Raw genomic sequence first — 288,358 nt, forward strand, 5'->3', positions numbered from 1 at the left:
AGACACAGGTGCATCATGGGTACAAGTACATTTTATTACAGGATATCAATAAAACAAGCTTTAGCTTAGCACAGGGGTAGGGAACCTATGGCTCGGGAGCCAGATGTGGCTCTTTTGATGGCTGCATCTGGCTCGCTGCCAAATCTTTAATTAAAAAAATAACGGGGTTGTGGCCTGCACTCGGCGGATAGAAGATGTGTTCTAAGCCTTAGAAAACGTCTTCTATCTGCTGAACACAGGCCGCGCCCTCCTCCGCATCCGGCATCCTTGGGACCCACCCTACCTTGCCCCGCAGCAACATATTGTATGGCTCTCACAGAACTACATTTTAAAATATGTGGCGTTTATGGCTCTCTCAGCCAAAAAGGTTCCCGACCCCTGGCTTAGCGTTTTAACACAACTTGTTTATAACAGACTCTGAAATATCAATTCTATCCTTCTACAAGCAACTTTTTCTGAAACCTCTATTCCACTGAAAGGAGCAAAGGTTTGCTACACAGCCTGGGGGTGCCATACACAGCCTGGGGGTGCCATACAGACTGGGGGTGCCATACAGACTGGGGGTGCCATACAGACTGGGGGTGCCATACACAGCCTGTTTATAATAGTGAGACACAAACTCTGAGCTCAGTGTCAGTCACTTTGCATCCTGGGAAGGAACATAGTGTTTGTGCAGAGGTTCCCCTGTACATGTTGTTCTGCCTATACACCTACTGGCACAGTTTGGCCTCTCCCCGTGTGTAATGCACACACACCCCCATGCAACTGCTTCATAAACACTTTGACACAAGCTATTGATTTGTATCTCCACAATTTTAATTTTAATTAAGAATATAATGCTTTAAAATAATTGCAATGAATTCAGTGTCTCTAAGTTCTGCCTGTGTTTCCATCATTTGTAACAAGGGGGAAAGAAAAGTCCCACAATAAGGATTCAGCTAAAGTCTCGCCCCAAGCTCAAAGTGCCAGAGCAGGACTTCAGTTATTTAGGGAGCAGCCAGACAGGACTGTGATTGGTTGGCCTGTATGCATGTAGGGAACAGGCAGAGACTAGAGCAAGCAGGCAGGGGAAAGAAGAATATTGGGAGTCGCTCCCTAAGCTCAGTGACATCAGCCAAGAGCAGACTGAGCATGTGCAGTAGTTGGGCAAAAGATGGAGAGCTACTGTGGGCATCTTCAGGGGCATGGGGCTTTATTTCTATAGAGCTTTGGGGATGTTGGGCTGGTACAGGGGCTCAAACACACAGATAAACATTTCTAGCCATATTCTTTTTTTTAGACTTTCATTGTCCTTTAAAGGGACACTAAACCCTGCGGCACAGCGCGGCTCAACCAAACGTTACTCAGCTGTTGCCGGACTACAAATCCCAGAATAATGTAACATAAAATGAAGGGTGAGGCATGCTGGGAGCTGTAGTCCAGCAACATCAGGGTTGTATTCTTAAAGCAATATTGCACAATAAAACTTTCCCAGCTCTCTAGGGCCAATTAATATGCAAAAGAATCCTCCAATGAGAATCCCAGCTGATGTGAGTAAATCCGGCTCCCTGTTCTCTGTTCCTGCAATTGGAGTTGGGAGCAATAAGCACAGTTTCCCAGCACTGAACAAGTCTGTCCCTTTATCCCCATGTCTGATTCCTGTGCCATATAATGATGGGAAATAATGATAAATTTATCTCTATATGTAAGGTAGCAGCAAGGGGCCTGACACAGTGCTGGGAATCAGCAATCTAATTTGAGATCTTCTCCAGTCTCTGGGTGAAACTAAGACCAAAGACCCTTGCGCTTTACTCCTTAGTACCTTTTGGTCAGGAGTTAAAGGGGCCTGCAATAGCCCCCAGGTGAAGCTGAGCCTGAAGATCTTTGCTCCTTAGTGACTTTTGGTTGGGGAGCAGGTGGTAAGGGGGCTCCCCCTCAGTCTATGGGTGAAGCCAAGCCCAAATACCCTTCCTTGGTCTGTGGGTGAAGCCAAGCCCAAATATCCTTACCCCTTAGTGCCTTTTGGCCAGGGGGCTGGGGTTAAAGGGGTCTGCACTATCCTCTGGGTGAAGCCAAGCCCAAAGATCCTTACTCCTTAGCACCTTTTGGTCAGGAGTAAAGGGGCCTGCACTAGTCCCCAGGTGAAGCTGAGTCTGAAAGTCCTTGCCCCTTAGTGCCTTTTGGCCAGGGGGCTGGGGATAAAGGGGCTCTCCTTGGTCTGCGGGTGAAGCCAAGCCCAAATACCCTTACCCCTTAGTGCCTTTTGGCTGGGGGCCTGGGGATAAAGTCTCTTGAAAAGTTGGTGCCCAAATACCCTTCTGCTTTAATGCCTTTTGGCTGGGGGTGTCAAGGATAAAGGGGCCTGTACTAGCCTCTGGCTAAAGCTGAGCCCAAACACTCTTGCCCCTTTTGGCTAGGGGGCTGGGTATAAAGGGGACTCCCCCTATCCTCTGGGTGAAGCTAAGCCCAAACATCCTCACCCCTTAGTGCCTTATAGACTGGGGGTTGGGGATAAAGCTAGGGTTAAACAATAAATCCCCTAATCTCCACAGCCAATGAGAAGGAGGAGTTGTGCAATATTGCTTTAAAGGGACACTAAAGCCTAAAAAAGAAAATGGCTATAAATGTTTAGCTGTGTGTTTGAGCCCCTGTACCGGCCCAACATCCCCAAAGCTCTATAGAAATAAAGCCCCATGCCCCTGAAGATGCCCACAGTAGCTCTCCATCTTTTGCCCAACTACTGCACATGCTCAGTCTGCTCTTGGCTGATGTCACTGAGCTTAGGGATCGACTCCCAATATTCTTCTTTCCCCTGCCTGCTTGGTCTAGTCTCTGCCTGTTCCCTACATGCATACAGGCCAACCAATCACAGTCCTGTCTGGCTGCTCCCTAAATAACTGAAGTCCTGCTCTGGCACTTTGAGCTTGGGGCGAGACTTTAGCCGAATCTTTACTGTGTGCATTTTCTTTTCAAACAGACAGCCCAATAACTTGTGTCAAAGTGTTTATGAAGCAGTTGCATGGGGGTGTGTGTGCATTACACACGGGGAGAGGCCAAACTGTGCCAGTAGGTGTATAGGCAGAACAACATGTACAGGGGAACCTCTGCACAAACACTATGTTCCTTCCCAGGATGCAAAGTGACTGACACTGAGCTCAGAGTTTGTGTCTCACTATTATAAACAGGCTGTGTATGGCACCCCCAGGCTGTATGGCACCCCCAGGCTGCTCACCAAACCTTTCCTCTCTAAAAAGGCCTTTGTTTGTGCTATGGTTGTTAATTTTCAATTAATGCTAGAATATGTACTGTATATGATGTTCTGTAACCCAATGTGTATAATAGGGCAGCGCTAGTTTATATATACCTGTACCCATGATGCACCTGTGTCTCTGTGCCAATGGGATTATATGCCCAGTATTTTTATTGTCTTTGCAATAAAAAATGCAATTGCAAATGCACTCAGTTCAAAGCAAGGCCAAAGCGCAATACAGAAATAAATACCCAGTTACACTATACTAATTACTGTAACGTTCAGGTTACTAATGAGATCTCTATCTGAGGAAATACAGCTGCCGTACCAAGCGCAGAGTCTGTATGTAAGTACGCTCACAATGGAAACACATTTTTAGGGAGACAGTTATATCTGAGGATACCCCAAAAATACAGATTAGCCCCCAGTCAGGTCCCCCTCCAGCTCAATACCCAGGAACCTGAACACTGACTCCTCCCCACAGAGGCCCGGAAATTATAAAATGGCTGAAAATCAGTTTTATTTCTTCTGAAATCAACAACCGCTCCTTTGTTTTGGTGCCATTGAGGTTCAGGTTGTTGACTCTGCGCCAATCTACAGCCGCTCTCCCTCGTCCCTATGTGCCAACCTGCTCTCCCTATGTGCCAACCCGCTCTCCCTGCCCGAGATGAGTCCGATCACTGTCGTATCGTCTGCAAACTTGATGATCTTATGACTGAGGTGAGTAGGAACAGAGTCATATGGGCAGATAGTATAGAGGAGCGGGATTAGCACCCAGCCCTGTGGCGCCCGGGGTTAAGCCTAAGAGCAGTGGTATAAGAGGTATAAGAGCCCAGTCTGACCCTTTGAGAGCGACCAGACAAAAAGTCCAATATCCGACTGCAAGTGGATGATGGAAGTCCCAAAACTGCCAATTTGGACACCAGTCATTGTGGGAGGATGGTACTGAATGCCGAACTGATGCTCCAGGTGGGTCAGGGCAGCATGTAGAGCCATAGCCACAGCATCCTCTGTAGGTCTCTTTGCCTTGTAAGCAAACTGAAATGGATCCAAGTCTACTGGCAAACAGGCAATGATATGACTCCGCATCAGTTTCTCAAAGCACTTCATGATGCCTGATGTCAGTGCCACTGGGCGAAAATCGTTCAGACTGATTGTGATGGATTTTTTTGGCAGCGGAACAATAATGGAAGACTTCAGGCAAGATAGAAAATCCTAGTAAGGACTCCCGCCAGTTGTTCCGCACAGTCCTTCAGCACTCGCCCAGCCACACCATCCGGCCCAACAGCCTTCCTTGGGTTCACCCTCCTCAGCACCCGCCCAGCCACACCATCCGGCCCAACAGCCTTCCTTGGGTTCACCCTCCTCAGCACCCACCCAGCCACACCATCCGGCCCAACAGCCTTCCTTGGGTTCACCCTCCTCAGCACCCGCCCAGCCACACCATCCGGCCCAACAGCCTTCCTTGGGTTCACCCTCCTCAGCACCCGCCCAACCACATCATCTGGCCCAACAGCCTTTCTTGGGTTCACCCTCCTCAGCACCCGCCCAGCCACATCATCCGGCCCAACAGCCTTCCTTGGGTTCACCCTCCTCAGCACCCACCCAGCCACACCATCCGGCCCAACAGCCTTCCTTGGGTTCACCCTCCTCAGCACCCACCCAGCCACACCATCCGGCCCAACAGCCTTCCTTGGGTTCACCCTCCTCAGCACCCACCCAGCCACACCATCCAGCCCAACAGCCTTCCTTGGGTTCACCCTCCTCAGCACCCGCCCAGCAACACCATCCGGCCCAACAGCCTTTCTTGGGTTCACCCTCCTCAGCACCCACCCAGCAACACCATCCAGCCCAACAGCCTTCCTTGGGTTCACCCTCCTCAGCACCCACCCAGCCACACCATTTGGCCCAACAGCCTTCCTTGGGTTCACCCTCCTCAGCACCCGCCCAGCCACACCATCCGGCCCAACAGCCTTCCTTGGGTTCACCCTCCTCAGCACCCGCCCAGCCACACCATCTGGCCCAACAGCCTTCCTTGGGTTCACCCTCCTCAGCACCCACCCAGCAACACCATCCGGCCCAACAGCCTTCCTTGGGTTCACCCTCCTCAGCACCCACCCAGCCACACCATCCGGCCCAACAGCCTTCCTTGGATTCACCCTCCTCAGCACCCACCCAGCCACACCATCCGGCCCAACAGCCTTCCTTGGGTTCACCCTCCTCAGCACCCACCTCACTCCCTCCTCTTCCACCATAAAAGTGTTACTATTGTAACTAAGAGGTTGTAAAGCAGCTGTTGATGTCACCTCAGCGGCCATGGAGTTACTAGACTTGTAACTAGTGATGTGCTGGACCCCCCCCACTTCAAACTTCCTGTATTTGGCAGAATTGTATGATGTTTAACACTTTAAAAACTATTCCCTCAAACAATGTAGGTCTCTATAACAATATATTGCATAAACAGCTCTGATTCATCTAAATAAACCATTTTCATATAAATATACTTTTTTAGTAGTATGTGCCATTGGGTAATCCTAAATAGGAAACTGCCATTTTAGGTACTAAGGGCCGCCCCCTGGGATCATAGGAGTCACAGTGCACACAAACAAGCCAAGGCACACATACATGCTAGGCCCCATCAGCCAATGAATGGGCAGAGTTCTGCCTTTTACTTCCACACTACTTCCTGTTACAGTTAGAGCTGCATCACTTCCTGTCAGCAGGGGGGAGCACACAGCCCATCACTTCCTGTCAGGTGATCTCAGAGGGAGCACACAGCTCTATTACTTCCTGTCAGCTGATCTCTGAGGGAGCACACAGCTCTATTACTTCCTGTCAGCTGATCTCTGAGGGAGCACACAGCTCTATTACTTCCTGTCAGCTGATCTCTGAGGGAGCACACAGCTCTATTACTTCCTGTCAGGTGATCTCTGAGGGAGCACACAGCTGTATTACTTCCTGTCAGGTGATCTCTGAGGGAGCACACAGCCCATCACTAAATGGCAGCTCAAGGGAAAGGGCAATATTTACTGATATCTATATTCCAGTTTGGGGAGATTCTTTAATAGATCACTTACCATAATATAAACTGTGTGTTGGTTACGTATTCATTCTGGGGGTGTAGTTTCCCTTTAAGGCGTTGAATTATTCATTTATAATTTTTATTAAACCAAGTCACAATAATTCTCAAATGTGAGTTTAAACTTCAGGTTTTTGAAAAAGAATTTGAGATTTTTCAGGCTCATTTAAATGGGAAATATTGTGTTAAAAACAATATTGTGCCAATGAATTGTACTCATCTAAATACAGAGGGAATGTGCTGAGAAAAGTAGTGTTTCAGGCTGATTTATTGAGAAGTTCCCCCAAAACCCCACTAGCCCCGCCCATCTGTGCCACTTCCTGCTGGCTGAATTCTCTGGATGTGCAGGGGGGCCGGCGGCACTGTAGGATAGGAACCAATCAGCAGCTAGGCTGACCTGATAGGGAACTGAAGCCTGTGCTTGTGTGAGTGCAGGGCTGTGATTGGCTCTCCCCCTCCTACAGGGACCGTTAGGACATGCCCACCCCTCATGTGAAACACAGACAGGGACCTGAGAGGATCTATAGGGAGCCCCAATAAAGGGGCCATTGTTACAGATAGGGTTAATGTTTAGCCCAAAGGGAAACCAGCACCATATGTATTTATATCAAGTTTTCTTCATTTCAGACTATGTTTATTCATTTTATTTTTTGAAGATTGAAAACACAAAAATTTTTATTTGAATACATTTGCCTCTGTAGGGCGGCGACATTTCCCATTTCATTTGCCCTCAGGGTTATTCAGATTTTTAAAAACATATTTTTTAGGGTCATTTCCTGGAAAGCAATTTTGTTTACTCTGGAAAATTCAATATTTTTAAGTGTTCCAAATACCCCTGATGCTAAATTTATGCTCGCTAAAATTAAAGTTAGTACTGATGTTATTTATGACTCAAAGGTTCATCTAACACAATGGTTCAAAGTACAGATCCGTACCAAATATAAAGTAGAGACCCGGGTGTCTATACCCCGGGTCTATCACTCAAGTAGTAGAGAAGTCTGAGAAGTGATATAAAGAAGCTCACCGTAGTCCCGTAGTGGTCCGGGTGCTCAGGGCCCCGAACCCGTAGCTAAGGCAAAATATCCAAAACGTTAAAGGGTGAATCCAAGCGCACCGGACAGCAGGAAGCTCTCTTAAAACTTAGTCTTTATTCATCCATTTAAAAACAAGCCACGCCTAACGCGTTTCGTGCACGGATGCACTTAATCATAGGCAGGAAATGCACAAACATCACAAAGAATTTAAGCAGAGACATCCTGATCAATACATTTAAACAAAGAAAAGGAAGATAAATTTCTTCCATTAATTAGATATCACAAAAATCCATATAAGGTACATACTAATAATCATAAGGCAGTCAATTAATTAATGTATGAATAAATATATGAATAAATAAATAACTTAGCATTATACATCAATACAATAGTTTATCTTAGTAAGTCAAACTAAATTAGTTAAGAATCAATAAGTAGATTTTAATATTCCCATTTACTCATATTGTATATAATAACTAACATCAATATAAGCTGTAAAATTACGAACTTTTACTCAAAGTTATGTACAGTACAATTATGATGGTTCATTTCAATTTATCCAATGCAGTTAAGATTAGGTTAATAGTAATTATTTAAAAGGATAAGAAAAAAGAAAGAAGATTATAAGCAAAATGGGTACTTATAGGCATAATTAAACATAGCAGCTGACGTCAAAGACAGAGTTCAAACCACCAGGATGACGTGTGCCCAAAAGAAAAATCCATTTTACCTCTAAACGCAAAAGCCTTTCTAACATATCAGAGCCACGTTCATCTGGTGAAACCCTATCTATAACTTGAATCTGCAAACAAGATACATTTGAATCGCAACATTGTATGAAGTGACGAGATACTGGGCTGTTACTATCTTTTGAAACTATGTGTCTTATGTGTTCCCGCATCCTGCTTTTTAATGAACGTGTAGTACAACCAACATATTGGATATAACAACGTAAACAAGTCAATAGATATATAACATATTGCGTATTACAGTTGGCGTACATACGCATTTCAAAAGATTTCCTTGACACAGAACTTCGGAAAGAAGTAGATCGTTTTATATAAGTGCAGGTAACGCATCTCCTTGCTCCACATGGGTAAGTTCCCTGGGTTGATAACCACGTGGTTTTAATGGGTTTTGATCGCCATAATGTGGGGGAAAGAACGTTACCTAAGGTTAAAGCCTTTCTTGCAACAAATTTACATCCACCTTGCAACACAGTTGCCAAAAGGGGATCATTGTATAAAACCGGTAGGAGATTGTTAAAAATCTTCCTTATCCTGTAGAATTGATTAGTATAGGTAGTTACAAAGACAGGCATCTCCGAGTTCGTATCCATCAATTTATTATTAGTAATACTTCTATTCCTAAATTTCTTTGCTCTCCTTTCAGTTTTTTCCAAGCCCTCCAAATGGCTCATGTTCTTTTGGCTGTCATTTCCCTTAAGTAGATCAAATCTTTTGGTATATAATGCTTTAGTAAAAGCCACAAATAGCGATTTCACGATCTAAAAACCTATCCCGTAAAAGACAGGCTTGCTCTAAATAAGCATCCATAGTGCTACAATTCCTTCTAATCCTGTAAAACTGGCCTAGAGGAATGCCTTTAAATAGATGCTGAGGATGACAGGAATCGGCCCTCAAAAGTGAATTGCCAGCACAAGCCTTTCTAAAGGTAGTTGTTTCTATGCTATGTCCTAAGGCAATCAACTTTAAGTCCAAGAAAGTGATACTAGTTCTGTTAAAGTCACTAGTAAACCTCAAGTTCAGCGAATTCTCATTTAAAGAAGAAACAAAGTCAGAAAAATCTAATTCAGATCCCTGCCACACCAATAAGAGATCATCAACATAACGCTTATAAAAAATAATACTACGTAAAGAATCCATATTACCTCCATAAATGTGGGTCTCCTCCCACCAACCCATATAAAGGTTGGCATAAGTGGGCGCAAATTTCGCACCCATTGAGGTCCCACACTTCTGGAGGTAATAAACACCATCAAATTTAAAGAAAATATGTGAAAGCAAATAAGCGATAGAATCCAAAATAAACGCTTTTGTGGTAGAGTCATAAGTGCTATACATATCTAAATGATACAAAACAGCTTCCAAACCTCTATCATGAGGGATACAGGAATATAAGGAAGCAACATCAATAGTACCCCAAGAATAATCACTCTGCCACCTAAATTCAGACAACAATTGTAAGATGTGTTTTGTATCACGAACATAGGAGATTAATCGCTGAACAAGAGGTTGTAAATACAGATCGACATATTCAGACAGTCTTTCATTCAGAGAGGCTATCCCCGATACTATAGGTCGACCAACAGGGGGACGCTCAATCTTGTGAACCTTTGGTAGATGGTGAAATAAAGGAATTTTAGGGCTCTTAGGTACTAGATAATCTTTTACTTTATCATTTATCAAGCCATCCCTAAAGGCCCCATCCACCAAACTCACAAGAATATTAGTATAAGAGACAGTTGGATTTCCCTTTAAGATCTGATAAGTAGAGACATCACTAAGTTGGCGTAAAGCCTCATTTTTATAAGTTTCACTATCCAATACAACGACCATCCCACCCTTATCCGCATTCTTGATTACTAAGGAGTGATCATTACGTAATTGTTCAAGGGCTATCTGTTCCATTTTAGTGAGATTAGAGGGCGAGAACTTACCATCAACCTCAGCTTTCAAAGAAAGAAGATTATCTTCCACTAAATCTTGAAAGATATCAATAACATTACCCCTACAATGCACAGGGTATAAATCAGAGCAGATTCGCAAGTTCCTTTTGATAAAGCTCGAATCTATCCCAACACGATCCAAAGGCTGGTTAGATTCACTCTGTAAAGTATATAAAGCATGTAAACATCGTTCATCCTCAAACTGAAGATTCACATTAGATCTAGCAAAGCCATCAGAGGATGTCAAATTGATCATTATTTCACTATCATTTTCTTGACATTGTGATGACATATCAACCTTATCAAAAGAATCATTCATAAAATACTTTTTTAGCGTCAACTTACGCACAAATTTGTTTACATCAATTAGAGTTTCAAGTACATTGAAGTCTCTAGAAGGAGAGAAAGACAAGCCCTTCGATAATAGCGCCAGTTGCGCTCCAGTCAGAGATTTAGTCGATAGGTTCAAAACATAGGTCTCTTGCTTGCCTTCCGATCGCGAAGCCGGTAGTTTGGGCGATTATCCTTAATGGGGTCGGATCCACTGATATGTTCCGTTAATTCACCATAACGGCTAATTGGTCGACCAGGGATTTTTATTTGTGATCGATTCCCCGATCTCCTATCGCTATTCTCCATGGACTCCGGCATTGTATCCCTTCTCCCACGCCCCCGTTGTCTAGCTGACTGCCTAGGAACCGCTCCCACGTCTTTGAACACATCTATGGCTCTTGATTCACGGTCGCGCTGTGAGGAAACAGAAGACAGCGAAGAGCAAAACGAGGTACTATCATTCCCTACATAGTAATCATCCTCAGTACTTGAAAACCGGACATACTTCTGAGGTTGCGATTTTTTCAAAATAGGTTTACGTGCAGCTGCATTAGGGGAGCTACTAATACGATACCTCCCTAATTCTGTCCATGTCGACAAATATACTCTCCCATTCTCATAATCTAGTCTATCTAAATACCCCTGAACTTGTTTGTAATTTCACATCTGAAACAAGATATAGGGCTTTAACCCTTTAAGTGCCAGCCGAATTCGTCATTTCAGTTCCCCCCAGTGCCAGACGTTTTGTAAACATTCTGTGCTCTCTCAATGTAGGGGCTTTTACTGGGGGAAGGGTTAAGTTTAGGTAGGCAAACTATATATTGTTTTTTTCAGGAGAACCTGAGCTTTCCAAATCTACCTGAGTTTTTGTGTATTTCCACTTCTGGAACAAGATTTAGAGCTTGAAATACAAAAAAAAAAAGAAAAAATGCTATTTTTCATGATATAAGGATTTCTACCAGAAACATATTTTATTTTATGGACAAAAATTCAACTGATTTGGAAAGCCTCATGTCTCCCGAACGTGCCAATACCTGATATGTATAGTTTTATTGAGATTTCTGACTTCTATAGATCAAGAACTCCCAGCAGTAAATAACTAAATTTTCAAAGCATTACAGCAGAATACGGCATACTTTACATTCCAAAGCCAAAAATCCTGGAACATTAGGTTTACCCCAGGAAACCATACATTTTTGAAAACTACACATTCTGACGAATCCGAAATGGGTAACTATGTCTTCCAACTCCTAAGTACCAAACGGCAATGCTTTACTGAATTTAGCATTTTCTATAAAAAATTATGAAAATTCTAAAAAATCACCTCAAATCTTCCAATTTCAAGCACCTTATCTCCCACATAACATTAGGTACCAAGAAAACACACCCTAAATATGAAAGCCAGGGGTCCACTGAACAGTTTGATGCCCATTGTGCATAGGATCACCGATGTATCTGGAATTTAGAAACCCCAAAAGGAAGTTAGTACATACAAATTGCCCAGGAGATCTCTTTTGCTACTGAAAATTCAACACATTTACTGCATTTTCTGTGGGGTAAAAACACAAAAAAATACATTGACCCCCCCAAAACCATATATTTTTGGAAAGTACTCATTCGGACGAATTCAAAATTGGTACCCATGTCTTTCTACTCCAAACTACAGAGTCGCAATGCTTTCCCAAAATTGCCAGTTTTGATGAAATACCTAAAAATCACATCAAATCTTCCACTTTCAAGCACCTTATCTCCCACATAACATTAGGTACCAAAAGAACACACCCTAAATATGAAAGCCAAGGGTCCGCTGAACAGTTTGATGCCCATTGTGCATAGGATCACCAATGTATCTGGCATTTAGAGACCCCATAAGGAAGTTAGTGCATAGAGATTGCCCCAGAGGTCTCTTTAGCTACTGAAAATTCAACATGTTTACTGCATTTTATGTGGGGTTAAAAAAAAAAAAATTACATTGATCCCCCAAAACCATATATTTTTGGAAAGTACACATTCGGGCGAATTCAAAATTGGTACCCATGTCTTTCTACTTCAAACTACAGAGTCGCAGTGCTTTCCCGAAATTGCTAGTTTTGGTGAAATACCTGAAAATCACATCAAATCTTCCACTTTCAAGCACCATATCTCCCACATAACATTAGGTACCAAGAAAACACACCCTAAATATGAAAGCCAAGGGTCGGCTGAACAGTTTGATGCCCATTGTGCATAGGATCAGCACTGTATCTGGCATTTAGAGACCCCAAAAGGAAGTTAGTGCATACAAAGTGTATACACTGCAATATAAGCTACCGGCATGTGCATTATGCGGCATAAGACCCTAGAAAACTATACATTTTCCAAATAAATATGAATGCCAGGGGTCTACTGAACAGTTTGATGCCCTATATGCATAGATTTACCAAACTATGTGGGGTACAGGGGCACCCAAGTAAAAATAGTGCATATGAATTTTCATGTAAGACGCTCCGGCTCATGCAGTTTTTGCACCCGGTATGTGTATTATGCGGCATAAGACCCCCTAACAGTACAGAGACCGTAGAAAACCATATATTTTCCGAAAGTACACATTCTGACAAAACAAAAATGGGTAAATACATCTTTCTACTGCAAACTACCAAACTACAAAACTATGCTAAACAGAACGGTTTTTATGACATTTCTGAAAATCGTCACAAAGCTTGCATTTTACCCCATTATGTACCCCCACATTTTGTACCGTATCAACATAAAACATTCTAAATATGAATGCCAGGGGTCTACTGAACAGTTTGATGCCCTATATGCATAGATTTACCAAACTATGTGGGGTACAGGGGCACCCAAGTAAAAATAGTGCATATGAATTTTCACATAAGACGCTCCGGCTTATGCAGTTTTTGCACCCGGTATGTGTATTATGCGGCATAAGATCCCCTAACAGTACAGAGACCCTAGAAAACCATATATTTTCCGAAAGTACACATTCTGACAAAACAAAAATGGGTAAATACATCTTTCTACTGCAAACTACCAAACTACAAAACTATGCTAAACAGAACGGTTTTTATGACATTTCTGAAAATCGTCACAAAGCTTGCATTTTACCCCATTATGTACCCCCACATTTTGTACCGTATCAACATAAAACATTCTAAATATGAACGCCAGGGGTCTACTGAACAGTTTGATGCCCTATATGCATAGATTTACCAAACTATGTGGGGTACAGGGGCACCCAAGTAAAAATAGTGCATATGAATTTTCACGTAAGACGCTCCGGCTCATGCAGTTTTTGCACCCGGTATGTGTATTTTGCGGCATAAGACCCCCTAACAGTACAGAGACCCTAGAAAACCATATATTTTCCGAAAGTACACATTCTGACAAAACAAAAATGGGTAAATACATCTTTCTACTGCAAACTACCAAACTACAAAGTTATGCTAAACAGAAAGGTTTTTATGACATTTCTGAAAATTGTCACAAAGCTTGCATTTTACCCCATTATGTACCCCCACATTTTGTACCGTATCAACATAAAACATTCTAAATATGAATGCCAGGGGTCTACTGAACAGTTTGATGCCCTATATGCATAGATTTACCAAACTATGTGGGGTACAGGGGCACCCAAGTAAAAATAGTGCATATGAATTTTCACATAAGATGCTTCGGCTCATGCAGTTTTTGCACCCGGTATGTGTATTATGTGCCATACGACCACCTAACAGTAAAGAGACCCTAGAAAACCATATATTTTCCGAAAGTACACATTCTGACAAAACAAATATGGGTAAATAAAACTTTCTACTGCAAATTACCAAATTACAAAGCTATGCTAAACAGAACTGTTTTTGTGACATTTCTGAAAATCGTCACAAAGCTTGCATGTTGCCCCATTATGTACCCCCACATTTAGTAACATACCAACATAAAACACTCTAAGTATGAACGCCACTAGTCTACTGAACAGTTTGATGCCCAATATGAATAGATTTACCAAACTATGTGGGGTACAGAGGATGCCAAATTGAAATACAGCAGACAAAATGTCCATGTGCAAAGACAAGTAACAAAGAACAATGTAAAAAGCAATAAAATTGATAAAAAGATAAAAAAAAATCACTAAAATCATTTTTTTTTTGCCTAATAATATCTGCAGGCAGAATAACAGTTTGAGTATTTTGGCTTGGGCAAATAAGTTTTACAGACAAAGTCAAGTGAACAACAACTATGCATAACTGAAAATGCTATAAAATGGCTAAACATGCAGTAAAATACCCAAAAATGCACCAAAATCACAGAAAATGTAGTAGAAACACCAAAATAATACACAAAAGGTATTGTGCAGTGCGGTTAGCGAATACACTATCCGCAATGGCAATAAAACATTTTTTTCAGGCAAGAATAAAAACGATGCGATTAGAAAAAAAAAAAATTACATAAGTGTGTAAGTGTGTGTGTAAAATGTGTTTTGTGTGCATGTGTGTGAGTATGCAACCAAGTGTGAGTTTTCTCTAAGTGCTGTAAGTGATGAATGTGTGAAAATCTCCCAAAAATGCATGTGTGTGTGTGTAAGTGTGAGTATAAGTGTGTATTAGTGTAATAAGTGTGTGATTGTGTGTTTGTGTGTGTATTTGCCACTTACTTGGGGTCTAGGTGAGGATCTGCAGGAGAAACTCGATCTGGCACAGCATCAGCTCATGTGAGGGGGCGTGTCAGGAAGCAGGGGGGCCAGAGGGGGAAGCTGCGGAAGGGAGAGGAGCTGCACAGAAAGCCACGTGGATGGCAGGTGAGTCCCATGGGGCCCCTGGGTGATCGCGACCCAGGGGCCACTCGTTCCCCACCTCTGACTGTTGTCTGGAGGCTGGGGAACGAGTGGGGAGCGAAGGAACGGCTTGAAAAGCCGTTCCTCCGCTCCCAAACCCGGAAGTGCCCCAGGACGTAGATTCTACGTCCTGTGGCACTAAAAAGGTTAAATACCTAAAAAAAACAAATGTTTGTATTTTTCACAACACTGAGATGTATCGGAAACACATTTATGCCTTAAAATACAACAGATTTGGAAAGTTCCATGTCTCCAGAATGGGCCAATACCAATTAAAGGGAAACTAAACCCTGCGGCACAGCGCGGCTTAACCAAACGTTACTCAGCTGTTGCCGGACTACAAATCCCAGAATAATGTAACATATAATGAAGGGTGAGGCATGCTGGGAGCTGTAGTCCAGCAACATCAGGGTTGTATTCTTTAGGGAACAGTAACACCAAAAAATGAAAGTGTTTTAAAATAATTAAAATATAATGTACAGTTGCCCTGCCCTGGTAAAACTAGTAAGTTTGCAACAGAAACGCTACTATAGTTTATATAAATGAGCTGCTATGTCAACACGGGGGCAGCCATTAAAGCTGGAAAAAGGAGAAAAGGCACAGGTTATATAGCAGATAACAGATAAGCTTTGTGGAATATAATGGAGTTTTATCTGTTATCTGCTAAGTAACCTGTGCCTTTTCTCCTTTTTTCCAGCTTGAATGGCGGCCCCCGTGGCTACACAGCAGCTTATTATATAAATTATAGTAGTTTTTCTAAGGAAAACACACCAGTTGTACCAGTGCAGGGCAGCATTACATTATATAGTAATTACTTTTATACACTTTCATTTTTTGGTGTTACTGTCCCTTTAAAGCAATATTGCCCAATAAAACTTTCCCAGCTCTCTAGGGCCCGCATTGGCAGAAATGCAAAAGAATCCCCCAATGAGAATCCCAGCTGATGTGAGTAAATCCGGCTCCCTGTTCTCTGTTCCTGCAATTGGAGTTGGGAGCAATAAGCACAGTTTCCCAGCACTGAACAAGTCTGTCCCTTTATCCCCATGTCTGATTCCTGTGCCATATAATGACGGGAAAATGCCATCATTATCTCTATATGTAAGGTACCAGCAAGGGGCCTGACACAGGGAATCAGCATTCTCATTGGTCACTTCTCTTGCATCTATAATGAAGTTTTGGCTCAGTAGAATTCTCATTGGGGAATTGGTTTCCATGTGTAATTAGGTTTTTCATCAACTTCTATAGAGAACTAGGGGGGCAGTGGGGCAGCTTTATGGTTGGGTTTAGTTCCCCTTTAAATATGAACCCCAGGGGTCTACTAAACAGTTTTATGGCCAGTTTGGATAGTGTCACCATATGTTCACCAAAGTATGCAGAAAGTAGAGTAGCCAAAATTCGATTATAACATTTGTGCTGTCATGGTTACTGCATTTAATGGATTTTTATGTTGGGTAAGGCCATGAAACACCAAAAATAGTAATTAGAAAATATTTTCTTCTGCATCCAAAATACTGATCCGCAAAGCTTTGTTAATTATGTGGTTATTATGACATTCTTAAAGGGGATATAAACCCAATTATAACACTGTCCCACGGCGCCGCCTACTTTTGCTATAGAATTTGCTGAAAACCGTAATTATAGATGCAAGAAGATTCACAAATGAGAATTCTACTGATGAAGCTGAATAATGTGGGCAGCAGGCTAGTGGCTAGTGCAGATAGGATTCATAGAGAGAGAGATGCTTCATTTTTTAAACATCATAACCTTTATTGATCAATATCATATATTGCATGTACATCTGTTACACATCAACATTTAAAAAAAAAAAATTACTTCAAGAGTGCGTAGGGTTGGCATTGTACTTGTATATATATAACTGTCAGCTGGAGCAGTTTATTTACAAAATCCAGATATAAAAATAAAATGAAATAAATAACAAGAGCCAATAATTAACAATATAATGGACAAGTAAAGGGGTGTAGGGTTTGCCATGGAGATACAGTGGGTAGGGCGGCTAGATGGCGCTTATTCAGTGGTTTGAAGAGAAATTGTCGCACTCCTTGGTCCACTAAAACTTGTCTTTATTGTAGAGAGCTTATTCAGTGCTAGGCTGTAGCATCTGTGGGTTGGTACCTTAGGGGGTTGGCCAAGAGCCCCATAACTTGTCCAACCTCTCAGGGGTTGTTCTTTTGGTATATACAGTAAGTATTGCATGCAGTCTGTGTATTTCTGCATTTGGCCCAGCCATAGTTGGTGGGTTGGGGGGGTTCATATTTTCCCAGAGGTGTGTTATACATGCGGGCTTGGATAGTGATGCTTAATGACTGTAGACTTTCTGCGCTCATGTATATAAATATATGACAAATACATTGGGGGAGTTATGGGGCAGGAATGGGGATTATTCAGGGATCACTAATGGGCCGACCCTTCTCTCTACTAACTGCCCCAGGCTGGGGTGCCCCACTCTGCAGATGAATTCAGCCCCTTGGTCAGTCTTCTGCTCTGGGGAGAAGGATAATTCTGTTTCACATGTCTGATTCTCCTGCTTCTGGGGTTTGGGTTCTGAGACTTTATAGCGTTTGGTGCTCACTGAGGCCTCTGATTGGTCTCCTTTCTCCTCCTTCTTACTTGTGTCTGTGATCTGTGACCCATCAGAATGGGCAGGCACGGCAAGTTCTACCCGGTCTCCTTTACCCTTGTTACGTATATCAGTAATCACTGGTCCATCACACTGGGCAGGCAGGGCAGCCTCTGATTGGTCTCCTTTTTGCTTTGTATACCAGTTGGATGAATTACCCACTTTGGCAGTCAATGCAACCTCTGATTGGTCACCTTTCCCCTTTAAAAAGCCAAACAACCATAAGCCACTGGAATGGGCCGGCAGTGGGACCTCAGATTGGTCTCCTTTCCCCTTCCTGAACCAGTTGACAGTCAGGGCATCAGGGAAGTACCCAGAGACCCTACAGCTCAGTGCCACTTTCTTCTTCCCCAGTGTAGGAACCTGGATCTCTCCTACCTGTGGGCGCCAGGGGAAATCTGCCAATAAATAGGGATAAAGTCACAGCAATTACATTCATTTAATAGTATCTTATTAACCCTACCCCCGGCCCACTTACCTACCCACCTGTTACCCACAGTTCCCTGGGTTCCATAGTCACATGGCTCCAGGTCACATGGGCTTTATACTGGGGATCTGTGTATAACCCCCCCCACATTATGTTCCTATATTAACCCTACCCCAGGCCCAGTTACCTACCCACCCACCTGTTACCCACAGTTCCCTGGGTTCCATAGTCACATGGCTCCAGGTCACATGGGCTTTATACTGGGGATCTGTGTATAACCCCCCCTACATTATGTTCCTATATTAACCCTACCCCAGGCCCAGTTACCTACCCACCTGTTACCCACAGTTCCCTGGGTTCCATAGTCACATGGGCTTTATACTGGGGATCTGTGTTTAACCCCCCCTACATTATGTTCCTATATTAACCCTACCCCAGGCCTAGTTACCTACCCACCTGTTACCCACAGTTCCCTGGGTTCCATAGTCACATGGGCTTTATACTGGGGATCTGTGTATAACCCCCCCCACATTATGTTCCTATATTAACCCTACCCCAGGCCCAGTTACCTACCCACCTGTTACCCACAGTTCCCTGGGTTCCATAGTCACATGGTTCCATAGTCACATGGGCTTTATACTGGGGATCTGTGTTTAACCCCCCCTACATTATGTTCCTATATTAACCCTACCCCAGGCCCAGTTACCTACCCACCTGTTACCCACAGTTCCCTGGGTTCCATAGTCACATGGCTCCAGGTCACATGGGCTTTATACTGGGGATCTGTGTATAACCCCCCCTACATTATGTTCCTATATTAACCCTACCCCAGGCCCAGTTACCTACCCACCTGTTACCCACAGTTCCCTGGGTTCCATAGTCACATGGCCCCAGGTCACATGGGCTTTATACTGGGGATCTGTGTATAACCCCCCCCCCTACATTATGTTCCTATATTAACCCTACCCCAGGCCCAGTTACCTACCCACCTGTTACACACAGTTCCCGGGACTCAGGGGCTTCCATAGTCACATGGTTCCAGGTCACATGGGCTTTATATTCGGGATTACAGAACAGATGCCCAGGGAAGATACAGACACTGGTGATATCATACGTGAGTGGATCTGATTGGGTGACTGTGTCTGTGGGGGGCTGAGTATATCGTGTCTCCCCAAGGTTCCAGTTGATGTGAATATCTCGGGGGTAGAAGCTCCGTAGGGTGAGGGAGAACTGAACTCTGCTGTTACTGAGAAGATCCATTTGTACCGGATCCCGACACACGGGTTTAGCTGGGGGGAAATATTGTGTTAATCCCATATAAAATAAGATACTGATATAAGTGCAATGCTGACTTGTACCTTAGTGAATCCTAGAAAAGGATCCTGTTTAGTAAAAAGCTATTGTTTTACCAAAAACACTGTCTCACTCATAGTATTGAATTGTATAAATGTTTTACAATGTTGTAATACAATGTTTTATAGGAGAAAAGAAAAGCAACAATAGGAAAATAGAAAAGGAAGCAAAGTGCCTGGGAGAACAGCATGAATTCTGGGAAACATACAATCTTTTGCCCGAGTGCATGAAATAGTTTAAATTCTAGAAAAACCCCAAATCCAGGGAATATAAAATTGGGGTTTGTATCCGGCAGCAGATAAAGGGGAAGGGGCCACTGTACCGAATACTCATTATTATAAAGGAGAAACCTACAGGGAACTGGGAGATAAACCCCCCCCCCCCCCCACGTAGTCCCACCCGGGATCCAGTAAGGGAATAAATAAACTGACAGTGGGAGCCGAAGGGACAGAGAAAGAGCAGAGATGTTCTACTTTATTTATATACATCCAAAAATGCTTTTAGCAGAGCTGCGTTGATTATAATCACTTCCCTGATAAACCAGGCTGGTGCTCCTGTTTGCTAAAACTGCCCCGGCCTGGGGTATTTCTGTAGGGTTGCTCCATCACTATCTTTTTCCATATCTTTGGTCCCTCTGGGGCCGGTGCCATGTTCAGTAGAATGAAAAGTTGGCTTTTTGTTTCCAAGTTCTATTTATTTACTCTACTGGGCGTGAGCAGAAGTGATGGGGGTATCGGGTAAGTGGGCAAGTGGCCCCTAACATCTAGCAACCCCAGTGATTATCCCTTTCCTTCTCCTATAAGAAGATGTGTTATAAATAACATTTCCCCATTTCATTCTGCTCTTTATTACCAGCAGGTTTCAAACTGTGTAACAAACAAATCGCTCAGTTGTACAGAGCCGCTAATTAGAGGATTCAGTCCTGTAGGGTCTCAATGGGTTTCTCCACATCAAATACAAATATGGCTCAATAACTAAAAGGCTTTCAGCTCTCTATCGTCTTTTGCAGCTCTCCTAAGAGACCCCCCTCTCTCTCTCCCCCCAGCTCACACTCTAAGAGCAGTCTCTCAGACCATAATACAGCTGAGGCCAATCATGAGACCTGGCTACAAAGCCCATAGTGGATGTAGAAATGGAGGCTTCATCCCACCACATTTTTATATGAACCATCATGTGGTTTTGACTCACCCATGACATTGATCCTCCCAGTGCTCGTGTCTATGGGTTCCCCCAGACTGGGATGTGCCACCCTGCAGGTATATTCTGCCCCCTGCTCTCTCAGTGAGGGGTAAATGATCAGACTGGGGGTGCAGCTGTAGGTGCTATCTGGCTGTTTGTGGGGCCGTATATATGGGTGAGTATTGGGCACTTCTGTTAGTTCCTCACTTTGTGCCCCTTTCCGCAGCCACGTCACTGTCAGGGCATCTGGGAAATACCCCGAGATATTGCACCGCAGGGTGGTGGGGCTGTTATGGAGAAACTTAGCCTCCTGTATTGGCTCCACTGCTGGTTTCCATGGGAATTCTGTAAAATAATGAGAAATGATGTGGTGACGAACCGAGTTACTGAATGCTTTATAGAAACAGGATTATTCTGCCCAAGTTAATTGAACAACTGTATTGGCTTCATACTGTCAATTAGTTCATTTGTGGAACCCATTGAGGTTGTGGCACGTGGGGAGAGTCCAATCATTTATCATCTGAGCAGTTTGTAGCATCATTAAGACACTTTCAGTCTGATTGGGGGCGATTCCTCATTCCATGGCGCTACCCAATGCTCATATATTAATATATTGTGAATAAAGGATCAAACCGGTCGCAGGTTGTGGCCCATTATCCCCCCTGTTTCATGTACAAGACTCAAATACAATAATGTAGAACCCAAATTATTGGATGGACAGAAAGAGCCACAATCCCTTTTACCTGGATCTTGTGCAGAGATCTCTCTGTATCCCGGTGCATCCAAGGATCCATGTTCCCAGGCCACACCCACTCGGAATGCCGGATCTTTATACTGATCCCCACTAATTCTGGCCTCACTGCACACACTGAATGTGGGATCCGGATTCCCCTCATATAGTTCTGTGGATAATATTCTGCCCTGGGAATCTCCTGCCCCACAGGTCCATGTGATGGAGATATCTCTGGGGTAGAATCCCCGCAGGGTGAGAGAGTACAGGATCTCCCCAGAGTCACACAGAGTTGGTACCACTGATACCGGCGCTGGTTTGGCTGGGAAATAAACATAATGTGGAATCAAGTAACCAAATAGTAAAGGGCAGAAGTGCAGAGAAAGCTGAGGGTTTACAAGATGTTGGAGAACAGAAGGTGCATGATGGAACTCTATAGATTTTGTTAAACATCTCAGAATGTCTTCTAGAGACCCCAACAGAAGTCCCCATCCCATGGGCATCCCTAGTTTGCTCAAATGGCCAAGTTTGACAGTTTTGCTAATATTGGCCAAACAGAACCTGTTCCTGAAGAGACAACAGAACAATAGGGGCAAATAATAAGGTTCCTGACTGGCATCTTTCCCTGGCCACTCCATGTCAACACTTACCGGGATAGCCCCTCCCCTCTGCTCCCATCAGAAGGACCCTCCCCAAAGCTTTAAAAGACCAACCCTACCTCCACTCCGGTGTCTTTTTTGTCCTTCTGCCTCACTTTTTGTTTTGCTCCCATTGGAAGCAAATTTTTCTTTTTAGCCTTGGGGAAGCATTAGGGCTGCCTGAAAGCGTCCTAGGGACTGGGGGTTTTTGGTCATGGAGATCTTTTATCCCCCCAAGCACATTACCTCATTTTTTTTTTTGGAGTCCTTGATGTCTGGGCTCTGAGATCAGGAGGGCATGGTGGTGCTATGGCAGGTATCACTTGTTTGTCCTTGATCCATGTGCCCTCCCAGCTGCGGGTAGCAGGTCTGGTGGCAGGTGCTTATCCCCCCATCTGTGTGCCCTACTGGGCCTGCTTGTGAAGCGTCCAGCGGCAGTGGAGTGTGTGGCCCCTACACTCCTCCTCATTTTTACAGATGGGAGAGGGAGGTGGCAGTTAGCTAAGCATCAGGAAACATGGACTTAGTTAGCGGCCTGAGCCTTATGGCCTCCTTTCCTTATTTCCCCTATACTGGGGCATTATTTTTTTTCTTTAAATGGAGGATTCCAGGTTTCAGAGCCAGCTGCCTTCCTCACAAGTCTTTTCCAAGGTTGAGGTAATTAAAAAAAAAAAAAAAAAAAAAAAAAAAAAAAGGGTGCCATTCAAGCCAGCACACGGAGGTAATGCTCAAGATGCAAGCTTGATTTCCAAAATCTCAACACTTGGAGCAAATTGGTAAGTCTGCAATTTTGTCTATTCTGGGAGCTGTGCAAATGCAATGCCTGTTGGAGCAGACACCAGTTGCAGGTAATTGGGTAATTACTTGGCAGGGCAGTATTCAGCTGTAGGTAATGGGGTAGATAGGTCCCCTCCCCCTTTCCTTCCTTCCCTTTCTCCTTCCTGGCTGTGAGGCTGAAGCCCCAGGAGTATGAGGTAAGGACTCTGTGTTACACTTATGTTTTGGTGCCGTAAGTTGCTGTTACTTCCCTTCATACTGCTTCTCATAAAGAGTTGGGCTAGTCTTTTTAAGCTAGGGAACTGGTGTCTGCAATATTTATATGTAACCTGGCTCAGCCAGTGTGTACATGGGAATATGTGCTAGCCTGGAATGGGCAGCATGGCTCTGTAGCAGAATCTTTATGGGCCAGATTATTGGAACAGCCTACTGAATGTATATGTTAAATCACTTCAGTGGTTCCCTATGCATAATATACCATCCATGCTGAATGTATATGTTAAATCATTTCAGTGGTTCCCTATGCATAATATACCATCCATGCTGAATGTATATGTTAAATCATGTCAGTGGTTCCCTATGCATAATATACCATCCATGCTGAATGTATATGTTAAATCATGTCAGTGGTTCCTAGGTGTAATATACCATCCATGCTGAATGTATATGTTAAATCATGTCAGTGGTTCCTAGGTGTAATATACCATCCATGCTGAATGTATATGTTAAATCATGTCAGTGGTTCCTAGGTGTAATATACCATCCATGCTGAATGTATATGTTAAATCATTTCAGTGGTTCCCCCATGCATAATATACCATCCATGCTGAATGTATATGTTAAATCACTTCAGTGGTTCCTAGGTGTAATATACCATCCATGCTGAATGTATATGTTAAAACATTTCAGTGGTTCCCCCATGCATAATATACCATCCATGCTGAATGTATATGTTAAATCACTTCAGTGGTTCCTAGGTGTAATATACCATCCATGCTGAATGTATATGTTAAAACATTTCAGTGGTTCCCCCATGCATAATATACCATCCATGCTGAATGTATATGTTAAATCATTTCAGTGGTTCCCCCATGCATAATATACCATCCATGCTGAATGTATATGTTAAATCACTTCAGTGGTTCCTAGGTGTAATATACCATCCATGCTGAAGGTATATGTTAAATCATTTCAGTGGTTCCCCATGCATAAATACCATCCATGCTGAATGTATATGTTAAATCATTTCAGTGGTTCCCCATGCATAAATACCATCCATGCTGAATGTATATGTTAAATCATTTCAGTGGTTCCCCCATGCATAATATACCATCCATGCTGAATGTATATGTTAAATCATTTCAGTGGTTCCCCCATGCATAATATACCATCCATGCTGAATGTATATGTTAAATCACTTCAGTGGTTCCTAGGTGTAATATACCATCCATGCTGAATGTATATGTTAAAACATTTCAGTGGTTCCCCCATGCATAATATACCATCCATGCTGAATGTATATGTTAAATCACTTCAGTGGTTCCTAGGTGTAATATACCATCCATGCTGAATGTATATGTTAAAACATTTCAGTGGTTCCCCCATGCATAATATACCATCCATGCTGAATGTATATGTTAAATCATTTCAGTGGTTCCCCCATGCATAATATACCATCCATGCTGAATGTATATGTTAAATCACTTCAGTGGTTCCTAGGTGTAATATACCATCCATGCTGAAGGTATATGTTAAATCATTTCAGTGGTTCCCCATGCATAAATACCATCCATGCTGAATGTATATGTTAAATCATTTCAGTGGTTCCCCCATGCATAATATACCATCCATGCTGAATGTATATGTTAAATCACTTCAGTGGTTCCTAGGTGTAATGTACCATCCATGCTGAAGGTATATGTTAAATCATTTCAGTAAAATACTATCTATGCTGAATGCATAGGTTAATTAATTTCAGTGGTTGCTATGTTAAACCATTTCAGTGGTTTCCATTTGTAATATACCATATATGCTGATTGTATATGTTAAATTATTTCAGTGGTTGCTATGGGCAATATACCATCTATGCTGAATGTATATGTTAAATAATTTCAGTGGTTCCCATGCATAAGATACCACCTAGGCTGAATGGATATGTTAAATCATTTCTGTGGTTGCTATGGGCAATATACCATTTATGCTTAATGTATATGTTAAATCATTTTAGTGGTTGCTATGGGCAATTTACCATTTATACTGGATGTATAGATTAAGTCATTCCAGTAAAATACCATCGATGCTGAATGTATAGGGTAAACATATTAGTGGGTAATATTCCATGTAATACTGAATGTATAGGTTCAAACACTTGAGCGGTCCTCATGCAGGGTAATATGCCATTTAAACTGATATGTATGTTAAAACACAACATGTAGTTGCCTGACCGGCTTAGATAACTAACAATTTGAATGTATATGTTGCAGCATTTTATCGGTTCTGTGGGTTAAGGCAATGTCCATACTGTATTGATTCAGTTTTGGGTCATATTGGCTTATGCAGCTTCCAGGTAAGTAGGGGTAACATTATCACTGATAGTGACCCGGTATCATGCTTGTTTAAACAACATTTATTTTGGTTTACAGCATAGTTTCTATTGAAACGGGCTGTTTGGGTATTGCTCACCCATTGACTATGGCTTATGTAGAAGCAACAGCCAAGCAGGATAATGTAGTTTGCATGTTAATGCAGTCCCTACGCTGTATTATTTGTTTTTAAGGTAGTGGTCAACTGACTTAAGGGTACAACCAAGCAGAATTGTGGTTGTATATGTATTATATCTAACAGAGGTGTTGCATGCAGGTATTATACTGTATATTTGTAAAAAGCTAAATTCTGAGGGGGCAACAACACAGTGTATATGTATTTTTCTCTTTTTTCAATACAGGACCAGTACAAACAGCCAAGACTGTGTTTAGGTAGGATACACTGGTCTGAAACCAGCAGCCATCTTGGCTTCATATGCCCTGTTATATTGTGTAGATGCTAAGGGCCACACTCTGAGTGCAGACAGGTATTACACACTGCGTATGCACTGGCATGCTACAGGTGTTCAAATTATGTGTATGGGTTTAATGTGACTTAACTCGGAGTTTTAGCCTTACTGTAGACACAGTAGTCATGTTATTTTCAAATTACTTTATGGTTTCAGACCTGTTAGGTGCTGGTTTTTCTCAAGACTAGTGGTTGGAGGATTCCCACTACGGCTGTGCTGCTGGGGTAAGTGTTATAAATGTTTATCACTTTTTTTTTTTTAAATTGCCAGGGCTTCTGATCTGGCAGATACTTCTAGGAACAAGGGGCGGCTCAGAGGAACGTGGCTCACAATGCCTTGTAGGTTTCCATGGTTATCCATATAACAGGGCATTATGCTAGAAGCCTGATCAATAGGGCTCTGTATGGTCAATAAACATTCCTGGCTCTGGACACTATGATTGGTTCACCATTTAAGTCCAGTATTCAGTGGGTGCATCGGTTTAAAGAACTTCTTGTATATGGGACTACAGAGATAGTAATCTGTATAGGCAACTATGGCCATGACTACTGCATCATTTTCAGGCCTTGCTGTTGGGGTAGATAGTAAGATAGGCCTGTCCAGTATCCTTGGTCAGGTACATAGAGGGGCCAGTTAGCGGAATAAGTTTAGGCTCAGAGGCCACATATTACAACTGTCACATTTAGAATCTTAGAAGGGTGCTTGAACCATCAGCAGGCTAAGGCTATGGGACAGACCCATGAGCTAAGTGGTCTATGGGTTTGAGCATTGTCATACTGTTGGTATGGGTCGGTTTCCTTTTATATCTATAGGGGGATAACTGTCCCCTTACCTAGATTTAATCCTTTCTTTACCTGGGTCTTCATTTCCTGTTGGTGCCCTTATTTTAGAGCATGCAAATGAGTCATAGGTTCTAGATCCAATCCACATGATGAAATCTATTATCCTTGTTAAGGTATATATCCTCATAGTAGGAGGGGAAGAAAAAAAAAAAAAAAGCATTTCTGCAAATGTCTTGTGGGCATGTATTACAGCTGGACCCCCATTCTATTTTGCGCAGATCCTGTAGTGCCATCCAAATTATGCTTGGGCAGGGTACCAGGAGTGTAGGGTTAGGATCAGCCTTGTCTGAAGCTTTCCCTATGCGGTTTCCTCACAGAGACGGGCACTGTTCACTTCCAGTGGTGGCATGTAGTCTCTGGGGGTTAGTATTGGCAAACCATTCGTTTGGTAGGTATCAAACTGGCTACTTGGTAGGCTTTTGTGAAGGGTACCATTTTAGAGCCTGTGGGACTTACAAGGCTCTTGACTGGTTGGATTTGCTGGGTTAGTTTCAGGGGTCTCATGCTTAGCTAGATTTTTCCCAACTGGACTCCTGGAAGGATTCATGGGTTTTGGGGGCTAGGACATGGGCAGGCCCTTATGCACTCTGTAGACATCAGGAGTGACATATCTACAAGATGCGTATGTTTTGCAGGGGTAAACAAGAAGGCTATTAGTATTAGCTTGTCCTGGTCTGATACAGGTAGAATGTCATTGACTGGTTTGTTTTTTTTTTGTTTCCCCTGCTAAGTCTTTTCCTCAGGTGTTTACTACTTTAGCGGTTTCCAGCAGTGATCGCTGAGAGGGCACGTTGTTTCAGGCGTGCTGGTAAGTAGTGGAAGTAAGAAGACCTTCGGGTCTAACTATCCTCCTCCCTTATCGGTAAGTGTTTGGTCCTCTTTCCCCAGATGTGGGTTGCACATTTGGTATAATTATTTTGGTGAGGGCTTTACCTTTTTTATACGTAAAGTCGTTACCCTGGCGATTCACACAGCTCAATCATCTTTGATTTCAGCCCCGATTCCTGGGCAGATATAGGGTTCACAGGTTTTTACCAGATATTGGTTTCTACACCCCACAGTGGGGTTTTCACTTGGTTTGGGATGTTTCTGGAATAGATTTATACTCTGGGATCCAGACTTCCTTCCTTTGTGGAACTTTTACCCTCCCGATTAGGGATATTAGCTTGCTATGTCCCAGTAAGTGTTGACATGGAGTGGCCAGGGAATGAGGAAAATTGTATCATACTTACCGTGATTTTCCTTTCCTGGCCACTCCATGTCAACACTTACCGGGATAGCCCCTCCCCTCTGCTCCCATCAGAAGGACCCTCCCCAAAGCTTTAAAAGACCAACCCTACCTCCACTCCGGTGTCTAGTAATGAGCTTCTAGAAACTTACCGAAAAAGGGTGGGAATCTTGACATGGAGTGGCCAGGAAAGGAAAATCACGGTAAGTATGATACAATTTTCCTCATTCCATAGTCACCAGGCTGCCAGCAGATATTTCCCATAAGTGATTATTTCAGACATAGGAGCCTCCATATTAATGATTTATAGCTCTATATACTGTCTAACAGCCTTTTGGCCCCCAGTTCTACTACTCTGTGAGGCTCAGGAGCTTTAGAATAACATCACACTAATAATTTACAGCTGTTTCCATTACACAATGCCCCATATGAAATAAAATCACTTACCATAGATGGTGGCACAGGGGAATCGCCTCTCCGTAGTTGCCCCAGCGCAGACAAACCTGCAGATCAGGGTCACATCTCTGTGTTGCCCCACACGGGGTACAAATCTCAGGGAGGAGCAGTGGGTTTGCAGCCCCTCTTTCCTACAGGTGATGAAGTAGGAGCCCCCCAACAGCCGTTCTGCTTCCCCTGGGCCCCCCGGGTGGCACTGGGGTATCTCCCGCTGCTTTCCTGCCCTCTCCTCACTCCATGTGACCTGTGGGTTCCCCTGGGGGCAGTTAGTGGCTGTACAGTACAGAGTGGCCTCTTCTCCATCCAACAGCTTCTCTGGCCCATTAATCTCACTCACCGTGTAACCCTGTAACAGAGCTGAAATAGTGATTGTGGGGTTATTATATGGGGTACAGAAGCAGAAGGGTCAGAGAGGTTAGAAGAGGAGGGGGGTGGAGTAAAGGGCTAAAAAGAGCCCCTATGTGCAATAAATATGTAGGAGAGCCCAGCCCTCTAGGGCCTATTAATATGCAAAAGAATCCTCCAATGAGAATCCCAGCTGATGTGAGTAAATCCGGCTCCCTGTTCTCTGTTCCTGCAATTGGAGTTGGGAGCAATAAGCACTGAACAAGGGAATATACATCACCTTTCCTTCTCTGCTTCCATATGACGAGGCCAATCACCAGCCCAACTAGTATCACCCCCAGGGCAATGCCCCCGGCCACAGTCACGGAGCTGGAATTTCCCTCTGTTGGAATAAAGGGAATATTGTCACTGTATGTGGGACCGTTTCCTCTGAGCAGCGCTGTACCCCAGGGTATCATGGGTATTTTATCTCTATCTTTTCCCTGAACACTTCATCACTAGAGATTAATGAAATTTCAAGGTTCCCTTCCTTTCCCCCCGGGGCCCAGTTACACAGAAGTCTCCTTCAGACTGTAGAGGAAAGGGCTGGAACCAAGGGTCTCAGTTACCCGGCCAACCACAGGCCTGTCAATCAAACTGTTTTCCTCTTTCTCCTTTTTATTCACATCATTCCATTCTCCCATGTTCTTACTGTCACCCCCCTCCCACTCCCATATTCTCACCTCTGTCTCTAACCCCCCCACTACTATAAGTTTCTTTTTTCAGTTGTTTCACTTCTCAAATGTTTTATTTACTATTCCTCTCACCCCCATTGCTCTTATCTACTTTCCCTTTTATTTTCTCTCCTTCTTCTATTTTCACTTCTTTTTGCTTCCTTTCTTCTATCTCGTGCCCCATTATTACCCCCCACTATTACCCCCCATTATTACCCTCCTCTTTGTTTTCTCTTCTCCTCTACTCTCCTTTCTCTCTGTCACATTCTCTTCTCCTCTGTTTCCTTTTCTCTCTTTTCCTCTCTCCTTCCCTCCCTCTCTTTTCCTTTATCTATTCCCTCTCTGTTTCCTTTATCATCAACCTCCTGTTTCTTTTCTGCTTATTCCTTCTTTTTCCAACTGGTTTATCTTTTCATTTCCCATCTTTTTACATTTTCCCGCTTCCCATTTTTCCATCCAGTTATTCTATTTTTATTTACTCAGAAATTCCTTCATTAGTAAAACCGGACGCCCCCTTCTCCCTGTACTTTAATGTGAGAGCCAATCAGGGCAGAAGGTATTTGTACAACTAAAGGGCACATAACAAGGGGGAGCTGGGCAGCCATTGTACAAAGATGCAGAATCTGTTGAAACTTTATAAATATATTATTATTTGCACAAAATATTGTCTATATCAGGGGTGTCCAACTCAATCACATAAGGGGCCGAAATCTAAAACTAAGTCACACGCCAAATTTTGTATTAAGATACTGTACTGTCAGGCACAGTCACCAGGGGGCGTAACACTAATACTCAGTAACACTAATACTCAGAGTTGTAAGATAAAAAGGTAAATTCAGTCTGGGCTGGGAAGTAACGGTACCTTTATACTCCAACTGGGCATCTTCCTGGAGAGGCTGCTGGAGAGAGAGATGTTGGACTCTGCAGGAGAAGTTATGGTCCAACTGCCCATCCATTGGGGGTAACGTCACGGTGCCCCTCACTCTGTATGTGCCGTCTGGGTTCCTCTCTGGTTTGTCCAACTCAGAGTTAGTGAGTTCTTCATTGTCTCTAAACCAAATGATTCTGATATCCACGGGGTAGAAACCACTGGCCGTACAAGTCAGAGTGTTCTCCTTATTCTTCTGAATAACTTTATTGGGGATACGGATCACTGGGGGAGCTGGGAGACATTCATGCAATTAATATCAGGGTTTGTGCACCCAAAGATCTACTGAAACAGAGAATGGTGTTGTGTTGTCCTGTCTTGTTTCCATCATGGGGCTACTAACATGGGGCTACTAACATGGGGCTACTAACATGGGGCTACTAACATGGGGCTACTAACATGGGGCTACTAACATGGGGCTACTAACATGACATTTATTTCTAGAATTATCCATGTTATTCTCTATTCATTGGGTTCCCACCCTGATTTAGATGGTGCCTGTAGCCAGTGCCACACGTGGGTCTGAATATACAGTAACCCTAAAGGCTGAAGGGGATCTAAGAGAAGCTCTCCTACTGCTTTTACTCCAGGGAAAATCCCCCTTGCCAGACCTGTTACACAGATAGTAGTTCTGTAGATTTACATGATTCTCTTCTCCAACATGTTCTTCTCAAGAAACCAGTAGATGGGATTGGCCAAGCAGATAAGAAGGGATCATGTGATGTCAAAGAAAAACTCACTCATTGTAACTTTCCTACTAAAGGTTTTAAAACATATATTGGGGGAATATTCTTCTCTAATATTAATTAAGTATCTATTAAAGATATGAAGCAACTTTATTTTATATATAAACACTCTGATTTAAAGACGCTGCTAAATTCCCTTTCTAGAAGGCAAACGTTGCATTTTAGTGGAGAGAACCCCTTACCAAAGATCTCCAACAGAACCTCCTTCTCCATCTTTTCCGGGCTGTATATCACCAGGCACCTGTAGATCCCCCCATCAGAGATGGACACATTGGCCAGAGACACGGAGACATCCCCATTATTTGCTGCCTCTTTACTGAATGCCACCCTGGGGCTGAGGGACAACCCTTTGTTATCATATCTAAGGATTTCCATATCCTGGAAGTACCAGAAGACAGCGAGGAACAGTGGGTTTATGGGAGGTTTGGCCAATGAGAAGGTGCATCTGAGTTGAGCTTCATTTCCAAGGAGAACACGTTTGGGAGAAGGGGCAGAAATATCTAAAATGGAACCTACAGGGGGGAAATGAAAAGCAGAATTAGATAAGCACAATGGCATTGTTAGCTTGATGGGACACTAAACCCAACCGTAAAGCTGCCCCACTGCGCCCCCTAGTTCTGTATTGAAGTTGATGAAAAACCTAATTACACATGGAAACCAATTCCCCAATGAGAATGACCCAAAACTTCATTATAGATGCAAGAGAAGTGACCAATGAGAATGCTGATTCCCTGTGTCAGGCCCCTTGCTGGTACCTTACATATAGAGATAATGATGGCATTTTCTCCCCTCATTATATGGCACAGGAATCAGACATGGGGATAAAGGGACAGACTTGTTCAGTGCTGGGAAACTGTGCTTATTGCTCCCAACTCCAATTGCAGGAACAGAGAACAGGGAGCCGGATTTACTCACATCAGCTGGGATTCTCATTGGAGGATTCTTTTGCATATTAATTGGCCCTGGAGGGCGGGGCTCTCACACACACTTGCAAACTGGGAATCAGCATTCTTATTAATCTCATCTCATATAATGAAGGGGAAAATGGCATCATTATCTCTATATGTAAGGTACCAGCAAGGGGCCTGACACAGGGAATCAGCATTCTCATTGGTCACTTCTCTTGCATCTATAATGAAGTTTTGGGTCAGTAGAATTCTCATTGGGGAATTGGTTTCCATGTGTAATTAGGTTTTTCATCAACTTCTATAGAGAACTAGGGGGCAGTGGGGCAGCTTTACGGTTGGGTTTAGTTCCCCTTTATAGATTACATTTTTGCCTAACTGGCTATAATAGAAATATTTGTCATTTTGCTCAGATTCTCTGTTTATGAAGTTTCATCCTTACACTGAACTGTTCCTTTGAAGTTATTTAGGAAGGAGACGTAGAAGGAATTTGGAGATTTTGCTGGGAAAGTAGAGTGAGAGGAGCCAGTAGATATTATTGACCTTCTCCAGTTTAATAGGCGGATATAGTTATACTGAGAGGGATACAGTCTGGCACATAAGGCTAAATATTGGCACAATAAATAGGAGTTGAATAAACACTGGGACTGGGAGGGGGCGGAGCTCGGGGCGGAGTCCATGTTTGTTCTACTGAGTCTCGGGACTCTCGGCAGCAGCTTCTCTGTATTATTCCCCCCCTACTATATGAATTGTCTATTGATAAAGTCTAGAAAATGTCAAATCGAAGGAAAAGCCAAGTAATTTGTTACAATTATCATTGGGAAAACTCTGATGAGTTGGTTTCTATTTTGGCCAAAAAAGAACAAATTCAAACCAAATTATAAACTTTGCCGTCAAACAAGGAGTTTGTTAAAATGGAGAAAGGGGGAGACGGAAATAGTGTATTGGGGGCAACTCTCATTAACCCTGTGATGTCTCCCTGGGGGGCACAGACAGTAACGTGGCACAGAATATTCCTGACTGTACTGACTGTAATTCCCAGGGGCACGGGGGGGGGGGGAAATCAGGCACTTACCTACCCCCCTAGGGTTCCCCCCAATAATCTTATAATAAAGGGGAACTTACCTGCTGCCGGCAGTACAAGGAACAGGAGAAACCCCCAACCAGCCATAAGGGAAGGGACGGGCTGGTTCCACTCGGTGCCTCTGCTCTTTGCCCACTGACAGTTTAGTTTCACTTTCCCTTACTGGGAGGGACTGGCAGTGACTTTATACTGGGAAACAACTGCACTGTGATTCTCCCTCTGTAGGGGAATTCCATCCTCTCTCCTGATACTGGAGCAATACTGGGGCGATACTGGGGCGATACTGGGGCGAAACTGGGGCGATACTGGGGCGATAACATATCTACAAGTTTCTCCAACTGAGAAGCAGAAATCATACAGAAATCAGTCCCTCTCTGCCCCTTACTGTTCCCTGCACTGCTGCTTGTGACTGCATGAACCAGTGTAGCAGCATTCTACTCCCTTTCCCACAATGCCTTGCATGTTCTGTGATTATCAACCCTAGAAAGTAGAGGAATAAGAGAACTGAGCAAGGCATTGTGGGAAATGAGTCCTTGGGCAGAGGGGGTTAAATACTGCTGCACTGATACAATGGTACATGTAGTCACAAGCAGCAGTGCAGGGAACAGCAAGGGGCAGACAGATACTGGTTTTAATAGGTTTCTTTTCCTCCTGTTACGTTACACATTGCCCCAGACTGTGTGAATGAGCCCCCCTGGTTCTGAATAGGCTGCTCCTTGTTAATTCCCTATAAACAACCAATAAATCATATCGGCCAATACCAATACTGATCTCCTTACTGGTATCTTGGTGTTTAGTGCTCAGTGGGAGCTGCAGTGGCTTTTCAGGTTAGTAGGGGGCAGTAATGAGCGACCAGGCATGGATTTGTGGCGAATTTCCATGTTTCGCCACTGGTGGATTTCATATTTGCGAAATAGGCATAAAAATTAGCTGTGTAAATATTTGGCGTGTAACAAAAAATTGGTGCATACTTTAAAAATGTTCTTTTTGTTTATTATTTATTATAGACAGCGTACAATTCCGAGGGGGATTAGGATATGAAATGTACCCCCTATAGGGCCATCTAATGCTGACAATGGTGGGGTATTTATAATAAAAATTCCCTTAGTTTGATGTTACTGGGTATCAAAGGATCGGGTAGGGATCTGGCTAAAGTGCGCCCTGATATCACTGAATTGGGGGGCAGAGACTTAACTATTCTAATAACTGATCAGTCAGTTCATTGGCTGCACAGGTTGGAGGGGAGGGCACAGCAATATCGACAGCAGCTAATAGCATTTAAACAAGCTGAGATTATTAAGGTTGAACAAGATTGTAAGGATTGCACAGTGTATGGCTGGTTGATGGGCTGAGGGGTAAGGAGAACCAGATGTAACTTTAGGAGGGAGAGGAATTTCTCCACCTTATACAGTTCAGGTGACTCCCCTTTATCCGACTCTGAAACTACCCGCCCCCAGGGCTGCCATCAGAAATCACGGGGCCCCAACATTTTCTGGGCCCTCCTCCTCCCACGCCCTGCCCCCCTAATGGCCCCTCCCCCAGTGACCCCTCCTATCAGTACAAAGGACACAGAGACATTGGTAGCCAGGACCACCTTAAACATTGGTAGCCAGGACCACCTTAAACATTGGTAGCCAGGGCCCTTAAAACATTGGTAGCCAGGACCACCTTAAACATTGGTAGCCAGAATCACCTTAAACATTGATAGCCAGGGCCCCCTAAAACACTGGTAGCCAGGGCCCCCTAAAACATTGGTAGCCAGGGCCCCCTAAAACATTGGTAGCCAGGACCACCTTAAACATTGGTAGCCAGGGCCCCCTAAAACATTGGTAGCCAGGACCACCTTAAACATTGGTAGCCAGGACCACCTTAAACATTGGTAGCCAGAATCACCTTAAACATTGATAGCCAGGGCCCCCTAAAACATTGATATCCAGGACCACCTTAAACATTGGTAGGCAGGACCACCTTAAACATTGGTAGCCAGGGCCCCCTAAAACATTGGTAGCCAGGACCACCTTAAACATTGGTAGCCAGGACCACCTTAAACATTGGTAGCCAGGACCACCTTAAACATTGGTAGCCAGAATCACCTTGAACATTGGTAGCCAGGGCCCCCTAAAACATTCGCAGCCAGGGGTTATTTTTTTTTTTTGATGAGGGAACTGAACAGGAAGTGGGGGCGGGGCTTCACTCTGCACAAGGATGCAAATGCTTTCCTATTGGGTTAGTTGACTGTTTAACCTCTTATGGTTGTTTTAGATACACAGCGACACATTGGTCGTATTACGGTAATCGATGATGTGCACTGATTGGGTAATATGGGAGTTTATTGATGTGTCACTTCCTGTCACTCTCCTGACGACGATCCTGTGGGGATCAAACGCGCAGATATCGGTACAGAATAAAGGGCAATTGTGTTTTGCAGACCTAATGCCGTGAGGGCTTTCTGTGGGCACAGTATGTGTATATATATATATATAGTCAGGTCAATATACTATTTATTCAGCTAACCCCAAGCTCAGGCCCCGCCCTGTACAAGTGAATGGAATATGGGGATTTTAGGAAAACTGCTGTAACAAAGGTAAAGAATAAGGAGGGAAAAGCTGATATAGAAACAGTTTATTCTTCTTAAAGTGTCTTTGTTCCTGATGTTAAGACTCAGCAATAATGAGTGTTTGGTTCATATTGATTGTTATTGGCATTAACCTTTATTACTAGTGAGATACACACCCACCCTCCTTATTGTCTCTAATCTCTCTATATATCAGAAATAAAAATGGAGATTGTTTCACAGGGAAATAACATATTGGGGTCTCTCTCCCTAAAAGAGGGTGCAGTTATTATGGGAAATTGCCAGTTGGGAGGAGTCTTTCCCATTGGAGACAATACCCAGAGGTCTGTAGGGAAAGATCCCAATAACTGGGGGAGTGGGCGGCACAATGGGGGGCAGAGATACCCGAATGTCTCTGGGGGGCGGGAATATTATTGTGGAGGAAAAACAAAAAGTCTATGAAGAAGTAACACAAAAAGGATCACGAGTCTCTGAGTCGCATTCTGGGTACAAAGTATTTGGATAACTTTAAAGGGTAAATAGAAAAAGCTGAAACAATGGGCAGAAAGGGAAAAACACAATAATGGGATGAACAGGACAAGAATGAGTCTGAGCAAAGGAAAGTCTGTAACTGGGCAAACTGTAACAAGTCCAACTGTCCAACTATAGACGTTCCCCCCCTCATAAACATCCATTTTAAAGGACATATAAACCCCCCACAAGAAAATTGTAATCAGTAAACGGCCTCTTTGTAATATTTAAATACCTGCCACTTTCGTTGTTTAAAGGGTAATAGTAAGGCTGCAGCACCCCCTTCTCCTTCCTTCTCCTCCTCTAACCCCCTCAGCATCCCCCCTTAGAAACTGACTTTGGCGCTTGGCTACTGGGCATGCTCAGTTCTTCTCAGCTCAGATTGCTAAACACTCCCTCCAGTCTAGCAGCCAATGAAGAGATGGCGCTGCTGGTTTCCATAGAAACGCTGCTCTAGCTGTGCCCTCTGCTGAAGAAACATGGTTTTGTCTCCAAGGTTCCTCTCCTGAGCTCAGATTCACCATTACATACTCAGTCCAAGCAAGACTTTTTATCAAAGTAAGTTCTGCCTGTGTAAATATAGGGGATCAGAGAACCCTGTCCCCTGTTTCTCAGTCTGTGACATCATCCCGCCCGGCTACAGACTGGAGAGGAACCCGATTGGCTGGATGCCCCAGTGCATGTTTGGGAGAGGCGTGCTTAAGGTTTGGAGCCAAAAATTTAGGTGCGGGCCCAGCAGTTGATAAAGGGTGCCCCTGCTGTTGTTTGCCAGTGTTGGAAGAGAGATACAGAGTGAGCAGCCAGAACCACTTGCTGTGAGTTCAGACTGAAAGGATAAGAGTCTGTGGGGCTGCCTGGGATTACAAAGTCCTCTGTGGAATCTCCGTGTGTGTCCCCTGGTGAGGACAGGTATTGCTCGTTTGCCTGCTATGTGGGAGCAGCCACCTCTCCATAGGGGAAGGTACTCTGGGGCAGGTAGCGCTACCTGGGGGGACTTAAGAGCTCTTGGGGAAGGGACTGAACTGATTTAAGGGTTGGGGTCTATCCGGATCCAAGTTGGGACTGGGCACCTATAGAGACTGTCTGTGCCAGGAGTGGATAGACTGCACAAGTTCCTCAGAGCCAGATAATCAGTTATCCATAAAGTTGTTTTACTTCCAGTTATATAAAGTTCATATTGCTGCAAAACTGTGTGTGATTATTTCCTAGTGGGAATCCCCTTGCGGTGTGTTCCTCAGTGTCCACTAGGTGGCAGCACTGTGCTAACAGCCCAGTCCCAGTATCTTTAAAGTCAAAGAGAACAAATTCTCCTGTTGCAGCCCAAAATAAGTGAGTGTGGCAAGAAAGGGTTACACAAGCCTGCATTCTACATTGCATGAACTTTACAGATGTAAATATCACTGATGATGTCAGAGGGAAAATGGCCGCCAGGTGAGAGCTGCTATTTGTTTTAGGAAAATGTGATGGTGCTGCAAACGGAGGGGATATATTCAGTACTAATGGTGTGATGTGGGTGGGGGAGACGTGCCCAACCTTTATGAGTATTTCTGGTACGGACTGTGATACCCCTGATAATGTTAGTAAATACGGTACTGACAGCTGCTCCTCTGCAGGGAAGCCATGAATATAGAGCGTTTAGGTCTATTTCTGGAGAAAAATGAAATGACACTTTAAAAAAACAGCCAAAAAGGAATGTCTATCTGGAATCAAAAATGGCAGAATTCAAGGAGGTCCCTGCCCAGCGGATCCGGTGAGGATGAGGAAGAAGAAGACGAGCCCAATGAGACAGACACTGAGAGAAGATATGAAACCTGCCCAGTGGGACTTTAACCAATGGGGGGAGCGTCAGTTTCACCAACTAGAGACTTTATAACTAGTGATGAGTGAATCTGTCCCATTTTGCTTTGCAAAAAATGTGCAAAACTGTGAAAAAACTTGCAAAATGCGGGTGCTGTGGGACTTTTTTGATGCAATTTGATATTATTTATTCTACTAACCCCAAGCTCAGGCCCCCGCCCTGTACAAGTGAATGGAATATGGGGATTTTAGGAAAACTGCTGTAACAAAGGTAAAGAATAAGGAGGGAAAAAAGTTGATGTATTTTCTTATAACATGTCTTTGTTCCGTAATGATGTTTTGGGTCAGTAGAATTCTCATTGGTCACTTCTCTTGCATCTATAATGAAGTTTTGGCTCAGTAGAATTCTCATTGGGGAATTGGTTTCCATGTGTAATTAGGTTTTTCATCAACTTCTATAGAGAACTAGGGGGGCAGTGGGACAGTGTTTTGGTGGGTTTACATTCCCTTTAAATTCAGTGTTGATAGGCCAAGTGCCCACCTACAGTACAGTATATTCCAGTCTCTGTTACATAAAAATGAGTTTCAATAATTAGTAATAAAGACTGTGGGAATGTGATTGGCTGAATGCACTCAGAGCTACATTACAGTACGAAGAGGCCACTTTCTTAAATTGGCAAAATGTGAATTGCCCCCAGCCCTGCAGCCTCACCAACTGCAATAATCTGGGAAAGAAGCCCCCCACAAAAATGGCAGATACCTGGGGCCACACAAGATTCAGACTTGGCCACAACGTGTCCCAACACAACCGCACACCTACAGTTGGGGGAAATCTGACAGCCCTGTACCCTGCCAAGCTCTGGCCCTAAGGGGGGTATAAATATAGGTAACTTCCCCCAAATACAAGGACAGGGCAGCTGGTAGGGCTGTACAATATAACAATTTGTAACAATGATACATTTCTTTTGGCTTTTAACGTAAAGAAGGAAACTCAGTTGCTTTATCAGAAAGGTCTATGTAAATACAGCCATAATCACTCACAGAAACGCTGCACTGAGTCCTCTATCAAAGGAAACACAGGATTTATTGTCTCTTTTTTTTCCTATGCCAGAGACACACAGCTCTCTCCTCTCTGCTGCTCCCCCTATGGGGTGCAGTTTGTCCAAAGTACATTTTGTCTATATAAATATGTTCTATATACAAAAAGCAAATCCCCCCAGTAGACAGAATTAAAGTGTGGATATAAACACTGGTAAAAAATATACAAAAGATAAATTTCTAGTGAAGAATGAAAGAAATCAATTTTATGCACAAATGGATATTATTATATTACAACCTCCATTCTGTAAATTTTAAAGGACAACTAAAGCCTAAAAAAGCCTATGGCTAGAAATGTTTATCTGTGTGTTTGAGCCCCTGTACCAGCCCAACATCCCCAAAGCTCTATAGAAATAAAGCCCCATGCCCCTGAAGATGCCCACAGTAGCTCTCCATCTTTTGCCCAACTACTGCACATGCTCAGTCTGCTCTTGGCTGATGTCACTGAGCTTAGGGAGCGACTCCCAATATTCTTCTTTCCCCTGCCTGCTTGCTCTAGTCTCTGCCTGTTCCCTACATGCATACAGGCCAACCAATCACAGTCCTGTCTGGCTGCTCCCTAAATAACTGAAGTCCTGCTCTGGCACTTTGAGCTTGGGGTGAGACTTTAGCTGAATCCTTATTGTGGGGCTTTTCTTTCCCCCTTGTAATGATCCCAAATACTGAGCTGTGTAACAAATATAAGTTACAAAGGTTGGAAACAGAGGCAGAAGCTGTGACAAAAGTTCCAGTCACTTTGCTGTTACAAACAGCCCCTCTGGGAATAAACTGCCCCATTGGGAAGGTTTCTCTGTATGTAACACAGTGACTGTATCTGCCCCTTACACTCCCCCACAGGGCTAAGGTACAGAACAGTGTTAGTGTTGTTTATGGGTTTTTTTTTTCATAATTTCCTTTTAATAGATTCTGTGCAATATTTTTTCAGTAATGCTTGAGTCTCTGCCCCAGAGAGGGCACATTCTGCTTTGGGATCTCTTTGTGGGTCCATTGTTCATCCTGCTCCCTTCTTTGCTTTGGCTTGGAGGGAAATGGACAAAGGGGATCTGAAGACCCTTGTCTCCTGTGGGCCATTTGGCCATTGGGTTTGGGGATAAAGGAGTTCCCCTGAGCTCCGGTGAGGAGGTTCCCAAAGATTTTGGGATCATTTTTGTGCCTTTTTGTCGGGTGAACCTGGAAGTTTTTGGACTTACTTTTATGTGAGCGCTTTTTGCACTTGGGTGACTGAAGCACACGGGTTTCAATAATAACAAAGTTAATAGCAGCAAATCATATAATGTTTCTGGGAAACGTCCCATGTCTGGTGAAGGGGCATATCCCCGAAACGTTATATGGTTTGTTACTATTAAACATCAGCAGGGTTTATCCCACTTCAATAAGTCCTGTTGTGCCGGTATTTGTGTGCAATTTGGTTCTCAAAACTCTTCAGTGTCCCTTTAAAACTATCAGTTAGGTTGTAGCCCTAACAAAAGGCTGGCAATCTATGTGTGTCCCAGCCCTCCAGGGCCAATTAATATGCAAAAGAATCCTCCAATGAGAATCTCAGCTGATGTGAGTAAATCCGGCTCCCAGCTTGTAGACTCTTGCTCCTTAGCACCTTTTGGTTGGGGGGCAAAGGGGCCTGCACTAGTCCCCAGATGAAGTTGAGCCTGAAGATCCTTGCTCCTTAATTCCCTTTGGTTGGGGGTAAAGGGGCCTGCACTAGTCTCCAGGTGAAGCTGAGTCTGAATATCTTTGCTCCTTTGTGCCTTTTGGCTGGGGAGCATGGGGTAAAGGGGCTCCCCTTGGTCTATGGGTGAAGCCAAGCTCAAATACCCTTACCCCTTAGTGCCTTTTAGGCTGGGGATAAAGGGGCTCCCCTTGGTCTATAGGCAAAGCCAAGCTCAAATACCTGACCCTTAGTGCCTTTTGGCCAGGGGGTTGGGGGTAAAGGGGCCTGCACTATCCACTGGGTGAAGCCAAGCCCAAAGATCCTTGCTCCTTAGCACCTTTTGGTCAGGAGTAAAGGGGCCTGCACTAGTCCCCAGGTGAAGCTGAGCTTGAAGACTCTTACTCCTTTATGCCCTTTGGTTGAGGGTAAAGGGGCCTGCACTGGTCTCCAGGTGAAGCTGAGTCTGAATATCCTTGCTCCTTTGTGCCTTTTGGCTGGGGATCAGGGGGTAAAGGGGCTCCCCTTGGTCTGTGGGTGAAGCCAAGCCCAAATATACTTACCCCTTAGTGCCTTTTGGCTGGGGGCCTGGGGATAAAGTCTCTTGAAAAGTTAGTGCCCAAATACCCTTCTGCCTTAATGCCTTTTGGCTGGGGGGTCAAGGATAAAGAGGCCTGCACTAGCCTCTGGCTGAAGCTAAGCCCAAACATCCTGACCCCTTAGTGCTTTTTAGACTGGGGGTCGGGGATAAAGTTAGGGTTTGTAAGATATTTTCACAGAATTATAATTCCACAGCAAATGAAATGTATACCTGCCATTCACACATACTTGTAAGTTAATTTGGGAAAGGACTGAGCCGCCTTTAACAAATGTTCTTGCCTTTTATAGATACTTGGGGGGTAGGGAGATACTGACACCCGGCATATACTCTGGGGCACAAGGCTCTCTCTCTCTTCCCAGGAGGGACAGACAGGTCTCTCTTCCTGAGAGATGGGCACACATCCAGGCACACACACACATATATGAAACATACACACATATCACATATACTTAACATTATATTTATATGCATAAATTGTACAGATTACTCCTGTGAGCTGCCAAGGGTATGTGTGACTGGCTGTTTGTACTCTGCATATAATTTGTAACTCCACACAATAAAGATATTTTGCTATCACCTTGGTGAGTGGTACTTTGACCATAATACTTACACAAAATTTTATAATAAATAGATGATATTCTACATTGGCGAGCCTGCCAGATTAATAGACACTGGGCTTTACATATCACACATATACCCACTTTGAAAGCTTCATAAGGGGGGATAGAGGATAGAGTGTGCCGTATGTATGAAACTTCCAGAAGTCTGTAAGTAAAAGAACCTAGAGCGGATTTGTGTGTAAGTATCAGAGGCATTGACACAGGAGTGCAGCAAGGAGTATTCTGCTTTCTGTAAGTATGGAATTTATTAATAATTTGTCAAGTAAGAGCAAATTAGAATTTAAAATTCCAAATGACTTGTCTGATGCAAAGTTATGGTCGTATCTTTATAGTCAGTGTGTGGGTGTGAATATAAAGTTAGATGAAGGAGTGTCATTTTCTAAACTAAAGCACAAAATTAATAACGTAATATTAATGGTTAAAACATTTAACACGTTAATGTGCTCTAGTGAGAGGGACACTGAGGGAGTACAGGCTATCTCTGAAACTTTAAAAGAAGAGAAAATTGAGTCAGTTTTGAAGCAAAGTAAAGTGACACATGTTTCTGTGATCACTAAAGAACAGAGACAGTCCCAGAGGTCATATTAATGACCCAGAATTAGATTATCAAACGGCAAAGTTAAAATTAAAAATTGAAAAACATTTATTAAAAATTGTTGAGACTTTTCCGAAGTTTGATAAGTGCAGGACTTTGATAGGAAATAGTCACATATTTGAGACTTACTGTTCCAAACATGATCTCTCAGAAGCACAAAAAAATACCATGTTTAGAAGATGGCTGCCTGTTTCTATAACAAGTCGGTTGCCAGACTTAAACAGTATTGATGGTGAGTGCAATGAGTTTGAAAGAGTCAAACAGCTGTTTTTAATCACTAATGGTGAGATTCCTTCTGTAGAATTGATCAGTAGATTTAAGACATGCAAGTTGCAGGATGATGTTTTTGCATTTGCAGCAATGTTTGAAAAAGCCTACAGATTGGTCATGGAATTAACTGATACAAATCAACCAGCACCCAAGGCCATGATCAATGGGTTTGTACAAAAATGTATATTTCTTGATCCTGTAGCTATTGTGCATGCATCCAGTTGTAATTCATTCCAAGAAACAATAGCTTTTATTGAGAAATATAGACTGGAACTTCTGTCATGCAGCTCAGAATCTACTGACAAGCAGATAGGATCCTTGAGGGAAGAAGGTTTAAAGAAGACCTTTTTGGTCTGTAATTTTTGTAAAAACACAGGTCACCTAATTCGCAAGTATTTCCGGCTACGTCGGCATATAAAAAGAATTAATAATAACAGAGAAGGTCAGATAAATAGGGATTCCCAAAGATGTGACTCTGGTATACAGACAAGCAACAGCTGCAATCCCAAACTGACCAGCACAACCCATAGAGGTCAGGAGAGAAGGAGCTATTCTCTGTTGTTAAAACGGTTAATAGAAATGAAATCAAAGGGTTAATGTTAATTTGACCTAAATTATTCACTAAAGGTTTATAACATTTGTATTAAGTAACCAAAGGTTTAAGATTTGTTGTAATGCAACGTTAATATCTACATGGAAACAAGTATTGTGTTTAAATAGACTATCTTTCACATAAACATATATTTAAAGCAGGTCCCATATAATGTTGCCTAATATGGGCAGGGTTATCCCCAGATTAATTAAACAATACTTTATATGCTGCTAACTGGAGCTGGTAACCCATGGGATAATGTGCAAATATGGTTTATGTGGGAGAATGTATCTAGTATGTTGCATTTTCATTTCCATGTATATTGACTGTTGAAAAAGTATCCTAAATTAAAATTTAGTTTGCCAACCTTTACTGAATAAGACCCTATGAAGGTTAAATACTGTAAGTCCTTATGATGTATGTGTATTAACAGATGCACTTAGTGTATAGTTTTACTTTGTTAAAAGGGAATGGGATTTGCTAAGGTGCTAGAACAGCAATTCCTTGAGACAGCAGAACAGCTGCGGGGGGGTCATTAGTGTACTGGGTATATTCCCCTATGTGAGGGGGAGGGAATGGCCAACTCATAGTATGATATGGCAAAAAGAAAATTATTTCTGAACCTATGTCTCTAATATATTGAACCTTTTCTTAATGTTTTTCCTAATTTTTCCCAGGAATTATGGTCTAGTTCAAGTGGAAAAGGAAATTATTTGTATTTTTGTTTCCTCTTTTGAAAGTGCATGAGGGAAATTGCATGTGAGATTAATAGTTTGTTGCTCATGTAGTCACACAGATTAACCTACTGCAATATAATAAATTAGACTGTAATTGAGTGACCCAAGGTAAGGGAATGATGTCCTTACTTAGTTTAAATACTTTTGTGGTGTTCCATCTGCACGAGGATTGTAGTCACAATGTGTCACATGGTGTTTATAAGTGACTGACAGGTGCATGTGGGTATGGGGGTTGATGTGGATAAGGGGTGATTAACATAAATTAATAGTCTGCCCCCTTTACTTACAAAATGTTTCCTTAAGGATTAAACCCCATAGATACTATGTGGTAAATGAAGAACTAAAAGTGCACAGGAACAAGTGGTACTGCGCAGATTAATGTATTGGCATTTTTCTAAAATGTATAAAGAATGATATCTTGCAATGATACTTTTTATAAGAGTACTCCATATACATCTTAAAGATATTTGATGATTATATTTTGAGATTTATCGGATAATCTGGCCAATTATATGATAAACAGTTTAAAATCAACAGAGATGGATTACAAGATGTATATGTTAATGTTTTTATCTGGATCCATTATTTAATTTTATTTTGTTAAATGTATGCACACATTGTTGAATGTATATTTTGTCAAGGTTGTAGTGTTTTATAGTGTCTGAATGACATGCTTGTCTCCCATTTGGCAACTGGTAACGGTTAAAGGTATTTTTATTTCACATGCCAGGATCCCTGAGGTAGCTATAACTATGGATTATATTACAAGAGTAGTTGATACCCTGAACTAACTGACAGCAGAGATGAGCGAGAACATAAACAGTTTTACAATTTCCTTTAGGGAATGAAAGGGTTATCCAAATCAAGTGTGGTTTTGATATGGGTCAGCTGTTATGGTGATGATATGATAATATATTCCTTTATCTTTATACATTGTAGTATAGGCTACAACCAAGGATAATTGAATAAGGGGTAAGAATCACACCACTGTATATGAAATTATGTTTTTAAAAGGTAATAACATCTCTGAAGGGCAGTAATCATTTTGTTAATGAAGCCATAGTGTAGTGACATAGAAGAAACCCACATAACATTTGAGGTATAGTTAATTAAGAATGTTATGAAATAATGCATATTTATCATCTATATGGAGGGAAATAACTGATCTCTTAAGTCATTATGTTATACCACGAGTTATTTGTATGAAGTTTTATGTGTAAGACACAAATTTGTGAGATGTTTTGCCTAAATCGTCATTAGTACCTGATTTATCAAGCTCAAACTAGCAAAATTATGCAAAGGAGAGTTATTAATGTTAAATTTTTTAAATTGCTAATGGGTCTTGTATATATAAAATGGTATGAAATGCTTTTGTTTGCAAAACAGTTGGTTGCAGTTTTTCCAAGTTTGTACTTGTTGTTTAAAGCTGCTGATGCCGTATCAACAGTACAAGTTTGTGATAAAAGGCAAAAAGCACTAGTGCTGCTCTCTGGTATTAGTTTACATATTATTATGAATTGTGGTAACAACATAAGTGAAAAATGTACTCATATTTATGATGATATATATATTATTTTATATCTCAAAGAAATAATAGTTAAAGTGAACTTGATCATGTACCTTACTTCAAATTTCAAATTTTATTGAATAGATCACTAGACCAATAGGTCTAATTTTAAATCAACCCACATTTGTGTATTCATGTGTACTTTGGATACATTTGTGTATGAATGTTTAGAAGTGTCTCTATGTAACATGTTTATTGATATTGTTTTTCATCCATGGAAATGTAAAATGATAGGTTTAAATCAGTTTAATTTTGTTAGTGTAAAATAAGGGTAAATTTTTATAGACATGTTCCCTTTATTCCCATTACAGTACTTACAGTACTGCACCCCTACTATTGTTTGGTTTGTTTATATTATTTTTTTTTGTTAAAATAATTCAGTTTTTAGTTTTTTGTAAATTCATCATACACTTACATAATACACAAAAGCTCACATTTTATTTCTTGTTGATGTTTTTCCCAGACAGTAACAAGTTCTGCATGGAATGACATGGTAATACAGTGATTGGGTTATTATATACCTATAAATATAGGTTTAGTGACACTGATTTTTCAGTGTAGGTCAGGGATAGAGGACACATGGAGAAGATTCATCTGTATGCAACAGGAATGGAGACGACATCACCCAAGGAAACCTGATGTAAAGGTGATGCAATTGTAACAGAGACTGTGATTTAGGATAAAATTGAGGAGTATTTGGAAATACAAAGTGGAATTTCAGCAAAAGACAAATGGAGGATGATTGAAACTTGTCATTAACCAGTAGTGGACTGGCTACATTTTGGACTCTCTTCTAAAGAGGTTGTATCTTTGCCTGTTATTCCAGCTGGTGTTTTTACCCAAAGACTGTGTTTGCTGTTAAAGGCCTACCTAAGGGGGTGTGATGAATCTATTCTTAAGTTGAGCCGATCAAAGTTATTTTTAAACCTGCAACAACTGTGTTACTACTCCCAGTGTTGCCCCTGCCTCCTACAGTATCTGAAATCTCAGTAACTGATATTCTTCTTCCCAAGAATACATAAGACTAAACGAGTAAAGCTTACCCACGCTACACCTGTTCCTGACTCTGTATAGACTGTGTTCTAGCTCTAATTAGCCAGAGAATGGCCAGGGCCTAAAAAGTGTGTTGGTGAATCCCTGTATCAGAACGGTTCCCTTATTCTCCATAGGGACTCGGTAGCTCACGCCTGAATGGTTGTCAAGTATTATTTTGTTCTAAGCCTTGCAAGGCCAGAGAATCAAAGGAAGCTCTTATATGGAATAGATAAGGATTCCAAAAAGATGTTCTCGGCATTATTCACAGGAGAAATGTTTTGCCAAGTGCTGTATAAAAGAATGTGTTAGAAGTAACAAGAGATTACTAGTTAAACTTATTTCTGGGCACCTGTAATACTATTGGCTCCTGCTTAGGTACATGTTGGTACTACGCTGTAGAAAGACGGGATGAAGAAGTTACAATCAGCTACAATCAAATGCAGAGTGATAAGGAAGGTTGCATGGAAAGTTTAATACTAAAACATTGGAGGACAATGATTAAAGCTGAATCCAAAAGGAAATAAAGGTCTTCTGAGTTGGAAGAGACAAGTTTAGGGATAGTTAGATTAGAGCTTATATCCTATCGCTGTTTCCCATCTCATTACATGATAATGAATTGTTATTACATAATATTTACATCATGGACATTTCACAGGTTCCAAGAGACGTTTGAAGATCTGAGGATTCTTTCCCATGGACTTTACATTCCTGAGTTCAAAATAAAATTATGATGTATTGAATGACTATAGGTCATCCATTTCAGGGGGGTTATGTAAGATATTTTCACAGAATTATAATTCCACAGCAAATGAAATGTACACCTGTCATTCACACATACTTGTAAGTTAATTTGGGAAAGGACTGAGCCGCCTTTTAACATATGTTCTTGCCTTTTATAGATACTTGGGGGGTAGGGACATACTGACACCCGGCATATACTCTGGGGCACAAGTCTCTCTCTCTCTGCCCAGGAGGGACAGACAGGTCTCTCTCCCTGAGAGATGGGCACACATCCAGGCACACACACACACATATATGAAACATACACACATATCACATATACTTAACATTATATTTATATGCATTAATTATACAGATTACTCCTGTGAGCTGCCAAGGGTATGTGTGACTGGCTGTTTGTACTTTGCATATAATTTGTAACTCCACATAATAAAGATATTTTGTTATCACCTTGGTGAGTGGTACTTTGACCATAATACTTACACAAAATTTTATAATAAATCGATGATATTCTACAGGGTTAAACAATAAATCCCCTAATCTCCACAGCCAATGAGAAGGAGGAGTTGTGCAATATTGCTTTAAAGGTCAACTAAAGCCTAAAAAAGACTATAGCTAGAAATGTTTATCTGTGTGTTTGAGCCCCTGTACCAGCCCAACATCCCCAAAGCTCTATAGAAATAAAGCCCCATGCCCCTGAAGATGCCCACAGTAGCTCTCCATCTTTTGCCCAACTACTGCACATGCTCAGTCTGCTCTTGGCTGATGTCACTGAGATTAGGGAGCGACTCCCAATATTCTTCTTTCCCCTGCCTGCTTGCTCTAGTCTCTGCCTGTTCCCTATTAAACATGCATACAGGCCAACCAATCACAGTCCTGTCTGGCTGCTCTCTTAAAAACTAAAGGCCTTTTGAGCTTGGGGCGAGACTTTAGCTGAATCCTTATTGTGGGACTTTTCTTTCCCCCTTATAATGATCCCAAATACTGAGCTGTGTAACAAATATAAGTTACAAAGGTTGGAAACAGAGGCAGAAGCTGTGACAAAAGTTCCAGTCACTTTGCTGTTACAAACAGCCCCTCTGGGAATAAACTGCCCCATTGGGAAGGTTTCTCTGTATGTAACACAGTGACTGTATCTGCCCCTTACACTCCCCCCCCCAGGGCTAAGGTACAGAATATTACTAGCTTTAGCCCTGGGGCTTTTATATACACCCACACACACAGCCCAATAACTTCTGTCAAAGTGTTTATGAAGCAGTTGCATGGGGGTGTGTGTGCATTACACACGGGGAGAGGCCAAACTGTGCCAGTAGGTGTATAGGCAGAACAACATGTACAGGGGAACCTCTGCACAAACACTATGTTCCTTCCCAGGATGCAAAGTGACTGACACTGAGCTCAGAGTTTGTGTCTCACTATTATAAACAGGCTGTGTATGGAACCCCCAGGCTGTATGGCACCACCAGGCTGTATGGCACCCCCAGGCTGCTCAGCAACCCTTTCTCCTCTAAAAAGGGCTTAGTTTGTGTTAAGGGTAATAGCTTTCATTTAATGGTAGGCTAAGTTGTTTGTAGTATTTCTATGATCTGTAACTCCATGTGTATAATAGGGCAGCGCTAGTTTATATGTACCTGTACCCATGATGCACCTGTGTCTCTGTGCCAATGGGGTTACCTACCCAGTATCTTTATTGTGTTTGGCACTTGGAAAATTGCAAATGCATTCAACTCAAAGCAAGGCCAAAGCACAATACAACAATAAATACCCAGTTACACTATACTAATTACTGTAACGTTCAGGTTACTAATGAGATAAAACAGTTCTCTCTAATTTGAATTCAGAGCCGTGATTGGTTTAGGATAGAAACTGTTTTTAAAGTGGTTTGTCCTTGTCTTCCCTGCCCTGTATCTCTTGCCTGATGGCACAACCTGAAAAGGACAGCGTCCGGGGCGCCATGAATCAGGTATAATGTCTCGGCATCGAGAAAAGTAAATTTGCCCCAAGCTAACGGGCATCCCACAATCCTCTCTGCTGCCCTGACAATCCTATGGAGAGCTTTCCATCTGAGGAAATACAGCTGCCGTACCAAGCGCAGAGTCTGTATGTAAGTACGCTCACGATGGAACAGGGGTAGAAGGCAAGAAACACATTTTTAGGGAGACAGTTCTATCTGAGAATACCCCAAAGATACAGATTAGCCCCCAGTCAGGTCCCCCTCCAGCTCAATACCCAGGAACCTGAACACTGACTCCTCCCCACACAGGCTCCGGAATTTATAAAATGGCTGAAAAATCAGTTTTATTTCTCCTGAAATCAACAACCGCTCCTTTGTTTTTGTGCCATTGAGGTTCAGGTTGTTGACTCTGCGCCAATCTGCAGCCGCTCTCCCTCGCCCCTGTGTGCCAACCCGCTCTCCCTATGTGCCAACCCGCTCTCCCTGCCTGAGATGGGTCCCATCACCGTCGTATCCTGCAAACTTGATGATCTTATTACTGAGGTGAGTAGGAACAGAGCCATATGGGCAGAGAGTATAGAGGAGCGGGATCAGCCCGGGGTTAAGCCTAAGAGCAGTGGAGGTATAAGGACCCAGTCTGACCCTTTGAGAGCGACCAGACAAAAGTCCAATATCCAACGGCAAGTGGATGATGGAAGTCCCCAAACTGCCAATTTGGACACCAGTCATTGTGGGAGGATGGTACTGAATGCCGAACTGATGCTCCAGGTGGGTCAGGGCAGCATGTAGAGCCATAGCCACAGCATCCTCTGTAGGTCTCTTTGCCTTGTAAGCAAACTGAAATGGATCCAAGTCTACTGGCAAACAGGCAATGATATGACTCCGCATCAGTTTCTCAAAGCACTTCATGATGCCTGATGTCAGTGCCACTGGGCGAAAATCGTTCAGACTGATCGTGATGGATTTTTTTGGCAGCGGAACAATAATGGAAGACTTCAGGCAAGATGGAAAATCCAAGTAAGGACTCCCACATAATACCATAATATAACCTGTCTGTTGGTTACGTATTCATTCTGGGGGTGTAGTTTCCCTTTAAGGCGTTGAATTATTAATTTATTACTTTTTATTAAACCAAGTCACAATAATTCTCAAATGTGAGTTTAAACTTCAGGTTTTTGAAAAAGAATTTGAGATTTTTCAGGCTCATTTAAAGGGGAAATATTGTGTTTAAAACAATATTGTGCCAATGAATTGTACTCATCTAAATACAGAAGGAATGTGCTGAGAAAAGCATTTTGGGCTGATTTATTGAACATTTCTCCAAAAACCCACTAGCCCCGCCCATCTGTTCCACTTCCTGCCAGCTGAATTCTCTGGATGTGCAGGGGGGCGGCGGCACTGTAGGATAGGAACCAATCAGCAGCTAGGCCGACCTGATAGGGAACTGAAGCCTGTCTGTGCTTGTGTGAGTGCAGGGCTGTGATTGGCTCTCCCCCTCCTACTGTGCTTCTGGCAGGGACCGTTAGGACACGCCCACCCCTCATGTGAAACCCAGACAGGGACCTGAGAGGATCTATAGGGAGCTCCAATAAAGGGGCCATTGTTACAGATAGGGTCAATGTTTAGCCCAAAGGGAAACCAGCACCGGATATATTTATATGTTTATTCATTTTATTTTTTAAAGATTGAAAAACACAAAAATTTTAATTGGAATAAATTTGCCTCTGTAGGGCGGCGACATTTCCCATTTCATTTGCCCTCAGGGTTATTCAGATTTTTAAAAACATATTTTTTATGATCATTTCCTGGAAAGCAATTTTGTTTACTCTGGAAAATTCAATATTTTTAAGTGTTCCAAATACCCCTGAACTTGTTTGTAACTTCACATCTGAAACAAGATATAGGGCTTTAAATACCTAAAAAAAAACAAATGTTTGTATTTTCCATAACACTGAGATGTATCAGAAATAGTGATGGGCGAAATGTTTCGCCAGGCATGGATTTGCAGCAAATTTCCGCGTTTTGCCATTGGCGGATTGTTTTGCGAAACGGATGAAAAAATTAGCCGCGGAAAAATTACGAAATAATAGCCGCACGACAAAATAGCAGCCGCGGGCGACAAAACAATAGCTGCGCAACAAAATAATAGCCGCGGGCGACAATTTTTTTTGTCGCACAACATTTTCGCCGTTTTGTGAATTTTTCGCTGTTTCGTGAATTTTTCGCCGTTTCGTGAATTTTTCGCCGTTTCGTGGATCTTTTGAAACATTTGCGAATTTTTCGTGAAGCGAAATGGAACAGATTCGCTCATCACTAATCAGAAACACATTTATGCCCCAAAATACAACAGATAAGGAAAGTCCAATGTCTCCAGAATGTGCCAATAGCAAACAGAGGAATAGGGTATGTTACCCAGAATGCTCGGGGCCTTGGGTTTTCAGATAAGGAATCTTTCTGTAATTTGGATCTCTATACCTTAAGTCTGCTAAAAAACATAATGTAAATATTAATAAACCCAGTTGGTTTGGGCACCAATATGGATCCATGCAGCTTAGTTGGAATCAGGAGCAGAAATATGGGCCCCAGGGGTCTACTGAACAGTTTTAGGGCCAGTTTGGATAGTGTCACCATAAAGTATGCAGAAAGTACAGTAACCAAAATTCATATATCACATTTGGGCAGTCATGGCTGCTGCGGGGCACTGCATGTACTGCATGTACTGCATTTACTGCATGTTTATGTTGGGTAATGTTATAAAAGACCACTCTAGTTATTAGAATATATTTTCTTCTGCATCCAAAATGTAAATATGTCTTTCTCCAAAATACTGATCAGCAAAACTTTGCTACGTATGTGGCTATTGTGACATTCTTAAAGGGGATATAAATCCAACCATAACACTGTCCCACTGCACCCCCTTGTTTTGCTACAGAAGTTGCGGAAAAATGTAATTAAAGATGCAAGAAAATCCACCAATGAGAATTCTACTGATGAAGCTGAATGATGTGGGCAGCGGGCTAGTGGCTAGTGCAGGTAGGATTCATAGAGAGAGAGATGCTTCATTTTATTACACATTATAACCTTTATTGATCTATTATTGTATATTGCATGTACATCTGTCATTACACATCAACATTTTTTTAAAAAAAACTTTTAAATATTGCAGTAGTTACTTACAGAGTGCGTAGGGTTGGCATTGTACTCTATATATATATATAACTGTCAGGTGGAGCAGTTTATTTACAAAATCCGGATATGCAAATAAATGAAATAAAATAAATAACAAGAACCAATAATTAACAATGTAACGGGCAAGTAAAGGGGTGTAGGGTTTGCCATGGACATACAGTGGGTAGGGTGGCTCGATGGCGCTTATTCGGTGCTAGGCTGTAGCGTTTGTGGGTTGGTACCTTAGGGGGTTGGCCAAGAGCCCCATAACTTGTCCAACCTCTCAGGGGTTGTTCTTTTGGTATATACAGTAAGTATTGCATGCAGTCTGTGTACTTCTGCATTTGGCCCAGCCATAGTTGGTGGATTGGGGGGGGTACATATTTTCCCAGAGGTGTGTTATAAATGCGGGCTTGGATAGTGATGCTTAATGACTGTAGACTTTCTGCGCTCATGTGTATAAATATATAACAAATACATTGGGGGAGTTATGGGCAGGAATGGGGATTATTCAGGGATCACTAATGGGCCGGCCCTTCTCTCTACTAACTGCCCCAGGCTGGGGTGCCCCACTCTGTAGATGAATTCAGCCCCTTGGTCAGTCTTCTGCTCTGGGGAGAAGGATAATTCTGTTTCACATGTAAATGTCTGATTCTCCTGCCTCTGAGATTTGGGTTCTGGTACTTTATAGCGTTTGGTGCTTAGTGAGGCCTCTGATTGGTCTCCTTTCTTCTCCTTCTTACTTGTGTCTGTGATCTGTGACCCATCAGAATGGGCAGGCACGCCAAGTTCTACCCAGTCTCCTTTCTCCTTGTTACATATATCAGTAATCATTGGTCCATCCCATTGGGCAGGCAGGGCAGCCTCTGATTGGTCTCCTTTCATCTTCTTTAACAAGTCTGAGAACCATGAGGAATGGGCAGGCAGTGGGACCTCTGATTGGTCTCCTTTCCCCTTCCTGAACCAGCTGACAGTCAGGGCATCAGGGAAGTACCCAGAGACCCTACAGCTCAGTGCCACTTTCTCCTTCCCCAGTGTGAGAACCCGGATCTCTCCTACCTGTGGGCGCCAGGGGAAATCTGCCAATAAATAGGGATAAAGTCACAGCAATTACATTCATTTAATAGTATCTTATTAACCCTACCCCCGGCCCAGGTACCTACCCACCTGTTACCCACAGTTCCCTGGGTTCCATAGTCACATGGCTCCAGGTCACATGGGCTTTATACTGGGGATCTGTGTATAACCCCCCCTACATTATGTTCCTATATTAACCCTACCCCCGGCCCAGTTACCTACCCACCTGTTACCCACAGTTCCCTGGGTTCCATAGTCACATGGCTCCAGGTCACATGGGCTTTATACTGGGGATCTGTGTATAACCCCCCCCCCTACATTATGTTCCTATATTAACCCTACCCCAGGCCCAGTTACCTACCCACCTGTTACCCACAGTTCCCTGGGTTCCATAGTCACATGGGCTTTATACTGGGGATCTGTGTATAACCCCCCCTACATTATGTTCCTATATTAACCCTACCCCCGGCCCAGTTACCTACCCACCTGTTACCCACAGTTCCCTGGGTTCCTTAGTCACATGGCTCCAGGTCACATGGGCTTTATACTGGGGATCTGTGTATAACCCCCCCCCCACATTAGGTTCCTATATTAACCCTACCCCAGGCCCAGTTACCTACCCACCTGTTACCCACGGTTCCCTGGGTTCCATAGTCACATGGCTCCAGGTCACATGGGCTTTAATATAGGAACATAATGCAGGGGGGGGTTATACACAGATCCCCAGTATAAAGCCCATGTGACTATGGAACCCAGGGAACCGTGGGTAACAGGTGGGTAGGTAACTGGGCCTGGGGTAGGGTTAATATAGGAACATAATGTAGGGGGGGTTATACACAGATCCCCAGTATAACCCCCCCTACATTATGTTCCTATATTAACCCTACCCCAGGCCCAGTTACCTACCCACCTGTTACCCACGGTTCCCTGGGTTCCATAGTCACATGGGCTTTATACTGGGGATCAGTGTATAACCCCCCCCTACATTATGTTCCTATATTAACCCTACCCCCGGCCCAGTTACCTGCCCACCTGTTACCCACAGTTCCCTGGGTTCCATAGTCACATGGCTCCAGGTCACATGGGCTTTATACTGGGGATCTGTGTATAACCCCCCCCTACATTATGTTCCTATATTAACCCTACCCCAGGCCCAGGTACCTACCCACCTGTTACCCACAGTTCCCTGGGTTCCATAGTCACATGGCTCTAGGTCACATGGGCTTTATACTGGGGATCTGTGTATAACCCCCCCCCCTACATTATGTTCCTATATTAACCCTACCCCAGGCCCAGGTACCTACCCACCTGTTACCCACAGTTCCCTGGGTTCCATAGTCACATGGGCTTTATACTGGGGATCTGTGTATAACCCCCCCCTGCATTATGTTCCTATATTAACCCTACCCCAGGCCCAGGTACCTACCCACCTGTTACCCACAGTTCCCTGGGTTCCATAGTCACATGGCTCCAGGTCACATGGGCTTTATACTGGGGATCTGTGTATAACCCCCCCCCTACATTATGTTCCTATATTAACCCTACCCCAGGCCCAGTTACCTACCCACCTGTTACCCACAGTTCCCTGAGTTCCATAGTCACATGGGCTTTATACTGGGGATCTGTGTATAACCCCCCCCTGCATTATGTTCCTATATTAACCCTACCCCAGGCCCAGGTACCTACCCACCTGTTACCCACAGTTCCCTGGGTTCCATAGTCACATGGCTCCAGGTCACATGGGCTTTATACTGGGGATCTGTGTATAACCCCCCCCCCTACATTATGTTCCTATATTAACCCTACCCCAGGCCCAGTTACCTACCCACCTGTTACCCACAGTTCCCTGGGTTCCATAGTCACATGGGCTTTATACTGGGGATCTGTGTATAACCCCCCCCCTACATTATGTTCCTATATTAACCCTACCCCAGGCCCAGTTACCTACCCACCTGTTACCCACAGTTCCCTGGGTTCCATAGTCACATGGCTCCAGGTCACATGGGCTTTATACTGGGGATCTGTGTATAACCCCCCCCTACATTATGTTCCTATATTAACCCTACCCCAGGCCCAGTTACCTACCCACCTGTTACCCACAGTTCCCGGGACTCAGGGGCTTCCATAGTCACATGGCTCCAGGTCACATGGTGTTTATATTCGGGATTGCAGAACAGATTCCCGGGGAAGCTACAGACACTGGTGATATCATACGTGAGTGGATCTGATTGGGTGACTGTGTCTGTGGGGGGCTGAGTATATTGTGTCTCCCCAAGGATCCAATTGATCTCAATATCTTGGGGGTAGAAGCTCCGTAGGGTGAGGGAGAACTGAACTCTGCCGTTAGTGAGAAGATCCATTTGTACCGGATCCTGACACACGGGTTTAGCTGGGGGGGGAATAATAATGTGTTAATCACATATAAATAATAAGATACTGATATACTGTAAGTGCAATGCTGACTTGTATCTTAGTGAAACTTAGAAAAGGATCCTGTTTAGTAAAAAGCAATTGTTTAACCAAAAACACTGTTGTACTTATAGTACTGAATTGTATAAATATAATGTTTTATAGGAGGAAAAGAAAAGCAACAATAGGAAATAGAAAAGGAAGCAAAGTGCCTGGGGGACAGCATGAATTCTGGGAAACATACAATCTGTTGCCCGAGTCCATGAAATAGTTTAAATTCTAGGAAACCCCCAAATCCAGGGAATATAAAATTGGGGTTTGTATCCGGCAGCAGATAAAGGGGAAGGTGCGATTATACCAAATACTCATTATTATAAAGGAGAAGCCTACAGGGAACTGGGAGATAAACCCCCCACATAGTCCCACCCAGGATCCAGTAAGGGAATAAAAGAACTGACAGCGGGAGCTGAAGGGACAGAGAAAGAGCAGAGATGTCCTACTTTATTTATATACATCCAAAAATGCTTTTAGCAGAGCTGCAATGACTATAATCACTTCCCTGATACCCCAGGCTTGTGCTCCTATTTGCTAGAACTGCCCCGGCCCAGTTCTATTTATTTACTCTACTGCACGTGAGCAGAAGTGATGGGGTATCGGGTAAGTGGGCAAGTGGCCCCTAACATCTGGCAAACCCAGTGATTATCCCTTTCCTTCTCCTATAAGAAGATGTGTTATAAATAACATTTCCCCATTTCATTCTGCTCTTTATTACCAGCAGGTTTCCAACTGTAACAAACAAATCGCTCAGTTGTACAGACCCCGTAGGGCCTCAGTGGTTTTCTCCACATCAAATACAAATAAGTCACAATAACTAAAAGGCTTTCAGCTCTCTATGGCCTGGTGCAGCTCTCCTGAGAGACCCCACTCTCTCTCTCCCCCCAGCTCACACTCTAAGAGCAGTCTCTCAGACCATAATACAGCTGAGGCCAATCATGAGACCCGGCTACAAAGCCCATAGTGGATGTAGAAATGGAGGCTTCGTCCCACCACATTTTTATATGAACCTTCATGTGGTTTTGACTCACCCATGACATTGATCCTCCCAGTACTCGTGTCTATGGGTTCCCCCAGACTGGGATGTGCCACCCTGCAGGTATATTCTGCCCCCTGGTCTCTCAGTGAGGGGTAAATGATCAGACTGGCGGTGCAGCTGTAGGTGCTATCTGGCTGTTTGTGGGGCCATATATATGGGTGAGTATTGGGCACTTCTGTTAGTTCCTCACTTTGTGCCCCTTTCCGCAGCCACGTCACTGTCAGGGCATCTGGGAAATACCCCGAGATATTGCACCGCAGGGTGGTGGGGCTGTTATGGAGAAACTGAGCCTCCTGTATTGGCTCCACTGCTGGTTTCCATGGGAATTCTGTAAAATAATGAGAAATGATGTGGTGACGAACCAAGTAACTGAATTCTTTATAGAAACGGGATTATTCTGCCCAAGTTAATTGAACAACTGTATTGGCTTCAAACTGTGAATATTAGTAGAATCCATTGAGGTTGTGGCATGTGGGGAGATCCCAACCATTTCGGTCGCAGGTTGTGGCCCATTATCTCCCCTGTTTCATGTATAAGACTCAAATACAATAATGTAGAACCCAAATTATGGCTCCCAATGTCTGCTTTCCACTGGATAATCCACATTCATTTTGGGGCAGAACTAAGGGGCAGTTAATATAAAGTGGGTTGGAATTCAAGAGGTTGGACAGAAAGGCAAAGCCTGAGAGCCACAATCCCTTTTACCTGGATCCTGTGCAGAGATCTCTCTGTATCCTGGGGCATCCAAAGATCCATGTTCCCAGGCCACACCCACTCGGAATGCCGGATCTTTATACTGGTCCCCACTAATTCTGGCCTCACTGCACACACTGAATGTGAGATCCGGATTCTCCTCATATAGTTCTGTGGATAATATTCTGCCCTGGGAATCTCCTGCCCCACAGGTCCATGTGATGGAGATATTTCTGGGGTAGAATCCCCGCAGGGTGAGAGAGTACAGGATCTCCCCAGAGTCACACAGAGTTGGTACCACTGATACCGGCACTGGTTTGGCTGGGAAATAAACACAATGTGGAATCAGGTAACCAAATATCTGAGCACAGGGCAGAGAAAGCTGAGGGTTTTACAAGATGTTGGAGAACAGAAGGTGCGTGATGGAACTCTATAGACTTTGTTCAACATCTCTCCTAGAGACCCCAACAGAAGTCCCATGTCCCATGCTGCCAGCAGATATTTCCCATGAGTGATCATTTCAGAGACAGGAGCCTCCATATTAATGATTTATAGCTCTATATACTGTCTAACAGCCTTATGGCCCCCAGTTCTACTACTCTGTGAAGCTCAGGAGCTTTAGAATAACATCACACTAATGTTTCCATTACACAATGTCCCCTATGAAATAAAATCACTTACCATAGATGTTGGCACAGGGGAATCTCCTCTCCGTAGTTGCCCCAGCGCAGACAAACCTGCAGATCAGGGTCACATCTCTGTGTTGCCCCACACGGGGTACAAATCTCAGGGAGGAGCAGTGGGTTTGCAGCCCCTCTTTCCTACAGGTGATGAAGTAGGAGCCCCCCAACAGCCGTTCTGCTTCCCCTGGGTCCCCCGGGTGGCACTGGGGTATCTCCTGCTGCTTTCCTGCCCTCTCCTCACTCCATGTGACCTGTGGGTTCCCCTGGGGGCAGTTAGTGGCCGTACAGTACAGAGTGGCCTCTTCTCCATCCAACAGCTTCTCTGGCCCTTTAATCTCACTCACCGAGTAACCCTGTAACGGAGCTGCCATATTGATTGTGGGGTTATTATATGAGGTACAGAAGCAGAAGGGTCAGAGAGGTTAGAAGAGGAGGGGGAGCAGAGTAAAGGGCTAAAAAGAGCCCCTATGTGCAATAAATATGTAGGAGAGCCCTGCCCCCCAGGGCCTATTAATATGCAAAAGAATCCTCCAATGAGAATCCCAGCTGATGTGAGTAAATCCGGCTCCCTGTTCTCTGTTCCTGCAATTGGAGTTGGGAGCAATAAGCACAGTTTCCCAGCACTGAACAAGGGAATATACATCACCTTTCCTTCTCTGCTTCCATATGACGAGGCCAATCACCAGCCCAACTAGTATCACCCCCAGGGCAATGCCCCCGGCCACAGTCACGGAGCTGGAATTTCCCTCTGTTGGAATAAAGGGAACATTGTCACTGTATGTGGGACCGTTTCCTCTGAGCAGCGCTGTACCCCAGGGTATCATGGGTATTTTATCTCTATCTTTTCCCTGAACACTTCATCACTAGAGATTAATGAAAGTTCCAGGGTCCCCCCCCTTTCCCCCCGGGGCCCAGTTACACAGAAGTCTCCTTCAGACTGTAGAGGAAAGGGCTGGAACCAAGGGTCTCAGTTACCCGGCCAACCACAGGCCTGTCAATCAAACTGTTTTCCTCTTTCTCCCTCTTATTCACATCATTCCATTCTCCCATGTTCTTACTGTCACCCCCCCCCCCCAACTCCCATATTCTCACCTCTGTCTCTAACCCCCCCTACTATAAGTTTCTTTTTTCAGTTGTTTCACTTCTCAAATGTTTTATTTACTATTTCTCTCACCCCCATTGCTCTTATCTACTTTCCCTTTTATTTTCTCTCCTTCTTCTATTTTCACTTCTTTTTGCTTCCTTTCTTCTATCTCGTGCCCCATTATTACCCCCCACTATTACCCCCCACTATTACCCTCCTCTTTGTTTTCTCTTCTCCTCTACTCTCCTTTCTCTCTGTCACATTCTCTTCTCCTCTGTTTCCTTTTCTCTCTTTTCCTCTCTCCTTCCCTCCCTCTCTTTTCCTTTATCATCAACCTCCTGTTTCTTTTCTGCTTATTCCTTCTTTTTCCAACTGATTTATCTTTTCATTTCCCATCTTTTTACATTTTCCCGCTTCCCATTTTTCCATCCAGTTATTCTATTATTATTTACTCAGAAATTCCTTCATTAGTAAAACCGGACGCCCCCTTCTCCCTGTATGTTAATGTGAGAGCCAATCAGGGCAGAAGGTATTTGTACAACTAAAGGGCACATAACAAGGGGGAGCTGGGCAGCCATTGTACAAAGATGCAGAATCTGTTGAAACTTTATAAATATATTATTATTTGCACAAAATATTGTCTATATCAGGGGTGTCACACTCAATCACATAAGGGGCCGAAATCTAAAACTCAGGCTAAGTCACCGGCCAAATTTTGTATTAAGATTCTGTACTGTCAGGCACAGTCACCAGGGGGCGTATTCAGCCCTCAGGCCTTGTGTTTGACACATGTGGTCTATAGTAACACTAATACTCAGAGTTGTAAGATAAAAAGGTAAATTCAGTCTGGACTGGGAAGTTACTTCTGTGACCCATAAACGGTACCTTCATACTCCAACTGGGCATCTTCCTGGAGAGGCTGCTGGAGAGAGCGATGTTGGACTCTGCAGGAGACGTAATGGTCCATCTGCCCATCCATTGGGGGTAACGTCACGGTGCCCCTCACTCTGTATGTGCCGTCTGGGTTCCTCTCAGGTTTGTCCAACTGGGAGTCTGTAAGGTGCTTATTGTCTTTATACCAACTCACATCAATATCCACGGGGTAGAAACCACTGGCCGTACAAGTCAGAGTGTTCTCCTTATTCTTCTGAATAACTTTATTGGGGATACGGATCACTGGGGGAGCTGGGAGAAACTCATAGAATTAATATCAGGGTTTGTGCCCCCAAAGATCAGCGGAAAACTAACAGTGAACAGGGTGGTCCTGTCTTGTTTTCATCATGGGGCTACTAACATGACTAACAACCCCTTGGCAGACTGCTTGGCTTCCTACCTCTAACTGACCCTTCCCCTTACGGCAACATTTATTTCTAGATTTAACCATGTTCTCCATTCATTGGGTTCCCACCCTGATTTAGATGGTGCCTGTAGCCAGTGCCACACGTGGGTCTGAATATACATTAACCCTAAAGGCTGAAGGGGATCTAAGAGAACCCTCTACATTGCAGGTTTCTGTCTCACAGATGAAATATTAGAGAGCCATTAGACCTACTGTACAGGTACATTACTAATGGAGATACTCTAAGCTGCTTTTACTCCAGGGAAACCCCCCCTTGCCATACGGTTCCTGTTACACAGATAGCAGTTCTGTAGATTTACATGATTCTGTAACATGTTCTCCTCAAGAAACCAGTAGCTGGGATTGGCCAAGCAGAGAAGAAGGCATCATGTGATGTCAAAGAAAAACTCACTCATTGTAACTTTCCTACTAAAGGTTCTAAAACATATATTGGGGGAATATTCTCTAATTTTACTTAAGTATCTATTAAAGATATGAAGAAACTTTATTTTATATATAAACACTCTGATTTAAAGAGGCTGCTAAATTCCCTTTCTAGAAGGCAAACGTTACATTTTAGTTGAGAGAACCCCTTACCAAAGATCTCCAACAGAACCTCCTTCTCCTTCTTTTCCGGGCTGTATATCACCAGGCATCTGTAGATCCCCCCATCAGAGATGGACACATTGGCCAGAGACACGGAGACATCCCCATTATTTGCTGCCTCTTTACTGAACAACACCCTGGGGCCGAGGGACAACCCTTTGTTATCATATCTAAGGATTTCCTTATCCTGGAAGTACCAGAAGACAGCGAGGAAGAGTGGGTTTATGGGAGGTTTGGCCAATGAGAAGGTGCATCTGAGTTGAGTATCAGATCCAAGGAGAACCAGTTGGGGAGAAGGGGCAGAAATATCTAAAATGGAACCTACAGGGGGAAATGAAAAGCAGAATTAGATAAGCACACAGGCATTGTTAGCTTGATGGGACACTAAACCCAACCATAAAGCTGCCCCACTGCCCCTCTAGTTCTGTATTGAAGTTGATGAAAAACCTAATTACACATGGAAACCAATTCCCCAATGAGAATGACCCAAAACTTCATTATAGATGCAAGAGAAGTGACCAATGAGAATGCTGATTCCCTGTGTCAGGCCCCTTGCTGGTACCTTACATATAGAGATAATGATGGCATTTTCCCGTCATTATATGGCACAGGAATCAGACATGGGGATAAAGGGACAGACTTGTTCAGTGCTGGGAAACTGTGCTTATTGCTCCCAACTCCAATTGCAGGAACAGAGAACAGGGAGCCGGATTTACTCACATCAGCTGGGATTCTCATTGGAGGATTCTTTTGCATATTAATTGGCCCTGGAGGGTGGGGCTCTCTCACACACTTGCAAACTAGGGCAAACTGGGAATCAGCATTCTCCTTAATCTCATCTAATATAATGAAGGGGAAAATGGCATCATTATCTCTATATGTAAGGTACCAGCAAGGGGCCTGACACAGGGAATCAGCATTCTCATTGGTCACTTCTCTTGCATCTATAATGAAGTTTTGGGTCAGTAGAATTCTCATTGGGGAATTGGTTTCCATGTGTAATTAGGTTTTTCATCAACTTCTATAGAGAACTAGGGGACGCTGTGGGGCAGCTTTACGGTTGGGTTTAGTTCCCCTTTATAGATGACATTTTTGCCCAACTGACTATAATAGAAATATTTGCCATTTTGCCCAGATTCTCTCTATCAGGTTTCATCTTTACACTGAACTGTTCCTTTAAAGATATTTGGGAAGGAGACATAGAAGGAATTTGGAGATTTTGCTGGGAAAGTAGAGTGAGAGGAGCCAGTAGATATTATTGACCTTCTCCAGTTTAATAGGTGGATATAGTTATACTGAGAGGGATACAGTCTGGCACATAAGGCTAAATATTGGCACAATAAATAGGAGCTGAATAAACACTGGGACTGTGAGGGGGCGGAGCTCGGGGTGGGGCCATGTTTGTTCTACTGAGTCTCGGGACTCTCGGCAGCAGCTTCTCTGTATTATTCCCCCCCTACTATATGAATTGTCTATTGATAAAGTCTAGAAAATGTCAAATAGAAGGAAAAGCCAATTTGTTACATTTATCATTGGGAAAATTCCGATGAGTTGGTTTCTATTTTGGCCAAAAAAGAACGAATTCAAAGCAAATGATAAACTTTGCCGTCAAACAAGGAGTTTGTTAAAATGGAGAAAGGGGGAGACGGAAATAGTGTATTGGGGGCAACTCTCATTCCTATTAACCCTGTGATGTCTCCCTGGGGGGCACAGACAGTAACGTGGCGCAGAATATTCCTGACTGTACTGACTGTAATGCCCAGGGGCACGGGGGGGGGGGGGGGGGGGAGGAAATCAGGCACTTACCTACCCCCCTAGGGTTCCCCCCAATAATCTTATAATAAAGGGGAACTTACCTGCTGCCGGCAGTACAAGGAACAGGAGAAACCCCCAACCAGCCATAAGGGAAGGGACGGGCTGGTTCCACTCGGTGCCTCTGCTCTTTGCCCACTGACAGTTTAGTTTCACTTTCCCTTACTGGGAGGGACTGGGAGGGACTGGCAGTGACTATATACTGGGAAACAACTGCACTGTGATTCTCCCTCTGTAGAGGAATTCCATCCTCTCTCCTGATACTGGAGCGATACTGGGGCGATACTGGGGCGATCCTGGGGCAATACTGGGGCGAAACTGGGGTGATACTGGGGCGATAACATATCTACAAGTTTCTCCAACTGAGAAGCAGAAATCATACAGAAATCAGTCTCTCTCTGCCCCTTACTGTTCCCTGCACTGCTGCTTGTGACTGCAAGAACCAGTGTAGCAGCATTCTACTCCCTTTCCCACAATGCCTTGCATGTTCTGTGATTATCAACCCTAGAAAGTAGAGGAATAAGAGAACTGAGCAAGGCATTGTGGGAAATGAGTCCTTGGGCAGAGGGGGTTAAATACTGCTGCACTGATACAATGGTACATATAGTCACAAGCAGCAGTGCAGGGAACGGCAAAGGGCAGACAGATACTGGTTTTAATAGGTTTCTTTTCCTCCTGTTACGTTGCACATTGCCCCAGACTGTGTGAATGAGCCCCCCTGGTTCTGAATAGGCTGCTCATTGTTAATTCCCTATAAACAACCAATAAATCATATCGGCCAATACCAATACTGATCTCCTTACTGGTATCTTGGTGTTTAGTGCTCAGTGGGAGCTGCAGTGGCTTTTCAGGTTGGTAGGGGGCAGTAATGAGCGACATTTTTCACCAGGCATGGATTTGTGGCGAATTTCCATGTTTCGCCACTGGTGGATTTCATATTTGCGAAATAGGCATAAAAATTAGCTGTGTAAATATTTGGCGTGTAACAAAAAATTGGTGCATACTTAAAAATGTTCTTTTTGTTTATTATTTATTATAGACAGCGTACAATTCCGAGGGGGATTAGGATATGAAATGTACCCCCTATAGGGCCATCTAATGCTGACAATGGTGGGGTATTTATAATAAAAATTCCCTTAGTTTGATGTTACTGGGTATCAAAGGATCGGGTAGGGATCTGGCTAAAGTGCACCCCGATATCACTGAATTGGGGGGCAGAGACTTAACTATTCTAATAACTGATCAGTCAGTTCATTGGCTGCACAGGTTGGAGGGGAGGGCACAGCAATATCGACAGCAGCTAATAGCATTTAAACAAGCTGAGATTATTAAGGTTGAACAAGATTATAAGGATTGCACAGTGTATGGCTGGTTGATGGGCTGAGGGGTAAGGAGAACCAGATGTAACTTTAGGAGGGAGAGGAATTTCTCCACCGTAGACAGTTCAGGTGACTCCCCTTTATCTGAAACTACCTGCCCCCAGGGCCACCATCAGAAATCACGGGGACCCTCACAACAAAATTTTCCTGGCCCCCCTCCTCCCACACCCTGCCCCCCAATGGCACCTCCCCCAGTGACCCCTCCCATCAGTACAAAGGACACACAGACATTGGTATCCAGGGCCCCCCCCAAAACATTGGTAGCCAGGCCCCCCTAAAACACTGATAGCCAGGGGTTATGTTTTGCATTGGTGACAGCCCAGGGCCCCCTAAAACATTGCTGGTCCTCCCCTAGTGTCCTCATACTATGGCCCACTCCCCACTGCTTCCTGCTCCCCCCTACATCCTCCAACTCCCCCACCAAGCATCTTCCAGCTCCCCCCAGCATCCTCCAGCTACCCCACCCAGTATCCTCCAGCTACCCCCCAGCATCCTCTAGCTCCCCCACCCAGCATCTCCAGCTCCCCCACCCAGCATCCTCCAGCTCCCCCCAGCATCCTCCAGCTCCCCCACCCAACATCCTCCAGTTCCCCCACCCAGCATCCTCCAGCTCGCCCCAGCATCCTCCAGCTCCCACACCCAGCATCCTCCAGCTCCCCCACCCAGCATCCTCTAGCTCCCCCACCCAGCATCTTCAGCTCCCCCACCCAGCATCCTCCAGCTTCTCCACACAGCATCCTCCAGTTCCCCCACCCAGCATCCTCCAGCTCCCTGCAGCTCCCCCTCAGCTTCCTCCTGTGGCTCCCCCTCCCACGACCTCCTGCTTCCTCCGGTTCCCCCCTCCTAGCAACCTCCTGCTTATTCTGGCTCCCCCTCCATCCTCCGGCTGCATCCTCTTGATATGTCCCCCGGCGCCCGCTGCATCAGAACACTTTTATAAGGTTGCGCCCCATACGCATACGAACAGGGCACAACCAATGGAATTATCTGCTGACCACCAATAACAGGGCCCAAAATTCTTTAAAGGGGGCCTGAGCTAAAAAACTGTATCATGGCCGGGTCCCTTTAAAAGTGAGGCCGGGCCCAACTGCCCCCCCTGTGCCCCTCCGATGGCGGCCCTGCCCATCCCACTGCATCATGTGTTACCCTGGAGGGGAGTGGCCATGCTGCACACAGAACCATTTTTTAGGAATAAACAAAGGAAAAGAAAACGCACCAGGTGGGGTGGCGGCAAATCGAAGGGGCCGACCCCCCCGAAAAAACTGATAAAGTGATTTTTATTTGAGTCAACATGTTCTGACCTTTTGTGCCTGTAAATAAAAACAATTCCTTTGACCCTGAGGTTGATCTTTATAGATTTCAACACAAGTCGAAGTTGAAGGATTACTTTAAGGACAACGTTAAGATACAGAGAGGAAAGTTCCGCCCGGGGAGCACATTTGACCCCCCAAATTCTGCTACTTCTATTAAAACATAGGCCAAGATTGTCCAAAGAGAAAGTAATGAGAGTTGAGAAAACAAAAGAAATTTGACTCAAATATAATGAAAATTGAGAGGAATGTTATTAATTCTTTGTGTGATGATAAACAACTTATTGTACTCCCTGCTGATAAAGGCGGAGCTATGTGCTATTGGATTTAAAGAATAAGGAAACCGTTTCTATCAGTAAAATGACTCTAAACAGCCTCCAGAATGACCTACCTGTGTCCCAGCATTCAGTCTGACCTGGCTCCTCAGTTAGATGTTTAATTCTCCTGCTCATTTCCTTTGCTTCCTTGTGCAGAGTGAAGCCCCGCCCCCACTTCCTGTTCAGTTCCCTCATCACTTCGACTACTGTAGTCGAAGTAGAGAGCCTTCTGCACATGCCTGGAGGTAACAGGAGCCATTCTGTGCCTGAGCAGGTTTTGTGTTTTTTTTGATGAGGGAACTGAACAGGAAGTGGGGGCGGGAACTGAACAGGAAGTGGGGGCGGGGCTTTAGTCTGCATAAGGAAGTAAAGCAAAAAATTGAACATTAATATGTGTTGGTATTTATTAGGTATTTTATTCATTTACTGTTAAGAGATGAGCAGTTTTCAATGGACATTTTATACAATATCACTGAATTAGTGAATATGAACGTGAAATGGAGGTGCTATTATAGATATATATGGGCCTGTTATAATGTTATAATGTTATCAGCTCTACCTATGGGAGAGATGGGGATTTGTAATGCTTTCCTATTGGGTAAATTGACTGTTTTAGAAACACAGCGACACATGGGTCGTATTACATTAATCGATGATGTGCACTGATTGGGTAATATGGGAATTTATTGACGTGTCACTTCCTGTCACTCTCCTGACCTCTAACCTGTGGGGATCAAGACACGTAGCTATGTATATATATATATGTATGAATTAAGTTAGGTCAATATAGTATTTATTCAGCTAACCCCAAGCTCAGGCCCCCGCCCTGTACAAGTGAATGGAATATGGGGATTTTAGGAAAACTGCCGGAACAAAGGTAAAGAATAAGGAGGGAAAAGCTGATATAGAAACAGTTTATTCTTCTTAAAGTGTCTTTGTTCCTGATGTTACATCTCAGCAATAATGAGTGTTTGGTTCATATTGATTGTTATTGGCATTAACCCTTATTACTAGTGAGATACACACCCACCCTCCTTATTGTCTCTAATCTCTCTATATATCAGAAATAAAAATGGAGTTTGTGTAACAAAACAGGGAAAGTCACAGGGAAATAACATATTGGGGTCTCTCTCCCTAAAAGAGGGTGCAGTTATTATGGGAAATTGCCAGTTGGGAGGAGTATTTCCCATTGGAGACAATACCCAGAGGTCTGTAGGGAAAGATCCCAATAACTGGGGGAGTGGGCGGCACAATGGGGGGCAGAGATACCCGAATGTCTCTGGGGGGCGGGAATATTATTGTGGAGGAAAAACAAAAAGTCTATGAACAAGTAACACAAAAAGGATCACGAGTCTCTGAGTCGCATTCTGGGTACAAAGTATTTGGATAACTTTAAAGGGTAAATAGACCAAGCGGAAACAATGGACAGAAAGGGACAAACACAATAATGTGATGAACAGGACAAGAATGAGTCTGAGCAAAGGAAAGTCTGTAACTGGGCAAACTGTAATGAGAATAAACAACTATAGACGTTCCCCCCCTCATAAACATCCATTTTAAAGGACATATAAACCCCCCACAAGAAAATTGTAATCAGTAAACGGCCTCTTTGAAATATTTAGATACCTGCCACTTTCGTTGTTTAAAGGGTAATAGTAAGGCTGCAGCACCCCCTTCTCCTTCCTTCTCCTCCTCTAACCCCCTCAGCATCCCCCCTTAGAAACTGACTCTGGCGCTTGGCTACTGGGCATGCTCAGTTCTTCTCAGCTCAGATTGCTAAACACTCCCTCCAGTCTAGCAGCCAATGAAGAGATGGCGCTGCTGGTTTCCATAGAAACGCTGCTCTAGCTGTGCCCTCTGCTGAAGAAACATGGTTTTGTCTCCAAGGTTCCTCTCCTGAGCTCAGATTCACCATTACATACTCAGTCCAAGCAAGACTTTTTATCAAAGTAAGTTCTGCCTGTGTAAATGTAGGGGATCAGAGAACTCTGTCCCCTGTTTCTCAGTCTGTGACATCATCCCGCCCGGCTACAGACTGGAGAGGAACCCGATTGGCTGGATTCCGCAGTGCATATCTGGGAGAGGCGTGTTTAAGGTTTGGAGCCAAAAATCTAGGGGCGGACCCAGCAGTTGATAAAGGGTGCCCCTGCTGTTGTTTGCCAGTGTTGGAAGAGAGATACAGAGTGAGCAGCCAGAACCACTTGCTGTGAGTTCAGACTGAAAGGATAAGGGTCTGTGGGGCTGCCTGGGATTACAAAGTCCTCTGTGGAATCTCCGTGTGTGTCCCCTGGTGAGGACAGGTATTGCTCGTTTGCCTGCTATGTGGGAGCAGCCACCTCTCCATAGGGGAAGGTACTCTGGGGCAGGTAGCGCTACCTGGGGGACTTAAGAGCTCTTGGGGAAGGGACTGAACTGATAAAAAGGGTTGTGGTCTATCCGGATACAGGTTGGGACTGGGCACCTATAGAGACTGTCTGTGCCAGGAGTGGATAGACTGCACAAGTTCCTCAGAGCCAGATAATCAGTTATCCATAAAGTTGTTTTACTTCCATTTTCAACAGTTATATAAAGTTCATATTGCTGCAAAACTGTGTGTGATTATTTCCTAGTGGAAAGTCCCTTGCGGTGTGTTCCTCAGTGTCCACTAGGTGGCAGCACTGCGCTAACAGCCCAGTTCCAGTATCTTTAAAGTCAAAGAGAACAAATTCTCCTGTTGCAGCTCAAAATAAGTGAGTGTGCCAAGAAAGGGTTACACAAGCCTGCATTCTACATTGCATGAACTTTACAGATGTAAATGTCACTGATGATGTCAGAGGGAAAATGGCCGCCGGGTAAGAGCTGCTATTTGTTTTAGGAAAATGTGATGGTGCTGCAAACGGAGGGGATATATTCAGTACTAATGGTGTGATGTGGGTGGGGGAGACGTGCCCAACCTTTATACATAGTAGGAAAATGTACCGTATATACTCGAGTATAAGCCGAGTTTTTCAGCACGCAAAATGTGCTGAAAGATTAACCCTCGGCTTATACTCGAGTCATGGACCCTCCTGACCCCCTGCTGGTGATTCCCGCTGCCCCCGCCAACATGACAGCCTACCCTCAACCAACTCTAAAACCCCACACTGCACAGACAAAAACTCCTGCAAAAGTCGCAGTATTACATACCGGCACTTGCGACTTAAAGTTCCCTCAGTCCCGCTCTCTGCCTATGCCAGCTTCCCAGAACCGCCATCCTGCTAACTGTGCGTTCTTCTACTGTGCTGGGCTCGCTTCTGCTCTGCTGGGTGCCGCAGTCGTGCCAGTGACGTCACGCGCCCCCTTCAGTTACTCATGGCCTCATCTTACACCTTGTAAGATGAGACCATGAGTAACTGAAGGGGGTGCGTGACGTCACTGGCGCGACTGCTGCACCCAGCAGAGCAGAAGCGTGCCCAGTTAGCAGAATGGCGGTTCTGGGAAGCTCGCATAGGCAGAGAGCGGGACTGAGGGAACTTTAAGTCGCAAGTGCCGGTATGTAATACTGCGACTTTTGCAGGAGTTTTTGTCCGTGCAGCATGTGTGCGTGTGGGGCTTTAGAGTAAGGCAAGATGGTATTAGTGGGATGGGCTGTAACTATAGCTTGTGTATCCTGAGGCAAGATGGTATCAGGAGGAGGCTGCATCTTTGGGGTTTGTATATCCAAAGAGTCAGGGGTGTAAATGGAAATATAAATAATAATAATATAAATAATAGCTGCCCTATTATTAAGGATGATAACTGTAAATAGTAGCAGGCACACAGCATGTTCCAAACAAGGTACTTGCCATAAGGATTTATATCTATATATAGTATATATAAAGTGCAAATGAGTTCCAGGGTTGGACTGGACGTTTGAGTATATGGTAACAACTGGGTCATCTCTATTTAAGTGTGGACTTTGTAAAAACTCGGGTATATAGACAGCAGCAATAGGTTAATGTCAATGTGCTTTCTGCTGAGAATGGGGGGATCTATGTCAGTTATCAATTATCAGTTCTCAAGCAATATCGTGTAACAAGGTTATCCTGCTGTACTTCTTGTGCTTCGTGTTCTGGCTCGCTCGCACAAGCCCTACTGGTGACACCCTAGGCTTATACTCGAGTCAATAGGTTTTTCCAGTTTTCTTAGGTAAAATTAGGTACCTCGGCTTATATTCGGCTCGGCTTATACTCGAGTATATACGGTAGGCTTTACATGTCCTTTAAGATCAACTACAAAAGTACAAGTGAGTATTTCTGTGATACCCCTGATAGTGTTAGTAAATACGGTACTGACAGCTGCTCCTCTGCAGGGAAGTTATGAATATAGAGCACCAGGGGTTTTTTTCTGGAGAAAAATGGAATGACACTTTAAAAAAACAGCCAAAAAAGTAAGTCTGTCTGGATTAAAAAATAGCAGAATCCAAGGAGGTCCCTGCCCAGTGAATCCAGAGAGGATGAGGAAGAAGAAGAAGAAGATGAGCCCAATGAGAGAGAAGATATGAAACCTGCCCAGTGGGACTTTAACCAATGGGGGGAGTGTCAGTTTCACCAACTAGAGACTTTATAACTAGTGATGAGTGAATCTGTCCCATTTTGCTTTGCAAAAAATGTGCAAAACTGTGAAAAACTTGCAAAATGCGGGTGCTGTGGGACTTTTTTGATGCAGTTTGATACTATTTATTCAACTAACCCCAAGCTCAGGCCCCCGCCCTGTACAAGTGAATGGAATATGGGGATTTTAGGAAAACTGCCGGAACAAAGGTAAAGAATAAGGAGGGAAAAAAGTTGATGTATTTTCTTATAACATGTCTTTGTTCCGTAATTAAGTCAGTAGAATTCTCATTGGTCACTTCTCTTGCATCTATAATGAAGTTTTGGGTCAGTAGAATTCTCATTGGGGAATTGGTTTCCATGTGTAATTAGGTTTTTCATCATTTTCTATAGAGAAGTAGGGGGCGCAGTGGGACAGTGTTTTGGTGGGTTTACATTCCCTTTAAATTCAGTGTTGATAGGCCAAGTGCCCACCTACAGTACAGTATATTCCAGTCTCTGTTACATAAAAATGAGATTCTATAATCAGTAATAAAGACTGTGGGAATGTGATTGGCTGAATGCACTCAGAGCTACATTACAGTATGAAGAGGCCACTTTCTTAAATTGGCAAAATGTGCATTGCCCCCAGCCCTGCAGCCTCGCCAACTGCAATAATCTGGGAAAGAAGCCCCCCACAAAAATGGCAGATACCTGGAGCCACACAAGATTCAGACTTGGCCACAACCTGTCCCAACACAACCGCACACTTACAGTTGGGGGGGATCTGACAGCCCTGTACGCTGCCAAGCTCTGGCCCTGAGGGGGGTATAAATATAGGTAACTTCCCCCAAATACAAGGACAGAGACACACAGCTCTCTCCTCTCTCCTCTCTGCTGCTCCCCCTATGGGGTGCCATTTGTCCAAAGTACATTTTGTCTATATAAATATGTTCTATATACAAAAAGCAAATCCCCAGTAGACAGAATTAAAGTGTGGATATAAACACTGGTAAAAAATATACAAAAGATACATTTCTAGTGAAGAATGAATGAAATCAACTTTATGCACAAATGGATATTATTATATTACAACCTCCATTCTGTAAATTTTAAAGGACAACTAAAGCCTAAAAAAGCCTATGGCTAGAAATGTTTATCTGTGTGTTTGAGCCCCTGTACCAGCCCAACATCCCCAAAGCTCTATAGAAATAAAGCCCCATGCCCCTGAAGATGCCCACAGTAGCTCTCCATCTTTTGCCCAACTACTGCACATGCTCAGTCTGCTCTTGGCTGATGTCACTGAGCTTAGGGAGCGACTCCCAATATTCTTCTTTCCCCTGCCTGCTTGCTCTAGTCTCTGCCTGTTCCCTACATGCATACAGGCCAACCAATCACAGTCCTGTCTGGCTGCTCCCTAAATAAGTCCTGCTCTGGCACTTTGAGCTTGGGGCGAGACTTTAGCTGAATCCTTATTGTGGGACTTTTCTTTCCCCCTTGTAATGATCCCAAATACTGAGCTGTGTAACAAATATAAGTTACAAAGGTTGGAAACAGAGGCAGAAGCTGTGACAAAAGTTTCAGTCACTTTGCTATGTATGTATGTGTAGGGACCCATAGGGTTAAGCTCCCTATGGTGTTATCCCCTATCCTTATCTTATCTGTGCTGTTATAGGGCAGAGCCCTCTACACTCAGATTTCAGTTATTAGGCTACCCCCTATAGGTTTAGCCAGGTTGACCACTCCCCTTGGCAGACTATATAGTGTCTTGCACAAGGAAGTGGCTTCCTCTTTGGCTGCTGGTGTCCTAAGGCTGCACGTCACTGAGCCTGAGGCATAAGGCCCCAGTAAAGAGAACCTGCCATTTGTAAGTCGGGGACAGGGCCCCGTGAATGAGAACAAGCCAGCACAGTCAGTCATATGTAATAGCGCCCTCTAGGAGTGGTGAGCATAGATAGCTTATTTAGTAAGGGCAGCACTCGCCCCATCAAAGGAGACTGTAAGGGTTTAGTCTAACCCAGGCTCTGTATGCCTTGCTGTAGGGACCACAGTTAAGATGCAGGTTTCAGGCAGTTCCTTACCCTGAACCATAGTTGGCTGGAGGGGATCCGTTCCAGTAAAGGGCATCCATTCCTGGGCTCACAGCTAATACTCTGCATAACCTCCAAGTGGGTTATACTGTTACCTTAAGTGTCACTTCTGCTGTATCCATTGTGACCAAGTTCTATACTGCTGTGACTGTGAGTATATACCCTGCTGTACTATTCCATATGTGCCTGTCCAATAAAGTATTATCCAGTTAACTGCAAGAGCTCCTGGCGTCCTATCACTTATTATACTGCACAACACCAGTGTGGGTTGTAGTTCAACAACATCCTATAGCCCCTGACATAGCTCCCATATAGCGGAGGCCCATCCTGGGAAAGGGGGTTGCATGTAACACGTGCTCTAATGTCCAACTAGCCTGATATAACACCCCTATTAAGCCAAACAAGTGTTACATTGGCGCCCAACGTATTTGTGGGGCTAGGAAACACTGTGTGTATTGTACCTTTAAATATCAAAAAAAATATGAAAAAGGCTAGCCTGCATCGAAAAATCTAAATTGTAATTGGCCGTGGGTTCTTTTGGAGCTCTTAGACCGTTTCCCATTGGCTTCCCTGCGCTGTCAATCAACCTCTGCTGTTTTCGCGCACTTTCTATGTGACGCGGGGGCATTTGGCGCGAAGGGGGAGTCTCGCGTGAAGGAAAGATCCAGACGCGAGATCTCAAAAAGGGCGGCTCCTGGACTCACGTCACCGCCGCCATTTTGTGGTGATACTTTTCAGTGAGCGGACGTGCGTACAGCAGCTCCGTATCCAGACTGAGAACAGAGACCCCAAGCGGCTGCAAAAGGATACCCTGTCACATCACCACAGCTTAACAGCATTTGCGCGGCTGCGCATTCTGCCATAAGCGCTCCTCCACTTCATACACCGTGGCTGCGGGTAAGAATTTCTCCGGGGAGGAGGCCAGCTATACTATACACCGCACAGCCAAGCCACATAGTGGGGCGGCTTAAACAGTGCGGCCGGCCATACAATAATTGTGCCAGATTTTGGGTACTGCACCGCCCTACGCGGATGTGAGGGACTATACAGGCGTACCCCAACTATAATAACTTTGTACCTTTCTTCGCTCTGACCGCGGCTGCGGCTGAACGTACAGAGACTGCAGTCACCACCGCGCCCAGCCAAGCCACATAGTGGGGTGGCTCTCTTTGGAGCAGGTGGTTGTTCTACTTTTGCCAGAGTTACCTGAGCCTGCGGCTGCGGCCAGGACATACTACTGAACTTTGTGCTTAAACTGCACAAAGGGTGGGATGGTTGGGAGGTCCTGGATGAACCAAAATCTAAGGGATTTACCCTCAGAGACCCCCCAGTGATTGATATGGGTGCCCGCTACATATGGGGTGGCACTTATGGTGAAAGGCTCACTGATATGGGGGTGAGGGAATTAGTCCCATATTGTGGGCGGTGTGGCACAGACCTCACTGAGGAGGCCAAAGATTTCAAAAGCCATTGCAGTTACTGCTTTTATGACTGCTGGATAGGCCCCTATCAAGAATCCAGACCACCTAAAGGGAGGCCAATACCGGGGCCCTTTGTACAAGGGTTAAGAAAGCTGTCCGGACGGTCAGAACTCTCCGCGGAGGCGGAGCCCTTTACCCCAGCATCCTCACCAGGGGGGCGCAGTACCTCCTCCAAACATAGTGTGGCAGTAGGGCCAGTTTCCCTGACTGGGGATACAGTCAAAGACAGCCCGCGTGGAGTCAGCTCGGGGGAGGAGCTTCCAACCACTATGGGGGAGCGTAAGTCGGTTGCTAGGGGGAGAGGCCGTGTACCTAGTGTAGCAACCAAGCCTTCCCCTCCAACTAAAGAACAGCGCAGAGGAGGCAAAAGAATGGGCCACTGACGGGACCACCACCATATGGGTGGATAGGAGTGGACAACCTCCTAGTTATGCCACCGTGATGCCTGAGCAGCCTCCTGCAGAGCCTGCTTTGTCACTACCCACTGTGCCACTAAGAGGGGCCATGCCTGGTCTGAATCAGGCTTATTGGGTCTTGCCAGGCCGGGGAGATCCCGCCAAAATGAGGTCAGTATCCCGTGTCCAGCGTATGATAAATACACGTGTGAGGGACCTCTGGGGATACTGCATGCCTTATGCCCCAGAGTGGGTTTTCGATGAAGTCGAGAAGAAGGTACAGGAGTGGCTGTATGGCGAGATCATAAGGAGAGCTGACATTGGAAAAGAAGGTGTTTTCCACAGCGACCCCGAAAGGAGGAGCCGAGATGTGGAATTTATTGGTAATACCATGCACGAGTGGTGGTTTGGGAGGACCATCCTCAAGCACTATGTGAAAAGCTGCGGTAAATTTCAAGAGGAGAAATACTTCAGCATGAATGCTCAACTCCCAGGAGGAGGCAGGATCGACAAGCCTCACCCCTCCTATTATCTGTCGCTGGATGAAACCCTCAAAAGGTTTGGGGCCTCCAGATAACTTATCCACAGTGGCACCGGCTGGGCACTGTAGGAACATTTAATAGGGACTGAGCAACTGGCCAGTACCCTCATTCTGCATTGGGATAAAATCCCTACTCTGGACTCACGGTATTGAGCAAACAATCAGTTACCTTCAGTTTATCCCTCAGTGGTGGGAATGTGCTCCTCCTAAGGGAGGCACTGCTGAGAACTAACTCTTGTGTACATAGTTGGCTCTAAAAGGACTGCTGAGCCCCCACCTCACTACAACTTCTACCTCAACTGTCCTTTAGCTAATGTAAGCTGTAGAGGAAGAAGTAGTAATCTCCGCTGCATGCTGGCTAATGCGCGTAGCTTGTTGGGTAAATTAGGGGAGCTGCAAGCTATTGCATGTATTGATAATTATGATTTAATAGGTATCACTGAGACCTGGTGGGATGATAAATGCGACTGGGCTGTGAATTTAAATGGGTATACACTTTTTAGGAGGGACAGAGAGATTAAAAAGGGGGAGGGGTTTGTCTTTACGTAAAGTCAGATTTAAAGCCGTGTAATAAAGACATTACCAATGAAAACGTCGAATCTCTTTGGGTAGAAATTTCAGTAGGGCTGAAGGTCACAAAGAAAATGATCATTGGTGTATGTTATAAACCCCCCGTATAGATGAGGGGGATGAGGCCCAGCTATTGTTGCAAATGGAGGAGGCTTCAAAACTGGGTCAAGTTGTTATTATGGGGGACTTTAATTATCCGGACATTGACTGGAGTAATGGGGTGGCTAAGTCAGAAACAGCTAGTAGGTTTGTAAATATGCTAAATGACAACTTTTTATTTCAGGCAGTTCAAGAACCCACTAGGAATGATTCTATTTTGGACCTGGTGATTTCTAATAATAATGAACTTATCTCTAACATTTGTGTGGGGGGGCATTTGGGGAACAGTGATCCCAACATGGTCTCCTTTGGGATAATGCTACAGAGACAGCTCTATAAGGGGGTAACTAAACGCTCAGACGTGCAGACTGTGCCAGTATAAGGGCATCTCTGCAATGTGTCAACTGGGAAAGGCTTCTCATGGGGTTAGGCACAGAAGGAAAATGGAACATCTTTATAACATTGCTTTGTAGGTATACACAACAGTATATCCCCCTAGTAAGCAAGGAGAGGCATCGCAAAGCAACACCTTTATGGCTGAATAAAAGAGTTAGGGTCGAGGTTGGTAATAAAAAACGTGCTTTTAAAGCATTCAAGTTAGCTGGGGCAGCTGGGGCTTTCATCAGGTACAGGGGGGCAAATAAAGCAGCAAAAAAGCTATCAGGCAGCTAAAATAGAAATGGAAAGGGATATTGCAGCTAGGAGTAAAAAGAATCCAAAATTATTTTTTAATTATGTGAATAGTAAAAAAATGAAGCAAGAAGGGGTGGGAACTTTATTATCACGGGGGGGTACGTTGGTTGATGAGAATGGGGAATAAGCAGAAATTTTTAACTCTTATTTTTCATCTGTCTATACATCTGAGGAGCCAGATAATGAAGGCTTCCCTTGTAATATGCCCAGTTCTAGTAATTTAGCTACTGACGCATGGGTCACTCGGGGGGAATTCAAAAGAGACTTGAACATGTAAAGGGAAACAAAGGTCCAGGGCCGGATGGGATTCATCCCAGGGTATTAAATGAGCTGAGCGCTGTGATTGCCAAACCTCTTCACATAATTTTTCAGGATTCATTGAGGTCTGGCATGGTGCCGAGAGACTGGCGGATTGCTAATGTGGTGCCGTTATTTAAAAAGGGATCTCGTTCTCAGCCTGAAAACTATAGGCCTGTTAGTCTGACATCAGTAGTAGGAAAACTTCTGGAAGGGGTAATAAGGGATAGGGTACTTGAATACATTGCAGTTCACAATACTATTAGTTTGTGCCAGCATGGTTTTATGTGTAACAGATCTTGCCAGACTAATTTAGTTGCCTTTTATGAGGAGGTGAGCAGGAACCTTGATGCTGGAATGGCAGTTGATGTCATCTACTTAGATTTTGCTAAAGCGTTTGATACAGTACCTCACAGAAGGTTAATGATCAAATTAAGGAATATTGGCCTAGAACATAATATTTGTAATTGGATAGAGAACTGGCTGAAGGATAGATTACACAGAGTGGGGGGAAATGGAACATTTTCTAATTGGGCCAGTGTGGTTAGTGGGTACCGCAGGGGTCAGTCCTTGGGCCTTTGCTTTTTAACTTGTTTATTAATGACCTGGGGGGGGGCACAGACAGTACTGTTTCTATTTTTGCTGATGACACTAAATTGTGCAAAACTATAAGTTCCATGCGGGATGTGCCGCTTTGCAGAGCAATTTGACTGGGAAACTGGGCAGCAAACTGGGAAATGAGGTTCAATGTTGATAAGTGCAAAGTTATGCACTTTGGTAGAAATAATATAAACGCGAACTATCTACTGAATGGGAGTGAGTTGGGGGGATCCTTAATGGAGAAGGATCTAGGGGTTTTTGTAGATAACAAGTTGTCTAATTCCAGGCAGTGTCATTCTGTGGCTACTAAAGCAAATAAAGTGCTGTCTTGTATAAAAAAGGGCATTGACTCAAGGGATGAGAACATAATTTTGCCCCTTTATAGGTCCCTGGTAAGGCCTCACCTTGAGTATGCAGTGCAGTTTTGGGCTCCAGTCCTTAAGAAGGATATTAATGAGCTGGAGAGAGTGCAGAGACTGCAACTAAACTGGTTAAGGGGATGGAAGATTTAAACTATGAGGTGAGACTGTCAGGGTTGGGGTTGTTTTCTCTGGAAAAGAGGCGCTTGCGAGGGGACATGATTACTCTGTACAAGTACATTAGAGGGGATTATAGGCAGTTGGGGGATGTTCTTTTTTCCCATAAAAACAATCAACGCACCAGAGGTCACCCCTATAGATTAGAGGAACGGAGCTTCCATTTGAAGCAGCGTAGGTGGTTCCTCACGGTGAGGGCAGTGAGGGGGTTGGGGAATGCCCTGCCGGGGGGTGTTGGGTAGGGGGTTCCTCACGGTGAGGGCAGTGAGGGGGTTGGGGAATGCCCTGCCGGGGGATGTTGGGTAGGGGGTTCCTCACGGTGAGGGCAGTGAGGGGGTTGGGGAATGCCCTGCCGGGGGATGTTGGGTAGGGGGTTCCTCACGGTGAGGGCAGTGAGGGGGTTGGGGAATGCCCTGCCGGGGGATGTTGGGTAGGGGGTTCCTCACGGTGAGGGCAGTGAGGGGGTTGGGGAATGCCCTGCCGGGGGATGTTGGGTAGGGGGTTCCTCACGGTGAGGGCAGTGTGGGGGTTGGGGAATGCCCTGCCGGGGGATGTTGGGTAGGGGGTTCCTCACGGTGAGGGCAGTGAGGGGGTTGGGGAATGCCCTGCCGGGGGGTGTTGGGTAGGGGGTTCCTCACGGTGAGGGCAGTGAGAGGGTTGGGGAATACCCTGCCGGGGGATATTGGGTAGGGGGTTCCTCACGGTGAGGGCAGTGAGGGGGTTGGGGAATGCCCTGCCGGGGGATGTTGGGTAGGGGGTTCCTCACGGTGAGGGCAGTGAGGGGGTTGGGGAATGCCCTGCCGGGGGATGTTGGGTAGGGGGTTCCTCACGGTGAGGGCAGTGTGGGGGTTGGGGAATACCCTGCCGGGGGATATTGGGTAGGGGGTTCCTCACGGTGAGGGCAGTGAGGGGGTTGGGGAATGCCCTGCCGGGGGATGTTGGGTAGGGGGTTCCTCACGGGGAGGGCAGTGAGGGGGTTGGGGAATGCCCTGCCGGGGGATGTTGGGTAGGGGGTTCCTCACGGTGAGGGCAGTGAGGGGGTTGGGGAATGCCCTGCCGGGGGATGTTGGGTAGGGGGTTCCTCACGGTGAGGGCAGTGTGGGGGTTGGGGAATGCCCTGCCGGGGGATGTTGGGTAGGGGGTTCCTCACGGTGAGGGCAGTGAGGGGGTTGGGGAATGCCCTGCCGGGGGATGTTGGGTAGGGGGTTCCTCACGGTGAGGGCAGTGAGGGGGTTGGGGAATGCCCCTAGAGATGGGGTAATGGCAGACTCTGTTAATGCCTTTAAGAGGGGCCTGGATGAGTTTTTGAACAAGCAGAATATCCAAGGCTATTGTGATACTAATATCTACAGTTAGTATTACTGGTTGTATATATATAGTTTATGTATGTGAGTGTATAGATTGGTTAGTATAGGTTGTGTGCTGGGTTTACTCGGATGGGTTGAACTTGATGGACAATGGTCTTTTTTCAACCCTATGTAACTATGTAACTATGTAACTATGTAACCTCACAGGGGAGGACCCATTGCCTAATCCACACCTATGGAGTGCATGTCGGGAGATTCATGAACACTGGGTTAGGGTGGGAAGCAATGGACTAATAAAGTTGGCTTGGGTGGGGCCATGAATGTCTAAAGAGTTAACTATTGTTTGCACTAACCTTTTTCTCTTTAAGCTAAAGTACCTGGGACACCTGAATGAAGGCAGGATCGTTCCCATGTGTAAGTGTATCTGTTATATCCCTGTTACAGGTTACAGGTGGTATATAAAGGATACCTAAGTGTGTGCCTGAGCACCCCTGTTAGTGATCAGGAAGGTGACTCAAGAATTGCTCTAAGTATTGTGCCTGTTATACCTCTGTTGCAGAGCCAGGTGGTATCTCAAGGATCTATAAGTATTGTGCCTGAGTGATCCCTTGTGACACTCATGATTGTATATGGTTTACAGTAACGTAACTAGCAACGAAACAGTTAATATTTTGTTTAAACCAAAGTCTGTTACAGCTAAGAAGGTGCCTGGGAACCTGTACTCAGGAGCATTTCCCATGTGTGCACTGGGGTGATCCTATAGGACACTCAAAGTGTATATGATTTAATAAAAAGTTGCTGTATGTGCCTAACTTTTCTTTACAGATATCCAATGTACCAGATACTCCTCAGGAGAGGGTATCAGAAACGGATGTATGGGTACTGTATTTTTGCACTAAATCAATGCACTACTGTTATTGCTTGAAAAGTGTACTTATTGTTATTTACCATTGCTGGGTCGGAATGGATTCTTCCCCCGGGTGAATGTAGGGACCCATAGGGTTAAGCTCCCTATGGTGTTATCCCCTATCCTTATCTTATCTGTGCTGTAATAGGGCAGAGCCCTATACACTCAGGTTACAGTTGTTAGGCTACCCCCTATAGGTTTAGCCCAGGTTGACCACTCCCCTTGGCAGACTATATAGTGTCTTGCACAAGGAAGTGGCTTCCTCTTTGGCTGCTGTTGTCCTGAGGCTGCATGTCACTGAGCCTGAGGCAATTAGGCCCCAGTAAGGAGAACCTGCCATTTGTAAGTCGGGGACAGGGCCCCGTGAATGAGAACAAGCCAGCACAGTCAGTCATATGTAATAGCGCCCTCTAGGAGTGGTGAGCATAGATAGCTTATTTAGTAAGGGCAGCACTCGCCCCACCAAAGGAGACTGTAAGGGTTTAGTCTAACCCAGGCTCTGTATGCCTTGCTGTAGGGACCACAGTTAAGACGCAGGATTCAGGCAGTACCTTACCCTGAACCATAGTTGGCTGGAGGGGATCCGTTCCAGTAAAGGGCATCCATTCCTGGCATACAGCTAATACTCTGCATATCCTCCAAGTGGGCTATACGGTTCCTTAAGTGTCACATCTGCTGTATCCATTGTGACCAAGTTCTATACTGCTGTGACTGTGAGTATATACCCTGCTGCACTATTCCATATGTGCCTTTGTCCAATAAAGTATTATCCAGTTAACTGCAAGAGCTCCTGGCATCCTATCACTTATTATACTGCACAACACCAGTGTGGGTTGTAGTTGAGCAACACCATATAGCCCCTGACATAGCTCCCATATAGCGGAGGCCCATCCTGGGAAAGGGGGTTGCTGTAACACTTGCTCTAATGTCCAACTAGCCTGGTATAACACCCCTATTAAGCCAAACAAGTGTTACATATGTATGTATGTATATCTTTATTTATAAAGTGCTACTTATGTACGCAGCGCTGTACAGTAGAATAGATTAATACAAACAGGGGGTTAATAAGATAATAATAGATAAATACAAAGTATAACAATAAATACAGATAAATACAGCAGCAATAAGTTAAGAGTCGAGGACACAAGAGGAAGGAGGTCCCTGCCCCGTAGAGCTTACAATCTATATGGGAGGGTAACTAACTAAGTGCTGTAGGTCACAGTGGGTGACACTACAATATAAGTGCCAGTTCCCAGATCAGGTGCTGGGCGAGTGCTCCAATAGGGAGTCTTTAACCTTAGTTTTAAAAAGACTGAGGGAGGATTCTCTCCGGGGGAAATCAGGGAGGGCATTCCCAATGTGAGGGGCAGCCAGGCAGAAAGGTTTAAGGTGGGAAACAGCAGTAGTAGTGGGGGGCACCACGAAACGATTGCTCTGCGAGGAACAAAGGAGTTGGCCAGGAATGTACGGAGACACAAGGGAAGAGATGTAGTGAGGAGCAGAGGAGTCGGCCAGGAACGTATGGAGACACAAGGGAAGAGATGGAGTGAGGAGCAGAGGAGTCGGCCAGGAACGTACGGAGACACAAGGGAAGAGATGTAGTGAGGAGCAGAGGAGTCGGCCAGGAACGTACGGAGACACAAGGGAAGAGATGTAGTGAGGAGTAGAGGAGTCGGCCAGGAACGTACGGAGACACAAGGGAAGGGATGTAGTGAGGAGCAGAGGAGTCGGCCAGGAACGTACGGAGACACAAGGGAAGAGATGTAGTGAGGAGCAGAGGAGTCGGCCAGGAACGTACAGAGACACAAGGGAAGGGATGGAGTGAGGAGCAGAGGAGTCAGCCAGGAACGTACGGAGACACAAGGGAAGGGATGTAGTGAGGAGCAGAGGAGTCAGCCAGGAACGTACAGAGACACAAGGGAAGGGATGGAGTGAGGAGCAGAGGAGTCGGCCTGGAACGTACGGAGACACAAGGGAAGAGATGGAGTGAGGAAGGAAGGAAGGAGTCGGCCAGGAACATACGGAGACACAAGGGAAGGGATGGAGTGAGGAGCAGAGGAGTCGGCCAGGAACGTACGGAGACAAAAGGGAAGAGATATAGTGAGGGGCAGAAGAGTCGGCCAGGAACGTACATAGACACAAGGGAAGGGATGGAGTGAGGAGTAGAGGAGTCGGCCAGGAACGTACGGAGGCACAAGGGAAGAGATGTAGTGTGGAGCAGAGGAGTCAGCCAGGAACGTACAGAGACACAAGGGAAGGGATGGAGTGAGGAGTAGAGGAGTCGGCCAGGAACGTACGGAGACACAAGGAAAGAGATGTAGTGAGGAAGGAAGGAGTCGGCCAGGAACATACGGAGACACAAGGGAAGGGATGGAGTGAGGAGCAGAGGAGTCAGCCAGGAACGTACGGAGACAAAAGGGAAGAGATATAGTGAGGGGCAGAGGAGTCGGCCAGGAACGTACGGAGACACAAGGGAAGGGATGGAGTGAGGAGCAGAGGAGTCGGCCAGGAACGTACGGAGGCACAAGGGAAGAGATGGAGTGAGGAGCAGAGGAGTAGGCCAGGAACGTACGGAGACACAAGGGAAGAGATGTAGTGAGGAGCAGAGGAGTCGGCCAGGAACGTACGGAGACACAAGGGAAGAGATGTAGTGAGGAGCAGAGGAGTCGGCCAGGAACGTACGGAGACACAAGGGAAGAGATGCAGTGAGGAGCAGAGGAGTCGGCCAGGAATGTACGGAGACACAAGGGAAGAGATGGAGTGAGGAGCGGAGGAGTCGGCCAGGAACGTACGGAGACACAAGGTAAGGGATGTAGTGAGGAACGAAGGAGTCGGCCAGGAACGTACGGAGACACAAGGGAAGAGATGTAGTGAGGAGCAGAGGAGTCGGCCAGGAACGTACAGAGACACAAGGGAAGGGATGTAGTGAGGAGCAGAGGAGTCGGCCAGGAACATACAGAGACACAAGGGAAGGGATGTAGTGAGGAGCAGAGGAGTCGGCCAGGAACATACAGAGACACAAGGGAAGAGATGTAGTGAGGAGCAGAGGAGTCGGCCAGGAACATACAGAGACACAAGGGAAGGGATGTAGTGAGGAGCAGAGGAGTCGGCCAGGAACGTACAGAGACACAAGGGAAGAGATGTAGTGAGGAATGAAGGAGTCGGCCAGGAACGTACGGAGACACAAGGGAAGAGATGTAGTGAGGAGCAGAGGAGTCGGCCAGGAACGTACAGAGACACAAGGGAAGGGATGTAGTGAGGAGCAGAGGAGTCGGCCAGGAACATACAGAGACACAAGGGAAGGGATGTAGTGAGGAGCAGAGGAGTCGGCCAGGAACATACAGAGACACAAGGGAAGAGATGTAGTGAGGAGCAGAGGAGTCGGCCAGGAACGTACAGAGACACAAGGGAAGGGATGTAGTGAGGAGCAGAGGAGTCGGCCAGGAACGTACAGAGACACAAGGGAAGAGATGTAGTGAGGAGCAGAGGAGTTGGCCAGGAACGTACAGAGACACAAGGGCAGGGATGTAGTGAGGAGCAGAGGAGTCGGCCAGGAACGTACGGAGACACAAGGGAAGAGATGTAGTGAGGAGCAGAGGAATGGAGGGCTTTGAAGGTTAGGAGAAGAAGTTTGTAAGATATTCTTTGTTTAATAGGAAGCCACGATAAGGACTTTAGCAGGGGAAGGGCCTGAACTCTCCTGGATGAGAGGAGGAGAATTCTGGCAGCAGTGTTTAATATAGACTGTAGGTGGGAAAGATGGGAGTTGGGGAGGCCGGTTAATAGCAGGTTACAGTAGCCCAGTCATGACAGGATGAGCGTGTGCATGAGCAGCCTAGCTGTTGCAGTAGAAAGAAAGGGACGGATTTTGGCAATATTGTGTAAGAAAAAGTGACAGGTTTTGACAGTGGTGTTAATGTGGTCAGAGAAGGAGAGACTGGAGTCAAAGATCCCCCCCAAACAATGCGCCGAATCAACAGGGTTGATGAGGGTGCCATCAATAGAGATAGTAAAGGGGGGGTAGGACCAGGCTTAGGTGGAAAGATCATTAGTTCAGTTTTTGTTAGGTTCAGTTTGAGGTGGCATTGGTTCATCCAGTTAGAGATGGCCAGGGGGCAGTTAGAGATAGCCAGGAGGCAGTTAGAGATTTGAGTCTCAGTTTTGACTGTTAACGAAGGGGTCAAAGTAAATTTGGGTATCATCCACATACAGATGGTATTTAAAGCCAAATGAACGGATAAGATCTCCCAAAGAGAGCGTGTAAAGGGATAACAACAACGGCCCAAGTACAGAGCCTTGGGGTACCCCCACATTAAGTACAGAGCCTTGGGGTACCCCCACATTAAGTACAGAGCCTTGGGGTACCCCCACATTAAGTACAGAGCCTTGGGGTACCCCCACATTAAGTACAGAGCCTTGGGGTACCCCCACATTAAGTACAGAGCCTTGGGGTACCCCCACATTAAGTACAGAGCCTTGGGGTACCCCCACATTAAGAGGAACTGGAGATGAGATTTTGTTAGCATAGGAGACAGTGAATGAACGGTTAGAGAGATAAGAAGAGACCCAGGATGCAGCCTGACTACGGAGACCAATCGAATGCAGAATTTGCATCAGGAGGGAGGGGCCAACCGTATCAAACGCAGCCAATAGATCTAGGAGGATTAGTACGGAAAAGTGACCATTGGCTTTGGCACCTGGAGATCATTCGTAACTCTGCACAGCGCTGTCTCAGTAGGGGGCGCAGGCCCAAAGCCAGATTGCAGCGGGTCTAATAAATTATGTGCGTTAAGGAAGTTAGTGATACGGGAGAAGACAATGCGCTCTAAGATTTTGGAGGCAAGCGGTAGGAGCGAGACAGGGCGGTAGTTAGAGAGACAGGACTGGTCGAGCAGGGCCTTTTTAAGGATAGGCTTGGCACAGGCCTGTTTGAAGGAAGAGGGGAAACTTCCAGAAGACAGAGAAGAGTTAAAGATGTGAGTAAGAGCCGGAGTGAGTTCAAGAATGCAGTGTTTGAGCAGAGAGGAAGGCATGGGGTCTAGAGAGCAAGTGGTGAGCGGAACCGACAACAGAAGGTGAGAGACTTCGGAGACAGTTACGGGACCAAAAGAGTTAAGACATGCAGAGAGGGGCTGAGGGGGCAGAGGGGGGCTGAGGGGGCAGAGGGGGGCTGAAGGAGGAGGAGCTGGTTAGTATTAGTAGAGGGGGGAATTTGGTTGCGGATGGACTCCACTTTGTTCATGAAGGAATCATACAAACAGCCCCCCCGGGTAATAAACTGCCCCATTGGAAAGGTTTCTCTGTATGTAACACAGTGACTGTATCTGCCCCTTACACTCCCCCCCAGGGCTAAGGTACAGAATATTACTAGCTTTAGCCCTGGGGCTTTTATATACCCCCACACACACAGCCCAATAACTTGTGTCAAAGTGTTTATGAAGCAGTTGCATGGGGGTGTGTGTGCATTACACACGGGGAGAGGCCAAACTGTGCCAGTAGGTGTATAGGCAGAACAACATGTACAGGGGAACCTCTGCACAAACACTATGTTCCTTCCCAGGATGCAAAGTGACTGACACTGAGCTCAGAGTTTGTGTCTCACTATTATAAACAGGCTGTGTATGGCACCCCCAGGCTGTATGGCACCCCCAGGCTGCTCGGCACCCCTTTGCTTTGGTCAGTGTAATGTGAGTGTTAGAGAGAGTCATTTGTAGAAGGAGAGAATTCAGAATGTGTTTTGGTTGGAAAAAGCCCCAATTATCTCCTGAGCTGATATTTTGGGGGATGGGGATATGGGAATATTTGGGAGTCTGTTGTAAACAAGTTATGTCTAAATACTGAGCTAAAGCTTGTTTGTATTGATATCCTGTAATAAACTGTGTATAATAGGGCAGCGCTAGTTTATATGTACCTGTACCCATGATGCACCTGTGTCTCTGTGCCAATGGGATCATTTGTAGGTTCCACCTAGTTCTCTATGGGGGTTGAAGAAAAACTTATATACACAAGAGCATTGACCAATGAGAATGCTGATTCCCTGTGTCAGGCCCCTTGCTGGTACCTTACATATAGAGATAATGATGGCATTTTCCCGTCATTATATGGCACAGGAATCAGACATGGGGATAAAGGGACAGACTTGTTCAGTGCTGGGAAACTGTGCTTATTGCTCCCAACTCCAATTGCAGGAACAGAGAACAGGGAGCCGGATTTACTCACATCAGCTGGGATTCTCATTGGAGGATACTTTTGCATATTTATGCAGCCACTGGCTCTGGGGAGCTGGGAAAGTTTAATTAAACAAAAACACTAAACCCCACATTACATTACAGGGCAACACAGGAACCAGTGCAGGCTGCATATTATGATTCTAATTATTAATCAGCTTCTATGGCAGATATTACCTGACGTGCAGTTTTTATAATTTACTACATTCCCTAAGCTCCGCCTCCCAACAGCAGCCCAGAGCCCACTGAGCATGTGCAAGCCCTAAATCTTACAAAAGATGGTCTAACAAAGTAACAAGATGGCGGCCCCCTCTGGACAACTTTGAAAGCATAAATCATTATTTTAATTAGGCTTCTCAATCTAATGATTTTCAATTTTAGACTTAAGTTGTCCTTTAAGTTATGATATTAATGTTTTTTTTTGTTTTATTTTGTTTTCTTATCAGGAAAAAAAATCCCTAGAAACATCATTAAATCAGTGTTGTGGCACAGCATCAGTACAGCACTATATCTCTCATCCATTTGGAAGACCTTCTGGTTAAAAACCTATAACACAGCAGCCATTGGAGGGCGCCCTCTATAGCAGGCCAGACAGTCTCCTCAGCACTAGAGATAATTTAGCCTTGTGGGGCAGAGCTGGCAGCTTTTCATATTGTTAAACAAATCCAACAAACAAATCCTTGTGTGTGTGTGTGTGTATGTGTTAACACTTTATAGACAAATTAAAACAGTGGGTAGACCAGTGAATTGACCCCAGTTAAAACCTGCATATTATTGGATAATGAATGAATGTTTTTTCACAGAATGGAAATTTTATCAGTTTTGTGGAACTGAGTATTCATTTTGTTGATAGAATGTATTCTGTGCTATAGAATCTTGCTTTGTGTCACATACATCTATTTTGTCATGAAAATCTAGCTGGAATATGCTATTCAGTTACACCATTATATATTTTGTTGACGTTTTGTTTTACATTATACATTCTGTCAGCAACTTTACACATAACTGTTTTTTTTGTATGGATGTTATACATTTGTGAGACAGAATGCTTGTTAAAATTACAGTTTGTAATATAATAATATCCTCTTGTGCATAAAATTGATTTTGTTCTCATTCTTTACTAGAAATATCTCTTTTGTATATTTTTTAACCAGTGTTTATACCCACACTTCTATTCTGTCTACTGGGGATTACTTTTTGTATATAGAACGTATTTATATAGACAAAATGTACATTGGACAAACGGCACCCCATACCCCCCTCCCTCAAGAAATCCCTCCCCCCCCTTAGGAATGTGTGATCTGAGCCAATCAGCAGGAAGCTGACTCATAGGGGCTGATTTACTAATCCACGAACGGTCCGAAGGCGTCCAAATGCGTTTTTTTCGTAATGATCGGTATTTTGCGATTTTTTCGGAAATTGACGCGACTTTTTCGCAGCTTTCACGCCGAGTACGAAAGTTTCGGATTCATTCAAGCTTCAGTATGGAGACTTTTCTTGGGCCGGGTTGGAGCTGCAGAGTGCCATTGAGTCCTATGGGAGGCTTTCCTTGGGGCAGGTTGGAGCTGCAGAGTGCCATTGAGCCCTATGGGAGACTTTCCTTGGGCCGGGTTGGAGCTGCAGAGTGCCATTGAGCCCTATGGGAGACTTTCCTTGGGCCGGTTGGAGCTGCAGAGTGCCATTGAGCCCTATGGGAGACTTTCCTTGGGCCGGGTTGGAGCTGCAGAGTGCCATTGAGCCCTATGGGAGACTTTCCTTGGGTCGGGTTGGAGCTGCAGAGTGCCATTGAGTCCTATGGGAGACTTTCCTTGGGCCAGGTTGGAGCTGCAGAGTGCCATTGAGCCCTATGGGAGACTTTCCTTGGGCCGGGTTGGAGCGGCAGAGTGCCATTGAGCCCTATGGGAGACTTTCCTTGGGCCGGGTTGGAGCTGCAGAGTGCCATTGAGCCCTATGGGAGACTTTCCTTGGGCCGGGTTGGAGCTGCAGAGTGCCATTGAGCCCTATGGGAGACTTCCCTTGGGCCGGGTTGGAGCTGCAGAGTGCCATTGAGCCCTATGGAGGCTTTCCTTGGGCCGGGTTGGAGCTGCAGAGTGCCATTGAGCCCTATGGGAGACTTTCCTTGGGCCGGGTTGGAGCTGCAGAGTGCCATTGAGCCCTATGGGAGACTTTCCTTGGGCCGGGTTGGAGCTGCAGAGTGCCATTGAGCCCTATGGGAGACTTTCCTTGGGCCGGGTTGGAGCTGCAGAGTGCCATTGAGCCCTATGGGAGACTTTCCTTGGGCCGGGTTGGAGCTGCAGAGTGCCATTGAGCCCTATGGGAGACTTTCTTTGGGCCGGGTTGGAGCTGCAGAGTGCCATTGAGCCCTATGGGAGACTTTCCTTGGGCCGGGTTGGAGCTGCAGAGTGCCATTGAGCCCTATGGGAGACTTTCCTTGGGCCGGGTTGGAGCTGCAGAGTGCCATTGAGCCCTATGGGAGACTTTCCTTGGGCCGGGTTGGAGCTGCAGAGTGCCATTGAGCCCTATGGGAGACTTTCCTTGGGCCGGGTTGGAGCTGCAGGGTGCCATTGAGTCTTATGGGAGGCTTCCAAAATCATGCTAAGTCTGAAAGTTTCGCCCGCCGATTACGAGCGCTCAATACGAAAAAGTCGCGACAAGATACAAGCGAATCGTAATGGTTACGAAAAAGTCATGACTTTTCGCGCAAGTCGTAATGGTTACGAAAAAGTCGCGACAATTTACGAAAAGTCGTAACGGCGACGAAAAAAACGCAAAAAATACGAAAAAGTCGCAAAATTTTCGTTTTCCAATCGGAATTTTTCGGATTCGGATTCGTGAGTTAGTAAATCAGCCCCATAGTCTTACTAACTGAGCATGTTCACTTGTCAGGGTCTCGGTGCAGGAGTGAGGCATTATGGGAACTTTCTTTACACAGCGCAGCATTTTTTCTTCCTGTTTGGCTTCTGATCATCTGAACGGGAGAAATATGCAGCACATGGGGGGGGGGGGGGGCAGGCTGTATTGGTTTTTGTGACAACACACCATATTACACTAATTTTGTACACTCAGATCCCTGGTGCTACTGCTATTCCCCTTTATTCCTGTAATCAGTAATAGGAAAACCTGCAATGTTTAAATGAATTGTTGTAACCTTTATATATATTTTTAATAGGGCAAACATAACCAATGTGTTGGGGGAGTTATGGGGCAGGAATGGGGATTATTCAGGGATCACTAATGGGCGGGTCCTTCTCTCTACTAACTGCCCCAGGCTGGGGTGCCCCACTCTGCAGATGAATTCAGCCCCTTGGTCAGTGTTCTGCTTTGGGGAGAAGGATAATTCTGTTTCACATGTAAATGTCTGATTCTCCTGCCTCTGGGATTTGGCTTCTGAGACTTTATAGCGTTTGGTCCTCTTGAACCAGTTTGGGATCATTGAGCCAACACATTGGGCCGGCAGTGGGACCTCTGATTGGTCTCCTCTCCCCTTCCTGAACCAGCTGACAGTCAGTGCATCAGGGAAGTACCCAGAGACCCTACAGCTCAGTGCCACTTTCTTCTTCCCCAGTGTAGGAACCCGGATCTCTCCTACCTGTGGGCGCCATGGGAAATCTGCCAATAAAATACAAATATATATTTACACCATTTACATTCACTTAATACATCCAGTATAAGTACAGTAACTGTAAAGCAACTGGACTCGCTGAGTAATCATTGAAGACGTTTCACTCCTCATCCGAGCAGCTTCTTCAGTTCAACTGACTGGTATGGGAAGTCCTCAGCATATAAACTCTCCCACTCATCCAATCACAATGGTGCAATGTCACTATCCAGAGAGGCAACAAATCAAACTGACAGACACAGAGTGGGTGCAAGATAGTCACCCCCATATGTAGCAGGGGTGAAACACCAGATCCCTGTGTTTGTCCAACCCAGCAACACACTGAGACACAAACTGAGACTTTTTTTTACTTTAGCAGATCCCTCCTTGGTACACCTTCTATATTTATTTAAAAGTTATTAAAAGTATAATAAAAATAAAATGTCATGATACAACATAAACATTTACAAAACAATTCATCAACTTACAGATACAGATACAGATACATCATAACAAATCACTATTTTGTCTAAAATGACAGTTTCCCAGAAGATAAGGGGAATTTAAAACAGTTTGAAACGAAGCCCATTTCTTCATTAAAAAAAGGTGTTAAAAGAGAACTAAAGCCTAAAATAGAAAATCAGTAGAAATGCTGTATTCTGTATACTGAACATAAACATAAACATTCTGAACTTACTGCACAAGCCCAGGGGCTGAGAAGCCTAATTACAGTAATGATTTATGCTTTCAAAGTTGTCCAGAGGGGGCCGCCATCTTGTTACTTTGTTAGACCATCTTTTGTAAGATTTAGGGCTTGCACATGCTCAGTGGGCTCTGGGCTGCTGTTGGGAGGCGGAGCTTAGGGAAAGTAGTAAATTATCATAACAGCACATCAGATAATATCTGCCATAGAAGCTGATTAAAGGACAACTAAAGCCTAAAAAAGACTACATCCCCAAAGCTCTATAGAAATAAAGCCCCATGCCCCTGAAGATGCCCACAGTAGCTCTCCATGTGCCCAACTACTGCACATGCTCAGTCTGCTCTTGGCTGATGTCACTGAGCTTAGGGAGCGACTCCCAATATTCTTCTTTCCCCTGCCTGCTTGGTCTGGTCCTTATTAAACATGCATATTCACCAACCAATCACTGAGCTGTGTAACAAATATAAGTTACAAAAGTTCCAGTCACTTTGCTGTTACAAACAGCCCCTCTGGGAATAAACTGCCCCATTGGGAAGGTTTCTCTGTATGTAACACAGTGACTGTATCTGCCCCTTACATGGGCATGGGGCTTTATTTCTATAGAGCTTTGGGGATGTTGGGCTGGTACAGGGGCTCAAACTCACAGCTAAACATTTCTAGCCATAGGCTTTTTTAGGCTTTAGTTGTCCTTTAATGTAAATTTCAAAGTAAGTAGTTTGTAGAATGATGGGATCCAGAAGTTTTTTTTGTTTAGAAAATGCAGCAATTATCTTTTAGATTGATTTCTTGCGTGAGAGATCTACAGTAACAGTTGGGAGTCTGTTGTAAACAAATGTCATCTAAATACCCAGCTAAAGCTTGGGGAGAGGAATGTATATGATATCCTGTAATATAATGTGTATAATAGGGCAGCGCTAGTTTATATGTACCTGTACCCATGATGCACCTGTGTCTCTGTGCCAATGGGATCATTTGGCCAGTATCATTTATGGGAATCCCTCTAGGATTACGTTTTAGATCCCCCTAGTTCTCTATAGAGAGAAGAAAAAATTATAGAAGGGAAATGACCAATGAGAATTATGATTAGTTTCACCACATTGGAGGATTCTTTTGCATATTTATGCAGCCACTGGCTCTGGGGAGCTGGGAAAGTTTCATTAAACAAAAACACTAAACCCCACATTACATTACAGGGCAACACAGGAACCAGTGCAGGCTGCATATTATGATTCTAATTATTAATCAGCTTCTATGGCAGATATTACCTGACGTGCTGTTTTGATAATTTACTGTTCCCTAAGCTCCGCCTCCCAACAGCAGCCCAGAGCCCACTGAGCATGTGCAAGCCCTAAATCTTACAAAAGATGGTCTAACAAAGTAACAAGATGGCGGCCCCCTGTGGACAACTTTGAAAGCATAAATCATTACTGTAATTAGGCTTCTCAACCTCTGGGCTTGTGCAGTAAGTTCAGAATGTTTATGTTTATGTTCAGTATATAAAATACAGCATTTCTACTGATTTTCTATTTTAGACTTTAGCTCTTTAAGACCTGCAAGTGCGGCACCTCATTTCTTCTGTATATAACTATATAAATATGTAACTATGTAACATAAGATGGCAGGGACCTCCTTCCTATATAGATTGTAAGCTCTACGGGGCAGGGACCTCCTTCCTCTTGTGTCCTCCACTCTTAACTTATTGCAACTGTATTTATCTGTATTTATTGTTATACTGTGTATTTATCTATTATCTTATTAACCCCCTGTTTGTATTAATGTATTCTACTGTACAGCGCTGCGTATATAAGTAGCACTTTATAAATAAAGACATACATACATACATAAGATGCTGATCTAACACCTGTACCCACCTCTATTCATACAACTCTCACATGTAATACACCTGTCTCTGTGAGTCACATGACACCTTGGTAACCCTATCACAGTAACCCCACAGCAGTCACACCTCTATGAATTCCAGGTGTCACCTCTCTGTGTAGTGATAGACATTGCACCACTGTGATTGGATGAGTGGGAGAGTTTATATGCTGAAGGCTTCCCATACCAGTCAGTTGAACTGAAGAAGCTGCTCGGATGAGGAGTGAAACGTCTTCAATGATTACCAAACAAGTCCAGTTGCTTTAGATTTACTTATACTAGATATACCATGACCTGGATGAATGCAACGTTCATAGTCATACACTTCACAAAAACATGCACCCAATCACCTCTTTCTGGGACATGTTACATGGCAACCAGCTAAAACTAAAGCAGATTTTTAAATACATAATTGGCTTTATACTGGGGATCTGTGTATAACCCCCCTACATTATGTTCCTATATTAACCCTACCCCAGGCCCAGTTACCTACCCACCTGTTACCCACGGTTCCCTGGGTTCCATAGTCACATGGGCTTTATACTGGGGATCTGTGTATAACCCACCCCTACATTATGTTCCTATATTAACCCTACCCCAGGCCCAGTTACCTACCCACCTGTTACCCACGGTTCCCTGGGTTCCATAGTCACATGGCTCCAGGTCACATGGGCTTTATACTGGGGATCTGTGTATAACCCACCCCTACATTATGTTCCTATATTACCCCTACCCCAGGCCTAGTTACCTACCCACCTGTTACCCACAGTTCCCTGGGTTCCATAGTCACATGGCTCCAGGTCACATGGGCTTTATACTGGGGATCTGCGTATAACCCCCCCCTACATTATGTTCCTATATTAACCCTACCCCAGGCCCAGTTACCTACCCACCTGTTACCCACAGTTCCCTGGGTTCCATAGTCACATGGCTCCAGGTCACATGGGCTTTATACTGGGGATCTGTGTATAACCCCCCCTACATTATGTTCCTATATTAACCCTACCCCAGGCCCAGTTACCTACCCACCTGTTACACACAGTTCCCGGGAATCAGGGGCTTCCATAGTCACATGGCTCCAGGTCACATGGGCTTTATACTGGGGATCTGTGTATAACCCCCCCTACATTATGTTCCTATATTAACCCTACCCCAGGCCCAGTTACCTACCCACCTGTTACCCACAGTTCCCTGGGTTCCATAGTCACATGGCTCCAGGTCACATGGGCTTTATACTGGGGATCTGTGTATAACCCCCCCTACATTATGTTCCTATATTAACCCTACCCCAGGCCCAGTTACCTACCCACCTGTTACCCACAGTTCCCTGGGTTCCATAGTCACATGGCTCCAGGTCACATGGGCTTTATACTGGGGATCTGTGTGTAGGGATCCATAGGGTTAACTAGTCCCTATGGCTTTAAACCCTGCAGCTTCCTGGTTTTGTGCTGTTACTGGGCAAAGACCCCTGTATCAGTTTTGAGTTCAGATGTGTGATTATTGGTTCACAGGGAGACCACTCCCTTGGCACTCTGATATAGTGTTTAGCAGGGGGGTGGGTCTGCCTCTTTGGCTGCCTGTGTTCACAGGGGAAGGAGCACTGTGCTGGAGGCAAAGGAACTAGGCCCCACGTTGGGCGCCATAAATGTAACCCTTTCTTGGCTGTAACAAGCCAACAGCACGGCTAGATAGGCCTTGAGCATGGGGTACACGTGACTCAATCCTTCAGGATGGGCCTTCGCTATGTGGAAGTAACCAAACGGAGCTATGGTGTAGTGCAACTACAACCCACTGTAGCTGTGTGCAGTGCAGAATAACAAATGGGCGCCAGAAGGTTCTTGCAGTTTAACAGTAGAACTGGTTTATTTTCAGCAACAAGCAACTTGCAGGGTTATACAATATACTCACACACACAGTTAGCATAGCTTTCTCTGAGGACAGCACAGAGAGGGGGCACACCCGCTCCTCCCAACTCCCCTTGAGCCAGGCAGGATCAGTGCCACCGGTTCAGTTGCTCACTCTGTGGAACTGCTAGCTGGATACCACACTCCTCAGGCCCCACGGCAACTTTGGATCAGGGTTCAATCTACCTGCCTCCTAGGTCTAAACCGTGGCCCTACACTAAGGCACAGTGCCTGTCTGGGAGGTACTCCCACAGCTACTTTCCTCTGAGCCAAACTGCTCGTGCTCTCTTCCCTCACTATCTCACTTTCCTAGAAAGTGCTCCACAAAACTTGCTATCTAACTGCTCCTCATTCACGGGGTCCCTGTCCCCGACTTCACCAGAGTGGCTGACCACACTCTGGGGCACATGGCTTTACTGGGGGCCTAGTTCCTTTGCCTTGGGGAGAGGAATGTATATAATATCCTGTAATATAATGTGTATAATAGGGCAGCGCTAGTTTATATGTACCTGTACCCATGATGCACCTGTGTCTCTGTGCCAATGGGATCATTTGGCCAGTATCATTTATGGGAATCCCTCTAGGATTACGTTTTAGATCCCCCTAGTTCTCTATAGAGAGAAGAAAAAATTATAGAAGGGAAATGACCAATGAGAATTATGATTAGTTTCACCACATTGGAGGATACTTTTGCATATTTATGCAGCCACTGGCTCTGGGGAGCTGGGAAAGTTTCATTAAACAAAAACACTAAACCCCACATTACATTACAGGGCAACACAGGAACCAGTGCAGGCTGCATATTATGGTTCTAATTATTAATCAGCTTCTATGGCAGATATTACCTGACTTGATAATTTACTATGTTCCCCAAGCTCCGCCTCCCAACAGCAGCCCAGAGCCCACTGAGCATGTGCAAGCCCTAAATCTTACAAAAGATGGTCTAACAAAGTAACAAGATGGCGGCCCCCTGTGGACAACTTTGAAAGCATAAATCATTACTGTAATTAGGCTTCTCAGCCTCTGGGCTTGTGCAGTAAGTTCAGAATGTTTATGTTTATGTTCAGTATATAAAATACAGCATTTCTAATGATTTTCTATTTTAGACTTTAGCTCTTTAAGACCTGCAAGTGCGGCACCTCATTTCTTCTGTATATAACTATATAAATATGTAACTATGTAACATAAGATGGCAGGGACCTCCTTCCTATATAGATTGTAAGCTCTACGGGGCAGGGACCTCCTTCCTATATAGATTGTAAGCTCTACGGGGCAGGGACCTCCTTCCTCTTGTGTCCTCCACTCTTAACTTATTGCAACTGTATTTATCTGTATTTATTGTTATACTGTGTATTTATCTATTATCTTATTAACCCCCTGTTTGTATTAATGTATCCTACTGTACAGCGCTGCGTATATAAGTAGCACTTAAAATAAATAATAAATAAATAAAGATATACATACAAACATAAGATGCTGATCTAACACCTGTACCCACCTCTATTCATGCAACTCTCACATGTAATACACCTGTCTCTGTGAGTCACATGACACCTTGGTAACCCTATCACAGTAACCCCACAGCAGTCACACCTCTATGAATTCCAGGTGTCACCTCTCTGTGTAGTGATAGACATTGCACCACTGTGATTGGATGAGTGGGAGAGTTTATATGCTGAGGACTTCCCATACCAGTCAGTTGAACTGAAGAAGCTGCTCGGATGAGGAGTGAAACGTCTTCAATGTTTACTCAGAGAGTCCAGTTGCTTTAGATTTACTTATACTAGATATACCATGACCTGGATGAATGCAACGTTCATAGTCATACACTTCACAAAAACATGCACCCAATCACCTCTTTCTGGGACATGTTACATGGCAACCAGCTAAAACTAAAGCAGATTTTTAAATACATAATTGGCTTTATACTGGGGATCTGTGTATAACCCCCCTACATTATGTTCCTATATTAACCCTACCCCAGGCCCAGTTACCTACCCACCTGTTACCCACAGTTCCCTGGGTTCCATAGTCACATGGCTCCAGGTCACATGGGCTTTATACTGGGGATCTGTGTATAACCCCCCCTACATTATGTTCCTATATTAACCCTACCCCAGGCCCAGTTACCTACCCACCTGTTACCCACAGTTCCCTGGGTTCCATAATCACATGGCTCCAGGTCACATGGGCTTTATACTGGGGATCTGTGTATAACCCCCCCCTACATTATGTTCCTATATTAACCCTACCCCAGGCCCAGTTACCTACCCACCTGTTACCCACAGTTCCCTGGGTTCCATAGTCACATGGCTCCAGGTCACATGGGCTTTATACTGGGGATCTGTGTATAACCCCCCCCTACATTATGTTCCTATATTAACCCTACCCCAGGCCCAGTTACCTACCCACCTGTTACCCACAGTTCCCTGGGTTCCATAGTCACATGGCTCCAGGTCACATGGGCTTTATACTGGGGATCTGTGTATAACCCCCCCCTACATTATGTTCCTATATTAACCCTACCCCAGGCCCAGGTACCTACCCACCTGTTACACACAGTTCCCGGGAATCAGGGGCTTCCATAGTCACATGGCTCCAGGTCACATGGGCTTTATACTGGGGATCTGTGTATAACCCCCCCTACATTATGTTCCTATATTAACCCTACCCCAGGCCCAGTTACCTACCCACCTGTTACCCACAGTTCCCTGGGTTCCATAGTCACATGGCTCCAGGTCACATGGGCTTTATACTGGGGATCTGTGTATAACCCCCCCCCTACATTATGTTCCTATATTAACCCTACCCCAGGCCCAGTTACCTACCCACCTGTTACCCACAGTTCCCTGGGTTCCATAGTCACATGGCTCCAGGTCACATGGGCTTTATACTGGGGATCTGTGTGTAGGGATCCATAGGGTTAACTAGTCCCTATGGCTTTAAACCCTGCAGCTTCCTGGTTTTGTGCTGTTACTGGGCAAAGACCCCTGTATCAGTTTTGAGTTCAGATGTGTGATTATTGGTTCACAGGGAGACCACTCCCTTGGCACTCTGATATAGTGTTTAGCAGGGGGGTGGGTCTGCCTCTTTGGCTGCCTGTGTTCACAGGGGAAGGAGCACTGTGCTGGAGGCAAAGGAACTAGGCCCCACGTTGGGCGCCATAAATGTAACCCTTTCTTGGCTGTAACAAGCCAACAGCACGGCTAGATAGGCCTTGAGCATGGGGTACACGTGACTCAATCCTTCAGGATGGGCCTTCGCTATGTGGAAGTAACCAAACGGAGCTATGGTGTAGTGCAACTACAACCCACTGTAGCTGTGTGCAGTGCAGAATAACAAATGGGCGCCAGAAGGTTCTTGCAGTTTAACAGTAGAACTGGTTTATTTTCAGCAACAAGCAACTTGCAGGGTTATACAATATACTCACACACATCAGTTAGCATAGCTTTCTCTGAGGACAGCACAGAGAGGGGGCACACCCGCTCCTCCCAACTCCCCTTGAGCCCGGCAGGATCAGTGCCACCGGTTCAGTTGCTCACTCTGTGGAACTGCTAGCTGGATACCACACTCCTCAGGCCCCACGGCAACTTTGGATCAGGGTTCAATCTACCTGCCTCCTAGGTCTAAACCGTGGCCCTACACTAAGGCACAGTGCCTGTCTGGGAGGTACTCCCACAGCTACTTTCCTCTGAGCCAAACTGCTCGTGCTCTCTTCCCTCACTATCTCACTTTCCTAGAAAGTGCTCCACAAAACTTGCTATCTAACTGCTCCTCATTCACGGGGTCCCTGTCCCCGACTTCACCAGAGTGGCTGACCACACTCTGGGGCACATGGCTTTACTGGAGGCCTAGTTCCTTGCCTCCAGCACAGTGCTCCTTCCCCTGTGAACACAGGCAGCCAAAGAGGCAGACCCACCCTGCTAAACACTATATCAGAGTGCCAAGGGAGTGGTCTCCCTGTGAACCAATAATCACACATCTGAACTCAAAACTGATACAGGGGTCTTTGCCCAGTAACAGCACAAACCAGGAAGCTGCAGGGTTTAAAGCCATAGGGACTAGTTAACCCTATGGATCCCTACATGTGTATAACCCCCCCCATACATTATGTTCCTATATTAACCCTACCCCAGGCCCAGTTACCTACCCACCTGTTACCCACAGTTCCCTGGGTTCCATAGTCACATGGCTCCAGGTCACATGGGCTTTATACTGGGGATCTGTGTATAACCCCCCCTACATTATGTTCCTATATTAACCCTACCCCAGGCCCAGTTACCTACCCCCCTGTTACCCACAGTTCCCTGGGTTCCATAGTCACATGGCTCCAGGTCACATGGGCTTTATACTGGGGATCTGTGTATAACCCCCCCTACATTATGTTCCTATATTAACCCTACCCCAGGCCCAGTTACCTACCCACCTGTTACCCACAGTTCCCTGGGTTCCATAGTCACATGGCTCCAGGTCACATGGGCTTTATACTGGGGATCTGTGTATAACCCCCCCTACATTATGTTCCTATATTAACCCTACCCCAGGCCCAGTTACCTACCCACCTGTTACCCACAGTTCCCTGGGTTCCATAGTCACATGGCTCCAGGTCACATGGGCTTTATACTGGGGATCTGTGTATAACCCCCCCTACATTATGTTCCTATATTAACCCTACCCCAGGCCCAGTTACCTACCCACCTGTTACCCACAGTTACCTGAGTTCCATAGTCACATGGTTCCAGGTCACATGGGCTTTATACTGGGGATCTGTGTATAACCCCCCCTACATTATGTTCCTATATTAACCCTACCCCAGGCCCAGTTACCTACCCACCTGTTACCCACAGTTCCCTGGGTTCCATAGTCACATGGCTCCAGGTCACATGGGCTTTATACTGGGGATCTGTGTATAACCCCCCCTACATTATGTTCCTATATTAACCCTACCCCAGGCCCAGTTACCTACCCCCCTGTTACCCACAGTTCCCTGGGTTCCATAGTCACATGGCTCCAGGTCACATGGGCTTTATACTGGGGATCTGTGTATAACCCCCCCTACATTATGTTCCTATATTAACCCTACCCCAGGCCCAGTTACCTACCCACCTGTTACCCACAGTTCCCTGGGTTCCATAGTCACATGGCTCCAGGTCACATGGGCTTTATACTGGGGATCTCTGTATAACCCCCCCCCCTACATTATGTTCCTATATTACCCCTACCCCAGGCCCAGTTACCTACCCACCTGTTACCCACAGTTCCCTGGGTTCCATAGTCACTTGGCTCCAGGTCACATGGGCTTTATACTGGGGATCTGTGTATAACCCCCCCTACATTATGTTCCTATATTAACCCTACCCCAGGCCCAGTTACCTACCCACCTGTTACACACAGTTCCCGGGACTCAGGGGCTTCCATAGTCACATGGTTCCAGGTCACATGGGCTTTATATTTGGGATTGCAGAACAGATACCCAGGGAGGCTACAGACACTGGTGATATCATACGTGAGATCTGATTTGGTGACTGTGTTTGTGGGGGGCTTAGTATATCGTGTCTCCCCAAGGTTCCATTTGATGTGAATATCTCGGGGGTAGAAGCTCCGTAGGGTGAGGTAGAACCGAACTCTGCCGTTACTGAGAAGTTTAACTTGTACCGGATCCCGACACACGGGTTTAGCTGGGGGGGAAGGGGAAATAATAATGTTTTAACAACAGTGATGGGAGTTTTCATAAATACTAATAAATAATGCTGAACTATAAAATGACTGGTTCTGTTTCGCAATAAAACTGTTAGAAATTGTCTCCGGGGAAAGGGGCTAATGCTCCAAACTGATCCTGCACAACCTTGTGATAGGTAAACCTGTAAATTGAAAAAATAAATGTAATTTTAAGCAACTGTCCATCAATTAAACATTGATTGTCAATGGCTTTAAAAAGTTACGTGTAGAGATGCACCGAATCCACCATTCTCGGCTTTTGTCAAACCCTGAATCCTTTTTTAACTGAATCTGAATTTGCAAAGTAGGTTATGGAAGGGTTATATAGAAGTGTGCGCTTTAAAATGTTTTTACTTTGACCAAAGTGACCAAAGTCACGTGCTTTTAAAGGGGTTGCAAACCCAGCCATGATGCTGTCCCACTGCGCCCCGAGTTTTGCTATAGAAGTTGCCAAAAACATAATTATAGATGCAAGAAAATTCACCAATCAGAATTCTACTGAGCAAACATCTCATTATAGATGCAAGAGAAGTGACCAATGAGAATGCTGATTCCCTGTGTCAGGCCCCTTGCTGGTACCTTACATATAGAGATAATGATGGCATTTTCCCGTCATTATATGGCACAGGAATCAGACATGGGGATAAAGGGACAGACTTGTTCAGTGCTGGGAAACTGTGCTTATTGCTCCCAACTCCAATTGCAGGAACAGAGAACAGGGAGCCGGATTTACTCACATCAGCTGGGATTCTCATTGGAGGATTCTTTTGCATATTTATGCAGCCACTGGCTTTGTGCTGTTGTTTTGATAATTTACTACGTTCCCTAAGCTCCGCCTCCCAACAGCAGCCCAGAGCCCACTGAGCATGTGCAGGAGCCAGATCTTATAGAAGATGGTCTAACAAAGTAACAAGATGGCGGCCCCCTGTGGACAACTTTGAAAGCATAAATCATTATTTTAATTAGGCTTCTCAACCCCTGGGCTTGTGCAGTAAGTTCAGAATGTTTATGTTTATGTTCAGTATACAGAATACAGCATTTCTACTGATTTTCTATTTTAGACTTTAGTTCTCCTTTAAGAAGGGGCTGGATGGATTCTTAGCAAGTGAGGGAATACAGGGGTAGGGGAGATAGCTCTTAGTACAAGTGAGGGAATACAGGGGTAGGGGGGATAGCTCTCAGTACAAGTGAGGGAATACAGGGGTAGGGGAGATAGCTCTCAGTACAAGTGAGGGAATACAGGGGTAGGGGGGATAGCTCTCAGTACAAGTGAGGGAATACAGGGGTAGGGGGGATAGCTCTCAGTACAAGTGAGGGAATACAGGGTTATGGGAGATAGCTCTCAGTACAAGTGAGGGAATACAGGGGTAGAGGGATAGCTCTCAGTACAAGTGAGGGAATACAGGGGTAGGGGGATAGCTCTCAGTACAAGTGAGGGAATACAGGGGTAGGGGAGATAGCTCTCAGTACAAGTGAGGGAATACAGGGGTAGGGGGGATAGCTCTCAGTACAAGTGAGGGAATACAGGGGTATGGGAGATAGCTCTCAGTACAAGTGAGGGAATACAGGGGTAGGGGAGATAGCTCTCAGTACAAGTGAGGGAATACAGGGGTAGGGGGGATAGCTCTCAGTACAAGTGAGGGAATACAGGGGTAGGGGAGATAGCTCTCAGTACAAGTGAGGAAATACAGGGGTAGGGGGGATAGCTCTCAGTACAAGTGAGGGAATACAGGGGTAGGGGAGATAGCTCTCAGTACAAGTGAGGGAATACAGGGGTAGGGGGATAGCTCTCAGTACAAGTGAGGGAATACAGGGGTAGGGGGGATAGCTCTCAGTACAAGTGAGGGAATACAGGGGTAGGGGGATAGCTCTCAGTACAAGTGAGGGAATACAGGGGTAGGGGAGATAGCTCTCAGTACAAGTGAGGGAATACAGGGGTAGGGGGGATAGCTCTCAGTACAAGTGAGGGAATACAGGGGTAGGGGGGATAGCTCTCAGTACAAGTGAGGGAATACAGGGGTAGGGGAGATAGCTCTCAGTACAAGTGAGGGAATACAGGGGTAGGGGGGATAGCTCTCAGTACAAGTGAGGGAATACAGGGGTATGGGAGATAGCTCTCAGTACAAGTGAGGGAATACAGGGGTAGGGGAGATAGCTCTCAGTACAAGTTAGGGAATACAGGGGTATGGGAGATAGCTCTCAGTACAAGTGAGGGAATACAGGGGTAGGGGAGATAGCTCTCAGTACAAGTGAGGGAATACAGGGTTATGGGAGATAGCTCTCAGTACAAGTGAGGGAATACAGGGGTAGGGGAGATAGCTCTCAGTAGAAGTGAGGGAATACAGGGGTAGGGGAGATAGCTCTCAGTACAAGTGAGGGAATACAGGGGTAGGGGGGATAGCTCTCAGTACAAGTGAGGGAATACAGGGGTAGGGAGATAGCTCTCAGTACAAGTGAGGGAATACAGGGGTAGGGGAGATAGCTCTCAGTACAAGTGAGGGAATACAGGGGTAGGGGATAGCTCTCAGTACAAGTGAGGGAATACAGGGGTAGGGGAGATAGCTCTCAGTACAAGTGAGGGAATACAGGGGTAGGGGGGATAGCTCTCAGTACAAGTGAGGGAATACAGGGGTAGGAGGGATAGCTCTCAGTACAAGTGAGGGAATACAGGGGTAGGGGGGATAGCTCTCAGTACAAGTGAGGGAATACAGGGGTAGGGGAGATAGCTCTCAGTACAAGTGAGGGAATACAGGGGTAGGGGAGATAGCTCTCAGTACAAGTGAGGGAATACAGGGGTAGGGGGGATAGCTCTCAGTACAAGTGAGGGAATACAGGGGTAGGGGAGATAGCTCTCAGTACAAGTGAGGGAATACAGGGGTAGGGGGGATAGCTCTCAGTACAAGTGAGGGAATACAGGGGTAGGGGGGATAGCTCTCAGTACAAGTGAGGGAATACAGGGGTAGGGGGGATAGCTCTCAGTACAAGTGAGGGAATACAGGGGTAGGGGGGATAGCTCTCAGTACAAGTGAGGGAATACAGGGGTAGGGGGGGATAGCTCTCAGTACAAGTGAGGGAATACAGGGTGTAGTGTTCAACAGAAACCCTGTTGATGTTTATTATGTTTTGTTAATGTTCAATACTATGCAGCACTGCTGACATTAGAGGGCGCCCTTTCCAGCAAGCCAGATAGTATCATAGTCACTATGGTTTTGATACAGCCATGTGAGCAGAGCTGGCAGCCTTACAGTTTGTGAAATAAAGCCTACAGCAAAAGCCTCTGTGTGTGTGTGGGTCCAAACATTACAACTGGCGACGAGGATCAACATTCTGCATCATTTTATTGACTGATTCTTACTAAAAGTGAGTAGCCTGCATTTATGCTCCTCTGTCATGGCCCTTTGCACTGAGTACACTTTTCCACCATTTGACTCTGATGCTGAACCTAACTCTGCTGGGCAAAGGTGGATGAGATGGATACAAAGATTTGAAAATTATCTGATTGCTATGGATGTCACTAATGCTGACAGAAAGAAAGCTTTATTACTGCATTTAGCTGGGGAAAAGGTGTAAGATATCTATGACACACTGGCTGAACCCACTGACACACACAGAGCTGAAAGTGAAACTAACTGCATACTTCAACCCTAAGAGGAATACACAGTATGAAATCTATATATTCAGACAAGCAACACAGCAGTCAGATGAAACTCTGGATGCATATCACACTAGATTACGCTTGCTGGCTAAATACTGTAATTTCTCTAACACTGATGAGGAAATAAAAGCACAAATAATACAAAACTGCACTTCCTCCAAGCTCAGGAGATATGCACTAAGAGAATCTGAGCTCTCTTTAAAAACCCTACTGGACTATGGCAGATCATTAGAGATTTCTGATAAACAAGCTGCAGGTATAGAAAGCAAATCCACTACTGATCAGTGTGCTGTAAACAAGACTGCTGAAGCTTATACCACTGCACATACCAAATATAATCAGAAGTCACTCACTTCATGCAGAAACTGTGGTGGTTCTTACCCACATACAGGAATCTGTCCAGCAAAAGGCCAGAAATGCAGAGCCTGTGGTAAAATGAATCATTTTGCAAAACACTGCAGGACAAACCTGCTTTATAAAAGTGAATCACATTCTTACACCAAAGTGCAACCAAGGGAAGTGAATCATGTCACACCCCACACAATAATGAAGCCTGAGACTTTCAGTGATGAAAATGAATATACATTTGTGGCCACTACCCAGTGCAAAGGCAAACAACCACAGGTAGATGTTCTCCTTGACAACACTAAAATCACTGCAATGATAGACTCTGGTTCTGCTGTGAATCTCATTGGAGAATCTACATTTCAGCTGTTAAAACCACAACAACAACTGTTAGAAAGCAGTATTAAAATATATGCATATGGTGCAGAAAGACCCCTTGATATATGTGGTAAATTCATCACCACATGTAAATTCAGAGACAAAAAATTAAAAACATGGTTTTATGTGACCAAGGGAAATCATAATTCACTTTTGAGTTTTGAAACATCATCTTGCCTGGGTCTAATCAAACTCATGAACGCAGTCTCAACTAGTTCACACTCTGTCGCAAATAACCTAGTGTTTCAATATAATCACTTGTTTGATGGAATTGGAAGGTTAAAAGACTTCCAGGTGCAACTTCACATTAATCCTGCTGTGAAACCGATAATACAGCCACACAGAAGAATTCCCTTCCATTTACGGCAAAAAGTCAGCATAGAACTAGAAAACCTTGAAAAGCAGGGTATTATTGAACGTGTATATGGGCCCACACCTTGGGTCTCCCCAATAGTAACAGCACCAAAACCCAAAGACCCTGACAATGTTCGAATCTGCATAGACATGCGACAAGCTAACACTGCAATCATGAGAGAGCGTCATATCACGCCGACCATAGATGATATTATCCATGACCTCAACCAGGCTAAAATATTTTCAAAATTGGACCTAAAAGCAGGTTATCATCAACTTGAACTGCATCCAGACAGCAGATACATAACAACATTTTCCACACACACTGGGCTGTGGAGGTACAAACGCTTGAGTTTTGGGGTATCTTCTGCTGCTGAAGTGTTCCAGAATGTAATACAGCAAACGCTGTCTGGACTTTCAGGTGTGAAAAATTTCAGTGATGACATCTTGGTGTATGGGGCAACCCAGAAAGAACATGATGACAATCTAACTGCAGTATTCAAAAGACTCCATGACAAAGGTTTAACATTGAACCACAGCAAATGTGAATTTAATAAGACTCAGCTTGAATTCTATGGTTTTATTTTTTCTGGAGATGGTGTATCTGCAGACCCCAGAAAGGTTGCAGCCATTCATGAGGCAAGTGCTCCCAAAGATGCCAGCGAAATACGCAGTTTCCTTGGAATGGCTAACTATTGTTCTCGTTTCATTCCTCATTTTTCTACTCTTGCAGCTCCACTGAGAGATCTGACAAAAAAAGGTGAACCCTGGCACTGGGGAGAAACTGAGAAGAGTGCCTTCCAAACACTAAAACAAAGCTTAACGAGTGAGCGGATTATGTCATATTTCAATCCTCGCAGAGAAACTGAACTAATAGTTGATGCTAGTCCAGTTGGCCTTGGTGCCATACTAACACAGAAACACAAAGGTAAACAATATGTCATTGCATATGGCAGCCGTTCACTCAGTGATGTAGAAAAACGATATTCTCAAACAGAGCGTGAAGCATTGGCAATAGTATGGAGCTGTGAATATTTTCACCTGTACCTGTATGGGAGTCCTTTCACTCTAGTGACAGATCACAAGCCACTACAGCTCATCTGGAATAATCCTAAATCTAAACCTCCAGCCAGAATAGAGAGATGGGGCCTACGACTACAGCCATATAATTTCCATGTGGTATACAAATCTGGTAAAGCTAATCCAGCAGACTACATGTCACGCCACCCCATACCATCTACTCCTTTAAAAAATTCCAGAGAATGCAAAGTAGCAGAAGAGTATGTCAATTTTGTGTCCAACCATGCAGTCCCAAAGGCCCTTACAATTCAAGAGCTTCAGGAAGCCACACTGAAAGATCCTGTATTACAAGCACTTGCGGAACTAATACGCAATGGTAAATGGTACACTGTAGACAAAAGCACCGAACATTCAACAAAGCTCACAACATTCAAAAGAGTTGCAAAGGAGCTCACAGTCAGTGATGATAACAGCATCCTCCTAAGGGATAATCGAATACTTATTCCATACTGTCTACAAAATCGAGTGTTGTCTTTAGCCCATGAAGGACACCAAGGTATAGTAAAAATGAAAAGACTTCTTAGAGAAAAAGTATGGTTTCCAAACATAGATCAGAGAGCAGAGATGGTGGTGCAAAGATGCATTGCGTGTCAGGCAACAACGCCTGGTACACACAAGGAACCATTACAAATGTCTGTTTTACCAGCAGCCCCCTGGTGTAATGTGAGCATTGATTTTTATGGACCATTTCAAACTGGTGAATACCTGCTGGTTATCATTGATGATTATTCCAGATTCCCAGTGGTTGAAATTGTCAGATCAACTTCCTCTGTTGCAGTTCTACCTGCTCTGGACAAGGTGTTCTCTTTGTTGGGCATTCCACAGACTGTAAAAACAGACAATGGCCCACCTTTTAATGGAGAACAATTCAAGAACTTTGCTTCGTACCTCGGATTTAAACATAAGCGTATCACTCCACTGTGGCCTCAAGCGAACGGGGAGGTGGAAAGGTTCATGCGGACGATGGGGAAGTTCCTTAGAGCAACTGCATCAGAAGGCCGGCCATGGAAACAAAATCTGTTTTCTTTTCTCAGAGACTATAGGTCCACCCCACATTGCACAACAGACAAATCACCTGCAGAGCTGCTGTTCAACCGCAAACTCAGGACCAAAATTCCAGACATTAGTGACAGCAAAACTGAGACTGTGGATAGAGATTTGTTTGAAAAAGATTTTAGAGCTAAATCCAAAATGAAAGCATATTCTGACACCCATCATCATGCCAGACACTCTGGGTTGGCAGTGGGAGACAGAGTCCTGTGTCAGAAACAGAGAAGACACAAACTGGATCCTTTGTATGATACACAACCATATACAGTTACAAGCATCAAGGGCTCTATGGTAACCGCAGAAAATGATCGGCACAGTATTACCCGAAATGCTTCCTATTTCAAAAGGATTTCTAAACAAAATCGAGAATTATCTGATAGTGATGATGATGACGTGCCTTTGCAAAGACTATTTCAAGAGAACACTGAAACAAACAATGATGACCCTACAGAGAGGAGCTCAGAAGAAGAAAACACATCAGGACAGCACACACCTGTGTCCACTAACAGATATCCAGCGAGAACCGGAAGAAAGCCTCCTGCATATCTCAAAGACTATGAGACCTAAACATATTTGACCACATTGCAAAAGTCATTGCTATTATCTGTTTTAGCCAATGTATCTTATGTTGTTTCAAATCTGAATTAAGGGAGGGATGTAGTGTTCAACAGAAACCCTGTTGATGTTTATTATGTTTTGTTAATGTTCAATACTATGCAGCACTGCTGACATTAGAGGGCGCCCTTTCCAGCAAGCCAGATAGTATCATAGTCACTATGGTTTTGATACAGCCATGTGAGCAGAGCTGGCAGCCTTACAGTTTGTGAAATAAAGCCTACAGCAAAAGCCTTCTGTGTGTGTGTGGGTCCAAACATTACACAGGGGTATGGGGGATAGCTCTCAGTACAAGTGAGGGAATACAGGGGTAGGGGAGATAGCTCTCAGTACAAGTGAGGGAATACAGGGGTAGGGGAGATAGCTCTCAGTACAAGTGAGGGAATACAGGGGTATGTGGGATAGCTCTCAGTACAAGTGAGGGAATACAGGGGTATGGGAGATAGCTCTCAGTACAAGTGAGGGAATACAGGGGTAGGGGAGATAGCTCTCAGTACAAGTGAGGGAATACAGGGGTAGGGGGGATAGCTCTCAGTACAAGTGAGGGAATACAGGGGTAGGGGGGATAACTCTCAGTACAAGTGAGGGAATACAGGGGTAGGGGGATAGCTCTCAGTACAAGTGAGGGAATACAGGGATAGGGGAGATAGCTCTCAGTACAAGTGAGGGAATACAGGGGTAGGGGAGATAGCTCTCAGTACAAGTGAGGGAATACAGGGGTAGGGGGACAGCTCACAGTACAAGTGAGGAAATACAGGGGTAGGGGAGATAGCTCTCAGTACAAGTGAGGGAATACAGGGGTAGGGGGGATAGCTCTCAGAACAAGTGAGGGAATACAGGGGTAGGGGGGATAGCTCTCAGTACAAGTGAGGGAATACAGGGGTATAGGAGATAGCTCTCAGTACAAGTGAGGGAATACAGGGGTAGGGGAGATAGCTCTCAGTACAAGTGAGGGAATACAGGGGTAGGGGGGATAGCTCTCAGTACAAGTGAGGGAATACAGGGGTATGGGAGATAGCTCTCAGTACAAGTGACGGAATACAGGGGTAGGGGGATAGCTCTCAGTACAAGTGAGGGAATACAGGGGTAGGGGGGATAGCTCTCAGTACAAGTGAGGGAATACAGGGGTAGGGGAGATAGCTCTCAGTACAAGTGAGGGAATACAGGGGTATGGGGGATAGCTCTCAGTACAAGTGAGGGAATACAGGGGTAGGGGGAATAGCTCTCAGTACAAGTGAGGGAATACAGGGGTAGGGGGATAGCTCTCAGTACAAGTGAGGGAATACAGGGGTAGGGGGATAGCTCTCAGTACAAGTGAGGGAATACAGGGGTAGGGGGGATAGCTCACAGTACAAGTGAGGAAATACAGGGGTAGGGGAGATAGCTCTCAGTACAAGTGAGGGAATACAGGGGTAGGGGGGATAGCTCTCAGAACAAGTGAGGGAATACAGGGGTAGGGGGGATAGCTCTCAGTACAAGTGAGGGAATACAGGGGTATGGGAGATAGCTCTCAGTACAAGTGAGGGAATACAGGGGTAGGGGAGATAGCTCTCAGTACAAGTGAGGGAATACAGGGGTATGGGAGATAGCTCTCAGTACAAGTGACGGAATACAGGGGTAGGGGGATAGCTCTCAGTACAAGTGAGGGAATACAGGGGTAGGGGGGATAGCTCTCAGTACAAGTGAGGGAATACAGGGGTAGGGGAGATAGCTCTCAGTACAAGTGAGGGAATACAGGGGTATGGGGGATAGCTCTCAGTACAAGTGAGGGAATACAGGGGTAGGGGGAATAGCTCTCAGTACAAGTGAGGGAATACAGGGGTATGGGGGATAGCTCTCAGTACAAGTGAGGGAATACAGGGGTAGGGGGAATAGCTCTCAGTACAAGTGAGGGAATACAGGGGTAGGGGGGATAGCTCTCAGTACAAGTGAGGGAATACAGGGGTAGGGGGGATAGCTCTCAGTACAAGTGAGGGAATACAGGGGTAGGGGGGATAGCTCTCAGTACAAGTGAGGGAATACAGGGGTAGGGGGGATAGCTCTCAGTACAAGTGAGGGAATACAGGGGTAGGGGGACAGCTCACAGTACAAGTGAGGGAATACAGGGGTAGGGGGGATAGCTCTCAGTACAAGTGAGGGAATACAGGGGTAGGGGGGATAGCTCTCAGTACAAGTGAGGGAATACAGGGGTATGGGAGATAGCTCTCAGTACAAGTGAGGAAATACAGGGGTAGGGGAGATAGCTCTCAGTACAAGTGAGGGAATACAGGGATATGGGAGATAGCTCTCAGTACAAGTGAGGGAATACAGGGGTAGGGGGGATAGCTCTCAGTACAAGCGAGGGAATACAGGGGTAGGGGGATAGCTCTCAGTTCAAGTGAGGGAATACAGGGGTAGGGGGATAGCTCTCAGTACAAGTGAGGGAATACAGGGGTAGGGGGGATAGCTCTCAGTACAAGTGAGGGAATACAGGGGTAGGGGAGATAGCTCTCAGTACAAGTGAGGGAATACAGGGGTAGGGGGATAGCTCTCAGTACAAGTGAGGGAATACAGGGGTAGGGGGGATAGCTCTCAGTACAAGTGAGGGAATACAGGGGTATGGGAGATAGCTCTCAGTACAAGTGAGGAAATACAGGGGTAGGGGAGATAGCTCTCAGTACAAGTGAGGGAATACAGGGGTAGGGGGGATAGCTCTCAGAACAAGTGAGGGAATACAGGGGTAGGGGGGATAGCTCTCAGTACAAGTGAGGGAATACAGGGGTAGGGGGGATAGCTCTCAGTACAAGTGAGGGAATACAGGGGTAGGGGGGATAGCTCTCAGTACAAGTGAGGGAATACAGGGGTAGGGGGGATAGCTCTCAGTACAAGTGAGGGAATACAGGGGTAGGTGGGTTAGCTCTCAGTACAAGTGAGGGAATACAGGGGTAGGGGGACAGCTCTCAGTACAAGTGAGGGAATACAGGGGTAGGGGGGATAGCTCTCAGTACAAGTGAGGGAATACAGGGGTAGGGGGACAGCTCTCAGTACAAGTGAGGGAATACAGGGGTAGGGGGGATAGCTCTCAGTACAAGTGAGGGAATACAGGGTTATGGGAGATAGCTCTCAGTACAAGTGAGGGAATACAGGGTAGGGGGGATAGCTCTCAGTACAAGTGAGGGAATACAGGGGTAGGGGGGATAGCTCTCAGTACAAGTGAGGGAATACAGGGGTAGGGGGGATAGCTCTCAGTACAAGTGAGGGAATACAGGGGTAGGGGGGATAGCTCTCAGTACAAGTGAGGGAATACAGGGGTAGGGGGATAGCTCTCAGTACAAGTGAGAGAATACAGGGGTAGGGGGGATAGCTCTCAGTACAAGTGAGGGAATACAGGGGTAGGGGGGATAGCTCTCAGTACAAGTGAGGGAATACAGGGGTAGGGGGGATAGCTCTCAGTACAAGTGAGGGAATACAGGGGTAGGGGGGATAGCTCTCAGTACAAGTGAGGGAATACAGGGGTAGGGGAGATAGCTCTCAGTACAAGTGAGGGAATACAGGGGTAGGGGGATAGCTCTCAGTACAAGTGAGAGAATACAGGGGTAGGGGGGATAGCTCTCAGTACAAGTGAGGGAATACAGGGGTAGGGGGGATAGCTCTCAGTACAAGTGAGGGAATACAGGGGTAGGGGGGATAGCTCTCAGTACAAGTGAGGGAATACAGGGGTAGGGGGGATAGCTCTCAGTACAAGTGAGGGAATACAGGGTTATGGGAGATAGCTCTCCGTACAAGTGAGGGAATACAGGGTTATGGGAGATAGCTCTCAGTACAAGTGAGAAAATACAGGGGTAGGGGGGATAGCTCTCAGTACAAGTGAAGGAATACAGGGGTAGGGGGATAGCTCTCAGTACAAGTGAGGGAATACAGGGGTAGGGGGGATAGCTCTCAGTACAAGTGAGGGAATACAGGGGTAGGGGGGATAGCTCTCAGTACAAGTGAGGGAATACCAGGGGTATGGGAGATAGCTCTCAGTACAAGTGAGGGAATACAGGGGTAGGGGGGATAGCTCTCAGTACAAGTGAGGGAATACAGGGGTAGGGGGGATAGCTCTCAGTACAAGTGAGGGAATACAGGGGTATGGGAGATAGCTCTCAGTACAAGTGACGGAATACAGGGGTAGGGGAGATAGCTCTCAGTACAAGTGAGGGAATACAGGGGTAGGGGGGATAGCTCTCAGTACAAGTGAGGGAATACAGGGGTAGGGGGGATAGCTCTCAGTACAAGTGAGGGAATACAGGGTTATGGGAGATAGCTCTCCGTACAAGTGAGGGAATACAGGGTTATGGGAGATAGCTCTCAGTACAAGTGAAGGAATACAGGGGTAGGGGGATAGCTCTCAGTACAAGTGAGGGAATACAGGGGTAGGGGGGATAGCTCTCAGTACAAGTGAGGGAATACAGGGGTATGGGGGATAGCTCTCAGTACAAGTGAGGGAATACAGGGGTAGGGGGGATAGCTCTCAGTACAAGTGAGGGAATACAGGGGTAGGGGGGATAGCTCTCAGTACAAGTGAGGGAATACAGGGGTAGGGGGACAGCTCACAGTACAAGTGAGGGAATACAGGGGTAGGGGGGATAGCTCTAAGTACAAGTGAGGGAATACAGGGGTAGGGGGGATAGCTCTCAGTACAAGTGAGGGAATTCAGGGGTAGGGGGGATAGCTCTCAGTACAAGTGAGGGAATACAGGGGTAGGGGGACAGCTCACAGTACAAGTGAGGGAATACAGGGGTAGGGGGGATAGCTCTCAGTACAAGTGAGGGAATATAGGGGTAGGGGGGATAGCTCTCAGTACAAGTGAGGGAATACAGGGGTAGGGGGGATAGCTCTCAGTACAAGTGAGGGAATACAGGGTTATGGGAGATAGCTCTCAGTACAAGTTAGGGAATACAGGGGTAGGGGGGATAGCTCTCAGTACAAGTGAGGGAATACAGGGGTATGGGAGATAGCTCTCAGTACAAGTGAGGGAATACAGGGGTAGGGGAGATAGCTCTCAGTACAAGTGAGGGAATACAGGGGTAGGGGAGATAGCTCTCAGTACAAGTGAGGGAATATAGGGTAGGGGAGATAGCTCTCAGTACAAGTGAGGGAATACAGGGTTATGGGAGATAGCTCTCAGTACAAGTGAGGGAATACAGGGGTAGGGGGGATAGCTCTCAGTACAAGTGAGGGAATACAGGGGTAGGGGGGATAGCTCTCCATACAAGTGAGGGAATACAGGGGTAGGGGAGATAGCTCTCAGTACAAGTGAGGGAATACAGGGGTAGGGGGGATAGCTCTCAGTACAAGTGAGGGAATACAGGGGTAGGGGGGATAGCTCTCAGTACAAGTGAGGGAATACAGGGGTAGGGGAGATAGCTCTCAGTACAAGTGAGGGAATACAGGGTTATGGGAGATAGCTCTCAGTACAAGTGAGGGAATACAGGGTTATGGGAGATAGCTCTCAGTACAAGTGAGGGAATACAGGGGTAGGGGAGATAGCTCTCAGTACAAGTGAGGGAATACAGGGGTAGGGGAGATAGCTCTCAGTACAAGTGAGGGAATACAGGGGTAGGGGAGATAGCTCTCAGTACAAGTGAGGGAATACAGGGGTAGGGGGATAGCTCTCAGTACAAGTGAGGGAATACAGGGGTAGGGGGGATAGCTCTCAGTACAAGTGAGGGAATACAGGGGTAGGGGTGATAGCTCTCAGTACAAGTGAGGGAATACAGGGGTAGGGGGGATAGCTCTCAGTACAAGTGAGGGAATACAGGGGTAGGGGGGATAGCTCTCAGTACAAGTGAGGGAATACAGGGTTATGGGAGATAGCTCTCAGTACAAGTGAGGGAATACAGGGTTATGGGAGATAGCTCCAGTACAAGTGAGGGAATACAGGGTTATGGGAGATAGCTCTCAGTACAAGTGAGGGAATACAGGGGTAGGGAGATAGCTCTCAGTACAAGTGAGGGATAACAGGGGTAGGGGGATAGCTCTGCAGTACACAGTGAGGGAATAACAGGGGTAGGGGGGATAGCTCCTCAGTACAAGTGAGGGAATACAGGGGTAGGGGGGATTGCTCTCAGTACAAGTGAGAGGAATACAGGGGTAGGGGAGATAGCTCTCAGTACAAGTGAGGGAATCACCAGGGGGTAGGGGAGGATAGCTCTCAGTACAAGTGAGGGAAATACCAGGGGTAGGGGGGATAGCTCTCAGTACAAGTGGAGGGAATACAGGGGTAGCGGGGGATAGCTTCTCAGGTACAAGTGAGGGAATACAGGGGTAGGGGGGATTGCTTTCTCAGTAAAGTGAGGGAATAACAGGGGTAGGGGGGGATTAGCTCTGCAGTACAAGTGAGGGAATACCAAGGGGTAGGGGGATAGCTCTCAAGTACAAGTGAGGGAAATACCAGGGGTAAGGGAGATAGCTCTCAGTACAAGTGAGGGAAATAACAGGGTAGGGGAAGATAGCTCTCAGTTACAAGTGAGGGATAAGGGTTATGGGAGATAGCTCTCAGTACAAGTGAGGGATACAGGGGTAGGGGAGATAGCTCTCAGTACAAGTGAGGGAATACAGGGTAGGGGAGATAGCTCTCAGTACAAGTGAGGGAATACAGGGTAGGGGAGATAGCTCTCAGTACAAGTGAGGGAAAAGGGGTAGGGGATAGCTCTCATAAGGGGAATACAGGGTATGGGGGATAGCTCTCAGTACAAGTGAGGGAATACAGGGGAGGGGAATCCAACAAGGAGGGATACAGGGTAGGGGATAGCTCTCCATACAAGTGAGGGAATACAGGGGGTAGGGGAGATAGCTCTCAGTACAAGTGAGGGAATACAGGGGTAGGGGGGATAGCTCTCAGTACAAGTGAGGGAAATACAGGGGTAGGGGGATAGCTCTCAGTACAAGTGAGGGAATACAGGGGTAGGGGAGATAGCTCTCAGTACAAGTGAGGGAATACAAGGGTTAGGGAGATAGCTCTCAGTAACAAGTGAGGGAATACAGGGGGGAGATAGCTCTCAGTACAAAGTGAGGGAAACAGGGGTGGGGAGATAGCTCTCAGTCAAGTGAGGGAAATACAAGGGTCTACAGGGATAGCTCTCAGTACAAGTGAGGGAAATACAGGGGTAGGGGGATAGCGTACAAGCAGGGTACTCTCAGTACAAGTGAGGGAATACAGGGGTAGGGGGATAGCTCTCAGTACAAGTGAGGGAATACAGGGTGGGGGATAGCTCAGTACAAGTGAGGGAATACAGGGGTAGGGGGGATAGCTCTCAGTACAAGTGAGGGAATACAGGGTTAGGGAGATAGCTCTCAGTACAAGTGAGGGACTACAGGGTTATGGAAGATAGCTCTCAGTACAAGTGAGGGAATACAGGGTTATGGGAGATAGCTCTCAGTACAAGTGAGGGAATACAGGGTAGGGAGATAGCTCTCAGTACAAGTGAGGGAATACAGGGGTAGGGAGATAGCTCTCAGTACAAGTGAGGGAAATACAGGGGTAGGGGGGATAGCTCTCAGTACAAGTGAGGAATACAGGGGTAGGGGGGATTGCTCTCAGTACAAGTGGAAAGGGGGATCATACAGGGGGTAGGGGAGATAGCTCTCAGTACAAGTGAGGGAATACAGGGGTAGGGGGGATAGCTCTCAGTACAAGTGAGGGAATACAGGGTAGGGGGGATAGCTCTCAGTACAAGTGAGGGAATACAGGGGTAGGGGGGATAGCTCTCAGTACAAGTGAGGGAATACAGGGGTAGGGGGGATTGCTCTCAGTACAAGTGAGGGAATACAGGGGTAGGGGGGATAGCTCTCAGTACAAGTGAGGGAATACAGGGGTAGGGGGGATAGCTCTCAGTACAAGTGAGGGAATACAGGGGTAGGGAGATAGCTCTCAGTACAAGTGAGGGAATACAGGGGTAGGGGAGATAGCTCTCAGTACAAGTGAGGGAATACAGGGGTAGGGGAGATAGCTCTCAGTACAAGTGAGGGAATACAGGGGTAGGGGGGATAGCTCTCAGTACAAGTGAGGGAATACAGGGGTAGGGGGATAGCTCTCAGTACAAGTGAGGAATACAGGGGTATGGGGGATAGCTCTCAGTACAAGTGAGGGAATACAGGGGTAGGGGAGATAGCTCTCAGTACAAGTGAGGAATACAGGTAGGGGGATAGCTCTCAGTTCAAGTGAGGAATACAGGGGTAGGGAGATAGCTCTCAGTACAAGTGAGGGAATACAGGGTTATGGGAGATAGCTCTCAGTACAAGTGAGGGAATACAGGGGTAGGGGAGATAGTTCTCAGTACAAGTGAGGGAATACAGGGGTAGGGGAGATAGCTCTCAGTATAAGTGAGGGAATACAGGGGTAGGGGAGATAGCTCTCAGTACAAGTGAGGGAATACAGGGGTAGGGGGGATAGCTCTCAGTACAAGTGAGGGAATACAGGGGTATGGGGGATAGCTCTCAGTACAAGTGAGGGAATACAGGGGTAGGGGAGATAGCTCTCAGTACAAGTGAGGGAATACAGGGTAGGGGGGATAGCTCTCAGTACAAGTGAGGGAATACAGGGGTAGGGGAGATAGCTCTCAGTACAGTGAGGGAATACAGGGGTTATGGGAGATAGCTCTCAGTACAAGTGAGGGAATACAGGGGTAGGGGAGATAGCTCTCAGTACAAGTGAGGGAATACAGGGGTAGGGGGATAGCTCTCAGTACAAGTGAGGGAATATAGGGGTAGGGGGGATTGCTCTCAGTACAAGTGAGGGAATACAGGGGTAGGGGGATAGCTCTCAGTACAAGTGAGGGAATACAGGGGTAGGGGAGATAGCTCTCAGTACAAGTGAGGGAATACAGGGGTAGGGGAGATAGCTCTCAGTACAAGTGAGGGAATACAGGGGTAGGGGGGATAGCTCTCAGTAAAAGTGAGGGAATACAGGGGGTAAGGGAGATAGCTCTCAGTACAAGTGAGGGAATACAGGGGTAGGGGAGATAGCTCTCAGTACAAGTGAGGGAATACAGGGGTAGGGGGGATAGCTCTCAGTGCAAGTGAGGGAATACAGGGGTAGGGGAGATAGCTCTCAGTACAAGTGAGGGAATACAGGGGTAGGGGGATAGCTCTCAGTACAAGTGAGGGAATACAGGGGTAGGGGGGGATAGCTCTCAGTACAAGTGAGGGAATACAGGGGTAGGGGGATAGCTCTCAGTACAAGTGAGGGAATACAGGGGTAGGGGGCGATAGCTCTCAGTACAAGTGAGGGAATACAGGGGTAGGGGACAGCTCTCAGTACAAGTGAGGGAATACAGGGGTAGGGGGGATAGCTCTCAGTACAAGTGAGGGAATACAGGGGTAGGGGAGATAGCTCTCAGTACAAGTGAGGGAATACAGGGGTAGGGGGGATAGCTCTCAGTACAAGTGAGGGAATACAGGGGTATGGGGATATCTCTCAGTACAAGTGAGGGAATACAGGGGTAGGGGGATAGCTCTCAGTACAAGTGAGGGAATACAGGGGTAGGTGGGATAGCTCTCAGTACAAGTGAGGGAATACAGGGGTAGGGGGGATAGCTCTTAGTACAAGTGAGGGAATACAGGGGTAGGGAGATAGCTCTCAGTACAAGTGAGGGAATACAGGGGTATGGGGGATATCTCTCAGTACAAGTGAGGGAATACAGGGGTAGGGGGGATAGCTCTCAGTACAAGTGAGGGAATACAGGGGTAGGGGGGATAGCTCTCAGTACAAGTGAGGGAATACAGGGGTAGGGGGGATAGCTCTCAGTACAAGTGAGGGAATACAGGGGTAGGGGGATAGCTCTCAGTACAAGTGAGAGAATACAGGGGTAGGGGGGATAGCTCTCAGTACAAGTGAGGGAATACAGGGGTAGGGAGATAGCTCTCAGTACAAGTGAGGGAATACAGGGGTAGGGGAGATAGCTCTCAGTACAAGTGAGGGAATACAGGGGTAGGGGGATAGCTCTCAGAACAAGTGAGGGAATACAGGGGTAGGGGGGATAGCTCTCAGTACAAGTGAGGGAATACAGGGGTAGGGGGGATAGCTCTCAGTACAAGTGAGGGAATACAGGGGTAGGGGGGATAGCTCTCAGTACAAGTGAGGGAATACAGGGGTAGGGGAGATAGCTCTCAGTACAAGTGAGGGAATACAGGGGTAGGGGAGATAGCTCTCAGTACAAGTGAGGGAATACAGGGGTAGGGGAGATAGCTCTCAGTACAAGTGAGGGAATACAGGGGTAGGGGAGATAGCTCTCAGTACAAGTGAGGGAATACAGGGGTAGGGGGGATAGCTCTCAGTAAAAGTGAGGGAATACAGGGGTAGGAGGGATAGCTCTCAGTACAAGTGAGGGAATACAGGGGTAGGGGAGATAGCTCTCAGTACAAGTGAGGGAATACAGGGGTAGGGGGGATAGCTCTCAGTACAAGTGAGGGAATACAGGGTTATGGGAGATAGCTCTCAGTACAAGTGAGGGAATACAGGGGTAGGGGGGATAGCTCTCAGTACAAGTGAGGGAATACAGGGGTAGGGGGGTAGCTCTCAGTACAAGTGAGGGAATACAGGGGTAGGGGAGATAGCTCTCAGTACAAGTGAGGGAATACAGGGGTAGGGGGGATAGCTCTCAGTACAAGTGAGGGAATACAGAGTTATGGGAGATAGCTCTCAGTACTAGTTGCCCCAGGGACTGGTCCGATTGCCATCTGGGAGTCAGGAAGGAATTTTTACCCCTCTGGGGCAAATTAGAGGCTTCAGATGGGGTTTTATGCCTTCCTCGGGATCAATTAGCAGTTAGGCAGGTTATATATAGGCATTATGGTTGAACGTGATGGACGTATGTCTTTTTTCAACCTAACTTACTATGTTACTATTAGTGCCACCTAAAACCCTATATTTATTCTGCAGAAAGCTTTACCTGCCTGAGTTACAGCCCTAGAGGGTCAATCTGTTTGTTTAAGATAGCAGCTGCCATTTTAGCTTGGTCTCAGTAACTTCTGTACTACAGCTCTGGCTGCTGGTAGCTCATATTACAGAGAGTTGAGAGGGGGAGCAAATTCTGATAGGAGGGGGAGGGGGAGGAGAAGAGAAGGAAAGAGAAGAGCAAACTGAGCAGACTCGTGCCCGTGCCCGTGCCCTGAAGAGAGGAAATCTGACATAAGAACATGTGACCCAAAAGGACACAAGAAATCCGTGTTTCTTTTGATAGAGGACTCAGGGCAGCGTTTCTGTGAGTGATTATGGCTGTATTTACACCTTTCTGATACAGAATACTGAGTTTTTACTTTTCCTGAAACACATGACTTGTCATTGGTGCCTTTTGTCATGCAAAATATCTATATATAAAAAAGAATAGTGATGAGCGAATCTGTCCTATTTCGCTTCGCCATAAAATTTGTGAAACGGCAAGAAAATGTGCAAAATTTGTCGCGCAATTTTTTTTGTCGCCCGCGCTTTTTTTTTTACACGACCCTGCCTAATTTTGACACGACCGTGCCCTTTGCAAAAAATTCTGCAGCGTATTTTCACCGAAGTTTTGCCAATGGCGAAATGCGGAAATTTGCTGCAAATCCATGCCTGGCGCAAAAAATTCGCTCATCACTGAAGAACTTTTTATTCAATGTTAAGAAGGTTGTGCAGGATCCTAAGCCAAAATGATGAGGTACGGTAAGTGATGCCTTTCCCCCAGTACCATGTAATCTCAAGCTAACGTTACTGCTGCCAAAGAACTCTGGGGGGGGGGGGGGTTTCCTCAACATATAGTATTTTTTATATATTATTTGTATTTGTTGCACAGTCCCAGCCCATAATGGGAAAAATCAGCAGATAGACTCACCCATAACCTTGATCCTCCCAGTGCTCGTGTCTATGGGTTCCCCCAGACTGGGATGTGCCACCCTGCAGATATATTCTGCCCCCTGGTCTCTCAGTGTGGGGTAAATGATCAGACTGGGGGTGCAGCTGTAGGTGCTATCTGGCTGTTTGCAGGACTGTATATTGGGGTGAGTATTGGGCACTTCTGTTAGTCCCTCACTTTTTGCCCCTTTCCGCAGCCACGTCACTGTCAGGGCATCTGGGAAATACCCCGAGATATTGCACCGCAGGGTGGTGGGGCTGTTATGGAGAAACTGAGCCTCCTGTATTGGCTCCACTGCTGGTTTCCATGGGAATTCTGTAAAATAATGAATTTTCCTAGGTTAAATGTTGTGTTAGAATGCAAAATTATAGTAAGGTAAGTGCTCCCTGTTTCCTACCAGGCAAAGAAAGATGCAACTATTAACTCATTCAACTATTAACTCAAGTTCCTGATCCCCTCATACAAGGGGGCACAAGGTTTCATCAACCCATCCCCCCCCCCAACTCATGTGTTGGTGACACCTGCCTTTTAGTTCTTCATAGAAAGAGAAAGAAAGGAAAGAAAAGAATAAAGAAAGAAAGAAAGAAAGAAAGAAAGAAAGGAGAGAGAGAGCACATTTAAATGGAGAAAAGAACCCATTGGTGCAATTTATCTGCTCATTTATTGCTTTGTTCTAATTGTCTGGCTAATTGGCCAACTGCGTTACTTGTAAATAGATTAGGGTAGGGTCCCTTTAGAGAGAATGTACAATAAGAGAGGATAAAGCATCATAAATCAACCGTTTTCACAATAATGAGGTGCAAAGAGATTTATTTAAGCAAAGGACCAAAGCCTTTTGTGGGTGGCGGCCCCTTATCCCCCTGTTACATATAATGGTCTGAAATGGAACTTACTCAGCCCCCAATTCATGCCCCAAAACTCTCTGCTTTTCACTGGATGATGTAGATTTCGGGGCAAAACAATGGGGCAGTTACTATAGAGTGGGTTGGGATGTGAGTGAGCCTGAGGGAGGTTGGGCAGAAAGGCAAAGCCTGAGAGCCAAAATGTCTCACCTGGATCCTGTGCAGAGATCTCTCTGTATCCCGGGGCATCCAAGGAACCATGTTCCCAGGCCACACCCACTCGGAATGCCGGATCTTTATACTGATCCCCAGGAATTCTGGCCTCACTACACAAACTGAATGTGAGATCCGGATTCTCCTCATATAGTTCTGTGGATAATATTCTGTCCTGGGAATCTCCTGCCCCACAGGTCCATGTGATGGAGATATCTCTGGGGTAGAATCCCCGCAGGGTGAGAGAGTACAGGATCTCCCCAGAGTCACACAGAGTTGGTACCACTGATGCCGGCGCTGGTTTGGCTGGGAAATAAACATAATGGGAACATTAGGGGTAAAAAAATAAACATGATGGAGACCAGTCACAGGGCAGAACACACTAGCAGTTTGCAAGATTTAGCAAAACAAATGGGTTTAACCCTTTCCCTGCCAAGCACGTAGCTCCTACGTGCTGGCATAAAAACATGTTATAGCTCCTACGTGCTTGGCATTTGTTTTCTTTATCTTGCGCAGGGTAAAGAACCCCCTAGGGAACGAGCAGAGGGGGGTAAATAGTGGCCCCTGGGGCGCGATTGCCATGGGGCCCCATGGGAAAAGCCTGACATGTGGATTCTACATGTCAGGCTTTTGCTGCTCTCCCCCCTTCCTGTGCTCCCCCCTCACTTCCTGTGCTGCCCACACTGGAGCCGACTGCATCTGCTGTCCCTGCGATCTTCTGTCTCCCTCCTGTGATCTCCAGCTGTTTGTGCCCAGATTAGTGCCAGATACACACACAAACACACAATCACACACTTATTACACTAATACACACTTATGGCGGCTTCTAATCAGGGGTGGCACACAGTCTCCCCAGTGTAAGATTATTGTAATATATACAGTATATTGTGGGTTCCTACATTTTGTTAACTTAGAGAGGAAGCAGCCTTATTAGTGGTCACCTGGTTGTCTGGTAGAAACAATAGGAGTTTCCTAATATGGGAAACAAAGGAAGGACAGTCATGGTGGAGACGCAGACATGGAGACTGGAATACCCTTAATGGCGGATGGGTAACTTCCTGTAACTAACTGGTATATGCTAGCATCATTTAAATGGACCAATCAGGAGAGACTTCTAGAAAGTTCTAGAAGCCACCCATCTCTCCTGTATATAAGTTGGCTTCAGTAGGGCACAGACAAAGGGGCTAGGAGAGGGTTAAGCACCGTACTAAATCAGAACTCCTATCAAAACTAAGGAGAGGGATAGAGTTAAGGTTTCACAGAGAGTGTTTATATGGTGTGGGATATTATTATTATTTTTTTTTTTTTTTAACAATCTTTATTTATCATTTTTCCCAAAGAAAATAAGGATACAGAAAAAAGAAAAGGGAAGGGAAAAGAAAGAAAAAATAGGGCTAAGCAAAGCAAAGGTAGAACATTCATATCTCACCAAAATATATATCTCCAAGGGCTTACATCAAGTTACATTACAGTTTATAAACCTCTCAACCAATATATACTATACATAACGTTGTATACAGCCTCATCACAGAACACAAATGCTTAGTTTAAAACAGTATATTGTTCATTTTCAACCAAGGTGACCACGTTACCCTATACTGTGCAACTTTATTTTGTATTAAATGAGTTATTTCTTCCAGTTTCCTAGATTCCTCTACTAAATTTATCCACTCCGAATATGAAGGTGGTTTAGTATTTTTCCAGGCTCTGGGAATCAAAGCTTTAGCCGCATTCAAAAGATGTAAAGTTAGTTTATCTGTTAATACACTATTTTCCTTATCATCAAAATAGAATAATAAACACATTAAATCAGTGCTTAATATTTTAGTACCTGTAACTTTACCAATTGTAGTACAGATCTTGGACCAATATCCTTGCATTTCTATACAAGTGAACCAGATATGCTTAAAAGAGCCTGTTTCCTTTTTACACCTCCAGCATAACTCTGATGAGGTTGGAAACATTACATGCATTTTCTCTGGAACATAATACCATCTTGTAATAAGTTTAAATAGCATCTCTCTTATTCTAGATGCTCTTGATGCTTTGTGAATATTCTGCAAAATCTTTTGTCTTATTATTGGGGGAATAAGCATTCCCATCTCCTTTTCCCAGGCATCAAAATATTTTAACGATTCATGTTCCTGGTTACCAAGAATAATCTTATATATGGTCGAAAGCATTTAATCAGGAATTTGTTGCTTACCTAACAAGATTTCCCATGCAGTACTAGTAAAATCTCCTAAAGATGATTTATCGTTAGTTAAAAAATGATAAAGTTTAAAGTAGCACAATTGATCCCTAGGATGATTCCCCCACCGTTCCTGAATATTCGACAATGATATTATTTTGCCATTTTTATAAAAATCCGATACCCTAGTTTCTCTGTTATTATAAGTACTCCATTGAAAAAATGCTTTGGGATCAAGACTAGGAACAAAATCTGGGTTCTGTGTTAAAGGTTGTAAAATTGGAAATTCTGACGTAAGTTTAAACCGAGATCTACATCTATACCAGGTGTCTAAGGTTGCTGTAATTGTAGGGTGTTTATCTAACGCACTTTCAGCTTTATACTTTCTACTCCACAATAGGTTTCTCAGAGGGATAGGACTCACTGATTGTTCTAATTCTACCCATTCTTTTCCTGTTTCCTTTAGATGCCAATACATTGTTCTCCCTAAATGGACTGCCAAATAATACAAGTAAGTATCAGGTACAGCTAACCCTCCCTTATTTTTTGGAAGGGTTAAGATTCTATATCTTAGTCTAGGTGATTTATACTCCCATATGAATTTTGAGATTAGTGATTTCACTTCTTTAAAGAATATTTTAGGAATCTTTATTGGTATCATCTGTATAAAATAAAGTATCTGTGGCATAATTGTCATCTTTATTGCTTGGATCTTCCCAAACCAGGATAAACCCAGATTACTCCATATATTAAGTTGCTTTTGGAGCTTATCAATTAACGGTGGAAAATTCAGTTGATATAATTTGTTTAACACCGTGGGTATCTGTATACCCAGATACTTTATACTCTGTGATGCCCACTGAAAGGGGAACTCTTTTACTAACATGCCTTTGACCTGTTCTGGTAAATTGATTTTTCTCAATATCATCTGTCCGCACACTTATACTTATCATGTCCCTTTTGATTTCTTCTTCTTCTTATTATTATTATTTAGGTGGCTGGGCCTCTGGGTTTCATTTTAGTGTATTTAGTTAAGTTAGTGTGTACTGTATATTTGTAGTGTATTATAGTATATTTGTCTTGTATGACCTTTTTGTGTTTATTGTATTAGGGTTAGTTGTTGTTCCTGCAATTGGAGTTGGGAGCAATAAGCACAGTTTCCCAGCACTGAACAAGTCTGTCCCTTTATCCCCATGTCTGATTCCTGTGCCATATAATGACGGGAAAATGCCATCATTATCTCTATATGTAAGGTACCAGCAAGGGGCCTGACACAGGGAATCAGCATTCTCATTGGTCACTTCTCTTGCATCTATAATGAGGTTTTTTTTTTTTTTTTTTTGCAACTTCCATAGCAAAACCAGGGGGCACAGTGGAACAGCATCATGGCTGGGTTTACATTCCCTTTAATGGTACAGAACCCTCTCTTGCTGCATGATGGAGGTTTGTTATATGACATGTTTTTAGTTTTTGTCCCATAATTTGTTTTTATTTGCAGCAGGTGCCATTATGCTTAAATTCTGGGGGGGGAAAAGATTATTTCTACTTTTAGCACTTACCATAGATGGTGGCACAGGGGAATCTCCTCTCCGTAGTTGCCCCATCGCAGACAAACCTGCAGATCAGGGTCACATCTCTGTGTTGCCCCACACGGGGTACAAATCTCAGGGAGGAGCAGTAGGTTTGCAGCCCCACTATCCTACAGGTGATGAAGTAGGAGCCCCCCAACAGCCGTTCTGCTTCCCCTGGGCCCCCCGGGTGGCACTGGGGTATCTCCCGCTGCTTTCCTGCCCTCTCCTCACTCCATGTGACCTGTGGGTTCCCCTGGGGGCAGTTAGTGGCCGTACAGTACAGAGTGGCCTCTTCTCCATCCAACAGCTTCTCTGGCCCTTTAATCCCACTCACCGTGTAACCCTGTAACAGAGCTGAAACACCGGTATAGTCAGTATTACATGAACAATTACATTCTTTACACATTTCTATGTTTTGTTTTTAGACATATTCTCTCCTGGTTCTGCCCAACAACTGTCAGTTCCATGTGCCCCCCCAATGTTCCATAGAAAGATTTAAGCCTAACTGAGCTCAGTTTGGGGTTGTTAGGGTATTAGGGCTGTGACACATGGGGAGATTAGTCACCCCGCACCAAATATCCCTTGTCGCAGACGACTAATCTCCCCAAAATGCCATCCCACTGACTAGAATGTAAATCGCCGGTGGGATGGCATATGCGGTGCTGAAATCTCTGAAGTTTCCTCCCAAGGCAACTTCGGCAAGTCTCGGCATTGTATATCCCACGACAAGGAAGATTTGTTGCGCAGCAACTAACCTCCCCATGTGTGACAGACCTTAGGGGGGTTGGGGTTAGGGGACTTTTTGGAAAGATTTGGGAAATTCCCAGGTCCTGTTAGTAAATGCTCCTAATGGAACCCCAACTTGCACACGTTGAGAGCAATTCTTTTGGACATTGTCACACCAAGAAAACTGCTGTGAGAAATAAATAAATACCTACATACCTACCAAGCTAAATAGTTGGAATAAGAAGAATTTCTCTTGCCTTCTTGACGTAAATTCAATTTCTTCTAGTCCCGACATGTCAGTACACATGGGTAGCATCGCCCCCCCCCCCCCACAGGAGGTAGGACCTATACCAAGCCAATTAAAATGAATCCCGCCCTATAAGACCACCTGACTTCCTCCTCACCACTGTTATACATTGGCCATAGCAGTACAGGAAGCAAAATTGGGATGGGAAACCTGTACTGACATGTCGGGACTAGAAGAAATAGAATTTACGTCAAGAAGGTAAGTGAAATTCTCCTTTTCTTCTGCGTCCCCCCATGTCAGTACTCATGGGATCTACCAAGCCCCGCCCCACAGTAAAGTAAGGGGTGGGAAACAAAAGGTACAAAACCCAAAAGAGCTAGAAAGGCCAAAAACAAGGCCAACATCCCATAGAGGAAACAGGGACACTAATGATTCCCTGGAAATGAGACAAGAATGCTGAACGACCAAAAGAGCAACAACAATGTCCCAAGGTATAAGAAAGTGGCTGACAACCAAAGCTCAAATTCCCAACTACATATAACATAATATGAGAGACAAGCAAGCCAAGGCAAACAATGCCCATTCCCTGCGACAGGGGTTCCCTCACAGACCAGAGGCATACCCCCCAACTGTCCCGCTTTTTATGGCGCGTCCCGCTGTCCCGGATAGTTCCATGAATGTCCCGCATTGTGGGACATTCATTGAACTATCCAGCACAGCGGGATGCCCTTGCTGTGCCGGATGTTCACGCTTCGCCTGCGGCTTTGTTATGCCTCTCCTTGTGCAGCGTGACAGGCCCTTTTATAAGGTTGCGCCTGTGGGTGTGACGTCATTACGCACAGGCGCAACCTTATAAAAGGGCCTGTCGCGCTGCACAAGGAGAAGCCACAGAAGAAGGCGGAGCTCCTATGGGAGGTACTGTGATAGGGGGACACTGTGTATAGGGGGCTACTGTGATAGGGGGACACTGTGTATAGGGGGCTACTGTGATTGGGGGACACTGTGTATTGGGGGCTACTGTGATTGGGGGCTACTGTGTATGGGGGGCTACTGTGTATGGGGCGGGCTGCTGTGTATGGGGCGGGCTACTGTGTATGGGGGGCTACTGTGTATGGGGGTTACTGTGTATGGGGGGCTACTGTGTATGGGCGGGCTACTGTGTATGGGGGGGCTGCTGTGTATGGGGGGGCTGCTGTGTATGGGGGGGCTGCTGTGTATGGGGGTTACTGTGTATGGGCGGGCTGCTGTGTATGGGGCGGGCTACTGTGTATGGGGCGGGCTACTGTGTATGGGGCGGGCTACTGTGTATGGGGCGGGCTACTGTGTATGGGGGGAAAAACTGGTACTTAGTTATAACTCACTTATAACTGACTGCCTTCTCTCTATATTTGTATTTTAATGTAGGAGTTGCTATATTGTTTTCCTTAGGTAGTACAGTATGAGGGTATAGCACATTTTCGTCTGCTCCCGCCATTTGATCTATATAAAAGGGGTATTTTTCTTAAAATGGGGTGTGGTAATTGGGGCGTGACCACAAAAGGGGGCGTGGTCAAAAAATTGCCGCGCTGCGCGCGACAAATCTTTTTGTCCCTCTTTTCATTTTTCAAATGTTGGGAGGTATGCAGAGGGTCTGTTACAATACCCAGACACTCAGACACAACCATAATCCTGGCCTAACCAGCTCAATGGTGTCACTACCCTAGCACAGCCAGCAGGAAGAGAGGCCAGAGAAACCACACCAGAAATGGCAACAACTAGGATATATAAACCCACTTGTGCTGGGGCTAAGAACTGACCCTAAGCCCCAATCAGTGGCACTAGAACATAAAGCTGGTCACCTGTAAGCATAAACTCCACAGCTCAATGGGAGCACCTAAAAAAAAAAGTGTGGGCAACCGTCTTCAAAAGAAGAACTGACAAGGCACTGAGGCTGTTGAATCTTTATTATAGATCTGTTAGTTAGTTATGTTATACAGAATACTACATTTCCCAGAATGCACATGCCATATGTTACCATGCAATTTCCTGTGTGTGATGTAAGCGATTGCTATTGGTTCTGGGGGTGCTGTGATCTTGATCTTTTAGTTCCTGTTCCTGTTTCTGTGTGAGAGCTCTCTCTGTAGCTGCACGTCCCTGTATTTACTGACTAACATTGCTGATATGCATCTATTCTAAATAAAAGTTATTAACAGCAAAGGATTGTGTGGAACTACACCACTCTGCGTGAGAATCTGATACCAAGGAACTCTGGTAGCTCATCAACCCTGAATATAAGAGTGTTGTACAGAATAGTTGCAACAGATGCAACATGCAGATATCCAAAAGTACAGAGATACTGCAGCCCTCAAAGCCCACTAAGCCCAACCAAACTGGGGAACATAAGAAGCTAATGACCCAGTAACACTGGTATAAGTACTGTGCAAGCAACTGCTGCTGCTAAAACAACTAACAGTCTGCACACCAATCTGAACCAAAAAGTCAAAATACATGTAGCCAATGGCATAGAAGCCAGGCAATGCACACCAACACAATGTTGCACGAGCTAGCCGGCCTGAATGCACAACTGGTGTGCCAATGCAACAACCACGCAGACAAAAACCCCAGAGGGAAGGCTGGTAGCACGCACGCCATATCACTAAAACAACCAAACATTGCCAAATGATGAATGTGAATCCAAGCATGAGCACTCCCGCTGCAAGAATGCCAACCTTTGGAACAAGAAGGCAAGCAAGCACTGAAACCAAGTTCAGAGGCCCTGGGAGGCAATGACCCTAGCCTTATCTACAACTGCCATAGGGCAGACCCTCATGCATATCCATGGCCCACAGACAACACAAGGCTATAACTAAGGCAAAGCCCAGAATCCACATGTACCAAGGGCCGCACCAGCTAACGCATTAGCCAATCCCCCGGGAAAGGTCAGCAACCACAAGCATCCAGGGGCAAGAAAGACCATAAGCCCACAACACCACAAGGACCGGCAGCCAAGCAAGCAAAGGGCCAACCAAAACCCGTGGGTGCGTGAGTCAAAGGCCAAAACAAGGGCCTGTGACTACACAAGTCTGTAGGACAACATAAGGGCCAAGGGCAATGACCAGCACCACACAAGCCCAAAACAGTGGCCACATGAACCAAGATCACCAACGACTACTCAGAGCCAGCAGCCATGCACAGCAGACCCGCAAGCCAAGACAGACACCAGTGGACACGCATACCAAGGGCCACGACAAACACCAGCAAACACGTGGAGCCAAGGGCCAAGCCATGGACCAGCGGACACGCGAGCCAAGGGCCAAGACATGGACCAGCGGACACGCGAGCCAAGGGCCAAGACATGGACCAGCGGACACGCGAGCCAAGGGCCAAGACATGGACCAGCGGACACGCGAGCCAAGGGCCAAGACATGGACCAGCGGACACGCGAGCCAAGGGCCAAGACATGGACCAGCGGACACGCGAGCCAAGGGCCAAGACATGGACCAGCGGACACGCGAGCCAAGGGCCAAGACATGGACCAGCGGACACGCGAGCCAAGGGCCAAGACATGGACCAGCGGACACGCGAGCCAAGGGCCAAGACATGGACCAGCGGACACGCGAGCCAAGGGCCAAGATCCAGCCTAGCCTGACTTCTGTATAGGAAGGAGTCAGGCTAGGCTCGATCAATCGATCGCCGCATAGTTGATGCATCTCCTGATACTTTCCCCGGCATCGCCGTATCGCCTTTGTTCAAATGACAGGAAGCCGAGTTTAACAGGTATTTTCTTCTAAAGCATTCAAAATAACAAATAGTTTTCAGGAGAGGGCAGTTATTGGGGGAGGGTAGATTAGATTTTTTTAGTTAAAAATTTTTAGTGTTACTTTTCCTTTAAGACACACAGGGCCTGATTCACTAAAGGGCGATAAAAATTATCGCATGCTTTTTCGCGTTAAAAAAACGCAAAATAATTTGCGTGCGATTCACCATAGTATTATCGCGTGCGAAAAATCGACATTTTCGCATGGGTTATTTCTCGCACTAGTTTTACCGCATGCGTTAATTTCCGCGCTGAAAAGAATACGATCGCATGATTCACTATAACTTTTGCGCGCTAAATATTGCATTTGGCTATGCGAAAATTAACCCCTACTACAGGCAGGCGAAAAATTCTAGAAAAGTACAGTAAATGAGTTTTTGCAATAAAATATGGACTTACAGTGTTATTTATTCAGTCTGTGTTTCCCCCAGAGTGACGCAGCCGCCAGTTTGCAGCGAAATGGTCATTTTTAATACAGTAATTTTCTGCAAGTATTGGCGTGTATGGCTAACATGGCGTGCGTTTATTTGCGCGACTATTTATATTTGGCTACAAGTGATGAAATGTTTCGCCAGGCATGGATTCGCAGTGAATTTTTGGACGTGCGTTGAATTTTTTTCGCGGCTGATTTTTTCATGCGTTTCTCAAAACAATCTGCCAATGGCAAAACGCATGAAAAAATTTGCCACGCAAAAATTCACCGCACATCCAAAAATTTATACAAGCGTCAAAAAATAATAGTCACAGCAACAATTTTTTTGCCCGCACAACATTTTTGCCGTTTCGTGGATCTTTCGAAAGATTTGCTAATTTTTCACTAAAGAAACCAGAACACATTTGCTCATCACTAGTGGCTACTATTTATATGCTACTATTTATATACTACTATTTATATACTACTATTTATATGCTACTATTTATATGCTACTATTTATATACTACTATTTATATACTACTATTTATATACTACTATTTATATGTGGCTAATATTTATATACACCATTTATATGCGGCGACAATTTTTATACACTATTTCTATGATACCATTCATATGCGGCGATTATTCGCGTAATTTAGCGCATGTACCGGCAAATACCGCATTGAAATAGTCTTTCGCGAGTTAAATAACAATTGTAATATCGCTCGTAAAAAAGCGCAAGTATGCTTATAGTGAATCGTGCGAAAAATCGCCAAAATTAAGCCGCGGTAAAAATTTTAGCGCACAATAAAAATTGCGCACATTTTATCGCCCTTTAGTGAATCAGGCCCATAGTGGAAACTGAGGAATCAGACTCACCGGATTCAGGCTAAGCTGACACTTGCCTATATCCATACCCATGGCCCTTAATCAATCATTTCACAGGGCAGGAGTCCTTAAAGCCTCAAAAAAAAAAAAAAATAGGAAAAATGGAGGCTAAGTTAGTTTACAGGTAAAAATGTGGAAAGAAACCCCACCCCTGTAGCCTACCCAATAGGCATGAGTTGGAATACTGTGCGTAGTTGGGCGTAGCGCAGGGGGGCTATTTCAGCACAAGGCTAGGACCATGGGTATGCCCACACCTGCATTTCTTCCCAATAGGCATCAATTTGAACATTTTGCGTATTTGGAGCATCAGGTAAATTCTTCTCCATTACCCGGGAAACATCCCTCTGTGTCTGCACAGAAGTAAAAAATAAAAAGTGAGGAGGGAGATCCTACCTACCTGTCCGGTAGGACAAAAAATAACAGTGGTGAGGAGGAAGTCAGGTGGTCTTATAGGGCAGGATTCATTTTAATTGGCTTTGTTATAGGTCCTACCTCCTGTGGGGGAGGGGCAATGCTACCCATGTGTACTGACATGGAGGGACGCAGAAGAAACAATAATTCCTTGGCAGACTCAGTTACTGGTTACTGTGCCCCTAACTGTCATGTTGCAGTACTGTGAATATTCTACATTAATATCATGTGCTAATTACAGAATATAAATGATTATTAGATACAATACCTTTCCTTCTCTGTTTCCATATTACGGCACCAATTACACCTCCCACCAGTAACAGCCCCCCAGCAATGCCACAGGTTCTGGCTCCAAAGGTTCTGGCTCCAACAGTTCTGGCGCTGTTATCTGTTGGAATAAAGGGAGATATTACATTTTTTGTAAGAGTTTCTACTTCATGTTGCACCCCCACCTATTTGTATATCTGTGAGTATAACTTACCCTTTGTGCTATACTCTACTCACTCAATATGTATTTCCCAGACACCTGATCTAGAGATGAAAGAGAGCTCCCCAACTCTCTGTATCTCTGTATCTCTGTGTCTCTGTATCTCTGTGTCTCTGTGTCTCTGTGTCTCGGTATCTCTGTGTCTCGGTATCTCTGTATCTCTGTATCTCAGTGTCTCTGTATCTCAGTGTCTCTGTATCTCAGTGTCTCTGTATCTCAGTGTCTCGGTATCTCAGTGTCTCGGTATCTCTGTATCTCTGTGTCTCTCTATCTCAGTGTCTCGGTATCTCTGTATCTCGGTGTCTCTGTATCTCGGTGTCTCTGTATCTCTGTATCTTGGTGTCTCTGTATCTCGGTGTCTCTGTATCTCTGTATCTTGGTGTCTCTGTATCTCTGTATTTCGGTGTCTCTGTATCTCTGTATCTCTGTATCTCGGTGTCTCTGTATCTCTGTATCTCGGTGTCTCGGTGTCTCTGTATCTCGGTGTCTCTGTATCTCTGTATCTTGGTGTCTCTGTATCTCTGTATCTCGGTGTCTCGGTATCTCGGTGTCTCGGTATCTCGGTGTCTCTGTGTCTCAGTATCTCTGTATCTCTGTGTCTCTGTGTCTCAGTATCTCTGTGTCTCGGTATCTCGGTATCTCTGTATCTTGGTATCTCTGTATCTCTGTATCTCAGTGTCTCTGTATCTCAGTGTCTCGGTATCTCAGCGTCTCGGTATCTCTGTATCTCAGTGTCTCGGTATCTCTGTATCTCGGTGTCTCTGTATCTCGGTGTCTCTGTATCTCTGTATCTTGGTGTCTCTGTATCTCGGTGTCTCTGTATCTCGGTGTCTCTGTATCTCGGTGTCTCTGTATCTCTGTATCTCGGTGTCTCTGTATCTCGGTGTCTCTGTATCTCGGTGTCTCTGTATCTCGGCATCTCTGTATCTCGGTGTCTCTGTATCTCGGTGTCTCTGTATCTCTGTATCTCTGTATCTCAGTGTCTCTGTCTCTCTGTATCTCTGTCTCTGTATCTCGGTATCTCTGTCTCTGTATCTCGGTATCTCTGTATCACGGTATCTCAGTATCTCGATGTCTCTGTATCTCTGTATTTCTGTATCTCAGTGTCTCTGTATCTCTGTATCTCAGTGTCTCTGTATCTCTGTATCTCTGTATCTCGGTGTCTCTGTATCTCTGTATCTCAGTGTCTCTGTATCTCTGTATCTCGGTGTCTCTGTATCTCTGTATCTCTGTATCTCGGTGTCTCTGTATCTCTGTATCTCGGTGTCTCTGTATTTCTGTATCTCAGTGTCTCTGTATCTCTGTATCTCAGTGTCTCTGTATCTCTGTATCTCAGTGTCTCTGTATCTCGGTGTCTCTGTATCTCTGTGTCTCTGTATCTCTGTATCTCTGTATCTCGGTGTCTCTGTATCTCTATATCTCTGTATCTCGGTGTCTCTCTATCTCGGTATCTTGGTGTCTCGGTATCTCGGTGTCTCTGTATCTCTGTATCTCGGTGTCTCTGTATCTCTGTATCTTGGTGTCTCTGTATCTCTGTATCTCTGTATCTCGGTGTCTCTGTATCTCTGTATCTCTGTATCTCGGTGTCTCGGTATCTCAGTGTCTCGGTATCTCGGTGTCTCTGTGTCTCTGTGTCTCAGTATCTCTGTATCTCTGTGTCTCTGTGTCTCAGTATCTCTGTGTCTCGGTATCTCTGTATCTCTGTATCTCAGTGTCTCTGTATCTCAGTGTCTCGGTATCTCAGTGTCTCGGTATCTCTGTATCTCTGTGTCTCTGTATCTCAGTGTCTCGGTATCTCTGTATCTCGGTGTCTCTGTATCTCGGTGTCTCTGTATCTCGGTGTCTCTGTATCTCGGTGTCTCTGTATCTCTGTATCTTGGTGTCTCTGTATCTCGGTGTCTCTGTATCTCTGTATCTCGGTGTCTCTGTGTCTCTGTATCTCGGTGTCTCTGTATCTCGGCGTCTCTGTATCTCGGTGTCTCTGTATCTCGGTGTCTCTGTATCTCGGTGTCTCTGTATCTCTGTATCTCTGTATCTTTGTATCTCCGTATCTCTGTCTCTGTATCTCGGTATCTCTGTCTCTGTATCTCGGTATCTCGGTATCTCTGTATCTCGGTATCTCAGTGTCTCTGTATCTCTGTATCTCGGTGTCTCTGTATCTCGGTGTCTCTGTATCTCGATGTCTCTGTATCTCTGTATTTCTGTATCTGAGTGTCTCTGTATCTCTGTATCTCAGTGTCTCTGTATCTCTGTATCTCGGTGTCTCTGTATCTCTGTATCTCAGTGTCTCTGTATCTCTGTATCTCGGTGTCTCTGTATCTCTGTATCTCGGTGTCTCTGTATCTCTGTATCTCGGTGTCTCTGTATTTCTGTATCTCAGTGTCTCTGTATCTCTGTATCTCAGTGTCTCTGTAGCTCTGTATCTCAGTGTCTCTGTATCTCGGTATCTCTGTATCTCGGTGTCTCTGTATCTCTGTATCTCTGTATCTCGGTGTCTCTGTATCTCAGTGTCTCAGTGTCTCTGTATCTCTGTATCTCGATGTCTCTGTATCTCTGTATCTCTGTATTTCTGTATCTCAGTGTCTCTATATCTCTGTATCTCAGTGTCTCTGTATCTCTGTATCTCGGTGTCTCTGTATCTCGGTATCTCTGTATTTCTGTATTTCTGTATCTCGGTGTCTCTGTATCTCGGTATCTCTGTATCTCTGTATCTCGGTGTCTCTGTATCTCTGTATCTCAGTGTCTCTGTATCTCTGTATCTCTGTATTTCTGTATCTCAGTGTCTCTGTATCTCTGTGTCTCTGTATCTCTGTATCTCGGTGTCTCTGTATCTCGGTATCTCTGTATTTCTGTATTTCTGTATCTCGGTGTCTCTGTATCTCGGTATCTCTGTATATCTGTATCTCGGTGTCTCTGTATCTCAGTGTCTCTGTATCTCTGTATTTCTGTATCTCAGTGTCTCTGTATCTCTGTATCTCTGTATCTCGGTGTCTCTGTTTCTCGGTATCTCTGTATTTCTGTATCTCTGTATTTCTGTATCTCGGTGTCTCTGTATCTCTGTATCTCAGTATCTCGGTATCTCAGTGTCTCTGTATCTCTGTATCTCTGTATCTCTGTATTTCTGTATTTCTGTATTTCTGTATCTCGGTGTCTCTGTATCTCGGTATCTCGGTATCTCAGTGTCTCTGTATCTCTGTATCTCGGTATCTCTGTATTTCTGTATCTCTGTATTTCTGTATCTCGGTGTCTCTGTATGTCTGTATCTCGGTATCTCGGTATCTCAGTGTCTCTGTATCTCTGTATCTCTGTATCTCTGTGTCTCTGTATCTCTGTATCTCGGTGTCTCTGTATCTCTGTATCTCGATGTCTCTGTATCTCTGTATCTCTGTATCTCGATGTCTCTGTATCTCGGTATCTCGGTATCTATGTATCTCAGTATCTCAGTATTCCTTCTTTCTCCTTCCCTCACAATCATTGTTTTTACTTTCTCCTTTCCCTTCTTTCTTTCAAAATGAACAGTTTCCCTCTCTCCGTATCATTTTCTCAGATTTCTCTTCCCCTTTTCTATCTCTATTTTCTTTTCTCTTTCTTCTTCTTCTTCTTCTCATTTTTTATAAGTTCCCTGTCCCCAGTCACATCCCATTTATTGTTTTCCCTCTTTATTTTTAATTTTGTTGTTTGTTCCTCTCTTATACTAATTTTTCTGCCCATTTGTATTTCTCTATTTTATACCATTTACCTGTCTTTGTATTTTTTCTCTCCAAGTATTATCCACTAATTACAGGAATTCCCTTTCTATCAGTTCTGTGCCCCACCATGAGTGGATCAGGGTATTTACACAAAGGGGGGGGGGACTGATTATTGTTTGTCTGATTCTGGTATCAAAAATCCATCTCCAATAACAGTTAATAAAAGATGATTTAGATATTTATGTACCATAATGTTTAATTTGTGTAAAACTTCACATACAAATATGAGCTGCTTGCACAAAATATTGTTTATAGGAACATAAACACACAGCATTGTAACAAATTATGGAGAAAATTCACCCTTTTCTGCAAAAAAGTGTGTAAAAATCATTACTGGTACCTTCATACTCCAACTGGGCATCTTCCTGGAGAGGCTGCTGGAGAGAGCGATGTTGGACTCTGCAGGAGAAGTTATGGTCCATCTGCCCATCCATTGGGGGTAACGTCACGGTGCCCCTCACTCTGTATGTGCCGTCTGGGTTCCTCTCTGGTTTGTCCAACTGGGACTCTGTAAGGTGGTTATTGTCTTTATACCAACTCACGTCAATATCCACTGGGTAGAAACCATTGGCCGTGCAGATCAGGGTGTTCTCCTTATTCTTACTGATAACTTTACTGGGGATACGGATCTGTGGGGGAACTGGGGGACACAAGCACAGATATCTTATTCAGATAAGAAGACAAATCCCCCCCTAACTGGCCTTCAGGCTGGGCCCCCTTAGCCCATAAAAAGGTTACAGATATATAGAAACATTGGGGTAACAGTCACCCTGCTGTAGTTCCAGGGGTACCCAGGGCACAAATAAGCACTCACCCCAAATCCCCCCTAACTGGCCTTCAGGCTGGGCCCCCTTAGCCCATAACAAGGTTACAGATATATAGAAACAATGGGGTAATAGTCACCCCGCTATAGTTCCAGGGGTACCCAGGGCACAAATAAGCACTCACCCCAAATCCCCCCCTAACTGGCCTTCAGGCTGGCCCCCTTAGCCCATAACAAGGTTACAGATATATAGAAACATTGGGTAACAGTCACCCCCGCTATAGTTCCAGGGGTACCCAGGGCACAAATAAGCACTCACCCCAAATCCCCCCCTAACTGGCCTTCAGGCTGGGCCCCTTAGCCCATAACAAGGTTACAGATATATAGAAACATTGGGGTAACAGTCACCCTGCTATAGTTCCAGGGGTACCCGGGGCACAAATAAGCACTCACCCCAAATCCCCCCCTAACTGGCCTTCAGGGCTGGCCCCCCTTAGCCCATAACAAGGTTACAGATATATAGAAACATTGGGGTAACAGTCACCCCGCTATAGTTCCAGGGGTACCCAGGGCACAAATAAGCACTAACCCAAATCCCCCCCTAACTGGCCTTCAGGCTGGGCCCCCTTAGCCCATAACAAGGTTACAGATATATAGAAACATTGGGGTAACAGTCACCCCGCTATAGTTCCAGGGGTACCCAGGGCACAAATAAGCACTCACCCCAAATCCCCCCCTAACTGGCCTTCAGGCTGGGCCCCCTTAGCCCATAACAAGGTTACAGATATATAGAAACATTGGGGTAACAGTCACCCCTCTATAGTTCCAGGGGTACCCAGGGCGCAAATAAGCACTAACCACAAATCCCCCCCTAACTGGCCTTCAGGCTGGGCCCCCTTAGCCCATAACAAGGTTACAGATATATAGAAACATTGGGTAACAGTCACCCCGCTATAGTTCCAGGGGTACCCAGGGCACAAATAAGCACTCACCCCAAATCCCCCCCTAACTGGCCTTCAGGCTGGGCCCCCTTAGCCCATAACAAGGTTACAGATATATAGAAACATTGGGGGTAACAGTCACCCCGCTATAGTTCCAGGGGTACCCAGGGCACAAATAAGCACTCACCCCAAATCCCCCCTAACTGGCCTTCAGGCTGGGCCCCCTTAGCCCATAACAAGGTTACAGATATATAGAAACATTGGGGTAACAGTCACCCCGCTATAGTTCCAGGGGTACCCAGGGCACAAATAAGCACTCACCCCAAATCCCCCCTAACTGGCCTTCAGGCTGGGCCCCCTTAGCCCATAACAAGGTTACAGATATATTGAAACATTGGGGTAACAGTCACCCTGCTATAGTTCCAGGGGTACCCAGGGCACAAATAAGCACTCACCCCAAATCCCCCCCTAACTGGCCTTCAGACTGGGCCCCCTTAGCCCATAACAAGGTTACAGATATATAGAAACATTGGGGTAACAGTCACCCCGCTATAGTTCCAGGGGTACCCAGGGCACAAATAAGCACTCACTCCAAATCCCCCCCTAACTGGCCTTCAGGCTGGGCCCCCTTAGCCCATAACAAGGTTACAGATATATAGAAACATTGGGGTAACAGTCACCCCGCTATAGTTCCAGGGGTACCCGGGGCACAAATAAGCACTCACCCCAAATCCCCCCTAACTGGCCTTCAGGCTGGGCCCCCTTAGCCCATAACAAGGTTACAGATATATAGAAACATTGGGGTAACAGTCACCCCGCTATAGTTCCAGGGGTACCCAGGGACAGATTTAGATCTTACCAAGAACCTCTAATATGACCCGGGTGTCTCTGGGTTGCTGCTGATAGATCACGTGACACCTGTAGATCCCTTCATCCGAGATGGACACGTTGGCCAGAGACAAGGAGGCATCTCCCATATTTGCTGCCTGTCCATTGAATGAAGCCCTTGGGCTGAGGGACAAACCTTTGTTATCAGATCTTACAATTTCCTGATTGTGAAAGTACCAGATTACAGTTGGGGGTTCAGGGTTTGGGGGGGGTTTATCCACTTGGAAGCTGCAGGGCAGAAGAACATCAGAGCCAGCGAGGGCACATTGGGAAGAAGTAAAGATGCCCAGAACTGCACCTACAGGGAGATATTCACATACAAAGGATAAATACAACCTCACACAGTGATACAATGATGTGACTGCAATGGGGTAACAGGCAATGGGGTAACAGGCAATGGGGTAACAGGCAATGGGGGAAGTTACAAGAGCAGGGATTGGGTTCCTTGGGATACAGATACACAGGCTTGTTATTGGTTAGTGTGTATGCATATCATGAATATAGAATACATAGTAACATAGTAACATAGTAAGTTGGGTTGAAAAAAGACATACGTCCATGAAGTTCAACCATAATGCCTATATATAACCTGTCTAACTACAAGTTGATCCAGAGGAAGGCAAAAAACCCCATCTGAAGCCTCTCTAATTTTGCCCGCAGAGGGCGGAAAAAATTTCCTTCTGACTCCAAGATGGCAATCGGACCAGTCCCTGGGGCAACTAGTACTAAGAGCTATCTCCCATAACCCTGTAATTCCCTCACTTGTACTGAGAGCTATCCCCCCTACCCCTGTATTCCCTCACTTGTACTGAGAGCTATCTCCCCTACCCCTGTATTCCCTCACTTGTACTGAGACTAATCCCCCTACCCCTGTATTCCCTCACTTGTACTGAGAGCTATCTTCCCCTACCCCTGTATTCCCTCACTTGGTACTGAGAGCTATCTCCCCTACCCCTGTATTCCCTCACTTGTACTGAGGAGCTATCTCCCCTACCCCTGATTCCCTCACTTGTACTGAGAGCTATCCCCCCTACCCTGTATTCCCTCACTTGTACTGAGAGCTATCTCCTACCTGTATTCCCTCACTTTGTACTGAGAGCTATCCCCCTACCCCTGTATTCCCTCACTTGTACTTCCCCCTACCCCTGTATTCCCTCACTTGTACTGAGAGCTATCCCCCCTACCCCTGTATTCCCTCACTTGTACTGAGAGCTATCCCCCCTACCCCTGTATTCCCTCACTTGTACTGAGAGCTATCTCCCTACATTCTCTCTATTCCCCTACCCCTGTATTCCCTCACTAGTACTGAGAGCTATCTCCCATAACCCTGTATTCCCTCACTTGTACTGAGAGCTATCTCCCCTACCCTGTTATTCCCTCACTTGTACTGAGAGCTATCCCCCCTACCCCTGTATTCCCTCACTTGTACTGAGAGCTATCTCCCCTACCCCTGTATTCCCTCACTAGTACTGAGAGCTATCCCCCCTACCCCTGTATTCCCTCACTTGTACTGAGAGCTATCTCCCATAACCCTGTATTCCCTCACTTGTACTGAGAGCTATCTCCCCTACCCTGTATTCCCTCACTTGTACTGAGAGCTATCTCCCCTACCCCTGTATTCCCTCACTTGTACTGAGAGCTATCCCCCCTACCCCTGTATTCCATCACTTTGTACTGAGAGCTATCCCCCCTACCCCTGTATTCCATCACTTGTACTGAGAGCTATCCCCCTACCCCTGTATTCCCTCACTAGTACTGAGAGCTATCTCCCCTACCCCTGTATTCCCTCACTTGTACTGAGAGCTATCCCCCCTACCCCTGTATTCCCTCACTTGTACTGAGAGCTATCCCCCCTACCCCTGTATTCCCTCACTAGTACTGAGAGCTATCTCCCATAACCCTGTATTCCCTCACTAGTACTGAGAGCTATCCCCCCTACCCCTGTATTCCCTCACTAGTACTGAGAGCTATCTCCCATAACCCTGTATTCCCTCACTTGTACTGAGAGCTATCTCCCCTACCCCTGTATTCCCCTCACTAGTACTGAGAGCTATCTCCCCTACCCCTGTATTCCTTCATAGTACTGAGAGCTATCTTCCCATAACCCTGTATTCCCTCACTTGTACTGAGAGCTATCTCCCCTACCCCTTTATTCCCTCACTTTGTACTGAGAGCTATCCCCCTACCCCTGTATTCCATCACTTGTACTGAGAGCTATCCCCCTACCCCTGTATTCCCTCACTTGTACTGGAGAGCTATCTCCCCTACCCCTGTATTCCCTCACTTGTACTGAGAGCTATCTCCCATACCCCTGTATTCCCTTCACTTGTACTGAGAGCTATCTCCCCTACCCCTGTATTCCCTCACTTGTACTGAGAGCTATCCCCCCTACCCCTGTATTCCCTCACTTGTACTGAGAGCTATCCCCCCTACCCCTGTATTCCCTCACTTGTTACTGAGAGCTATCCCCCCTACCCCTGTATTCCCTCACTTGTACTGAGAGGCTATCTCCCCTACCCCTGTATTCCCTCACTTGTACTGAGAGCTATCCCCCCTACCCCTGTATTCCCTCACTTGTACTGAGAGCTATCTCCCCTACCCCTGTATTCCATCACTGTACTGAGAGCTATCCCCCTACCCCTGTATTCCCTCACTTGTACTGAGAGCTATCCCCCCTACCCCTGTATTCCCTCACTTGTACTGAGAGCTATCCCCATACCCCTGTATTCCCTCACTTGTACTGAGAGCTATCCCCCCTACCCCTGTATTCCCTCACTTGTACTGAGAGCTATCCCCCTACCCCTGTATTCCCTCACTTGTACTGAGAGCTATCCCCCCTACCCCTGTATTCCCTCACTTGTACTGAGAGCTATCTCCCCTACCCCTGTATTCCCTCACTTGTACTGAGAGCTATCTCCCCTACCCCTGTATTCCCTCACTTGTACTGAGAGCTATCCCCCCTACCCCTGTATTCCCTCACTTGTACTGAGAGCTATCTCCCCTACCCCTGTATTCCCTCACTTGTACTGAGAGCTATCCCCCCTACCCCTGTATTCCCTCACTTGTACTGAGAGCTATCCCCCCTACCCCTGTATTCCCTCACTTGTACTGAGAGCTATCTCCCCTACCCCTGTATTCTCTCACTTGTACTGAGAGCTATCTCCCCTACCCCTGTATTCCCTCACTTGTACTGAGAGCTATCCCCCCTACCCCTGTATTCCCTCACTTGTACTGAGAGCTATCTCCCCTACCCCTGTATTCCCTCACTTGTACTGAGAGCTATCTCCCCTACCCCTGTATTCCCTCACTTGTACTGAGAGCTATCCCCACTACCCCTGTATTCCCTCACTTGTACTGAGAGCTATCTCCCATTACCCCTGTATTCCCTCACTTGTACTGAGAGCTATCCCCCCTACCCCTGTATTCCCTCACTTGTACTGAGAGCTATCTCCCCTACCCCTGTATTCCCTCACTTGTACTGAGAGCTATCCCCCCTACCCCTGTATTCCCCTCACTTTGTACTGAGAGCTATCTCCCATACCCCTGTATTCCCTCACTTGTACTGAGAGCTATCTCCCCTACCCCTGTATTCCCTCACTTGTACTGAGAGCTATCTCCCCTACCCCTGTATTCCCTCACTTGTACTGAGAGCTATCCCCCCTACCCCCTGTATTCCCTCACTTGTACTGAGAGCTATCTCCCATAACCCTGTATTCCCTCACTTGTACTGAGAGCTATCCCCCCTACCCCTGTATTCCCTCACTTGTACTGAGAGCTATCCCCCCTACCCCTGTATTCCCTCACTTGTACTGAGAGCAATCTCCCCTACCCCTGTATTCCCTCACTTGTACTGAGAGCTATCCCCCCTACCCCTGTATTCCCTCACTTGTACTGAGAGCTATCTCCCCTACCCCTGTATTCCCTCACTAGTACTGAGAGCTATCTCCCATTACCCTGTATTCCCTCACTTGTACTGAGAGCTATCTCCCCTACCCCTGTATTCCCTCACTAGTACTGAGAGCTATCCCCCCTACCCCTGTATTCCCTCACTAGTACGGAGAGCTATCTCCCATAACCCTGTATTCCCTCACTTGTACTGAGAGCTATCTCCCCTACCCCTGGTATTCCCTCACTTGTACTGAGAGCTATCCCCCTACCCCTGTATTCCCTCACTTGTACTGAGAGCTATCTCCCCTACCCCTGTATTCCCTCACTTGTACTGAGAGCTATCTCCCATACCCCTGTATTCCCTCACTTGTACTGAGAGCTATCTCCCCTACCCCTGTATTCCCTCACTTGTACTGAGAGCTATCCCCCCTACCCCTGTATTCCCTCACTTGTACTGAGAGCTATCCCCCCTACCCCTGTATTCCCTCACTTGTACTGAGAGCTATCTCCCCTACCCCTGTATTCCCTCACTTGTACTGAGAGCTATCTCCCCTACCCCTGTATTCCCTCACTTGTACTGAGAGCTATCTCCCCTACCCCTGTATTCCCTCACTTGTACTGAGAGCTATCTCCCCTACCCCTGTATTCCCTCACTTGTTACTGAGAGCTATCCCCACTACCCCTGTATTCCCTCACTTGTACTGAGAGCTATCTCCCATACCCCTGTATTCCCTCACTTGTACTGAGAGCTATCCCCCCTACCCCTGTATTCCCTCACTTGTACTGAGAGCTATCTCCCCTACCCCTGTATTCCCTCACTTGTACTGAGAGCTATCCCCCCTACCCCTGTATTCCCTCACTTGTACTGAGAGCTATCTCCCATACCCCTGTATTCCCTCACTTGTACTGAGAGCTATCTCCCCTACCCCTGTATTCCCTCACTTGTACTGAGAGCTATCTCCCCTACCCCTGTATTCCCTCACTTGTACTGAGAGCTATCCCCCCTACCCCTGTATTCCCTCACTTGTACTGAGAGCTATCTCCCATAACCCTGTATTCCCTCACTTGTACTGAGAGCTATCCCCCCTACCCCTGTATTCCCTCACTTGTACTGAGAGCTATCCCCCCTACCCCTGTATTCCCTCACTTGTACTGAGAGCTATCTCCCCTACCCCTGTATTCCCTCACTTGTACTGAGAGCTATCCCCCCTACCCCTGTATTCCCTCACTTGTACTGAGAGCTATCTCCCCTACCCCTGTATTCCCTCACTTGTACTGAGAGCTATCTCCCCTACCCCTGTATTCCCTCACTTGTACTGAGAGCTATCCCCCCTACCCCTGTATTCCCTCACTTGTACTGAGAGCTATCTCCCCTACCCCTGTATTCCCTCACTTGTACTGAGAGCTATCCCCCCTACCCCTGTATTCCCTCACTTGTACTGAGAGCAATCTCCCCTACCCCTGTATTCCCTCACTTGTACTGAGAGCTATCCCCCCTACCCCTGTATTCCCTCACTTGTACTGAGAGCTATCTCCCCTACCCCTGTATTCCCTCACTAGTACTGAGAGCTATCTCCCATAACCCTGTATTCCCTCACTTGTACTGAGAGCTATCTCCCCTACCCCTGTATTCCCTCACTAGTACTGAGAGCTATCCCCCCTACCCCTGTATTCCCTCACTTGTACTGAGAGCAATCTCCCCTACCCCTGTATTCCCTCACTAGTACTGAGAGCTATCCCCCCTACCCCTGTATTCCCTCACTTGTACTGAGAGCAATCTCCCCTACCCCTGTATTCCCTCACTTGTACTGAGAGCTATCTCCCCTACCCCTGTATTCCCTCACTAGTACTGAGAGCTATCCCCCCTACCCCTGTATTCCCTCACTTGTACTGAGAGCAATCTCCCCTACCCCTGTATTCCCTCACTTGTACTGAGAGCTATCCCCCCTACCCCTGTATTCCCTCACTTGTACTGAGAGCTATCTCCCCTACCCCTGTATTCCCTCACTAGTACTGAGAGCTATCTCCCATAACCCTGTATTCCCTCACTTGTACTGAGAGCTATCTCCCCTACCCCTGTATTCCCTCACTAGTACTGAGAGCTATCCCCCCTACCCCTGTATTCCCTCACTTGTACTGAGAGCTATCTCCCATAACCCTGTATTCCCTCACTTGTACTGAGAGCTATCTCCCCTACCCCTGTATTCCCTCACTTGTACTGAGAGCTATCCCCCCTACCCCTGTATTCCCTCACTTGTACTGAGAGCTATCTCCCCTACCCCTGTATTCCCTCACTTGTACTGAGAGCTATCTCCCATACCCCTGTATTCCCTCACTTGTACTGAGAGCTATCCCCCCTACCCCTGTATTCCCTCACTAGTACTGAGAGCTATCCCCCCTACCCCTGTATTCCCTCACTAGTACTGAGAGCTATCTCCCATAACCCTGTATTCCCTCACTTGTACTGAGAGCTATCTCCCCTACCCCTGTATTCCCTCACTTGTACTGAGAGCTATCTCCCATACCCCTGTATTCCCTAACTTGTACTGAGAGCTATCCCCCCTACCCCTGTATTCCCTCACTAGTACTGAGAGCTATCTCCCCTACCCCTGTATTCCCTCACTTGTACTGAGAGCTATCCCCCCTACCCCTGTATTCCCTCACTTGTACTGAGAGCTATCCCCCTACCCCTGTATTCCCTCACTAGTACTGAGAGCTATCTCCCATAACCCTGTATTCCCTCACTTGTACTGAGAGCTATCTCCCCTACCCCTGTATTCCTCACTTGTACTGAGAGCTATCCCCCCTACCCCTGTATTCCATCACTTGTACTGAGAGCTATCCCCCCTACCCCTGTATTCCATCACTTGTACTGAGAGCTATCCCCCTACCCCTGTATTCCCTCACTAGTACTGAGAGCTATCTCCCATAACCCTGTATTCCCTCACTAGTACTGAGAGCTATCCCCCCTACCCCTGTATTCCCTCACTAGTACTGAGAGCTATCTCCCATAACCCTGTATTCCCTCACTTGTACTGAGAGCTATCTCCCCTACCCCTGTATTCCCTCACTTGTACTGAGAGCTATCTCCCCTACCCCTGTATTCCCTCACTTGTACTGAGAGCTATCCCCCCTACCCCTGTATTCCATCACTTGTACTGAGAGCTATCCCCCTACCCCTGTATTCCCTCACTTGTACTGAGAGCTATCTCCCCTACCCCTGTATTCCCTCACTTGTACTGAGAGCTATCTCCCCTACCCCTGTATTCCCTCACTTGTACTGAGAGCTATCTCCCCTACCCCTGTATTCCCTCACTTGTACTGAGAGCTATCTCCCCTACCCCTGTATTCCCTCACTTGTACTGAGAGCTATCCCCCCTACCCCTGTATTCCCTCACTTGTACTGAGAGCTATCCCCCCTACCCCTGTATTCCCTCACTTGTACTGAGAGCTATCTCCCCTACCCCTGTATTCCCTCACTTGTACTGAGAGCTATCCCCCCTACCCCTGTATTCCCTCACTTGTACTGAGAGCTATCTCCCCTACCCCTGTATTCCCTCACTTGTACTGAGAGCTATCTCCCCTACCCCTGTATTCCATCACTTGTACTGAGAGCTATCCCCCCTACCCCTGTATTCCCTCACTTGTACTGAGAGCTATCCCCCCTACCCCTGTATTCCCTCACTTGTACTGAGAGCTATCCCCCCTACCCCTGTATTCCCTCACTTGTACTGAGAGCTATCCCCCTACCCCTGTATTCCCTCACTTGTACTGAGAGCTATCCCCCCTACCCCTGTATTCCCTCACTTGTACTGAGAGCTATCTCCCATACCCCTGTATTCCCTCACTTGTACTGAGAGCTATCCCCCCTACCCCTGTATTCCCTCACTTGTACTGAGAGCTATCTCCCATACCCCTGTATTCCCTCACTTGTACTGAGAGCTATCCCCCCTACCCCTGTATTCCCTCACTTGTACTGAGAGCTATCTCCCCTACCCCTGTATTCCCTCACTTGTACTGAGAGCTATCCCCCCTACCCCTGTATTCCCTCACTTGTACTGAGAGCTATCTCCCCTACCCCTGTATTCCCTCACTTGTACTGAGAGCTATCCCCCCTACCCCTGTATTCCCTCACTTGTACTGAGAGCTATCCCCCCTACCCCTGTATTCCCTCACTTGTACTGAGAGCTATCTCCCCTACCCCTGTATTCCCTCACTTGTACTGAGAGCTATCCCCCCTACCCCTGTATTCCCTCACTTGTACTGAGAGCTATCTCCCCTACCCCTGTATTCTCTCACTTGTACTGAGAGCTATCTCCCCTACCCCTGTATTCCCTCACTTGTACTGAGAGCTATCTCCCCTACCCCTGTATTCCCTCACTTGTACTGAGAGCTATCCCCCCTACCCCTGTATTCCCTCACTTGTACTGAGAGCTATCTCCCCTACCCCTGTATTCCCTCACTTGTACTGAGAGCTATCTCCCCTACCCCTGTATTCCCTCACTTGTACTGAGAGCTATCTCCCATACCCCTGTATTCCCTCACTTGTACTGAGAGCTATCCCCCCTACCCCTGTATTCCCTCACTAGTACTGAGAGCTATCCCCCCTACCCCTGTATTCCCTCACTAGTACTGAGAGCTATCTCCCATAACCCTGTATTCCCTCACTTGTACTGAGAGCTATCTCCCCTACCCCTGTATTCCCTCACTTGTACTGAGAGCTATCTCCCATACCCCTGTATTCCCTCACTTGTACTGAGAGCTATCCCCCCTACCCCTGTATTCCCTCACTAGTACTGAGAGCTTTCCCCCCTACCCCTGTATTCCCTCACTAGTACTGAGAGCTATCTCCCATAACCCTGTATTCCCTCACTTGTACTGAGAGCTATCTCCCCTACCCCTGTATTCCCTCACTTGTACTGAGAGCTATCCCCCCTACCCCTGTATTCCATCACTTGTACTGAGAGCTATCCCCCCTACCCCTGTATTCCATCACTTGTACTGAGAGCTATCCCCCTACCCCTGTATTCCCTCACTAGTACTGAGAGCTATCTCCCATAACCCTGTATTCCCTCACTAGTACTGAGAGCTATCCCCCCTACCCCTGTATTCCCTCACTAGTACTGAGAGCTATCTCCCATAACCCTGTATTCCCTCACTTGTACTGAGAGCTATCTCCCCTACCCCTGTATTCCCTCACTTGTACTGAGAGCTATCTCCCCTACCCCTGTATTCCCTCACTTGTACTGAGAGCTATCCCCCCTACCCCTGTATTCCATCACTTGTACTGAGAGCTATCCCCCTACCCCTGTATTCCCTCACTTGTACTGAGAGCTATCTCCCCTACCCCTGTATTCCCTCACTTGTACTGAGAGCTATCTCCCCTACCCCTGTATTCCCTCACTTGTACTGAGAGCTATCTCCCCTACCCCTGTATTCCCTCACTTGTACTGAGAGCTATCTCCCCTACCCCTGTATTCCCTCACTTGTACTGAGAGCTATCCCCCCTACCCCTGTATTCCCTCACTTGTACTGAGAGCTATCCCCCCTACCCCTGTATTCCCTCACTTGTACTGAGAGCTATCTCCCCTACCCCTGTATTCCCTCACTTGTACTGAGAGCTATCCCCCCTACCCCTGTATTCCCTCACTTGTACTGAGAGCTATCTCCCCTACCCCTGTATTCCCTCACTTGTACTGAGAGCTATCTCCCCTACCCCTGTATTCCATCACTTGTACTGAGAGCTATCCCCCCTACCCCTGTATTCCCTCACTTGTACTGAGAGCTATCCCCCCTACCCCTGTATTCCCTCACTTGTACTGAGAGCTATCCCCCTACCCCTGTATTCCCTCACTTGTACTGAGAGCTATCCCCCCTACCCCTGTATTCCCTCACTTGTACTGAGAGCTATCTCCCATACCCCTGTATTCCCTCACTTGTACTGAGAGCTATCCCCCCTACCCCTGTATTCCCTCACTTGTACTGAGAGCTATCCCCCCTACCCCTGTATTCCCTCACTTGTACTGAGAGCTATCCCCCCTACCCCTGTATTCCCTCACTTGTACTGAGAGCTATCTCCCCTACCCCTGTATTCCCTCACTTGTACTGAGAGCTATCCCCCCTACCCCTGTATTCCCTCACTTGTACTGAGAGCTATCTCCCCTACCCCTGTATTCCCTCACTTGTACTGAGAGCTATCCCCCCTACCCCTGTATTCCCTCACTTGTACTGAGAGCTATCCCCCCTACCCCTGTATTCCCTCACTTGTACTGAGAGCTATCTCCCCTACCCCTGTATTCCCTCACTTGTACTGAGAGCTATCCCCCCTACCCCTGTATTCCCTCACTTGTACTGAGAGCTATCTCCCCTACCCCTGTATTCTCTCACTTGTACTGAGAGCTATCTCCCCTACCCCTGTATTCCCTCACTTGTACTGAGAGCTATCCCCCCTACCCCTGTATTCCCTCACTTGTACTGAGAGCTATCTCCCCTACCCCTGTATTCCCTCACTTGTACTGAGAGCTATCTCCCCTACCCCTGTATTCCCTCACTTGTACTGAGAGCTATCTCCCATACCCCTGTATTCCCTCACTTGTACTGAGAGCTATCCCCCCTACCCCTGTATTCCCTCACTTGTACTGAGAGCTATCCCCCCTACCCCTGTATTCCCTCACTTGTACTGAGAGCTATCTCCCATACCCCTGTATTCCCTCACTTGTACTGAGAGCTATCCCCCCTACCCCTGTATTCCCTCACTTGTACTGAGAGCTATCCCCCCTACCCCTGTATTCCCTCACTTGTACTGAGAGCTATCCCCCCTACCCCTGTATTCCCTCACTTGTACTGAGAGCTATCCCCCCTACCCCTGTATTCCCTCACTTGTACTGAGAGCTATCCCCCCTACCCCTGTATTCCCTCCCTTGTACTGAGAGCTATCCCCCCCTACCCCTGTATTCCCTCACTTGTACTGAGAGCTATCTCCCATACCCCTGTATTCCCTCACTTGCTAAGAATCCATCCAGCCCCTATATAAAGTTATATAATGTATCAGCCAGTACGACTGATTCGGGGAGGGAATTCCACAACCTCACAGCTCTCACTGTAAAAAATCCTTTCCGAATATTTAAATGGAACCTCCCTTCTTCTAAACGGAGTGGGTGCCCTCGTGTCCGTTGGAAGGACCTACTGGTAAATAAAGCATTAGAAAGGTTATTATATGATCCCTTTATATATTTATACATAGTTATCATGTCACCTCTTAAGCGCCTCTTCCCCAGTGTAAACAGACCCAACTTGGCCAGTCTTTCCCCATAACTGAGACTTCCCATACCCTTTACCAGCTTAGTTGCCCTTCTCTGGACCCTCTCTAACTCAATAATGTCCCGTTTGAGCACTGGAGACCAAAACTGAACAGCATATTCTAGATGGGGCCTTACCAGCGCTCTGTAAAGGGGAAGAATAACCCCCTCCTCCCGTGAATCTATACCCCTTTTAATACAGCTCAATACCCTGTTTGCCCTTGCAGCTGCTGCCTGGCATTGCTTGCTACAGCCAAGTTTATTATCTACAAGGACTCCAAGGTCCTTCTCCATTATGGATTTGCCTAGTGCAGTCCCATTAAGGGTATAAGTGGGGGCATGTTTTTACATCCCAGGTGCATGACCTTACATTTATCCACATTAAATCTCATCTGCCACTTAGCTGCCCAGATTGCCAGTTGGTCAAGATCCTGCTGCAGGGATGTCACATCCTGGATAGAATTGACTGGTCTGCAGAGTTTTGTCCCATCTGCAAACACTGATACATTACCCATAATACCCTCCCCTAAGTCATTTATGAACAAGTTAAACAAAAGTGGACCCAGTACAGAACCCTGAGGGACCCCACTGAGAACCTTATTCCAAGTAGAGAATGTGCCATTAACAACCACCCTCTGTACCCGATCCTGTAGCCAGTTTTCTATCCATGTGCAAACGACTTCACTAAGACCAATAGCCCTTAGCTTAGAAAGCAGTCGTTTGTGGGGAACGGTATCAAATGCTTTGGCAAAATCCAAATAGATGATATCTACTGCATCCCCACTGTCCCACTACTGCCCCCCACTGTCCCACTACTGCCCCCCCACTGTCCCACTACTGCCCCCCCCCACTGTCCCACTACTGCCCCCCCCACTGTCCCACTACTGCCCCCCCACTGTCCCACTACTGCCCCCCCCACTGTCCCACTACTGCCCCCCCCACTGTCCCACTACTGCCCCCCCCACTGTCCCACTACTGCCCCCCCCCACTGTCCCACTACTGCCCCCCCACTGTCCCACTACTGCATCCCCACTGTCCCACTACTGCCCCCCCACTGTCCCACTACTGCCCCCCCACTGTCCAGCTTCTTACTTACCTCATCATAAAAAGCAATTAAATTGGTCTGACATGACCTGTCCTTCATAAAGCCATGCTGATTCCTACCCATAATGCCATTCTCCACTACATAATTTTGAATGTGATCCCTTAACAAGCCTTCAAATAACTTGCCCACCACGGATGTCAAACTTACAGGCCTATAATTGCCAGGCTGAGATCTTACTCCCTTTTTAAATATGGGAATGACATTCGCCTTCTTCCAATCCCTAGGTACCATACCTGATGAAAGAGAGTCTGAGAATATCAGAAACAAGGGCCACTGCAATTCTGCCCCTAGCTCTCTCAGTACCCGAGGGGGTATTCCATCTGGCCCCGGTGCCTTGTTTACATTTATCGTGTGTAACCCTTTAAGCACCATATCCTGTGCCAACCACTGTGTAGTTGGAGCTGAGGCAACAGTGAAGCTATTGGGTGGGACTTGGCCCACTGGCTCCCCCTACTGTATACACAGAAGAACTGGTTAAGCACATCTGCCTTTTCTGTATCCGCTGTAACCATATTGTTATTATAACTCAATGGGGCCTATGACACGGCTGCCCAAACAGTGACACTAATTATTGTTACTTTAGAATCAGTTCCAAGGTTCTAGGGAATGTGACAGATATCTCAGCATATCTCCAGCTTATGGGGCAAGGGAAGGCAAGCAGAACCCTGATTGGAGGATCGATATGCATGTTAAATAGAGCAGTTTCCCAGTTGATCTGAGCATGTGCAAGTCACTGACTTTGGGCAGCAGCTGGGCGGGAACACAACTCTGACTCATAAGACTCAAGCCACGTTATACTGCAGCCCGCCTGGCAGCCAAACTGGGGTGTATGTATGAAATGAGTGGGTGTTTGGGGCAAATAACCTACCGGCTGCTGCTCAGGGAAGGAAAAGTGAGGGGGACGAGGGGCCCCTTCCCTGTCTGTCCCATAAATATACTCTGTGCTCTGGGACTTGGGATACAAACAGGGATATTACAGACACTATCAGTAAGTTTCAGACAATGAAAGGGTGCCTTTGGGCGGAGCCAGGGAAGCCACTCCCACTCCTCTCAGCTCAGCACATATAATACAATTCTTCATTACATTCACCTTGAAATGAACTTTAAGAATCATGTAGATATTTAAATATAATCAGGTTCTGGGGGTCATTAGTCCCATTAGAAAGACAGCAGGTTAATGATAATAAAATAACATCAAATGAAAGATGATAAGAAATGTCTGCTCCAATTAAGGAACCGATACACAGAACTATAACACTCACCTGTTTGGTGCCAGAGGAGAAGGAACAGACGGATCAGCCGGTACCGGTACCGGTGGGTAAGGAACATGGTGCCTCCCTTCCCCCCCAGTCTTTATCCCAAGGTTCTGTTGGTTCCTCTGCAGTTTCCTAGGGGGTCCAGTAGTCGGTTCCCGATTTATAGGAATTTACCTGCCCCAGATAGGGGTAATCATTTCAGCATATAAGATCCTGTATAAACCCATCTGCCCCAACTCTTCTCCATTAGGGAACTTACAGCTTTCACTTTGTCAGTTTCAGTCCAACCTGTTACACAGGAATGTTGTGTTAATGAGACTGATAGAGTAATAATTAATGAGAGTAATTATTATAATAATTAGAGGGTGTGTTTAATCACTGTATATAAAGTATCTGGAATTTTCACAAATATTAATAAATAAAGTCGTTCTAGTCACTGACACATTGGGACGAGTGGGTCTGTTTTGTAGGAAAGCAATAGTACCGGCAGTCTGTGGGGCAGAGCTTTAATAAAGTGCTCAGAATGGATCCCAACCTTATGGGAACCCACCCAGTACCTGCTCGGTTATGTCTGATAAGAAAAAATATTCAATTTCCGGAAAATCTCCGTTACTGAAACATTGTCAGTGATTTTAAGAAGTTGTGGGTAAATGTGACTGTAACTACAAGGTTTTGTTTCTCCCTCTCTGTTCTCTCAACTCAAACACAATAATATAATAAGTATAAATCAGATATAGTGAGTCTCTCTTCATAACTACCTCAAGTGCCCTTTACTGTCACCCCGTGTAACGTGTCCCATAGGAAACTGAGCAACGTCCCAAATTAAAGTAAATGTTTATATTTATAAAATGATTATTATTTGTAATAACATAACTATTAAATATCAAGCTTGCTAAAGTGTATTTCTGTACGATGTATCAATAAATGATGAAGATGATGGTTTTCTCCAATATTATCTGTATATGGGAGAGAGATTATAAACTATTATCTCTGATCTCTACATGGAGCTTAGTCACATGGGGTCATGGGGGGCTGTTTGCTGTATATGGGGTTTGTCTGTAACATTCCCTGAGGAAGGGCCTGTGGGGTCAGAAACATGTAGCGCTATGGTACGGTAAATAAATATACACATGCAATGTTACAAATGTATTTATACAGCTGACTACTATTATATTTATTTGGAGCATTTGACTGCATAGTTTCCTATACAACAAGTCACACCTGGTTACCCTAAAAGTCACCTGAGTGTATTAGTAATAGAGATACATGTATGTGGATTTATATATTTATGCCGATCACAGAATATAACAGGTGTGTATGATTTACTAGGTGTGTGGGTGTGAGAATATATTGTTTGGGGGGGGGGCAGTAGCTGTGCCTGGGAATAGGAGCATTAGGGGTGCCTGAAACACCCCTAAAAGATCTGTCTGTAGATAAAGGAGAATTTTTATTTAATGTTAAGGAGGTTGTGTAGGAGCCAAACCCAACAGGACTCAGCCCGGCCCTTTCCATCAAGCAGTCCCTGAAGCCGATATTACGAGCCGGAAAGAGTTCAGGAACATTGTACATTACATTAATTGTATTTGTACCATGGGAATCGGGGAGAGAGAAAAAAACTACAGAAAAATCAGCGGATAGACTCACCCATAACCTTGATCCTCCCAGTGCTCGTGTCTATGGGTTCCCCCAGACTGGGATGTGCCACCCTGCAGGTATATTCTGCCCCCTGGTCTCTCAGTGAGGGGTAAATGATCAGACTGGGGGTGCAGCTGTAGGTGCTATCTGGCTGTTTGTGGGGCCGTATATTGGGGTGAGTATTGGGCACTTCTGTTAGTTCCCCCTTTCCGCAGCCACGTCACTGTCAGGGCATCTGGGAAATACCCCGAGATATTGCACCGCAGGGTGGTGGGGCTGTTATGGAGAAACTGAGCCTCCTGTATTGGCTCCACTGCTGGTTTCCATGGGAACTCTGTAAAATAATAATGAGAATTAATCAGTATACCCATAGTGAGTAACTACATATGTGCATGGTTGTGCCCAACATGGCTGCCCACACTGGAAAGCTCCCTCCTGGTGCGGGTCACTTAGCCTCATGACGGGCTGATTTCAGTGAGAGAGACCAGACTATAGAGCTGCCATTGAGTGTAATATTAACTATCACCTTAATGTTTTTGGGAAATTGGCCAACTGCACTAGTTATAAACCCAGGGTAGGGGATTTAGGGGATTAGGGTAGGGCCTCATTAGAGAATATATATAATAAGAGAGGATATGGGGTCATAAATAAAAATTTTTCACAATAAAGAGCTGCCAAGAGATATTTTTCAGCAATGAATCAAAGGTATTTGTGGGGGCAGCCCCTTATCCCCCTATATCACATACAGACTGAAATGCAAATACCCAAATCATGCCCCAAAACTCTCTGCTTTTCACTGATGGTGTAGATTTAAAGGGCAGAACAAAGGGGCAGTTACTATAAAGTGGGTTGGGATGTGAGTGAGCCTGAGGAAGGTTGGGCAGAAAGGCAAAGCCTGAGAGCCAAAATGTCTCACCTGGATCCTGTGCAGAGATCTCTCTGTATCCCGGGGCATCCAAGGATCCATGTTCCCAGGCCACACCCACTCAGAATGCCGGATCTTTATACTGGTCCCCACTAATTCTGGCCTCACTGCACACACTGAATATGAGATCCGGATTCCCCTCATATAGTTCTGTGGATAATATTCTGCCCTGGGAATCTCCTGCCCCACAGGTCCATGTGATGGAGATATCTCTGGGGTAGAATCCCCGCAGGGTGAGAGAGTACAGGATCTCCCCAGAGTCACACAGAGTTGGTACCACTGATACCGGCGCTGGTTTGGCTGGGAAATAAACACAATGCGGAATCAGGTAACCAAATATCTGAACACAGGGCAGAATTGTTGGAGAACAGAAGGTGCATGATGGAACTCTATAGACTTTGTTCAACATCTCAGAATGTCTCCTAGAGACCCCAACAGAAGTCCCCATCCCATGGACATCCCTAGTTTGCTCAAATGGCCAAGTTTTGCTAATATTGGTTAAAGAGAACCTGTTCCTGTAGAGACAACAGAACAATAGAGGCAAAGGATAAGGTTCCTGACTGGCATCTTTCCATAGTCACCAGGCTGCCAGCAGATATTTCCCATGAGTGATCATTTCAGAGATAGGAGCCTCCATATTAATGATCCATTGCTCTATATACTGTCTAACAGCCTTATGGTCCCAGTTCATCACTGAGATTTATTACAACCCTGTCTGCTTCACAGTCACAGTTAATGTTAATGCAACCGCCCATTTCATGCCAGTGGTCAAGTTGCCTAACATGGTCCTTTGGCCAATGACACTCACGTCTGACAGATACTTTTCACCACTGTTTATAAATAAATATAATGTTTTTATTGATAAGGAATTCACAATTTCACCCAAGCAAAATACACAATGCACCATATGAAATAAAACCACTTACCATAGATGGTGGCACAGGGGTATCTCCTCTCCGTAGTTGCCCCAGCGCAGACAAACCTGCAGATCAGGGTCACATCTCTGTGTTGCCCCACACGGGGTACAAATCTCAGGGAGGAGCAGTGGGTTTGCGGCCCCTATTTCCTACAGATGATCAAGTAGGAGCCCCCCAACAGCCGTTTTGCTTCCCCTGGGCCCCCCGGGTGGCACTGGGGTATCTCCTGCTGCTTTCCTGCCCTCTCCTCACTCCATGTGACCTGTGGGTCCCCCTGGGGGCAGTTAGTGGCCGTACAGTACAGAGTGGCCTCTTCTCCATCCAACAGCTTCTCTGGCCCTTTAATCCCACTCACCGAGTAACCCTGTAACGGAGCTGATATACCGGTATAGTCAGTATTACATGAACAATTACATTCTTTACACATTTCTATGTTTTTAGACATATTTTTCAAGTCTCTCCTGGTTCCTCCCAACAGCTCTCAGTTCCCTGTGCCTCCCCCAATGTTCCATAGAAAGATTTAAGCCTAACTGAGCTCAATTTGGGATAGAATGTCTAACAGAACCTTCCCTATGGTGCCACGTACCCAAACCCCTTGTACCATTTGTGCCCCAGGGCCAATAACTCTGACAGACGGGGCCCTATGAGCTTATGTCTCTGTTTGTTCCTTCCCTTGTAATTACTTTGTCTCTGCCTCTCATAGTGTCTGTCTCTCATAGTGTCTGTCTCTCATTGTCTCTGCCTCTCATAGTGTCTGTCTCTCATAGTGTCTGTCTCTCATTGTCTCTGCCTCTCATAGTGTCTGTCTCTCATTGTCTCTGTCTCTCATAGTGTCTGTCTCTCATAGTGTCTGTCTCTCATTGTCTCTGCCTCTCATAGTGTCTGTCTCTCATAGTGTCTGTCTCTCATTGTCTCTGCCTCTCATAGTGTCTGTCTCTCATAGTGTCTGTCTCTCATTGTCTCTGCCTCTCATAGTGTCTGTCTCTCATTGTGTCTGTCTCTCATAGTGTCTGTCTCTCATAGTGTCTGTCTCTCATTGTCTCTGCCTCTCATAGTGTCTGTCTCTCATAGTGTCTGTCTCTCATTGTCTCTGCCTCTCATAGTGTCTGTCTCTCATTGTGTCTGTCTCTCATAGTGTCTGTCTCTCATAGTGTCTGTCTCTCATTGTCTCTGCTCTCATAGTGTCTGTCTCTCATAGTGTGTCTCATTGTCTCTGCCTCTCATAGTGTCTGTCTCTCATTGTGTCTGTCTCTCATAGTGTTCTGTCTCTCATAGTGTCTGTCTCTCATTGTGTCTGTCTCTCATTGTCTCTGCCTCTCATAGTGTCTGTCTCTCATTATGTCTGTCTCTCATAGTGTCTGTCTCTCATAGTGTCTGTCTCTCATTGTCTCTGCCTCTCATAGTGTCTGTCTCTCATAGTGTCTGTCTCTCATGTCTCTGCCTCTCATAGTGTCTGTCTCTCATTGTGTCTGTCTCTCATAGTGTCTGTCTCTCATAGTGTCTGTCTCTCTTTGTCTCTGCCTCTCATAGTGGTCTGTCTCTCATAGTGTCTGTCTCTCATTGTCTCTGCCTCTCATAGTGTCTGTCTCTCATTGTTGTCTGTCCTCTCATAGTGTTCTGTCTCTCATAGTGTCTGTCTCTCATTGTGTCGTGTCTCTCATAGTGTCTGTCTCTCATTGTGTCTGTCTCTCATAGTGTCTGTCTCTCATAGTGTCTGTCTCTCATTGTCTGTCTCTCAAGTGTCTGTCTCTCATTGTTCTGTCTCGTCTCTCATTGTTCTGTCCTCTCATAGTGTCTGTCTCTCATAGTGTCTGTCTCTCATTGTGTCTGTCTCTCATAGTGTCTGTCTCTCATTGTGTCTGTCTCTCATAGTGTCTGTCTCTCATAGTGTCTGTCTCTCATTGTGTCTGTCTCTCATAGTGTCTGTCTCTCATTGTGTCTGTCTCTCATAGTGTCTGTCTCTCATAGTGTCTGTCTCTCATTGTCTCTGCCTCTCATAGTGTCTGTCTCTCATAGTGTCTGTCTCTCATTGTCTCTGCCTCTCATAGTGTCTGTCTCTCATTGTGTCTGTCTCTCATAGTGTCTGTCTCTCATAGTGTCTGTCTCTCATTGTGTCTGTCTCTCATAGTGTCTGTCTCTCATTGTGTCTGTCTCTCATAGTGTCTGTCTCTCATAGTGTCTGTCTCTCATTGTGTCTGTCTCTCATAGTGTCTGTCTCTCATAGTGTCTGTCTCTCATTGTCTCTGCCTCTCATAGTGTCTGTCTCTCATAGTGTCTGTCTCTCATTGTCTCTGCCTCTCATAGTGTATGTCTCTCATAGTGTCTGTCTCTCATTGTCTCTGCCTCTCATAGTGTCTGTCTCTCATAGTGGTCTGTCTCTCATTGTCTCTGCCTCTCATAGTGGTTCTGTCTCTTCATAGTGGTCTGTCTCTCATTGTCTCTGCCTCTCATAGTGTCTGTCTCTCATAGTGTCTGTCTCTCATTGTCTCTGCCTCTCATAGTGTCTGTCTCTCATAGTGTCTGTCTCTCATAGTGTCCTGTCTCTCATTGTCTCTGCCTCTCATAGTGTCTGTCTCTCATAGTGTCCTGCTCTCTCATAGTGTCTGTCTCTCATTGTGTCTGTCTCTCATAGTGGTCTGTCTCTCATTGTGCGTCTGGTTCTCTCATAGTGTCCTGTCTCTCATAGTGTCTGTCTCTCATTGTGTCTGTCTCTCATAGTGTCTGTCTCTCATTGTGTCTGTCTCTCATAGTGTTCTGTCTCTCATAGTGTCTGGTCTTCTCTCATTGTCTCTGCTCTCATGTGTCTGTCTCTCATAGTGTCTGTCTCTCATTGTCTCTGCCTCTCATAGTGTCTGTCTCTCATTGTGTCCATAGTGCTGTCTCTCATTGTGTCTGTCTCTCATAGTGTCTGTCTCTCATAGTGTCTGTCTCTCATTGTGTCTGTCTCTCATAGTGTCTGTCTCTCATTGTGTCTGTCTCTCATAGTGTCTGTCTCTCATAGTGTCTGTCTCTCATTGTGTCTGTCTCTCATAGTGTCTGTCTCTCATAGTGTCTGTCTCTCATTGTCTCTGCCTCTCATAGTGTCTGTCTCTCATAGTGTCTGTCTCTCATTGTCTCTGCCTCTCATAGTGTCTGTCTCTCATAGTGTCTGTCTCTCATTGTCTCTGCCTCTCATAGTGTCTGTCTCTCATTGTGTCTGTCTCTCATAGTGTCTGTCTCTCATAGTGTCTGTCTCTCATTGTCTCTGCCTCTCATAGTGTATGTCTCTCATAGTGTCTGTCTCTCATTGTCTCTGCCTCTCATAGTGTCTGTCTCTCATAGTGTCTGTCTCTCATTGTCTCTGCCTCTCATAGTGTCTGTCTCTCATTGTGTCTGTCTCTCATAGTGTCTGTCTCTCATAGTGTCTGTCTCTCATTGTCTCTGCCTCTCATAGTGTCTGTCTCTCATAGTGTCTGTCTCTCATTGTCTCTGCCTCTCATAGTGTCTGTCTCTCATTGTGTCTGTCTCTCATAGTGTCTGTCTCTCATAGTGTCTGTCTCTCATAGTGTCTGTCTCTCATTGTGTCTGTCTCTCATAGTGTCTGTCTCTCATTGTGTCTGTCTCTCATAGTGTCTGTCTCTCATAGTGTCTGTCTCTCATTGTGTCTGTCTCTCATAGTGTCTGTCTCTCATTGTGTCTGTCTCTCATAGTGTCTGTCTCTCATAGTGTCTGTCTCTCATTGTGTCTGTCTCTCATAGTGTCTGTCTCTCATTGTGTCTGTCTCTCATAGTGTCTGTCTCTCATAGTGTCTGTCTCTCATTGTCTCTGCCTCTCATAGTGTCTGTCTCTCATAGTGTCTGTCTCTCATTGTCTCTGCCTCTCATAGTGTCTGTCTCTCATTGTGTCTGTCTCTCATAGTGTCTGTCTCTCATAGTGTCTGTCTCTCATTGTGTCTGTCTCTCATAGTGTCTGTCTCTCATTGTGTCTGTCTCTCATAGTGTCTGTCTCTCATAGTGTCTGTCTCTCATTGTGTCTGTCTCTCATAGTGTCTGTCTCTCATTGTGTCTGTCTCTCATAATGTCTGTCTCTCATAGTGTCTGTCTCTCATTGTGTCTGTCTCTCATAGTGTCTGTCTCTCATTGTGTCTGTCTCTCATAGTGTCTGTCTCTCATTGTGTCTGTCTCTCATAGTGTCTGTCTCTCATAGTGTCTGTCTCTCATAGTGTCTGTCTCTCATTGTGTCTGTCTCTCATAGTGTCTGTCTCTCATTGTGTCTCTCTCTCATTGTGTCTGTCTCTCATAGTGTCTGTCTCTCATAGTGTCTGTCTCTCATAGTGTCTGTCTCTCATTGTGTCTGTCTCTCATAGTGTCTGTCTCTCATTGTCTCTGCCTCTCATAGTGTCTGTCTCTCATAGTGTCTGTCTCTCATAGTGTCTGTCTCTCATTGTGTCTGTCTCTCATAGTGTCTGTCTCTCATTGTTTCTGCCTCTCATTGTGTCTGTCTTTCATTGTGTCTGTCTCTCATTGTGTCTGTCTCTCATTGTGTCTGTCTCTCATTGTGTCTGTCTCTCATTGTCTCTGCCTCTCATTGTGTCTGTCTCTCATTGTGTCTGTCTCTCATTGTCTCTGCCTCTCATAGTGTCTGTCTCTCATTGTGTCTGTCTCTCATAGTGTCTGTCTCTCATTGTTTCTGCCTCTCATTGTGTCTGTCTTTCATTGTGTCTGTCTCTCATTGTGTCTGTCTCTCATTGTGTCTGTCTCTCATTGTGTCTGTCTCTCATTGTCTCTGCCTCTCATAGTGTCTGTCTCTCATTGTGTCTGTCTCTCATAGTGTCTGTCTCTCATTGTGTCTGTCTCTCATTGTCTCTGCCTCTCATAGTGTCTGTCTCTCATTGTGTCTGTCTCTCATAGTGTCTGTCTCTCATTGTTTCTGCCTCTCATTGTGTCTGTCTCTCATTGTGTCTGTCTCTCATAGTGTCTGTCTCTCATTGTGTCTGTCTCTCATAGTGTCTGTCTCTCATTGTGTCTGTCTCTCATTGTCTCTGCCTCTCATTGTGTCTGTCTCTTATTGTCTCTGCCTCTCATTGTGTCTGTCTCTTATTGTCTCTGCCTCTCATTGTGTCTGTCTCTTATTGTGTCTGTCTCTCCCCAAGTCATTAACAGGGCACACAGGGAAAAGTCCCCAACTTATTATTCAGTCCTGGGGAATCTGAATAAACTCTAATAATAATAATAATAATCCAGATTCATTATAGTGAGAGAAAATAACTGAGGGTTTGTAAGATAAACCAGTAGATAAACTGAGCAGCTGAGAGATGGCACGAATCAAAAGCAATGGACAGGGAGGCAGAATATTAGTATCATGGTTAGGGTTATTAGGGTTAGGGTATTAGGGTTAGGGTTATTAGGGTTAGGGTTATTAGGGTTAGGGTATTAGGGTTATTAGGGTTATTAGGGTTAGGGTATTAGGGTTAGGGTATTAGGGTTAGGGTATTAGGGTTAGGGTTATTAGGGTTAGGGTATTAGGGTTATTAGGGTTATTAGGGTTAGGGTATTAGGGTTAGGGTCATTAGGGTTAGGGTATTAGGGTTAGGGTTATTAGGGTTAGGGTATTAGGGTTAGGGTTATTAGGGTTAGGGTATTAGGGTTAGGGTTATTAGGGTTAGGGTTATTAGGGTTAGGGTATTAGGGTTATTAGGGTTATTAGGGTTAGGGTATTAGGGTTAGGGTATTAGGGTTATGGTATTAGGGTTAGGGTTATTAGGGTTAGGGTATTAGGGTTATTAGGGTTATTAGGGTTAGGGTATTAGGGTTAGGGTCATTAGGGTTAGGGTATTAGGGTTAGGGTTATTAGGGTTAGGGTATTAGGGTTAGGGTATTAGGGTTAGGGTATTAGGGTTAGGGTATTAGGGTTAGGGTATTAGGGTTAGGGTATTAGGGTTAGGGTTATTAGGGTTAGGGTTATTAGGGTTAGGGTATTAGGGTTATTAGGGTTATTAGGGTTATTAGGGTTATTAGGGTTAGGGTATTAGGGTTAGGGTATTAGGGTTAGGGTTATTAGGGTTAGGGTATTAGGGTTATTAGGGTTATTAGGGTTAGGGTATTAGGGTTAGGGTATTAGGGTTAGGGTATTAGGGTTAGGGTTATTAGGGTTAGGGTTATTAGGGTTAGGGTTATTAGGGTTAGGGTTATTAGGGTTAGGGTTATTAGGGTTAGGGTATTAGGGTTAGGGTATTAGGGTTAGAGTTATTAGGGTTAGGGTTATTAGGGTTAGGGTATTAGGGTTATTAGGGTTATTAGGGTTAGTGAACTTGGTGAAAAGATTTGGGAAGTTTTAGTAAATGTTCCTAGTGGAACCCCAATTTGCACACAGTGAGAGCAATTCTTTTGAACATCATTACACCAAGAAAATTGCTGTGAGAAATAATTAAATACATACTTACATAATTACATACCTACATAGCAACCTACCTACCAAGCTAACTACCTACCTACCAAGCTAACTAGCTGGAATACAACAATTCCTTGGCAGACTCAGTTACTGGTTACTGTGCCCGTGGTTGTCACGTTGCAGTACTGTGAATATTCTACATTAATATCATGCGCTAATTACAGAATATAAATGATTATTAGATACAGTACCTTTCCTTCTCTGTTTCCATATTACGGCACCAATTACACCTCCCACCAGTAACAGCCCCCCCAGCAATGCCACAGGCCACAGTCACAGGGCCGGCGCTGTTATCTGTTGGAATAAAGGGAGATATTACATGTTCCTTTCATATCATGTTCTTTATTTACCACACGATACATTCAGATGAAGGCAAGAGATCATCAGCACCAGCATATCGGTATATTAAGGATCAAATATATTATGTGTATAATGTCCTGTAATATATGGATATGGGTAAGCACAGAGTATTTCTTGGCTTTATCTGAAGGTATTGTGTGGCCATTACACCCCCACCTATTTGTATAAAATATCTGTGAGTGTAACTTACCCTTTATACTATACTCTACTCACACAGTATGTATTTCCCAGACACCTGATCTACAGATAGAAGGGAGCTCCCCGACTCTGCTCCCCACACGGGCTCATATTCATGTAACATAACATAAATTCACATACAAATATGAGCTGCTTGCACAAAATATTGTTTATAGCAACACAAATACACAGCAATGTTATCATGATATCATGGAGAAAATTCACCCTTTTGTGCAAAATCATTACTGGTACCTTCATACTCCAACTGGGCATCTTCCTGGAGAGGCTGCTGGAGAGAGAGATGTTGGACTCTGCAGGAGAAGTTATGGTCCAACTGCCCATCCATTGGGGGTAACGTCACGGTGCCCCTCACTCTGTATGTGCCGTCTGGGTTCCTCTCAGGTTTGTCCAACTGGGAGTCTGTAAGGTGCTTATTGTCTTTATACCAACTCACATCAATATCCACTGGGTAGAAACCATTGGCCGTGCAGATCAGAGTGTTCTCCTTATTCTTACTGATAACTTTACTGGGGATACGGATCTGTGGGGGAACTGGGGACACAAGCACAGAAATCTTATTCAGATAAGAAGACAAATCCCCCCCTAACTGGCCTTCAGGCTGGGCCCCCTTAGCCCATAACAAGGTTACAGATATATAGAAACATTGGGGTAACAGTCACCCCGCTATAGTTCCAGGGGTACCCAGAACACAAATAAGTACTCACCCCAAATCCCCCCCTAACTGGCCTTCAGGCTGGGCCCCCTTAGCCCATAACAAGGTTACAGATATATAGAAACATTGGGGTAACAGTCACCCCGCTATAGTTCCAGGGGTACCCAGAACACAAATAAGTACTCACCCCAAATCCCCCCCTAACTGGCCTTCAGGCTGGGCCCCCTTAGCCCATAACAAGGTTACAGATATATAGAAACATTGGGGTAACAGTCACCCCGCTATAGTTCCAGGGGTACCCAGAACACAAATAAGCACTCACCCCAAATCCCCCCCTAACTGGCCTTCAGGCTGGGCCCCCTTAGCCCATAACAAGGTTACAGATATATAGAAACATTGGGGTAACAGTCACCCCGCTATAGTTCCAGGGGTACCCAGGGCACAAATAAGCACTCACCCCAAATCCCCCCCTAACTGGCCTTCAGGCTGGGCCCCCTTAGCCCATAACAAGGTTACAGATATATAGAAACATTGGGGTAACAGTCACCCCGCTATAGTTCCAGGGGTACCCAGAACACAAATAAGTACTCACCCCAAATCCCCCCCTAACTGGCCTTCAGGCTGGGCCCCCTTAGCCCATAACAAGGTTACAGATATATAGAAACATTGGGGTAACAGTCACCCCGCTATAGTTCCAGGGGTACCCAGGGCACAAATAAGCACTCACCCCAAATCCCCCCCTAACTGGCCTTCAGGCTGGGCCCCCTTAGCCCATAACAAGGTTACAGATATATAGAAATATTGGGGTAACAGTCACCCTGCTATAGTTCCAGGGGTACCCAGGGCACAAATAAGCACTCACCCCAAATCCCCCCCTAACTGGCCTTCAGGCTGGGCCCCCTTAGCCCATAACAAGGTTACAGATATATAGAAATATTGGGGTAACAGTCACCCCGCTATAGTTCCAGGGGTACCCAGGGACAGATTTAGACCTTACCAAGAACCTCTAATATGACCCGGGTGTCTCTCGGTTGCTGCTGATAGATCACGTGACACCTGTAGATCCCTTCATCCGAGATGGACACGTTGGCCAGAGACAAGGAGGCATCTCCCATATTTGCTGCCTGTCCATTGAATGAAGCCCTTGGGCTGAGGGACAAACCTTTGTTATCAGATCTTACAATTTCCTGATGCTCAAAGTACCAGATTACAGTTGGGGGTTCAGGGTTTGGGGGGGGTTTATCCACTTGGAAGCTGCAGGGCAGAAGAACATCAGAGCCAGCGAGGGCACGTTGGGAAGAAGTAAAGATGCCCAGAACTGCACCTACAGGGAGATATTCACATACAAAGGATAAATAGAACCTCACACAGTGATACAATGATGTGACTGCAATGGGGTAACAGCCAATGGGGGAAGTTACAAGAGCAGGGATTGGGTTCCTTGGGATACAGATACACAGGCTTGTTATTGGTTAGTGTGTATGCATATCATGAATATAGAATAAGTTCATGGGATCTATGACACGGCTGCCCAAACAGTGACACTAATTATTGTTATTTTACAATCAGTTCCAAGGTTCTAGGGAATGAGACAGATATCTCTGTATATCTCCATCTTCTGGAGCAAGTGAAGGCAAGCAGAACCCTGATTGGAGGCTGATCTGAGCATATGCAAGTCACTGACTTTAGGGAGCAGCTGGGTGGGAACAGAACACAAGAACAAAGAATGTTGGGAAACAGTATATTTGTTGGAATCTGCAAGTGACTGCCCTAAAGGTCATGTTATACTGCAGCCCCCCTGGCAGCTCAACTGGGGGGTATGTATGAAACGTGTGGGTGTTTGTGCCAAATAACCTACCGGCTGCTGCTCAGGGAAGGAAAAGTGAGAGGGATGAGGGGCCCCTTCCTTGTCTGTCCCATAAATATAGTAGGTAGGAAAGAAAGGGTCAGGCCTTTTCTGGAAAAAATTAGGACATGGTTGGGCGGGGGTCCAGGGCTCCTCATAGCAAGTTGTGCCAATAGCTGCAACTGACTGAGCCGCTACTGGTGCCATTAGTGCCACCCACACATTCCCCTGCTGCCAGTGGCACATCCTCACTAGTGAGACATTGGGGTATCATGGGCAATAGATGTGATTGGCTGATTTAATGCTGGAACTCTAGGTACGAATACTGTATTGTGTGTATGAGGCATAAATATAATCAGGTTCTGTGGGAAATTATTCCCAGTAAGAAGGCAGCAGAGCAATTCAAATACAAGACCTGTCAAGTCCTAGGATAAGAATATCTGCCCCATAATGAATCCCCCTTCTGCCCCTGCCCCTGCCCCTGCCAGTACTTGAACCTATAAGACTCACTAGTTTGGTGCCAGAGCAGAAGGAACAGACGGATCAGTCGGTACCGGTACCGGTGGGTAAGGAACATGGTGCCTCCCTTCCCCCCCAGTCTTTATCCCAAGGTTCCGTTGGTTCCTCTGCAGTTTCCTAGGGGGTCCAGTAGTCGGTTCCCGGTTTATAGGAATTTACCTGCCCCGGATAGGGGTAATCATTTCAGCATATAAGATCCTGTATAAACCCATCTGCCCCAACTCTTCTCCATTAGGGAACTTCCAGCTTTCACTTTCTCAGCACCAAAGTCCAGCCTATTAAACTTGTATCTTTTATAACACTGTTAATATTTACTCAATATGGATTTATCATTCCCCCCCCCCCACCCAGATTTCCCTGGATTTAGTTTCACAAACCAACCCTGTCCCTCAGCTCCGGACTTTAATTAAAAGAGACAACTTCCACCAATCAGATAAAAGATTGAAGTTGAAACCGTCTTATAACTTTTTCAAGAATAACATCATGATTTGGTGGAATAATTAAAACAGGAGAGTTAAGAGTAAAAACATTTATGATGTCATAAAATGTGACCAGTGACATATTTTAATAATTTTGGAAAAAGTACAATCCTTATTAAAATTTTTCAAACAAATCATTAGGGTTGAAGAGACTGCCCCATACAGATACAAATAAACAAACAGAACTCTGGGAACTGACCCCAAAAAGCTTCAAGAAAATCCACTTTATATTGCCCTATCCTATAGGCTAAAGCTCACCCACTGGGTTCTTAATACTGAAGCCGGGATAATAGCTGATCAGATTCCCAACTACAGACTAAGGTTTCACCATTTTTGGGGCTCACCCAGATAGTGTAGGATTTTCTGACCAATTAGCTGGAGCCAAGAGTGTGGATTCACAAACAAATCATTAGGGTTGAGGAGACTGCCTTATACAGATAAACAGAAGGAATTCTGGGAACTAATCCCAAAAACCCCCAAGCCCCCAGTCTGTAGTTGGGAATCTGATCAGCTATTATCCCGGCTTCTGCTTTAAAGGGAAACTAAACCCTGCTGCACAGCGCGGCTCAACCAGACGTTACTCAGCTGTTGCCGGACTACAAATCCCAGAATAATGTAACATATAATGAAGGGTGAGGCATGCTGGGAGCTGTAGTCCAGCAACATCAGGGTTGGATTCTTAAAGCAATATTGCCCAATAAAACTTTCCCAGCTCTCTAGGGCCCGCATTGGCAGAAATGCAAAAGAATCCTCCAATGAGAATCCCAGCTGATGTGAGTAAATCCGGCTCCCTGTTCTCTGTTCCTGCAATTGGAGTTGGGAGCAATAAGCACAGTTTCCCAGCACTGAACAAGTCTGTCCCTTTATCCCCATGTCTGATTCCTGTGCCATATAATGAGGGGAAAATGCCATCATTATCTCTATATGTAAGGTACCAGCAAGGGGCCTGACACAGGGAATCAGCATTCTCATTGGTCACTTCTCTTGCATCTATAATGAAGTTTTTCATCAGGAGAATTCTCATTGGTGAATTCTCTTGCATCTTTAAAGGAACAATAACACCAAAAAAATGAAAGTGTATAAAAGTAATTACAATATAAGGTACTGTTGCCCTGCATTGCTACAACTGGTGTGTTTGCCTCAGAAAGACTACTATAGTTTATATAAGTAAGCTGCTGTGTAGCCCCGGGGGCAGCCATTCAAAGGAGAAAGGGCACAGGTTACTTAGCAGATAACAGACAAACCCCCGTTATATGGGACTTATCTGCTAGTTATCTGCTATGTAACCTGTGCATTTTCTCCTTTTTTCCAGCTTGAATGGCTGCCCCCGGGGCTACACAGCAGCTTATTTATATAGTAGCTTTTCTGTAGCAAAAACACCAGTTTTTTGCAGAGCAACAGCACATTATATTTTAATTACTTTAAAACACTTTAATTTTTTGATGTTACTGTTCCTTTAATTAAGTGTTCAGTCAGTTGAATCCTTATTGGTGAATTGGTTTCCATGTGTAATTATGTTTTTCATCAACTTCAATAGAGAACTAGGGGGCGCTGTGGGGCAGCTTTATGGTTGGGTTTAGTGTCCCAACTAAAGCCTAAAAAAGACTATGGCTAGAAATGTTTAGCTGTGTGTTTGAGCCCCTGTACCAGCCCAACATCCCCAAAGCTCTATAGAAATAAAGCCCCATGCCCCTGAAGATGCCCACAGTAGCTCTCCATCTTTTGCCCAACTACTGCACATGCTCAGTCTGCTCTTGGCTGATGTCACTGAGCTTAGGGAGCGACTCCCAATATTCTTCTTTCCCCTGCCTGCTTGCTCTAGTCTCTGCCTGTTCCCTACATGCATACAGGCCAACCAATCACAGTCCTGTCTGGCTGCTCCCTAAATAACTGAAGTCCTGCTCTGGCACTTTGAGCTTGGGGCGAGACTTTAGCTGAATCCTTATTGTGGGACTTTTCTTTCCCCCTTGTTACAAATGAAGGAAACACCGGCAGAACTTAGAGACACTGAATTCAGTGCAATTATTTAAAAGCATTATATTCTTAATTAAACATAAATATAGGCTGATTCTATCACTTATATACCATAGAGTGAAAGCACCAGATACCCCTCCCACACAGTCAACAAAAATAACAAAAAAAATTATTGGGTCCAAAGAAAAGTCAATGGGGATTCCTACACTGACTTGTACGTAATATATGGATTTGCAGATTATTTTATAAGCTCACAAATGTATTGAGCATGTTTAACTTTAACTAAAAACCTTCTCTCCTATTGTTTATGAAGCAGTTGCATGGGGTTGTGTGTGCATTACACACGGGGAGAGGCCAAACTGTGCCAGTAGGTGTATAGGCAGAACAACATGTACAGGGGAACCTCTGCACAAACACTATGTTCCTTCCCAGGATGCAAAGTGACTGACACTGAGCTCAGAGTTTGTGTCTCACTATTATAAACAGACTGGGGGTGCCAAACAGACATACAGACTGGGGGTGCCATACACAGCCTGTTTATAATAGTGAGACACAAACTCTGAGCTCAGTGTCAGTCACTTTGCATCCTGGGAAGGAACATAGTGTTTGTGCAGAGGTTCCCCTGTACATGTTGTTCTGCCTATACACCTACTGGCACAGTTTGGCCTCTCCCCGTGTGTAATGCACACACAACCCCATGCAACTGCTTCATAAACAATAGGAGAGAAGGTTTTTAGTTAAAGTTAAACATGCTCAATACATTTGTGAGCTTATAAAATAATCTGCAAATCCATATATTACGTACAAGTCAGTGTAGGAATCCCCATTGACTTTTCTTTGGACCCAATAATTTTTTTTGTTATTTTTGTTGACTGTGTGGGAGGGGTATCTGGTGCTTTCACTCTATGGTATATAAGTGATAGAATCAGCCTATATTTATGTTTAATTAAGAATATAATGCTTTTAAATAATTGCACTGAATTCAGTGTCTCTAAGTTCTGCCGGTGTTTCCTTCATTTGTAACAAGGGGGAAAGAAAAGTCCCACAATAAGGATTCAGCTAAAGTCTCGCCCCAAGCTCAAAGTGCCAGAGCAGGACTTCAGTTATTTAGGGAGCAGCCAGACAGGACTGTGATTGGTTGGCCTGTATGCATGTAGGGAACAGGCAGAGACTAGAGCAAGCAGGCAGGGGAAAGAAGAATATTGGGAGTCGCTCCCTAAGCTCAGTGACATCAGCCAAGAGCAGACTGAGCATGTGCAGTAGTTGGGCAAAAGATGGAGAGCTACTGTGGGCATCTTCAGGGGCATGGGGCTTTATTTCTATAGAGCTTTGGGGATGTTGGGCTGGTACAGGGGCTCAAACACACAGATAAACATTTCTAGCCATACTCTTTTTTAGGCTTTAGTTGTCCTTTAAGGATACCCCCAACACACTACCATTCAGTAGATAGTTCGCGTTTATATTATTCCTACCAAAATGCATGTGTATATATATATATATATATGTGAATTAAGTCAGGTCAATATAGTATTTATTCAGCTAACCCCAAGCTCAGGCCCCGCCCTGTACAAGTGAATGGAATATGGGGATTTTAGGAAAACTGCTGTAACAAAGGTAAAGAATAAGGAGGGAAAAGCTGATATAGAAACAGTTTATTCTTCTTAAAGTGTCTTTGTTCCTGATGTTACAACTCAGCAATAATTGAGTGTTTGGTTCATATTGATTGTTATTGGCATTAACCTTTATTACTAGTGAGATACACACCCACCCTCCTTATTGTCTCTAATCTCTCTATATATCAGAAATAAAAATGGAGATTTTTTCACAGGGAAATAACATATTGGGGTCTCTCTCCCTAAAAGAGGGTACAGTTATTATGGGAAATTGCCAGTTGGGAGGAGTCTTTCCCATTGGAGACAATACCCAGAGGTCTGTAGGGAAAGATCCCAATAACTGGGGGAGCTGAGTGGGCGGCACAATGGGGGGCAGAGATACCCGAATGTCTCTGGGGGGCGGGAATATTATTGTGGAGGAAAAACAAAAAGTCTATGAAGAAGTAACACAAAAAGGAACACAAGTCTCTGAGTCGCATTCTGGGTACAAAGTATTTAGATAACTTTAAAGGGTAAATAGAAAAAGCTGAAACAATGGGCAGAAAGGGACAAACATAATAATGTGAGGGATGTGACAAGAAAGGAAAGCCTGGAGATATAAGCGCAGGGGCTGCAGGACAAGGGATCCGAATAACCAGCAGCCAAATTACACTGGTTTATGTTTAGAGATTGGCAGAACCAGGTGCAACTGTGATTGGGTGAGAAGGAAAGAGTTAAGGCAGGAGGAAGCCGGCCTGGGGGCGGAGAAAGAGAGGGATGTGATGTCAGGAAAAGAAGCAGCTCACTTCCTTACCCTCTGAGCAGGTAGAAACATCCCACCCTCCCCCTTTTTGCATATCTTGCAAGATGTCAGGAGTTTCTCTTCTTTTTGTTTTCATATTATCAATTAATAACTGAATGTGGATGTGAATGCATTGTGATATTGTGCTTTCTGTATCTTTATACGGTATAAACTCGAGACTCAGCATTGTGTTTAATTCATGTTAACTACGATTGTTTGATCCAGGGAATGTTTCCGATTGCCATGGGGGTCAGGAAGGAATTTTTTCCCTCTTGAGGCATAATTGGCACAGGCTTCAGGTTGGGTTTTTTGCCTTCCTCTGGATCAAAACAGTGGATATATGATAATATTTATTAAGTTTTATTTGTCGCAGCAGCGGTAGGACCTTGCCCTAGTACTGCACAGGTCATTTTAGCAGAGGGAGAAAGGAGCTTCTCTCTTGTGACTGCACAGTCGATTGATAGATACAGACGCTACTACTGCTTGTGCTAGGTGACAGCCTGCTTGGATTTCCCATCATCGAGACACGACAGACCCAGAACCCACAGCTGCTGAACTTCTCTCATGGTGGGAGATGCAGCTCCTGCTGGTAGCAGAGTTTGGGGCTCTCCTCTCTGTAGTTAGAGGCAGTCTAATACTCAAGTCTTCAGCAAGGAACGGCAGAGCATAGTAGCGACCTCTTATGGAATTATGGCTTTACAATATTGCCTTAGTGTCCCTTTAAAGGCCTTTGAATCAGAAAATGCTCGTTGCCCTCCCTGGCACTGACAGTCCCCTTTATTCCTGTACAGGGGTAGGGATGAGCTGGGTGGGTGCATAGTAGGAAAACCTGGAATGATTAAAAGAACTACTGTGGCCTTTATATATATTTGTAACATGAAAACAATGACAAATACATTGGGGGAGTTATGGGGCAGGAATGGGGATTATTCAGGGATCACTAATGGGCCGACCCTTCTCTCTACTAACTGCCCCAGGCTGGGGTGCCCCACTCTGCAGATGAATTCAGCCCCTTGGTCAGTCTTCTGCTCTGGGGAGAAGGATAATTCTGTTTCACATGTAAATGTCTGATTCTCCTGCCTCTGGGATTTGGGTTCTGGTACTTTATAGCGTTTGGTGCTCACTGAGGCCTCTGATTGGTCTCCTTTCTCCTCCTTCTTACTTGTGTCTGAGATCTGTGACCCATCAGAATGGGCAGGCACGCCAAGTTCTACCCAGTCTCTTTTCCCCTTGTTACATCCAACTGGGATCCCTGATCCATCACACTGGGCAGTCAGTGCAACGTCTGATTGGCCTCCTTTCTCCATATTTAGCAAGTCTGAGAACCATAAGCCACTGGAATGGGCAGGTAGTGGGACCTCTGATTGGTCTCCTATTGTCCTCCTGACCCAGTCTGAGATTACTGAGTCAACACATTGGGCAGAGAGCGGGACTTCTGATTGGTCTCCTTTCCCCTTCCTGAACCAGCTGACAGTCAGTGCATCAGGGAAGTACCCAGAGACCCTACAGCTCAGTGCCACTTTCTCCTTCCCCAGTGTAGGAACCCGGATCTCTCCTACCTCTGGGCGCCAGGGGAAATCTGCCAATAAATAGGGATAAAGTCACAGCAATTACATTCATTTAATAGTATCTTATTAACCCTACCCCAGGCCCACTTACCTACCCACCTGTTACCCACAGTTCCCTGGGTTCCATAGTCACATGGTTCCAGGTCACATGGGCTTTATATTGAGGATCTGTGTATAACCCCCCCTACATTATGTTCCTATATTAACCCTACCCCAGGCCCAGTTACCTACCCACCTGTTACCCACAGTTCCCTGGGTTCCATAGTCACATGGCTCCAGGTCACATGGGCTTTATACTGGGGATCTGTGTATAACCCCCCCTATATTATGTTCCTATATTAACCCTACCCCAGGCCCAGTTACCTACCCACCTGTTACCCACAGTTCCCTGGGTTCCATAGTCACATGGCTCCAGGTCACATGGGCTTTATACTGGGGATCTGTGTATAACCCCCCCCTACATTATGTTCCTATATTAACCCTACCCCAGGCCCAGTTACCTACCCACCTGTTACCCACAGTTCCCTGGGTTCCATAGTCACATGGCTCCAGGTCACATGGGCTTTATACTGGGGATCTGTGTATAACCCCCCTACATTATATTCCTATATTAACCCTACCCCAGGCCCAGTTACCTACCCACCTGTTACCCACAGTTCCCTGGGTTCCATAGTCACATGGCTCCAGGTCACATGGGCTTTATACTGGGGATCTGTGTATAACCCCCCTACATTATATTCCTATATTAACCCTACCCCAGGCCCAGTTACCTACCCACCTGTTACCCACAGTTCCCTGGGTTCCATAGTCACATGGCTCCAGGTCACATGGGCTTTATACTGGGGATCTGTGTATAACCCCCCCCTACATTATGTTCCTATATTAACCCTACCCCAGGCCCAGTTACCTACCCACCTGTTACCCACAGTTCCCTGGGTTCCATAGTCACATGGCTCCAGGTCACATGGGCTTTATACTGGGGATCTGTGTATAACCCCCCCTACATTATATTCCTATATTAACCCTACCCCAGGCCCAGTTACCTACCCACCTGTTACCCACAGTTCCCTGGGTTCCATAGTCACATGGCTCCAGGTCACATGGGCTTTATACTGGGGATCTGTGTATAACCCCCCCTACATTATGTTCCTATATTAACCCTACCCCAGGCCCAGTTACCTACCCACCTGTTACCCACAGTTCCCTGGGTTCCATAGTCACATGGCTCCAGGTCACATGGGCTTTATACTGGGGATCTGTGTATAACCCCCCCCCCTACATTATGTTCCTATATTAACCCTACCCCAGGCCCAGTTACCTACCCACCTGTTACCCACAGTTCCCTGGGTTCCATAGTCACATGGCTCCAGGTCACATGGGCTTTATACTGGGGATCTGTGTATAACCCCCCCTACATTATGTTCCTATATTAACCCTACCCCAGGCCCAGTTACCTACCCACCTGTTACCCACAGTTCCCTGGGTTCCATAGTCACATGGCTCCAGGTCACATGGGCTTTATACTGGGGATCTGTGTATAACCCCCCCCCCCCCTACATTATGTTCCTATATTAACCCTACCCCAGGCCCAGTTACCTACCCACCTGTTACCCACAGTTCCCTGGGTTCCATAGTCACATGGCTCCAGGTCACATGGGCTTTATACTGGGGATCTGTGTATAACCCCCCCCTACATTATGTTCCTATATTAACCCTACCCCAGGCCCAGTTACCTACCCACCTGTTACCCACAGTTCCCTGGGTTCCATAGTCACATGGCTCCAGGTCACATGGGCTTTATACTGGGGATCTGTGTATAACCCCCCCCCTACATTATGTTCCTATATTAACCCTACCCCAGGCCCAGTTACCTACCCACCTGTTACCCACAGTTCCCTGGGTTCCATAGTCACATGGCTCCAGGTCACATGGGCTTTATACTGGGGATCTGTGTATAACCCCCCCCCCCCTACATTATGTTCCTATATTAACCCTACCCAGGCCCAGTTACCTACCCACCTGTTACCCACAGTTCCCTGGGTTCCATAGTCACATGGCTCCAGGTCACATGGGCTTTATACTGGGGATCTGTGTATAACCCCCCCCCCCTACATTATGTTCCTATATTAACCCTACCCCAGGCCCAGTTACCTACCCACCTGTTACCCACAGTTCCCTGGGTTCCATAGTCACATGGCTCCAGGTCACATGGGCTTTATACTGGGGATCTGTGTATAACCCCCCCCCCCTACATTATGTTCCTATATTAACCCTTCCCCAGGCCCAGTTACCTACCCACCTGTTACACACAGTTCCCGGGACTCAGGGGCTTCCATAGTCACATGGCTCCAGGTCACATGGGCTTTATACTGGGGATCTGTGTATAACCCCCCCTACATTATGTTCCTATATTAACCCTACCCCAGGCCCAGTTACCTACCCACCTGTTACCCACAGTTCCCTGGGTTCCATAGTCACATGGCTCCAGGTCACATGGGCTTTATACTGGGGATCTGTGTATAACCCCCCCCCCTACATTATGTTCCTATATTAACCCTTCCCCAGGCCCAGTTACCTACCCACCTGTTACACACAGTTCCCGGGACTCAGGGGCTTCCATAGTCACATGGCTCCAGGTCACATGGGCTTTATACTGGGGATCTGTGTATAACCCCCCCTACATTATGTTCCTATATTAACCCTACCCCAGGCCCAGCTACCTACCCACCTGTTACACACAGTTCCCGGGACTCAGGGGCTTCCATAGTCACATGGTTCCAGGTCACATGGGCTTTATATTGGTGATTACAGAACAGATGCCCAGGGACGTTACAGACACTGGTGATATCATACGTGAGTGGATCTGATTGGGTGACTGTGTTTGTGGGGGGCTGAGTATATTGTGTCTCCCCAAGGTTCCAGTTGATGTGAATATCTCGGGGGTAGAAGCTCCGTAGGGTGAGGGAGAACTGAACTCTGCTGTTAGTGAGAAGATCCATTTGTACCGGATCCTGACACACGGGTTTAGCTGGGGGGGAATAATAATGTGTTAATGACACTGATAGAGTAATAATTAATTAGAGTTATTAGTTTAATTCGGGAGAATCCATCAGGGTGGGTTTGGTACATCCCTACTTTTTTCAACCTAACTTGCTATGTTACTATCTAACAGTCAGGGGCGGAATCAACACCCCAGTAATATTATTATACAGAGCTGAGGGGCACCGGGGGGCTGCCGGCCTGTGTATGTGCCGTTACACTATTTACCTTTACATTCGGTGCAATTGTAACCATTGTTATTATATGGGCCCCTGTTTGTTATAAATGAATGTAAAGTGCTGAGTAACTTGCTGGCGATGAATCTATAAATGATGATTGCTGGGTTGAACTTGATGGATCTTTTTTCAACCCTATGTAACTATGTAACTATGATGATGATTTTCTCCAATACTGGGCCAGATTCAATTCACCTAAAAATATGAACATGATTCAAGTCTTTTCTCCTAATTCAGTTTTTTCCCCATAGACTTTAATAGAGTTTTTAAATAATACACAATGAGATACATTTTTCTGAATTGAATTGCATCTCATGATAAACCATTTCTCACTGTATTGAATCCTGCCCATTATTTGTAAATGGGAGAGAGATTATAAACTATTATCTCTGATCTCTACATGGAGCTGAGTCACATGGGGTCATGGGGGGCTGTTTGCTGTATATGGGGTCTGTCTGTAACAAATACCTGAGGAAGGACCTGTGGGGTCAGAAACATGTAGCGCTATGGTACGGTAAATAAATATACACATGTTACAAATGTATTTATACAACTGATTACTATTATATTTATTTGGAGCAATTGATTGCATAGTTTCCTATACAACAAGGCACACCTGGTTACCCTAAAAGCCACCTGAGTGTATTAGTAATAGAGATACATGTATGTGGATGTGGATATTTATGCCAATCACAGACACTAGCTGTGTGGGTGGGAATATAATGTTTGGGGGGTCAGTAGCTGTGACTGGGAATAAGGACATGAAAGGTGCCTGAAACACATCTGTTGCTATTGGTGGCTTCTCTTATATATATATATATGTCTATAGATAAAGAAGAAATATTTATTCGATGTTAAGAATGTTGCACAGGATCCAAACCCAACAGCCAATGTTACATTCTGGCAAAGTGTTTGGGAATATTATACAATATTTTCTGTTTTGTATAGTTTTCTGTTACAGGTACCAGCCCATACACAGATATTATAGAGAGACTTGGGGAGAGAGGGGGAAAAATAATGGGAAAAATCAGCGGATAGACTCACCCATAACCTTGATCCTCCCAGTGCTCGTGTCTATGGGTTCCCCCAGACTGGGATGTGCCACCCTGCAGATATATTCTGCCCCCTGGTCTCTCCGTGAGGGGTAAATGATCAGACTGGGGGTGCAGCTGTAGGTGCTATCTGGCTGTTTGTGGGGCCGTATATATGGGTGAGTATTGGGCACTTCTGTTAGTTCCTCACTTTGTGCCCCTTTCCGCAGCCACGTCACTGTCAGGGCATCTGGGAAATACCCCGAGATATTGCACCGCAGGGTGGTGGGGCTGTTATGGAGAAACTGAGCCTTCTGTATTGGCTCCACTGCTGGTTTCCATGGGAATTCTGTAAAATAATAGAAAATCTTGTAAAAATGCCCATCAGTGTCCCTTGCCCGGTACAGTATCACATACATTATAGCAGCTCTGAATAGATTCTGCCCCACATGGAGGTGCCGGGGTAGGAGGAACACTGGGCAGGGGTTGATATAGATGGAGGAGACTTTTGTGGTGCACAAAGCATAATGCAACGTGTTGCTCCCAGATTCCCCTGTAGTGATATTGATGCACTGAGATGCATTAAAGGGGACATATTGAGTGAGAAACAATATTGTGCCAATGAGTTGTACTTATCTAAAGTCGGGGCAAAAGTAAGTGAATCCTTAGGTTTCTCATTTAATCTGAAAGTGAAATCAGAATCTGGTGTTTCAGCCAATGGGATGACAGTCAGGTGTGAGTGAGACCCATACAGCACATATGGGGATATATATCATGGCTCCAACACATATGGGGGGGGGGGGGGGGGTCTGAGGGACTCAGAAAACAAGACTTATTGGTGCCCATAAAGCTGGGAAAGGTTACAGACTCTCTATAAAGAGTTTGGCCTCCACCAATCAGCAGTCAGACAGATGGGGGCACTTCAATCCTGTTGTTACCCTGCCCATAAGTGGTCACCCATCAAAGTCCAACTGCAAGGTGGCGCCTAATAGTCGGAGAGGTTCCACCCAGGAACCCAGGGAAACTTCTAAGCAACTGAAGGTCTCACATTGGCCAATGTTGATGTTCATGAGTCCCACCATCAGGGGAACCCTGAGCAGCAATGGCATGGTATGGCAGGGGAGCAAGGAGAAAGCCACTGCTCTCTAACCCCAAAATAGTGCTGAGCCCCTACAGTTGGCTACAGATCATGTGACAAACCAGTAGGAGACTGGGAGAATCCAGTTGGGTGTACGGATAAAGAAGCCAAAATGGAATTTTTTGGATCAAAAAGAGCATTCCCATTTGGAGAGAGAAAAACACTCCATTCCAGCATAAGAACCTTCTCCCTGTATCTGTGGGACATGGTGCTGGGAGGGTTCTAGTTTGGGCCTATCCATCTTGCCATTATTGATGGAACAATGAATTGTATTCTATCAGCAAAGTTAAAGGAAAAGGAAAACGTTGGGTCTGTAGCTGAAGAAAAGAATGGGAAACAGACGGCTTGGGAGTAGATGGGGAATACAAAGTACTTGATACAGAATGCCAAATGGCACTTGGTGGAACGAGAATGAGAGACCTTCTTATTCAAATATAGTGTTATAGACACAGAAGGTCCATGCAAAGGGCACCTCCAGCCTGCGGGGGGCGGCATTGGGCAAACTGGAAACAGTGAGGCTGCTACCATGGGTCTACCTGACCCAGACAGCCTGGTTTTCTTCTCTTAAAGTTACCAGAGGCGGCTTTTTGCCCCATTGCAGGACCAGCCCTGTTTACTGAATTTCATGGACTTCAAGGAAAATATACCGACCGCACGAAACCCATATAAATCCGTATATATAAATGCAGATTCCTATGCAAGACACTGGGCCCCCGACATGGCGTCTCACCTGGATCCTGTGCAGAGAACTCCCTGTATCCCAGAGCCCCCAGCGACTCGTGTTCCCAAGTCACACCCACTTGGAATTCCGGATCTTTAAATCGATCCCCAGGAATTCTGACCTCACTGCGCACATTAAACGTCAGATCAGGGTTCTCCGTATATTGCTCGTTGGCTATTTTTCTGCCATGGGAAAATCCCAGCCCACAGACCCAAGTGATGGAGATGTCTCTGGGGTAGAATCCCCGCAGGGTGAGGGAGTAGGAAACCTTCGCTGGGCCGCACAGAGTTGGTACCACTGATACCGGCGCTGGTCTGGCTGCAAAGTAAAACAGGTGATAGTGCCAATTCCTAACAATGGGGAAGCACATAATTCAGTATTTAATGAATAAAGCATTATCATCACTACTGATCACTGATGAGTGAAAAATTAAAAATTAATTTGAATTGCTTTTGGAGTCAGTAGTAAGGATTGGGACAATGCTGGGTTTTTAAAGAATAAGTAATCCATAAAAAGTGTAATGTAAAATTGCTCATGGAACTTTTATAAGCACTTTTTGCAATTTCCATGAATTATTTAGTTTTTCCCATTTTCAGAGTTAATTAAGTTTTAGGTTATCTGCCAATGTAACTAATTTTGTATCAACAGCACCACCTGCTGGCCAGTCCCTGTAACTGTGCAGTCAGAGAGAGAGATCTTCAGAAGGAAAACAGGGAAGTGTTCTGATGTTGCTGCTCAGGAAGGAGATGGGACACGTGAGGCTTCTGATCTCCCTAGTGCCATTCTGTTGGGACTTTCTAGTTAGTTTTGGATTCTCTAGTAAAAATGTATCTGCTTAAAACTTAACTGTTAAGCTTTAAGTAAAATCCCAGCACTTACCATAGATGGTGGCACAGGGGAATCTCCTCTCCGTAGTTGCCCCAGTGCAGACAAACCTGCAGATCAGGGTCACATCTCTGTGTTGCCCCACACGGGGTACAAATCTCAGGGAGGAGCAGTGGGTTTGCAGCCCCTCTTTCCTACAGATGATCAAGTAGGAGCCCCCCAACAGCCATTCTGCTTCCCCTGGGTCCCCCGGGTGGCACTGGGGTATGTCCCGCTGCTTTCCTGCCCTCTCCTCACTCCATGTGACCTGTGGGTCCCCCTGGGGGCAGTTAGTGGCCGTACAGTACAGAGTGGCCTCTTCTCCATCCAACAGCTTCTCTGGCCCTTTAATCTCACTCACCGAGTAACCCTGTAACGGAGCTGATACAGATCTTGGGTCAGTACATTAAGCCCCCAAAGTAGATTTGTAATTTAGAGTTAAAACTGTAATATAATGATATTAACATTCAGCATTCATATAATTAGCCCAATATGATTCAGGAACCATACCATTTCCTATAACAATATCATTATCCTTATTCCAGCACCAACATTTCCTTCTGTATTTCCAGATTAAAGTGCCGACTCCCAATCCGACCAGTAGAACAAATGGGAGGACACAGGACAGAATGACGACCGAGTTTCTTTCATCTAAACGAATGAAAAGAAATTCTGTAAGTCATTAAGTCAAGACAATAACTATGAACCTCTCACATCGGACACATTACTGCTCTTACTGTTTGAGTGCAGTAAATATGAATGATTAATTAGCAACAGGGTAACAGTAATGTTCTAATGAGCAAATGATTCAGTTACTGGTACCTTCATACTCCAACTGGGCATCTTCCTGGAGAGGCTGCTGGAGAGAGTGATGTTGGACTCTGCAGGAGAAGTTATGGTCCAACTGCCCATCCATTGGGGGTAACGTCACGGTGCCCCTCACTCTGTATGTGCCGTCTGGGTTCCTCTCAGGTTTGTCCAACTGGGAGTCTGTAAGGTGCTTATTGTCTTTATACCAACTCACATCAATATCCACTGGGTAGAAACCATTGGCCGTGCAGATCAGAGTGTTCTCCTTATTCTTACTGATAACTTTACTGGGGATACGGATCTGTGGGGGAACTGGGGGACACAAGCACAGAAATCTTTTTCATATAAGAAGACAAGTCCCCCCCTAACTGGCCTTCAGGCTGGGCCCCCTTAGCCCCCAAGGTTACAGATATATAGAAACATTGGGGTAACAGTCACCCCGCTATAGTTCCAGGGGTACCCAGGGCACAAATAAGCACTCACCCCAAATCCCCCCCTAACTGGCCTTCAGGCTGGGCCCCCTTAGCCCATAACAAGGTTACAGATATATAGAAACATTGGGGTAACAGTCACCCCGCTATAGTTCCAGGGGTACCCAGGGCACAAATAAGCACTCACCCCAAATCCCCCCTAACTTGCCTTCAGGCTGGGCCCCCTTAGCCCATAACAAGGTTACAGATATATAGAAACATTGGGGTAACAGTCACCCTGCTATAGTTCCAGGGGTACCCAGGGCACAAATAAGCACTCACCCCAAATCCCCCCCTAACTGGCCTTCAGGCTGGGCCCCCTTAGCCCATAACAAGGTTACAGATATATAGAAACATTGGGGTAACAGTCACCCCGCTATAGTTCCAGGGGTACCCAGGGCACAAATAAGCACTCACCCCAAATCCCCCCTAACTTGCCTTCAGGCTGGGCCCCCTTAGCCCATAACAAGGTTACAGATATATAGAAACATTGGGGTAACAGTCACCCTGCTATAGTTCCAGGGGTACCCAGGGCACAAATAAGCACTCACCCCAAATCCCCCCCTAACTGGCCTTCAGGCTGGGCCCCCTTAGCCCATAACAAGGTTACAGATATATAGAAACATTGGGGTAACAGTCACCCTGCTATAGTTCCAGGGGTACCCAGGGCACAAATAAGCACTCACCCCAAATCCCCCCCTAACTGGCCTTCAGGCTGGGCCCCCTTAGCCCATAACAAGGTTACAGATATATAGAAACATTGGGGTAACAGTCACCCTGCTATAGTTCCAGGGGTACCCAGGGCACAAGCACTCACCCCAAATCCCCCCCTAACTGGCCTTCAGGCTGGGCCCCCTTAGCCCATAACAAGGTTACAGATATATAGAAACATTGGGGTAACAGTCACCCTGCTGCAGTTCCAGGGGTACCCAGGGACAGATTTAGACCTTACCAAGAACCTCTAATATGACCCGGGTGTCTCTGGGTTGCTGCTGATAGATCACGTGACACCTGTAGATCCCTTCATCCGAGATGGACACGTTGGCCAGAGACAAGGAGGCATCTCCCATATTTGCTGCCTGTCCATTGAATGAAGCCCTGGGGCTGAGGGACAAACCTTTGTTATCAGATCTTACAATTTCCTGATGCTCAAAGTACCAGATTACAGTTGGGGGTTCAGGGTTTGGGGGGGGTTTATCCACTTGGAAGCTGCAGGGCAGAAGAACATCAGAGCCAGCGAGGGCACGTTGGGAAGAAGTAAAGATGCCCAGAACTGCACCTACAGGGAGATATTCACATACAAAGGATAAATAGAACCTCACACAGTGATACAATGATGTGACTGCAATGGGGTAACAGCCAATGGGGGAAGTTACAAGAGCAGGGATTGGGTTCCTTGGGATACAGATACACAGGCTTGTTATTGGTTAGTGTGTATGCATATCATGAATATAGAATAAGTTCATGGGATCTATGACACGGCTGCCCAAACAGTGACACTAATTATTGTTATTTTACAATCAGTTCCAAGGTTCTAGGGAAAATGAAAGATATCTTCACATATGTCCATCTTCTGGAGCAAGTGAAGGCAAGCAGAACCCTGATTGGAGGATCTATATGCATGTTAAATAGAGCAGTTTCCCAGTTGATCTGAGCATGTGCAAGTCACTGACTTTGGCCAGCAGCTGGGCGGGAACACAACTCTGACTCATAAGACTCAAGCCACGTTATACTGCAGCCCCCCTGGCAGCTAAACTGGGGGTTATGTATGAAATGAGTGGGTGTTTGGGGTAAATAACCTACCGGCTGCTGCTCAGGAAAGGTAAAGCGAGAGGGACGAGGGGCCCCTTCCCTGTCTGTCCCATAAATATACTCTGTGCTGTGTGTCTGGGACTTGGGAGCCAACAAACTGTTACAGACACTATCAGTAAGTGTCAGGCAATGAAAGGGTGCCTTTGGGCGGAGCCAGGGAAGCCACTCCCACTCCTCTCAGCTCAGCACATATAATACAATTCTTCATTACATTCACCTTGAAATGAACTTTAAGAATCATGTAGATATTTAGATCGTTCCATCGTTACTAATTAGAGAGACATTGGGGTATCGGGGGCAATAGATAGAACTGACTGATCTAATGGCAAAATTCTAGGGAAGTTTAAATATAATCAGGTTCTGGGGGTCATTAGTCCCATTAGAAAGACAGCAGATTAATGATAATAAAATAACATCAAATGAAAGATGATAAGAAATTTCTGCTCCTATTATGAACCCGATACACAGAACTATAACACTCACCTGTTTGGTGCCAGAGGAGAAGGAACAGATGGATCAGCCGGTACCGGTGGGTAAGGAACATGGTGCCTCCCTTCCCTCCAGTCTTTATCCCAAGGTTCTGTTGGTTCCTCTGCAGTTTCCTAGGGGGTCCAGTAGTCGGTTCCCGATTTATAGGAATTTACCTGCCCCAGATAGGGGTAATCATTTCAGCATATAAGATCCAGTATAAACCCATCTGCCCCAACTCTTCTCCATTAGGGAACTTCCAGCTTTCACTTTGTCAGTTTCAGTCCAACCTGTTACACTTGTTTCTTTTATAACACTGTTAATATTTACTCAGTATGGATTTAGCATTCTCAGTACTTGTACAGTGGTACTGATTGCAGGCTCTGCAGCCCAGAACTGGGAGAGAGGAGCTGCTACCCTTTGTAGGGTTATTATTTAAAATCTACTTTATTTCTGTACGATAAATTTTCTAATAAATATGTTTTGAAGGCATGAGTTTAATGTAAAATATTTGTGTTACTGGCCCTTTAAGCACAGTTTCCCAGCACTGAACAAGTCTGTCCCTTTATCCCCATGTCTGATTCCTGTGCCATATAATGAGGGGAAAATGCCATCATTATCTCTATATGTAAGGTACCAGCAAGGGGCCTGACACAGGGAATCAGCATTCTCATTGGTCACTTCTCTTGCATCTATAATGAAGTTTTGGCTCAGTAGAATTCTCATTGGGGAATTGGTTTCCATGTGTAATTAGGTTTTTCATCAACTTCTATAGAGAACTAGGGGGCGCTGTGGGGCAGCTTTACGGTTGGGTTTAGTTCCCCTTTAAAGCAGAAGCCGGGATAATAGCTGATCAGATTCCCAACTACAGACCGGTTTCACCTTTCCCAGGGCTCACCCAGATAGTGTAGAAATTTCTAACCAGTTTAGCTGAGACAAGAGTGTGGATTCACAAACAAATCAAAGGGTTGAGGAGACTGCCTTATACAGATAAACAGAAGGAATTCTGGGAACTAATCCCAAAGAGCCCCAAGTCTGTAGTTGGGAATCTGATCAGCTATTATCCCGGCTTCTGCTTTAAACCCAGTGGCTGAGCTTTAGCCTATAGGGTAAACCCATGTAAATGGGATTGGTTCCCAGAAATCTGTTTGTTTATTAAAACTTCTTAAACGCATACAAAGGAATGAAACATGAGTTCAGGAAGACCTTTGCCACCATTAGTTTTATGTTTACACAGTGACACTTTTAAGTTCTTCCATTATAGAATTCCAAAAGAATCTAGAAATCCTCCTCATCAGTTTGTCCAGGTGAAAATCATTTGGTGAATAAACCAAAGCAACAAAACAGAGTGAATAATTAATATGGCCCAATCCCTCATGGAGAACTAACATATCTAGTAGAATTAAGTCTAAAACAACTGGACCTTTCTTCTAGATACTGTATATTGTGGCATGGATGAAAGAAAATACATAGACAGTCATGTGATCTCGGAGTTGCCCCCTCCAGTTTTCCTCAGCCCACTTGGTTGCCCAATGCTGCAGGCTACAGTTTGTCAAGTGCCCAATACATAAGTGCCCAATACATAAAACAATATGTACCAGGGGGTCTGTCACTTTCTGAATGGATCTGATGGACCTTCCTCCAATGTGTGGAGCCTACAGGATTCTGGGGGCCATGATACCGCTGGGACACACTTACACGTAATAGGGGGCATTTACTTACAAGATGTACAAAGTACAATTCTGTTGTAGATCAATATATACACTTTCCCACTGCTAGTTTTGCCATAGAAATTGCCAAAAAACATAATTAGAGATGCAAAAAATTCACCAATGAGAGCTCTACTTATGAAAAACTTCATTATAGATGCAAGAGAAGTGACCAATGAGAATGCTGATTCCCTGTGTCAGGCCCCTTGCTGGTACCTTACATATAGAGATAATGATGGCATTTTCCCGTCATTATATGGCACAGGAATCAGACATGGGGATAAAGGGACAGACTTGTTCAGTGCTGGGAAACTGTGCTTATTGCTCCCAACTCCAATTGCAGGAACAGAGAACAGGGAGCCGGATTTACTCACATCAGCTGGGATTCTCATTGGGGGATTCTTTTGCATTTTAAAGCAGTCGCTGGCTGTGGGGATTTGGGCAAATGTCTTGGTCTTTGTCTTGGTCACCATGTGACCTGACTGAACCCAGACCCCTGGACTATTTACAACCCACCCTAATTCTTTTCAGTTCTCTCTGTCTGTAACTTCCCAGCTTATTGCCCATGACAAAGGGACCTGGGGGCTCAGAAAGTGCTGCCGTTCCCCACTGCTTAGTATGGAGCTTTCAGTATTTTGGTCCTTGTCGTGATCTGTAGAAAGCTTCCTGGGCTTCACACAGCTCTTGTCATGTGATATATGTGCGACGCTGTGTAACACATCGGGGGGCTGGGATTGCAGGTAATTGGGGTTCATTGTCTTTAATGCTATGTGGCCCAGTAATGGGCAGGGTGCGTAATAATATACATGGCACTTTCATGGGTGTATTAGGGGCATTTTCCTACTCATTCCCACTCTCCCTCACACACTGCCTGGTTACTGGGGGGTAAGTGGCCATTGAAATCTTATTAAACATATTTAGTGCTGTGCTAAGGACAGAACTTCTGCTGTAGGGTTAATACCACAGTCACCCCTCCTGCCACTAATGAATGGAACGTTCCAGTCTCCCAGTCAGTGTGATACAAACTGGAGGAAGGAACCAAGTCTGACTGGGGGGGGGGGAGTTTGGGTTCATTGGGCAGAATTAGACACAAACACTGAGTGGAACAGACACATTGATAGATTTTATTATAAAACAGACAATATAAAAACTGAAGATGAATTTGTGGTGCAATTACACTGCACAAACCCACAGGGGAAAGAAATGTAATAACAAGTGGGGAGTTTGCTCCAGTTCTAGTAACCCATAGCAACCATTCAACAGTTACATTTACTGATCTAATACAATTAGAATAATGAAATGAGAATGGGATTGGGTGCTGGGTTACAGTCGCCTTTGTACTTGTTAATAAGATTATTTATTTACAAAAATATTACCACAAAGGGTTAATGGGTGAATAACAGATGCAATACAGTGTAGGTAGTTATTACACAGTACATCCTCTGTTATCCTTCTGATCTATACCGGGTCCTTCATTTATATCTCACTAGTATCCATTCCTTCATCTTTTATGGCCCAACTGCCCGACTTCTCCTGAAATAAAACAATGGGGTCTCCCACAGACTGGCCAACCTGAATCCCCGGGTACTCGGCTCAGAGCGCCTCTCCATAGTGTTACTGAGTATTAGTGGTATCTAAGTGGTATCCATTAGCTCTTCCCTATTAGGCTCGGGTTCTGCCTCCATTGCAGGGTTGGTTGGTCCCAGTTCTGCTGTAGGGGCTTCATTCCGTTGCTCTGTAAATCACACACAAACACACCACAGGGTACTACTCATATATATATATAACATATGGGAACTGCCCCATCTCCCAGTGCAGCACTGATACCTTCTCTGTAATCAGCTACAACAACCCTTTCCTAGGAATATACTGACTATTGGCTGAATATTGCCCCTTCATTGGCCCTTTATTGCTCTCTGTGCAGCGTGAAACGAATGGCACAGCTAATGGGTGATTATATCACTAGTAATAATGCAATATTGCTTCTTCCTTCCTGCATTTTAATGGAATCATATTGTGTAAGGAACAAGAATGTGCCAGTGTAAATTATATCCTTATAAACAGGGCTTAGTCATGTTATCAGTTATAATTGGAGCTTAGTGATGTAATTCCTGTCACATGACTCAAACTTGTATATTATAATAAATAAAGTGCCCCCTGGTGTAAAATATGAGGATATTATAAGTCACCTTGGAGTTTCATGGCCTGTATAAAATGGTCGTGGAACTCCTCAGTGACTTGTAATATCCCTATATTTTACAATAGGGGGTATTTTATTTTTTATATAAATAGAGAAAGACTGTGCTTTAAAAAGTAGTGTTTCAGGCTGATGTATTGTAAACTTTTGCAAAAACCCCACTAGCCCCGCCCATCTGTTCCACTTCCTGCTGCCTCCTTTCCCAGCCTGTCTGTGCTTGTGTGAGTGCAGGGCTGTGATTGGCTCTCCCCCTCCTACAGGGACCGTTAGGACACGCCCACCCCTCATGTGAAACCCAGACAGGGACCTGAGAGGATCTATAGGGAGCCCCAATAAAGGGGCCATTGTTACAGATAGGGTTAATGTTTAGCCCAAAGGGAAACCAGCACCGGATATTATTCATAATTGCCTACAGGGTTAGGGGTTTCCCTTTATCCCATATGTCTCCTTTAACTCATTTTAGTGCCCCTGTACAGACACTTTGCTACGCGAGACCCTTTTGGGGGGCACAATTCTGATTTGATGTGGTGAGGGGAATAAGCACCTGCCCTTTAATTCACACAAATAGGGAATGGATTAACACGGGGCAGCATGTGGGGTGTCGATGTCTCGGTGACTTGGGGAGCAATAAAGAATAAAGCAATAAAGAATTACCCCTGAATAAAAGCCTGGGGGGTCTCTCACTGCTCATGGTACAAATGGGGAGTTTACAAACAAATGACTAAATACACAAATACATATCTGGAACCTTATCAGTGTACTGGGGTCGGGGTCAGTGCCCTAAAACAAGTGTAATGACATACATAGAGAAATATCCCCTACCCCCACAGAACTTACCCTGCACTCTCAGGGGGCCGGTCCCTCTCCATACTCTGCGCTCTAGAGTAGGATGTCCCACCATACAGATAAATTCCACCCCATTGTCGGTGAGTGGGGAAGGGATGAAGGACAAAGTGGCAGTGCAGGAGAAATGTGTATAGTTCTCTCTGGGTCTGGGGATCTTGTACTTCTCTCCCGGACTCACGGGGACCCCCTCCTGGTTTCCTTCCTCCCTTCTGTACCAACTCACTGTCAGGGCAGCAGGGTGGCACCCAGAGATCTTACACAGCAATGTGGCCTCCTTCCCAGGGATAAGTCTGTGGCTCAGTATCTCCCCCAATTCTGGGGCCCAAGGGAAATCTGCAGAATAAAGGCAAAAAGAATGTCTGTCATGATTCCTAAGTAAGATGGGTCATTTGGGTTCTTGATGGGCTCTTGCATTGGCCAATAAACTGAATCACTTTGGTACCTCCCCCAGTATCCTTTACAAATACAGGCTGGGCTACTATGTAATTAACCTGTCTGTGCCAAACAGTGATCAGTTATCAATGTAATTATCTGTAGTTTGTGGTTTTGCATCGGATTGTGAGCCCTTGTTCCCCCCTTACCTGGATCTAGAACTGATATTTCCTGTGTTTCTGGACCTTCCATGGTTTCATGTTTCCAGGTAACAGACACTCTGGACTTTGGATCTTTAATTCTGTGCCCTGGAATTGTGAAGTTACTCTCAATGTTCCAGGTCAGATCAGGATTCTGGGTGAAACTTGGTGCTGAATGTAATTTATTTTTATTCTTTCCTGCTATGAGGTGCCACTCAGTCTGTATCTCCTTGGGGTAAAAACTCAGGAGCTTCAGAGAGAAGAGTACATTCCCGGAGTCACAACAGAGGGTTATATCCACCGGCTGGGGCATCTGGGGTCGGGCTGGAACATTAGACAAAATAAAGACAACTACAAAGTAATCACTGATAAATGACCTTTCCATAATTATTATTTAGTAACAATATAACAGAGACAAAGTCAGAGGTTCCAGTCTTGAATGTTCTTATACATAGTTATATATATCCCTAAATACATGGAATAGCCCTGTGTACCACTTCATTAATTACAACTCCTAATGGGATACTGTCTCCCCATGGGGTATTTCAATGTACCTCCCATGTAATGGCCTTGTGCTCCTCTCTTTCTCCATGTGATGTTCCACCAAGTAGGTGTATAAGTTCCATACAAAGGGTTAATACTTACCCCTCACGTGGCATGATGATGGTAAGTCCTACCTCTCTGCTCAGCAGACTCACATATGGTCAGTGGATGTGGGTTCCTATAGGGGTTTGCAGCCCAAAGTTGGCCATACAGGGAGATTTAAGCTGCTAATTCAGCCACTTTAGACTAAGTCAACAGCTTATCTATCCGTGTATGGGCCCTCCCCAATAGCTTGCAATCGGCCATATATCGGATAGGTTTGGTTCAGTCTGATATGGCACAGAATGTACGTGTGCAACCCGGGCAAATCTGGTCATTTTGGTGGCCTTGGAGATCTTGTGTATGGCCAGCTTTAAGAACTTTTCTTAGTAATTAGAATGTTTCACTCCTAGCAGCTGGACACAAAGCAATTAGATTGGCTGTCAGAGGAAAAGAACAGACATATAGAAATATTGTTCCCAGGTACACCATGTAGCACTTCCCAAGTCTTACCCTTCTCTCTTTCCTCCTCGTGCCGTGACTCCCCATCAGTCTCTGGTTGGGGTGTAACCTCAAGCCATGGCTTTCCATCAGTCTCTCGCTGGGGTATATCTGCAGGCTGAGGCTTCCCATTAGTCCCTGGTTGGGGTATAAGTACAGGCTGGGGCTTCCCATCAGTCTCTGGTTGGGGTATAAGTACAGGCCGGTGCTTCCCATCAGTCTCTGGTTGGGGAATAACTACAGGCTGGGGCTTCCCATCAGTCTCTGGTTGGGGTATAAGTACAGGCTGGGGCTCCCCATCAGTCTCTGGTTGGGGTATAACTACGGGCTGGGGCTTCCCATCAGTTTCTTGTTGGGGTATAAATACAGGCCGGGGCTTCCCATCAGTTTCTTGTTGGGGTAGAACTACAGGCCGGGGCTTCCCATCAGTCTCTTGCTGGGGTATAACCGCAGGTTGTGGCTTCCCATCAGTCTCTGGTTGGGGTATAAGTACAGGCCAGGGCTCCCCATTAGTCTCTGGTTGGGGTGAAAGTACAGGCTGGGGCTCCCCATCAGTCTCTGGTTGGGGTAAAACTATAGGATGAGCTTCAGGCCCTGAAATAAATAGAAAGCAGGACATGGTTACAGTACCAGGGATACATGTACAGTAAATTAACTGCCCATTCTTAAGTGTCATCCCATTAACAATAATCATTTATAGACATATATAAAGAGCTGTGAATAACCCCTCAAACAGTGCTCTCCTTGTTATTAATTTAAGACCTACCTAAATATCACAATCTGGGAACCACCAATTTGAAGCTTAAAGTGATCTTAGTAGCCAGTAACTATCTGCCCCATACAGGCCAACAAAACAGCTTTCTTTACTCTCCCAGTACACACAGTCACTCAGCATGACTCTCTATGGGCTGCCCAGGGCACATTCCCCCCTTTCCCCCATAGCTGGTATATTTTACACCCCATGTCCCACATCAGTAGTTGCCCTGCTAACCTCTAAAATCTCTTTTTGTGATGAACATCACACAATGTGCCTTTGGCCACTGGACCAGCAACATATGCTCAAACAATGTACAGCCCTCCCCCATTGTCTTCTCCATTAAAATAATTTGTATTAAACAGCAAGCTGGGGCAGAATGGCACTTTAGCCAACACTACTGGGCTCTTTATGCAGCTGAAAAAGCTCCAAGTAACTGACCCAGAGGGTTATGATTCTCACATAAAATGCCCCAACCTGAGACGAGTTGGATACTGAGCCATTGGGTGGGCTGGGTTATTCCACTCACAGGTTCCTCCATGGTTGGTTTTGGGGTGTCAGTCCCACAGTATCCATGTGGCAATAAGACCAGAAAGCCAGTATCAAAGAGTGGAAAACACACACCCATGCCTCTATTAAATCAGCTGACAGTAAGCCAGTGTGGAAGGACTTTTGTAGCCGGGTTGCAGAGCTCATTACTAGTTACTAGAAAGTACCCATTACTGAGCATATGTAGCCATAAGAATTCTATCTGGGAAACTGTCTCCCAGTACTTACCCAAATCCTTTAGAGTAAATTCCTTGGATTCAGGATTTCCCATGGATCCATGGTTCCATCTCACACAGACCCTAAACCTTGGGTTGTTGAAGAGATTCCCAGGAATTCTACAGTCACTGTGGATACTGAATGTCAGGTCGGGATTTTCCTGCAGTTGGTCAGTGGATTCCTGTAATTGCTGAGAATCTCCCACCCAACTGGCCCAACTGATAGTCAGATCTTTTGGGTAGAAGCTCCCAAGGCTGAAGGACAACAGAACTTCTCCTGCCCCACAGAGGGTCGGCTTTATATCTCCCAGGGGTTTGGGTTTAGCTAGAATATATAAGAAAGGAAGGTTAGTGAAGGATATATTGTTAAATAAATAAATAATGAAGACTGAAAATGTTGTCTGTTATCAGCAAAAGAAATACATATTGCAGATTGACTGTGGTTCTTCGGTTTTATTACCTTTATTTTTTTATTGCGAATACCCTCAATCTAAGTCCTATTATTGTTTATGTTATGTCAATGGGTGATGCAAATAAAGATGTTACTCACTCACTGACAATTCTATGCAGGCAGTAGGGTCAGTCTCTGGGTTCCTACATGTAGTGGGACAATAGATATCAGCTCACCCCGCTCAGCAATTATCATTATTGACAGAAACAAAGCAGCAACAACTGGACCTTAGTAAAACCCTGAACCTGAAAAGCCACTTACTTGGGATGTTGCACTTGGTGGGTCAGTATTTATAGGACTCCCCCACCCAATACAAGAGTTGCTGCCCTGTACTTACCCCAGACAAACAATGGGCCGCTGCTCTTCTCTATGGGTTCCTGTAGAATGGGATGTGCCACTCTGCAGATAAATTCTGCCCCATGTTCCTCACTCAGGGATGGAGAGAAAACCAAACTTGCCGTATGGGTGAGAGTCCCATCCCCCATCTCCTTGGTTACAGAATCTGGGATCTTGTACTTCCCTTCCCCAGTAATAGGAACCGGCTCTTCTCTCCCCTTCTCCTTCTTATACCAACTCACAGTCAGGGCATCATGGAAATACCCAGAGATTCTGTACTGCAGGGCAACCTGCCGGCCCACCACTATCTGATGGAGGGGGATTGCTTCCACTATTGGGCGCCAAATGTCACCTAAACACAAATAAATTAGAATGAAAACATAGTTACATAGTTACATAGTTACATACATAGGGTTGAAAAAAGACCATTGTCCATCAAGTTCAACCCATCCGAGTAAACCCAGCACCCAACCTATACTAACCAATCTATACACTCACATACATAAACTATATATATACAACCAGTAATACTAACTGTAGGTATTAGTATCACAATAGCCTTGGGTATTCTGCTTGTTCAAAAACTCATCCAGGCCCCTCTTATAGGCATTAACAGAGTCTGCCATTACCCCATCTCTAGGAAGGGCATTCCCCAACCTCACTGCCCTCACCGTGAAAAACCACCTACGCTGCTTCAAATGGAAGCTCGGTTCCTCTAATCTATAGGGGGGACCTCTGGTGCGCTGATTGTTTTTATGGGAAAAAAGAACATCCCCCAACTGCCTATAATCCCCTCTAATGTACCGTATATACTCGAGTATAAGCCGATCCGAATATAAGCCGAAGTACTTAGTTTTACCCAAGAAAACTGGAAAAAATTATTAACTCGAGTATAAGCCTAGGGTGGGAAATGCAGCAGCTACTGCTAAGTTCCAATAATCAAAATATATATTTAAAAAAATATATATTTAAAAACATATACCCCACTGATGACTCAGTTAATGTAATTACATTAATTGAGTCATCAGTGGGGTATATGTTTTTAAATATATATTTCAAAGAAAAACATTTAAACTAGCTCTGTAAGTGGAGAAGAGGGTCAACAAAAACAATATGAGTACTACCCCACGCTCATTGTGCATTGGCAAACTTGCTGCAGAAGCAGTTCTGGAGGACACGTAAGGGGACATAAGTATGGGAGCGGGCCAGGGCACTGGAGGGTCTGGCTGTGGGTGGCCTAATTTGCACACAAAGGACAAAGGGAGGGACCCATGGCACCCGACTCGAGTATAAGCCGAGGGTGACTTTTTCAGCACATTTTGGGTGCTGAAAAACTAGGCTTATACTCGAGTATATACAGTACTTGTACAGAGTAATCATGTCCCCTCGCAAGCGCCTCTTTTCCAGAGAAAACAACCCCAACCCTGACAGTCTCACCTCATAGTTTAACCCTTCCATCCCCTTAACCAGTTTAGTTGCAGTCTCTGCACTCTCTCCAGCTCATTAATATCCTTCTTAAGGACTGGAGCCCAAAACTGCACCGCATACTCACTGTTACTGCCCCTCATACTCACTGTTACTGCCCCCCCATACTCACTGTTACTGCCCCCCATACTCACTGTTACTGCCCCTCATACTCACTGTTACTGCCCCCCATACTCACTGTTACTGCCCCTCATACTCACTGTTACTGCCCCCATACTCACTGTCACTGCCCCCCCATACTCACTGTTACTGCCCCCATACTCACTGTCACTGCCCCCCATACTCACTGTTACTGCCCCCCATACTCACTGTTACTGCCCCCCATACTCACTGTTACTGCCCCCCATACTCACTGTTACTGCCCCCCATACTCAAGGTGAGGCCTTACCAGGGACCTATAAAGCGGCAAAAATATGTTCTCATCCCTTGAGTCAATGCCCTGTTTATACAAGACAGCACTTTATTTGCTTTAGTAGCCACAGAATGACACTGCCTGGCATTAGACAACTTGTTATCAACAAAAACCCCCAGATCCTTCTCCATTAAGGATCCCCCCAACTCACTCCCATTCAGTAGATAGTTTGCGTTTATATTATTCCTAACAAAGTGCATAACTTTGCACTTATCAACATTGAACCTCATTTCCCAGTTTGCTGCCCAGTTATCTAATTTTGTCAAATCGCTCTGCAAAGCGGCACATCCTGCATGGAACTTATAGTTTTGCACAATTTAGTGTCATCAGCAAAAATAGAAACAGTACTGTCTATGCCCCCCTCCAGGGCATTAAAGGGACAGTAACACCAAAAAATGAAAGTGTATAAAAGTAATTACTATATAATGTACCACTACAGGGCAGCATTACAACTGGTGTGTTTTACTTAGAAAGGCTACTATAGTTTATGTAAATAAAGCTTCTGTGTAGCCACGGGGGCAGCCATTTACAGGAGAAAAGGCACAGGTTACTTAGCAGATAACATATAAAACCCCATTATATTCTACAGAGCTTATCTGTTATCTGCTATGTAACCTGTGCCTTTTCTCCTTTTTCCCAGCTTGAATGGCTGCCCCCGTGTTGACATAGCAGCTTATTTATATAAACTATAGTAGCGTTTCTGTTGCAAACTTACCAGTTTTACCAGCGCAGGGCAACTGTACATTATATTTTAATTACTTTAAAACACTTTCATTTTTTGGTGTTACTGTTCCTTTAATAAACAAGTTAAAAAGCAAAGGACCAAGGACTGACCCCTGCGGTACCCACTAACCACACTGGTCCAATTAGAAAATGTTCCATTTACAACCACTCTTTGTACTCTATCCTTCAGCCAGTTCTCTATCCAATTACAAATATTATGTTCTAGGCCAATATTCCTCAATTTGATCATTAACCTTCTGTGAGGTACTGTATCAAACGCTTTAGCAAAGTCCAAGTAGATGACATCAACATAGACTTTTATACATGGGGAAATAAACACTAAGGGGCAAATTATTTTAACTTGTTTTTTTCTTCTGGCAACAGTACATAATATTGTCATTCCATTAAAAAAGTTTAATTTTTAGATGTTAGTGTTCCTTTAATAGTCAGCCCACCTCCCACAGTTCCAGTGGTTCATATACTTACTTACCATAATAGTACCATTAGCACAAGGAACTGGAGTTAAATCCCATATAACTCTCATGTACCCATTAGTATGGTTTCTCTTGGGCATAGGTACAAAGTAGGAATATATTGCTGTATCATTTCTGAGGGATAATTATGGTTAGCGCCATTTTGTAATCCAGCAGTACATAGTACAGACATGTTACTCCATTCCTGCAATCACATACAAACCTGTCTGTATGTATGTATGTATAACTTTATTTATAAAGCGCCACAAGGGTACGCAGCGCTGTACAGTCTTACAGAATACACAATTACACACAGGGAGGACAAGTGATATAATAAATAAATACAATAAATACATATATATATATATAAGTGCCCTGTGGTATGAGACACAGTAGGAAGGAGGTCCCTGCCCCGTAGAGCTTACAATCTGAGTGGGTGGGTAACATACAGGCACAAACTGGAAGGTAAGAGTGCATCAGGTATGGGCATTTGCCCTTAAGCGCAGGACTGGGCAAAATAATGTCTTAGTGCCCCAGAAGGTAACAGCTGAGTTTTTTCTTAAAGAGAGTGGGTGAGTTTTCCCTACGGAGGGATTCAGGGATAGAGTTCCAGAGGGAAGGAGCAGCGAGATAGAAAGGGTTAAGCCGAGAGAGCGCAGTGGGTGTGGATGGTGTAAAAAGACAGAGGCTCTGAGAGGAGCGGAGGAGACGACCAGGAACATGTAGGGAGACCAGTGAAGAAATGTAGTGAGGAGCAGAGGAGTGAAGGGCTTTGAATGTCAGCAGAAGGATTTTGTAAGCTATCCTTTGCTTGACAGGCAGCCATGCTAGTGAGCTTAATTGAGGCTGAGCTGAATCCCTCTTAGGAGAGAGCAGGAGGATCCTGGCAGCAGAGTTTAAGATTGATTGCAGGGGAGAGAGGTGGGAGTCTGGGAGGCCGGTTAGTAGGAGATTGCAGTAGTCTAAGCGGGAAAGGATAAGGGCATAGATTAGTGTTTTAGCTGTTGCTTGTGAAAGAAAGGGGCGTATCTTGGCAATATTACGGAGGAAAAAGCGGCAGGTTTTGGCAGTGTTATTAATATGGTTAGAGAAGGAGAGAGACTGGTCAAAGATAACCCCAAGGCAGCGTGCAGAATTTACAGGGTTGATGGTCATGCCATCAATAGTAATGGTGAAAGGAGGAGGAGGGCCAGGTTTGGGCGGGAAGACCATGAGCTCTGTTTTAGCTAGGTTAAGTTTGAGCTGGCGTCGGTCCATCCAGGAGGAGATAGCCAGGAGGCAGTTACCAATCTGGGATTGGACATCAGCAGTTAGTGCAGGGGTGTCTAAATATATCTGGGTGCATCTGTATATAGGTGGTATTTAAGGCCAAAAGAAGAAATAAGGTCTCCCAAAGAGAGAGTGTACAGGGAGAACAGCAGGGGACCAAGCACAGAGCCCTGAGGAACCCCCACACTGAGCGGAACCGGGGTAGAGGATTTGTTAGTAAGAGCGACAGAGAAGGAGCGGTTAGAGAGATAGGAAGAGAACCAGGGTGCAGCCTGATCCCCGATACCCAGAGAATGGAGAATTTGCATTAGAATAGAATGGTCGACAGTATCAAAAGCAGAGGAAAGGTCTAGGAGAATGAGAACCGAGTAGCATCCTTTGGCCTTGGCAGTCTGGAGATCATTTGCCACTCTACATAAGGCCGTCTCAGTGGAGTGCGCAAGCCGAAAACCAGACTGCATAGGGTCCAGCAGATTATGGGTGCAGAGGAAGTTAGTTACACGAGAAAAGACAAGACGTTCCAGGAGTTTAGAGGCTAGGGGCAGGAGAGAGACAGGACGGTAGTTAGAAAGGCAGGATGGGTCCAGTGTAGCCTTTTTAAGAATGGGTTTGACACATGCTTGTTTGAAGAGAGAGGGAAAAGTACCAGAAGCCAGAGAGGAATTGAATATGTGGGTAAGAGCTGGAGTAAGGGCAGGGGCACACTGTTTTAGTAGGGACGAGGGCATAGGATCCAGTGAGCAGGTTGTAGGTGGAGAGGATCGGAGAAGCTGAGAAACTTCAGACTCTGTTACGAGACTGAAGGAGCTGAATACGGAGAGAGGAGATTTAGGAAGGTCGAGATTACCGGTATCTGAGGGTTGGGAAAATTGATTGCGGATAGAATCGACTTTGCTTTTAAAGAAGTCGGCAAAGTCCTGGGGGGTGTGTTCAGATACGATTGATTCATTAGGTGAGGGGTATAAAACATTAAAACTAATAAACACATAATTTGAAAAAAAAATTATATTAATCTATTGGGAATCACTGATCTGTTTCTCACCTAAATCTTGTAGAGAAAATTCTCTGGACTCAGGATTTCCCATGGATTCATGTTTCCAGCTCACACACACTTTAACCGTTGGATCTCGGAAGGATCTCTGGGAAATTGTGCAGGTACTTTGGATATTAAATGTCCGGTTGGGATTTTCCTGCAGTTGGTCATTTGATTTCTTCTTTTTCTGAGAAGCTCCCACCCCAGACGTCCAGCTGATTTCCATGTCTTTTGGATAAAATTTCCCAAGGTTTAGGGAGAATTTCACTTTCTCGTTGTTACACCGTTCCAGCTTTATTGGCTCCAACAGTTTGGGTTTTGCTAAAATATAAAGATTTAGCGTTAGGAACACTGTCTCACCCCACCGACCCCATGGGGACCTTCCTTCCAGTACTGAGAGACTTGGGACATTGTGGGTAACCAACCTTCAACCCAGATGTAAAATGTAGTTAGTTGCCACACCATGTTCTTTCCTTTGAGGCCCAGCCTGAACCTCATACAAATCCTGCCATTTTTGGGGGGTTATGGCAGGGTTTAAAACCCCTTTAAGAAGGCTCTCGGTGCACTATAGCATCTAGCACTACCCCAATACTCCAGATACATAGTATTAAAGGGGACATATAGGATAAAGGAAAAACCCCTAACCCTGTAGGCAATTATGAATAATATCCGGTGCTGGTTTCCCTTTGGGCTAAACATTAACCCTATTTGTAACAATGGCCCCTTTATTGGAGCTCCCTATAGATCCTCTCAGGTCCCTGTCTGTGTTTCATATGAGGGGTGGGCGGGTCCTAACGGCCCCTGCCAGAAGCACAGTAGGAGGGGGAGAGCCAATCACAGCACTGCACTCAGGTAGTGGTAGATGCTATGGTGCTGGGTTCTAATTTTTAAGTGTTTTTTATGAATTTTCTTTCTGTTTAAAGGTTTTTTTGTAACCATTAACATTGTGCCTGATTATTATGCCTAGGTGTGGCTCTTTATATAAGAAATATTCTATTATTTTCACAAGGAGATATTATTATTATTTTCTTATGAGCCCCCCGCCTTAATTACACTAATAAGTTGCAAATGAACATTGTTAAAGGTGTGGCAATATAGGCTTTCATGTTATGTATACAGATACATGACTTACCATAGAGGGCTCTGGGCTTAAATTCTCTCTCCTCAGTTTTTCCATCACAGACAAACCTGCACATGAGACTCACCCCAGAGTGGGCAGATACAGAGGGGGTAAATCTCATGGAACTTGTCACATGAATGAGTCCCTCTTTGTCTGATGGATCAGTACTTTCTCTAGTTACCACGTATCTCCTGGGTCCTGGAGCTGTGGGCTTGTTGCCTCTTTCTGTTGGGGTGTCACAGATCTCCCACACTTTTCCATCTCTCTCCCTTATAATCCATATCACCCCTATATCCTTGGGGCAGTAAGAAGCCATTGCATAGAGAGTGACTTCTCTTCCCTGTGTCCATTTGTCTGGCCCCTGAATGTCCTTCACAATAAACTTCTTCTCCTCTGCCAAAATAAAATGGTTTCATGTCACCATATTGGGCAGAATATTTTATTCTGCAACATGAATTATGCATAGTGGACTTACTGTATAATGGAGCAAGGCTTCAATCTCCTTACCTTCTATGTGGAGGGGACCCGTTCTCCTCTCCTCTGGTTTCTCCAAGCTGGGATGTTCCACCCTACAGATGAATTCAGCTCCATGCTCTGAGCTAACAGTTGGGGTGAAGGTTAAACGGGCTCGGCACTGAAATGTCTTGTCTTCTTGCTTCTCTGGAGTAACTTCTGGGATCTTGTACTTCTCACTGTGAGACACTGGGAACAAGTCCCCTCCATCCTTTTCCCTCCTGAACCACTTCACAGTCACAGACTCAGGGAAGATATTAGAGACTTGGCACATCAGTGTGACTGGATTGTTAGCAAAGAGATTGGGCAGAGGAATGTTCTGGACTACTGGTTTCCATGGAAAACCTACAGAAGTAAAAGTCACAAAATGAAAACATATTATATAATGGTTCCTATAATGAAAGGTCAGGTTAGGGGGCCACTACCTCAGAGGCACCCAGGGCATGCTGCTTAATGTGAAGAAACTCCCAGACATGCTGAATAAACTATTCAACTACATAATGTCAGGAGAAATCTACAGATAACATCTTTTCTGGAGATTATTATTTCTTTATTAACTCACTGACATTACATTTTGGCGGCTTCTAGCTATTATAAAGTAACCATTGGTTTTATAAATTCTTCTTAACAAATGTAATGAAACTGTCGGCAGATTTTAGCCTTTTTTATATAATTTTTATACTATGATACAAAATATTTCAACTCCTTCTTCTCAAGGCCTATAAAAGGTCATTTGATTTTGGCTATTCACTTATCTGTAAGTAGATATGATAGTTTTGTGTTATTGTGTTAATCGAATTATTATGTGCCGTTTTCAAGACTTCACCATCTATTTTAGAAAATTGCAAAATGTAGCATGGAGATATAAATAGTTGCTATTTTGACAGGTTATTTATCAGACTATCACCTTAATCTGTTATTTGTATTGAAATGAGGGTCAAGCAACTTACATACAGAAAAGTACAGAAAAAAACAATATAGTTTATATATTACCTGGGTCTCTGAGGGACCGTTGGGTGGATTCCCAGTCACTCATGAACTCGTGTTTCCAAGAAGCTCTGACAGTAAAGTCAGGATCTCGGAGAAGCCGCCCAGGAATTCTACATTTGCTGAGAAGATCATACGTGAGCCCCGAGTCTGTCACTTCCTGACCTGACTCCATCTTGTCATAGGAAGGGGGGACCCCAGCGCCCCAACTGATCTGCATGGTTTTAGGGTAAAACTGCTGCAAGCTGAGGGAACACAGCACCTCCCCATTCTCAAGGAGAGAGAATTCTATTGGCTTCAGGTGCTTGGGCTTGGCTGGGACACAATGGGAAAGGAAAGGGATAGTAACAGTTTCAAAAACAATAAATTGAAATTGTATTATTTATTCACATTTGTTATCTGTTTATCAGTATCCATAAAAAGAAGGGTTTTGATATGGAAATATGTGTAATAGAAGCAAAACAATTAAATGGAATGATTTCTGGGCCAACATATCTAAAATAAAGCAGTATCTATTAATGTAAAGGCTCTATAGCTAGAAAGAGATCAGGAAAGTTCTACTCACCACAGAGATCTTTATATTGGAAGAGTTTTTCAGAGGATTTCCCATCACAGACAAACTTGCATTTGAGGCTCATGGATTTGTGCCGCGAGACTGAAGCAGTGAAGCTCAGGGATGTGGTAATGTCTATGAGTCCCTCGCGGTCTGAATCGTCACTCCTCTCCCTACAAGCCACATAGTCATTGGCCCCCGGCTTCTCCTCTGTATCCTTAGTAACATCTGGGATTTCCCTTATGGTTCCATCCCTCTCGGTCACTATCCAGGTCACCTGAACATCCTTCTTACAGTACAGGGCAGTACCATACAGAGTGACCTTCTCTCCTTCTTGCCACCTCTGTGGCCCCTGAATGTGATGCACAATGAAGCTTTGCTTCTCTCCTAAATATTATGAGCATTAAAGGGAAAAAGAGAAAACGTTTTAGCTACAAATCAAGGAAATTAAACAGAAAACAAAAAGGAAAGTGAAATGAGAAAAAGAGGGAGCTAGGTGGGGACCTCTCAGTTAAAAAGACAGTATTGCAAGGTCCAATTATACACATATAGTTTTCAAATGAGTTAAGTGTTGATATATTTGTGATATTCCATAGGTAGCAAATAATTTACAACCTGAGTTTTGGCATTAGGTTAAGGAGGGTTCTGTGAAGAAGAGGACAGGCAAGGGCCAGGGGCCATCTCTTTTTCTGTTAGATGCTTCACTAATTCCTTCCACTTTGTCTGTATTGTAATTATATTGTATTGTAAGAGTATTTATTAGTCTGCACCCCAGAAGCAATATACACACAATACACAAAAAATGCAACCAATCTCCATTAAGTTCCTTTGGATTCTGTACTAAGGGATACAAACTCTAGTGGGTTAAGGTGGGAATCGTGGCAGCAGATGTGCATTAGTCAATTTAATGCATTTATTTATAAATCTTACCATACTTCTGTACATGCCCAGTGCCCCCTTGTATTGGTTCCTTCAGGCTTGGGTGCTCCACCCTACAGATATATTCCATTTCCTGCTCCGTGCTTTCTGGCACTGGCAGAACCAAACACGCTTTGCACTTATATGTGTAATTTGTGCCCCTTTCAGACTGGGGCTTTTGTATAACATAAATGTCATTTCCAGTTACAGGAAACAGTTCCTGACTCCCTTTCTTCTTCCCAAACCAACTGACGGTGAGAGCATCAGGGAAGTAATTGGAGATATTACAGCTCAGTCGTAATTTATTGTTCTCTCTCTCACTCTGTAAGGGAATGTCGTCCATAGTTGGGCGCCATGGGAAATCTGGAAAAAAGGGAAAGAATTAACATTTTAAGTTTAAAACATTTATACAAGGTAAAGTATAACAGTTCTTTCCAAATTTTTAAAATAGCGGTTATTGGAAAAAGGGTCATGTTTGGGGCCATAAAAATTCCCATGCAGGGTCACCTCCAGCCTTCAGGCCTCAAATTACACAACCCTTGTCTACACGGTACCTGGGAAACATGGAGGCTGAAGAAGAAACCTGCACTTGCAAATGTGGGTGCAAAAAATGTAATCCAGATGATAGGGCAGTAATACCCTGAGCATTAAACCACCACTGAGACATTACCTCTCCTCTCTGGGAGCAGCAGTAGAAACTAAGAGGCCTGGAATGGAGAGGTGCAGCTTTATTAACTGAAACAATTAGGCAAAGTCCCACGTTCAAAGTGCAACTGAACCTGACTAAACTATAAACAATTCGATCATCAATTATTATATGATGGGCTGAACAATACATAATGTCAAGTAAGTCCCTGGGTCAGAGGGAGACAACTCTGCTTTAGGATTGAGCATTAGAATGTTCCTTCAGTTGGTACCAGCAGTGAAAGAGCAATATCCCCATCTCACCTTTCACGCTCACTTCCCTGGACTCGGCTTTCTCCATAGAATCATGGTTCCATGAGACGCACACTTTAAAGTCTGGATCCTTGAACTGATCCCCAGGAATTTCATATTTGCTTCTAACAGTAAAAGTATTATCAGGGTGTGTAATCAATTCATCCATTGGTGCATTTGTCTCTGGTGGCTTTTCCTTGTTACATCTCCAAGTGACCTTGATTCCCTCCTTAGGGTAGAACCTCTCCAGGGTGGCTAATAGCTGGACATTCCCAGAGTCACAAAGGCTGATACTTATTGGCTCAATAAACCTGGGTTTGGCTGTAACATAAGAGCACACAGTTCCATAAATATTTACTATTTGTAGTCATGTGATTTTATCTTCTGTCTTTTAATATTTCTTTAGTTTGTTGCCCCTCTTACTACTACTACTACTGTATTGATGACCATGATTAAATCAATATGGTTCAATCCTTTTTCAAGGGATAGAAAATGTTATACCCTACTTCCCTCCATTGAATAACAATCACAGATACCCTATAGGGTCTAAGACTCCAGATATTTTTGGTTTAAGTATCTAGACCTGCATCAGTCACACACAAGCCCAACATCACCATGCCCAAGACAAAACATTGGCTGGACTGAATGTTGCTTCAGAGTAGGAAGTGTGTATATTTTGTTGTTTCATGCCAACATTTCTAGATGCATACAAAGGGTTGATTGACTTTTAGTTGCCAAAAATATGGATTTTTTTCTTTGTAGTGATATTTTTAAAAATGAAAATTTATGTTAATATGTTATTTCCAAGGACCACTGGAATATACTCAACTTGGGCAGTATTTGAGCCTGTAACCCACCAAATTCATAGCTAATATACAGCTCAGCTAGGGGCCAATAATAATGCTCTTGTAAAACATATTGGCACAGCGCAACTGCTATGCCCAAGTGGAATCATTACCCTTAAATGTTTATATTGTGCCACGGACATTAATTCCCTTGTCTATAGAGTTCCATTCTATTTCTCTTTTATGAATACTTAATACTTTGGGGCCTAATGAATATTCTGGTCTGTTCTTCTTCTATTAAATGAGATAATATGAATATAATGTTCCTATTAAACTGTACAGGACATATTCTTAGTAATCGCATTATTACTTCAGCAGTAAATGTCCCTGTAAAAGCCCAGTCAAAATAATATTTTATCCTTGTAGAATAAGAGGCGGGGCAGTGTCAAGAACATGTTGAAAAGCCACACTGTCTATGAAGATTTTCATTCATCCAGGTTATAACATAGAGTATCTAGTAGAAATAAGTCTAAAGCAACTGGACTTTCTTTGTTTTCTTGAAAACATTTCACCACTCATCTAAAATCTTCTTTGGCTTCTTTAACTGAAGAAGCTGATTGGACGAGTGGTGCAATGTTTTCAAGAAAAACTCAGGAAGTAACATTCACTTCAGTTGCTAACAAAATGCTATTCCTTACAGTAGGCAAAACTATTACTTCATTTCCTGACCTTGAATAGCCTTAAACTGGAAGGCCTTCTCCTGGGTTTTCCCACCGCATACAAACTTGCAGGAGACAGAGGAGCCAAGGTGCCTTGATGTGGATGGAATGAAGCAGAAAGTGCTGGAATAATCACAAAGGCCGTTCTTTTGTGGCCTGGTGGTCTTTTCCTTAGATACAATATATTCTCTGGAGATAAGAGGCTGTTCCTCCTCTGCCTCCCCAGTACCAGCCTCTGAGAATTCACTCTCTGTGCCATCTTGTGCCTTTAGCATCCAAGAGACTTTGACATCCTGGGGACAACTGGATGCTGTACAGTAAAGGGTGAGCTTTTCCCCATCTATCCAAACCGGAGGCCCCTGAATGTCACCCATCGTAAACTTCTCCAGACCTGAACAGAACACAATAAATACACAATAAACAAAGCTGGGATTTCTAAAAGGAAAGTAAATATAATAACACAGCAGATTCCCATGTGCTTTAGCATTACAGTCGAAAATCAAAAATATTTCTTTTGGTAAGCATGTTGCCTGTCACCTTTTTTCCTTCCAAATTTGCAGTAGATTATACTGATGATCACAACGACAAGAAGCACCACGCAGGCACCAACAACTCCAAACACAACAGCGTTATTGGATTCATCAGCACCTGGAAAAACAAATACATACAAATGTCACCTCATCCAGGTCATGAAATACCAAGTAGTGGTAAGTCTAAATGAGCTGGACCTGCAGACTAGTATGAGAAGATAAGGCACTGGCCAGCAAGTCCAGTTCATTTAGACTTCCCACTAACAGACCACAACATATGTTTACAATGCTAACAACATACAACATATGTTTTATTATTGTTATATTGGTTGTATTGTGACTCCCACCCACTGCTGCCCCAGTGTACCTGCTGAATATGTACATCTTAGTCATGGTGTGCTAACAAAAAGCGACTCTTATCTAGTCCCTTTATATATATATATATATATATATTTTGAGAAAGGCTGAGGTGTTCAGCCGAAACGTCAGTTCATCTACTCAATAAATTACTTTTTATTTTTGCACCTAAGTCCTGAGAGAGCGGCTTCCTTTTCTTTTTATATATATATATATATATATATATATATATATATATATGTATATATATATATATATATATATATGCAAAATAAGCTTTACTGTATATTGTATTTTTGCTAATTTTGGCACATCAGCACAACCTATGTATTTGTTCAAGTGTGATCTAAATCCTCCAACTGTTGCACTTACCTTTACGCAGCAGCAGTAAATCTTTCTTGATGGGCTCAGCAAGAGATTCATGTTGGACTCTGCAAGACATGGATATTTGTTTCACCGCGTCCTCTAATGTCAGTGTTCTGCTCAAATTGAATGTGCCATCGGGATTCTGTTGGTAACTGGACAATGTAGAACTGATCACGTCCTTTCCTTCCTGTATTATGGTCACGGTGATGTTCTTTGGGTAGAACCGGGATACCGAGCAGACGATCATACTCTGTTCATTGGTTACTCTCTCTAACAATTCAACTGTAGGAAGAGCTGTAGGATGAAGCAAACACATCAGTATTTTCCTCCTTCTCCCGTCCATATTGGGTGCGCACTTGGTCTTTCTGTCTTTCTAAAATTCCAGTTCATATATTTGTCACTTTCACTACCTAATGCTTACCCTTCCAGTCTCAATCCTTGCCCCACCTTCCCAAGATACATTAAATCTAAGCCTTTCCCTGTGTACATATAATATTTACACAAATACATTTGAAGAAGATTTTCCAAATACTGTATTCATCTTTTATGGCTGGATCACAAGACAATCCAGTTTGCCTTGGTCTCTCCCTAGTTCCAAGGAAAAATGGCTACTGAGAACTTGGCACTGAAGAAGAAAATATGAAAAGCAACATTAACATTGATTATTTTTATATTCTACCCGTCCACCCCCCCCCCCCCCCCAAATAGTCAACTTTGGTCTTAAAGTCCTGTTTCGTCCTAGGGAGAGTGGCATTGGGAAAGGGTTTGTGGTCTAGGGGAATCTGGGTGGCATAGCCAAAACATAAGAAAGTTGGAAGAAATATATTCCTTATAAAAAAGGAAAGCAATGGTTCTAAATTGCACCATATGCAGAAGAAACAGGCATTATCTAGAGCAGTGATCCCCCAACCAGTGGCTCGGGGTCAACATGTTCCTCCCCAACCTCTTGGATGTTCTCAGTGCCCCCAAACCAGGTAGTTATTTTGTGAATTTCTGACTTGGGGGCAAGTTTTGGTTGAATAAAAACAAGATTTACTATCAAATAAAGCCCCCTGTAAGCTGATAGTGTGCATAGGGGCCCCTAATAGCCAATCACAGCCCTTATTTGGCTCCTACATGAACTTATATGGTGCTTGTGTTCCGTGTCAGACTGGGATGCCAAGGGCCCACCAGGAACCTTAAACCACAGGCCCACTCTCCAAAATATTTTTCCTCCTGGCATCACTCAACCCCTTTATTCTCCTAGTCTCCTTTCTATCCATCATATCATCTATTCTTCCATCTATTTAGCCTCTTTGTTTGCATACAGAAAAAGTATGAAGTAAGCTAAATGGTTAGAAGTAGAAGGCCCATTGACACCTGGGCCCACCGGGAGTTTTCCTGGTAATGTGGTGGGCCAGTCCGACACTGCTTGTGTGGCTCCCCAAGTCTTTTTACATTTGACTGTGGCTCACGAGTAAGAAAGGTTGGGGACCCCTGATCTAGATATTTCTATTAAATGGATCGCCATGTACCACCCTGTTACTCATCATTATTTATTTCATCATTTTTTATTTAAATGTATCCTGATTAATCATGTCCATTCTTTTTAGGGGCCGTGGTACACAAGACACTTTCATCAGCCCCCTATGTAATGGGGATCACCAAGTTAAGGAAAGAAATGGATCTCAAGAATGGATTGTCAAGAATAGGAGGTTTCTTCTGTCAATTAATGATCATATACATTTGCTGATATAATGATCATCGTAACTGATTTATCCACATGTTCATTTGGAATCTACTGGATTCCAAACCTTTCTGAATTTGAAGACACTTTGGATCATAACTGGCCACTTTGGCTCCTGTTATCTGCCTGCGTTTCTGGCTTAACAGTTAGGAACTCACTGGGTTCAGCCATATTATTCCAACCCATAAAATACTTATGTTTAAAGGAATATCACAAAAAGAAATTCTTACACTGAACTTTTAGCATTATATCCTTTGTGTCCCTGTCAGGGCTGTAGATTACTGTACACGTGTAGACGCCGGCATCTGCGACTGAGACGTTGTGAAGTTGCACAGAAGCAATCCCTTTCGTGGCATCTGCGTCGCTGAATGTCACCCTTGGGCTGAGCTGCTTCCCCTTGTTATCAAGTCTGAACAGCATTTTGTTCTGGAAGGTCCAAAGTATTGCAAGGTACTGCAGACTGACAGGCTGACCCACACTGAATGTACAGGGGAGGATCACATCAGATCCCAGTGTAACAGTTGGGGGCTCCTCATCCCCTATCTTCAGTAATGCATCTGTAGGAAGGATCCCTAAAGAGAAAAATGGGGTTAAACAGTGGGGTTTCTGGAGCAGCAAAGTGTCTCATTCACTGGAACAAACTTTGATTTATTGTAAAATATTACAAATTAGGCAGTAATAGTTCCCCTTGTAGGAGACATCCTAGTGGATTTTATTCTTCTCCCTGCACTGACAGTCAGGTAAATAAGAGACAGTCACTGGGATACGGAGCCGAGGTGTAACCCTCCAATAAGTAGAGATCCCCTTCGTTAAAATTACTTTATTAGTTACATTTATTACATAAACTCTATATTGTGAGTCTATTGAAGCAGTTATTTTAAGAACAGTGTAGTCCGGCAACAGTTGAGTAAAGTTTGGTTGAGCAGCAGGGTTAACTTCCCCTTTAATTTCAACATCTATGACAGTGCTGCTAATAGTAGTTTCAGCCTTTCCTAAAATGCTATAGTCTTGTGCTGCCTCCCCGCATAGGGCAGTGTTATATTCCCTTTATAAGTAACCTGCAATGAGTATGGACTTATGTCACAGTAAAATGGCTTCTCAAAAACTGCAATTAGGGTACAAAAAGATAGGGTGCATTTTTGCCCACAGAAGTCACTTACATTTGGGCAACAAAGTGCCCAAAAATATCTTTGTATTGATACAAATCTGAATCGACCCTTAACTCACATAATCACATTAAAGTGCCTTCCTATCCCAAAATTCCCCTCCCCCAGCACATAACTAATAGCAGAGTGTCCTTAGCCTCATCTCCCATAATCCCCTTCCCCAACCATGTGACTAATGGCAGAGAGATTCCCCTCAGCAGCCAGGCCTCGTATCCCATAATCCCCTTCCAACCCTGTAACTAATGGCAGAGAGATTCCCCTCAGCAGCCAGGCCTCATATCCCATAATCCCCTTCCCCAACCATGTGACTAATGGCAGAGAGATTCCCCTCAGCAGCCAGGCCTCGTATCCCATAATCCCCTTCCCCAACCATGTGACTAATGGCAGAGAGATTCCCCTCAGCAGCCAGGCCTCGTATCCCATAATCCCCTTCCCCAACCCTGTAACTAATGGCAGAGAGATTCCCCTCAGCAGCCAGGCCTCGTATCCCATAATCCCCTTCCCCAACCATGTGACTAATGGCAGAGAGATTCCCCTCAGCAGCCAGGCCTCGTATCCCATAATCCCCTTCCCCAACCATGTGACTAATGGCAGAGAGATTCCCCTCAGCAGCCAGGCCTCGTATCCCATAATCCCCTTCTCCAACCATGTGACTAATGGCAGAGAGATTCCCCTCAGCAGCCAGGCCTCATATCCCATAATCCCCTTCTCCAACCATGTCACTAATGGCAGAGAGATTCCCCTCAGCAGCCAGGCCTCATATCCCATAATCCCCTTCTCCAACCATGTGACTAATGGCAGAGAGATTCCCCCCAGCAGCCAGGCCTCATCTCCCATAATCCCCTTCCCCAACCATGTGACTAATGGCAGAGAGATTCCCCTCAGCAGCCAGGCCTCATATCCCATAATCCCCTTCCCCAACCCTGTAACTAATGGCAGAGAGATTCCCCTCAGCAGCCAGGCCTCATATCCCATAATCCCCTTCCCCAACCATGTGACTAATGGCAGAGAGATTCCCCTCAGCAGCCAGGCCTCGTATCCCATAATCCCCTTCCCCAACCATGTGACTAATGGCAGAGAGATTCCCCTCAGCAGCCAGGCCTCGTATCCCATAATCCCCTTCTCCAACCATGTGACTAATGGCAGAGAGATTCCCCTCAGCAGCCAGGCCTCATATCCCATAATCCCCTTCTCCAACCATGTCACTAATGGCAGAGAGATTCCCCTCAGCAGCCAGGCCTCATATCCCATAATCCCCTTCTCCAACCATGTGACTAATGGCAGAGAGATTCCCCCCAGCAGCCAGGCCTCATCTCCCATAATCCCCTTCTCCAACCATGTGACTAATGGCAGAGAGATTCCCCTCAGCAGCCAGGCCTCATATCCCATAATCCCCTTCTCCAACCCTGTGACTAATGGCAGAGAGATTCCCCTCAGCAGCCAGGCCTCATATCCCATAATCCCCTTCTCCAACCATGTGACTAATGGCAGAGAGATTCCCCTCAGCAGCCAGGCCTCATATCCCATAATCCCCTTCTCCAACCATGTGACTAATGGCAGAGAGATTCCCCTCAGCAGCCAGGCCTCATATCCCATAATCCCCTTCCCCAACCATGTGACTAATGGCAGAGAGATTCCCCTCAGCAGTGATTCAGGTTCCAAGCAGCAGAGAGGTGAGTGTGAGTGGAGAGTGTATAGGAGGAATATGAGGAGGATTGTGCCTTAATCCTAAATGATTTATGGAACAAATATTCCCATAACAGGCTGCTTGTGTGCAAGCCCGCATTTGTGGCAAGGCCCCGATATCCTAGATATCCCAGGTATCCCAAGCCCTGCCCCTTACTGGGAAGCTCCACCCTTTTAAAAGCAATTAGGGTGCCCAGTGGGACTGAATTCCAACAGGGTTGTTTCCCGCACCCCCATAATGGCTGCTTGTAACTTTGCAGAGATGCCAACCCAGCTGTATAGAAACAGAGTGAGAGGGGAGTGACCAGGCGAGAGGGGAGTGACCAGGCGAGAGGGGAGTGACCAGGCGAGAGGGGAGTGACCAGGTGAGAGGGGAGTGACCAGGCGAGAGGGGGTGACCAGGTGAGAGGGGAGTGACCAGGCGAGAGGGGGTGACCAGGTGAGAGGGGAGTGACCAGGTGAGAGGGGAGTGACCAGGCGAGAGGGGAGAGGGGAGTGACCAGGTGAGAGGGGAGAGGGGAGTGACCAGGCGAGAGGGGAGAGGGGAGTGACCAGGGGAGAGGGGAGTGACCAGGTGAGAGGGGAGTGACCAGGCGAGAGGGGAGTGACCAGGCGAGAGGGGAGTGACCAGGCGAGAGGGGAGTGACCAGGCGAGAGGGGAGTGACCAGGCGAGAGGGGGCACATCAGGGTGAGTCCCATAATATTAGAGTAAGTTGATAACTGCTCATTGCTGTAATGGGAGCGGATTAGAGAGATGAGGCTGCGCCGGAATAACATGGAGGATTAGGGTTGTGGGGTTGAGCCGCGCTGTGCAGCAGGGTTTAGTGTCCCCTTTAACATATTAGTATTTTCACTCTTATAACACTATGAGCACTTGACCAATACAGTATATAGGGCTGTACTATACACCCCCAGGAGTGGGGCCCCCCCCTGTGCATGAAAGTGATGTATGAGCTGCAGGTCCCAGTATTGAGAGGGATTTGCTACAACAGCAGCTGAAGATAAAGTCACTTTCACTTTCAGGGGAACACATTTATTCTATTCTTTCCTGTGCCAGCTCTGGGGGTTCAGGGGGGTCTGACAGTGAGTTACAGAGGTCACAGCTGCTCTGTGGAAATGTCTATACTCCTTCACTTAAGGGAAGATGCATTGTGGGAAAAAACACAAGGGTTCTACTGTGTTTCTACACTTTTCCCCAGCTAGTAAATATGTCACTGTCACCAACGTACTGGAAGTTTTAGGCACGGTTGAACGGTAAGGCATTCTGGGAGCTGTAGTCCAGCAACATCAGGGTTGTATTCTTAAAGCAATATTGCACAATAAAACTTTCCCAGCTCTCTAGGGCCCGCATTGGCAGAAATGCAAAAGAATCCTCCAATGAGAATCCCAGCTGATGTGAGTAAATCCGGCTCCCTGTTCTCTGTTCCTGCAATTGGAGTTGGGAGCAATAAGCACAGTTTCCCAGCACTGAACAAGTCTGTCCCTTTATCCCCATGTCTGATTCCTGTGCCATATAATGACGGGAAAATGCCATCATTATCTCTATATGTAAGGTACCAGCAAGGGGCCTGACACAGGGAAGCAGCATTCTCATTGGTCCCCCATACTACACACTTTACTTTAACCCCTTGAATCAGGGCATAAAGCTACATTCTCTTAATAACTGTGTTCTTTGTCCTTTCATATTTTGTTCTGTAAATCAGGAATCCTCCAAAAGATCCTCCTGTCAAACATCTCTTGCAATAGACTGAGACCGGTTGTACCAGTGGATCTTGAACTGGCGGCAAACAGACAGGAACCCAACGTGCAACTCCATTAGAGCAATTTTCTTGGTACTTTTTATTCATGTTTTTTTAACACAATGGGGTGAGAACTGGGAGTTGTTCACGTGAATGTAACCCAATCTGCTTCCTATAAGGAGAGCACTGTATAAATCAGTATAAATGTGCTTTGTAGTTTCATATCATGTGAGTATCACTTGCTTCTCGCACATGTCTGGGTCAGAAATAAGTAATTAAGCTCCCCCCTTGTAGAATGGATTATCCCAGCCCCCCTCAGTTTTACTGAGAGTATGTGTATATAAAGGAAGAAGCCATTAGGGTAAGGGGCTCCGCAGAGGGGGTTAGCACTGGGAGGCAGATACACATGAAAAAAAACAAAAATGTTGCTGCAGTACCACCACCAACCACTTCAGCCAAAAGCTTTTTTTATACATAGGGTTGCACAGAACAGCGCCACCGGCTGATTGTGCTGCAGATAAGGGATGGAATAAAGCTGCAAAATATATTTCCTCCTAAACACCGGCCTTCCTGATTTACACTGTAATACAGGGTCAGACAAGCATTGGCCCTCTGCTGGCAGTGCATTCTGGGAGTTGTAGTCTTGCCTTCTCAGGCCCAGCAACCAATCAGCAGGTAGTTTTATTGATGATTTTTTTGAATCAAAACATCTGACTGACGGGTCAGGGTTACTGGGCAGGGCGAGACTTTGCCCACGTCACTTTATTACCCATAATGATAAAACACCAACCTACAGAATGTGTCAGTGCATGAATCCTGTATCGGAGCCAGGGTCGGACTGGGGGGTGCAGGGCCCACTGGGGCTACTACTTCAGGGGCCCCTGCATCACCTGCAGCCTTCACACCCCCCACAGGGGCCCCCACCACATGTCCCCCTTCCCTGAGCACGTGTAAATTAAACTTACCTTCAGTGTGTCAGGGGAGGGAGATTGGTGGCTCAGGGGAGAACCCTGCAGGGATCAGGTCTGGGCCCAGTCCGACCCTGATTGGATCCTACTAGTTAGCCCTTAGTAACAGATACATAGGGATTCAAAAAACATGAAACCTCTCACTGCTGATATATCAATAATGTTTAACTTGCCCTTTGCTGCACGTTACATCCATGGGCTGAGCCCACAAGCAGTGATCAGAACCCATAGCCCACTCCTATCCCCATGCAGTGTGGCACTCAGGGCAGAAAGAGGGGCAGCATCCGTCAGTACCAGGCTGGCACATAGACAGAGAGATGGAGAGACAGACAGACAGACAAAGAGACAGCCAGAGAGAGAGAAGCAGGTGTCAGTATCAGCCCTGGGGGATACAATGTATCAGGGAGTGTCTGCAGCAGAATCACAGAGCCCCGCCCCCCCATGCACCTTAGGGCCCCCCCATGCACCTTAGGGCCCCCCATGCACCTCAGGGCCCCCCATGCACATACACCGTACCCAGTAAGACTTACAGAATGAGCTGCAGCAAATCCAGGAGAGAAGGCAGAATGTATCCAGCAGCGGCCGCGCCATTTCCCATCCCTTCCCTGTCAGATAATGGCTGAGCAAAGACCGACTGCTGCTGCTGCTGCTTTCACTTTCATATTGGAGACAAAGGAGGGAGGGAGAGAGGAGACTGTTTATTCTCTATGTCTATGGCGGCAGCAGCTGTACCCCCCCCCCCAGCTGCTTCTGTTATACTGGCCCCCAAGCCCCCTGCCATCCCTGTACCTGAACTGCGGGGGCAATTCTAGCCTGATATCCCCCCTGCCTGCCTCCCCTATTACTGGGAATGGGAGGAAATAGTGATGGAAGAGGCTCTATAGATGCTGAACAGTGTGAGGAATGGCTGCTGTGGGATGTGGGAATGGGTTTTGTTACTATGGGAGACTCAAAGGAAAGGCTGGGGGGGGGGTACAATGTGATGATTACAGGGGGTGCCCAGGGCAGGGTGGGGGGGAAGGCATCGGAGTATTTATTGGCAGTTTGTCCCTCGGGAGTAGAAGTTAATGGCTGGATTCCAGAGCCCTGGGGTTCCCTTATGAATAAAAGGTATAAGGCACTCTCAGTGGGAAGGGAGAGGGGACAGACTGCATGTTATTATCAGCGATTAAAGGACAAGTCAACCCAGAATATAATTTTTTGCCATATAAAAGTTATTCTAAGCAACTTAGCAATATACATTCATTGCAAATTTGCAATGGTTTTCGCATTATTTGTATATATAATTGCTATTAGAAGCAGTGTCTGTCCTTTTCTATTCCCTGCCCTGCGGCTCTGACCCCTGAAACAATGTAACACAAGGCAGCAGCCTGACAGACCTGACTCGCTGGGGGAGACTGACCCCTGAAACAGTGTAACACAAGGCAGCAGCCTGACAGACCTCACTCGCTGGGGGAGACCGACCCCTGAAACAGTGTAACACAAGGCAGAAGCCTGACAGACCTGACTCGCTGGGGGAGACTGACCCCTGAAACACTGTAACACAAGGCAGCAGCCTGACAGACCTGACTCGCTGGGGGAGACTGACCCCTGAAACACTGTAACACAAGGCAGCAGCCTGACAGACCTGACTCGCTGGGGGAGACTGACCCCTGAAACAGTGTAACACAAGGCAACAGCCTGACAGACCTGACTCGCTGGGGGAGACTGACCCCTGAAACAGTGTAACACAAGGCAGCAGCCTGACAGGCCTGACTCGCTGGGGGAGACCGACCCCTGAAACACTGTAACACAAGGCAGCAGCCTGACAGACCTGACTCGCTGGGGGAGACCGACCCCTGAAACAGTGTAACACAAGGCAGCAGCCTGACAGACCTGACTCGCTGGGGGAGACCGACCCCTGAAACACTGTAACACAAGGCAGCAGCCTGACAGACCTGACTCGCTGGGGGAGACCGACCCCTGAAACACTGTAACACAAGGCAGCAGCCTGACAGACCTGACTCGCTGGGGGAGACCGACCCCTGAAACACTGTAACACAAGGCAGCAGCCTGACAGACCTGACTCGCTGGGGGAGACCGACCCCTGAAACAGTGTAACACAAGGCAGCAGCCTGACAGACCTGACTCGCTGGGGGAGACCGACCCCTGAAACACTGTAACACAAGGCAGCAGCCTGACAGACCTGACTCGCTGGGGGAGACCGACCCCTGAAACAGTGTAACACAAGGCAGCAGCCTGACAGACCTGACTCGCTGGGGGAGACCGACCCCTGAAACACTGTAACACAAGGCAGCAGCCTGACAGACCTGACTCGCTGGGGGAGACCGACCCCTGAAACAGTGTAACACAAGGCAGCAGCCTGACAGACCTGACTCGCTGGGGGAGACCGACCCCTGAAACACTGTAACACAAGGCAGCAGCCTGACAGACCTGACTCGCTGGGGGAGACCGACCCCTGAAACACTGTAACACAAGGCAGCAGCCTGACAGACCTGACTCGCTGGGGGAGACCGACCCCTGAAACACTGTAACACAAGGCAGCAGCCTGACAGACCTGACTCGCTGGGGGAGACCGACCCCTGAAACAGTGTAACACAAGGCAGCAGCCTGACAGACCTGACTCGCTGGGGGAGACCGACCCCTGAAACACTGTAACACAAGGCAGCAGCCTGACAGACCTGACTCGCTGGGGGAGACCGACCCCTGAAACACTGTAACACAAGGCAGCAGCCTGACAGACCTGACTCGCTGGGGGAGACCGACCCCTGAAACACTGTAACACAAGGCAGCAGCCTGACAGACCTGACTCGCTGGGGGAGACCGACCCCTGAAACACTGTAACACAAGGCAGCAGCCTGACAGACCTGACTCGCTGGGGGAGACTGACCCCTGAAACACTAACACAAGGCAGCAGCCTGACAGACCTGACTCACTGGGGGAGACTGACCCCTGAAACAGTGTAACACAAGGCAGCAGCCTGACAGACCTGACTCGCTGGGGGAGACTGACCCCTGAAACACTGTAACACAAGGCAGCAGCCTGACAGACCTGACTCGCTGGGGGAGACTGACCCCTGAAACACTGTAACACAAGGCAGCAGCCTGACAGTCTTGTCAGTTTTGTCGAGCCACAATTATTTTTTTTTTGACATATAGAAATTGTGGGTTACTTTAGGGGAGATCTGTGATGGTTTATTTCATTAATGTGATATCTGTTTGAGTCTTTTCTATTACTGAATTGCTATGTTTGCCCCTGAGTTAGGGATGTAGGGAATCCACTGTTTTAGGGTCTGGACAATTAATATGCAAAAGAATCCCCCAATGAGAATCCCAGCTGATGTGAGTAAATCCGGCTCTCTGTTCCTGCAATTGGAGTTGGGAGCAATAAGCACAGTTTCCCAGCACTGAACAAGTCTGTCCCTTTATCCCCATGTCTGATTCCTGTGCCATATAATGACGGGAAAATGCCATCATTATCTCTATATGTAAGGTACCAGCAAGGGGCCTGACACAGGGAATCAGCATTCTCATTGGTCAATGCTCTTGCATCTATAATTATGTTTTGGGTCAGTAGAATTCTCATTGGGGAATCGGTTTCCATGTGTAATTAAAGGGTGCCTATCAGTTGATCAGCTGGGATTCTCATTGGAGGATTCTTTTGCATATTAATTGCCCCTGGAGGGCGGGGCTCTCTCACACACAGGCACATAATGAGCAAACTGGGGCACTAAGTACCATTTGCATGTTAGTGCCACAACATGGCCGCCCACACTGGGAGCCCCTCCTGTTGCTGGGGGCATAGTGCCCGTTAGGGGCATTTTTTGCACAAAATGGTATTGTTTCCCCCAACCAGAGTGTGGGCTCTATTAATCTGCCCTTCCACTGGGGTAAACACTGTTCCACTAATAGGTGCCCTTTAAAGGAGAACTAATCCCTAACAATGCCATTTTTTATATACTGTACTTACTGCACCAGCCTAAAGGTACATCATCTCAATAGCAGCAATGATCGAGGACTTCAAATTTGTCACAGGAGCTTCCTATCTTGGAAAGTGTCTGTGACACTGCACATGCTCAGTGGGCTCTGGGCAGCTGGTGAGATGATGAGCTTAGGGGTTGTTGCAAATTATCAAGCAGAAAATGAGGTTTTCCTGTCATAGAAGCTGATGCTACAGGGCTGCCATTAACTTATTATCTGTAATTACTAATCAGCCTTCTACTGTGACATTTATATTCTATATATACAGTATATTGTACAGTGCTGTGTACATAAGTAGCACTTTATAAATACAGATATACATTCATGCATATTGTGTGTCGGTCCCTAAGTGCCAGCAGCACAGAGTATGTGCAGGGAATCAGCAGTAAAGGTGGGGGCTACTGGGGCATCTCTGGGGGCACAGATCTGCCCTGCTCAAGGGCTGTGGGTGCCTTGGGCTGATACAGAGCCCCAAAACCCAATGTACAAAATGTCTGCCCTACTCTTTAGTTGGGCTTTAGTTAAGTTTTATGTATAACTCGGTCTGGTAATAGGGATGTTCTACTGACAGTGATATTGCTGCATGAAATGATATATATGTGGCAGGGCTGGAACTAGAGGCAGGTAATGGGGGGGGGATATACTCCTTTCCCTGCCTTCCCATAGTATCTGCCCATCTGTCTGGCACCCCCAATCTCCCCGCCGCTATTGTGCTACTAATTGCATTGGGTGCCCTTACCCTTACGCCCGGGGCTGATACTTGGGAAGAGCAGAAGTGTCAGTGTATAAAGGAGTCATTCAGTAATTCAGCCCTAACCGGTAGTTAATGATTGACAAGAGCTTGTGTTGGTCTTTACATTGGTTAGAGGACTGATTAGCAGCTAATCATTAACTAATTCCCCAGTACTGGGTAGGTATGGCCTTGCCAAGAGATCAACGTGCAGATCCCTCCTACTCATTATACTGAGACTCACTGATTATTAATGGTGCCCGTTCCATGCAGGGATCGGTTCTGGGCCGGGTTTTTTCCCAGTGTCCCGCCGGCCCAGTCCGACCCTGTATCACTGTAGCACCATGGTGCATTGGGCACTTCTCTCATGTTACTCAATAACAACCCGACACCCATGGGGTTTTTCTCTCGGATATGTTTATTTCAAAGCACTAAAACTCACAATTTGTTTTTTTATTATAACTGTTTTATTTTTTTTTTAAAAATGAAATAAACAAATATTTTCACATTTTCACATTTCAGTACTTGGTTGGACCGCCTTTTGCAACAGTCCCAGCTTTGCTGCCTATTCAGGTAAGGCTTGGGCCCCCATTCTCCCAGAAAGCATTGCTCTAGGTTGTTCAGACTGGTTGGTTGATTGGTTGGATGCCACTTGTGCACCTGTAATGGTGCCAGAGATTCCCAATGGGATTTAGACGAGGGCTGTGATTGGGCCATGGCAGGACCTTGACCTTGTGGTTCTTGAGCCTCCAGTGTTACTTCCCCTTGAGTTTGGGGCATGAGTTTGTCCAACACTTTCTATGATATTTTGTCCCTCAAATATCACTATGTTGCCTAGCAACCATTTCTCTTTCCCATCAGTAATACTCAAGTAATAATACTTTGGACTTCACCGTCCTATCTGACTAACAACTTGGCCAAGGTTGTAGACTTGTGACTCGGTAATACATTCAGCCTCTGCACCTTGTGTCCCATGCTCCTTTTCTTCTAGACTGTAAGATGTTTAGGTTTGTAAACACTAATTAGCAGAGGTTTTACAAATCGGCCATCTCTTCCATTTGTCTCTGCAAAGATTTACAGAATGAGATGGGTCGGACCTGGAACCATTACCTGTTACAGTACTGATCTGCTTAAGGTCTTTGTAAATTGGGCTGATGGACAACTTGGGCACCGGGACTTACCAGCACCCAACTGTATCCAACTATTCCCATAACCAACCAGAGCTTACAGTCTAATTTCAGTTCCACAGACCCACTGACAGGCACATCAATAGCCAGTTACTGCACTATTGCACTTCAGCACTTTGTGGCCCAAACCAACCGCTGGGTCACTGGGATTGTCCTTATGGAATAAATATTAGTCAGTGTTTCTTCCTATCCATTGCTCTTTCCTTGCCCAGGGGCATTTCTTACATTCTATTGCCCCTTTACTGGTACCAACCAAACCCACGAGTCCAGCACTTTGTAGCACAAACCAACGGCTGTGTCACTGGGATTGTTCTTAGTCACTGTTTCATTTGCCCATTGCCTTTTTCTGCATTCTGTTGCCCCTTCACTGGGGGCGCTGAGGGTTCTCCTACAAAGGAAAGAGGGAAAGATGGGGTTACATGGGAAATAAACCCCAAGACTCAATATATTCTGAGCTTTTTTTCAAGAATAAAAATGTAAATGTGCTTTGGAACAAACCAATTCAGAAAGAAGCTTTTTAGGCTTCTTTACAACTTTTGCTGAATGCTAATGCCTTGGCCCCTTTGGTCTGCCAAAGTGCCAAGTGTCTCTGCTGCCAGTGCCAGTATTAAAGGGGGTGTAACCCACCCATGATGCTGTCCCACTGGCCCCTAGTTTGGCTATGGAAGTTGCAGGAAAATGTAATTATAGATGCAAGAGAAGTGGCCAATGAGAATGCTGATTCCCTGTGTCAGGCCCCTTGCTGGTACCTTACATATAGAGATAATGATGGCATTTTCCCGTCATTATATGGCACAGGAATCAGACATGGGGATAAAGGGACAGACTTGTTCAGTGCTGGGAAACTGTGCTTATTGCTCCCAACTCCAATTGCAGGAACAGAGAACAGGGAGCCGGATTTACTCACATCAGCTGGGATTCTCATTGGAGGATTCTTTTGCATTTCTGCCAATGCGGGCCCTAGAGAGCTGGGAAAGTTTTATTGGGCAATATTGCTTTAAGAAACCAACCCTGATGTTGCTGGACTACAGCTCCCAGCATGCCTCACCCTTCATTATATGTTACATTATTCTGGGATTTGTAGTCCGGCAACAGCTGAGTAACGTTTGGTTGAGCCACGCTGTGCACCTAGGGGGGGCAGTGGGACAGCTTTAGAGTCGGGTTTAGTGCCCCTTTATCCCTTGCTGTATAAGTGCTGTATAGGGACTGTGAGTAACAACCATAAGATAAAGGAACTCACCTGGGGGAGCAGCTGCCGTAGGTACATTTTTACTTGAATCTTGACCTTTAGGCAGTTGCTCGGCTTTGTGCCCCCCTGACAGCAGATAAAAGACCCCTGTGGGGAGAAAGGAATAACAGTATTTATATTTCTGCATATCCCACACTAATACACTGATGTCGGTAGAAGAGCTGGCAATTGCCCCCTATTTGCCCCCCCAGTTGCTGGATAAACTGCTGGTTATGGGGAATATAATCTGCCCCTCTGGGTACAAAGTGCTGGATCTTTGCTCTGGGTTTGGGCCCACTGGGTGCCGGTTCTGAGAGATGTTCTGGGGCTTCTTCATTCCAACACCAGACTGTGAAGATCGGGGGGTTTCTCCCGGCAAAACAATAAAAAGATCAGCACCTAAACCTGCTGAGGTTTTAAATGTTTTTATTAGGGAACCCCCCCCCCCGATCAGCACAAAGCGCAGTGTTGGAATGAAGAAACCGAGAGTCTGGGAACTGTCACAGGGTTTAGTGCCCGAAGGCTCCAGCGTCCATATATCCCCCCTATGGGGCAGGTTTAGCAACATTTAGATTTATGTAATTTTAGGTTTTTTCAAACTTACAAAAGCCTGAATGTTTCCTTATTTATTAAAAAATGCAAAAACAAAAAAACCCAACAGGCGCCAAGATGCATAAAAAATTGCTCCCCCCAATTAAATCCAATTAAGTAAAAGGGCCCCAAACACTGTGTAGGGCAGCTCTTACTGACACTCACAGAACCTCCCAAGCTTTAACATAGGGTATTTATTTTTTTTACATTTTGATTTTACATGGTTTTGATGCATAATAAATGGCAAAAATTTGCATTTTTTTTTAAACAAAAAAATTGGATCTTTAGCGCAAAAAAAAGACAAATTGTGGAATAAATACAAACTTTGGTAAATCTGCCTCTATGCATATATAAGTGCCAATGTGTTTCTGCTGTTTTCTGTTTTTTTAAAAAAAATAATGATATAATAATAATAAATAATGATATAATAATAATAATGTATATAATACTTATGTAATAATGCAATAATAATTGTGCCAGTTGTGCTAGTCTAAATAGAGGTAAAAATGCAAAAAATATAGGTACGTGCTGTGTACAGATATTTGTGTAAATGGCAGAAATCCCAAGTAACCCCACATGTGTATAGGGGAAAGCACAGCGGTTTGGGGGTTACCTTCCTTCCGTAGGAATTCCTTCTGGATTGGGGGGTTCAGGGCCTCGTGTTGCACCCGAGCAGTGAAATAGAAATCATTTGGATTCATCCGATCCATCAGTCCCATTCCCTCACAGATACTGGTGAGTCTGTAGGTGCCGTCACTGTTCTGATATAGTTTATTCTGTACATCAGGGATCGGCTTATAATCCTTTGGCTCCTTCTCAGCTCTCTGCCAGGTAACCCCAATGTCCTGTGGGTAGAACTGATCTATTTCCATGATGATGTATTTACCCCTCTGGGTGCAGCTCCTCACAACTGGGACCCCTGGGAATGAGAGAGATATGAGACATACAGTAGGCGCCTATGGAAAATGATATAATGTGGCCGGCAAGAAGCCAACCTATCATAAGTTATGGTCAGTTGCAAGAGCAACTTTTAAATCTAATTTAATTAACCTTTTTTGCAATAAAAAAGAGATTGTTAAAAAAATTCTAATCACGGCACCTCCAACCAGTCAAGGTGCCACAGATGTGCAGGGGGTCCATTTACTAACATTTGGATTTTGTTGGTTTTCCCCAAATTGTGTAATTTTTAGCACAAAAAACACAAGTTTTCCTATTTTCTCTAATCCACGACAAATGTGTGATTTATTAAATGAACTTAAAAATCCAGGGAATGAGAGTGCAGCAGAGACAGTGAGAGTGCAGCATGGAGAGTAAAGGAGATCTAATAACCAGAAGAGGCTGTGGGTGTTCAGCTTGGGGCAGCTTTGAGCTCCAGCCACATAGAGAGAGTGTTCTGCGTCCTGTTCAGCTGCCAGTGGGTGCCTATTGCCATCCTTGTGTGGCCCCTGTGTGAGGGCAGGTGTTTCTTGAGTATCCCAACTGCCAATCCAAAGGGAGAGGTACTTTGGGTCTGGTAGAGCTACCTGGGGTACTTAAAAGAGCTCTTGGGGAAGGGACATATTGCCGGGGACTGAACTGAGCAATTGCTTTGTTATGAGGATTCTTTTCATGTATATTTAATTTGTGCTTTTTCTATTCGACTCGTTTAATAAATTACTTGGCATTTGTGGTTTTAGAGAAAAACCACTAAAATGAGAATGTTGATAAATGAGCCTCTCCAATGTGTATCCAGTCTTTAGAATTCTGCCATGTGGGTCTATTTTTCTGTGAAAATGTGCAAACAAACAGAGGGAGCTGGTAGGGCTGTTACTCAGGCAGGTAAGTTACCCTCAGTATACTTACAGTAAATGAGGAGATTGGGCAGCATCTCCGTAACCAACTCAGCTCCCTGGGATCCATTCCTGTGCCATACAGATCAGATTTACTATACTGTTATCTGAATTCTAAGGTTGTATGAAGTTTCCTTCCCGGAGGCCCCAGTGGATTTAATTCCAGGTGCATCTTACTGTGCTTCCTGCCCAGCCTGTTTCTGGGGATTTGGGGTGTGGGTTTAAGGCACTTCCATGGTACGGTTAAGTAAAAATTGAGAGCAGTCAATGTAATATCAAGTCATTTCTCCACTTAAAGCTTTTATTATGGCTGCACCCTACAGGGCCAGGGGTCCCCTGTCTCTATCAGCAAATAGGTTTGGTCTGAGTTGCAGATGGTCTGCCCTGTGGGTGAGAGGTGTAACCCATTGGCTCAGATGAGTTATCGATATTTCCTATTTCCCTAGTCTATAAAACTGGAGTTTTCCCCCTTATCAGGAGGGTTGTTGTCATGGGCTTCCACAGAAGGGGGCAAGAGGGGGCACTTGCCCCCCCCTGGAAAAGTAGCAAAAAAAACAAAAAAAAACAAAAAACCTTACTCCGTTTCTGCACTGTCCCCTCAAGCCCGTTTTGCTGTGCTCCGATTGGATCTTTCTTCTTGTGGATTCTCCAATCAGAGCACAGCTTCCTTGACAGACAGTAAAATTGACCAATCAGAGCACAGATACACACAGGGATCGGGAGATTTTGCAAACTGGAAGCAGTACAGAACTGAAGACTGAAAAGAAGAATCTGCAGCTGTAACTTTACCTAAGAACCAACTCTCAACTATTGCTGCAGTTTTCATCCCACAGGCACTATACCCAGGCACTATACACAGGTACTATACCCAGGTACTATACACAGGCACTATACACAGGCACTATACACAGGCACTATACACAGGCACTATACCCAGGTACTATACCCAGGTACTATACACAGGTACTATACCCAGGTACTATACCCAGGTACTATACACAGGCACTATACCCAGGCACTATACCCAGGTACTATACCCAGGTACTATACCCAGGCACTATACCCAGACACTATACACAGGCACTATACCCAGGTACTATACCCAGGCACTATACCCAGGCACTATACACAGGCACTATACCCAGGCACTATACACAGGCACTATACCCAGGTACTATACCCAGGCACTATACCCAGGCACTATACCCAGGCACTATACCCAGGTACTATACACAGGCACTATACCCAGGTACTATACACAGGCACTATACACAGGCACTATACCCAGGCACTATACCCAGGTACTATACACAGGTACTATACCCAGGTACTATACACAGGTACTATACACAGGTACTATACCCAGGTACTATACCCAGGTACTATACACAGGTACTATACACAGGCACTATACACAGGCACTATACACAGGCACTATACACAGGCACTATACACAGGCACTATACCCAGGTACTATACACAGGCACTATACACAGGCACTATACCCAGGCACTATACACAGGCACTATACACAGGCACTATACCCAGGTACTATACACAGGTACTATACACAGGCACTATACACAGGCACTATACCCAGGTACTATACCCAGGTACTATACCCAGGTACTATACCCAGGTACTATACACAGGTACTATACACAGGCACTATACACAGGTACTATACCCAGGTACTATACCCAGGTACTATACACAGGCACTATACACAGGCACTATACCCAGGTACTATACCCAGGTACTATACCCAGGTACTATACCAGGTACTATACACAGGCACTATACCCAGGCACTATACCCAGGTACTATACCCAGGTACTATACCCAGGTACTATACCCAGGCACTATACACAGGCACTATACCCAGGTACTATACCCAGGTACTATACCCAGGTACTATACCCAGGTACTATACCCAGGTACTATACACAGGCACTATACACAGGTACTATACCCAGGTACTATACCCAGGTACTATACCCAGGTACTATACACAGGCACTATACACAGGCACTATACACAGGTACTATACAAAGGCACTATACCCAGGCACTATACACAGGCACTATACCCAGGTACTATACACAGGTACTATACAAAGGCACTATACCCAGGCACTATACCAGGCACTATACATACAGGTACTATACACAGGCAACTATACTCCAGGCACTATACACAGGTACTATACACAGGCACTATACCCAGGCACTATACACAGGCACTATACACAGGCACTATACACAGGCACTATACACAGGCACTATACCCAGGTACTATACACAGGCACTATACACAGGTACTATACACAGGTACTATACACAGGTACTATACACAGGCACTATACACAGGCACTATACCCAGGCACTATACACAGGTACTATACACAGGTACTATACACAGGTACTATACAGTTCTAAAGAATCACTAGCTGACATTAAATTGTTTTTTGCCTGACCTGACATCTATAATAATTTATAATCTATCCCCTACCCTAACACATGGAGGGTAAGTTAACTCTTTCCCTCTGAAAAAGCTCTTTGTGTGTTTATATATGTGTTGTTGTTTTTTGCACTTACTATTTTTTTTTTTTTGTCATTGTTTTGTTCATTTATAGTAAGTTACAGTGGGGCCAATGTTGTGTATCAGTGCCAGTGTTATAGTGCCAGGGCCTGAATATCTGCCATCAGTACCCACTGCTTCTCACTGTATATAATGTGCTGGTTTTGTAGGCCCCTTAACTATTCATATTCCCATCTCTTGTTTAAACCACTACCTGGTTGCTAGGGTAAATAAGACCCTAGCAACCAGATAGCTGCTGAAATACCAAATGGAGAGCTGCTGAACAAAAAGCTAAATAACTGAAAAACCATTAAAAATAAAAGTGAATTCGAATGCGAACTACCCCTTTAAGCTAACTGATCACAAACACAAATGTTTGCAGATCCCCTAACAGAAGTGCACGTATGAATACTTTTACATACTAAACATTTTAGGGTAAAAAAAAAGCACCCCCCGCACTTTTGTACAGTATCCCTGGGAGTCAGTGGGAACGGCAAGAGGTAGTTGGGAGGTTAACTTTTTACGCCAGCAGCGAATCCACTAAGTGCCACATTAGCTGTAGGTCAGTCTGTGTATGGGCCATCTTTAGCCTCCCCTAGTATCATCCTGCAAAAAAAAAATATATATATATTTATATATATATATATATATATATATATATATATATATATATATATATATATATATATATATATTTGTCTGTTGCAGGATGATGCTAGCTTACTTGCCCCCCCTTGGAAAAATTTTTGCGGACGCCCATGGTTGTTGTTTTGAAAGGCCAAGAAAAGAAGCTTAGAACCCTAAGGTAAATCAACACCTCAGTAAAAGCCAGGGAAACAGGGACCCTGAGAATGAGGTTTATCATTCAGACTAGAGCACTCAGTGTCAGGTCCAGAGATAGTTTGTAGAGTGATTGCTAATTCCCCAGCACAGGTTTTATTTATTGTAGAATGTCTTGTTCAGTTTAGCCACTAGGTGGCAGGGTTTTGCAAGTTTGGATAAAATAGGTGTATTAAAGCCTCCAGCCACTAGGGGGGCACAGAGGGCAGAAAGTATATAAGCAGGGGACCACACACAGTATGGGCTTTTTTATGGCAGATCAGCAGGATAGACAGAGAGGGTGTTACAGTGAGAAGCACTAGGTGTTTCAGGCAGGCAGATTGTTTAGTATGGGCAGCCCACACCCCAACAAGGAGTTAGATGGCTTAGGAGTCTTGGCTCTGCCACAGTAAGGGATGAAGTGTCAGTCTTAGGACTAGCAGGAAAGGCCTTTGGCAAAGGACGTCACCAGAAAATTCCTGTTTGGAGAAGGGCAGAGGGGCATTGGGGGAATGCTGGACTGTCTAGTGGAAAGGTGGGGAGTGAGCTCCCAGCTGGAGTGAAGGAAGGCTAGTCGGAGTGAAAAGGGTGAGAATGATCCGTCTGAGGTTGGGGAACGTTATTTTATTAGGGTGTAAGCCTGTCTGTGTTGCCCAGTGAAACCGAATGCTGACCGGGACAGTACTATTGGATATATGTGACCTGCTGGAATCTGAATAAATGTTTTGTTAACAGCATTTATATGTGTGGCTAGTGATGGGCGAAAAGTTTCGCCAGGCATGGATTCGCGGCGAATTTCCGCGTTTCTCCATTGGCGGATTGTTTCGCGAAACGGATGAAAAATTTCGCCGCGGAAAAATTCGCCGCACGTCCAAAAATTGTCGCCGGCGTCAAAAAAGAATAGTCGCGGGCGACAAAATAATAGCCGCGGGCGACGAAACAATAGCGCGCAACAAAATAATAGCCGCGGGCGACGAAACAAGAGCCGCGCGACGAAACAAGGGCCGCGCGACGAAACAAGAGCCGCGGGCGACGAAACAAGAGCCGCGGGCGACGAAACAATAGCCGCGGGCGACAAAACAATAGCCGCGGGCGACGAAACAATAGCCGTGCGACAAAATAATAGCCGCGGGCGACAAAATAATAGCGTGCGACAAAACAATAGCCGCGGGCGGCGAAACAATAGCCGCGCGACAAAATAATAGCCGCGGGCGACAATTTTTTTTTGTCGCACGACATTTTCGCCGTTTCGCGAATTTTTCGCCGTTTCGAGGATCTTTTCAAAGATTCGCGAATTTTTCGGCGAAGCGAAACGGAACAGATTCGCTCATCACTATGTGTGGCCCTTCGTCTATTTGTGCTACAAGTTAGCAAAAGCAGTTTTGTCCTCCCCCAAGGTGGGATAGTGAAGGGTAAGTAAAACACAAGTGTAGGATCCAGGACCCAGGGGTTTTTATCACACTCACACTGAGAAAATTTCCCCCTCCATGCAGCATTTCCCCCCAGAATGCCAGCATCAGCCTTTCCAGTTGCATTTACTGTAATTGCACACAATGGCCAAACCATGACTAACTTGCCTGTGATGCAGCAGCCAACACTTACAGATCTCTTCCCTTCTGGTGGGACAATGTGCATTTGCACACAGAACAGGCTCGGTGGGCACATTGGCACTACCTATAAGTACCAATAAGTAGTACTAAAGGTATATTTGGGCACAAGTGCCTTATATGAACAGCATTGATACACTGTATAGTAAATAGAGTAACAAGATTCTGATGACCCAGATTGGGCTTTGGCAGGAGTACCTTGAATCTGCCCACCATATCATTGCCAGATCATTATTGGCTCATCAGCATAGATATAAAGCAGCCATGTCTCTTGTCTTCACTAACTTTAACACTCACCTGTCACACTGAGGGCCCCGGTGCTTCTATCTAGGGGTTCCCCCAGACTGGGGTGTCCCACCCGGCAGATAAATTCTGCTCCATTGTCACTTTTGCCCGACACAGAGACAATGAGGGCGGCTGTGCAGGAGAAGGTCCCATCAGCTTCTTTCTTCTGCTCCATCTCTGGGATCTTGTATTTCTCACTGGGAGACACAGAGAATAATTCCTGCCCCCCGGCTTCTCTCCTCAGCCATTTCACCTCCAGAGCTTTAGGGAAATACCCCCGGATCTCACACTGGAATCTGCCCTCTGAGTTGTGTTTTAATGCAGGTTTTATTATTTCTTCCATCCATGGGCACCAGGGGAATTCTGCAAAAATACAGGGAAACGGATAAGCCTAATGCTAATATCTGTAATGTATAAAAAAACACATATTTACCAGTATTTCTGCCCATCAGGGTACAAAAAACCTCTAGCGACATCTAAACATTCAGTATCTGATGTTATGTGGTATCAGGTTGGGTATAGATGGTTTTTCATAACAGACTTTTATATTTACATGATTTAATTGGGAGGCAGAGATTCCAGATGAGAGGGGAAGAGTAAATAGATGAGTTAAGGCTTTAATTAAACAAGGAGTGGGATTGGGGAGAAGTTGGGAATGAATGGGATGGAGCGGGCAGGTAGTGAGAGTGAGGAAACCTCAGGTCTATCTCCAATTCAGTCACAGGGGGGAGAACACAGAAGAGACTGGAAGTGTTGGGGGAGAGGGAGGATGTTGATAAGAGATATCATCTCACTTGTACCAAATTCCTGTTTGTTTTGAAAAAGTGTCACTTTGTATTATGGCACGGAGGAATCTCCTTCTAGGTACTTTTCTATTTCCTCTTGGCGAGCAACAGCAGTCCTCTGCTTTATGGCAGGAATTGTCTTAGAACATGAAGCATAAATAAAGTTGGTGTATGTGGATAGATTCACTCATTTGGACACCTCTCCCAATTGCCTGACTGCTCCCCATCATTTGGCCTGCAGATCCTATTGACCAGAATGGCAATTTTTGGCCCCTTACACGGGCTGCCAGTTATGGAAACTGAAAAGCCTTGAGTAAAGGCTTCTGAGTAAAGATGCACTTTGTAGTTATTTCTATAAAACTACATTAGACTAGTGTGCTAAATTCAACTCATTATATATATATATATAGCTTGTGTTCAGTTATGTGATGACAGAACAACATTCAGATCTGTGATAAAACTGAGTTCTTTGAATGTAAATAAAAGTAAATAATACATTATCACTCTTCACAAATTTTGGATGCATGACAGACCCACTTTGATTTAAAAAAACGTTCCTTTGAAATAAATAGCAAAATATATTTGGCAAGAGTGAAACACAACGTGCAACATGAAGGGAAGTCTTGTTACCTGGATCTCTGGCAGAGAACTCCCGGGACCCCTGCCCAGTGCTGGATTGCTGGTTCCAGGTCACTCGCACTTTGAATCCTGGGTCTGTGAAGAGTTGCCCCAGGATCTTACACTCACTCTCAGTATTGTAAGTATAGTTAGAATTGGGAGTAAATCTTTCATTGATGGATTCCAGTTCCTGGTAGTGACCAACTCCACAGCTCCATCTGATCTGGATCCCTCTGGGGTAAAACTCCTGCAGGGTCAGGCGGCTCAGAACCTCTCCGGAGTCACTCAGGGAAAGCTTTATATAGTCCTTGGGCTTTGCTGGGAAATAGCATAGAAATATGTGTCAGATACAGGATCATGGGCCACATCTCTCTATTCCCAAGACATGGCGGAAGGTTCCTACTGATTTATATTTAAGGTCTAACAGTCATTTGTGCCACTGTGTCCATTAAATTATCATTCTTCTCACTTTATTTCCCAAAATAATGGATAGTGGGGACATGTGTTGTACCCAGCTATGGTTGGCACAGGATTTCCCTCAGTATATACTGTAATATTTGTTGAGGAAACAATAACAAGTCTGTCCCTAGGGTTACAATATGTGAATATATCATTTAATATAATACTAAGCCAACCTTAGCATTATCTGCATGTCCTCTCACAAGTGAGGTGTCACTGGCGGATGGAATATTTTATTTGGACTGACTTGATTGTATCACAAAACTGCTTTCCTTTGGTGCCAGTCATGCCCAGGTGGCCCAGCCAGATGGTGGAAATCAATCAAAATACTCCAAACAAACTGGTGATTTTTTTTCGAGTTAAACATTTGTACTCTGATTACTTAAGCATTTTTCAAAGTGCATCATGAATTTTTTACACAAGCATTTTCACCAGCTCTGGCGGAAACCATTTACCAATTGTAAAGTGCTGTAAGTGTGGGGGGAAAATAGGTTTCTACTGAGTTATTTTGCCTTATCCTCTATGAGAATTTCATGCTTGAATTTAACTAAGGAAAAATGTTGTCAGTAAAATCAAGACATTTTTAGTTTGACATTTTTAAATACTCCCTACAGTTTATAAAAAGCCACGAGATGGAGAGATCGGCACCAGGAGGAAAAGTGAAGGGAATAAAATAAAGACACATTTTCAGTTTTGCTTTCAAAAGAAGCTGTAGAAGAAGGCCTTACCCAGTAAGGTTGTTTAACAATCATCTAAAAAATATAACACTTTAAAAATGACTGTGTAAAAATAATTCAGTGGGAATTTCTGTACAAGTGCGCAATTTGATTTTCTGATTTTCCTGCAAGATTTCAACTTTGGCCTTTTATGTTCCTGCTGATATTGTAGCAAGGATTTGGTTTAGAACTTTATTCTTGAATAAATGGGGTTCTTTCCACAACCAACATTATTAAAGCTGTTGGATTGGATCCCAGCACAATATTAGTGGGCTGCCCATAAATCCTTGTGATCATTAGTTCACCATTTACTTCAACAATTCAATAATTTTAATGGATTGTCCTGAAATTGGCTATTTGGCTATAGGAGATACTGCCATGTATGGCCTTCATGACTCCAACACAGCAGTCTTTGGACCAATCTTTAGCTATATGTGTTTTATAAGGTGCAAATCTTTCAAACTAGCTATTGCCAATACAGCTACTCTGGGAGAGAATTCCACAAAATAATTGTTTAGGATGTGAGTATTTCTTACCTGAGATGAAGGAACAGTGTAGTTGTTCCTCTTTGGCTTTTCCATCACAGACAAACTTGCAGAACACGACCATATCCTTGTGCGCTGATACATCGGGGGTGAAGCTGAGGGAGGAGGTGACATTGTGTCTCCCGTCTGTCCCTGTTCTGTCTGTTCTTACAGTGAATTCCTGGCCCAGCAACATCTTCCCTTCTCCTTCTGCCTGGGCCTCATCCTCTGCTACCTCCGTCTTCTTCCCATCATGCCCCTGCACTGACCATATCACCCGGGGGCCCTTAGGGCAGTCAGAGGCCACACAGTACAGAGTCACCTTCTTCCCTTCCACCGTCTGGCTCCTGTGTATGTGACTCACCCGGAACCTCTGGAAATCTAACGAGACGGATCAGTATCAGTCATTGCCCTACTGTACCCCGGGGGGGTTATATGGGCACCCAGACATGGGATAATCTTGGGTTTTGGTAGGTTCTGGAGAACATTAACATATATCAAGCATATTAGATTAAACTATAGGGCTTATTTAAATCTGGAAAAATGTAAAAAAAAAAGTAATACTAATAGCAGGAGACATGTCCAGGGATTATAATTTACTGGGATCTAATGGAATAATTACATCTAGATATTTCTACTTTTGGATTTTCCAGTTACTTTTTTTAAAAAGAGAATTTAGATGAAGAATCAAAACCGTTGATGATTTCTGTTTTATCCACATTCACTTTGTAGCCTCAGAAGCTGCTGAAATATTTAATCAATTTATAGGGGACCTGTCACCCAGACATTAAAAGCTGTATAATAAAGGTCCTTTCAAAATGAAATATAAAAATCCAATGTTTTTTGTAAAGCATGAATACCTGTTCTACAGGTATTTAAAAAGTTGTCAATCTTATCTTGGCTGCCCCACGTCTATGCCTTAGGCATACAGTTGGGGCAGTCACTTTCCATTCTGCACTTCCTAGATGTCACTGCCCACCTCTCATTCCCCCTCCCTCCTCATGCTCTATAATTGTGTAGCCTGGGCATGGGCATCATGTTGTCCATTCTGGCACATAAGGAAGGAGAGAGGGTGCCATGTAGCATGGGATGCACCTTTCCATTTGGTATAGTATGTTTTGTTTTTTGAATTTTGAATTTTGTATTTAATTCTGAGCCAATAAATGGTTGTGTTTCTCACTGAATAATGTGTTTAATTACATTCTGGCACATACACAAAATTTTGGGGCGATACAAACATTGCCTTAATAACAGCACCCACAAAATGGCGCCTGCCTGCTTGTCGTGATTGTGAATTCCAAGACTGAAGGAAACAAGATTGATATCATTTATACAGATATACACATGAAGTTTATTTTGCTTGTCTAACATGATAAGAATGAATTTGGAATTATTTAACAATGTTTTCCAGGAAGCTATTTGTTTTTGTATTATAAATTGCAAAGTATCAGCTTGTGTTTCTATATGAAGTGTATTAATAACAATACCTTGAAATCTTTATAAATTCAATAATAATGGAGAAAGAGGACACCCCTCTCTGTTCCCTTATGTGTAATAAAATAAAAAAAATAACTTAACAAACAGAGAATTTGAGTATAAATATCTGACAGTTGAGCCAAAGGCATTCAGGCGACAGAGTAAATGGCCCAATGGAATCAAAGCTTCTATACTGACAATAGAACGAGGGGAATTACCTGCTGTAATGGCAGAATATCTTTAATTCTAGATCTATTACCAGTAAAACCATTCGGATTTGTTGTTATTACTGAAGGAAACATAACTGAAAATCTGCCAAAAGGATTTTAATGTCTTGATTTAATGATGATATTAGTCTAGAAGAATTAGGTAGAAATATTACTTTCCCTTCTTTGAGAATCATTTTTAAATTAGAGAACTTCCCAGAAGTCCATTTCTCCCATGAAACATCAGTGCATTAAACATTTTAGCCCAAAAGGGAGACTTTCCCACTCGTTACGCCCAGACTCCCAGTTTTATTTCTCTTTAGGTTTTTGTATATGACATTTCCTCTATAGTAATCTCTACATTTATTTACTATTTTGAAGGATTTAGAGATTTATCTTTGTCCATAATGATCAGGGGCAAACGAGTAATTATTCTAATGATGAGACACTTTGGCAGGCAATTTATTCGCCTCATTATATTAAATTCAGGAAATTTTTTTCCACTTTTTTCCCTACAATATGATATTATACTGTAAGTTGGGAAAAGTTTTAATTACTGATTGGTAATTTCTTAATTGGGAAATACCCTTATTTCTCTTTGTGGAAATATATTTTAAAAATAATAGTAAATTATAATAATATACAATTTATAATTACAATAATAATTGGTTTTTTTTGCTCTCCTTTACCCACAGAATGTTCAGTTACTTACATTTCCTCTTGTAAATGAGAAACCAGAGCCCCGCAGTGATCCCGGCCCCCATCAGCAGCATGGTGAGAAATATGGCTGCCGCAATGTTCCCTGCAGAATATTTAGCCTCAGTGTCTGAAAGAGAATCAGAAAGGAACAGAGTTACTCACAATATGGGATACACTGTGAGTATGGAGGTTATACCCAGAATCAGAGCCCTGAGGGATAGAATAGGAACTGTACTTCCCTGTAGGGTTGGCCTGAATCCAATATGGCGGCTGGTTATTGGGTATGGGGGGATAATGCACAGACTTACATTAGGGGTACACTGTGAGTATGGGGGTTATATGGAGGAATAGAATAAGAACTGGGATCCTGATGGAAGAGTTGGGAATGTAACTGCTCACAATCTCAGTTGATGCCTCCATAATGGAGCCCTGGACTCCCCCTAACCCCTCTTTCCCGGAACACAAACTGTAACACAAACAGACTGACACTGACCTCATAATCTAACAATCCCCACGGATCAGCAGTCACACACTGTTTATTCCGGCCAATGGCACAAAGGGTCACTGACCCCCTCACATGACTCAGGGAAGGGAAAGTGGAAGTGAGACAAACTGAGCTGTTACACAAAATGGGGATTTTATTCTCATGAAAGAAGTTCCAGATGAGGCCGAATGTTACACTGCAGTTTCATATGACCAACTGCACATCCGCAAAATAGGACTGATTTAGCCCTACAGGCCCGAGAGCTACAGTTCCCATGGGAATCCTGTGAATGTTCTGCCACCCTGCAATAATGTCTCCTCTAGTGTAGAACTACCATTTCTTTCTCTCTGTTTTTCTTCTGAAAATCAGAAGCACTTTTCTAGGTTTAGGCCTTTGTAGCGGTGGATTTAAACAAAATAAACCAACATAATCAGAACCAGACGTGGATACTGGTTGGGGGGGCACAAGGCGGATACATTGCTGTACAGTGATACAGTTAGGGGCCAGTATATGGGGTTTGGGGGCCACTCACCCTCTGGGCTCAGCTGTAGAGTCTCAGTGATGGGAAGCAGCAGAGTCTCATGTTCCACCGCGCAGGAGATGTTTCCCACTTGGATCCCACCCGTTGGGTTTATCACGTAATAGGAACCTGTTTTGAACCCCCCATCTCTGCTTTTCTTCAGATCTTCAGGGATTTTCCCATTCAGGAGCCACTGTATCCGCACTGGTTCTGGTTGGAACTGACTGGCTTCACACACCAGTACCTGCTCCGGGCGCCCATTGATCTTGGCCGAATAAACTTGCACTGACGGGGGCACTGGGGAGACACAATTACTTTGTTGGAAATATATAATGGTACTTTTATTGGTTACTGTGTTCTACACTGGTTCCGACCCACAATATCAGTCCCTGTAGTTCTGCTGCAAGTAATGTAATAATGTCATAAACTCAAAATATAAGGAAACTGGGATTTCACTGTGTAATATTCTTCATTGGGAAGTTTCATTGAGCAAAGAGTCGATGAGCCGATGAAGGCAGAACGTTTGGCACAAGGATTCTGATATTTACAGTAAGTTTTATTGCACCGGCACAGCCCATAATATACACAGTCCTGTCCCACGGGGGGGGGGGGTAATACTCAATATTACTGCAGCATTTTAAACCTATAATAGAATAAAACTTGTTCATATTTCTCTTTATAAACCTTTATAACATTTACTTGTTGTTCTTCAGGTTCCAAAGGGAAACGATCCAAGTTCTTATCAAACTTTATGATTTTAATATAAAAATGCGGAAATCAGAGATCTGATGAGATCAGCGGGCGCTTCCCTGTCACACGTGAGTAGGAAAGTTCTACGGTCATATAGTGAGTGCATCAGTGGGATCTTGTATCTGGGAACTGGATCTGATAATAGATCCTATACTTTATTTCAAAGATCTCACCATCGGCACAGAAAGGGGCTCTTCACTGTAATGGCAGTCAGGTTATGGGATTCCCTACCAAGAGAGGGGGAATGAGTGATACATTGGGGGTGGGGAGGAAAGGGGATCTCACCATCAGCATAGGAAGGGGTTCCTTACTGTAAGGGCAGTCAGGTTATGGGATTCCCTACCAAGAGAGGGGGAATGAGTGATACATTGGGGGTGGGGAGGAAAGGGGATCTCACCATCAGCATAGGAAGGGGTTCCTTACTGTAAGGGCAGTCAGGTTATGGGATTCCCTACCCAGAGAGGGGGAATGAGTGATTCATTGGGGGTGGGGAGGAAAGGGGATCTCACCATCAGCATAGGAAGGGGTTCCTTACTGTAAGGGCAGTCAGGTTATGGGATTCCCTACCCAGAGAGGGGGAATGAGTGATTCATTGGGGGTGGGGGGGAGGAAAGGAGATCTCACCATTAGCATAGGAAGGGGTTCCTTACTGTAAGGGCAGTCAGGTTATGGGGTTCCCTACCAAGAGAGGGGGAATGAGTGATACATTGGGGGTGGGGAGGAAAGGGGATCTCACCATCAGCATAGGAAGGGGTTCCTTACTGTAAGGGCAATCAGGTTATGAGGTTTCCTACCCAGAGAGGGGGAATGAGTGATACATTGGGGGTGGGGAGGAAAGGAGATCTCACCATCAGCATAGGAAGGGGTTCCTTACTGTAAGGGCAGTCAGTTATGGGATTCCCTACCAAGAGAGGGGGAATGAGTGATACATTGGGGGTGGGGAGGAAAGGGGATCTCACCATCAGCATAGGAAGGGGTTCCTTACTGTAAGGGCAGTCAGGTTATGGGATTCCCTACCAAGAGAGGGGGAATGAGTGATACATTGGGGGTGGGGAGGAAAGGGGATCTCACCATCAGCATAGGAAGGGGTTCCTTACTGTAAGGGCAGTTCGGTTATGGGATTCCCTACCCAGAGAGGGGGAATGAGTGATACATTGGGGGTGGGGAGGGAAGGAGATCTCACCATCAGCATAGGAAGGGGTTCCTTACTGTAAGGGCAGTCAGGTTATGGGATTCCCTACCAAGAGAGGGGGAATGAGTGATACATTGGGGGCAAAGGAAGGGGCCTTTATTGATCCAGAATGAGAGAGAAAACCAAAGTGACCACATGAGTCCCTACACAATAACAATAATAACAATAATAATAATAATAATATAAAGTGCACTCACCTCCATACTGCACCCTGAAACTATCCCGCCTGGGGGTGGGGAGGGATTCATGTTGCACCAGACAAGCAATCTCTGGGGTATCCTCGGTGTCAGAGGGGGTGAGAGTCAGGGTGCTGTTGAGTCGGAAGGTACCATCTGCATTCTGCTGCAGGGGGCCCAGGGCTGAGTTGGGCAACACCTTCCCGTTCCTGAGCCAAGTGACAGTGATGCGTTGTGGGTAGAAATCAGTCACTGAGCACCGTAGGGCAGTTCCCTGGTTCCTAACGAGAGTTCTCTTAGCAACCACAACCTCAGGCAGCGCTAGGGACAAGGGCACAGATACAGAGTTTGTAGAGGAATGAGGAAGCAAAAGAAATATGGAGAGAAAGAAACAAGGTGAGAGGTGTCTGTGAGCAGAATACCCTGGGGGGCCCCTAGTCCCCCCACCCAGCACCTTTGTTACATTGTAAGTCACTAGGAATTGGGATATAGGAACGTCCCCGGTTCCTACCATGAATGCGCAGCCGGATCTCCTTCTTTTGGGTCTCTGGGCTGTAAATGACTGAGCACCTGTAGGTTCCCCCATCCGAGACAGTCACGTTGGAGAGAGACAGCGAGGCGTTGCCTTCCAGCAGAGCTCTCTCATCTATGGAAACCCGGGGGCTGGAAACCTTCCCCTTGTTGTCGTATCTCAGAACCTCCTTGTCCCCAAAATGCCACAAAATGGCAAGGAACTTGGGGTTCATGGGGGGGTTGTCCACTCGGAACGTGCAGGGGAGCAGGGCGTCTCTTCCCATCGGGGAGGACTGATCGGGGGGGACTGTCACCTCTAGGGCTGAACCTAAAGAACGAAAAAACCTTTAGATCAATGTACAAACAAACCCATGAGTTACATATAGGGGTCCCTGCCCCTTATCCACCCCCTGCCCCATATAGAGACCCACGTGCTGCTGTGTATCTAACCCCAACCCTAACACTAACCCTAACCCTAATACAGTCCAACCCCAACCCTAACCCCAACACTCACAAAGACCCCCAACACACACTTGCCCCTCCCTTTGGTACCAAAGTTTTTGCCTTTCCCTATAACCCTGGATGCCCAACACTAATTCTTAAAGTGCAACCCCAACCCTAACACTAACCCCAACCCTAATACAGTCCAACCCTAACACTAACCCCAACCCTGTCCAATCCTTAACCCTAACCCCAACCCTAACCCCAACCCTAACCCTAATACAGTCCAACCCTAACCCCAACCTCAACCTCAACCCCAACCCCAACCTCAACCTCAACCCCAACCCTAACCCCAACCTCAACCCTAACCCCAACCTCAACCCAAACCCCAACCTCAACCCCAACCTCAACCCTAACCCCAACCCTAACACTAACCCCAACCCCAACCCTAACCCCAACCCTAGCACTAACCCCAACCCCAACCCTAACCCCAACCCTAATCCCAACCCCAACCCTAACCCTAATACAGTCCAAACCCAACCCCATCCCAAACCCCATCCCCAACCCTAACCCCAACCCCAACCCTAATACAGTCCAACCCTAACCCCATCCTCAACCCCAACCCTAACCCCAACCCTAAACCCAACCCCATCCCCAACCCTAACCCCAACCCTAAACCCAACCCTAACCCCAACCCTAATACAGTCCAACCCTAACCCCATCCTCAACCCCAACCCTAACCCCAACCCTAAACCCAACCCCATCCCCAACCCTAACCCCAACCCTAAACCCAACCCCAACTCTCCTCAAGGGGACACAAAAACTGTCATAAAACAGGACCTTGCTACACATTAGACAAGCCACATTGGCCACTTTTCCAGGTACAGATACAGTCACATGACTGATACAGACTTTCCCCGTGGTCTCGTGACATGTGATTCCTCATGAAAATATGTTGCCGGGATAAAGGGCAAGTGCGCTGCTATTTACCGATAGTAATACAGAGTGAGAGCTGAGAAATGCAATGGAAATGAGGGCTCTGAAACTGCACAGTAAGACCCCAGGTTTATATTGGATGAACTTGTCTACAAAATGTCAGGGAAAGGGTTAATGAGTATGAGCTGTTGCCTTGGTGCTTCCCCATGTGGTGCCGGTGAATTCTGGGGATTCGTTAGTTAAACTGGGGGGGTTACAGTGGGGAATGGGGGTGTAACGGAGCCAGGGACAGGGTAACAAACACCAAGTGACTGACACAAGTCAGAGAGGAGAGAGAGACCCCCAAACCATTAGAGAGGGGAGAGTAGTACTTACAGTGCCTGTGCTGCAGGAGGAGGAGGGATAAGAGAAATCCCAGCACTTTCCCAGTTACTGAATCTTCCATGTTCAGGCGCAGACTCCTCTCATCATTCTCTCTATCTGTCTATCTGTCTCTCTCTGTCTGTCTCTCTCTGTCTGTCTGTCTGTCTGTCTGTCTCTCTATCTCACTGATTCTCACTCATTTTTGCTGCTTCTCTGCTTCTCGCTCTGTCTCGCTGCTTCTCTGCTTCTCACTCAGTCACAAATGCTGCTCCTGGGGCACAGCCCCAATTATATGCACACGTCACCCACACTCACATCTGTCACTCACACATCTCATAGAGAGAGGAGTTTACACTGGAACTGCCAAGGTTCCCTCTCAGTCGAGTGCTCACTCACACTCATTCAAAGGGGTTGTAAGTGAGAGGTGTTTGTCTGCACTCACAACCAATTAAATAAAAGGGAAAACAAGTAATTAGTCCAACAACCTTTCTCCTTTTAGATTGCAAGCCTTATGGGCAGGGCCCCCCTTGCCTGTGGGAGCAGTCCGTACGCTCAGGGCAGTATAGGGATGTATCAAGCAGGGATTCCCTGTGTGTTACTGAATTGCAGGGCCCCCCCACCCAACGCTGGCTACCCTACATATGCCATTGGTCAGCATGTGGCCTCATGCCATGCCCCAGCCAATCAGCTTGCATTCTGCCCTGTCACTCACAGATCCCCAGACATGCCTGTATTGTTACTGTAAGAGATTGGGAGCCGTATGTGCATTGCTGTAGCGCCAGTCGGGCCAGTGACTACCCCCTGGCACCCTAGTGGCTGGCACCCTGGGTATTAGGCTCAGGGCAGGGGCTGTTCTGCACTCACACGGCTTCTACTTTACTGCCCCCCCATCCCCCCATTGAGTCCCACCCCAGTTGGCTGCTTTCTGACCCCCTGATCCCATTCTCAGGGCTGGGAATATTGGGTCGGCCAGAACAACAGACTCCGTTATAGAACCACTTGCCATTCTGCCCACGGGCCAACTTGCCTAGAGGGGCCGCCCTTCCCCAGGGTTTAACCCCTCTCCTGCCAGGCCCCCTGGCTGTATAATGGCACCTCGTTACTCATGCCTGGGAAAGGTTATATTATATATATATCTAATACTCCCAGCATGCATCATTGGGTTAGCAGCTCAGTATTGGTTACTACACAGTGTATCTGTATGGTAATAGGGCAGCGCAGGTTTCTGTGACTTATTGTACAGCGCTGCGGAATATGTTGGCGCTTTATAAATAAATGTTAATAATAATAATACCTGTATCCATGATGCACCTGTGTCTCTGTGCCCAGCCCCCCGGACCCCCTCAGTGTAATCTATAGGGATATGGATGTTTTTATCCCCCTAGTTCTCTATAGATGTTCAGGAATATCTGGTAGCAATTGGGCAGGTTTGATTTTCCCATTGGGTCCCAACTGCCCACATAGTGGCAATTTTGATCTGATCCTTTTCCTGGGGGCAAATGATTGGATCAGCCCAATACTGTCCACTCCAAGGGGAAAGATGGGCTCGTTTGACATGTATGTATGTATGTATGTGTGTATGTGTGTATGTGTGTATGTGTGTATGTGTGTATGTGTGTATGTGTGTATGTATGTATGTATGTATGTGTGTATGTGTGTATGTGTGTATGTGTGTATGTGTGTATGTGTGTATGTGTGTATGTGTGTATGTGTGTATGTGTGTATGTGTGTATGTGTGTATGTGTGTATGTGTGTATGTGTGTATGTGTGTATGTGTGTATGTGTGTATGTGCCTGTCCTGTCCGTATATGATACACATATGGCGCCTTTAATCAGCCTTCTGCATCTCATTCTATGGCCAATGGGACCTGACTTACTGGTACAAAGGGGCAATAAAACATTACCCCGGGGGCATATGTACATATGGTGCTGCCCCACTAACCTGCCCGCCCCACACTGGTAGCAGAAGTCGCTTCTTGTAGTTCACAGGGCAATAACCATTGATACCCCTTTATTTCTGCCCTTGGTAACAGCAGGAAATGTTTATAGAAGATACAGGGAAATTCCTGCTCCATTTGGGCCTCTCCCATGTTTCCCATTTAGGGGGGATTCAGCAGTTTTAGTGCCCCCCAGAATGAATGTTTTGCCCCTCTCTCCCCAGTTCCAGGACAGAGCAGGTTCCCTTGTTATAGTTATTATAGACTGTCTAATTAGTCTCAGTACAGCTAATGACTGAATTTCAATCAGTCCAATCAGTACCGCTGGGTGCAGACAGAACAGGATCCCAGTGTATTTCTAGATAAGGGTGCGGCTTCAGTTAATATTGCTAAAGCAATAGGGGGGGCATTAAAGGTCCCAAACCTGTAAAAACCTCCAGTAATTACCCCCATGTACCAACCCCCAATCTCTTCAGCACCATAAATGGCATCTTACTTATTTGCCCCAACCCTCACCAGATAAGGAACTGAGGAAGGGCTGGGGGTGTTTTGTAGCGATAAAGAGAGGCTGACCCATGTGACTATGTCATGTGACTATGAGAGCAAGTTATTTATTATATAAGTTATATAAGCGCAGATAAGGAAGGTTCATAAATCGCTGATATTACATGGGGGGGGCAGGGCTTAAAGGCACAGGAAACCTCTAATTGCACTTAACTCTGAGACCCAGTGGGACCCGTTCCCATTGCCCTAAGGGTAAAAACGCACGGGGCAATTAGTCCCCATGACGAGTGATGAGCGAATCTGCCCTGTTTTGCTTCAGTGAGAAATGCTAAACGCGGAAAATGACGGACGCACAGTTTTTTTGATGCTCAACATTTTTTTTGCTGTGCGCGGCTTTTGTTTTGTTTGCGAGGCAAATTTTTCTGCTGCAAATTTTTGCGCCCGTCCATGTCAACTTTTACCAATTGCCCCTGCACATCTCATCCACCACTCTAGAGGGCAGCAGAATATTGATATTGGTCCAGCCTGTAGCCAATCAGAGCGCTGTATAACGGTGTAAGTACATGGGGAGGAGGAGATGAGGGGCCACAACTGCAATAGGACCAAATAAACTGCTAAACCCCCCTTCCTATCAGTCCCTGTGTGTGGGGGCGGGGGGGGCAGCAATGCGCAGGGGTAGCCTCTCCCTTACAGCCGCTCTGTTACAGGAATAAAGGAATCCCTTTGGCCTCATTCACATAGACAGATGCAGCGGCTGCACTGGCGCTGGGGCAATTGGGCGCTGGGGTAATTGTGCACTTGTGTCTGTGCCGGGGCAGTAAATGAGGCCAATTAGTCTGTAATTTGCTTTATGTGTATTTTAAAATACATGTATGTATGTATGTATGTGTTTATTTATAAAGTGCTACTTATGTACGCAGCGCTGTACAGTAGAATACATTAATACAAACAGGGGGTTAATAAGATAATAGATAAATACAAAGTATAACAATAAACACAAATAAATAAAAGATACAGTTGCAATAAGAATAAAAAACACAGGAGGATGGAGGTCCCTGTCCCGTAGAGCTTACAATCTATAATCTGTTCAAGTTGGCAGCCAGCAAGGAAAGGGTTAATATAAAGCCACCACTTACACAAGGAACCCACTGTATTTGTGGGGCAGTGGCCCTTTAACATAAGGGGGGGGGGCTCATAATCAGAGGAACAGAGACGGGGGGGGGGGGAAATGCAGCGTCGGCCCCAAACCCCCCCCCCTCCCCCCTTCTGCTGATTCCTGGCAGCCGGAGATTTCCCGGAAAGTGAAAGTGACCGACGTCCATTGCTGCACAGAGGGGTCTCTGCTGGGCGGGGCCCTGACTCTGTCTATTTATCTATCTATCTATCTATTTATCTATCTGTCTATCTATCTGTCTGTCTATTTATCTATCTATCTGTCTATTTATCTGTCTGTCTATCTATCTATCTATCAATCATCTATCTATCTATCTATCTATCTATCTGTTTATTTGTCTGTCTATCTATCTATCTATGTATCTATCTATCTATCATCTGTCTGTCTGTCTATTTATCTATCTATCTGTCTATTTATCTATCTATCTGTCTATCTATCTATCTATCTATCTATCTATCTATCTATCTATCTATCTATCTATCTATCATCTGTCTATTTGTCTGTCTGTCTGTCTATCTATCTGTCTGTCTGTCTATCTATCTATCTATCTATCTGTCTGTCTGTCTGTCTGTCTATTTACTTGTAGATTGTAAGCTCTTTTGGGCAGGGCTCCCTTCCCCTCTTGTATCGGTTACTGATTGCTTTATATGTTACTCCTTGTAGAGTGTAAGCTCTTTTGGGCAGGGCTCCCTTCCCCTCCTGTATCAGTTACTGATTGCTTTATATGTTACTCCTTGTAGATTGTAAGCTCTTTGGGGCAGGGCTCCCTTCCCCTCCTGTATCAGTTACTGATTGCTTTATATGTTACTCCTTGTAGAGTGTAAGCTCTTTTGGGCAGGGCTCCCTTCCCCTCCTGTATCGGTTACTGATTGCTTTATATGTTACTCCTTGTAGATTGTAAGCTCTTTGGGGCAGGGCTCCCTTCCCCTCCTGTATCGGTTACTGATTGCTTTATATGTTACTCCTTGTAGATTGTAAGCTCTTTGGGGCAGGGCTCCCTTCCCCTCCTCTATCGGTTACTGATTGCTTTATATGTTACTCCTTGTAGAGTGTAAGCTCTTTTGGGCAGGGCTCCCTTCCCCTCCTGTATCGGTTACTGATTGCTTTATATGTTACTCCTTGTAGAGTGTAAGCTCTTTGGGGCAGGGCTCCCTTCCCCTCCTGTATCGGTTACTGATTGCTTTATATGTTACTCTGTATGTCCAATGTATGGAACCCACATATTGTACAGCGCTGCGGGGTATGTTGGCGCTTTATAAATAAATGTTAATGTAATATATCTGTCTATCTATCTGTCTGTCTGTGTGTGTATCTGTCTGTCTATCTATCTATTTATCTATCTATCTATCTATCTATCTATCTATCTATCTATCTATCTATCTATCTATCTGTCTGTCTGTCTGTCTGTCTGTCTGTCTGTCTGTCTGTCTGTCTATCTATCTATCTATCTATCTATCTATGTATCTGTCTGTCTATCTATCATCTATCTATCTGTCTGTCTGTCTGTCTGTGTATCTGTCTGTCTGTCTATATATCGATCTATCTATCTGTCTGTCTCTCTGTCTGTCTATCTATCTATCTCTCTGTGTGTGCAGTCGCTGCATTGCTCTGAGCTCTCACAGCCCGGGGGCACATAGTGCCCAGAAGTAGCGCCTACTTGCCCATATGACCCAGTAGCAATGTCTCTCTCGGGGCCCCCTAGTGGTTGGGGGGCTGTTAGGGATGTTAGATAAGCAATGCTGCTCAGTGAATAGAAATGTTATGGCGCCCCCTGCTGTTCCCAGTGAAACCAACAGTGTTACATTGTATCATATCCAATGTTATTCTTTATATTGATCGTTTCCATTCATTGTTACTCTCTTCCAACTTGATTTCTCCCAACGGGGCCCCTCTGTGTTCCTGGGCCCCTCTGTGCTCCTGGGCCCCTCAGTGTTCCTGGGCCCCTCAGTCTTCCTGGGCCCCTCTGTGTTCCTGGGCCCCTCAGTGTTCCTGGGCCCCTCAGTGTTCCTGGGCCCCTCTGTGTTCCTGGGCCCCTCTGTGTTCCTGGGCCCCTCAGTGTTCCTGGGCCCCTCAGTGTTCCTGGGCCCCTCAGTCTTCCTGGGCCCCTCTGTGTTCCTGGGCCCCTCAGTGTTCCTGGGCCCCTCAGTCTTCCTGGGCCCCTCTGTGTTCCTGGGCCCCTCTGTGTTCCTGGGCCCCTCAGTGTTCCTGGGCCCCTCAGTGTTCCTGGGCCCCTCAGTGTTCCTGGGCCCCTCAGTGTTCCTGGGCCCCTCAGTGTTCCTGGGCCCCTCTGTGTTCCTGGGCCCCTCAGTGTTCCTGGGCCCCTCAGTGTTCCTGGGCCCCTCAGTGTTCCTGGGCCCCTCAGTGTTCCTGGGCCCCTCAGTGCTCCTGGGCCCCTCAGTGTTCCTGGGCCCCTCAGTGTTCCTGGGCCCCTCAGTGTTCCTGGGCCCCTCAGTGCTCCTGGGCCCCTCAGTGTTCCTGGGCCCCTCAGTGTTCCTGGGCCCCTCAGTCTTCCTGGGCCCCTCTGTGTTCCTGGGCCCCTCTGTGTTCCTGGGCCCCTTAGTGTTCCTGGGCCCCTCAGTGTTCCTGGGCCCCTCAGTCTTCCTGGGCCCCTCTGTGTTCCTGGGCCCCTCTGTGTTCCTGGGCCCCTCAGTGTTCCTGGGCCCCTCAGTGTTCCTGGGCCCCTCAGTGTTCCTGGGCCCCTCAGTGTTCCTGGGCCCCTCAGTGCTCCTGGGCCCCTCTGTGTTCCTGGGCCCCTCAGTGTTCCTGGGCCCCTCAGTGTTCCCCGTCTGTCCCAACTCTGGTTCCAATTATTTTGATATACAGAGTTAGAAAAGAAAAAATATAAATAAGTGAAACCCCCGGATTTCTTTCTTATTTACCTTACAGCCTCGCACCAAACAAACCCTGACTTTCTGTTTTAGTTCTCTCACCCAAGGAGCCAGGTCCGGGGGCCACACACAGACCAACTGCTGGAGAGTTTCAAATTGTTTGCTGGGGGCCAAACAGGTTTCTACATTCTTTCCAGAAAGGGACTAAGGGAACCCCCTCAGCATAAAAAGAGGTTAAAAGGGATGTTCAGCTCTTACGTTACTCAGCTGTTGCTGGACTACAAATCCCAGAATAATGTAACATATAATGAAGGGTGAGGCATGCTGGGAGCTGTAGTCCAGCAACATCAGGGTTGGATTCTTACAGAGAACTAAAGACTAAAACAGAATATAATTAGAAACGCTGTATTTTGTATACAGAACTTAAACATTCTGAACTTGCTGCACAAGCCAGTTTTTAAAGTTTTCCACAGGGGGGCACCATCTTGTTACGTTGTAAGATTTAGGGCTTGCACATGCTCAGTGGGCTCTGGGCTGCTGTTGGGAGGCGGAGCTTAGGGAACATAGTAAATTATCAAAACAGCACGTCCAGTAATATCTGCCATAGAAGCTGATTAATAATTAGAATTAGCAATGAGCAAATTTTTTCGCCAAACATGGATTTGCAGCGAATTTCCGCATTTCGCCATTGGCAAAACTTTTTTTTGTTGTGCGTCAAATCAGGCGTAGTCACATCAAAAAGGGCGCGGTCACTTAAAAAGGGCGCGGTCCCATAAAAAAAGGCGTGGATGTGTCAAAAAATAGATGACAAAAAAGACACGGGCGACAAAGAAAATTGTGCGACAAATGCGCAAATTTTCTTGCCGTTTCGCAAATTTTAAGGGGAAGCGAAACGAGACAGACTCATCACTAATTAGAATCATAATATGCAGCCTGCACTGGTTCCTGTGTTGCCCTGTAATGTAATGTGGGTTTTAGTGTTTTTGTTTAATGAAACTTTCCCAGCTCTCTAGGGCCCGCATTGGCAGAAATGCAAAAGAATCCCCCAATGAGAATCCCAGCTGATGTGAGTAAATCCGGCTCCCTGTTCTCTGTTCCTGCAATTGGAGTTGGGAGCAATAAGCACAGTTTCCCAGCACTGAACAAGTCTGTCCCTTTATCCCCATGTCTGATTCCTGTGCCATATAATGACGGGAAAATGCCATCATTATCTCTATATGTAAGGTACCAGCAAGGGGCCTGACACAGGGAATCAGCATTCTCATTGGTCACTTCTCTTGCATCTATAATGAAGGGAAAATGCCATCATTATCTCTATTTGTAAGGTACCAGCAAGGGGCCTGACACAGGGAATCAGCATTCTCATTGGTCACTTCTCTTGCATCTATAATGAAGGGAAAATGCCATCATTATCTCTATATGTAAGGTACCAGCAAGGGGCCTGACACAGGGAATCAGCATTCTCATTGGTCACTTCTTCTGCATCTATAATGAGGTTTTGACTCAGTAGAATTCTCATTGGGGAATTGGTTTCCATGTGTAATAACGTTTTTCAGCAACTTCTATAGAGAACTAGGGGGGCAGTGGGGCAGCTTTACGGTTGGGTTTAGTGTCCCTTCCATCACAATCAGTCTGAACGATTTTCGCCCAGTGGCACTGACATCAGGCATCATGAAGTGCTTTGAGAAACTGATGCGGAGTCGTATCATTGGCTGTTTGCCAGTAGACTTGGATCCATTTCAGTTTGCTTACAAGGCAAAGAGACCTACAGAGGATGCTGTGGCTATGGCTCTACATGCAGCCCTGACCCACCTGGAGCATCAGTTCGGCATTCAGTACCATCCTCCCACAATGACTGGTGTCCAAATTGGCAGTTTGGGGACTTCCATCATCCACTTGCAGTTGGATATTGGACTTTTGTCTGGTCGCTCTCAAAGGGTCAGACTGGGCTCTTATACCCCCACTGCTCTTAGGCTTAACCCCGGGCGCCACAGGGCTGGGTGCTAATCCCGCTCCTCTATACTCTCTGCCCATATGACTCTGTTCCTACTCACCTCAGTAATAAGTTCATCAGGTTTGCAGAAGATACGACGGTGATCGGACCCATCTCGGGCAGGGAGAGCGGGTTGGCACATAGGGACGAGGGAGAGCGGGTTGGCACATAGGGAGAGCGGGTTGGCACATAGGGACGAGGGAGAGCGGCTGTAGAACGGCGCAGAGTCAACAACCTGAACCTCAATGGCACCAAAACAAAGGAGCGGTTGTTGATTTCAGGAGGAATAAAAGTGATTTTCAGCCATTTTATAATTTCCCGGCCTGTGTGGGGAGGAGTCAGTGTTCAGGTTCCTGGGTATTGAGCTGGAGGGGGACCTGACTGGGGGCAAATCTGTATTTTTGGGGTATTCTCAGATAGAACTGTCTCCCTAAAAATGTGCTTCTTGCCTTCTACCCCTGTTCCATTGTGAGCGTACTTACATACAGACTCTGCGCTTGGTACGGCAGCTGTATTTCCTCTCCATATGACTGTCAGGGCGGCAGAGAGGATTGTGGGATGCCCATTAGCTTGGAGCAAATTTGCATTTCTCGATGCCGGATAAAAGCTCTGGATATTATACCTGATTCATGGCGCCCCGGACACTGTCCTTTTCAGGTTGTGCCGTCAGGCAAGAGATACCGGGCAGTGAAGACAAGGACAAACCACTTTAAACCAATCACGGCTCTGAATTCAAATTAAAGAGAACTGTTTTTATCTCATTAGTAACCTGAACGTTACAGTAATTAGTATAGTGTAACTGGGTATTTATTTCTGTATTGTGCTTTGGCCTTGCTTTGAGTTGAGTGGATTTGCAATTTTCCAAGTGCCAAACACAATAAAGATACTGGGCAGGTAACCCCATTGGCACAGAGACACAGGTGCATCATGGGTACAGGTACATATAAACTAGCGCTGCCCTATTATACACATGGAATTACAGATCATAAATAATCTACAAACAACTTAACCTACCGTTAAATGAAAGCTATTACCCTTAGCACAAACTAAGCCCTTTTTAGAAGGGAAAAGGTTGCTGAGCAGCCTGGGGGGGCCATACACAGCCTGGGGGGGCCATACACAGCCTGGGGGTACCATACACAGCCTGGGGGTGCCATACACAGACTGGGGGTTCCATACACAGCCTGTTTATAATAGTGAGACACAAACTCTGAGCTCAGTGTCAGTCACTTTGCAAATCAGCATGCCTGGGAAGGAACATTAGGGCTGATTCACTAAAGGGCGATAACGTATATTGCATGTTTTTTTGTGTTAAAATAGACGTGAAAAAAAACTCCCGATTTGCTATAGTATTATCGCATGCATTAAGTCGCATATCGCATGCATTAATTTTCCCAAATTTCGTTAATTCTCGTGCAGAAATAACACTAACGCATGATTCACAAACACCTAGACGCGCTAAATCTCGCATTTGCGAAAATTAACCCCTACTTGGGGCAGGCGGTAATTATAGAAAAGTACAGTTAATGAGATTTTGGCAACACAATAAGGACTTTGCAGTGGGATTTATTCTGTATCGGCCCCAGAGTGACGCAGCCGCCAGTTTGCAGGGAAATGGGCATTTTCAGTACAGTAATTTTACGAAAGTAATGGCGTGTATGGCTAACATGGCGACTATTTGTGTGCGATGCGTTAATTAGCGTGCGTTCTGTCAAATATCGCACGAAAATAGTCTTCACGACTTAAATAATGCAAAAAGCATCGCGTCTAAATTAATGCAAGTATGGTTTTAGTGAATCATGCGTTAAAATGCGAAAAATAAGACGCAATAAAATTTTAAACGCATGCTATAAATAGCGCTCATTTTATCGCACCTTAGTGAATCGGCCCTATAGTGTTTGTGCAGAGGTTCCCCTGTACATGTTGTTCTGCCTATACACCTACTGGCACAGTTTGGCCTCTCCCCGTGTATAATGCACACACACCCCCATGCAACTGTTGTGTGCTTGTCCAAAGGAGAAAAAAAAGAGAAAAAAAAAAAAAAAAAAGAAGAAGAAAAAAAAGAAGAAGAAAAAAAAAGAAGAAGAAAAAAAAAGAAAAAAAAAGAAAAAAAAAGAAAAGGAAGGGGCCTGTGCCCTAGTACAAAAGCTAGTAATATTCTGTAACTTAGCCCTGGGGGGGAGTGTAAGGGGCAGATACAGTCACTGTGTTACATACAGAGAAACCTTCCCAATGGGGCAGTTTATTCCCAGAGGGGCTGTTTGTAACAGCAAAGTGACTGGAACTTTTGTCACAGCTTCTGCCTCTGTTTCCAACCTTTGTAACTTATATTTGTTACACAGCTCAGTATTTGGGATCATTACAAGGGGGAAAGAAAAGTCCCACAATAAGGATTCAGCTAAAGTCTCGCCCCAAGCTCAAAGTGCCAGAGCAGGACTTCAGTTATTTAGGGAGCAGCCAGACAGGACTGTGATTGGTTGGCCTGTATGCATGTAGGGAACAGGCAGAGACTAGAGCAAGCAGGCAGGGGAAAGAAGAATATTGGGAGTCGCTCCCTAAGCTCAGTGACATCAGCCAAGAGCAGACTGAGCATGTGCAGTAGTTGGGCAAAAGATGGAGAGCTACTGTGGGCATCTTCAGGGGCATGGGGCTTTATTTCTATAGAGCTTTGGGGATGTTGGGCTGGTACAGGGGCTCAAACACACAGATAAACATTTCTAGCCATAGTCTTTTTTAGGATTTAGTGTCCCTTTAAAGCAATATTGCACAACTCCTCCTTCTCATTGGCTGTGGAGATTAGGGGATTTATTGTTTAACCCTAACTTTATCCCCGACCCCCAGTCTAAAAAGCACTAAGGGGCAAGAGTGTTTGGGCTTAGCTTCACCCAGAGGATAGGGGGAGTCCCCTTATACCCAGCCCCCTAGCCAAAAGGCACCAAGGGGCAAGAGTGTTTGGGCTCAGCTTCAGCCAGAGGATAGTGCAGGCCCCTTTATCCTTGACCCCCCCAGCCAAAAGGCATTAAGGCAGAAGGGTATTTGGGCACTAACTTTTCAAGAGACTTTATCCCCAGGCCCCCAGCCAAAAGGCACTAAGGGGTAAGGGTATTTGGGCTTGGCTTCACCCGCAGACCAAGGAGAGCCCCTTTATCCCCAGCCCCCTGGCCAAAAGGCACTAAGGGGCAAGGGTGTTCAGACTCAGCTTCACCTGGAGACCAGTGCAAGCCCCTTTACCCCAACCAAAGGGCATTAAGGAGTAAGAGTCTTCAAGCTCAGCTTCACCTGGGGACTAGTGCAGGCCCCTTTACTCCTGACCAAAAGGTACTAAGGAGTAAGGATCTTTGGGCTTGGCTTCACCCAGAGGATAGTGCAGGCCCCTTTACCCCCAACCCCCTGGCCAAAAGGCACTAAGGGGTAAGGATATTTCAGCTTAGCTTCACCCACAGACCAAGGGGAGACCCTTTTTCCCCAGCCCCCTGGCCAAAAGGCACTAAGGGGCAAGGGTGTTCAGACTCAGCTTCACCTGGAGACCAGTGCAGGCCCCTTTACCCCAACCAAAGGGCATTAAGGAGTAAGAGTCTTCAAGCTCAGCTTCACCTGGGGACTAGTGCAGGCCCCTGTACTCCTGACCAAAAGGTACTAAGGAGTAAGGATCTTTGGGCTTGGCTTCACCCAGAGGATAGTGCAGGCCCCTTTAACCCCAACCCCCTGACCAAAAGGCACTAAGGGGTAAGGATATTTGGGCTTGGCTTCACCCACAGACCAAGGAGAGCCCCTTTATCCCCAGCCCCCTGGCCAAAAGGCACTAACGGGCAAGGGTGTTCAGACTCAGCTTCACCCCTTTACCCTCAACCAAAGGGCATTAAGGAGCAAAAGTCTTCAAGCTCAACTTCACCTGGGGACTAGTGCAGACCCCTTTACTCCTGACCAAAAGGTGCTAAGGAGTAAGGCTCTTTGAGTTTGGCTTCACCCAGAGACTGGAGAAAGTCTCAAATTAGAATGCTGATTCCCAGCACTGTGTCAGGCCCCTTGCTGGTACCTTACATATAGAGATAATGATGGCATTTTCCCGTCATTATATGGCACAGGAATCAGACATGGGGATAAAGGGACAGACTTGTTCAGTGCTGGGAAACTGTGCTTATTGCTCCCAACTCCAATTGCAGGAACAGAGAACAGGGAGCCGGATTTACTCACATCAGCTGGGATTCTCATTGGAGGATTCTTTTGCATATTAATTGGCCTGGAGGGCGGGGACACACAATGATTGCCAGCCTTTTGTTAGGGCTACAACCTAACTGATAGTTTTAAAGGGACACTGAAGTCTAAATAGCCTATAGGTAGAAATGTTTAGCTGTGTTTTGAGATCCAAATTGCACACAAATACCGGCACAACAGGACTTATTGAAGTGGGATAAACCCTGCTGATGTTTAATAGTAACAAACCATATAACGTTTCGGGGATATGCCCCTCCGTCAGACATGGGACGTGTCCCAGAAACGTTATATGAGTTGCTACTATTAACTTTTTTATTATTGAAACCCGTGTGCTTCAGTCACCCAAGTGCAAAAAGCGCTCACATAAAAGTAAGTCTAAAAACTTCCAGGTTCACCCGACCAAAAGGCACAAAAATAATCCTGAAATCTTTGGGAACCCCCTCACCGGAGCTCAGGGGAAGTCCTTTATCCCCAAACCCAATGGCCAAACGGCCCACAGGAGACAAGGGTCTTCAGATCCCCTTTGTTCATTTCTCTCCAAGCCAAAGTACAGAAGGGAGCAGGATGAACAATGGACCCACAAAGAGATCCCAAAGCAGAATGTGCCCTCTCTGGGGCAGAGACTCAAGCATTACTGAAAAAATATTGTGGGCATCTTCAGGGGCATGGGGCTTTATTTCTATAGAGCTTTGGGGATGTTGGGCTGGTACAGGGGCTCAAACACACAGATAAACATTTCTACCCATAGTCTTTTTTAGGATTTAGTGTCCCTTTAAAGCAATATTGCACAACTCCTCCTTCTCATTGGCTGTGGAGATTAGGGGATTTATTGTTTAACCCTAACTTTATACCCGACCCCCAGTCTAAAAACCATTAAGGGGCAAGAGTGTTTGGGCTTAGCTTCACCCAGAGGATAGTGCAGGCCCCTTTATCCTTGACCCTCCCAGCCAAAAGGCATTAAAGCAGAAGGGTATTTGGGCACTAACTTTTTAAAAGACTTTATCCCCAGGCCCCCAGCCAAAAGGCACTAAGGGGTAAGGGTATTTTGGCTTGGCTTCACCCACAGACCAAGGGGAGCCCCTTTATCCCCAGCCCCCTGGCCAAAAGGCACTAAGGGGCAAGAGTGTTTGGGCTTAGCTTCAGCCAGAGGCTAGTGCAGGCCCCTTTATCCTTGACCCTCCCAGCCAAAAGGCATTAAGGCAGAAGGGTATTTGGGCACTAACTTTTTAAAAGATTTTATCCCCAGGCCCCCAGCCAAAAGGCACTAAGGGGTAAGGGTGTTCAGACTCAGCTTCACCTGGAGACCAGTGCAGGCCCCTTTACCCCAACCAAAGGGCATTAAGGAGTAAAAGTCTTCAAGCTCAGCTTCACCTGGGGACTAGTGCAGGCCCCTTTACCCCAACCAAAGGGCATTAAGGAGTAAAAGTCTTCAAGCTCAGCTTCACCTGGGGACTAGTGCAGGCCCCTGTACTCCTGACCAAAAGGTGCTAAGGAGTAAGGCTCTTTGGGTTTGGCTTCACCCAGAGACTGGAGAAAGTCTCAAATTAGAATGCTGATTCCCAGCACTGTGTCAGGCCCCTTGCTGCTACCTTACATATAGAGATAATGATGGCATTTTCCCGTCATTATATGGCACAGGAATCAGACATAGTTAGTTACATAGTTACATAGTTACATAGGGTTGAAAAAAGACCAGTGTCCATCAAGTTCAACCCATCCAAGTAAACCCAGCACACTTAACCCACACCTACCAATCTATACACTCACATACATAAACTATATATACACCCACTAGTACTAACTGTAGGTATTAGTATCACAATAGCCTTGGATATTCTGATTGATCAAGAACTCATCCAGGCCCCTCTTATAGGCATTAACAGAATCTGCCATTACCCCATCACTAGGGGCATTCCCCAACCCCCTCACCGCCCTCACCGTGAAAAACCACCTACGCTGCTTCAAATGGAAGCTCCGTTCCTCTAATCTATAGGGGTGACCTCTGGTGCGCTGATTGTTTTTATGGGAAAAAAGAACCCCCCCAACTGCCTATAATCCCCCCTAATGTACTTGTACAGAGTAATCATGTCCCCTCGCAAGCGCCTCTTTTCCAGAGAAAACAACCCCAACCCTGACAGTCTCACCTCATAGTTTAACCCTTCCATCCCCTTTACCAGTTTAGTTGCAGTCTCTGCACTCTCTCCAGCTCATTAATATCCTTCTTAAGGACTGGAGCCCAAAACTGCACTGCATACTCAAGGTGAGGCCTTACCAGGGACCTATAAAGGGGCAAAATTATGTTCTCATCCCTTGAGTCAATGCCCTGTTTATACAAGACAGCACTTTATTTGCTTTAGTAGCCACAGAATGACACTGCCTGGAATTAGACAACTTGTTATCAACAAAAACCCCAGATCCTTCTCCATTAAGGATCCCCCCAACACACTCCCATTCAGTAGATAGTTTGCGTTTATATTATTTCTACCAAAGTGCATAACTTTGCACTTATCAACATTGAACCTCATTTTCCAGTTTGCTGCCCAGTTATCTAATTTTGTCAAATCGCTCTGCAAAGCGGCACATCCTGCATGGAACTTATAGTTTTGCACAATTTAGTGTCATCAGCAAAAATAGAAACAGTACTGTCTATGCCCACCTCCAGGTCATTAATAAACAAGTTAAACAGCAAAGGCCCAAGGACTGACCCCTGCGGTACTCCACTAACCACACTGGTCCAATTAGAAAATGTTCCATTTCCCCCCACTCTTTGTACTCTATCCTTCAGCCAGTTCTCTATCCAATTACAAATATTATGTTCTAGGCCAATATTCCTTAATTTGATCATTAACCTTCTGTGAGGTACTGTATCAAACGCTTTAGCAAAGTCCAAGTAGATGACATCAACTGCCATTCCAGCATCGAGGTTCCTACTCACCTCCTCATAAAAGGCGACTAAATTAGTCTGGCAAGATCTGTTACCCATAAACCCATGTGGCACAAACTAATAGTATTGTGAACTGCAATGTATCCAAGTACCCTATCCCTTATTACCCCTTCCAGAAGCTTTCCTACTACTGATGTCAGACTAACAGGCCTATAGTTTTCAGGCTGAGAACGGGATCCCTTTTTAAATAACGGCACCACATTAGCAATCCGCCAGTCTCTTGGCACCATGCCAGACCTCAATGAATCCTGAAAAATTATGTGAAGAGGTTTGGCAATCACAGCGCTCAGCTCATTTAATACCCTGGGATGAATCCCATCCAGCCCTGGACCTTTGTTTCCCTTTACATGTTCAAGTCTCTTTTGAATTCCCCCCCGAGTGACCCATGCGTCAGTAGCTAAATTACTAGAACTGGGCATATTACAAGGGAAGCCTTCATTATCTGGCTCCTCAGATGTATAGACAGATGAAAAATAAGAGTTCAAAATTTCAGCTTTTTCCCCATTCTCATCAACCAACGTACCCCCCCGTGATAATAAAGTTCCCACCCCTTCTTGCTTCATTTTTTTACTATTCACATAATTAAAAAATAATTTAGGTTTCTTTTTACTCCTAGCTGCAATATCCCTTTCCATCTCTATTTTAGCTGCCTGATAGCTTTTTTGCTGCTTTATTTGCCCCCCTGTACCTGATGAAAGCCCCAGCTGCCCCAGCTAACTTGAATGCCCTAAAAGCAGGTTTTTTATTACCAACCTCGACACTAACACTTTTATTCAGCCATAAAGGTTTTGCTTTGCGATGCCTCTCCTTGCTTACAAGGGGGATATACTGCTGTGTATACCTACAAAGAAATGTTATAAAGATGTTCCATTTTCCTTCTGTGCCTAACCCCATGAAAAGCCTTTCCCAGTTGACACATTGCAGAGATGCCCTTATACTGGCACAGTCTGCACGTCTAAAATTGAGCGTATTAGTTACTCCCTTATAGAGCTGTCTCTGCAGCATTATCTCAAAGGAGACCATGTTGGGATCACTGTTCCCCAGATGCCCCCCCCCACACAAATGTTAGAGATAAGTTCATTATTATTAGAAATCACCAGGTCCAAAATAGAGTCATTCCTAGTAGGTTCTTGAACCGCCTGAAATAAAAAGTTGTCATTTAGCATATTTACAAACCTACTAGCTGTTTCTGACTTAGCCCCCCCATTACCCCAGTCAGTGCCGGATAATTAAAGTCCCCCATAATAACAACTTGACCCAGTTTTGAAGCCTCCTCCATTTGCAACAATAGCTGGGCCTCATCCCCCTCATCTATACGGGGTGGTTTATAGCATACACCAATGATCATTTTCTTTGTGACCTTCAGCCCTACTGACATTTCTACCCAAAGAGATTCGACGTTTTCATTGGTAATGTCTTTATTACATGGCTTTAACTCTGACTTTACGTAAAGACAAACCCCTCCCCCTTTTTAATCTCTCTGTCCCTCCTAAAAAGCGTATACCCATTTAAATTCGCAGCCCAGTCGCATTTATCATCCCACCAGGTCTCAGTGATACCAATTAAATCATAATTTTCAATACATGCAATAGCTTGCAGCTCCCCTAATTTACCCGACAAGCTACGCGCATTACCCAGCATGCAGCGGAGATTATTACTTCTCCCTCTGATGTTACATTAGCTAAGGGAGAATTAGAGCTAAGGCAATTTTGAGACTGCTTTCCTTGTAACGGAAGCTCCTTATCTGATAAACTATATGCCCCCCTCACTCCTCCCCCACAACCCTTTGCTAGTCCCCCTACCCCGTCTACACTAATTTTCCCATAAAACTCTAGCTCACCCACCCCCCCTTGTCTAGTTTAAACACTCCTCCAACCTCTTAACCATTCTCTCCCCTAGCACAGCAGACCCCCTTCCATTGAGGTGCAATCCGTCAGGGCTGTATAGATTGTACCCCAAGGAAAAGTCAGCCCAGTGCTCTAGGAACCCAAACCCTTCCTTCCTACACCAAGACTTTAGCCTCGCATTTAGCTCCCTAAGCTCCCGCTGTCTCCCTAAACTTGCACGTGGCACCGGCAAAATTTCCGAAAAAATGACATTGGACATGGGGATAAAGGGACAGACTTGTTCAGTGCTGGGAAACTGTGCTTATTGCTCCCAACTCCAATTGCAGGAACAGAGAACAGGGAGCCGGATTTACTCACATCAGCTGGGATTCTCATTGGAGGATTCTTTTGCATATTAATTGGCCTGGAGGGCGGGGACACACATAGATTGCCAGCCTTTTGTTAGGGCTACAACCTAACTGATAGTTTTAAAGGGACACTGAAGTCTAAATAGCCTATAGGTAGAAATGTTTAGCTGTGTTTTGAGATCCAAATTGCACACAAATACCGGCACAACAGGACTTATTGAAGTGGGATAAACCCTGCTGATGTTTAATAGTAACAAACCATTTAATGTTTCGGGGATATGCCCCTTCGCCAGACATGGGACGTGTCCCAGAAACGTTATATGAGTTGCTACTATTAACTTTTTTATTATTGAAACCCGTGTGCTTCAGTCACCCAAGTGCAAAAAGCGCTCACATAAAAGTAAGTCCAAAAACTTCCAGGTTCACCCGAACAAAAGGCACAAAAATTATCCCAAAATCTTTGGGAACCCCCTCACCGGAGCTCAGGGGAACTCCTTTATCCCCAAACCCAATGGCCAAATGGCCCACAGGAGACAAGGGTCTTCAGATCCCCTTTGTCCATTTCTCTCCAAGCCAAAGCACAGAAGGGAGCAGGATGAACAATGGAGGTGCATATACAGTCACTGTGTTACATACAGAAAAACCTTTACAATGGGAAAATGTATTCCTAGATGGGCTGTTTGTAATAGCAAAGTGAGCAGCCAGACAGGGCTGTGATTGGTTGTGCTAGAAAGAGCAATTAGCTCCAATGTAGGAGGGGCAGATTGGGGGCATCTCTTCCAGGCCATATTGTCTGTAGTGTAGGGATTCCAGGGGTAGAGAAGAGAACCGGGGTAGAGAATTCATTGAGGGGATCCAGGCCAGTAAGGGGTGTCACAGAGGTGAATTGAGGTACCTGCCAAGTATCTGCTCAGGGGGTGTCAGCCTGTATTGCCCCCATATGTGATGTTGCCGGAACCATTCCCCTGCTGTGAGTATCCCTGTGGGGGTTCAATATACCCTTCCTGTTCTGTTGTTTGCAAGAACCTCTGGCGCCCTCTATCTTTGCTTTTCTGCATAACAGTAAGAGAGGCGTAGTTGCACAACCCCCTCCCCTTCCTCTTCCACTTAGTGAAGGCCCATTCTGGGTGAGAGAATCCAGTGTGACCCATGGTATTTGGGTTTCAAAATGAGGACCATAGGGGGCGCCAGTGAGAGCATTTACATTATTATGGAAGATTTGGGAGACAAGTACAATATTTATTCATGTTCCCTGAGGAACAAATCAACAGGATCTGGGGCTGATTTGCTGATCAGAGCAGGAAGTTTTATTCATTTATTGCCCCGAGCATAGAATCTGCCCTACCGGGAGCTGATACATTTGCCTCCGGTGATACAATGAGAAGCGAAACCCACAATTATTATAAAATCATTGATTATATTTATACTATTGTGATTGGTTACTAAGATAAGCTGACTAGTCGTTACCAGGTTAAGCTCCACCAAAATCAAACTTTTTTATCTTACAGACTAAATTGCAATAAGATAAGGAAGCGAGTCATTTGGATTAACTATTTGTGCACCCCTGAGAGTTTATGGAATGCAGAGCCAATCAGAGAGAGACCATTAGGGCTGCGGGTCTAAGGGCCAAACATCTCGAGGGACTTTCTGGCACAAGATGTATCTGCAGTATTTTATTCCAGTTGCCTTTATGTCTTCTATGAGAGTGTTTTTACCACTCGGGGGCCGAGGTGCAGATCTCAGGTTGGATTCACAGTTTCCTTCTGAAATATAAATGCACAGAGCAGAAATGTATCATAACCAATTGCCTCTCCAGCAAGGGGCCTGACACAGTGCTGGGAATCAGCATTCTCATTGGTCACTTCTCTTGCATCTATAATTAAGTTTTGGGTCAGTAGATTCTTATGGGGAAATTGGTTTCCATGTGTAATTAAAGGACAACTAAAGCCTAAAAAAGAATATGGCTAGAAATGTTTATCTGTGTGTTTGAGCCCCTGTACCAGCCCAACATCCCCAAAGCTCTATAGAAATAAAGCCCCATACCCCTGAAGATGCCCACAGTAGCTCTCCATCTTTTGCCCAACTACTGCACATGCTCAGTCTGCTCTTGGCTGATGTCACTGAGCTTAGGGAGCGACTCCCAATATTCTTCTTTCCCCTGCCTGCTTGCTCTAGTCTCTGCCTGTTCCCTACATGCATACAGGCCAACCAATCACAGTCCTGTCTGGCTGCTCCCTAAATAACTGAAGTCCTGCTCTGGCACTTTGAGCTTGGGGCGAGACTTTAGCTGAATCCTTATTGTGGGACTTTTCTTTCCCCCTTGTAATGATCCCAAATACTGAGCTGTGTAACAAATATAAGTTACAAAGGTTGGAAACAGAGGCAGAACTTAGAGAAACTGAATTTAGCGCAATTATTTAAAAGCATTATAGTCTTAATTAAAATTGTGGGGATACAAACCAATAACTTCTGTCAAAGTGTTTATGAAGCAGTTGCATGGGGGTGTGTGTGCATTACACACGGGGAGAGGCCAAACTGTGCCAGTAGGTGTATAGGCAGAACAACATGTACAGGGGAACCTCTGCACAAACACTATGTTCCTTCCCAGGATGCAAAGTGACTGACACTGAGCTCAGAGTTTGTGTCTCACTATTATAAACAGGCTGTGTATGGCACCCCCAGTCTGTATGGCCCCCCAGGCTGTGTATGGCACCCCCAGGCTGTGTATGGCGCCCCCAGGCTGTGTATGGCGCCCCCAGGCTGTGTATGGCACCCCCAGGCTGCTCAGCAACCCTTTGCTTTGGTCAGTGTAATGTGAGTGTTAGAGAGAGTCATTTGTAGAAGGAGAGAATTCAGAATGTGTTTTGGTTGGAAAAAGCCCCAATTATCTCCTGAGCTGATATTTTGGGGGATGGGGATATGGGAATATTTGGGAGTCTGTTGTAAACAAGTTATGTCTAAATACTGAGCTAAAGCTTGTTTGTATTGATATCCTGTAATAAACTGTGTATAATAGGGCAGCGCTAGTTTATATGTACCTGTACCCATGATGCACCTGTGTCTCTGTGCCAATGGGATCATTTGTAGGTTCCACCTAGTTCTCTATGGAGGTTGAAGAAAAAAATATATACACAAGAGCATTGACCAATGAGAATGCTGATTCCCTGTGTCAGGCCCCTTGCTGGTACCTTACATATAGAGATAATGATGGCATTTTCCCGTCATTATATGGCACAGGAATCAGACATGGGGATAAAGGGACAGACTTGTTCAGTGCTGGGAAACTGTGCTTATTGCTCCCAACTCCAATTGCAGGAACAGAGAACAGGGAGCCGGATTTACTCACATCAGCTGGGATTCTCATTGGAGGATTCTTTTGCATATTTATGCAGCCACTGGCTCTGTGCTGTTGTTTTGATAATTTACTACGTTCCCTAAGCTCCGCCTCCCAACAGCAGCCCAGAGCCCACTGAGCATGTGCAAGCCCTAAATCTTACAAAAGGTGGTATAACAAAGTAACAAGATGGCGGCCCCCTGTGGACAACTTTGAAAGCATAAATCATTACTGTAATTAGGCTTCTCAGCCTCTGGGCTTGTGCAGTAAGTTCAGAATGTTTATGTTTATGTTCAGAATACAAAATACAGCATTTCTAATGATTTTCTATTTTAGACTTTAGTTCTCCTTTAAAGGACACAACTTGAATTGAGCATTTACTGGGTATAATGGGAGGACCCACTGGGTATTTTGTAAAAATAAACTCTATTCTCCTATTGGGAAAAAATAATAGAAGTTCTTACTGGAAGAAAATTGTTCTTCAATGTCATACACCGGGCTATTGATGGGGTTGTACGTCCAGACATAATTGGGGCGCGCGCGGCACTCTGACTCGGAAACATCTCCAATCTTTATGTACAAATAACACGGGACAGAAAACTCATGGTGGATGATTCCAACTTTCCCTGCTCCAAGCTTTCCCAGAGCCTACAGAGCAACAACAGGAGGATTAGGTACAAAGCAGTTTGGGTGAATAGTTGGAAATACAATCTCCCCAACCAGTAGCTCAGGGGTAACACATTGCCCCCCACATCCACTTGGGTGTTGATCCCATGGGCCTCAAAGCATTTGCTCATTTTTGACTTACATACAAACCTTGGGTGTACAGAACCTCCTGTAAGTATTCACTCCCCATTGGGCCTGCCAGTAACTAATCACAGCACAGATTTGGCACCCCAGGAACTTATTGCATGCTGCTATTGCTCCCCAATTTTTTTGTTTGAATTACGTTGAAACCTCAATTTTACATCCCCTGATTTGAAGTTTTCCTGCATTTTACACCATTTTTGTGGTCCCACTAATATGAAACACATAATAAACTTCCCTGATAAACTTAAAATGGGGGATCTACTGTATTTGAATGTGGATTCCGAGCATAAAGGTTGGGGAACCCTGCTCTAAAGGGCACCAATCAGTGATTGGGATTCTTTTGCATATTAATTGGCCCTGGAGGGCGGGGCTCTCTCACACACAGGCACATAATGAGCAAACTGGGGCACTAAGTACCATTTGCATGTTAGTGCCACAACATGGCCGCCCACACTGGGAGCCCCTCCTGTTGCTGGGGGCATAGTGCCCGTTAGGGGCATTTTTTGCACAAAATGGTATTGTTTCCCCCAACCAGAGTGTGGGCTCTATTAATCTGCCCTTCCACTGGAGTAAACACTGTCCCACCTTTAACTGATTTTGTAATAGGCACGAGGGGCCCATCACCATCATCATCATCATCATCACCATCATCATCATCATCATCATCATCATCATCATCATCATCATCATCATCATCATCATCACCATCATCACCATCATCACCATCATCATCATCACCATCATCACCATCATCACCATCATCACCACCACCATCATCACCACCACCACAATCACCACCACCACAATCACCACCATCACCACCATCATCACCATCATCACCATCATCATCACCATCATCACCATCATCACCATCACCATCATCACCACCACCACAATCACCACCATCACCACCATCATCACCATCACCACCATCATCACCATCATCACCATCATCACCATCATCACCATCATCATCACCATCATCATCACCATCATCACCACCACCACAATCACCACCACCACAATCACCACCATCACCACCATCATCACCATCACCACCACCATCATCACCACCATCACCACCACCACCATCACCACCATCACCACCATCATCACCACCATCACCACCACCACCACCACCACCACCATCACCACCACCACCATCACCACCATCACCACCACCATCACCACCACCATCACCACCATCACCACCACCACCATCACCACCACCACCACCATCACCACCACCACCATCACCACCACCACCATCACCACCATCATCACCACCACCATCACCACCACCATCACCACCATCACCACCATCACCACCATCACCACCATCACCACCATCACCACCATCACCATCATCACCATCATCACCATCATCACCACCACCACAATCACCACCACCACCACAATCACCACCATCACCACCATCATCACCATCACCACCACCATCATCACCACAATCACCACCACCACAATCACCACCATCACCACCATCATCACCACCATCACCACCACCACCATCACCACCACCACCATCACCACCACCATCATCACCACCATCACCACCACCATCACCACCACCATCACCACCACCACCACCATCACCACCACCACCACCACCACCACCATCATCACCACCACCATCACCACCACCATCACCACCATCACCACCATCACCACCATCACCACCATCACCACCATCACCACCATCACCACCATCACCACCATCACCACCATCACCACCATCACCACCATCACCACCATCACCACCATCACCACCATCACCACCACCACCACCACCACCACCACCATCATCACCATCATCACCTCCCACCTAGTGAGAACCTTCTCTTCTTCATGGACAATCCCTGCCGCCTACATCACTTACTGGCCTCTTATTTCCATGACTGAGATTATTATGTTACTGGCCCTTTAAATAGAGTTAGATCCGGGCATTGTAATTATTCAAATGTTCCAATAATATTTATTTGTAATCACTTTTTGATTGAAGTCACTTGAACTTACCGCGGTTTCCTGGGAGATCTGATAGGCGCAAACGTACGTAACCAAATGTTTGGAGTTGTTAATGATCGTCAGAGAGTTTCCCATTGTCACTTTCACTTTCCCACTGACTGACGTGTTTCTTCTCTGCTCAACTTGAAATAAAGGGAATATAAATGTGAGTGGAGAAAATATAAATAACATTGCCCAGGGCTCCTACTAGGGAAACCCACACACCAGTCCCTATAGGGGCACTAAACCCAACCGTAAAGCTCTCCCCTCTCTATAGAAGTTGATGAAAAACGTAATGGAAACCAGTTCTCCAATAAGAATTCTACTCAATAACTTCATTATAGATGCAAGAGAAGTGACCAATGAGAATGCTGATTCCCTGTGTCAGGCCCCTTGCTGGTACCTTACATATAGAGATAATGATGGCATTTTCCCGTCATTATATGGCACAGGAATCAGACATGGGGATAAAGGGACAGACTTGTTCAGTGCTGGGAAACTGTGCTTATTGCTCCCAACTCCAATTGCAGGAACAGAGAACAGGGAGCCGGATTTACTCACATCAGCTGGGATTCTCATTGGGGGATTCTTTTGCATTTCTGCCAATGCGGGCCCTAGAGAGCTGGGAAAGGTTGGTATTTCGGTTCTTACCAGCGCTGATCCAATATGTCCTTTGATCCTCTTGGGGTTCTGCCTGATCCCTCCCAGGAGTTTCGATTCCTATTCAGTTTAGCAGTGGGCGGAACAGAACAAGTTTCACAATAAATCAGCAGTTTTAGCAAACAAGGAACTGACGATTCTCCAGAAAATAATATTCCCCCGAGGCAGAAGCTTAGGGATAAGGTCGCGTCGGGCAGGTAAATATCAGATCTGTTCTACTAAATATCCTGCTGCCCCCAAACTGAGCCCCCAAACTGAGTTCCCAAACTGAGTTCCCAAACTGAGCCCCTAACTGAGCCCCCAAACTGAGCCCCCAAACTGAGTTCCCAAACTGAGCCCCTAACTGAGCCCCCAAACTGAGTTCCCAAACTGAGCCCCTAACTGAGCCCCCAAACTGAGCCCCCAAACTGAGCCCCCAAACTGAGTTCCCAAACTGAGCCCCTAACTGAGCCCCCAAACTGAGTTCCCAAACTGAGCCCTAACTGAGCCCCCAAACTGAGCCCCAACTGGTCCCAAACTGAGTTCCAAACTGAGCCCCAAACTGAGCCCCCACACTGAGCCCAAACTGAGTTCCCAAACTGAGCCTAACTGAGCCCCAAACTGAGCCCCCCCAAACTGAGCCAAACTGAGCCCCAAACTGAGCCCCAAACTGAGCCCAAACTGAGCCCCAACTGAGCCCCAAACTGAGTTCCCAAACTGAGCCCCCAAACTGAGCCCAAACTGAGCCCCCAACTGAGCCCCCAAACTGAGCCTTGAGTTCCCAAACTGAGCCCCTTGAGCCCCCAAACTGAGCCCCCAAACTGAGCCCCAAACTGAGCCCAAACTGAGCCCCAAACTGAGCCCCTGAGCCCCCAAACTGAGTTCCCAAACTGAGCCCCAAACTGAGCCCCCAAACTGAGTTCCAAACTGAGCCCCAAAACTGAGCCCCCAAACTGAGTTCCCAAACTGAGCCCCCAAACTGAGTTCCCAAAAACTGAGCCCCCAAACTGAGTTCCCAAACTGAGCCCAAACTGAAAAACTGAGCCCCAAACTGAGTTCCCAAACTGAGTCCCCAAACTGAGCCCCCCAAACTGAGTTCCCAAACTGAGCCCCCAAACTGAGCCCCAACTGAGCCCCCTAAACTGGCCCCCAAACTGAGTTCCCAAACTGAGCCCCCAAACTGAGTTCCCAAACTGAGCCCCTAAACTGAGCCCCCAAACTGAGTTCCCAAACTGAGCCCCCAAACTGAGTTCCCAAACTGAGTTCCCAAACTGAGCCCCCAAACTGAGTTCCCAAACTGAGCCCCCAAACTGAATTCCCAAACTGAGCCCCTAAACTGAGCCCCCAAACTGAGTTCCCAAACTGAGCCCCTAAACTGAGCCCCCAAACTGAGTTCCCAACTGAGGCCCCCAAACTGAGTTCCGAAACTGAGTTCCCAAACTGAGCCCCCAAACTGAGCCCTCAAACTGAGTTCCCAAACTGAGCCCCAAACTGAGTTCCCAAACTGAGTTCCAAACTGAGCCCCAACGGCCCCAAACTGAGTCCCAACTGGCCCCAAACTGAGTTCCCAAACTGAGCCCCCAAACTGAGCCCCCAAACTGAGTTCCCAAACTGAGCCCCCAACTGAGCCCCCAAACTGAGTTCCCAAACTGAGCCCCCAAACTGAGTTCCCAAACTGAGCCCCCAAACTGAGTTCCCAAACTGAGCCCCCAAACTGAGTTCCGCTCATTCACAACTGAAAAATGCGATGAAACACTGAAATCAACTAAAAAAAAGTCAAAATCAATTCTGAATTACAGTGGGGGGTAAAGTGTAAAGAAAAAGAATATTTTTAGTGAATATACCAGGATCGTAGATACCCAGGGGCAGTATTGTAGGGACCCTTAGCTTTAATAGCCCCCGTGGCTTTAAACTCCTACTATTTCATTTCCCTAGTTACCGGGCATAATCCTAGCAACCATATGTAATAAAAGGCACCAAGTCTGGCCAGTAGCAGTAACCCATAGCGACCAATAAGATATTTGCTGGTGACCAGTAAATGCTGCCTGCTGATTGGTTGCTATGGGGCAAACTTAGTTCCTTTTATCACATAACCCCCTAGGTATCTTATTTCTCTAATTTACATATCTATGTCATTGGTCCTAGAGATAGTGACCACTTCCTGTCACACTGTAATACTGTAAATTGGAAAGGGGAGGTACTTCCTCTTTGCCCTCCATCCTCTGACCCAGGTGGATGTATGTTGGGGAGCCAGGCCTCAACAAGGCCATAGGGGGTTCTGCCCTAGGGGGAAAACCCTTGTAGAGAAAGTTGGGGAACAGGGACCCCGTGAATAAGGTTTAGTCAGTTACAGGACTCGTTACTGTTATAGTACATTCTAGGGAGGTGAGCTTGGCAGGGATAGGTGGGAAGAGCAGCCTGTGCTCCCACTCAGGAGGGATAGAAGGCAGCAGCTCTCCCTGGGCTTTGCTTGCCTAAGGAAAGGGATAGCAGTACTGACAAGGTAATCCGGCTAATTAGATAATCACCCTGATCCATTTCTGCAGTAGGGAATCTGGGCCACATTGACTAAAAACCATAGAGAGGGAACCTTAAAGGAGAACTAAAGTCTAAAATTGAAAATCAGTAGAAATGCTGTATTCTGTATACTGAACATAAACATAAACATTCTGAACTTACTGCACAAGCCCAGAGGCTGAGAAGCCTAATTACAGTAATGATTTATGCTTTCAAAGTTGTCCACAGGGGGCCGCCATCTTGTTACTTTGTTAGACCATCTTTTGTAAGATTTAGGGCTTGCACATGCTCAGTGCAGCCCAGAGCTGTTGGGAGGCTGGGCTTAGGCAACATAGTAAATTATCAAACAGCACATCATAATATGCAGACTGCACTGGTTCCTGTGTTGCCCTGTAATGTAATGTGGGTTTTAGTGATTTTGTTTAATGAAACTTTCCCAGCTCTCCAGAGCCAGTGGCTGCATAAATATGCAAAAGAATCCTCCAATGAGAATCCCAGCTGATGTGAGTAAATCCGGCTCCCTGCGGAAAAATTTGCGAAAAACGGCGAAAAATTTGCGAAACGGCAAAAATGTTGCACGTCAAAAAAAATTGACGGCTGTGACTATTTTTTTGTCACCCGCGGCTATTCTTTTGTTGCCCGCGGCTATTCTTTTGTCTCAAGGCTATTCTTTTGTCGCCCGCGGCTATTCTTTTGTTGCCCACGGCTATTCTTTTGTCGTGCAGCTATTCTTTTGTCGCCCACGGCTTTTCTTTTGTCGTGCAGCTATTCTTTTGTCGCCCACGGCTATTTTGTTTGTTGTGCGTCTATTCTTTTGTTGCCCGCGGTTATTCTTTTGTCTCAAGGCTATTCTTTTGTCGCCCACGGCTATTGTTTTGTTGCAAGGCTATTCTTTTGTCGCCCACGGCTATTCTTTTGTTGCCCACGGCTATTCTTTTGTTGCCCACGGCTATTCTTTTGTTGTGCAGCTATTCTTTTGTCGCCCACGGTTTTCTTTTGTCGTGCAGCTATTCTTTTGTCGCCCACGGCTATTCTTTTGTTGCCCACGGCTATTCTTTTGTCGTGCAGCTATTCTTTTGTCGCCCACGGCTTTTCTTTTGTCGTGCAGCTATTCTTTTGTCGCCCATGGCTATTTTGTTTGTTGTGTGTCTATTCTTTTGTTGCCCGCGGCTATTCTTTTGTCTCAAGGCTATTCTTTTGTCGCCCGCGGCTATTCTTTTGTTGCCCACGGCTATTCTTTTGTCGTGCAGCTATTCTTTTGTCGCCCGCGGCTTTTCTTTTGTCGTGCAGCTATTCTTTTGTCGCCCATGGCTATTTTGTTTGTTGTGCGTCTATTCTTTTGTTGCCCGCGGCTATTCTTTTGTCTCAAGGCTATTCTTTTGTCGCCCGCGGCTATTCTTTTGTTGCCCACGGCTATTCTTTTGTTGCCCACGGCTATTCTTTTGTCGTGCAGCTATTCTTTTGTCGCCCACGGCTTCTCTTTTGTCGTGCAGCTATTCTTTTGTCGCGGGCGACAATTTTTGGACGCTCAGTGAATTTTTTCATCCGTTTCACGAAACAATCCGCCAATGGCGAAACGCGGAAATTCACCACGAATCCATGCCTGGCAAAACATTTTGCCCATCACTAGTTACTACATGAATAGGGTGCCACATAATATGCCAATGTGAATGATTCTCAAACCTGAGACATATCTGTCCAATGCCCATCCATATAAGGCTCAGGCAGCCAATGGGGAGCCCTAAATGCGGGAAGGGGGAGGGGGTTGGGACAAATCACTTACAGCCAACTCCCTGCTACTGTGTGAAAGTGAAAGCAGCAACAACATCAGCAGCAGTCGGTCTTTGCTCAGCCATTATCTGACAGGGAAGGGATGGGAAATGGCGCGGCCGCTGCTGGATACATTCTGCCTTCTCTCCTGGATTTGCTGCAGCTCAGTCTGTAAGTCTTACTGGGTACGGTGTATGTGCATGGGGGGCCCTGAGGTGCATGGGGGGCCCTGAGGTGCATGGGGGGGGGCCTGAGGTGCATGGGGGGGGGCCTGAGGTGCATGGGGGGGGCCTGAGGTGCATGGGGGGCCCTGAGGTGCATGGGGGGGCCTGAGGTGCATGGGGGTCTCTGAGGTGCATGGGGGTCTCTGAGGTGCATGGGGGGACCCTGAGGTGCATGGGGGGCCCTAAGGTGCATGGGGGGGCCCTGAGGTGCATGGGGGGCCCTGAGGTGCATGGGGGGCCCTAAGGTGCATGGGGGGGGCCTGAGGTGCATGGGGGGCCCTGAGGTGCATGGGGGGGGGCCCTGAGGTGCATGGGGGGGCCCTGAGGTGCATGGGGGACCCTGAGGTGCATGGGGGGCCCTAAGGTGCATGGGGGGCCCTAAGGTGCATGGGGGGGCCCTGAGGTGCATGGGGGGCCCTGAGGTGCATGGGGGGCCCTAAGGTGCATGGGGGGGGCCTGAGGTGCATGGGGGGCCCTGAGGTGCATGGGGGGGGGCCCTGAGGTGCATGGGGGGGCCCTGAGGTGCATGGGGGGGGCCTGAGGTGCATGGGAGGGCGGGGCTCTGTGATTCTGCTGCAGACACTCCCTGATACATTGTATCCCCCAGGGCTGATACTGACACCTGCTTCTCTCTGTCTGTCTGGCTGTCTCTTTGTCTATCTGTCTGTCTGTGTGAGTGCCAGCCTGGTACTGACAGATTATTTATGGCAGAAATGTGAATTGTGGAAACCTTTCTTCTCTCCATCACTGCATGTTAGCTGGGGGCCCTCCTTCTGTGAATGGGACATAGTGTATGGAGTATGAGGGGGCCCTGAGGTGCATGGGGGGGCCCTAAGGTGCATGGGGGGGCCTGAGGTGCATGGGGGGGCCTGAGGTGCATGGGGGGGCCCTGAGGTGCATGGGGGGCCCTAAGGTGCATGGGGGGCCCTAAGGTGCATGGGGGCCCTGAGGTGCATGGGGGGGCCCTGAGGTGCATGGGGGGCCCTAAGGTGCATGGGGGCCCATGAGGTGCATGGGGGGGCTCTGAGGTGCATGGGGGCCCTGAGGTGCATGGGGGGGCCCTGAGGTGCATGGGGGCCCTGAGGTGCATGGGGGGGCCCTGAGGTGCATGGGAGGGCGGGGCTCTGTGATTCTGCTGCAGACACTCCCTAATACATTGTATCCCCCAGGGCTGATACTGACACCTGTTTCTCTCTGTCTGTCTGGCTGTCTCTTTGTCTATCTGTCTGTCTGTGTGAGTGCCAGCCTGGTACTGACAGATTATTTATGGCAGAAATGTGAATTGTGGAAACCTTTCTTCTCTCCATCACTGCATGTTAGCTGGGGGCCCTCCTTCTGTGAATGGGACATAGTGTATGGAGTCAGTGGGTTGGTACCTGAGTCAGTGGGGTTGGTACCTGAGTCAGTGGGTTGGTATCTGAGTCAGTGGGGTTGGTACCTGAGTCAGTGGGGTTGGTACCTGAGTCAGTGGGGTTGGTATCTGAGTCAGTGGGGTTGGTACCTGAGTCAGTGGGGTTGGTACCTGAGTCAGTGGGGTTGGTACCTGAGTCAGTGGGGTTGGTACCTGAGTCAGTGGGTTGGTACCTGAGTCAGTGGGGTTGGTATCTGAGTCAGTGGGGTTGGTACCTGAGTCAGTGGGGTTGGTACCTGAGTCAGTGGGGTTGGTACCTGAGTCAGTGGGTTGGTACCTGAGTCAGTGGGTTGGTACCTGAGTCAGTGGGTTGGTACCTGAGTCAGTGGGGTTGGTATCTGAGTCAGTGGGGTTGGTACCTGAGTCAGTGGGGTTGGTACCTGAGTCAGTGGGGTTGGTACCTGAGTCAGTGGGGTTGGTACCTGAGTCAGTGGGTTGGTACCTGAGTCAGTCGGTTGGACACATTACTGTATAGTGATATGAGTGCTACTGGCCCCACTGTAACTGCACCATCAGTAGAGACATGTTGGGAATGGCAAACAAATAGTGATAAACAGAAGAAAGATAATTATGAAATTATATCCAAGGCAGAGTTTGGGCTCGGTACTGACCCAATATGGCTCCCTGCAGGTTCTGCACTGAAGGTATCGGATCCTCCCTCTCACAAAGCCCTTCTGGGTTCTACAGCTTCTCTCCCTTGCACCTTCTCTCTGGGCAAATCTCCCATTGACCACTCAGCATTGTCCATCATCTGGACCTTCAGAGACAAGGAGATTCTTAGGTACAACAAGGGTCGGACCCTCTCCCAAGCCCGACTGTCTCTGGATGCTCAGGCCATAGAGGAAGGGAGGGTGTCTCTGTCGGTCTCCAATGTAACTGTCTCTGATGAGGGAACCTACACATGTGTTGTGAGTTATAACATGAAACAAGAACAAGGAGTCAAATTAGAAGTTGCAGGTAAGTATTAGAGCAAATCCTACATGTACTTTATTCATACAGAGGTCCATGGGGACAGAGGTCCATGTTGTGCCCTCAATGATCCTTCCGAGAGTATCAGCAGATACACACAATATACACAGTACAGACTGTAAGACAAAACAGCAGAATGGGCTACAGGGTGAGGTCAGGCTGAGAATTGGTTCCTCTGACCAGTAGAACTGATATAACCGGATATTGGCTGCTACACTCATACTCACACTCACACTCACCCAAGGGAACAGGTTTAAGGTATTTATGGCAAAACTAAGGGCCCAGATGGAGAAGCCAACTAGAAACTGGTCAGTGTTGTGCTTGGCATTGCCCAACAGCGCTGGTACAGCACCAAGGTAGGGAAGCACCTCGCTCTTCTGAAGACACTTTCTTCTCTTGGCCTCCGATACTCCTATGGGAAGTAATGGTACAGATCTCCCCAGCTAGATGCCCATACCCTAATATTAACCCTAATACACTGTACCTACCTGACCTACAATTTGCCCATCAGTTAAAAAAGGAAAATATGATTGGGGGTCTGTAATAGTGCACAAATAAATCCCTATTTTGTTATTTTCATACAGCCGTTCCCATGGTGACGATAAGTAGATCTAAGGAGAACCTGCGCTGCTCAGTGAGTGGGTTCTACCCTGTGGATATTGGGGTAACTTGGCTCAGAGACGGGGAGCCCATACCCCATTCCTCTAATATAGACAAAGCCATAAGGACATGGAGTAATGCAGACGGCACCTACACACTGAACAACTCACTGAGTGTGGCCCCTGGGGGAGACCAGAGAGAGGGGACTTACTCCTGCCAAGTGGAACACAAGTCCCTGCCGGAGCCTCTTCTCAAGGATCTCCAGTTGGTCTATAGAGGTGAGACCATTACCCTGAGCCATAGTAGGGCTTCTTCTATCATAGGAATTTAGCTACCACTGTGGGTTCATTGTGTGGCCCCCAAGCATCACCCTCATAAGATTTGCTTTTAATGATAACAAGTAATGATTACAACTTGTGGTGCCAGGATTCAGTAGCTACAATAGGTCTCTGAGATATCTACATACATTAAACTTTGGCCCTTTGAGTGGAGTGGAGTCAGCTTCTTCTAAAAAGTAGAAAAATACTCTTAAAGGGCACCTATTGGTAGAAAATAATTTACCCCAGTGGAAGGGCAGATTAATAGAGCCCACACTCTGGTTGGGGGAAACAATACCATTTTGTGCAAAAAATGCCCCTAATGGACACTATGCCCCCAGCAACAGGAGGGGCTCCCAGTGTGGGTGGCCTATGGGGTTCTAAAAATTAATCCAAATGATCCCATTGGCACAGAGACACAGGTGCATCATGGGTACAGGTACATATAAACCAATGCTGCCCTATTATACACATGGGATTACAGCACATCATATACACACTTCCCTCTCCCCAAGCTTTAGCTGGGTATTTAGATGTCATTTTTTACAACAGACTTCAATATATAATCATAGCTTTATCGCTCCAGAAATTAATCTACAACTGTTGTGTTTTCTAAACAAGAAAAGGGTTCTGGGTCCTATCGTTAGGCAAACGACTTGCTTTGAAATTAAAGGGACACTAAAGTATAAAAAAGCCTATGGGTAGAAATGTTTATCTGTGTGTTTGAGCCCCTGTACCAGCCCAACATCCCCAAAGCTCTATAGAAATAAAGCCCCATGCCCCTGAAGATGCCCACAGTAGCTCTCCATCTTTTGCCCAACTACTGCACATGCTCAGTCTGCTCTTGGCTGATGTCACTGAGCTTAGGGAGCGACTCCCAATATTCTTCTTTCCCCTGCCTGCTTGCTCTAGTCTCTGCCTGTTCCCTACATGCATACAGGCCAACCAATCACAGTCCTGTCTGGCTGCTCCCTAAATAACTGAAGTCCTGCTCTGGCACTTTGAGCTTGGGGCGAGACTTTAGCTGAATCCTTATTGTGGGACTTTTCTTTCCCCCTTGTTACAAACCAATAACTTCTGTCAAAGTGTTTATGAAGCAGTTGCATGGGGGTGTGTGTGCATTACACACGGGGAGAGGCCAAACTGTGCCAGTAGGTGTATAGGCAGAACAACATGTACAGGGGAACCTCTGCACAAACACTATGTTCCTTCCCAGGATGCAAAGTGACTGACACTGAGCTCAGAGTTTGTGTCTCACTATTATAAACAGGCTGTGTATGGCACCCCCAGTCTGTATGGCACCCCCAGTCTGTGTATGGCACCCCCAGGCTGTGTATGGCACCCCCAGGCTGTGTATGGCACCCCCAGGCTGCTCAGCAACCCTTTGCTTTGGTCAGTGTAATGTGAGTGTTAGAGAGAGTCATTTGTAGAAGGAGAGAATTCAGAATGTGTTTTGGTTGGAAAAAGCCCCAATTATCTCCTGAGCTGATATTTTGGGGGATGGGGATATGGGAATATTTGGGAGTCTGTTGTAAACAAGTTATGTCTAAATACTGAGCTAAAGCTTGTTTGTATTGATATCCTGTAATAAACTGTGTATAATAGGGCAGCGCTAGTTTATATGTACCTGTACCCATGATGCACCTGTGTCTCTGTGCCAATGGGATAATTTGTAGGTCCCACCTAGTTCTCTATGGAGATTAAAGAAAAAAAAAATATATACACAAGAGAAGTGACCAATGAGAACGCTGATTCCCTGTGTCAGGCCCCTTGCTGGTACCTTACATATAGAGATAATGATGGCATTTTCCCGTCATTATATGGCACAGGAATCAGACATGGGGATAAAGGGACAGACTTGTTCAGTGCTGGGAAACTGTGCTTATTGCTCCCAACTCCAATTGCAGGAACAGAGAACAGGGAGCCGGATTTACTCACATCAGCTGGGATTCTCATTGGGGGATTCTTTTGCATAATTATAAAGCCACTGGCTCATGAGAGCTGCAAAAAGTTTTATTAAACAACGCAAAAAACTCAGCCTTGCTGTATCCACTTCTATGGCAGATGCTATGTTGACTTGTGTTGTTTGTTTTGATAATTTACTACAATCCCTAATACCGCCTCCCAACAGCAGCCCAGAGCCCACTGAGCACGTGCAAAACATTGGTTTTAAAAAGATGGTCTAATAAAACAACAACATGGTGAATCTCTGAAAAACACCTTGAAAGCCTAAATCTTTCATTAGATTTCTTGAACTTTGGTTTTGTGCAAGAAGTTCAGAGAGTTTGTGTCCTATAGAAAAACCAGCATCAATAATTACATTATAGACTTTAGTGCTATGTATAACAACACAGCCAACACTAAACACAAAGCAAAGGGGGTGCCAAGCAGCCTGGGGGTGCCATGCAGACTGGGGGGTGCCATACACAGCCTGGGGGTACCATACAGACTGGGGGGTGCCATACACAGCCTGGGGGTACCATACAGACTGGGGGGTGCCATACAGACTGGGGGTTCCATACACAGCCTGTTTATAATAGTGAGACACAAACTCTGAGCTCAGTGTCAGTCACTTTGCATCCTGGGAAGGAACATAGTGTTTGTGCAGAGGTTCCCCTGTACATGTTGTTCTGCCTATACACCTACTGGCACAGTTTGGCCTCTCCCCGTGTGTAATGCACACACACCCCCATGCAACTGCTTCATAAACACTTTGACACAAGTTATTGGGCTGTGTGTGTGGGTGTATATAAAAGCCCCAGTGCTAAAGCTAGTAATATTCTGTACCTTAGCCCTGGGGGGGAGTGTAAGGGGCAGATACAGTCACTGTGTTACATACAGAGAAACCTTCCCAATGGGGCAGTTTATTCCCAGAGGGGCTGTTTGTAACAGCAAAGTGACTGGAACTTTTGTCACAGCTTCTGCCTCTGTTTCCAACCTTTGTAACTTATATTTGTTACACAGCTCAGTATTTGGGATCATTACAAGGGGGAAAGAAAAGTCCCACAATAAGGATTCAGCTAAAGTCTCGCCCCAAGCTCAAAGTGCCAGAGCAGGACTTCAGTTATTTAGGGAGCAGCCAGACAGGACTGTGATTGGTTGGCCTGTATGCATGTAGGGAACAGGCAGAGACTAGAGCAAGCAGGCAGGGGAAAGAAGAATATTGGGAGTCGCTCCCTAAGCTCAGTGACATCAGCCAAGAGCAGACTGAGCATGTGCAGTAGTTGGGCAAAAGATGGAGAGCTACTGTGGGCATCTTCAGGGGCATGGGGCTTTATTTCTATAGAGCTTTGGGGGTGTTGGGCTGGTACAAGGGCCTTACTGTCCCTTTAATTAGACTTCTTAGCCTCTGGGCTTGTGCAGTCACCTCAGAATGTTTATGTATTGTGTACAAAATACATAATTTCTACTGATATTCTATTATATTTTAGACTTTACTTCTCATTCAAACATTTCCCATACATTGATTTGTAATGGTTCAGATTGCCCACCGTGCCCTGGAATTACCATGTTTTGTGCCAAGATCCCTGGGTTCTATCTAATATTTAGGAGGTACAAGGGACAAGATGGCCCCTGGGGCACATTAGAGAAACATATCCCCTTCCCCACTGGCCACTCACTTATGTGTCAGTAGCCAATCAGCTCAGGGCTTTCTGTACCAACTCATTAGGGACAATGCTGTTCTTTCAGACAACGAGGGGAAATCCTGTGCAGGGAACATAGTGGCGGCCATATTTGTCACCGCGCTGCTGATGGGGGCCGGGGTCGCTGTGGGGCTCTGGTGTCTCATCTACAAGAGGAAACGTAAGTCACTGATCAGTCACATTTATGTCATTAATGTTTCTTGTTAATTAGGAGACTTGTCAGCTCTTGGTACCAGTTCTGAGCTGCTCCAATAGGAAAGTTGTATAAGGGCTCTCTGTAGTTTGAAGGGGAAGTTCAACCAAAAACTCTATTTTACATAGCAAAGAAATTATATTTTAAAGGGATTGTTCCCCTATAAATGAACCTGTAGTATGACATAGACATTGGTAATTACAGACTATTTGCAATTGGTTTTCATTTTTTATTTATTTACCTATTTGTTCAGCAGCTATCTGGTTGCTAGGGTCTTGTTTATCTTAGCAACCAGGCAGCGGTTTGAATGAGAGACTGAATAGAAAGATGAGAATAAAAAGTAACAATAATAGTAAAATTGTAGAATCACAGAGCAATAGGTTTTGGCTGCCGGGGTCAGTGAGGAAGGCAAATAATGCAAAAATATAGACCAATTGCAAAGTTGCTAGGAATAGAATATTCTATAACATACTAAAGGTTAACTGAAAGGTGACCCGCCCCTTTAACAACTTTCTAGTATATATTAATGTGAATTTGGAGGTAATTCAATTTGAGGAGCAAAAACAATGATTTGTCAGCTTTTCTCATCAAATGGAACCCAGTGTGTAATGTTATAACTAAATACTGTGCCAGATCTGTACAGTCAGGGTGAGACTAACGGGCATCGGCCTCTCCGTGTATCGTATGTTCAAAGGCAGTGCTCCCTAAAGGGCACCTATCAGTGGGACAGAGTTACCCCAGTGGAAGGGCAGATTAATAGAGCCCACACTCTGGTTGGGGGAAACAATACCATTTTGTGCAAAAAATGCCCCTAACTGGCACTATGCCCCCAGCAACAGGAGGGGCTCCCAGTGTGGGCGGCCATGGTGTGGGCTCTATTAATCTGCCCTTCCACTGGGGTAAACACTGTTCCACTGATCGGTGCCCTTTACATACCCAGGGTGGGCAAATACTTACATTTAGGCTTATGGCACATGGGGAGATTCGTTGTCTGCCAAAAAAACTTTGGGCGATTTCAGAAAAACAAAGCATTGCAAATGTCTTCCCATCAGCGATTCACATTAGGGTTAGTGCCAGTGGGAAGGCATTTCAGGGAGATTAGTTGCCCCCTGCGGTTGGGAAGTAATTAATCTCCCCATGTGCAATGAGTCTAAGACAATGGGCCTGATTCACTAAAGGGCGATAAAAATTATTGCACGCTTTTTCGCGTTAAAAAACGCAAAATAACTTGCGCGCGATTCACCATTTTCGCATGGGTTATTTCTCGCACTAGTTTTACCGTTTTGCGTTAATTTCCGCGCTGAAAAGAATACGATCGCATGATTCACTATAACTTTTGCGCGCTAAATATCGCATTCGGCTATACGAAAATTAACACCTACTACAGGCAGGCGAAAAATTATAGAAAAGTACAGTAAATGAGTTTTTGCAATAAAATATGGACTTACAGTGTTATTTATTCAGTCTGTGTTTCCCCCAGAGTGACGCAGCCGCCAGTTTGCAGCGAAATGGTCATTTTTAATACAGTAATTTTCTGCAAGTATTGGCGTGTATGGCTAACATGGCGTGCGTTCATTTGCGCGACTATTTCTATTTGGCTACAAGTGATGAAATGTTTCGCCAGGCATGGATTCGCAGCGAATTTTTGGACGTGCGTTGAATTTTTTTCGCGGCGGATTTTTTCATGCATTTCTCAAAACAATCTGCCAATGGCAAAATGCATGAAAAAAAATTCACCGCACATCCAAAAATTGATACAAGTGTCAAAAAATAATAGTCACGGGCAACAATTTTTTTGCCCGCACAACATTTTTGCCATTTCGGGGATCTTTCGAAAGATTTGCTAATTTTTCACTAAAGAAACCAGAACACATTTGCTCATCACTAGTGGCTACTATTTATATGCATCTATTTATATGCTACATTTTATATGCTACTATTTATATGCTACTATTTATAAGCATCTACTATTTATATGTGGCTAATATTTATATACACCATTTATATGCTTCGACAATTTTTATACACTATTTCTATGCTACCATTCATATTCGGCGATTATTCGCGTAATTTAGCGCATGTACCGGCAAATACCGCATTGAAATAGTCTTTCGCGAGTTAAATAACGCTTGCAATATCGCGCGTAAAAAAGCGCAAGTATGCTTATAGTGAATCGTGCGAAAAATCGCCAAAATTAAGCGGCGGTAAAAATTTTAGCGCACAATAAGAATAGCGCACGTTTTATCGCCCTTTAGTGAATCAGGCCCAATGACTGATACTGATCCGTCTCGTTAGATTTCCAGAGGTTCCGGGTGAGTCACATACACAGGAGCCAGACGGTGGAAGGGAAGAAGGTGACTCTGTACTGTGTGGCCTCTGACTGCCCTAAGGGCCCCCGGGTGATATGGTCAGTGCAGGGGAATGATGGCCCGAAGGTGGTTATAGCAGAGGATAAGCCTCAGGCAGAAGGAGAAGGGAAGATGTTGCTGGACCAGGATTTCACTGTAAGAACAGACAGAACAGGGACAGACGGGAGACACAATGTCACCTCCTCCCTCAGCTTCACCCCCGATGTATCAGCGCACAAGGATATGGTCGTGTTCTGCAAGTTTGTCTGTGATGGAAAAGCCAAAGAGGAACAACTACACTGTTCCCTCATCTTAGGTAAGAAATACTCACATCCTAAACAATTATTTTGTGGAATTCTCTCCCAGAGTAGCTGTATTGGCAATAGCTAACTTGAAAGATTTGCACCTTATAAAACACATATAGCTAAAGATTGATCCAAAGACTGCTGTGTTGGCATCATGAAGGGAACCTACTGTAGATAGCATTTCAGATACAGTTTTACAGATATTAAGGAGGCCATACATGGCAGTATCTCCTATAGCCAAATAGCCAATTTCAGGACAATCCATTAAAATTATTGAATTGTTGAAGTAAATGGCGAACAAACGATGACAAGGTTTTATGGGCAGCCCACTAATATTGTGCTGGGATCCAATCAAACAGCTTTAATAATGTTGGTTGTGGAATGAACCCCATTTATTCAAGTATAAAGTTCTAAACCAAATCCTTGCTACAATATCAGCAGGAACATAAAAGGCCAAAGTTGAAATCTTGTCAATGTACAGAAATCCCCACTGAATTATTTTTACACAGTCATTTTTAAGGTGTCATACTTTTTAGATGATTGTTAAACAATCTGATCATTCAGCCAAGGACAACACAATCTCACTGGGTAAGGCCCTCGCGTACAGCTTCTTTTGAGAGCAAAACTGAAGATATTTATTTTATTCCCTTCCCTTTTCCTCCTGGTGCCGATCTCTCCATCTCGTGGCTTTTTATAAACTGTAGGGAGTATTTAATAAAGGCCAAGCTTAAATTCAAGCATGAAATTCTCATAGAGGATAAGGCAAAATAACTCAGTAGAAACCTATTTCCCCCCAAACTTACAGCACTTTACAATTGGTTTCCGCCAGACCTGGTGAAAATGCTTCTGTAAAACATTAATGACTGAAAAATGCTTTAGTAGTCGGAGCAACAATGTTTGACTCCAAAAAACTCATCAGTTTGCTGTGAGTATTTTAGCTGATTTTCACCATCTGTAACCCTGGGGACAGACTTGTTATTGTTTCCTCAACAAATATTATATACTGAGGGAAATCCTGTGCCAACCATAGCTGTTCTTCCCACTATTCAGGGTAAATGTCCCCACAATCCATTGTTTTGGGAGATAAAGTAAGAAGAGTGAGAATTTAATGGATATAGTGGCACAAATGACTGTTAGACTCAAATATAAATCAGTAGGAACCTTCAGCCATGTCTTGGGAATAGAGAGATGTGGCCCATGATCCTGTGTCTGACACATATTTCCATGTTATTTCCCAGTGAAGCCCCAGGATTCCATGGCACTTTCCCTGACTGACTCCGGAGAGGTTCTGAGCTGCCTGACCCTGCGAGAGTTTTACCCCAGAGGGATCCAGATCAGATGGAGCTGTGGGTTTGGTTACTACCGGGATCTGGAATCCATCAGTGAAAGATTTACTCACAATTCTAGCAATACTTACAATACTGAGAGTGAGTGTAAGATCCCGGGGCAACTCTTCATAGACCCAGGATTCAAAGTGCGAGTGACCTGGAACCAACAATCCGGCGCCGGGCAGGGGTCCCGGGAGTTCTCTGCCAGAGATCCAGGTAACAAGACCCTTTATGTTGCACGTTGTGTTTCTCTCTTGTCAAATATATTTTCCTATTTATTTCAAAGGAAAGTTTTTTTTAATCATTGAAGATTTTGATGCTTTTGTACTGCTTTATATACTGTAGGTACGTGACATTTTTATTCCAGTGTCTTAATGGGTCTGTCATGCATCCAAAATCCAAAAAGAGTGATAATGTCTTACTTACTTTTATTTATATTGAAAGAACTCAGGTTTATCACAGATCTGAATGTTGTTCTGTCATCACATAACTGACCAAAAGCTTTATATATATATGATGAGTTGAATGTAGCGCACCAGTCTAATATAGTTATATAGAAATAACTACAAAGTGCTTCAGTTTACTCAGCTTTCCCTTCCATTCTCACTGTGAAATAAACCTCAGGTATCATTAGAAACTGGGCACAACGTGTTAAAGGCCCTTTCAGGTAAAGGCTAATGGCACACAAGGTTTTCAGTTTGCTGACCCAAAACTGCCCCTGTTTCCTTCCATAACTGCCAGCCCATGTAAGGGGACAAAAATTGCCATTCTGACCAATAGGATCTGCAGGCCAAATGATGGGGAGCAGTCAGGCAATTTGGAGAGGTGTCCAAACAAGTGAATCTATCCACGTATGGACAATTTTATTTATACTGTATGTTCTGAAACAACTTTTGCCATAAAGCAGAGGACTGCTGTTGCTCACCAAGAGGAAATAGAAAAGTACCTAGAAGGGATTCCTCCGTGCAATAATACAAAGTGACACTTTTTTAAAACTAACAGGAATTTGGTACAAGTGAGACCAAACCAGGGGTTCTGTGGGATCTATCAGAAATGACATCTCTTATCAACATCCTCCCTCTCCCCCAACACTCCCCAGTCTCTTCTGTGTTCTTCCCCCTGTGACTGAATTAGAGATAGACCTGAGGTTTCCTCACTCTCACTACCTGCCCTCTCCATCCCATTCATTCCCAACTTCTCCCCAATCCCACTCCTTGTTTAATTAAAGCCTTAACTCATCTATTTACTCTTCCCCTCTCATCTGGGATCTCTGCTTCCCAATTAAATCATGAAAAACCATTTATACCCAACCTGATACAACATCAGATACTGAATGTTTAGTTTTAGTTTTTTTGTACCCCACCAAGCAGAAATACTGATAAATATGTGTTTTTCATACATTACAGATATTAGCATTAGGCTTATCCGTGTCCCTGTATTTTTGCAGAATTCCCCTGGCGCCCACAGATGGAGGAGTTAATTACCCCTAACCTGATACACGGCACAGAGGGCAGATTCCAGTGTAAGATCTGGGGGTATTTCCCTGATGCTCTGGAGGTGAAATGGCTGAGGAGAGAAGCAGGGGGGCAGGAATTATTCTCTGTGTCTCCCAGTGAGAAATACAAGATCCCAGAGATGGAGCAGAAGAGAGAAGCTGATGGGACCTTCTCCTGCACAGCCGCCCTCATTGTCTCTGTGTCACTAGCAAGTGAGCAGGGGGTGCAAATTATCTGCCGGGTGGGGCACCCCAGTCTGGGGGAACCCCTAGAGAGACGCATCGGGGCCCTCAGGGTGGGAGGTGAGTGTTAAAGTGAGAACATGAGATAAAGCAATAATGATCTGGCAATGATATGGCAGATTCAAGGAACTCCTTCTAAATACCCAATCTGGGGTAAAAGTCAAATCTTGCAACTCTTTTCCATGCACAACTGCCCTTAATGAAAGTTAATTATACATAATATTTCCAGTATAGCAATGCTGTTCATGTAAGGCACAAACATACTCGCACTTGTGAGTACTGGCAGGTAGTGCCAATGTGCTGCCGAGCCTGCCCTGTGTGCGAGTGACTGGCACACTAATGTATTTATTAATGCCACACACATTGTCCCACCAGAAGGGAGGAGATCTAGCTTCTCTGCTGCAGCTCTGGGTGCTGGGAGCTCAGATTACAAAGCACAGTTGGGAGGGGGAGAGAGAAGGGAGGGGAGGGGGAGAAAGGAGAAAGGGGAGGGGGAGAAAGGGGAGGGGGAGAGAGAAGGGAGGGGAGGGGGAGAAAGGAGAAAGGGGAGGGGGAGAAAGGGGAGGGGGAGAGAGAAGGGAGGGGAGGGGGAGAAAGGAGAAAGGGGATGGGGAGAGAGAAGGGAGGGGAGGGGGAGAAAGGAGAAAGGGGAGGGGGAGAAAGGGGAGGGGGAGAGAGAAGGGAGGGGAGGGGGAGAAAGGAGAAAGGGGAGGGGGAGAGCAAACTGAGCAGACTTGTGCCCTGAGGAATTTTTCTGAGAGCAGGAAGTCTGACACAGAAGAACATGTGACACAAAAGGAGACAAGAAACCATGTGTTTCTGTTGATAGAGGACTCGTTATGCAGAGTGCAGCGTTTCTGTGAGTGCTTATGGCTGTATTTACATAGACCTTTCTGATAAAGCGACTGAGTTTGTACCTTTCCTTCTCCTTTAATGTTACTGAAAATCTATTTCTATCAAAGCTTTGCAATGACATCAGCAAAACTATTAATTAGTCAAAACATTTTGATGATGTTTTTAATTAAAAATCGCTATATTGTAAGTAAATAATAAGTGGTGCCATTATATAAAATCAGGCAGTTTGTGCTGAAAAAAATTCCTTGATTGTGACTTTTCCAGCAATTTTCCTTCATTTTGTGTAAATTTTATTCCACTTAATGTTTAAGTGGAAAGGGGGAAAAAAGCCTTTTAATAAGTCAAGATTTGCAGAGAAACCCCCCCCCCAACGCGGCTGAACTGCAGAGACTGGATACACATTGGGGGGGCTCATTTATTAACATTACATTAACATTTATTTATAAAGCAACATTCTCATTTAGTGTCTTTTCTCTAAAACCACAAATCCCTCGTAATTTATTAGATCGAAATAGAAAAAGCACAAGTAAAAATCCGCATGAAACGAAACCCCATAAGCCAGGAAAACCATATAAAAATCGATTTTGTAAGAGTTTTCCTGCGCTTACAAATAAAAAAAAACACAAAAAACTCTTGAAACTTCCCAGGAATCTTTTCTTTAAAGTTTTTTCTTTTGTCTTGAAACTTTTGCTGAATTTTGTTCAAAAACATCACAAAAAAATGTGAGTTTTTTGTGACTTTTCTTAGGTATTAGACATTTGGGAAAACGAGTTTAGTTGAATTTCGGTATAAAAAAACAATGAGAATTGATAGAGTTTTTTTACATGCCCTGAATTTTTCCGCAGTGAATTTTGCACTGAAGTTTTGTGAAACAATTCGCCAATGGCAAAATGTGGAAATTCGCTGCGAATCCATGCCTGCTGAAAAAAATCGCTCCTCACTACCAATAACTATGATTCTGGCCAAAATCTATGAAGTTAGAGTCACAACTCTCCTAGTTACCCCAGCATGGCCCAGTCAGTCCTGGTTTACAGAGACCTTTAACCTGACAGTGGGGTGGCCCTTCTGGCTACCTCTGCTCATAGATCTTCTCACATAAGGACCTTCCTGGTGTCCAGACATCTACAGGCTTCATTTGGTGGCAATTCCCTCTTGAATCCAACATCTGGAGACTGAAGGGATTTACTCATTCATTGACCTGCACATTATTAGCACCCAGGTGCCCACTGACAGCCAATGCTTCCCACAAGGTCTGCCATAACCAGGGTTGGACTGGACTGGTGGGGCACTGGGAAAAAACCTGGTGGGCCCCATTGGCCCAGACTTGATCCCCACTGGGCGCTCCCCCAGGCCACTGGTCTCCCTCCCTCGGCATGCTGAAGGGAAGTTTAATTTAGGTGCGCTAGGGGAGGGGCTCAGGCTGGTGGTGGGGGCCCCTATGGGAGGTGTGGTGGCTGCAGTGGGGGCCCCTGGGGTGGTAGCCCTAAAGGTGTAGTTTTCAGCCCTATTCCACATACAGTGACCACTTCTGGAATTTCTTCTTGGTGAATTGGTCCTGTCTTAAGAGTTCTAGTACCTCTCTGGGGTCCGAATTTAGTCTTAACTCAAAGAAGGATGTTTTGGAACCATTTATGGTCATAGACCTCCTGTGGCAGCCCCCTACAGTATCTCCACTAAGAGGTGCAGGTTGGGGGCCTTTCCCTGTATGTGCCAGTGAGTAGGGATCTCGGTATTGTTATTAGCGTTTGCATTGCAGTATAGCAGGTTATTTAGATGTTAATAAATGGGCAGATTCTTGGTTAATCTCAGGGATATTTCGGGAGATCTCCTCACTCTCTCATTGGTTGTTATTTCCAGGGGCCCCGGTTATAAGGAGCATCACTTACATGGGGGATAAAGTAACAGCAGAAATAGACCAGTTCCACCCACAGGGCATTACAGTGACTTGGAGTCGGAACAAGGAAGGGAAGGATGACAAATATGAAGAGTATGAAGCCCCCCGTATCACTAATGAGTCCCACCCTAACAGTGACGGCACCTACAGGATAATCAGCTCCTGTGATACAAAGGGGAAAGTTAGGAACAAAGATAAACAGATAAAGCTGCGAGTGGAACATGAGGCCCTGGGGACCCCCATTGAGAGGATCATTCTGCATAAGGAAGGTAAAGCAGATTTATTGCCACTTGGGGTATTAATTATTGGAATATATGGTAAATACTTTTTAGTTGGCAAAAAAATAAGAATGTATGTGACTAGCTGTAACTGAAATTGATTTTAAATTTTTTATTATGCTATACTTTATAAAAAAAATGAAAAAGATGTTTAATGTGTTACTGCTGCCTTTTTATTGATTGAGGAGTTGTAGAAGACATATTGAATTGAATTGAATAAGTCCAGAATTCACATAGACTGTACATGCCATACTGAGTTGAAGACAGCTGAAGACTGTTGAAGGCAGTTGAAGGCAGTTGAAGACAGCTGAAGACTGTTGAAGATTAGACTGTTGAAGATTAGACTGTTGAAGACAGTTGAAGGCAGTTGAAGACAGCTGAAGACAGCTGAAGACTGTTGAAGACTGTTGAAGACTGTTGAAGACAGTTGAAGGCAGTTGAAGGCAGTTGAATGCAGTTGAAGGCAGTTGAAGACAGCTGAAGGCAGTTGAAGGCAGTTGAAGACAGCTGAAGACTGTTGAAGATTAGACTGTTGAAGATTAGACTGTTGAAGACAGTTGAAGGCAGTTGAAGACAGCTGAAGACTGTTGAAGACTGTTGAAGACAGTTGAAGGCAGTTGAAGGCAGTTGAAGACAGCTGAAGGCAGTTGAAGGCAGCTGAAGACAGCTGAAGACTGTTGAAGATTAGACTGTTGAAGATTAGACTGTTGAAGACAGTTGAAGGCAGTTGGCAGTTGAAGACAGCTGAAGACTGTTGAAGACTGTTGAAGACTGTTGAAGACTGTTGAAGACTGTTGAAGACAGTTGAAGGCAGTTGAAGGCAGTTGAAGACTAGACTTTTGAAGACTGTTGAAGACTGTTGAAGACTGTTGAAGACAGTTGAAGGCAGTTGAAGGCAGTTGAAGACAGCTGAAGGCAGTTGAAGACAGCTGAAGACTGTTGAAGATTAGACTGTTGAAGACAGTTGAAGGCAGTTGAAGACAGCTGAAGACTGTTGAAGACTGTTGAAGAGTAGACTGTTGAAGATTAGACTGTTGAAGACTGTTCTAACAAAGTCATCAAGCATAATGAAATACTAGTAATACTATACTAGTAGTAATCACTTAGTACAATAAAAGCTTTGGCATTATGTGCACATCAACATCATCATCATTTATACAATAAAGGACAACTAAAGTCTAAAAAAGAATATGGCTAAAAGTTTTTAGTTATGTGTTTTGGGCCCTTCTTCCAGCCCAAAGCCACCAAAGCATTATAGAAATAAAGCCCCATGCCCCTGAAGATGCCCACAGTAGCTCTCCATCTTTTGCCCAACTACTGCACATGCTCAGTCTGCTCTTGGCTGATGTCACTGAGCTTAGGGAGCGACTCCCAATATTCTTCTTTCCCCTGCCTGCTTGCTCTAGTCTCTGCCTGTTCCCTACATGCATACAGGCCAACCAATCACAGTCCTGTCTGGCTGCTCCCTAAATAACTGAAGTCCTGCTCTGGCACTTTGAGCTTGGGGCGAGACTTTAGCTGAATCCTTATTGTGGGACTTTTCTTTCCCCCTTGTAATGATCCCAAATACTGAGCTGTGTAACAAATATAAGTTACAAAGGTTGGAAACAGAGGCAGAAGCTGTGACAAAAGTTCCAGTCACTTTGCTGTTACAAACAGCCCCTCTGGGAATAAACTGCCCCATTGGAAAGGTTTCTCTGTATGTAACACAGTGACTGTATCTGCCCCTTACACTCCCCCCCAGGGCTAAGGTACAGAATATTACTAGCTTTAGCACTGGGGCTTTTATATACACCCACACACACAGCCCAATAACTTCTGTCAAAGTGTTTATGAAGCAGTTGCATGGGGGTGTGTGTGCATTACACACGGGGAGAGGCCAAACTGTGCCAGTAGGTGTATAGGCAGAACAACATGTACAGGGGAACCTCTGCACAAACACTATGTTCCTTCCCAGGATGCAAAGTGACTGACACTGAGCTCAGAGTTTGTGTCTCACTATTATAAACAGGCTGTGTATGGCACCCCCAGGCTGCGTATGGCACCCCCAGTCTGTATGGCACCCCCAGTCTGTATGGCACCCCCAGTCTGTATGGCACCCCCAGGCTGCTCAGCACCCCTTTGCTTTGGTCAGTGTAATGTGAGTGTTAGAGAGAGTCATTTGTAGAAGGAGAGAATTCAGAATGTGTTTTGGTTGGAAAAAGCCCCAATTATCTCCTGAGCTGATATTTTGGGGGATGGGGATATGGGAATATTTGGGAGTCTGTTGTAAACAAGTTATGTGTAAATACTGAGCTAAAGCTTGTTTGTATTGATATCCTGTAATAAACTGTGTATAATAGGGCAGCGCTAGTTTATATGTACCTGTACCCATGATGCACCTGTGTCTCTGTGCCAATGGGATCATTTGTAGGTTCCGCCTAGTTCTCTATGGGGGTTGAAGGAAAAATTATATACACAAGAGCATTGACCAATGAGAATGCTGATTCCCTGTGTCAGGCCCCTTGCTGGTACCTTACATATAGAGATAATGATGGCATTTTCCCGTCATTATATGGCACAGGAATCAGACATGGGGATAAAGGGACAGACTTGTTCAGTGCTGGGAAACTGTGCTTATTGCTCCCAACTCCAATTGCAGGAACAGAGAACAGGGAGCCGGATTTACTCACATCAGCTGGGATTCTCATTGGAGGATTCTTTTGCATATTTATGCAGCCACTGGCTCTGGAGAGCTGGGAAAGTTTCATTAAACAAAAACACTAAACCCCACATTACATTACAGGGCAACACAGGAACCAGTGCAGGCTGCATATTATGATTCTAATTATTAATCAGCTTCTATGGCAGATATTACCTGATGTGCTGTTTTGATAATTTACTACGTTCCCTAAGCTCCGCCTCCCAACAGCAGCCCAGGGCAAACTGAGCATGTGCAGGAGCCAGATCTTATAGAAGATGGTATAACAAAGTAACAAGATGGCGGCCCCCTGTGGACAACTTTGAAAGCATAAATCATTACTGTAATTAGGCTTCTCAGCCTCTGGGCTTGTGCAGTAAGTTCAGAATGTTTATGTTTATGTTCAGTATACAGAATACAGCATTTCTACTGATTTTCTATTTTAGACTTTAGTTCTCCTTTCACCTTGTTAGAAAGGATAGAAACATTGACAGAACTTCGGTACGGTTCTGAAGTTTTTCGGTATGAAAATTTTGTGACTTTCGGATCGCCAAAATGATATTATCGTGACTAATACAAATTTTTCATAAGTATTTTCGTGATATTTGCGATCTTCAGAAATTTTCGTTTCCAATCCGAATTTTTTCCCATTTGGGATTCAAACTCGTGATTTGATAAATCTGCCCCTATGTTCCTTCCCAGGCATGCTGATTTGCATATGCAAAGTGACTGACACTGAGCTCAGAGTTTGTGTCTCACTATTATAAACAGGCTGTGTATGGCACCCCCAGGCTGTATGGCACCCCCAGGCTGTGTATGGCACCCCCAGGCTGTGTATGGCACCCCCAGGCTGTGTATGGCACCCCCAGGCTGTGTATGGCACCCCCAGGCTGTGTATGGCACCCCCAGTCTGTATGGCACCCCCAGGCTGTGTATGGCACCCCCCGTCTGTATGGCACCCCCAGGCTGTGTATGGCACCCCCAGGCTGTGTATGGCACCCCCAGTCTGTATGGCACTCCCCAGTCTGTATGGCACCCCCAGGCTGTGTATGGCCCCCCCCAGTCTGTGTATGGCCCCCCCCCAGTCTGTGTATGGGCACCCCCAGGCTGTGTATGGCACTCCCCAGTCTGTATGGCACCCCCAGGCTGTAGGGCGCCCCCAGGCTGCGTATGGCACCCCCAGGCTGCGTATGGCACCCCCAGGCTGCGTATGGCACCCCCAGTCTGCATGGCACCCCCAGGCTGTGTATGGCACCCCCAGTCTGTATGGCACCCCCAGGCTGTGTATGGCACCCCCAGGCTGCATGGCACCCCCAGTCTGCATGGCACCCCCAGGCTGTGTATGGCACCCCCAGTCTGTATGGCACCCCCAGGCTGTGTATGGCACCCCCAGGCTGTGTATGGCACCCCCAGGCTGTGTATGGCACCCCCAGGCTGTGTATGGCACCCCCAGGCTGTATGGCACCCCCAGGCTGTATGGCACCCCCAGGCTGTGTATGGCACCCCCAGGCTGTGTATGGTACCCCCAGGCTGTGTATGGCACCCCCAGGCTGTGTATGGCACCCCCAGGCTGTGTATGGCCCCCCCAGGCTGTGTATGGCACCCCCAGGCTGTATGGCGCCCCCAGGCTGTGTATGGCACCCCCAGGCTGTGTATGGCACCCCCAGGCTGTATGGCGCCCCCAGGCTGTGTATGGCGCCCCCAGGCTGTGTATGGCACCCCCAGGCTGTATGGCACCCCCAGGCTGTATGGCATCCCCAGGCTGTATGGCCCCCCCAGGCTGTATGGCACCCCCAGGTTGTATGGCACCCCCAGGCTGTATGGCACCCCCAGGCTGTGTATGGCACCCCTTTGCTTTGAAAAGTGTTTTGGTTGAGTTATAACTCTCAGCTTGAGCTAAATATCAATTTAAATTATTTGTAGAATGATAGCATCCAGAATTTTTTTGTTTTGTCTCAAGAATACAGTAGTTTTTTTGCTGGATTAAGAAAAGTATGTACCTGATGTGCTATAATCCAATGTGTATAATAGGGCAGCGCTAGTTTATATGTACCTGTACCCATGATGCACCTGTGTCTCTGTGCCAATGGGATCATTTGGCCAGTATCGTCAATGGGAATCCCCCTAATACTCTATAGAGGTTGAAGAAAAAATTATAGATGCAAGAGCATTGACCAATGAGAATTCTTAGATTCCCAGCACTGTGTCAGGCCCCTTGCTGGTACCTTACATATAGAGATAATGATGGCATTTTCCCGTCATTATATGGCACAGGAATCAGACATGGGGATAAAGGGACAGACTTGTTCAGTGCTGGGAAACTGTGCTTATTGCTCCCAACTCCAATTGCAGGAACAGAGAACAGGGAGCCGGATTTACTCACATCAGCTGGGATTCTCATTGGGGGATTCTTTTGCATATTTATGCAGCCACTGGCTCTGGGGAGCTGGGAAATGTTTTATTAAACAAAAACTCTAAACCCCACATTACATTACAGGGCAACACAGGAACCAGTGCAGGCTGCATATTATGATTCTAATTATTAATCAGCTTCTATGGCAGATATTACCTGATGTGCTGTTTGATAATTTACAACGTTCCCTAAGCTCCGCCCCCAACAGCAGCCCAGAGCCCACTGAGCATGTGCAAGCCCTAAATCTTACAAAAGATGGTCTAACAAAGTAACAAGATGGCGGCCCCCTCTGGACAACTTTGAAAGCATGAATCATTACTGTAATTAGGCTTCTCAGCCTCTGGGCTTGTGCAGTAAGTTCAGAATGTTTATGTTTATGTTCAGTATACAGAATACAGCATTTCTACTGATTTTCAATTTTAGACTTTAGTTGTCCTTTAAAAGCAGTAAAACTGTCAAAAGGCAAAGGGTTAATTGAACTGCATTTTTGCATAGCTTGAAATTGAATATGAGGAATTCCTCCTGGTAGTGGCAAGTTGGCAACTTGAACTAATGATAACTAACTAACTTAATGTTAGTGACACTCATCAAAAAGAGACAGACAACATGCAGCAGTCACTTTTGCACAGTCACATAGTATTAGTCTGTCATAAACTTGACATTTGCTTTCAGGAAAATAAGCCATTTTGAGGAGAAACTGTAGAGCGACCATGGGAACAAACCCCCCCAGCGGCACTAAAGCTGCTCCCCCCCCCCCAGCGGCACTAAAGCTGCCCCCCCCCAGCGGCACTAAAGCTGCTCCCCCCCCCAGCGGCACTAAAGCTGCTCCCCCCCCCAGCGGCACTAAAGCTGCTCCCCCCCCCAGCGGCACTAAAGCTGCTCCCCCCCCCAGCGGTACTAAAGCTGCTCCCCCCCCCAGCGGCACTAAAGCTGCTCCCCCCCCCAGCGGCACTAAAGCTGCTCCCCCCCCCAGCGGCACTAAAGCTGCTCCCCCCCCCAGCGGCACTAAAGCTGCTCCCCCCCCCAGCGGTACTAAAGCTGCTCCCCCCCCAGCGGTACTAAAGCTGCTCCCCCCCCCGCGGCACTAAAGCTGCTCCCCCCCCAGCGGCACTAAAGCTGCTCCCCCCCCCAGCGGCACTAAAACTGCTCCCCCCCAGCGGCACTAAAGCTGCTCCCCCCCCCCCAGCGGCACTAAAGCTGCTCCCCCCCCCAGCGGCACTAAAGCTGCTCCCCCCCCAGCGGCACTAAAGCTGCTCCCCCCCAGCGGCACTAAAGCTGCTCCCCCCCAGCGGCACTAAAACTGC

The 288,358-nt window shown here is 45.6% G+C and overlaps 7 protein-coding genes across 9 annotated transcripts in view; 1 reads left to right on the top strand and 6 right to left on the bottom strand.

Moving 5' to 3' along the window:
- Positions 1-16,946: 16,946 nt before the first annotated feature.
- On the bottom strand, positions 16,947-33,618 carry LOC100493192. The gene is made up of 9 exons (XM_031892899.1): positions 33,275-33,618; positions 31,427-31,756; positions 30,433-30,732; positions 29,138-29,239; positions 28,504-28,869; positions 21,533-21,841; positions 20,799-21,134; positions 19,247-19,546; positions 16,947-18,228 (listed from the first exon to the last, which is right to left on the bottom strand). The coding sequence occupies exons 1-9, from the start codon at positions 33,318-33,320 to the stop codon at positions 17,591-17,593; spliced, it is 2,727 nt and encodes a 908-aa protein (XP_031748759.1). The 5' UTR covers positions 33,321-33,618; the 3' UTR covers positions 16,947-17,590.
- Positions 33,619-52,656: 19,038 nt separating this feature from the next.
- LOC101732019 lies at positions 52,657-153,452 on the bottom strand. Of its 2 annotated transcripts, XM_031892896.1 has the most exons (12): positions 153,265-153,452; positions 151,627-151,908; positions 138,045-138,371; positions 135,822-136,121; positions 131,514-131,633; positions 124,748-125,113; positions 120,995-121,303; positions 119,922-120,257; positions 100,277-100,573; positions 57,310-57,645; positions 55,905-56,204; positions 52,657-53,817 (listed from the first exon to the last, which is right to left on the bottom strand). In XM_031892896.1, the coding sequence occupies exons 2-12, from the start codon at positions 151,691-151,693 to the stop codon at positions 53,246-53,248; spliced, it is 3,330 nt and encodes a 1,109-aa protein (XP_031748756.1). In that variant the 5' UTR covers positions 151,694-151,908; positions 153,265-153,452; the 3' UTR covers positions 52,657-53,245. The 2 variants fall into 2 exon arrangements, with proteins under 2 accessions (XP_031748756.1, XP_031748757.1); XM_031892897.1 differs by lacking the exons at positions 100,277-100,573; positions 119,922-120,257; positions 120,995-121,303; ... (4 more) ...; positions 151,627-151,908; positions 153,265-153,452 and adding exons at positions 58,023-58,331; positions 58,692-59,057; positions 59,340-59,441; ... (1 more) ...; positions 61,714-62,043; positions 63,579-63,919.
- A 1,896-nt stretch (positions 153,453-155,348) lies between these two features.
- Positions 155,349-164,242, bottom strand: LOC108645183 (tapasin-related protein-like). Its single transcript, XM_031892900.1, has 4 exons — positions 163,734-164,242; positions 162,316-162,615; positions 161,718-161,820; positions 155,349-155,472 (listed from the first exon to the last, which is right to left on the bottom strand). Exons 1-4 carry the CDS (start codon positions 163,849-163,851, stop codon positions 155,439-155,441), a joined length of 555 nt encoding a protein of 184 aa, XP_031748760.1. The 5' UTR covers positions 163,852-164,242; the 3' UTR covers positions 155,349-155,438.
- A 6,544-nt stretch (positions 164,243-170,786) lies between these two features.
- Positions 170,787-182,474, bottom strand: LOC101734786. Its single transcript, XM_031892898.1, has 9 exons — positions 182,121-182,474; positions 180,778-181,104; positions 179,368-179,667; positions 179,056-179,196; positions 178,561-178,926; positions 177,691-177,999; positions 175,836-176,171; positions 174,245-174,544; positions 170,787-171,527 (listed from the first exon to the last, which is right to left on the bottom strand). Exons 1-9 carry the CDS (start codon positions 182,179-182,181, stop codon positions 170,875-170,877), a joined length of 2,793 nt encoding a protein of 930 aa, XP_031748758.1. The 5' UTR covers positions 182,182-182,474; the 3' UTR covers positions 170,787-170,874.
- A 2,441-nt stretch (positions 182,475-184,915) lies between these two features.
- On the bottom strand, positions 184,916-211,986 carry LOC101734362. Its single transcript, XM_031892852.1, has 18 exons — positions 211,813-211,986; positions 205,953-206,294; positions 204,003-204,290; positions 203,281-203,391; positions 202,754-203,134; positions 201,252-201,560; positions 200,316-200,666; positions 199,398-199,772; positions 198,839-199,147; positions 197,840-198,190; positions 197,345-197,725; positions 196,222-196,533; positions 190,819-191,169; positions 190,044-190,355; positions 188,525-189,106; positions 187,439-187,753; positions 186,849-187,190; positions 184,916-185,549 (listed from the first exon to the last, which is right to left on the bottom strand). Exons 1-18 carry the CDS (start codon positions 211,871-211,873, stop codon positions 185,449-185,451), a joined length of 5,574 nt encoding a protein of 1,857 aa, XP_031748712.1. The 5' UTR covers positions 211,874-211,986; the 3' UTR covers positions 184,916-185,448.
- A 7,491-nt stretch (positions 211,987-219,477) lies between these two features.
- LOC100496188 lies at positions 219,478-237,558 on the bottom strand. 2 transcript variants are annotated; one of them, XM_031892854.1, is made up of 10 exons: positions 237,462-237,558; positions 236,989-237,201; positions 235,235-235,564; positions 234,745-235,044; positions 232,618-232,902; positions 231,615-231,728; positions 229,233-229,601; positions 227,534-227,839; positions 226,131-226,481; positions 219,478-219,917 (listed from the first exon to the last, which is right to left on the bottom strand). In XM_031892854.1, the coding sequence occupies exons 2-10, from the start codon at positions 237,056-237,058 to the stop codon at positions 219,484-219,486; spliced, it is 2,559 nt and encodes an 852-aa protein (XP_031748714.1). In that variant the 5' UTR covers positions 237,059-237,201; positions 237,462-237,558; the 3' UTR covers positions 219,478-219,483. The 2 variants fall into 2 exon arrangements, with proteins under 2 accessions (XP_031748714.1, XP_031748713.1); XM_031892853.1 differs by having other exon boundaries at positions 236,989-237,550.
- Positions 237,559-265,662: 28,104 nt separating this feature from the next.
- Positions 265,663-288,358, top strand: part of LOC100496344 — a 32,510-nt gene continuing 9,814 nt past the window's right edge. Inside the window, exons 1-7 of the mRNA XM_031892857.1 lie at positions 265,663-266,028; positions 268,123-268,449; positions 269,046-269,339; positions 273,069-273,182; positions 277,107-277,412; positions 278,644-278,994; positions 281,647-281,952. Coding sequence (XP_031748717.1) covers positions 265,833-266,028; positions 268,123-268,449; positions 269,046-269,339; positions 273,069-273,182; positions 277,107-277,412; positions 278,644-278,994; positions 281,647-281,952 — 1,894 coding nt within the window. The 5' untranslated portion in view covers positions 265,663-265,832. The remainder of the gene's footprint in view (positions 266,029-268,122; positions 268,450-269,045; positions 269,340-273,068; positions 273,183-277,106; positions 277,413-278,643; positions 278,995-281,646; positions 281,953-288,358) is intronic.

This window comes from Xenopus tropicalis, chromosome 9, assembly GCF_000004195.4.
Source record: "Xenopus tropicalis strain Nigerian chromosome 9, UCB_Xtro_10.0, whole genome shotgun sequence".
Classification (NCBI taxonomy): domain Eukaryota; kingdom Metazoa; phylum Chordata; class Amphibia; order Anura; family Pipidae; genus Xenopus; species Xenopus tropicalis.

Coding starts and splice junctions, on each gene's coding strand:
- LOC101732019 (XM_031892896.1), bottom strand. CDS start 151,693: ATGTTCCTTACCCACCGGTACCGGTACCGGCTGATCCGTCTGTTCCTT. Junction 131,634..135,821: donor TGCCCAGTTGGAGTATGAAG/GTACCAGTAATG, acceptor TTATTCCAACAG/ATAACAGCGCCAGAACTGTT. Junction 53,818..55,904: donor CCGGGAACTGTGGGTAACAG/GTGGGTAGGTAA, acceptor ATTTATTGGCAG/ATTTCCCCTGGCGCCCACAG.
- LOC100496188 (XM_031892854.1), bottom strand. CDS start 237,058: ATGGAAGATTCAGTAACTGGGAAAGTGCTGGGATTTCTCTTATCCCTC. Junction 229,602..231,614: donor TCTCATTTACAAGAGGAAAT/GTAAGTAACTGA, acceptor CCGTCTCGTTAG/ATTTCCAGAGGTTCCGGGTG. Junction 219,918..226,130: donor CGGGGCCCTCAGTGTGACAG/GTGAGTGTTAAA, acceptor TCTCATTCCCAG/GGGTCCCAGTTGTGAGGAGC.
- LOC101734786 (XM_031892898.1), bottom strand. CDS start 182,181: ATGTTCCTTACCCACCGGTACCGGCTGATCCATCTGTTCCTTCTCCTC. Junction 181,105..182,120: donor TCTCCTCTGGCACCAAACAG/GTGAGTGTTATA, acceptor ATCTCCCTGTAG/GTGCAGTTCTGGGCATCTTT. Junction 174,545..175,835: donor TGGGAGGATCAAGGTTATGG/GTGAGTCTATCC, acceptor ATTCCCCCCCAG/CTAAACCCGTGTGTCAGGAT.
- LOC101734362 (XM_031892852.1), bottom strand. CDS start 211,873: ATGGCGCGGCCGCTGCTGGATACATTCTGCCTTCTCTCCTGGATTTGC. Junction 206,295..211,812: donor GATTTGCTGCAGCTCATTCT/GTAAGTCTTACT, acceptor TTTTCTCTTTAG/GGATCCTTCCTACAGATGCA. Junction 191,170..196,221: donor ATTTTCTCTACAAGATTTAG/GTGAGAAACAGA, acceptor ATTTGTGTTTAG/GTGACATTTGGCGCCCAATA.
- LOC100493192 (XM_031892899.1), bottom strand. CDS start 33,320: ATGGCTGGTTGGGGGTTTCTCCTGTTCCTTGTACTGCCGGCAGCAG. Junction 31,757..33,274: donor CCTTGTACTGCCGGCAGCAG/GTAAGTTCCCCT, acceptor TCCCCCCTGTAG/GTTCCATTTTAGATATTTCT. Junction 28,870..29,137: donor ATGGAAGCAGAGAAGGAAAG/GTGATGTATATT, acceptor TCACTATTTCAG/CTCTGTTACAGGGTTACACG.
- LOC108645183 (XM_031892900.1), bottom strand. CDS start 163,851: ATGGGAGATGCCTCCTTGTCTCTGGCCAACGTGTCCATCTCGGATGAA. Junction 161,821..162,315: donor TGCCCAGTTGGAGTATGAAG/GTACCAGTAATG, acceptor TTATTCCAACAG/ATAACAGCGCCGGCCCTGTG. Junction 155,473..161,717: donor ATGGAAACAGAGAAGGAAAG/GTACTGTATCTA, acceptor CCGGTATATCAG/CTCCGTTACAGGGTTACTCG.